The sequence below is a fragment of the Haemaphysalis longicornis genome, unplaced genomic scaffold, assembly GCF_048455015.1.
Source record: "Haemaphysalis longicornis isolate Haplotype H1 unplaced genomic scaffold, Haemaphysalis longicornis Haplotype H1 scaffold_5, whole genome shotgun sequence".
NCBI classification, from domain to species: Eukaryota; Metazoa; Arthropoda; class Arachnida; order Ixodida; family Ixodidae; genus Haemaphysalis; species Haemaphysalis longicornis.
Window position 1 is genome coordinate 58,060,604 of NW_027526385.1, and position 287,402 is coordinate 58,348,005.

General features: G+C 47.5%; 8 protein-coding genes, 1 long non-coding RNA gene, 1 other non-coding gene and 1 pseudogene across 14 annotated transcripts; 8 read left to right on the forward strand and 3 right to left on the reverse strand.

Moving 5' to 3' along the window:
• The first annotated feature begins 5,714 nt into the window (after positions 1-5,714).
• LOC144138266 (uncharacterized) lies at positions 5,715-38,583 on the forward strand. Its single transcript, XM_077670453.1, has 6 exons — positions 5,715-8,403; positions 23,973-24,197; positions 26,815-27,050; positions 29,194-29,349; positions 32,056-32,254; positions 35,867-38,583. The coding sequence occupies exons 1-6, from the start codon at positions 7,925-7,927 to the stop codon at positions 36,324-36,326; spliced, it is 1,755 nt and encodes a 584-aa protein (XP_077526579.1). The 5' UTR covers positions 5,715-7,924; the 3' UTR covers positions 36,327-38,583.
• Positions 38,584-48,769: 10,186 nt separating this feature from the next.
• LOC144138267 (putative aconitate hydratase, mitochondrial) lies at positions 48,770-89,477 on the forward strand. The gene is made up of 20 exons (XM_077670454.1): positions 48,770-48,981; positions 49,757-49,825; positions 50,281-50,360; positions 51,226-51,364; positions 52,763-52,801; positions 55,389-55,469; positions 58,273-58,365; positions 59,105-59,174; positions 60,231-60,371; positions 61,189-61,287; positions 62,442-62,546; positions 62,945-63,036; positions 64,717-64,822; positions 67,949-68,180; positions 71,555-71,739; positions 75,479-75,782; positions 77,086-77,179; positions 81,980-82,112; positions 86,552-86,673; positions 88,995-89,477. The coding sequence occupies exons 1-20, from the start codon at positions 48,949-48,951 to the stop codon at positions 89,124-89,126; spliced, it is 2,349 nt and encodes a 782-aa protein (XP_077526580.1). The 5' UTR covers positions 48,770-48,948; the 3' UTR covers positions 89,127-89,477.
• A 975-nt stretch (positions 89,478-90,452) lies between these two features.
• On the forward strand, positions 90,453-98,633 carry Agt (O-6-alkylguanine-DNA alkyltransferase). Of its 4 annotated transcripts, none has more exons than XM_077670458.1 (4): positions 90,453-90,585; positions 91,970-92,140; positions 94,282-94,439; positions 97,056-98,633. In XM_077670458.1, the coding sequence occupies exons 2-4, from the start codon at positions 91,989-91,991 to the stop codon at positions 97,325-97,327; spliced, it is 582 nt and encodes a 193-aa protein (XP_077526584.1). In that variant the 5' UTR covers positions 90,453-90,585; positions 91,970-91,988; the 3' UTR covers positions 97,328-98,633. The 4 variants fall into 4 exon arrangements, with proteins under 4 accessions (XP_077526584.1, XP_077526582.1, XP_077526583.1 ...); XM_077670456.1 differs by lacking the exon at positions 90,453-90,585 and adding an exon at positions 91,178-91,461; XM_077670457.1 differs by lacking the exon at positions 90,453-90,585 and adding an exon at positions 91,178-91,392.
• Positions 98,634-99,528: 895 nt separating this feature from the next.
• Positions 99,529-102,409, forward strand: Mnat9 (microtubule-associated Nat9). Its single transcript, XM_077671980.1, has 8 exons — positions 99,529-99,639; positions 99,824-100,164; positions 100,715-100,824; positions 100,889-100,945; positions 101,015-101,095; positions 101,168-101,227; positions 101,442-101,536; positions 102,296-102,409. Exons 1-8 carry the CDS (start codon positions 99,529-99,531, stop codon positions 102,404-102,406), a joined length of 966 nt encoding a protein of 321 aa, XP_077528106.1. The 3' UTR covers positions 102,407-102,409.
• Positions 102,410-104,185: 1,776 nt separating this feature from the next.
• Positions 104,186-126,904, forward strand: LOC144138270 (mpv17-like protein). Of its 2 annotated transcripts, none has more exons than XM_077670459.1 (4): positions 104,186-104,816; positions 119,422-119,492; positions 121,564-121,692; positions 123,927-126,904. In XM_077670459.1, the coding sequence occupies exons 1-4, from the start codon at positions 104,480-104,482 to the stop codon at positions 123,954-123,956; spliced, it is 567 nt and encodes a 188-aa protein (XP_077526585.1). In that variant the 5' UTR covers positions 104,186-104,479; the 3' UTR covers positions 123,957-126,904. The 2 variants fall into 2 exon arrangements, with proteins under 2 accessions (XP_077526585.1, XP_077526586.1); XM_077670460.1 differs by lacking the exon at positions 104,186-104,816 and adding an exon at positions 108,394-109,822.
• A 1,902-nt stretch (positions 126,905-128,806) lies between these two features.
• On the reverse strand, positions 128,807-136,503 carry LOC144138271 (major facilitator superfamily domain-containing protein 6-like). The gene is made up of 2 exons (XM_077670461.1): positions 136,137-136,503; positions 128,807-132,190 (listed from the first exon to the last, which is right to left on the reverse strand). Exon 2 carries the CDS (start codon positions 132,095-132,097, stop codon positions 130,181-130,183), a length of 1,917 nt encoding a protein of 638 aa, XP_077526587.1. The 5' UTR covers positions 132,098-132,190; positions 136,137-136,503; the 3' UTR covers positions 128,807-130,180.
• A 6,457-nt stretch (positions 136,504-142,960) lies between these two features.
• On the reverse strand, positions 142,961-171,300 carry LOC144138272 (kinesin-like protein KIF11). The gene is made up of 24 exons (XM_077670462.1): positions 171,083-171,300; positions 170,794-170,947; positions 170,649-170,722; positions 170,270-170,528; positions 168,869-169,084; positions 168,503-168,569; positions 168,019-168,097; positions 167,241-167,433; positions 166,300-166,388; positions 165,744-165,831; positions 160,435-160,548; positions 159,940-160,035; positions 159,214-159,421; positions 157,178-157,350; positions 156,948-157,076; positions 153,817-153,984; positions 152,843-152,929; positions 152,357-152,418; positions 149,501-149,600; positions 148,294-148,377; positions 146,978-147,296; positions 144,792-144,925; positions 143,994-144,071; positions 142,961-143,486 (listed from the first exon to the last, which is right to left on the reverse strand). Exons 1-24 carry the CDS (start codon positions 171,133-171,135, stop codon positions 143,397-143,399), a joined length of 3,114 nt encoding a protein of 1,037 aa, XP_077526588.1. The 5' UTR covers positions 171,136-171,300; the 3' UTR covers positions 142,961-143,396.
• Positions 149,596-161,220, forward strand: LOC144138274 (uncharacterized). The gene is made up of 3 exons (XR_013315861.1): positions 149,596-149,718; positions 160,748-160,870; positions 160,938-161,220. It is a non-coding gene; the product is annotated as an uncharacterized LOC144138274 (long non-coding RNA).
• Positions 171,301-171,721: 421 nt separating the features above from the next.
• On the forward strand, positions 171,722-171,811 carry Trnay-gua (transfer RNA tyrosine (anticodon GUA)). The gene is given in 2 exon segments: positions 171,722-171,758; positions 171,776-171,811. It is a non-coding gene; the product is annotated as a tRNA-Tyr (tRNA).
• An 11,315-nt stretch (positions 171,812-183,126) lies between these two features.
• LOC144139693 (uncharacterized) lies at positions 183,127-186,880 on the reverse strand (annotated as a pseudogene).
• Positions 186,881-188,616: 1,736 nt separating this feature from the next.
• LOC144139694 (uncharacterized) lies at positions 188,617-216,061 on the forward strand. Its single transcript, XM_077671981.1, has 11 exons — positions 188,617-188,740; positions 189,668-189,717; positions 193,517-193,641; positions 199,356-199,400; positions 202,408-202,587; positions 205,156-205,355; positions 206,727-206,821; positions 207,841-207,958; positions 209,326-209,472; positions 213,382-213,495; positions 215,833-216,061. Exons 1-11 carry the CDS (start codon positions 188,699-188,701, stop codon positions 215,986-215,988), a joined length of 1,272 nt encoding a protein of 423 aa, XP_077528107.1. The 5' UTR covers positions 188,617-188,698; the 3' UTR covers positions 215,989-216,061.
• The last annotated feature ends 71,341 nt before the right edge of the window (positions 216,062-287,402 follow it).

The following is a 287,402-nucleotide window of genomic DNA, read 5'->3' on the forward strand; positions in this document are numbered from 1 at the left end:
AATATCCTTAGTACTTATCGCGGGAGATGCGAAACCTGAGGAGGGCGCAACAAATGGGCGCGGGAGAGAAGAGATGTACGTGGCAGGGGCGCCAGAAGACTGTCGTCTTATGACGACATTTGCAGCGAAGTGGGCAGATACGCGGCCAGATTAACGCGGGCGGGCTGTGGGCCACCTGCGAGGCTGCATCGGAAGTGATGCATTTCTGAATGAACTGGCAGCCACTAAAGAAAGATGTCGGCCCTGTTTCGCGGCGCACGTGTATGCACATAGAAGCGGGGCGGCTTCTTGCCAAGGCTGGAGAGAATCCAACAGGATAGGCCATCGCCAAGCATGGACTGCTGCCCATGTAGATGAGTGTGGCCTGGCTAAGTTTAATCCGGTCAAGAGGAAAGAAGGAAGGAAGGAAGGAAGGAAGGAAGGAAGGAAGGAAGGAAGGAAGGAAGGAAGGAAGGAAGGAAGGAAGGAAGGAAGGAAGGAAGGAAGGAAGGAAGGAAGGAAGGAAAAATGTAAATGAAAGACAGGAATGTTAACCAGGCTATGGCCTAGTATGCTATTCTGCATGCACGTGGAAAAGGGGAACAAAGGAGAAAAAAGAAGAAAAGAGAAAAAGATGGGAAAAGGTAATGACACAACGTAAAGAGGTGTGTCCAGCGTTAGGACACTATAGACAAAAGAGTTCAGTGAGTTCATAGGCGGTAAAGTTTTGTGCTACAGTCTTCTCTACAAGCCCGTCGTTTTTAGGAAGACCAGGAGCGCTTTTACCGCCTTGTGCGTAGATGATGGAGAACGCCAGTGGCCCAGGATTTTCTCCTCGGAGAACGGCCGCCGAGAGTCCAGCTTCCGTAGTGTTGAAGAGAGCTGACTTCGTTCCGATCAAAAACGTGGGAACTCGCATAGAACATGGCGCATGGTATCCGCTGTGTCACAGAGTTCGCACACCTCACCGGATGCCATTACGATCAAATAGCTAGGAGTAAGCATCTGTGAAAGTAACTCCAAGCCAGAGGCGACAAAGAACGGTTGCATCGTCTAGACCGTGGGAAGTCCAATGGAAGAGGTCGCTGAAGATGCGGGTCCAGGGCGTTAATAGTTTAATACGAAAGCTCGTGAACTCTTGGGTAGTCCGTTTGGCTATTGTGTTCTCCCGAGCAAGTTTTCGGAGAGTCCTACGTGCGTCCGTCCTGGATAACGGAATGGGTATGGTCACCGTTCGTTTTTTTTTTTTTTGGTGTGCCAAGCAGGCGGCAGCGTCTGTGCTTCTGCTTCGATGCCGCAGTGAGTTGGAAGCTTGTGGAAGGCAATGCCATGATTCGTTTGGGAAGCACGGTTCTACAATAGTCTTATCTCGGCCAGCAGCTGTTGCTGAGGTCCACGGCATATATATACACTTAACCGTTCATAGGTCGAAAGTACGAGCACTTCTTTTTAATTTTTCATCGTAATTTATAAAAGCGTAAGGTAACAAAGAAAAAGCGCGAAATGACAAAAAAAATGGCAGCATCTCTACTACGTGGATGATGGCGAGGGTGCGGAGTACGGGGACTCGAAATGACATCCAAGTCCCGAGCGACATCCGATTTGCGCCCCAACCGTCATTCGATTTGAGCCGTCAGTTGCACCTTGATTATTCCCTAAAAACTGTGACTCACGGCTCAAATCGAATTTCGCGTGATTTTTGCTTGATGGTGGTGTGCTCACGGATGGACGCGGACGCACATTGGGAGGTCCTAAGGTACTCCGCACCGTTACAAGCGAGGGAGTAAGCCGTTTGACTCTCGGGTACTAACTCACGGTAGTAGCCCAATTAATGGGTGAGACGACTGACACTAACTCTGTCTGTTCTACCAGACACAGGCTCGAATCCTGCCGGTCCCCGTGTGATTTTTTGCCATTGTAAATGCTATGCGCACGAACCTGGACGGACATTGTGCGGTCCTAAGGTACTCCGCACCCAATGTTTTGAAGGACTCCTCGGACGATCGAGTTTTTACGGTGTTGGGAAGGAGCCCAGCGAAATGTCCGAAACACTTGAAATTAAAGCCTCAAACACGCGGTGATATCAGGATATCAGGAAGGGGCGTTACGTTTCTCTACGCGGTGTCTTTAGTATTAGGCACCACACAAAGACAAAGCAAAAAATATGTTCGATAGAAATATGTTGTGCCCTGACAGCAATGACACCAATTTTATCGCAAACTTAAAGCAAACGATGGAGATTATAAGGAACACAGCTGAAGCAGTTGAGACCCCCAGCACCGTTCCGGCGATTTCTCTGTGACGTCACAAAATCTTGTTTGTTGATTGGCTGCTGTCGACCTGAGCACCTGCCAAGAAGCATGATTGGGCGTCAGCAGAGGACCCCTAGATGTGTTTTATCGTATCACTTGGGTGCGGACGTCGAATTAACGCACCGATAACAATGTTTGTAGAGCTGGCCTATATATTACGTCAGCCTTGTCCATAATACGTCACTTTAGCGCGAAGTTTGAATGTTGTCCAAAATTTCGTGCGTTTTTTTTTTTTTTTTTTTCGTTGAAATGGTCCCTTTCGTGGCTGGAATGAGGCTGAATGAGTTTTCAAATGCCGGTTCTCTCAGATTGAGAGATAAAGAGAATAAACTTTAATTCAATCAAGGAAATGCTTCAGAGAGGCGTCCTCATTCCAGGGGGCCTTGAGCTCGGGCCGCCGCATCGACAGCCCTTTCGATCAGGCGCAGCTGATCTTCGAGGCCGGAGCTGAACCAAGGTGCATTTCGCGTCCACGGCCCTTTTAACCCCACCGCATAAAATAGCCGCCAACAAACAAGCCCAGGGGTTACCCATCTGCCTCGTTTGTGTGAGGAACCGAGCCTGTATAAAGATTATCACGCCCGGGCCAAGATCGCCGTCAAAGAGGTGTCGGAAGCAGCCGCCGTAGCAGCAGCAGCACCCGGTGGCCGCCGCGCCCGTCAAAGACCTCTTCACACAGGCGCCGCGCCCACCCCGTGCACGCCGGGAAGAACAAGGCCTCGCTATCCGTGCCGTTGCAGGACCTCGCGCGAGTCGCGAGCCAGCGGCCGGGCTCGCACAGAGGATCCCGTTCAATCTGTCGCCGCTGTTCCTTCTTTCCGGGAGTATACACACGACATCGGCGTGCCGGTATCTCAACATCTCTTCTTCTCCGCCGGCAGCCGTCCCTTGTTTGTATCCCCCTTGTGCGTGTAAAAGAGGCTTCGAATGGGACGCGCTTGTCTCGGGGCGAGTGTCGGCTTATTACTCGTGTCGCCCGGTTGCCCCCCGTTGAACAGCCACTGGCCGGATGGTTTGTTGTTCAACCTGTTCTCTCGCTCGAATCGGCTCTGAACGCCACATACACTGTGAGGGAGACATTGTCGCGAAGGTTGTAATACACGATGCGCGGTTACACATCAAGGCGAACTCTTGTGCGGTGGGCTAGACGCATTTCGTTCGTATCCTTGTACGCGTAACACGCAGGTCTGGTTGAACAGCGACAGTAGAAAAGTGTGCTGTGATTGACACGTTGGCTGTTTTCGCTGTTTGGTGAGTGCTGGAAAATGAATAAAGATTTATTGAAGCCAAGCTTTAGTGTCCTCACTGATGCCGTTGGACGCCGATACGCCCGGCGGGAAAGCCAACTTTCTCTAACGATGATGATGAACGATCGTGGGTGAAGTAAACGAAGAGAGAGAGAGAGATAACCTTTATTGCATCAGGAATACGCTAGGTCAAGTGTGGGAAGCGGGAGTAGAAGGTGGGATGTTCGTAGCTTGGGACATCCTGAAAATGGACTGTTCAAATTGAAGCTGGTTGGCTCCTCATGAAGGCGGAGGAGGCCACGTGGGGTGATGGGAGCAGGCTCACGGCTCTAAACTTCTCGCGCTAGACAACTTTCTAAAGAGTAGTGCGCACGCTTCTCGTGGCCGGAATCGAGCCTCGTCCCTGGCGTTATGAAGCTAGCTTCTATCCGATCGCTCCATTTCGACATGGTCGAAGCGAGCGTCAAGCAGCCGGTATACCGATTCGCGCCGTACACCCCAAACCCAAACGTTAGGCCTATGGAGTGCACACCCGAGAGTTGCTGAGGGTATTCTAGAAAAGTGGTGTCTGCCTCCAGAGGAGCACATACTCGGAGCGTGGGAGTGGCCAACCAGAGAAATCCATCACGAGAAAGCTTCGCGTTCAACCATTGTCGTCGATAGACGGAGGTGTGCATGATTTTAAACAGGTTCTGCAGGTGTAAGGGTTATCGTACAATCCGGTCTTTTCGGTGACATTGTATGAGCCACCAGAATTTGTTTGGGAGTGATAGCTTTCATTACTCGCCGTTACGGCGCTTATTTGCACTTAGTGATGTTACGCGAGAGAACATTGAGGCTTGGACGAGTCGGCTGTATCCTTAACGACGGAAGAAACGAGACACGAGAACACTGATGCTTACGTTCTCTCGTGTCTTTTTCCTGTCTTGCATTGTCTTGTCTTGTGTCTTGTTATGCTACGTGTCGTATCTCGCGCTGATAAAAGTGTTAAACAGCAGCTTGGAGCCATAACGCTGAGGGATACTACATGCGATATGGTTGTAGCGATAGCACATGCATGCAGTTGCCTCACTATTAAAATTTCTCAGGGTTGTGTGTGACCATGGAACACACGGGAATTTTACTAAATCGTTTGTAACCACGAATAGTTTTGGCTCCCGATTAAAATATAAATTTAGGCAGTCAACATTTTCTGTTGTCTTGTTGGACTGAAAACACTTTCGAGCGTGGATTGGCATGAAAACGCCGGATTCGTTATGTGCGTTTTCGTGGTGTACCGTCCACAATATCGCATATGGTTTAAAGTTTAAACTGAAGATACCGGTATTTAAATAGCGCTTTACACGTGAATTGGCTCCTTTAAATAATTGGCTGTCACATGGTTAAAAATCAATCGAACATCAATGTCGTGCCATTGTACGCCGTTCAGAAGCTCATCGACGAGAATTTCGAGGCTCCTGATTTTTTTTTCTTCCCGTCTGCCTGTACTCCATTTACTCATTTCGCGTAACTAGAGACGAGAATCCGAAATGATAGGTGTAAATATTTCGCACTCTCTGTTTCAATAGGAAACTCAACGACACAACGTGGAAATCTATCCCCAATGCTCCGTGTGTGCTAATAGGTTCATTATTTTTTAGGCTTAATGCAGGCATGACGAACAACATATTGAAGCGTGCTCAGTATCTAAGAAATTGGCGGGTGGGTCAAAGAACCACGGTAGAAAGGAAAATATGAGGCCCGACTGATCACAGAATCATTAAAATATTCTATTTGACCGACAACGCCTCCATCCTTGATCTACCGAGAGAGAAAAAAAAGTGCCATCTGCAGTACTTGTCGTAGTGCCATTCGTTAGAAAGCAGCAAGTTTGCCTTCGCGGTCAGCAGTACTCCCCTAACCTACGCCGAACGCAGACATGGCGCCGTGGCCGTCTCACGAGTCGCTGCACCTTTACACGGCGGCACGTATCGCCTACACTCATCGACAGTCCGACGACACCAAATCAAAAGAAACAAGCTGGCGCCAAAAGGCAGCGCGCTCGCCCACCGTCGCGGCGCACTCCCGCGCATTGAAAAAAGGCCGTTTAACTGGTTCGTCTCCCATATCTCTTTCATTGACTCGGCCGCAAAACACCAAAGACATTAGCAAAGAGAAAGACCCCCGTCGTGTAGGGCGGGGGGAAGGAAAGGGGGACGAAATATGTAAGTTTCCCAAGTGGGACGTCCCGAAGGCGGAGCGAGCACCTTGAGCGGCTCCCTCCCCGAGCGAGCGCGGCCTCTCTCCTTGAGTCTCTCGGTGGGAGCGCAGTTACGCCAGCATCGTCAGCACGCCGCGACCGAGGAGGCGAGTGACGACGACTCCGCCTTCTTGCCGCCGCCGTCGTTGTGCCATCGCGGCGAACGAGACCAGAATAGAAGCGAGGGAGAACGCCTCGGCATGCGGCAACCAGCTCCTCGGCGCCCCGTCAACGACGTACCCGAGGCGAAGGGCTCGTGGTATCCCTGGTGAGGCCCGGGCTGCGGCGCCCATATCGAGAGAGCCCGGTCGCCTTCCGAACGAAACGAGCTCGCCTCTCTCCTGTTCGCCTCCCCCCTCGTTGGAGTGGGTGCTTGATCGGCGGTCTACGTCGCCCAGACAGTTGGCTGGGGGACGTGTCTGGCTGTCCTACCAGGATCACCCGTCACTCGTCCAACAACAGCCACTGCGGTTCGTTCATCTTCGTGGTCGTCGAGACGAGAAAAGCTGCGGCTTTCTTCGCTTCGTCTTCAAGGAAAGTGAAGGTGTTTGTTGCTAGCAGCGAATAGACGACATTGTGCTGCACCGTCTCATACTCCGCTGCTTCCGCCTAGGACGTGTGTGGACTGCCCAGGTCCTGGTATCTTGACCGATAGATGTGCTGATCCGACGTGTGTGAAAAGGAAACTCTCGATGTCCTGATACGGACGGGAGTGCTTTCGGTGCAGCAGCCGAAGACTTCGACATCCAGTCTAACGACGGCGTCTACTCGTGTATCTTGTTCGAACTGTGTAGTGCTCAGTGTTGTGCGGCCAACTGACGACTGAGTGCGGTTTTGCAACCTTCGCCGTACGGACGCCCTGTGTACCAAACGCAAAGGATTACCGAAACGAACACCGGCGCATGAACGTTCGGGTTGACGTGGAAGTTAATCCCTGCAGGAGAGCAGTTCACGGCCTGGCACTTGCTCTGCAGAACACTCGTTTTCATTTTTCCTGTGTATGTTAACGAGGCCACGAAGCAGAAAGGCCAGAATCAAGCTGTCTTCCACCAGTCGCCGCCTGTCGGGCACAGGGGCAACTATTTTTTGCTTCACCAAAATGATCTCATCTGACAGTCGCAGCGGAAAGGACATTAATTTTATGGTTAAGTAACGCACTACGCACTTCCGTGCACCGTTCTTGCAAGAAGGAAGCGTATAAGAGCTGGTTCGGAAACTGACCTTTTAGAGGCGTGGGAGGATCAAAGCAGCAACCTCGCTGCGCCAAGTGCAATTTCTGTGCCGCGTCAGCGCGGAGTTCATGTGCCGCACCAACAGAGGCACGTTATCTTCCCTCGCCAACCCTTCTCACGCAGGCATTGCACTAAGACTAGCAGAAGCTAAACGCGAAAGTAAGTTGGTGGTGACCCAAATCCTAAATCACAGGCAAAACGCAGGATATTTTAGCATGATGCACACGGTGCTCGTGTGATTGTGTGACTGCGTGTGAACGCGCGGAGCCATTTGTCACTCCGCTGCACAAAACAGCGCCGGCTTTTGTTCACCTCAGTTGGCACCAAATACTCCTCTCCTCGGCAGCCACTAACAAAGAACTGCCGTGTTTTTGCTTTCGCATCCAGCTGTCAGCACCTCCGCGACGATTGTGAAAGACCGTCTGGCGATCTCAGGCATGCTTGGAATTTGCCACATCTCAGGAATATTTTTCTCAGCCTCGTTTCACTTTCACGTCTTCAAGATCAAGAGGGCGGATCCTGTTCCTCGCTGACTCAGTCATTTGAAGAATCATCGCTCAAGTTTTGAGAGTCTGGCTACCCTGTGAAACATTTTTCGACGCATATTCTACTTTCCAAGCGTTGGAAGAGTCAGACAGCTCTTCAGCCTTCTGGTGGAGTTCTACCAAGGGGCCACGGAACAGAAAGTGTGGAGGGCGTAGCAGCAAGTCTGCGAAGGCAACGTGGATTGGTGACCTAAAGACACCTTTCGATACTTCAAGAGTGACCGTCGTCAACGGTCATTGCAAAGCGCACCCTCGGTTTCATAGTACGGCGTTGTCCCTGCTGTCCACTCGCCTTCCACGAAGGGCCGCAGCTTCTCAAGAAGCTTCCCAAATCGCCATAGGGACGTCACGCCTCAGCCAGAGCGCAGCCATGCCGTCGACTCCGCGACGAGGCGGCGGCTTCTCCGACGAGTCCTTCTTCCCCAAGAAGGTCATCGAGTTGGTCACCATGGAGCCCAGCTCCAACCGGCGCAACCGCCACCACCACCAGCACGGCCACCATCAATCGTCGTCCTCCTCCATGGCCGACGCTGCCGCGGCCGCGGCGGCCAGGGTGTTCGACGACGATGACGACAGTTGTTCGGGGGACAGTTCCGAGGGCATGTCGGCCGACCCGCTGGACGACAACCCGGGCATACAGGCCGCGGTGAGCAAAGTGCTCCAAAGCTACGATTGGTCGCTGGTGGCTAAGACGACGCGTCAGACGGGCTCCGAAAAGAAGCGGCAGCACGTCAAGCGGCCCATGAACGCGTTCATGGTGTGGGCGCAGGCGGCGCGACGCAAGCTCGCCGACCAGTACCCGCACCTCCACAACGCCGAGCTCAGCAAGACCTTGGGGAAGCTGTGGAGGTGAGTTGCTCTTCAGTACCGTATAAGGGAGGAAGCAGACCCTCAGAGACAGACACAATAATAACGGCAGTCCTGGCGCGTCTACGTCCTGGCGAGTTCGGACCGTGCAACCGTTAAAATAATGCCTCTTATAAGTGGGCGTGTGTGTACACAGCTGATGACAGAACCATGCAGGCCACAACTTTTTTCTTATTCATTGTAGCAACCTTCGTTCGCTTAGTTGGATGGTCGTGTAGATGGTCATTCCCTTTCGCTTATGGCCTGTGGCCTCGCGATCTTTTGAAAGGTTTGTCGTGCTTTTGCCGTTACTTTTACGCACAGCATTGCTTCATCGCTACGGTCCGCTTCCTTTCTTTCAGCCTCTCGCCAAATAATAATCTTCTCTGCGGCACGCACCCGTTATCTGCCTTGTCTGTCCGAGTCAGCCCCGGTCTGTTACGCGTAATACCAGGTTATCGGTTTGTTTTGAATGTTGCGGTATTTACTCCATATTAGAGAGTTTTAGCTAACAGTTTTTGACAGTCCGCTCCGGTATCGGCGGCAGGCTCAGCGCAACCGGAATCAATGCCGTTCGCGACCAAGCGCGCCACGCATGCGCAGTGGCGTTCCCGCTTGCAATCGGAGTGCAGCGGACCGTGAAAAACGGTCAGCTAAAACTCGCTATTACCTCGGCTTGGTTAAAAAGAAAAACACGGGGACTGATCAACCGGAGGTACGACTACTTCTCGCTGACTGAGCCGCCACCGTCGCCGCCAGCACTCGGTCGGTGACCACCCCGCGTTCCTAAGCCAACTTGCTTGGAAAATAAAAGGAAATGCGTTAGGGAAAACTAAAGGGAAATGTGCTTTGGAAATGCGTTTCCCTGGAATCATGTATCAATAAGACTGCTCCTTAAATTCGAATATCAGGACCTTAGACTGCATTACCCCAGCCCCTGCTATAGAGCTGCATTGGATCGTTAAGCCTGACAAAGGTTGCGCCCTTTCTGAGGCTCTACTGCGGATTGAAGAAAGGAAACGTTTTGAAACTTTCAGCTCATGCGAAATTCAATTGAGAATTTTTCACGCAGATAGCTATAGGTAATATATACTTAGATAACCTTTGAAAAAGAAAATAAAAGAAGCTAATCGCAGTTATTTCGCCAAAAGATGCCAAAAGGGTGGGGGGTATCAAGCAATGCGAACGATGTCTGTCTGATGGACTCAGTATGATCCATGTACTAGTCGAAACAACAGTAGATAACCTCAAAACAATCGACATGTTTCTCCTCATCAATAGAAAAGATGCATGCTTGTGCGCGACGCCAGAGTTGTACGACCGGTTGTGTATTTATCAAAACCGCGTCGAATTTTCTGTGGGAAGGTCAAATGGAGTCACAATTTCTTACTAATCTCGCGGCGCTTGTATTTTGTTTTCAGGGCCGGGAAGCTTTGTAGATAAACGTATCTTCAATACTGCCTTTTGATGCAATTGTTATATCGGTTTCAGACAACGTACGCCATCGAAAAAGTAATTATCGGGATCAAAAGTACAGTTTTAATATATGGCGTGGTGTTAGGATACTTGGCAGTTCACAAGGTCTCGTGTCCGTTATATGGCGCCAAAAGTCGGACATTGGCAAGGCGCGCCCGGCGGCCTTGTTAAGACGTGATACACCACACTGGCGTAGAAGCCACAAAAGATAAGGTCATCGCGGATCGGCGCTTTACGTTTCGTAATTCGTGCACGTGTATACGCCGTTGAAACTGCCAATAACATCGCACTCTTTCCCCCTTTTTAGTCACTCTGGGCTATATCCCCCGCACGCATTTGTTACCTGTCCTGAGGAACGACAAACAGTACACCTGCTGGATTGGCGATCCCATTCAGTCTTACCCTGGTATTCTGAGTCCTTCCTTTACCCGACCCTCCAGTGGAGGGGCTCCTTGAAATCGATTTGCCCATGCATTAGCATTGCGAAATTCTCTCCTCAGCCGAGTAGAGGAAGCAAATGGAGTGGAGGAGGGACTCAGAATACGGCCCTTAGAGTTTCATAGTGATATCATCATCATCATCCTCATCATCATCCTAATCATCATCATCATCCTGTCTACCCCCGCTGCAGGGCTAAAAGCCCTCTTTTATAGACCTCCAATTATACCGGTCTTGTGCTAACTGCGACCAATTTATCTCCGCAAACATATACTATACTCGGTGACAACTTAAGAACGGCACCGGAAATTGCCTCTGTGCCTTATCACCCTAGCCGGATGTTTCCCCGCGCGGCGCAAGTAGGGCGCTACTGGGAATATTTTGAACATGGCGTGAGCTGTTCCCGTGATTTTTTAGACTTAACATGCTTATAAACGACTCCAGTGACGACAAACAAACTGCGTGAGACAAGGCAGACGATATCACGCATTCATAGCAAACCCCTTTCAAAACGTGCGCGCACTGACGTCACGGGTCCGGCGCTTTGGCGGAGTGATACACTACATGAGGTGGTGCCGTTCTTGAGTTGTAACCGAGTATAGTATAAAACTCTATCGATTCGGTGGAGCAGGATTCCATTTTGTCTTGTCTTGTCTTGCATTGCCTTGTCTTGTCTGTAGGCTTCCGTCTTATCTGAGTGTTGCGGCGTTGTTAGTTGCCGAGGTTTTCGCTTTCACGCTTGGTGTAAGCACCGAGCGCTCATGTGAATACTGGCGACAACAAACGCTCTTTCCCCAGCGATGTGGCTCACTAGAGTACTTCAACCTACACCAGTTGTGAAGCTCCTCATCAGAATCCTGGCCGTGCGAGTATTCATGCTTCGTTGTAAACGAAGGGCAAGTGCGTTGACGCGGCACTTAGGGGAGACCTGAACTTTGCTTGCTAACCATTTACTTAACACGTACACTTGACAATCAAATGCGTGCTTTCCAAATTATCAACCATTAAATTGGGTACTGTTCACTAATCTGTTCACGGTATTTCTTTTTTATGCCTTAAGGTAGCAGGCGCAAGGGCTTAAGTACTACAGTCAAATCCGGTTATAGCGATCTGTAATATGCACCGCGATTAGTTCAATATATCCAATAGTTCGATTTAGTCATACACGTCTATAACGAATTTTTTTGTTACGAGTTCGCAATACGCGGAACCTCCAGTGCCATTTCCCCGTAGAGAAAGAAACACATCGATTATGTCATTACCTTACACAAAACAATGCATTTATTGCATGCAATAAAGCTACTTTCCGCCTTAACTGCCTATTTCACAAAAGAGCGGTGATTTCCATTTTCACTTTCGTTTTGGCGGAGACGTCGTTTGCGCCAGTTCAAGTCCGTGTCCTTCAATATCAAAGTAATATTGGCAGAGCCCATGGACTGGCGAAAGCGCTTCCTTAACCTTCATTAAAGCACCGAAGAGACTGAGGATGCCCCCTGTGACATTTTCAGTCTCTTCGGTGCTTTCAGCAGCACTAGCTGCCATGACATCAGTGACGCTGTCTATGCCTGAGGGGCTCACACTGACGGCAAAGTCGTCTTTGACACTCAGGACATCCTCAAAGGACACTCGGCACAGCATCTGGAATGTTAGCGAGCTCTTCGCGCAGTTCGCCGATGATGCCGTCTTGGTCCGGACTCGCTGACTGGATGTGCTTCGTCGTGAATCCCGTGCGTAGGAAACAGTTACGGAAGGTGTCAGGCGTCACGTTGCTCCATGCGAGGCTCAACCTCTCAATCGTGGCCAATCAGCATCTCAATCGCCGCTCCGAGACCATGCGTTTCGGTGGCAATTATAGGCGCGCCGAGTTCGATATATCCGATGTGAACTTCGTTATAAGGAACATGCTTCGCATGCATTTTCGTAACAGATTCGCTTTTGCTCGATATATAGCATAATTCGCTCTATCCGGATTCGTTATAAACGGGCTTGACTGTACTGCAACTTTCTGTCGACCAACTCTGGTGACTCACGAGGTCATCTTTTGTGCACGCTGACATGTTCACCTGTTCATAACCTCACGCTTTTTATCTTTCTTGTTCATCCCGAAACCGAGTCCCTCAACTAAAGTCTTTTCGACCTTCTGCTAAGCTGTTCGCCTTGCCTACAAGGAGCTTAAGCCCGTTCTATACACGGCGCGAATTTCCCCAGCGAAATCGCAGCGGCAACGCCGCTCGTACCGCAAAACGATTTATTTTCCCATTTTCATTGCTGCGACAAATTGCCAAATGCCAAGCGACGTTCACCGGAGAAGTTCGACTTTGTTAAACATTTGGCACAGCAAAGAGAATAGATAGTATTGCCGGAGCTGCGAATTCGCTGGGGAAATTTGCACCATGCAGAACGGGGTTTTAAGCCCCGCGCAGGCAAGGCAGAAAATCAGCACACTAAAACACTTAAGTGCAGGCATAGTGTTACTAGGTTGCGCCAACAAAATACAACGACCTGTTGTATATTTAGAGATTTCTAAACGCAATATTCGCAGCAGTGCAACAACGGGTTGCAATAGTTAGCACAGCGCCAGCTGTCGTGCACTATTCGAACCTTCTCTTTCTTTCAGGGGATCCATTGCAAACCTGCATGACCATTACGAACCCCTGCCACTCTGAGGCGAGCAGGTCCGCTGTATGTAAAGAAAAAACTTTACTATCCCTTGCTGCAGAAAGTTGAGAAAAGCGCGGAAGTTTTCGCGCATCAAAACCGCGTCAAAAGCGCGTCAAAAGCGCGTCAAAAGCGCGTCAAAAGCGCATCAGAAGCGCATCAAAAGCGCGTCGAAAGCGCATCAAAACTGCGCCAAAAGCGCGTCAAAAGCGCGTCAAAGGCGCATCAAAAGCGCGTCAAAACCTTCGCTGAAAGTGAGTCCAACCTTCCCTGCAAGTGCGTCCAGTAGGTGGTCAAACCTTCAAAGACCCAAATCGCAAACGAAGAACGAACCCATGAGACGATTTTTGCGCACTAAGTAAACGCGTGGAAGATCTTAGTGTATAACGATACGTGGTTTATGAGATAAAGGGATACTACTAGTGTACTCCTTCGTCATCATCGATACGTGTATTTTCTTATCTATAGAAGAGTTTCTTTTTCGCGCTTTTCAAGTGACCGTTTTGACACACTGGAAGCCCGGTTTCCACGCACACGTCGGGTTTTTAGAGATATCACAGAGCTGTTCAGTCGACCAACCTGTCTATGGGGAAATGCATTAGTATTTTTACAGGTCGCCATCGGTTTCACCAAGAAAGCTGTCGCTTTAAAAAATGGCCGTGTATCCGCTTTCTTCGCTTCAAGTGTCGCCGAAAGACGATAGTCGTCTGCAGCGCGCCCTCCAATTAATACATTTTCCTCTCATATGAACTCTCCCACACGTCATGCTCTTACCTCCCCCCCCCCTCGCTCCTCCAATGACGAATGAAATGGAGGTTTGTTCAATTCAATTCCATTTCCCCGCGTTCGCACTGTTCGCGCGCATCTGGTTGTGATCTTTTATTTCTGCATTGCTTCGAATAGCTTGGGCCGACATCTTTTGTTATAACGTCTCAGCCTCTTATCTCGCCTCTCTTCGACATTGCTTTTAACGCGTTGTGTGTTTTTCTTAAAGCGCAGCTTCATGTGGTTATGGTTCCGTGTGCATAACATGCCCTCGAGCAAGAACACCCCGCGGCCAATCGAATGTTCTCGCGAGTGCTCAACGGAAAACGACTGTAACTTTTATTAAGCGCGGATCACTTTAAAGGCTCGCCTTGTCGCCGTAGCTAGTCCGGGGTCACGGTATCCAGCCACCGTAGCCACGCGGCCTCACGTATCCAAACAGAGGCTTCCAAAAAGATCACCGCTTGCCCTGGTCGGGGTCAAGTCTGGGTTTCTCGCGTTACGAAGCTGATGTCAATCCTATTACTCATATGCAAAGTGTTGAGGCGCTTCCCGGGCTGCGCGTGGTTGCAAGGCCCTAAATCAGTACACGATAATATAAAAAAAAATTAGCAGTGGCTTAGCCAGGATATACGTAGCGTGAGCTAAAGTTCAGCACCCGTACTCAAATTGGATTGGATTTAAATCCAACACAATCCAATTTAATCCAATCCAATCCAAATCAAATGCAATCCAAGCCAATCCAGTCCAATCCAAGCTAATCCAATCCGATCCGATCCAAACCAATGCTTCTTGCGCTTGAGCAGAACGGCCCGGCACACGCGAAACCGCTCAACCTTGGCCAGTGTACCTTACGCTACAAAAGAAATTGGCGCAGCTTTCGCTAATGGTGCAAGGCTGGAGAAACAGCAGAGCTGGCGGCCCTTGTCCCTATGTCGGAGTCCCGGCTGTTCCACCTCACACGGATTTCCGAACTTGCCGCTGAAAGTTCTGCGTGACTGGCTGGACCGTATCTGTTTTGTGAGCAGTCTTTCACATCTCTACCAAATTGTACCGCGTTAGCACGCGCTATAATCCACGGCAACCGGCTTCGCGAACTCGCCGTCTGTGCTACCCACTTGAGGCGCAAACGCACGTGAACTGCCGAAGAGAAGAGAACGCGATAGATTTACGCTACGACGAACTCTGGGCATAGTGCTCTCGAAGGTTGAGTTGGGCGATTCGGGACGCCCTTCACGAAGCGCACCCTCACGTGCGCTGGGTATTTTTTCCTGGTACTTTTTTGGCGAACACAGACGGACCAAGCTCAAGCCTAAACATCTTTCCTGTTAATAAGAGAAAAAATCATGGCGTCAGGCATAATTGCGCCAAATTGACCAAAAAACTCAGTTTAATGTCTCGTTAAAGGCCTCTTCAGGGACCGTGCCACCCTCTCTTGACTATCTTCGGTATCAACGCGAGGCTGATACTGAAACTAGTCAAAAGAGGACGCCACAGCCCCTTTGGCGAACCCCTGCTCCGCACTTGGCAGCTTTCACGTTGAGTGGAACTGTTTTAAGTTTTACCAAAAATTTCCCAAAACCATTTGAATTACAATTGGCAGCAAAACGCTTCAATCATTACGCCGAGTTTCATTTACTAGCCCTGATTAATTCTCCCACGGCGAAATTGTAAACGATACAGAATACCCCCTGCTATCAACGCAGGGGCAATTCGTGAAGAGTATGATTACAGAAAACGGCTGTAAGTAGAGTTTTATCGAAACTCTCCCAACAAAAGTTATATTAGAATCGGCCGCTACGACGACTCTATCATTACTAAAAGTTTCATTTACCTGTCATGATTAGTTAATGAGTTTATATCTTTGAGGAAAACTCCGTCACCCATGGGCTGTGTTATTAACAGCTTCGCTGTGCACTCACTTTGACAGAGAGTAATGGGTCATGATTTTTTTAATTTTCCATTGTAAAAAATTAATCCAACATGTATTCTTAATTAAAAGAACTGTGGTGCTTTTGGTTATGTACTCATATTTTGCCTGTATCATGCTTGAAGTTTCCTTTGAGATGAGTATTGTGGACATGCATGAGCCATGGTGGCAGTTCTAGAAGTTTGGAGTTTTCATTCCTATATTCATGTTCAAGGTTTGTTTCACCTGTTTTCTTGGGTGGGAATACCGTTGAATCGAGGGACAGACAAAAATACCAGAACTTCCGCGTTGAAAGGGCCATGAAGACAAAATACAAGTTCGGTTCATTAAAAGGGCTGTTTGGACCCAATAACTACAATGCCGATTTTATCGCAAAATTCGAAGAAATAATCGGGTATTAATGAAAACATATTCAAATCAACAGTGATGACTCCCTAGCCACTTTCCGGCAATTTTCTATGACGTCACAGAATCTTGTTGGTGCGATTGGCGGCCGCCGAGCTAAACCACCACCAAGAAACATGACTGGGAGATTGTAGTGGGGCCTCTAGTTCCGTTTGATCGTATCACTTGAGTGCTAACACGTAATTAACACACTGAACATTGGGCATCCTCGATTTACCAGTCCTGGACGGTCCGCGGGCAGTCCGAGGACTGCGTTCGGACCGGAAGCCCCATAGGAATACATGGGAAAATCGAGCGCCGGATCGCGCGTCGGGCAGTCCGCGGACGATCCGGGACTGATAATCGAGGACGCCCATTGTTTTAGTGCAGGTCCATAGCACGTCACTATGACGCGCCATCCGAAAATAGGTAAAAAGCACGTTTTTCATAGCTCACACTTCTACAACACGCCAGAACTCTACCGACCGTTCACATTGCTTGGACGCCTGGCCATGCCTCCCTCCCCGGGAATGAGGCGCTCACGCCGCTTCCCGCGACATTTTACTCCGAGCATTCCCAACGGAGGCCGACGACACACCTCCGATCGCATCCACTAGCCACTCAGTTCCAAAAACATGCACAGACGTCTTGCACCATTGAACACACAAGACTCACGAATCTGGCGCTGAATTCAAACACAGACTAACTACAACAGGACAATTTTGCATCACATTTAACCAACTGTTTTCCCCACCTATCACCTCTTGGGGGAGTGCGTCAAACATCCCTACCGAACCCCATCCTCCACACTGGGGAAGTGGGAGCATAGACAGCTTCCAGCTGGAGGATCAGGAGTACCTGATCTCCCTGGCGCAGCCTGGGGCCTGAAGGCGGCCTGGACTGAGGCCTCCACTTCCTCTCCTTTCCCGCCCCCCCCTTTTCCCTGAAAAAGAAGTAAACGTTAGTCTTCCTCCTCCTTTCGTAGATATAATGAAGCTGAGTGAGCTGCCAAAGTCTAGTTTTTCGGCACTCGGGCTGTCGGCGTATCTTGTCGTCATCGTCTCATATTGTCGTAGTATCATGAAGTCACGGTACTAAAACACCGGTACGTACACTGATCAACGCTTCGCGCAAGAACACTTCGTGCTTCAAAGACACGAGATTTACAGCAAACCTGTGTACCTCTACCCCCTAACGATTTCATCTCCGTGGGCAAAAGCGCAAAGGCGCCAAGAATACACATACACTGCATGCTTCGCCCCTCCCCAGGTTTAATGTTAGTGGAGATGGCCCGGAATTTTCGTATTTTGTCTTCATGGTCCCTTTAAATATAGCGTCAAAAAGACTACCGTCCATAAAGGGGACATGCAGACAACACAAGTTTAGTTCATTCGAAAGATCGCCTCGTTAGAATCATACTGACACCACCTATAACGCCGCGGACTTCACTCAAATAAGCTATATGATTAGGAAAAAAAAGAAATGGCCTTGCGATCCGCTAGCTTATTTACCACAACAGAATCTGTGATATCATGTGTCCATATGTGCGATTGGCTGAGGCCGGCAAAGGCAAACACAAATTAGGCAGGGCTCATAAGCTTTGCGAACAAGCTTTTTACAGCCATAAGAATGGTGGGGTAAACAATGAAAATTGCAAAAATGCACGTAAACACAGAAGTACTGACACGCACTGCTGTTAGTACTGGGCGCATTACGCTTGTTTTAGCTGCACAGTATATGTCTTACACGACATTGGCCGATTGCCGTAAGCAACGTTGTCTTACGTGACCCTGTTTGTCAAGGATACCCCATGTTTCACGAAACAATTACTTTCTACAGTAACAAAAACAAGCCAGGTCCAAATACGGTCAAAAACAAAGCAACGGCGCACAGCGGTCCGTGGATTAGTATGGTAGCGCCATCTGGAAGGACTGACGGCAAGCAAGGCTGCACAGCCGGTTGACGCAGTGGAAGTTCGTTTGAATACGCGCACTTTTGACTTCATTGCTGACGTCCCGGAAACACACGATTTGGCGGCTGAATCAAAATTTTAGCCTAAATTGATTAATTTCTCAGTGAATACCGCATCGTTTGCTTCCGGACAACCGCTGGGGGCACTGTAAAACACGAAATCTTTCGAATACAACAAACTTGTATTCGGTCTGCATTGACAATTTTAGCAAAAAGCCTGTGCGCCATTTAGGCGACACGCGCTGTTAAGCAGGCCTGCTAAATCGATCACCGCTATCCGATTTTTTAAACGCTTTTTGGAAGAAATACATCACATCTTTCATTTTAAAGCCACGCATAAAACTAGCTGTCTGAAATAACGGGGAGCTATCCGAAGCTTTGTAAAACCTCACAAATGGAATGTCACGTGTGCAAGCACCGAAGATACGCTACCGAGTATCGGTACAGCGAATTAGCATGGCGTCTGTGTCTGGTACGCTCGAAACTACAGTTGTAGACTGTATAAAGTAGTACCTGTATCGAGGATAGGGTATACGCACCCGCCGCGGTGGCTCAATGGCTAAGGCGTTCCGCTGCTGAGCATGAGGTCGCGGGTTCGATTGCCGGCCGCGGCGGCCGCTTTTCTGATGGAGGCGAAAAGCAAACACGCTCGTGTGTACGAGATTTCGGCGCACGTTAAAGATCCCCAGGTGGTCAAAATTAATCCGGAGCCCTCCACTACGGCGCGCCTCATCGCCTGCGTTGCGTCGGCGCGTTAAACCCTACAATCAATCAATCAATCAAGGATAGGGTATACAATTTTCAAAATATCGCAGACGGGACCTGATTGATTCGTAAACGAATTTTGCCTCGCGCGCTTCAACGCTTTATGAACGACGTACAGGCGGCAATACGTTCGCTTCGCTTAGTGGGACAGCATCCACGTCGATACCCCGCCTAATGCTGTAACTATTTAAAGCGACAGCTTTCTTCATGGGACCGATGGCCTCCTGTCCGGGCTTCCATTGTGTCGGAGCGGTTACGTGAGCATCACCGAAAAGGAGCGGTTCTAGATAAGACAATGCACGTATCGATCCGCGAAGACGGAGTACAGAAGTATACCGTTATCTCATAAATCACGTATCGGTATACACTTAGATCAATCGTATTTAGATGCATTTACGCAGCGCACGAAAAATCGTCGCATGGATTAATTCTTTGCGATTTGGGTTCTTGAAGGTTTGACGATCGATTAGACGCACTTCCACAAAAGGTCGGACGCACTTATAGCGAATGTTTTGCCGCACTTTTGACGTGAGAAAGCTTTCGCCCTTCTCCCAACTTTCTTTGGGAAGGGATAGTATTTTTTTTTTATTTTTGGTGTTTAGTTGTTTGTTCTAATATTTGTACGGTAATTAGAAAATACATAAACGGTGCTGTTGCGGCGTATTATGCTGCCGAGAAGCTGCTGAGATCAATGGATAAAGATGATGTGTTGTTGTTAATGACCGCTAGGTTGACCTTATTGTCGCGGTCACGCGCACTTCCCGTTTTGTGTTACTGAACGTAGAAATACCGACACTGGAAAAACGCTCACAGTGGTGACGGATCACTAATTCGTATGGTTTCAAAATTAGCAATCCTGACGTCATTAGCAGCAGTACATTTCCCGCAATCCTCCCATGCGTCACTGCGTTTTGTGAGCATGCCCGAAGAAGCCGGCGTTCACTTCTGAAGCAAAAAAAAAAAAAACATTGTTTTAAAACCGCGGCGTGTGGCATTAATTTACAAACCTCATCAGCTTAAGGAAAATTTCCGTAGTTTGTTTGGGGAAGTTTCTAGAGCCATATGCACCACTGTTTCAAGGCAGCCGACGGTTGCAGCGTCATTATTCCACAGTTGGCGGTTGATTAAACTATTCACGCGCACTTTTGAGTGCACGGTTTTCTTCGCCTTACTTTATGTGCCTCGAGCCTGAATTTTCGCGCCTCGTTGTCTGCCAATCGCTCTCTTCGCATTGAAGTTAAGAAGCTTATAATGCGCCCGTACTTATTTTCTCAAAACCACGAATGCGACGCATAACTCCAATTCAATTTGCTCACTTGTATTGTGCATTTATGTTTTGCTTCAAATGAACCAGATGTCTTTTATTTGCAGTGATAAAAAAGGTGGCTTTAATGAAGTCAATCATCGACGATTGTGCGTAACGTAATTTAGTAGGTGGTCAAATTTGGGAGTTGGGGAGAAGGGAAATAAGGGTTGTGATTACTGCTTCGTAACCGCAATCAAAAGTCTCTGCGAGCTTAATTCATCTTAAATTCGTAGCGCCAAAAACATGTGCTGGAATTCGCGAAGATGTACGTAAAAAGAAGTACAAAAGGTTTTGGAAGCATTCCTCAAGCTGTACCGCCCGAGGTCATCCAGTTGGTTGGCCTCTGCAGTACTTCCCATACATGCTCATAATGCTCACAGTACTCAATCTCGGTACTGCGACGAATTTTTTTGTGGGCGGCCTCAATTAATGCATAGTAAATTCTGCTCAGTAACCGTACGGCAAAATGTTTGTTCGCGCTTTCTCGCTCTGCGAAAGGCCGCTAGCACCATCTATCTAAACGTCTAAGTCCGGTGTTAATGTTCATACTTGTCAACATTGTTGAACAAGAACAAGACATTACGCAAATATGAGGCAGAAAATCAATACACGAGTAATATTTGCAGTGTTCCTTTATTAAAAAATTACGAGTGCTTGCTTTTTGCGATATCAAATGAAATACTACATCATCTGCAGAAAACCGTCGCCTGCTGTTGCCTGCGCTACTATTGCTCCTGGCGGCATTTAAGAAATCAAACGGCTGTAGCAACGAAAGGTATCCACGTTCCGCTCGGAACGCTCGTGGAGTAGGGCAACGTGGTTCTATAAATGTTTTAGTAGGGTGGCTCAATTAACGCGCGTCTCCGCCGTACGGCAGCGCTGGCATCGAGGCACCCGACTTGGAGCAGTGGAACGCGCTAAACTTAATTGACTTGATTTCGGCGCACGATAAAGATCCCCAGGTGGTCAAAATTAATCCGGAGCCCTCCACTACGGCGCACCTCATCGCCTGCGTTGCGTCGGCGCGTTAAACCCCACAATCAATCAATCAATTAATTGACTTTAGGAACCCTCCCGCGTGTTATCTTGTTAGGTACGAGACGGGAGAGAAACAGCATGAGAGGTGAGAGGGAAAGAAAAGGAAGGCATTTACGTGGCAGGGGCGCCAGTCGACTATCGTCTTGCGTCGGCATTTGCAACGAAAGGAGCAGATACGCGGCCAATTTTTACCCTTAATTTACACTATGTACATGTTCGATAGTCGCTTTCCACTGTGCTAGTAGTAGTCATATGCGTCGATATCGTCGTGTTCCTCATGCCGAGCATTACATGCGCCGTAGCGCTTGACGACAGCGCTGGAGTTTTTCTTTTGCTAAAGCCACTGTGTAAGCCGGGGACTCAGCGGTCGCCGCGAAGCACGGGCTCACGAGCGCTCCGCATTTTCTTGGTGTTTTTTCCTGCAACGGTGAACTTATGGCTTGTACAACATCTCCGCTGTTAAAAAGGATGTAAAAGCTCCAGAGTTGGAGGTTGCCGTGACAGCAGTACCGTTCGTTCGCGTAGAAAGTGGTGCCTTTTTCTCGTAACTGGCACTGCGCACAAAAAAAAAAAAACGCGACTAGGGAAGAGAACACCTACAACGCATTGCACACGCACAGAGAACACACACAACTTCGTTGTGTGAGTTCTCTTCCCTGGTCCCGTTTTTTTTTTTTTTTTCAGTTCCAGTCACGAACCATTTTCAACAAGCCCGGCTTTCCACTCCGCCTTTTTCTGTTTGTCTTCAGTGTAGGGCGAGTTACGGCAAAGTTGAGGTAGACAGTGAGGTCAGGAAGCCCACTAGAGGGCATCCCTGGCAAAGAGAGCACGTGACATATGAACAAAGCAAAGCAGGGACTTAGTAAAAACCCTGCAATCGTTCAGGCTGTGCAAGCTTAACTTAGACATGGTACCAGCTCACAAAATAGGGTGAATGACGAGGAGAACAGACGAAACTAACGCTCTGCTTCAACTACTTTGTTACATGAAAGAATAAACCCACCACAGACATGCGCAGAAAAACTGCTGCTTACAAATGATTCGTGAAATAACCCGTTTCTTTACTCGTCAGGGCCAGAGAGGGGGTGCTTACGCACTTATCGCTTTCGCGAATAATCCATGTATTGTCTTGTAGTGGGAAAATTCTTTCCTATAATAAAGCAATTGAAGCCTAGCGTTTGCCCTATCTTGTCTCCTCGTCCTTTTGACAGTGGAGCTGTTGCAGGTCCAGCCTTTTCGTCCATCAACTGAATTCAGGTTATTAGTCATGCAGGGGTAGGAACATGTTCCCAGACCCGCCGGCGGCCTGTATCGGTAGGTGTGTTTTTCCCCCGCGAGACCGCTGCGCCCTCTATGGTGGGTTTGGAAATCACCGTGCCGGTGGTTCCCAGACCCACCGATAGAGGGCGAGGTAGTCTCGTGGGGGAACCCCAGACCTGTGGTTCCAAGAGGGCGCAGTGTTCTCGCAGGGGCGGGTTCCCTCTCCCGCACGTTAGCCTCTGACGTTTAGCCGCTGACGTTTAGCTTCCGATTCCTTTGCGTGAACCGTACAATTTGCGCGACGACGGCGCTGCCGTTCTGGGGGCCCTTTAACGTTCGAGCCGACACAAGATGCCACAGCATCGCGATTGCAGCGAATTTCACACTAAGTGGAGCTGGGTTTAGTTTTTTGTCTTCCTTTTTTTTTGCGTTGGTACCATATCGTAGTTAAGCAAACACCAACTAGGCTTACTTTATTCCTTAAAAGGGATACAAGTTTGTTTTATTCGAAAGATTTCGTGTTTTATAGTGCCCCCAGCGCTTGTCCGGCAGCAAATGATGCCGTATTCACTGAGAAATTAATCAATTTAGGTTAAAATTTTGATTCTCCCGCCAAATCGTGTGTTTTCTGTTTGCAGGACGTCAGCAATGAAGTCATAAGTGCGCATATTCAAATGAACTTCCACTGCGTCATTGGGCTCTGCAACCTTGCTTGCCGTCAGTCCTCCCAAATGACGCTACCATACTGATCCACGGAGCGTTGTCCGCCGTTGCTTTGTTTTTTTACCGTATTTGCACCTGGCTTGTTTTTGTTACAGTAGAAAGTAATCGTTTCGTGAAACATCGGGTATCCTCGACAAGCAGGGTCACGTAAGACAACGTCGCTTACGCCAATCGGCCAGTGTCGTGCAAGACACCTCCAAAGCGGCGGACCGCTGTGCAGCTAAAACAAGCATAGTGCACCCAGTACCAACAGCAGTGCTCATCGGTACTTCTATGCTTACATGCATTTTCGTAACTTCTATTGTTTACCGCGCCATTCTTATTGCTGTAAAATGAATATGCATTACATTTAAGCGAAAATAGTCCGTTCGGCAAGCTTATAAGCCGTGCCTAACTTGCGTTTACTTTTGCCGGCCTCAGCCAATCGCACATATGGACACATATGATATCACAGATTCTGTTACGGGAAACGAGCTAGTGGGTCGCATGGCCATTCCCCTTTTTTTAAATTATATAGATTATTTGAGCGAAGTGTGCATTAAAAGTGGTGTCAGTATGATTCCAACGAGGCAATCTTTCGAATGAACCAAACTTTTGTTTCGTCTGCATGGCCCTTTTAAATGCTCTACAATCAAATCGATATCCGCAATATTGTGCGGCAGCTTGGCCGTAGACGTACGTTCTTATTGGTGCACACCTTGCATTAGCATTATCAGACCAGGTGCATAACGAGCACGTGGATAACGACGCACGAGGTTGAACTCCGTGTAGCGATGGAAACGACAAGCTGTTTTATTATCGATATCTTTTTTTTTCGTATAAATACAAGGGCAAAACGTTTCGGTTTCTTCTTTCCAGAGTACTGGGCGACGACGAGAAGCGACCCTTTATGGAGGAAGCCGAGCGACTTCGGTGCAAGCACAAGAAGGACCACCCTGACTACAAGTACCAACCAAGGCGGAGGAAGCCCCTCAAGGGATTCGAACCGCCATCCTCGCACCCGCAGCCGGGAGGAGGACACCAGCAGAGGACATCCTCTTCCAAGGGGCGCTCGTCGTCATCCGCATCTCAGGGTTCTTCCAGGTATACCCTACAAGCTATTTTAGTGCACAGGGCGTGTTATGGTTAATTAGGCATCTGGATACCAGAAAAGGCGAAGTAAACAAACCTTCAATGCAGTGAACCTATTTTGAATCATGAAGGATGCTCATCGATTGATTCATTTATTGCTTGGTGCACGCCCCAGCACGTACTGAGCTGATAAAACGTTTCCCAATACCGTTCTTAGTATGTGCATCTGTCCCTTTATTGGACTAACAGAAGCGCCTGTTAGCAACTGCTGATACGCGCTGGCTTAGGTCGAACTTTTCGCTTTGATTCTTACTTACGACGTGGACTGGTACGGCCAGTTTGACGAATAACGACTACCTTTTTTTTTCAATGTGTACCGGTTGACCACGTCAGATTTCAAGGTATGACGTTAAGCCTGACGTTAAGTTAAGCCTTACGGCATGCCAAGGGAGAGCATATAGGTTGCACGTCGAGATGCGGGTACTGGCTGACGTTTTCAGAGCTTGAAGACTACCGTTAGGCCTAACGTCGGGCCGTCACATACCCTCATCCCATTTCTTTCCACTGCGCATCACCATTTGCGCAAGCGAGTTGTAAAGTGGAAAATACTGGAGGTGTACGTCGTACACACAGAAAGAGTTATTGCGAAAAGCAATGTAGTGACGTCCTTAGAGAGAGGACTCGCCCCCCTTGAGAGGAGGAAAAAGCCTTCAGAGTGACCCCTATTTCGTACACGGGACACTTACGTTTGCGCGTAATAAAAATCGCACCCCGATGATGCTGGCGAAATGACGCGGGCGTTTCCAAACTCAGAGATACATGAGTCGCGGAAACAGTGCAATGGGCTTCAATCAGTGACAGTAACGATTTTTTTTATTCGAAGGTTTGCTCTCACGTAGTAGTTTTTTTGTCCACAGGCCAAATGTCACATTGCAGAACTATCAGGGGCAGTTTTTCAAAGGAACTCTACAACAGTTTTGATAAACGCCTTCACTGTTTAGTTCACGTCTGGAAGCACTGCGGAAGATATAGTTATCACCAGCGCGGAACAGCGCTGCGTGATTTGCTCGTCGCAGCAGATACGCCTTCTGTTGCTGCTTTGCTTTTGTGGCTCTTTTTATGAAGTGGCTATGGACGGCGTTTATTGGTGCAACTGAAGCAAAGCCGGCCAATAGCCGCTACACCGCTGTATTGACGTAATTCCAGCGGTAGGAGAATGCTGAGACCGGGAAAGAGAGAAAAATGTTTTGAGCAAGTTTAAGTTATCTGATGGGCATAGAGCAGTGATTTTTGGAGGAGGTACTTCACGACTTCATAACTGAGTACTGAACGTGTTGGTTGAGTACGGAATGAAATCATTTAGCATTTAGAAAAAAGTTGAAAAAAGTGTTGCGCGGTGCTTTAAATGCGATCACGGCCGGACTAGAGCGGCGGCGCAGCGCGCGCCTGGCCGTGATGCGATATAGCGTGCATAGTGTCAGCGTCCTCTAGTTTTGTTGCGTCTCAGTCGCCTCACGAGACGTTTACAGAGGCAGGCAATAGGATAACAGTGGAAGGGACAGGTTACCGGGTACCGCCCTCACCAGATTAGGCCCCTTCATTCAGTCTGTCAACCAGACGATCAAAAAAAAAATGTAACTGGCATGTTCACAGCCCCTCAGACTTAAGAAATCCCTGTTACTCATCCTGTCGCTCCACATCATGGAGCGTGCGCTCCAATGCAGATGAACGCCGTCACTTAAACACTCAGCCAGCTTTTGAATGGTTTGGGTTTAGAAATCGGTTTATGCATGGCCGTTTGCTCTGACCACGCTGCTAATGCGCGTGCCTAAATACGTTTACGCCTATTCTGTGATACCGTTCAATGATCGATTTTGAAACCGCCTGCATACGCCCGCATTTTAAATTTCTCGCATGGGCTACATTGGAACAAGGGGAAGAAAAATTCGAATATAAAGAAATTCCCCGCCCTTGAAAAAACTATCTTTCATCTTATATTATTCTGCCTAACCGATTAAGCGATGGTAAAAACGAATGAATCCAACCCTGTTCTTTTGCAGCAATGAAAAGAACCCCACTGTGTACGCGAATGTGCTTTCCGGAGTAGGAACATGACCAGATCTCGGCCGTTGACGAAAATTGTTTAAAAAATCGCCTCCTCAACGTAGGCACCAATTCGGGTCCGTGCGAGTGTCCAGCTTATGTGCCTCATGTGCAGCTTTCCCGCTCATGGCAGTCCTTTCAACAGCGATTACTTTGCCGTTATTTAGCGTAATTGAAAGTTATTTTGCGCTGCTAATATTGGGGGTGAAAACGTGCTGTGCGCACAGTTTCAAGACTTGCACGCTTTGCGGCTAGGTTCCTGAGCCATGGAAACTATCCCATAGAAATGCATGGGGAGTAAGATTTGACAGCGAACTGCACATTAAATATTCAGAATCCTGGAATGTTCTTCTAGTGTTTTCATCTCCACGTTGACTTCTTGCATGGCGGCAAATATCGCTTTCCTGAAGTGGTTTCGCTAGGTTCCTGAGAGGTCGAAATTTTGAGTGAGAAAGCTGGGAGTATGACAGCACAAGCTTCCGCTACAGTGCGTTTCTTGTCTTCGCCTTCCATCGTGACGTAACAGGGCGAGTCAACAGTCGCAGCAAGCCCAGCAGCAGTCCCAGCGTGCGGCGGCGGCCGCGTCCTCTTCGGACAGCGGCCCGACATCCGCAGACCTGTGCGCGGGCCCGTCGCTCTCCGACCAGCAGCAGCAACAGCAGCACCACCAGCAACAACCGCACGAGATGCTATGCGGAGGTCTACAGCCGGTCATGCTCAACTCCGCCCCGTGTCCGCCGGCCACGTCGCCGTACAACCGAGGTACCTGGCAATATATTGTTACCTCGGGTATGGGCAGTTGTCCGTCCCTGTCTTTCTGTTGTCTGTCCTTTATCTGCCCCTGCAGTTGTCTGTTCCTCACTAAGTGGGTTCAACTTACATTCAGGACAACTCAGCGAGCAATGCAACCGAAGATGATAAGTGTAACATTATATATAAGGGACAAGAAGAGAGCGGAGTGGGTCAGGGAACATACGCGTGTTAGGGAAATATTAGTAGAAATTAAGAATAAGACGTGGGCGTAGGCAGGGCATGTAATGCGAAGGCAAGCTAACCCTTGGTCATTGAGGGTAACAGAGTGGATCCCTGGAGAAGGCCAGCGTGGCAGGGGGTGGCAGAGAGTTAGATGAGCAGATGAGATCAAGAAGTTTGCGGGGATAAATTGGTTGCAGTTAGCACAATACCGGGATAAGTGGATATCCATGGGAGAGAGAGAGAGAGAGAGAATAAACTTTATTTGATGAGTGGAGTCAAGCGGGCGGTTTCCTCAGTTCAGGACCCCGTTGGAGCGTCCAGCCGCCTCAGCCCGGTGGATCAGCCGAAGCTGCTCTTCGAGGCTAGAGCTGGCTAGCACTTCCTCCCACTGCTCAATCGAGAGATTAGATATCGGGGAAAGTGAGGGGTTAAGCTGGCACTCCCACACCATTTGATACAAGGTGCAGGGCGCGTTGCAGAATTGGCACTGCGAGTAGTATATTGTTGGCCAGAATAAGTGGAGTTTGGTCGGGTGGGGGAACGTGTTGGTTTGGAGGAGACGCCAGGAGCGCTCCTCTGCCTTGCTGAGGGAGGGGTGGCCAGCGGGTAGCATAAGCCTGGTGAGCCTGTAGAACTGGGTCACCTCCTGGTATGAAGTTACAGGGATCGCTGTCTCAAGCCAACTTTCTCGCGGCGCTCGGCTGGTCAGACCTCGAGAGGCCTTTGCCCTACAGTGAGCGTAGATATGCTGCTGATGATGATGATAATGATGACCATTCCAAGGGACAGGCAACCGATTTTTGTGCGGTACATGTCCTCTAGCTCATGTGAAAGCCAGCGTTTTATATAACAGGACAACCACAAGGAGTTTCTAAATAAATAAGCAGAAATAATTTTAGTTTTGCCCTAAACTCTCTGAAATCTGAAAGGTGGCGCCACCCAGTGTCTAAACGTCACACTAAACGTGCGTATACCAACAACTCCGTCGGTTTCAATGCGTGATCCAAAAACCGCATAAAAGAATAGGAAGGGCGGCACTTCAGTATTGTTTTAGCTGGGTACACGTTTTAGATGCGACGGCATCTCATTCACTCGCCTTGTCCCTCCATACGGCGTTGTCGTTGTCCGTCCACACCCCTCCCCCATTCTCCTCGCCACCCGCTCTCCTCGCCGCCGCTCACCCCCTCTCCTCTCCGATAGCGAACACTCTCTCGCGAGGGGCATTGGATTGGATTCGATTGGATTGGCCTGGATTGGATTGGATTAAAGTGGATTGTGTTGGATTGTGTTGCGTCATTGTGTTGCGCCTGGATTGGATTGGATTTGGATTGGATTGGATTAAAGTGGATTGTGTTGGATTGTGTTGCGTCAAAATTCGGTTGGCTGGCCCTTCAAGCTGCCGTTGTTGTCAGCGCACCTACAGGGCAGCGAATCTTCTTGTGTGTGCGCCCGCACGCGGCTGTGCGAAAGGGTTATGGTTGTGGTTGTTAGCTAAGCCTTGCAAGCCTATAAGCCTATAGCCTTGCAAGGTGTACCGGCTATCGCTACGCCCTATCAGCGCCTTCAATAACTACCCGCGGCCAATCACCAAGCTCCATGTGTACTTCAAGAACTGCAGGACTATAAGCGCAAGATGTCTCTCCTATAGTGACCAGTGCCGGTTAGAAAATAAGATACCCTCCAAGGATTCGGGCCGGGCGGCTCTTTCGAAGTTCTGTGAACAAAACAGACCGCTCCGTCGTGTGCTCTGGGCAGTCCATGAGCAAATGTCCTACCTCGCCTGGTACACCACACGTTGGACGCAGAGCTGACGAGTTTAGTATCAGCTTGTAGGGCCATGCTGGTGTTCGAGCTGAATATGTCCGGATGCGGAACAGCGTGAGTGTGCTGCTCGTAGAAACTCCTCGCCAATGTATCTCCATCTGCGCAGGTCAGTGCGCGTCCCCTCCGACACCGCCAACGACACCGCAGCACGTGGCTGTGGCCGCCACGGGCCGCTTCCTCGGAGCATCGGCCACCCTCGCCCACGACGCTCTCAGCTCGGTGGCCCAGACCGGGGGACTCGACTGCGCTCCTCAACTGAGAGGTGGGTGGGCGTGCATGCTGCGTGTGAGCTTGGTGTACAGGAATCCATGGGTAGAGCCGAGGCACAGTGCACTAGAAGAGAGAGGTGTGTCGTTCAGGGCTGGTCCGGGGGGTCCCTTTTGCGATGAAAATTTATGTTGGGGAACTCCTGTTGTAAGCAGCGCCCCTGGCGTCCGTTGCTTACCAGATGGCTTCACAAGTTTTGTTTTTTAAACCCATCCTTATTTATTTCCCTGACTAGTGCTATTTTTCATTTTGTAGCGTAATGTTTTATAAAACATAAAATGGCTGTTTAGTTTGGTTTACGAACTTTTGGGTGACGCTGGCTGCAACAGGAGTTCTGTGGGGAACGCCTGCGTTACATACATTTTTAGATGCGAAGCATCTCATGCTCGGGGCTGTGTCCCTCCCTCCCTCGTCGTTGTCCGCCATCCGCACCCCCACTGCGCATGCCTGGCCAGGCACCGCTGATGATGATTGTGGCAGGATGCCCCTAGGGATTGGCCAACCACAGAATCCATCACGAGATAGCTTCGCGTTCAACCACCATCGTCATCTTCCCGTAGGGGAACCCTGAGTACCACACCCCCACTGCGCATGCCTGGCCAGGCACCGCTGATGATGATTGTGGACGATGCCCCTAGGGATTGGCCAACCAAACAATCCATCATGAGATAACTTCGCGTTCAACCGCCGTCGTCATCTTCCCGTAGGGGAACCCTGAGTAGTATGCGAGGCATTCCCCCTCTCCTCTCCGGGATTGCGCAACAAATGGCAACACCTGCGGCTCCACGCGCGATAAGGCGAAGCAGCTTAGGGTTAGAGACGCGACGGTAGCCGCTGCATACTCCGCTGGGGGTGCCACTGTAGCTCCGCGGTATAAATGACGCGCGCGCGCGCTCCGCTCCCCTCATTCTCCTCCCGCAAAGCCGCGATCGAACTGAAAACTAATGGGAACTTGAGTCGACCCCATGGCTGCTTCGCATACTACTCAGGGTTCCCCTCCGGGAAGATGGTGAATTTTTTTTTTTTTTTTCATTGCAAAAGGGACCCGCACTCTCCATCGGTTTTTCCGCCGAACGACACACCCCTATCTTCTAGTTCACTGTAGCCGAGGTGAAAAAGCCCGCGTCATTCTGTCTGGTCGCAGAATACGACGCATGCCGGCATCCAAGTATTAATTCGCCCGTGCGTACATCAGCCGTGATTCATCCTCGCCTTTACCCCTTGTGGCGTTAAGATGATGAATTGTGTCATCACCATAACTGTGCAATGATCACTTGCCATGAGAGAAAATGTCACGTCATCCCGCTACTCACGTTAGCCACAGGGTCACTAGCATGAGTCATCCTCGGGAGACGCAAATGACTAAGCAGTGGTGTGGCACACCATTGATTTATTGATTTATTTATTTATTGATTGATTGATTGATTGATTGATTGATTGATTGATTGATTGATTGATTGATTGATTGATTGATTGATTGATTGATTGATTGATTGATTGATTGATTGATTGATTGTGTGGTTTAACGCGCCGACGCTGCACAGGCGATGAGGCGCGCCGTAGTGGAGGGCTCCAGACCACCTGGGGATCTTTAACGTGCGCCGAAATCTCGAACCCACGGGCGCTTTTGCTTTTCGCCTCTATCAGAGAAGTGGCCGCCGCGGCCGGGAATCGAACCCGCGTCTCTGTGATCTGACACACCATTGCCGATATTAAAGGGACCATGAAGACTAAATACAACTTAGATCAGTTTGAAAAGACCTAGCATTTGGTAATTACATCAGCTCCGTGCCAGCCGCGAAAGACGTTCTTTTAATCGAAACAACGCAAGGAATGTTGACCAACTTTCAAATTTCGTGCTGCAGAGGCTTGTTATGGGCAGGAGTGACGTCATATGGACCAGTACTAAAACGGTTATCAGTGTATTAACTGCACGTTACCATCAAAGTGATACGAAAAAACAGAACTAAAGGAAAGGCCCTAATCCTACAAACAAGTTTTTTGACATCATAGAGAAATCGCCGGAAAGTGCTTGGGGAGTCGCCACTGGTTCATATGTGTTCCTCAATACTTCCATTGCTTGTTCGAAGTTTTCATTTATATTAGTATCGTTGTTATCGGCACACAGTGGTCTTTTTAATGAATCAAACGTATTTTCTCTTGTATAGGCCCCTTTAAAGGGAGCCACTTCTCGAGCAGCGCACCATTAACGGCCTGCATCCACGGTGCTAAGATTCCCCACCTGTATACCGGGGCTTTTGCCAAGCTTTTCTGATGCGTAAGAGCGCACAATGTGCCAGAAGAATTTGTGCCGACTTGTCACCGGCCTAGCGAGTTCCTGGTAAAACGTTTCCCGTCTGTTCGTGTAAACCCGCATTCTTTCACGGGCAGGTTTGGGTCAGAAGAACATGTCGTTGGTCAAGTTGGTACTCGGCTAAACAAGGCGCAACAGCGCGAAGTTGGTAGACGAATACTTACAAGACAAACACAGGACAGGCGCTTGTCCTCTGCGTCTTGTAAATCTCCGTCAACCTCTCACGCTGTTCTCTCTTGTTTAGCAGATTTGGGTGTTCTCCCACCCAAGAAAGACTGCAGCAGCGCCGTTGGTGTTCCTGAACTTGAAGTCCCTTTTCTGTCATGCACAAAGTGGTTGTTGTCTTCGGCCCGCGCTCATTCGCGATCCGTGCGACGACACGCGCAGGCCACGAGGCGAGCGCAACCAGCCGGTCCTTGGCCACGTGCAAGTACGGCGGCGGCGGCGTGGACGCCACGGGAACGGCGGCGCAGGCATCCGCCCACGCCGTCGCCATGACCACGGTCGATTCCTACGTCCATCTTGGTCTCAACGCCGCCGGAGGGGGACAGTACGGACCCTGTCCCGGGCCCTGGAACGCGCACAGGTGAGCCACCACCATTGATTGGAGCTCAAAGTACTATTCAGCTCATTCGTCCTGGGCACATATACATTGTGTCAATGTGCTGTGCGTGCGCCGTCTTAACTGCACAGTCGACTAGAATGACCTAGTTGCGCATGCACAGTACAGTCCAGAACATGTCAAGATGCTGCCAATATCCAGAATATACCTTACCTGAGAACTTGTAGTGTGTCCTGACTCAGTGCTGGAGCGTTACTGGTACGCTCGGCAAAGGTTCTGATGAGTGCGTACCTGTCCCCACCCACCCTCAGTTAGGGAGTAAACTAAACACCCCTGTAGGAATAAACTTAACACTCTGTATAACGAACAGGGTCATGACTCCACCCTTTATTCTAGAGTGACTTGTCTAGCAACGTTCATTCATGGGGAGCCACCGATCACAATTCAGCTTCTTGTAGCGCTCCTACTCGCCCTCCTTGGGTCGACGGAAAGGAAAGCAATCCCCATCCCCCTTTTACTCCGCAAATCTTCTTTGCCCCTTTCTTCACCGAAGACCTTCGCAATGCGTCCACCATATTTCTGGGATATTTTAACGCCTGCAATGTTTTTTGTTCCTTCCCGCTGTAACATCTCTGCTAAAGGTGCACAGAACACTCACGCGTAGCCACTCAGAAATTGCAGTAAGGGTTTTGCTAAAACAATTTCCAGCTCAAAATTTTAGAGCTGTTTTGAGACGTTTCGTGCATATACACAGTGGCTGAGGTCTGTTTGCGATCCCCGTGGGTCCCATTCTCCCCCAATCTAGAGATCAGGGACGTTAGTTCAACTAATCGAAAAGCTCAGATTCATGCTTCTGTTTTGATGCGTAAGCATTCTATGCGGACTCGGCAAGGAAACCTGTGTGTCTTTCTGTAACGCTTGATTTGCCTCAGTTCTGCCGCATGCGAAAATGCTATTAATAGAAAGCGTTAGGGTCTTCGTATTTTCTTATAAGACCGCCTGTAGTGCCCTTGCAAAGGTGTGTTCTAGCAATGCACTTGTGTTCTAAGGAAGCCACCTTCAAAGGGGCCATGAAGACCAAACACAACTTTATTTATTTTGAAAGAACTTAGCCTTTGTTAACTCACTCGGCCACATTCCAGATATGAAAACAGTTTTTTAAACGAAAAAAAAGAGGCACGAAATATCGAAAAACTTTCCAATTTCGCGCTACAGTGACGTCATTTGAGCAGGAGTGACGTAACATGGGCATGAACTAAACACACAGTTATCAGTGTGTTAACGGACCGTTAGCATTCAAGTGATGCCATCAAATGAAACTAGACGCCCCCACTACAATTTCCCGCCAATCGCACAAACAGGATTCCGTGACGTCATAGAGAAGTTCCGGGAAATGGTTGTGGAGTCGCCACTGCTGCGCCTGCTTCCCTTAATATTACCGCGAGTGCATCTAGGCCTTCGAGACTTAGTCGCTATTTCCCGCGTGGGTGTGTGCCATAGAATGTAGCACGGTGTAAAAACTGACCGTGTGATCTGTTTAGCATCTTTACTAGGACCACGGCCTGAAGCCGGTCTTCAAAATAAGGTTGTTGGTTCGTTGAATGTGTTTTTTACCTCGACAGGAATAGCGTCAAAGTATTAGGCTGCGTATTAGCTTTTTACTGTGAATCCGTGAACCCAGGAGGATATTTTATAGACAGCTATTAGAACTCAAGAAAATGTCATGAACAGTTGATTTGTACGCCCGGGTCTATGACCCTTTATTGGTGAAATGGAGTAGCCGGGTGCACATTCGCTTCCAACCTCTCCAATCAATAAACCAGTTAAACCACCACCACCACTGAAGACAATGGCGAAGACGCGCGCGTGCTTGTGCTTCGGTCGCCATGTTGACCACACCTCCTGTGCTGCCTTAGCCTGACCTCGTCAGTTAGGCGTATCGCCTAATAAAGTCCTTCCTCTGTGGAGGCAACTTGCGTCTCTATTTGACCTGACGCAACAATATATCCGTTATTTGTTTGAAGTTTGCAGTATAATTGGTATCGCTGTTATCGGGACAGAACGGTCTTTCTAATGAGCCAAACTTGTATGTGGTCTTCATGGCCTTTTAAAGAGGTTCCGTCTATACCGTTTTATATGGATCGCGGGTGTCTTGCGGAGGTATATATAAAGGTTCTAGGGCCTGCATACTTTGAGTCATACGTTTGTGTATAGGAGTGAGACTACTTTAAAGAGGCTCGCTGTGTAGCAAAGCGGTGTATGCTAACGCATTATCTGACAATCCCCTCTTGGCGGTTTCATCAACAATGCGTGCGGGTTATTTCCAGTTTCTGCACAGTATAATATATATCTCGCCTCGAGCTTTGTATGTTAAATGAAGTAAACCCTCGTTACGTCAAAGTCCTCGCGAGAGAAAACTGTCTTGTTTTAAGAGTATTTCGCTAAGAAACTGGGTTTTGTGCTCGGTGCACTGCACTGGAAACCGTGAAAACTTCGAGTGAAGCGAGAATTCGAATAAAGTGATTTCACCCAAACCAGGGTAGAAGGGACACTCAAAGCAAAATACAGATTGCACTATATCAATTGATAAGCTCACCAAGTACACCAATGTACTACTCTTGCGCGTATCTTTCCAAAAATAAGATAGAAAGGAGCAGAAACGTGAAGGCAGGTGCCGCCTCCATGGGCTATACTGTGCAAGTTAGACCGGAAGTAGGTAAAATTGCGAGACAAATATTTCCTTAATACGCCTTCAGAAGTTCATAAAAAAAACTTTACTGGAAGTTTTTGTAGTGTCGTGTTTGAACGCCGAGAAGCAAAAAGAAAGCTAGAAACAATATCATGGGAGCCCAGTCAATAGATCACGCTGCGACCCCAAAAGCCAACGAGTTCGTTTCGGTTTCAGTGCAATACTCGGCCAGATAATTGTGCGACCCTTCTACACTACCTTCTACACTTCTACACTACCTTCTACAGACCCTCTGCTCGCTCTTTCTGCGTTAACAAACACGACAACGCTTATTTTCGCTATGGTCAGTCTTCTCAAGCGTACGTCTTCCCTGGCTGCCTCTGAATGTCGTTACTCGTACACCCTTAGGGCCGTGGTATCGTTTTGCGAGGAGGAATGTGGGAGCTACGCACAATGGTTGGTTCGGCTCCAACATGGGCGCGGGCTTTTTAAAGAGGACAATATGCTTTTCCTGAACAAAGCGTCAATACTGATCACGGGGTCCGTGAAGAAACATTTTGCTTAGTGGTACGGAGCTACAAAGGACGTGGAAGTTTGGGAAAGCACACATGATTTGATTGAAACTAACCAAGCCGCTGGGTGCAACGTTTTATTCGATCGTTTCTATACCGCTACACATAACCGCTTCCTCAATTGCTTCCGGCTTGTCGTGACGCAAACAGCGGCTGCAGTTTGCGTGCGGCCGCTGTTTGCGTCATGTAATCGCTATGAGGGAAATGAAGTGAAATGCGTAGTTTGATTTATCAGCAATTAAGGCATCTTTCGGCACCGAACTAACGCTAAAATGGCTGTGAGAAGGTCAAAATTTCGTTGGAAACGAAGTTACAGGTTCACTCCCGTGTTCCTTTAACTTCCAACCTTAGTCTCAATTGTCGGGCTTCCCGCAGGTTCGCCGATCAGTTCGGCCAGGACCGGTTCCGGATGGGCGGTTGCTTCGGCCGCGAAGACCACCCTCTGGACGGCACCGCGGGACCCATGGGCGCTGCCGGCGTGGACCGCACGCATCACCCAGCCAACTCCGGCGCCATGGGGACCAACGCCGGCGTGGTGGACCACCACCACCTCTACCGGAACCACAACTACGGCACGGCGGCCGCTGCCGCCGCCGCGGCCGACTTCAGGCGATCGGCGCCTGCGGGCTTTGTGGACGCCGACGGCTACTGTTCAACGCGAGGGGTTCTGGGAGTCCAGAACTGTCCCGTCTTCACGCACGTCGTCCAGACGACCGCCCAGGACCAGGGACTGTTCGGAGCGGACGGTCGGACTCAAATGATGGACGCCTCGTCCGGTGCCTGCGCCTATGGAACCGCTCAGGCATTGGCCGGACATTTCCTGTCGCCACGGTAGCGTGAAAGGACTGTTGAATGGTTACGCGTAAAACCAATGTGCGACTCAAGTGGGACGTTGTGGGGAGGAACACACATTTGAACGTTCACCTCGACGGCGACCGGAGGTTCGGGAATGTCGAGAAAGCGTCTTCAAGCACGACTCCGATTCTGGGTGGAGAATGGCTTGTCCGAGTGCCTCCTAAAGTATCCGAGTGTGTACATACTGTGCGCCACAACGCACGGGTCAACCTTACGCCGCCGTTCTCAGGACAAGTCGACAGTGCGGTGTTGGAGAAACCAAAGTCGTCAGCTAGACTGCAGGAAATCGCGTGTTGAGTGGCTAGCTGTGCGCGTCGTTGATTTCGTGCGCGAGATAGGCACAGTTCCGACGTGCATTTGGAGCCTTGTGGACAATGGTGTTGTGCAAGCCGGACGTATGACGTCATGACGCGGCCGTCCTGTGAACTATCATGCCCCGAATGACAATCTTTCGGGCGGCGGCTTGTGGCTGATGTTGGATGATTCTCCAGGAAGTTGTGCGACTGGAAGGCACTTTGCAAGACGGAAAGAACAGCCGAGGAACGCTTAATGTTTGAGAGGGCTTTTGATCTATAAATGTAAAAAAGCGTTCGCGAACGCATTCATATACTAAGCGCAATGCGCCTGTACCGCATTTTTCTGGTTTTTCTTTTGGCGACTTTATGAACTGACGACTGTTGTGCAAATACAGCCAACCAACGCTGAACATGCATACTGGAACTACAGTGTAGAACACAGTACTGGTACGGATAGCGTGTGAATAGGCCATACATGAAATGCGATACAGTCTGGTCTTTTCTGTAGCCTCCATTGCAAAAGTAGACCGTCACAGGGCCATCCTTCCGATAACGCCACGAGATTCGCTATGATGGCCATCCCACAGCATAAAAGAGAGGTGGATCTATTTAAAGGGCTACCTCAAATGGGGAGTGGGGAGCAAGCGCTATGGGTTTACCAGAGAGGGTTTAAAATTTGCCCAGGGGAGAGAGGTGGTTACTATTACTCCCTTAGATCCATTATGGAACGAAAGACATAGTGTGCGACTATGAAGGCCCAGTACTGTACTCAGGCACGGTGAATGGCGACCGCAGCTGACATCCAGTGGGTCGTCTGTTGTGTGCTAAATTTATATACCAGCATGCGAACATGACGACTCGATTTGCAAGCAACGAAGGCATGTGCTGTGAAAGATCCCCCTACACCAAATACTTCAGCGTTCGTATTGTCTCCGAATTCGCTGTCTGAATTAACAGGAGGGACTTTTATGTCCTTCTGCAAGAGTGGGAATCTCACACGAAATCGGAAATAAGTGATCTCACTAAAATCTAGCTAGCCTAAAAAACGTTCTTTCTCAATAAATTGACTTACGATAATACACTAAGTGGGCGTCAATATGGCATATATTTTGTATAGTATATATATATATATATATATATGAGGCCTCCTTTGCTGCAATTTTTCAGCGGCAACTTTGCCATGCAATTTCCTAGCTAAATTTGTCTGTAGGCCCAACGGTTCTGATCACGTCAATACCTTAGGGTAAATCGCATTAAAAATGTTTTGCGCGACGGAAGTATACATTGGGCTCGATATGGGCACACTCCGGCTAAATTAAAGACTGTGACTATTATAGATTCAGCAATAGTACGATCGCCAACATGCTCTGACGAAATCTACTTAGTGTTACGAACACGTTTTCAAAAATGTTGATAGCTTTCGTAAACGCGATGATTTGGATGTTTTGCCGTTGTCTCTATTATGTACCGAGCGCTTGAATTTTCAATGCATTTAGAATTCTTCAAGTTTGTTAACGCCCATTGATTCGTACGTGGTTCTTTTGTGGTATGTGTATGCGCGTTGTTCCGCCAGTTCAGTGCTACGAACGCCTGTGCACTCGTGGCGCGTCTGTCGAATACAAAAAAAACTTTTTGCGAAACCTCGAGTGCGCTGTGCGGCTTGGAAAGCGACTCGGCTTCGGCTCTCAACGTCTGAGGAACGCTTAACGATGCCGGGTGATGTGGTCCGGTTCGTTACAACTTAATATGTTCGACGAGCCACGAGGTGCATTGGAAAGACGGCCATATGTACCCGTTCCTACGAAGCCAAAGATTCAGTCGTCAGTGCTGTATGTGTGTGTGGTTGGACTCCTCCGATGCCCCTGCCATTCTTGGATTTATAACACCAGCGATCTCTCTCAGCAAAGCGCGTCAAGCATCATCGCAGTTTATTAAATGTGTGGTGGATGCCTACTCCATGCGTGTGCATTTCTGTGTGATGTTCCACCCTGAACGGTCCAGGTTAGAAGGTCGTCGTCATCATCAATCATCATCATCATCATCATCATCACCATCATCATAGCTACGCCCACTGCAGGGCAAAGGCCTGTTTCATAGATCTCCGATTATCCCGTGCACCTGCTAACTGCGACCAATTTATCCTCGCAAACTTCTCGATCTCATCTGCCCATCTAACTTTTTGCCGCCCCCTGCCACGCTTGCCTTCTCTAGGGATAACAGGGTAACAGAGTGGATCCCTAGAGAAGGTTAAAAGGTATGTCACTGCAAAAAAAAAAAAAAAAAAAACACCGTCAATGTACGGGACAAGTGTGTCGCCGCAACAAATTCCGTGTTACGAATTACGGGACATTCACCAGAATGCGTATCATGTTTCGTATCAAAGGTGCACAGAACATATTTCATTTAGGAGGGCTGCAGAACATGGCCGTGTCATGCAGCTACGGAACTTGTTCCGTTATTCAAACTACGGAAGATGTTCCGTGTCACGAAGCTACAGAACACGGTTCTTTAACTGGATACGGAACATGCGCCAGAGTACCGAACGTGGTCGTATACCGTAACAACGTAACGTGGTTATTTCCTCAGGCCATGGAACGTGGTCGTAGAAGACCACAGGACACGACAGATTCAGGCAGCGATGCGGGGTTGTAAAACTGTACGGGACATGGTTATAAAACTGTACGGGGTATCACAAAACTACAGAACGTGGCTGTTTTACTTGGCTGCAGAACGTACCCGTATGAAAGGACTACTGAATAGATCAGTTTCCGAGGGCTATAGGAAATTGCTTTTTCACCCCAGCTCCAGAATTTGTACCGTACTGCAGTACTACAAAACGTCGTCCGTGTCGCACAAGTGCAAGACAACGCTGCATCCTTGTAAAAAACACAGCCGCCTGACAGGACTGTGGATTATTTTCCGTATCGCTGCACTACGATATTACATTTTAGCCACGTTTACATTGACCGTACATGAGGGCTATAGTTGAGTCGAAATAAACAGGTTTTTTGGACTCAACCCCCATGTATAAGCGGACGGCTTGGATCGGAGAGCCGTCGTGGGGAGTCCAGTAGACCAGGAGGCAGCGGGTCGGTCGACTTGTTCGTCGGGCTGAGTCGGCGGGCCGCGAGAAGCAGAATACCGTATTTGCGCGATTCTAACGCGTCCTCAATTGCGACGCGCGGGTAAGTTACTGCAGGAAAATTCGCAAACAACATTTTTTGAGGCTGACCACGTATCTGGGAAAGCGAGGTTTTATTTGTCGTATGCAACTGTGGAAGCCAAAAATGAATTGTGCTTCATAAGACTGCTCATCCAGCTGCTGCTGGAAATAAAGTTATGGCGGGGAACATTGAAGCTGTTTACGATTTCAAGTGCCTTCATCTTCATAATTCTAGGCGTGCCGGGCTAATTGCAGCAGCACAAAAAATGTACAACAGCGGACTAAGGTAGGCGGCATGCCATTGAGGAATTAGTGTGCCGAAATTCACTGTTCACGGATTGTTTTTGTTGGACTGAGTTGGAGTTTGGGGGTATTATTTGGGCGCTTTAAAGCCTATTTCGGTTTTGCACCCGATTGTAACCAGCACACAAATTTTAAGGCTACCTTTAAGGGAAAAAAAAAAAAACGAATGCACGTTAGAATTGTGAAAATATGGTAGCTCCTTTTCCGGGAAACCTTCCGGTCTCCCCACCTCGATTCTTTGGACGGTGTTCATATAAACGCGGGAGGGGTCGAGGTAGCTGAACCCGCCAGTCGATCCGACCCCTTCTCGTCGTGTCTATGTATCCGGGGCTAGTCTGTGTCACAAGAAAACGTAATGAAGCACTGCTGCTGTATACAGCAGCACGGCTTCATTACGTTTTTCTGTTTTTGCTGTCCTCCTAATATTTGCTGTCCTCCTAATATTTCCTAATATTTCTTAACTTCCTAACTTCCTAAGATTTCCTAATGCTGTCCTCCTAATATTTCACAGAACCTGTCCTCCCAGGTTCAGTGCTATAGCACTGAACCTGGCCACTTAGGAGGACAGCAAATTATTTTTCTTATCCCAGTACCATCGGTCCTCCGCTGTGCAGGTACATCACATAGTCTTGAACACTGGGAAAAAAGTACAGCATGAGACATTTATGCATGAACTGTCATGGATACCGCGGCTGACTTTGTGGTGGCGTTTATTGTAGTACACATGGCAATTTGCCTGATTTCTTTTGCTTTAATCCTTGCACAAAGGCGTATTGTACACAATTTATGGTCTTATCAGCAGTGTTACATAAGACATTGAGCCTTCACATCAAGGATTCGTACATGCCTCCTAAAAGGACGACAATATCCCCACCATGAACCCTTAGAGCTGGAAATGTTTCATGCCGCAATTTTTGCGTGGTCAGAAGTGCGTGTTGAGGTGAACCGAAAATGGTCAGCTTTCCTGCATGCGCACCCATTAAGACGAATATTAATAAATGCTGCAGTAAAAAAAGGAAGAATTCGACTAACGCAAAAGTAAATTGAGAAATATCAAAGACTCTTTATTAAAATTGCAGCGTGCAAAAAACAAAAAGACAAGAACAAACACGACCAGAAACTTGCGTTTGCGTGTGTTGTGAACAGTTTACAACGCAAACAAATTTCAATGCCACTCGAGAAACTTGCCGCAGTGAGCTTATTTTCAGTAAACTGACAAGTTTCAATGAATGTCTACAAATGGTAAACCAACCGATCTTTGCAGAAGCACATTTCACAAATATTCGAGCGATTTTGTGTGGGTTAACATTACCGGGTGGAAGTAGTATACAAAAACGTCTGGCAGCAAAGTGGCAGCAATGTGAAACTGTTTCGCAAAAGATTGACTTTTTTTTTTTGCGCCATTTTGCCACAGGGCATAGGTAACATGAAAACAATGGACAAAACACAACAGGGGTACGGCTCAGAAGGCAACCAAACAAAAGAAAAGAAAACACACATTGTGAGGCAGGCGCACTACAGGAAACTATAGAGTCCAGTTTCGGAAATAAATTCCAATAGTTTCTTGTAAAGTGGGCCGTGCGTCCACCGATTAATATCGGGACTTTTTGAATACTCCTGTTGCACCTGCTCGTCGGCTCCTTGCCTCCTCACCCCGTCCTCTCCCACTTCTTGGCCTAGCATTTTTCCCCTCTCCACTTTGGTGCGTCCAGTCTTGAGCGAAGCTAGGCACGGATGTAACTCAAGTTTCAAGTGCTCCACTCTTAAAAAACACGCCCCAAACACTTCCAAGACACGCATTGTGGATGCTCGTTTAGACGTTTGAAGAAATGGTCGAAGCTAGATTTTGCATTTAACTACCAGCTAGCTGCTAGCGTCTCATTGAGCACTGGGTCATGGGTTCCGTTCCTGTTCCCGGTGGCTGCTTTTCTGATAGAGGCGACAAACAAAAGCGTCCGTGTGTCGAGATTTCGGCAAGCGTTACAGATTGTCAGGTGAGGGTCGAAGTGATGCCTCAGCCCCCATGACGACCCCAGGGGCAGACTCCTGAGTTGTGTCCGTTTAGTAATCTCTATTTCTGGCCCGTTTCAATAGTGCCGTAGTGGCGTTTGCGATGCCTCTCATCATGACACGCACAGAAACCGACGTTCCGCCTCGCTTAATCTTCATGCTGCGTCAAATCCAGGTCGTCCGCTTTCAGCCGATTAAAGCTCGCTTGAAATGGATGCATTTACACGGGCATGAAGTGAACATGCAGAACTGAGAACTCCGCCCATGCGTGTAACACTCCGGTTTGAGCTTTCTGACCGGTATAGCACTTTGTGGTATCAGAGCAAAGCGATTTTCCTTGCGTGAAATGGCAGAGCTGTGCACTTGGCGCGGCCAGAAAGCACTTCCTACTTAGCTCCTTCAGTCAGGCCACGAGACCGGCTGCGTCGCGAGTCAGGCTGCACGTGCAACCAAAGCTCTTTTGGTTCTTTTCCGGGGGGGTGCTGTGGGCAGTCGCCGCCTTCCTGACAAGCCGTGGCCTGCAGCTGTCCGAGACGAAAACGCAGGCCATGATCTTCCACTCGAGGGGCTACACAGCACGCAAGACGACACCGCCGCTCACCTTGAACGGTCAGACTCTTCCGTGGTGCACTAGCGCCAAGTATCTGGGGCTCCTGGTCGACTGTCAGTTGTCCTGGCTACCTGCGGTGAAGGCGCTTCGGAAACGCACAACGAGGGTCCACCAGGGCGTGCGGAAGCTGCTGGCGCATGGACAGGGCTGCACACACACCATAGCCCTGAAGGTGTTCCACAGGATGGCATCGTCCGCCGTCCTCTATGCTCTGCCTTTAGTGGAACTCAAGCCGCGCCGGTGGGAGGAGCTGGAGGTGGATCAGCGCCGGGCTATCCGCCTCTGCTTGGGCCTTCCGAGCACATCTCCGGTGGCGGCGACATACACGGAGGCAGGCTTCTGGCCCATCCAGATGCGGGCCCTGCAGGTGGGTCTCCATCACATCCACCGCCTGCAGGGCACACCTGACGGCGTGGCACTCCTTGAGCGCTACCGCAGCCGGCCCAACTCTCGGATGGGCATGCTGCTCAGTACGTACGAGAGCCACATCGCGTTGCCGCAGCGGCCACGCCTGGAGCCACCACCCCCAGGCACGGGGCAGGCTCTACGCATTGTCACCACATTGCCGGGGGTCCGTAGTAAGAGGTCGACTCCACCCCAGGCCGTCCACCAAGAGGTGGCTGCCCTGCTACAGGGCGACGCTGCCGGACATCTGCAAGTGTACACGGATGGATCTGTACAACAGTCGATGGGCAGAGCCGGAGCCGCCTGCACGGCCCTAGAACTCGGCATCAGCCAGGTGTGCAGCCTGCCCTTCCCTGCCTCATCCACCCACGCAGAGCTGGCTGGACTCCACTTGGCTGCAGATCTTCTTCTCAAGCAGGGCACCCAGGCCCGGGGGGCCATCATCCTGACTGACTCACGGTCTGCCCTCCTCCGTCTCCGTGCCGCCGACCAGCCAGCCAGCTTTAGCGGCTACGTTGAGCGGTCGCTGGCGGCCAAGCTTCATGCGGTAGAAGCGCAGGGGTGTCCACTGCGACTTCACTGGCTGCCATCGCACGTGAACATCATAGGCAACGAGGTTGCAGACGCCTTGGCCAAAGGTGCTGCTCGCCAGGCAGGGGTTCCAGCCTCCCGGGATGTGGTGTCATTTGACGCTGCAAGGACTATCCTGGCACGAGTGGTGGAGGCCATGCATCCAGATTCACGAGTAGTCAGTGGCCAGGCCCCACGGGTCTTGCCCGGACGCATTAGCAGAGACGCCCGGTCGCTCCTTCTTCGCCTGCGGCTCAATTGCTGCAACGTGGGAGCGCGCTTGCACCACCAAGGCCGCCGAGCATCCCCCACCTGCGCCGACTGCCCAGATCCTGAGACGCTAGAGCACTTGCTGTGCTCTTGCCCGCAGCACGACACCGCAAGAGAAAAACTCCGGGCCGAACTCCAGCGACTCGGTGCCCCAAGCCACAAGCTAGAAGACTTCCTGTTCCCCACGGGACCGGACGCCATCCGACGGGAGGTCTTCCAGCACGTAGTCAACTTCCTGGTTACAACAGGACTAGCGCTGCGTTTGTAGCCATCGAGTCATGGACTAAACGAACGCGATATAGACTATCTCCCACTCTCCTACCGCTCTTCTCTTCCCCCTTCTCTCTTCCTATCCTTTGAAGCCCCAATCCCCTTCCCTGGACTGGGTCGTATGAGGGTGAACTCCCCGTTGAGTTCAACAATATCCCCAGGCCTTTTCTCTTCCCTCCTTTGTTAATAAATCACCACCACCACCACCACCGGAGCACAGGACTAGACAGAGTCTCGCGAAAAACTTATGTCTGTATGTGAGCTAGACTTTTGTGCGCAGCATCATCCGGCATCTTTTAATTCTTTAATTATTTCTTTTTCGTTGTTTTCCTATCATCTGACGTAGCAAACCAGGTGGCGGCTCGGCTAAACAACCGTTTTTTATTAAATTCTCTCTCTCTCTCTCTCTCTCTCTCTCTCTCTCTCTCTCTCTCTCTCTCTCTCTCTCTCTCTCTCTCTCTCTATCTCTCTCTCTCTCTCTCTCTCTCTCTCTCTCTCTCTCTCTCTCACTCACTCACTCAGAAGTTCCTTCACTCGTCTCAGCATTCTTGCACTGTAGACCTAGAATTACTCAGTGCTGATTGGGTTGTTTTCCTGGATCTATAAAAAGCAAAGCACCCGTCTAATTCAAACGTGACTGTGGCGCGCTTTAAGACGATTTCTGACTTGTCGTAGCTGCGTCACGTCGATGCAGCTGCCATCACTGACTGGGTAGTTTTATTGCGCGGCATTTGACCGGTTAGCTCACAGCCTACAAAGAGACGCACTAGGTATCTACGCGAACTACGTCGTTTGCATGGACTAAAAACACGTGAAAGGCATTGCTGGTTGGTACTTTGTGTGCATTGCCAAAAAGGGAAACCACAGTCTTAGGCCTCATGACATTGCTTTATTTCCATAAATAAACATATACGATTTTATGGCGGATTTTTCGGACAAAGAGCTGCTCTAGGCAGCCTGACAAGCCCTAAAATTCATAAACAGATGCCGCAGTATGATGGAGCGAGAAAAAAAAAAGAACAAAAAGGAAGTGAAGTGAAGTGAAAGAGACTTTAATGATCGCCGGCAACAGGCGTAATGTCTCCACTACGCCCGGACGTAGCCACTCGTCGATCCTGGTGGCATTCTACTAAGCAACACTTTCGCTACTCACTGCGGGGGTGGACACCCTTGTCCCCGAAGGGAGGGCGTCGGCCCGCAGCTTTCTCTCCGGTGCTGCCGTTCCAGAGCCGTTAGGACCTGCTGGACGGCTGAGAGTTGAATGTCCTTGTCGTAACTGCGTATGGCGTCTTGTAACCACGGCGGAAGGTCGGTCCTGGTTGAAGCTTCGTGTGGTCGCGCTTCACAATCCCATAATAAATGGGCGGCTGTTGCCCTGGAGTTACTGCACAACACACACTTGTCGTCCGTGTAGAGTTCTGGTTGGATATGTTTCATAATGACCGGGGTCATTAATGAATTTGTCTGTAGCTGTCTGAACGTAGACGCTTGTTCTCTAGTCAACTCGGGGTAAGGCGGTGCCAGCACCCTCCTAATTGTTCCTGTAATACTTAGTGATACCCTGAAAGGTATCGTACCTATCCTTTGTCTCCGTCCACCACTCTACAGACGAATCCATTACAGCCGCGCGGCCTGCTACTTCTCGCGCCACTGAATTTGCCGTCTCGTTGTGGTTGGCAGGCGATTCTGACACATCGTTCCCTGCGTGAGCGGAGAACGAGGGGGGGGGGGGGGAACAAAAAGGAAAAAAATTTCGGTAAAAAACAGAAAGTAGAGAGGGAAGGCTCCCCTAAAAAAAAGAAAGAAAAACTGGCACAAGAGGCGCATAATTTAAGACTCAGAATAATTCAATTCGATATCAAAAGCATAACGGCTCGAACTCTAGTAAAAGAAACTGTGAAAGCGGTAGAGAGCATGCAAGCACAAATCCTGCAGGTTTGCATTGCTGTTTTAAGGACAACCTCTATTACCAGAACGCTGACAGAATGCAGGCGGCTCTCACCACTCGCTCTAAGCAGGCCGGAATTGCTTCGTGCGCGTATACGGATTGTGGCAAGACGGCGGAGCCATCCTTTAGCGACAAGCTGGGCCAAAGAAGTGCGCGAATTTCTGCCGCAGCTGCTGCCTGCTACTCCTGAGCAACTACCCTGGATGTTCCTGTCCATATCATGGTCACGACCACTGTGCTTGGCATTACGAGAAAAGAGCATGTTCCGGCTACCACCCTGAAGTTCTTCGCTCTGAACTATATATTTCACAGAAAGGCAAAGACCACACTCACCTATACACTGATGTGTCGATGTCATCCACATCATTCAATATAGGGGTGTGGGTACCGTCATCATGCATTACCACCAATGTCATGCATGCTCAGTCACAAAACGTAAACTATGGATACAGAACCTGCAGCTCTGAGGGTGGCTTTCGCTCACATCATCAAGCAACCAGCACGAGATTTCAATGTCTAGCCGCATTTCCAAAAGACCAGCTTGTTTTAACATACACGCCCTACATCTTCAAGCTCTACAAGCGCTCCATCATATGGAATTTCAGTGGATTCCTGCCCATTGTGAGATAACGGGCATTGTAAAGGCGGACACTGCTGCATGCACCACGCATGACCATTAAGCATCGAAAACATCCATAACAATCTCCAGGAAAGACGCTTCTGTTCTTGCATCTAGCGTGGCAAGGAACATGCAGCGATTAACCTGGGCCGGCGTATCACGTCATTACGCGCCGCTATCTTCTACTGATCGAAACTGCAAATTCAAAATGCCACCTGGACTCTCCAAGCTGGTAGAAGCAATTCTACATCGCATGCGGTTGAATTTCGCATACATGCGCCCCTTTCTATTTAAGTTGAAACGGATATAGAACGCAACTCTGCCCACACTGCGATGTGCGAGCAAACCAGCAGCGCCAGCCCTGCGATGTAGTGCGCAAACGGGGTTCCTCGCAGCGTCTTTGGGACTGCCGCTTTCCGTGGACATTCACCTGAAGGACGTCTTAGGTTCGTGTACATGTCTCAAACGTGCTTCATGGGCTACAAAAGCTCCGATCGCGTACCTGCAACGCACAGGCCTGAACCAGTCTCTGTAAATAATTGAGCGCATTCGGGCTCATCAACTTCTTCAATACCATCCCCATCGTCTTTATCACGTCTGGCGCAGCAAGTTAGGCATTTAGCTCGGCTGATATCGCCGGACTTCTTTAAAGATCTCTCTCTCTCTCTCTCTCTCTCTCTCTCTCTCTCTCTCTCTCTCTCTCTCTCTCTCTAGTTAAAACGCGTTCAAGCTAGTGACGAGCATAAATTTTACTATATCATGGGGCAATACAGAACCAAGGTGATGAACAATATTATCAGAACATAAAAAGTAGTTCGCTTGGAATACCGCTAGACAATTCCAAGACAAGACAATAGGGAGAACAAGAGATGAAAGTATACTTGAGCATCAAAGAAGAAAATAGGGTCTTGCGCAAAAGAAACGACATTCCAAACCTAAGACGAAGTATGAAAAGGAAAGTGTTGGCGTTGTAAAGGCGTGTAACTAAAGAAACTAATGCTTTCCCCCACCCTTGCGGTGTTTTCTACTTTCGTGTCCGCGCTCCGTAAATGTGTAAGTTAAGAGTCAACGAACGACCCATACTAGAAGTTACTGTGGCGGCAGCTTTCAAAAACGAGGGCTCATTATTTTTACAAGCGTTGTTACTTGTACCCCATTCGGGGCCCACAGGCTTGCCCACAGTGTAGTTTATGAACTCTTTCTTTTAAAGCTGGTGAACTCCGCGTGACTTGATTTGTAGTAGCTTGTTGCCCACGCCAAACATTTTTGTGCAGTGTGTAGAATGACCACGCTAGATGAAAACTGATTTGATAATTTTCTGTACTTAGGGCAGCGCTGTTATCACTAGTCGCTGCGCCCTGATATGTGGGTTACATTCGCTTTACCCCCCCCCCCCCCCTCTTCCCCGCCGGGGGATTCGAATGGGTTCTTCTAAAGGGTTTCGTTAGGCTCGAAATATTTCGCAACGCAACACTAGTTGTAGAATAACGCAACGGCCTCCAAAGGAATTTTCGAGGGGAAACAGAAGCGTCGCTCTCCTACAATACGCATCGGCCGGCACATGAACATGTCTCGCAAATTATCGAGGGGGCTCGGAGCGGTTGTCAGCTCACAAAAAATATCGCCACGAAATCGAGGGAGTCAATAAAAGGTGTAAAACTGCACAGCTAATTGTGGTCAGGCCAAGCGCAGAAAAGCGAACAAGAAACAAAATAAATGTGAGTGAATACAGCGCAATAAATTAAAGGACGAACATCTGATTTCGCGATTATTAGGAACATATTTAAACCCGCAAGAAATTCTTTAAGTGCGGCGAAAACGGAAACGAAAATGTCCTGTTCGTTTATTTTGGGAAAAGCTGACTCCTGTTCATAGACTTCCGAAACCGAAAGCAAGCAGACGCTATCATCAGCCCAAACTAAACCAATCGTCTGGCAACCTAGCGCAGTGTTGCCAGAAATAAGCGGCGCACGCTCTTCGCGGCGGCAAGCCGCTGTAGCCGCTTGGGGATCGCTGCGCCGACGTCCACCGGACTGCGACCCCAGGCCGTCCTTTTGCGTCCTTCACTGCGTCCAGCCTCCAAATCGCCTGCTCGAAGCCGATCGCGCTGTGCCCAGCGCTAGCGACGTTCAGCAACCATGGCTTACACCTCGAGAGCCTGCGCCTGCTTGGTGAGCACGACTCCTTCAAGTTTCTCACGAACGTCTCGTCTCCCTGCGGGTGTCCACGTTTGACCCCGATTGGGCTCGACCCGGAGATAGCGTGCCACACTGCCTACACGCACAGAATGACTGGCTAGTTGTTCGTCATTAGTTGGTAATGGAGCTGCGAAACTAGCGTGAAAAGTCTGCGTTTGTAAAAGTCGTAACGTTGGGTATGGTCGGGCGAGACCGTGCAGGTATGTGCGGCATGTTGCAAGCTCGTTTTTCGAGTCTGGAATCACTCGCGAATGCATTGCATGCTTATTCGCCGGCCCTTTTTTTATGGTGCGTTAAAGCAACGCGAGTCGCAAGCTTTGTCTTGCACAGAACAAAATTTCACGGTCGCCTGGCTGCGGACAGCCGCAAAGCTAACGTTGATCACTTCGCCCCCTTTTTTCAAGTTCTGCTCCGGTGGCTTCGTGCGCCGTAAACTCGGCAAAGAGAAGGGTATCTTGTAGAACTACAAAAAGAAAACATTTCACAAATGCTTAGTTAGTTTATAAACTCAACTCCGGCGCAAAAAAAAAAAAAAAAAAAAGCGAACACAAACGCAGTGTGAGAGGTACGGGACGGGGTAATGTGACCCCCAAACTCGTGGCCACGCCTACGTCACTGAACTGACGTGGGTCACTGAACTTTATCTCACAAGGTCGAAGAGAAAGTGGAGCACTGCAGAAAGATAGGCCACAGCGTGCAGCGAAGCCCATGGAACCCTGGTAACCTCTGCGGCGTTTATTCGTTTCAGGTGGCACAGCGGTTTTTCATCCAGGCACGGGCCCTGCATGTCTCGCCGCTTTCAAGTGCGGCCGCGCAGGTGAAGTTCTGCATTTCAGTCTGTTTATATCTCTGATTTGTATCTCTGTTTATATTAATTTTTTTTTGTAGCGATCGCAGTAAACCTTTATACGAAGTGCTTCGTGGTTCCTGAAGCATTCTATTCAGATCAAATTAACTCCGCTTTTAACTAAATATCGCTTATAGCGAAGACAGTTTCATGTCCCCGATGGTGTTGGTTTAATGGGGGCTTACAGCTGTTTTTCTTTTAGTTGTGAACAGTAAACATCTTTCCGTGAAAATTGAAAGTTCTGGTTTAAGTTTGGTTGCGGGAGGCTTTTGAACAATTCAGAAGACATATTTTGACGCGCACTAGCTATAGAATGTTTATACCCCCTTCAATGTGTCTGTGGTTAGCTCAAGTATTTTTTATTTACTCTCCATGCTATATTAGTGTTTGGAATGTTGTCAAATATACCCTTCATTCAACTGCAGGTTGCTATCAGCAAGTTTGAGCCCGACCACTACTTGCCCTATGAAAAACTCGAGAAGAATCTGGAAATTGTTCGAAAAAGGTATGTCCACAAAAACTGCATCGTGGTTTGCAAGGCCCACTGCAGCCTTGTAGTTCTTGAAAAACAGCTGATGGAAATATTTTTCAAAAGGCCGTTCTAACCCACTTCCATTTGTGCTTTCTCTTCTGTGAAATTGTGTAACTCGGTTCACATCAAATGACGCCATCATCTTGTCGTCCCTTGTTGCTACAAGCGTTTATCCTGGCTTTATGTTGAAGCCCCCACCACAAATTAATTGCAGTAACAATGTTAAAACTGTCCACAGGCTTTATGCGAAGAGAAGAGCTTCTGAAATTCAATGTATTTTTTTTGTTAATATTTAACACGTGTACAGCATTATACACAAAAGGAGATTCCCACAGTCTTGAGACTGCAAGCAGACTTGCTCTAATGACAACGTTTAAAAAAATAAACATTTATACAAGCAGTGGTTAGAATTTTGCACTGAGAATGGAATACAAGCAAAAGGAGGGATCGCAGTTCTGCACTGAATGAATATGAGGAGAAAACAAAAGGGAGTTATATTGACTGATGTATGTTCAAGCCATCAGTTAATTAATGTATGTTTGATGTGCAGGGGAAGAAATTTCTCCAAAAAGCAGCTGACGAATGCACAGCTTGTTTGCCATAATTCATTTTAGTACTAGCAGGTACCCACTCTGTTATCACTTGGAACAGTAGCTTCTCAGCAGCCCAACCCTTTGTGTCTGCTTTCAAACTGATTTGCACTGGTGCAGCACTTGGCGAACTTGTTGTGCACTTGCTCTGCACTGCTGTTACACTTACCTGCACTGGTGCTGCACTTGCATTGCACTAACATGCACTGGTGTTGCACTTGAATGCTGACTGCACTCCCCCCGTGCAGGCTGAATCGACCCCTGACGCTTTCGGAGAAAATCCTCTACTCTCACCTGGACCAGCCCGCTGACCAGGAAATTGAACGCGGCAAGAGCTACCTTCGCCTTCGGCCAGACCGGGTAGCCATGCAGGATGCCACCGCTCAGGTGAGCCTGTGTACGCCAAGGTTGTTGGGCTTTGGCGCGTTTGGCATTAAACCACAATCTGCTCGCAGAGTAACAAGGAAGAGCATTCGTTTTGAGTCCTTTTTGTTTGCTCGGATGTGTCTGTAATTGTTGCGCTACACGTTGTGGGATTTTTACTCCGCTTGTGCCAACTTGTAGGTCCTTGTGTGAAGTGCCCGATCAAGAATGCAGGGGCAAGGCAGCATCAATCATAAAATGTGTGGTCTACAACTAGTGTGTACCTCGGAAGAAACGTGGAATCTTATGAAGCACCTTATGGGGGCATCTTGGGTCATTTCAAGGAGCCATGCAAAGAAGAATGGTAGAAGTAACGTTTAGGGATAGGAAACGAATAACACTGCATCTAGGCAGCAGGGAGATTAAATAACATTTTGGCAGTTACCGCTGTCGTATGTTTGTAGTGAGGGCATGTAGGTGTCTCCATCATATTTATTTGTCTATTCAGAGCATTGCTGTCCACGCGACGGTTTTATACGGTGGGGCTGGGGACATGGCAAAACATAGTGCACGTATTAGAACTGGACAACAGCAACAGTGTTACAGTAGGAAAAATTGTCAGCTAGAAATAGCAATGTTATCTGCCATGGCCAAATGTCCTTGAATTTCGTGTGCTGTGTACAAATGTATGTGTTTGTATTCTGATGAAAATATGCCCCAAGGTGTAACATCAATCAATTACTCTACTACATGTATACGTCAGGACCACTGAATCTGTTTCTCTGAGAGTTCTAATTAGCTGACCGGGTCAAAGATGCTTCTGGCATGCATGCACAAACACACATATGCACGCACTTGCAATGGTGTACAGTGCCTATATATAAAAAATGTCTACATGTCTGTGTTCCGAGTTATCTGCTACAAATTAGGACCTTTCTGAGGTTGTGACGGAAGTGCTCTTGCATTAAAAATTGACAACTGAGAAATTATTTTTGCGTCGTAAATAACAAGACAGTAGGCAAAACAAACCTACAAAAGATTTCATTCGCGTATTAGCGGGACACAGGAAAGTACTGGTTGGAAGTCTTGGGGTCTTCATCTTGCAGTGGACATTTATTTATTCATTCATTAAAGTACTCTGCCTCAGGTTCTCAGGTAAAGTACTCAGAGTACTTTAGAGTACTCTAAACTACTCAGGTAAAGTACTCTTCCTCAGGTTTTGCTAAGGTTCCTCAGCAAAAGGGGATTACAATAGGAGGGGGAGGAGGCATGCGTTTACAAGGAAGGGGCTGATGCTAATGATGGTAGGGGGTGTACCATTCAGAGCACCAAAGACATGCAAATGACGAGCTGATAAGCCAGGGGCAGTGCTGACGCAACAGCTTCAGCTGATGCAGTGTTCTCTTATCTCTCTGCTTTCAGATGGCCATGCTCCAGTTTATCTCGAGTGGTCTGAAGAGGGTGAGTAAGCAGCTGATAGCTTTCTTCTGCCTCATGGATAGCAGCTGCTGTGATGCCCTAATATCCGTGCTTTACGGGCGCAGGGTTAAAGACCTGAGCACTGAATCAACACTTTAGCTTCTTGGGCTTCAGTAGAAAAGGGGCTGCAGTTTTACCAAGTGTGATAGAAACTACAGATGTGAAGGCATTGAGTTTTTGATGATGAATATGCTATGGATCTGTCATCATATCTGTCAAGGTTCTGTCGTGCTTTGTCTATTTAAATTTATTTTAAAAAAAATTGGGGCAGCTTCGCACTCGCGGTGCGAAGACTGGACAAACCACGAAGATGGCGGTCCCTCCTAGTTTGGTTCGGTCAAGTTTTCTGCCTGGTGCCGTTGTTAGCCCTTCAAAGAACAATGAACACTTAGTCATTAAAATATGTGTACACTATATGCGTGCCCTCCAGCTTTGCGGTGAAGCTCTTAGAGTAGTGGACGGCGCAACAGTACGAGCGTTTGCTCAAAATTTTTGAACTCGTTCGCTGGCTGTCGTTCGGCTTGTGTGGTCTGGCATGTGGGACGCTAATTAAGAAGTTGATTAACGTTATCACTTCTCGGCCATTTTAGCCTCTTTCATTTTGGCATTACTTCTTCTCTTTGACCACCAAAACTGCACCACTCAGCGCAACAAGCGATAGAGTGAGTCACCCCGCGACGCGTTTCCGAAGCCATGCTTGTACCAGGTGTATCGCACCTCCTACAGGGGTGACACGAGTACCACCGGAGCGCGGCAAGGTGAAGCTATGCTAAAGCGGTGCCGGCACACGATGATGTCTTTTCTAGGCGAGGTTTTCCTGCGTATACTTGCTGGCCTAACCACCAGCTTACACAGCATCACTGTAAAGAGAAGGGAACACTCTAATACCCCTGTCACTCGGGCACTTTCAATCGCGATTGAGTCGATCCGGATCGAGCTCAATCCGGATCGGGCGCATGCTACACGGCAGTTTCAATCGCGATCGAGCTCGATCCCGCTCGAACTCAATCGTGGTTTCTCGAGCTCGATCGAACGAAAGCGGCGATACTCTCGTCCCCGCTCAGTAATGGCACAGAAAGTGACAACTTCAACTAACGCCACAAATTGTGTCAAATAACTTGACTCAGATAAGCGTGCGGTAACATTTCCATAGTTACGTATACCTACGACCGCGTGAAATTATAAGACGCCGGCCACAAGTACATTGTTAGCGCCATCTGACGTACACAAGTGCAAGCGGTGCAACTTCTTGATCGCGATTGAAACAGGCCGTGTAGCAGCGGCAGTGCGTCGAGCGCGCTCGAAAACTCGATCGCGATTCACTTCGATCGCAATTGAAAGTGGCCGTGTGACAGGGGTATAATTTTATTACCATGCAAGTTTTTCTCGTTTATTTTTTATTTATTTATTTATTTTTTTTTTTTTTTTACTTGAAACATGCTGGGTCAACATGCATGGGCCTCTGATCTTAACTCTTTCGGGACCGCCGGAAAAAGTGATGAAAAAGGGAGGTCGCGGTACAAATTTTTTATTACATAAAGCAAAGACACCATCCTGCCTTACCATATACCAAAATGCAGCTAATTATATGCTCTTTGACATACAATACCAAGTTTTACTTCAACACTGACGATAGAACCATGAAAAAATCTGAAAGTAAGAACTTCGTAAAAAAACTACAGATAAAGATAGAAAAAAGCGTAAATATAAAAATATTAAAACATAATAAAATTATTTCAGGATATACAAAATCTAACACAATGCTTTGTTTCTTCATCGCAAAAGTTTGATGCGGCTAGGTGTAACTGGTTTTTTGTTTTGTGTGTGATCTTTTTGGCACTAAGGCCATGGCTACGTTGTCGCCCAGGTACCCGCCGGGCTCTCGTCTCGGCGAAAACTTCATCCGTTTCTGCACTGGTGGCACGAGATCACCACCATAGGTAGTTAACACCCTAGCGAACAAATATAAACCAGCCAGAACATATTTCGAGCGCACATATTTACTCCAGAGCCAATTGAAACCGAAACCAACACCCACCTTTGAGCGCGATTTGATGTTCCAGGCTGATCGACACCCGAATCCTCACTCGAGCTGAAATCCAATCTCTAAAGCCACATTCCGACTCTTCACTGCCTCTCTTATCGTTAAAATCCACAGTAGAAGGCGAAGATATGCGAGACGAGACGAGGCGGATTTGTTATCGCGCTCGCGCGAGTATGACGCCATGTTTGTTTACATTTGAAACCACTGCCCGTCAGAATAAAATATCTGACGCGTTGCCGCCTGGCGATAAAAAAAGAAACTTCACAAAAGAGAAAACTCCAGTTTTCAAACTATCTCCTAGATGTCGCTAGGTGTTCCATCGAGCAAAAATTTGTATTCTGCAGGCTCACGAAACCATCGATCATATGTGATCGAAGGCCTATGGAGCGGTCCCGAAAGAGTTAATAGGAAATCTGGATCAGTCCCAATGCATTGTTCTTAAACATTTTGCACCTGATGCTCTGTTCTGACGGGGGATTTGGCACTTGCGAACAAAAGCTTTTCGGTGGCACGTGTTGTTGGCAGGTGGCGGTCCCATCGACCATTCACTGCGACCACTTGATTGAGGCCCAAGTTGGTGGAGCCAAAGATTTGGCCAGGGCCAAGGTAAGCTCTTTTGTCTTACTCGACCATTTTTGGCACATGCGTACGTCTATAGACACTCTTGAAAACTGCACTAAAAAAAGAATTAAGGGTGTGCGAATACTCTGGTGTATGAGTACAAAGCCGCCTGTGTGTTTTAGGTTTCGGCGCACGTTAAAGATCCCCCCACATGGTCAAATTTAATCCGGAGCCCTCCACTATGGCGCGCCTTATCGCCTGCGTAGTGTCGGCGCATTAAACCCTACAATGAATGATGAATACAAAGCCAGTGGCTAGTCCCTGAATGTTCCAATTTGTGAATCAAATGTCTAGGGTTCAGGGTCCCGGAATAGTTGGCTCATTCGGCAAATATGCTTGCTAGAGTTTGAAACACACCTTGTTTTACTGTCACATGCGTTGTCTTGCACACCTGTTCTTAACTCTTTCGTTACTGCGCAAAATTGACCAATTTTGAAGGGTCTAACAAAACATTTTTTTTGTGCTATAAATATTGGTTAGGCACACATTGCAGTGACATAAAATGCAGATTATTCCACGCGCTTTCTAACGATACCAGTTTTAATAATGTTTTCCTAAATAATAATTGCGAAAAAAAATATCAAATTTGAAAATTTTGTCCACGCGTCGCAGAAAATAAGAAAAAGTAAGTTGTGTATAATAAACGACCAGTAGTAGAAAAAAATTTAGAATGTACATTTTGTAGGTAGACATTTCAAAAACCTGTCCTAGAAAAAAAATTGAGTTGCGCAGTGCAATTTGTGAGATATAAAAAAAATGTTAGCGCGCGTGGTGCCCGTGCCATGTGGTGAAGCCCAACCACTATTTCAAATTTTGCTATTTTAGATGGTTCTCTGGAAGAAATTTGGTAGTTTGACATTATTAAAGGCCCAAATTAGCCTCCACGTGATGTAAAAACACCTTGTCAATGATTATGACCGGCACAATATTGAAGGCAAGCAAGCGATGTGAAAAAAATCGGCTTGGAGTTGAGAACCAAACTCTTTGGTGGATGCTTGTTGACGTTCTGATGATCACTTATCAGTCAGAACTTTCATTTGCAGTTTATTATCATGTTCTGACTCACTATGGTAGCCCTGCTTGCAGGAATAAGGCACGATGCGCTAGAATCATGCCCAGCAAGCTTTCACCAAGCCGCCGTCAGGCTGTGAAGCGAGTTCAGCACCTCGAGCCTACACATTGCAGCGCCACCTAACAATTTTGAAAAGAAACAAATACAAGGCTGTTGGAGACTTCGTCAGAATAGATAGTACTACTAAGAAGCGACACTAGACCTCCGGAAATACCTCGTATGAAACCGAAACTGGCCTGTGAACAGCTGGTGGTGTTCAAGGCCAATTGGAAGCGTTCTCCTCGTCTGAACTGATACCCGACGACTTGGTGTTATCGTTTGACTTTCAGCGGAAGCTCTTATCGCAAAAGCAAGGCGTAGATAAAGTGGAAGCGCGAGCGGCATGCTTGTTTTGAGGAGCAGTAGCGGGGAACGGAGGCGCCATGGCAAATGAGCTTGTAGTTGGGTAACTGCGTAGTAGCGCCAAATATGAATTTCGCAATGCAAAAACGAAACCGAAACTGCTGGAAACTGGTTGAAAATGGCAGGCACACTTGCTAGACATGCGGGGGACCATCAGAAATAAGCTTTGGGAGAATAAAGCTGCCCCTTTGACCGAACCAAAGATCATAAGTGAATAGCTGGGGCCATTTTCAAGTAATTATCACCTCTCAACACTGTCGGATTACAAAGTTGACCTCATTATTTGGTATTTGACTTGCCAGAAGCCTTTTGACAAAAAAATATTATGGTAATGCAGCCTAACCACGATGTGCATCCTTTTTTCTCAAGTGCAGCAGCCACGCCCCCTTCCTCAAAAACACACGCACCTAAGCTCGCAAAAAACGCCGTCAAAAATCTCAATGTCGCCGGAGCGGGAAAATTTAAACTGATTCTAGAAGGGCAGTGCCTAGACTAACCACAGGCCGCATTAGGTGTACGAGAAACAACTACAACATGTTGAAATAGGCAATATAAATCATCGATCACCGGTGATCGATTTGAATAGGCGTGGTAACGAAAGAGTTAAAGTAATTACTGAGTATTTCTGACACTGTAGCACGGTAGCTTAATTGTCACCTTAACACAACAGAAATGCTTTTGTGATTCCGTATTTGATTTGAGAGCTGCTATTCGGGATTTCCACAACCCCGGCGAAAACGTTGGATACTACTAAAAGCTGCCAAACTGGGTGGCTGTTTCCCAGCTTGAAAAGTAAGTGAATTCTTGTGCATAATTCAGTGCTTAAAGTTTGTTTAAACTTTCTTGTGGTACTTTTCTGTACAGCCTTTTCTTGTCTTCACTGAGGGTGGCTAAAACTCAGAGGCATAGTAATTTAATAAAGGTGACACATTTTTGGTCTCGAGATAAAGCGCTGACGACTGCTTGTGGTCAATCTGAAGTGAGGGCGTCTTTTGTATCTGTTGATTTAGGCCACTTGCACAATTGTAGGCAAAGTAGAGGGAAAAATTTTTTTCGGCAATTCACTACTTTGGGCCGACCCATGGCCTGCCAGGATCTCGAAAAGGTGTGGAGTGGCTGTACATTGTACTAGCAGATATTTGTGGCTAGTTAACGTTGGACACTTCAGTCGATAGTTTTGCCTCACTTTGCCGATTCTGCCTAGTGACTTTTTCGCGAAAAAAAGAAATAATAAGGGAGAATATGGGAAGGTTTTACGTTAGCTGGATGGTACAGTAAGCAAACTGCATCTTCTCGGGCCTTGTGTCTTATCAGGATCTGAACAAAGAAGTCTACAACTTCCTGAGCACGGCCGGCAGCAAGTATGGTGTGGGCTTTTGGAAGCCCGGCAGCGGCATCATTCATCAGGTGAGTGGTACCTCTGGTGGGGGGAAAATAGTCCCTGTCTGATATTTACTTTGAGACTAAATTTTACAGCTTGTTAAACTTGGTGGCACCAGTGGCAAGGAACCATTTTGGATGCCCATTTCAAGCCAAAGTTTAACGATTTATAAAATTAGTTCCAAGTGATGCATCAAAAAAACTGCTTCTTATAGTGCATTCACCAGTATTCGTAGTATTAGAAAATATGAAGAGTACAGTTTTATGACTAACACTGTATTGTCTATTGTTACTCCAAAAATGGCTTATTATCTCTAATTATCTTGGGAGCTAACTGACTGACTTGAAATATAATGGCAGATTTGATATCAGTCCCAAAAAAACGCAGCAAGACTGACAAGTTGTACAATTAAAAGAAATTCAGTTAAGTTCTTTCACGTTAGAAGAAATTGTTTTCGGACCCATGTTTCCCCTTAAGCTGGGTTGCGTGACCAGTATGATTTACTTTATGCATGATCAGATAGCGCTTTTTAACCGGGCAGTGACCTCTTAAAGTCGAAACCTCTTTCTTTTGAGGCCTTTGTTTCTCGTGAAAACCACTCGTCGTTAAACACGACGAAGTGTGCTGTAACGTCCGGGTTATGGATTTGCTGTAATGGTTTATTTTGATTCCCGAGGAAAGCCCAACCCTTCCATGTGCGCATGCATTGTCTTAGTTATATGTTTTTTTTTTTGTTTTTTTTTCTCTCCCCATGCAATTTTGCAGATTATTCTGGAAAATTATGCTTTTCCTGGAGTGCTACTCATTGGCACAGACAGCCACACACCCAATGGAGGCAAGTTCTGTTATTTTAACCTCTTCTTTCCAAAAATACGAGACAAAAATCTTGCACCCTGGGCCACTTATGCTGGATGCTGTACAGGCTGTTGAATGGTCCTGGTTCTAAATAAAATGATCCTTATATGTAACCTCCTTAATTGGCTGCAACTGCATGTTGAGTACTGTACAAAACGAAGAAATACTGTTGCGTAATTCCCACTTCATCTTTTGGTGTGAAAAAGGAAGTAATACACTGCCACTTCGACGCTTCCTCTCGGAGACCCAGAAATTTTAGAGTGCTGTGAAAAAAATTTGCCATCCTTTACTAAAGAAAGTTGAAAGAGGCACAAAAGCTAAAAGTGCGCCCAACCTTCGCCGAAAGTGTGTACAATCGATCGTCAAACCTTCAAGGACGTGAATTGCGAACAAAGAACAAACCAGTGTGACGATTTTTCGTGCACTGAGTAAACGCATCTGCGAACAATCTAAAGGTATACCGATATGTGAGAGAAGTGTGAAAGCTTCGTCCAATCCTAGGAAAGTGTATGCAATCGCTCATCAAATCTTCAAGGACCCAAATCGCAAAAGAAAAACGAGCCCACGCGATGATTTTTCGTGCACTAAGTAAATGCATCTGCGAACGATTTAAGTGTACACCGATACGTGGTTTATGAGATAAAGGTGTACATACTATTTTACTCCTGCTTCATGATCGATGCGTGTATTGTCTTATCTAGAAGCGTTCCTTTTTCCAGATTTTTGAATAACCGTTTTGACAGAATGAAACCCTGGTTTCACGCACGCACCATGTGTCCAGAGGTCTTCTCAGAGGGTTACAGTGGACCAACTGGTCAATGGGGAAATGCATTAGTTTTTTGATAAAACACCATTGGTGCCACTAAGAAAGCTTTCGCTTTAAAAACAAAAGGAACGGTCTTTGCTTAGGGTTAGGGAATGTCATGCACGCAGTTTGAGCTTTATGGACTACTCAGGCTACTGTGGTCAACCGAAGGAACCATTTGGATTGAACAGTATATTGTGCGGTCTCCGATGGGCTGTCCGTTTTTTGCAGGGGGCCTTGGTGGCTTGTGCATTGGTGTGGGCGGAGCAGACGCCGTCGATGTCATGGCCGACATTCCCTGGGAACTGAAGTGTCCCAATGTCATTGGCGTCAAGCTGACCGGGAAGTTGTCCGGCTGGACATCGGCCAAGGGTGAGTGGCCGATCGTGGAAATTACACATTGCAGCTCCTTCGGACTTTTTTTTCTCAGAGGAACTAAACTGAGCTATTCCTTTCCTCGGATAGTGGCATGCGGTTTTCATTGTTGCTAGCAGCCTGCTCACCCCTGCCGTTGGTGATTAGTTTTTTTAAGATCTTCTTGCGCCTTAATGTGAAGAGGTCTTTAGATGTTTTGAAGGTGCAAAAATGCTTGAGGTGTAAAATTAGCTGCGTCTTGTATCGTAGTTTCGGAATGGTGCACCACATTAGTTAAGACGGTCTCCCATACATTTTGGGCTTAATTTGTAACAAGGGCACCTCGCAAGGCTAGCAGTTTTCACACAATGAAGGCTAAACACTTCAGTGGGGAACATTTTTGGGTTTTCGGGAGGGGGATGGGATGAGGCCGCTGATTCTTCCTGCTACTGATAACTATTTTTCTGTTGTAAGTGATGCATCATGCCTAGAGTCAAATCTACTCTCACTATGTGGATCAGCCATCTTGCAATGTCCATGAAAATAAACAAACAAGGGCAGTTAGTTGGAAGCTTAGTCATGCCTACTGTATCCCAAGGTTCATGTTCTTTATTGCTGAATTTAGACTACTTTGCAAAACTTTTTCCTCCCTTTATTATGCCCTTGCTCTTTTTTTTTTCTCCTGTTAGTTCAGCTCCCCTTAAAGTGAAATTTTAAATACACGCCTCTGTGCATCGTCATTAAACATAGATTAATTGACACAGCTGTAGAACAGTGGGGGTACTTGGTGGCACACATTTTTGGGCAAGTGTTTACTGATGATTGACACCTGCAGATGTCATCCTGAAGGTGGCTGGTGTCCTGACGGTCAAGGGTGGAACCGGCGCCATCGTCGAGTACTTTGGCCCGGGCGTGGAGTCTATTTCGTGCACAGGTGAGAGCCCAAGCTTGCACAGGCTTTTGTACCACCATTTTGCATCGTTTGGTGCATGATTTGCGCTATTCTTTATAAAGCTGTATTTATGAACTACGCGATGCTTTATACGGCTTGGCAGAATGAATTCGCTGCAAGTGGGTCAGTTTCAGGCCAGATTAGTTCCAGGTGGCTGGTCTGTTTGTATACGATGACAAGGTGCTTGTAACGCTAGGGTACGAACATCCACTGATCAAACTTCTTTCTGCTAATAGTTGTTTCATTAAGTTCTGTGCTGTAACAGCGGGCAGTTGAGGTCAATTTAGCATGCTCCAAGCGTTAAGTGACATTTTGTTGGAGGCAATGTGTCCTGTGCACGAACTTCTTGTCTCCACGAACCATATTGGAGGGGAGGAGTTGATTGATGTATGCAGTAACAGCATGTCTTCAAAAAGGAAGCTAAAGCTGTTCTTGGAACAGACAACGCAATTAGTGGAATTGTACCATATGCTCATTTAAGCCCTGAACTGTAATATTTGCTATGTGAATTTTTGCGCCTGAAGGTTCACTATTCAGGTTGGGAATCTCGCCCTCAGTGAAGTGGGCAGTATGGTATGATGGTATAAATTTTTTATGGCATGCAGGGTGTTAATTTTTGTATTTGATGGCCTGGATGCACGGTCATGGTGGCATATTGTCCGGTTTTCTGCACTCACCCACATGCATGACACCAGCATTCACAATAGCATCTCTGTGTCACCTCGAGTGAATGTTTTGTAACCATGTACAAATTTGCGACTATTTGGGGGCTTGAAGGAAGTACCCACAAAATTGTCTTGAAATCAAAGCAGGTGGGCTTCACACCGGAGTGCTCCCGGCATTTGTTTTTCTATTTTACCACCCGCTCCTGTCTGGTCATTTTTATGGCTTCTAATGCATTACCAACTTTTCTGACTACCCTTGTAGTTGGTGTCATTGTTTCGGAGGTTGTTTTGGAGATAAGTTTAGAGCATGCATTGTGAAGCAATGTTTGGTAGCATTGGCTGCATTTAGCTGCATTATGATTGGGGATTGAGCATAACACTGCCCAAAGATGCAGACAGCGTTTCTTTCTTTTTCAAATCTTCTTCTATTACAGTTTCACCACTTTCTCCTTTCCTCTTCCTTTCATCCAGGTATGGGGACGATCTGCAACATGGGCGCCGAAATCGGCGCCACAACGTCGGTGTTCCCGTACAACAGCAGGATGCGGGACTACCTGGCAGCAACCAATCGCAAGGGTAGGTCACTGCTCTCCTGTTGGTGAAACATTTACTCCACGATGTTTCCAATATTTCCTCAAATGCAAGACAAGATCGGGAACTTGCAAACCATTTGGGCTGTGCTCTATAACTATGAGGAGATAAATGAACCAACACCTTTGGAAGGCTAATTAGGTATTCTTCATTGCTGCGCCTTTGAAAACGTTGCTTTTCTTTGTGGCTAATTTGTCATGTGATGCAGTCACATGTAAACCAGTCTGTTGTTCTACGAGACTAGCTTTGTGGCTGATGGTATTGGGAGAAAAACGTGTGAACCAGCTTATCCGTGAGGCCTAGCTGCTGTATGGGGACTGCAATTGTATGGTATGAGCTTGTACTCATTGATTGATTGATTGAGCAATCTTCCCTTGTCGCAGACATTGGCGCCGCCGCTGAGTCCCACAAGCAACTGCTGACGCCCGACCCCAACTGCAAATACGACCAGGTTATTGAGATCAACCTCAATGAGGTGGGGGTGCCATTTGTCCTTGCGTGACACTTATTTGCTTATTGCACTTTCTGTACCAAAATGCATGCCAAGTTTTGGGGATTAAAAGCAGTGTTAGCAGTGTACAAGCTAGCGAGGCGGCGTTTGTAATGGTATAGACTGATTGATTGCAGTGTGATTGTGATTGTGATCTGAAATGTTGAGGTCGCAGCTTGGAAAGTGAATGAAGCTTTCTGCATCAAGAGGGGGAACTTGCGCAGTGTTAGCATGCCTTCTTTTTCTTTCACACAAGTGATTTCCTGCCTTGAACCCTGCACGTTTTGTGCATATGCTGTTTCATGGGAAAGGGCGTAAATTATTTTAATAAAATAGTTGGGATTAGTGCCTGTCTTGATTTGATGATTGATTGTGGGTTTTAACGTGCCGACGCAACGCAGGCGATGAGGCGCGCCGTAGTGGAGGGCTCCGGATTAATTTTGACCACCTGGGGATCTTTATCGTGCGCCGAAATCTCGTACACACGGGCGTTTTTGCTTTTCGCCTCCATCAGAAAAACGGCCGCCGCGGCCGGGAATCGAACCCGCGACCTCGTGCTCAGCAGGGTTTGAACTGTGAGCCCACTGTTAACTGTGTGTGGAGATAGGAGAAATGGAACTTCGCAACTGATAAGATAAGAGGCAGTGTGCCCAGCAGGTGCGAAAGATTAGATAAGGGGTGCGGGACTGGGTAGAAGCAGAGTTGTCGACAATAGCTTCGGCCTTCATTTTTGAGTGTAGAGGGGATTGATTATTTGATGAGCTGTACACCCTACAGTGCTTTTATTGCCCAGAAAAGTGTGAGATGGTTCTATTGTGTGGCCTTTATAGACTGAAACATCGCTTTAACGGGCTATCACAGAAGTAATAGCGTGCTTGATATTTTTTTGTGTGGGCAGTACATGGGGTGTGAGTTGCACACACAAAAGTATGGTGAGCAGCTTGTATTCAGTTACGAGTAGTTGAGTGAGCAGTGAGTGTACGCCTTGTTTAGATAATAATTTTACCGACATTGAATGGTGTTTTGGCATAGAATGCAGACCTTTTTGCCACAGCACTGTACATGAAGCCACGTGTTGTATGTCTGCCGATGAAAGCTGAATTTCTGATGGAGACAAAGCTGAATAAGAGAAACGTCTGTGTGTACGAGCTTTTGTTGCACATTTGAAATCACTGCGTTGTCAAAACTAACGTGTTCGCTAGGTGCAGTTTTGGCAAATCAACTCCTAGTTCAAACTTCCAGTAGACGCACGCCTCTGGATTTCTTGACCTTGGCACTCAGTCTTGCACCGTTGTGACTACCAGACAGATCAAACCCACTGCGCTCCCCAGAGTTCTAGTGTACATGCAGAGGTGATTTCAGGACTGGGCTTCTATTAGCAAATTAGGAGCCCGTAAGAAACTGCCGCATTGGTCGATTCAAGCCGGGCACGTCGGTGCTTCTTGTTTCATCACACGACATCCCCGTTTTATGCTCGTTTGATCTGCACTGTTCTTCCCAATTTAGTGTCAATTCGCCCGAATTTGAAGTCTTGTGCATCATCATTGCATGCCTGCCAAGGGGGCTGCACCCGGTGATAACAAAATCGAGACAAGCCATGCCAAGCCAGTTTCCAAACGGACTAGCATCATCACCATTGGTCGTTCTTCTGCCCTCTCCTTTCAGCTGGAGCCCCACGTGAATGGTCCCTTCACGCCCGACCTGGCCCACCCCATTTCGCAACTGGGCAAGAATGCTAAGGACGCTGGCTGGCCTGTCGACATCCGTGTCGGTAAGTGGCGCCGCCTGCGCTCCGCGGGGAGGGGCAAGTTACGGGGTTGCCTTGCATGCGGAAGTTGAGCCGAAAGTGCTTTGGGCAGTTCATACATCGTTATTGTTATTCACCGGTGCTGTGTGATGTGTAATTTGCTCTCATTTGTACCTCTTTCAAGGCAAGCTTTAAAGGGGTCGTGAAGAGAAAATCCATTTGTCCTTGCTTAATTTTGTCTGCTTGAACGACCTTTTAAGAACATAAATCCCAAATATTTTCACGATTCATTGCTTCTCGAGTTTAGGAGGCGCCTTTGAAATTCTTGTTTTGAGGCGCATCGCAAGCGACCATGCGCACATCGTTGGTCGGCAGCACAACTACAGGTTTTCCCGCTCAATTTAATCCAATCGTCATACAATTTAATCCAAGCGCCAGCCAATTTAATCGAAACACCATCTAATTTAATCCAGGTCCCAGCAAATTTAATGCAAGTGCCAACCAATTTAATCCAAGTGCCAACCAATTTAATCCAGCTGTCCGAAGATTGTGCAGGGGTGTTTTGTACAGTTAGGCACAGCATTGCAGACTTTGTTGCGCGTTGTGTGGTAAAAACGTGGTGTTTCTTGATCCATTATGTGCAAAATATCTTATGCAAACAGCTTAATAAGTTAATATACATTTACTAACACGCGCAGACCGTTGCTGTGAGCAGCTCGTCTGCGAGAGTGCCATTGATAACACACGTCAGAAGTATCGTCTGATCTTCGCATAACAATGCATTCAGAAGCTCTTTCGATAAAGACACAACCCTTAAATGCCCTTTGCAATCTGATTTTCAGTAATTGAATGCTTTTCTGTAGCGTTAAGCATTATTTCCGAATTATAATATCGTCTGCGAGATCATCAGAAATATCGCCTGCTGGCAACAGAAGTGTCGTCTGCTCGCTTAAAAATACACTGGCAAATCTGCTGGGGTAACATTACGCAAGCAGACGATACTTCTGACAATCTCGCAGACGATCAGCACACGCCACCAGCGGATCAAACAAGACTGCTCTCCTGGCCTGCGGCTGTTAGTAAATGTCCATTAAGCTGCGCGCATATATTTTGCACAAAAGGCATCAAGAAACACCATGTTTTCATCACACCACACGCATTAAAGCCCGCAAAGCTGTGCCTAATTCCGCACAAAACACCCCTGAACAACCTTCAGAGAGCTGAATTAAATTGGTTGGCACTTGGATTAAATTCACTGGCACCTGGATTAAATTAGATGGCACTTGGATTAAACTGGCTGGCTCTTGGATTAAATTGTATGGCGATTGGATTAAATTGAGCGGGAAAACCAGTAGAGTGACGTCACGTCAAGTACATTAGATTAGAGAGTTCAACGCGTTCAACGTTTTTTGTGTATATTGTTCTGCAAAGCTGCAAACCCGATATTTTAAAAATAATGCATCCTTTATTCGTTGCCAAAAAACAGTTTTCTATCCACGTGAGCGGTGTCGTGACTGCTTCAGTTGTCTGGCAACCATTGCAGCAAAACTCAGACCTACTGGCTATTTGTACAGCTTGTAGCGCTGAATTTCACGTTCTTTTGCCTAATTCTCTTTGGAATCTTACCTTTTTTGTCTGAAATGGCACAGAACTGCTAAGGCAAAAAAAAAAAAAAAAGTGCCCCGTATGCGATTCGAACTTGCGGCCTCCGGGCCAGCCCAACATTGCGGGCAGCCTAGTCGGATACTTTATCCACTACACTACCGACGAGAGAAGTGCGCGTGGCAAAGAACTGCTGTATAACAGCCTCTTCGCATTTGTAACCCAGAAGTCTGTCGTGTTTTCATAAATTCTAATCAACCCAGAGCTTTAACCGCCAACTTACTGTTGAACGCTTCTGCAGTAAGCCAAAGGGGAGCGTATGCAATCAACGAAACAGCGTTAGCAGCATTGTTTATTGCAGGAAACAGGAAAGCAATCGTCGAACTGCGTGATGGCGGGACTCGGCGCTGCATCGCTGCTTCTCGCTAGTTATTGTTGCGCTTGATGAGTAAATGATGGATGGGTTTTAAGTTCCGGCTACTCGAAGTTCCTTTGATAAACATGTTTATGTAATAAATTCTCACTTTAAGCGTTCGGTCATTTATCTCGTCAGGTCAGACGTTTCATGCTCGCGCATCTCGCGTATACGGGCTACGTGAGACAGATGTCGGCATACTTGTGCAAGAATATCGGCTAGCAAAACGACACTTTAGACTCGTGCGAAACAGCATAAACAGTTTACGAATGCAGTTTAGGTTAAACGTGGTTACTTCTGCTTGCGCCACTCGCCCGCGTTGTTGACTGAAAGTTCGACCATGTTGATCAGTCGTAATAGGGATCAGACATCTCCCCGCTCAGTTGCAGGGCGAGTTTTATCATGGCGCCAGTGTTGTAGCTTTAGCTGACCCTTTGCGAGCCCGCCCTGTGCCGACATATTGTGCAGACGAGGGAGAACAATGATTGGCTGCTTACTGACTTACTGAAATGTCACTTCACGAGTTGAGGAGGAAAGCCTCGGTGAAACCGAAACTGCATTTGTTTTCCTGTTTGCCGATATCGGGCAACGAAACGGGTATGCATTGTTTGTTTATCAAGGTTCCACGGTTATAAGCGCACACACAACACAATTTTTTGGAAATCTCTTCACGACCCCTTTAAAAGTGCTTTCTGACCTAAGGGGCACTCGCTTAGCTGCTCAGCAATAAGCAGTTGGAACTGAGCGCCTGTCAGTGTTGCACATGTTTGGCAGCATTCTGTCCTGTAATCCACCTTTCACTGAGCACTGTTCTCAGTGAAGTGTGAACCAAAAACCAACTAGCTCACAATGAGCTACAACCTTTGTCGAAAGTTTCTAGACCGTGCCAAATGTTAATAGGCCACGAAAAATTGAACATACATGCTTTTCTCTCGAGTGGAACTGAAATCTTTTGTGCCAAGATGCTGGCAAAAGCACTGCCCTTTTTTTTTGTCATGAACTAATTTGGTCACTCTTGAAGGTTGAGCCTTTGCTTTGAATTCTTTGTTGCCCAGAAACATCTACCTGGCCTAGAAACTTTGGTAAATACTGTACTCATTCCTCCTCGCACCTTCCTGCTCCTTCAATTGCAGGCCTGATTGGCAGCTGCACCAACAGCAGCTACGAGGACATGAGCCGGGCAGCCTTCCTGGCCAAGCAGGCCCTGGACCATGGCCTCAAGGCCAAGTGCGCCTTCACGGTGACCCCCGGCTCGGAGCAGATCCGGGCCACCATTGAGCGGGATGGCCAGTCGAAGATCTTCGATGCTTTCGGTGGCATGGTGCTGGCCAACGCCTGCGGCCCCTGCATCGGACAGTGGGACAGGTGGGTGCATTCTGACGAGGAGGGGTGCGTTTCCTACACCGCGGTGGTATGATGCATCTGGTTGTAGCGACCATCCGGTACAACTGGTCAGCAGCAGTCATTTCCCCTCTGGTATTGCTCGCAAGTAGAAGTGGGTGTTTATCCGCTGTGGTTGCTTGGTGCATCTTGTTTTAATGGCTGTCCAGTATGGCTGGTCAGCTGCACTCATTTTGCGCACTCCCCTCTGGCATTGTTCACAAGTAGCGGGGGGGAGGGTCAGGCATATGCGTGCACACAGGGGGGGCAGGGGGGGCGGCCGCCCCCCCTAATCATCTGAAGGGGGGCGCCAAATTTGCCCCATACCTTGCCGATGTAACTCATGAAAGTAAAAATTTCTGCTCAGAAATATTTTGTGTTGCAATTCCATCGCATTGAAATAAAAATTTTATGAGCATCCCTCTTTGCACTGCGTTCGGACCGCTAGGCCTTCAGTGGGAAGAGGTCGGGAGTTGATGTGGGGGGGGGGGGGGGGCGCAGCGCTAAGACTTTGCCCCCCCTAATCAAGAACTCTGCGCACGCCTATGGGGTCAGGGTATCTTGTTTCCGAGCACAAGATAACATTTGCAGTTCCTTTTAATGAGGTCTACTCACAGATTATGTCATCCAAACGCTTGACATTAGTGTTCGGGTGGCATAATTATGTATGTGACCTAACGACACTGGAATGAATTGTGTTGGAGCTGCACGATGTAAGGGGGGAATTACGTTCCATCCCTCCCTCATTCTATAACAGAAGTGAGGCCCTTGATTGGTTGACCTTGCCTGGTAGCTGGTGAGTCTCAACAGAAGAGGCAGGGGTAATTGAATGAGTGCTAGCCTGCAACTTTATAATTAGAGGCAGCTTTAAGAAAGCCCCTATTTTGGTGGAACCTTTCTCGTACATACGCAAGAACTATGGAAATAAACAATTCAGAGGCACGTATCCTTGCAAGCTGTGGCTGGTACGCAACTCAAACTTGTTAATTTGTGCTGCATAGATTTTAACGAAAAATGGACACTAGGAAACGTACACAAAAGTTTGCCATCGTACAGAGGGAAAACGAACTAGCAGCACATTCCCATACACGGTGCATTGTTTGTAGTTCATTTGACTGCGTGCTTGATTAAAGAAATGTCATGCTATTTTATAGCCTACCGTATTTACCCGATTCTAACGCGCCCCCAATTCTAACGCGCACCCGATTTTCCTGGCAAAAAAAAACGAAAAAACTTGCACCTCCGATTGTAACGCGCACGGGACTTTCTGACCCAGACAAACGAATGAGAGAGAAATGGGCGATTTATTTCCCCAAGTAATCTCACTCGTCTCACTCCTCGTCGCTCTCCGCTGACCACAACATCTCTGCCTCGGTGCCTTCGAGCGCGTTCCCGATGCCACACTTCTGGACGAACGTTCAACCATGGTCTATGGGATCGTGGCCCACGCCTCGCACGCCCATCCCGAGAGCTTCTGCAGAGGTGCACGCTTCAGCCGACCGCTCGTTTTGAACGCGTGGGAGCCGCTGCTGCCATTGCTGTTATCAAGCGCTCAAGTGAAACGATTTGACGATTTGTGTGAACTCCGATAGAAAAGCCTAGGCGCCTAGGCTTGCTGCGTCCGAAAAATCGTTGCTAAAACCTTTGGCGCCATCTTGAGATAGCGATGGCGATTGGTGGGACGAAGTTTCCGCTGTTTCAGCAGTTTCGGTTTTGTATCCGATTCTAACGCGCATGCCATTTTTCGGCCTATTTTTTCGGAAAAAAAGTGCGCGTTAGAATCGGGTAAATACGGTACATTGAACACTTTGACTCTTCATCTTGTCACGGAATAGTGATGCCTCCGGCATTGAGGGTGGTCCTCACCACTGAAATAATACCGTATTTACTCGCGCAATGAACCCACTTTTTTTTTCAGGAAATTCGGCATGAATTTGGGGGAGGGTTCATTATGCGGGAAAAAATTGCAACAGTTTTAAAAGTTGAAATTTCATATAATAACGTTGCTCGGAGAAGTGCTGTCAGAGCCTTGCCAGTTTCGTAAAAACACATAGGTAATTAATCGACGAGATTTAGGGGAAATCCCCAAGGGGGAAACCCCGCTGGACCAGGTCGAATTTTTCTTCAACTGCGAAGTTTCTTAGAAAGCTATATAGCTTTCCTTTGTAGCGTTATGGCTGCGTTGAGGTGGATGTCAAACTTTCCTTCGTGTGTAGGTAATTATGTATTCAAATTTATTTTTTATTCCCGGCATGCTAGTGGCCACTAGTTGCCCCCTACTCACCAGGGAGCTGGCCTCCTTACTGAAATCGCTTGCCACCTCACATTTGTTGTCGGGCCACAGTGCACAGTCTGCCATGCTGTCAAGGCACTCCAAAACTTCTTCTCCCACTACCGGAAACTTCCCTCTTTGGGCCCACAAAACACATGACGATCCCTGTTCACTGCCCGAAAGCCTCGTTTTCGCCCGTAGCGTACACGTGGTGGGTCAACAGGGAAGTGCCACACAGCCACACAATTTCCATGTGCATCACCACATGCTCCACCACGGTCAGTTTAAATCTGGCTGCGTAGCTCATGTACTGGCCCATCGTGCGGTGCGCACTAGGAGCACAAAAAAAAGGTCTGAACACAGCTGAACAACAAAACCACGGAGCGTCATGACGAAGTCGCAGAACAGCAAGAGTAGAGGAGTACAGAGTACATTTAGTGCTTTGTTCGCACGCCGCCAAAACCAGCCAGAACAGCAATGAGCAGGGAAGGAGTGCGGAGTGCGTTTTGCGCTTTGTTCGCTCGCCGCAACGTTTTTATGGCGCAAGAAGGTTTGTATTGTATTCTGCAGGTGGTGCTCCGCAAGCGCGCAATTTTTAAATTGTGAGCCACGGCGTTGGCGCCAACATTTCCTGCTGCTGTTGAGATTTCTTTTTGTTGGAATGCGTTTTTAGCATTTCTGCGCATACTGTACCGTGATATTAAGTTACTGCAATCTTCTATGGCATCAGCAACCATGCTGAGATTAAAAACATTCCTGCTGCATTTTTTATTCAAAGTGACAAAAAAGTAAATTTTCAAGAAGACAAGTGGGGGGGAGGGTTCATTATGCGAGTGGGGTTCATTACTCACGTAAATACGGTATCTTTGCTTATCAAGTCATCAAAGACAAGTGGGTGTATTTGTGTGTTCCCTCCAAGAAGGAATCATCTCTGACTTTTCCAAACTATGGCTTTTTCTTCTCATTTAGGTTTTGTCAAGCATTGTGTAATTGTGTATGTGCAGTGAAAGCATCATTGCCATGGTGCTGTTTGGGCTGCTAGCCTCTTTGGCCGCTAAAAGCTGCTACAACTTCTCTCTCTCTGCAGGAAGGATGTCAAGAAAGGGGAGAAGAACACGATCGTGACGTCGTACAACCGCAACTTCACGAGCCGCAATGACGGCAACCCCTCCACCCACGCCTTCGTGACGTCCCCGGAGCTGGTCACAGCCCTGGCCATTGCCGGACGCCTGGACTTCAACCCCATCACAGACGAACTGACCGGCGCCAAGGGTGAGTGATCCCTTTGAATCGGCGTTTTTCCGTGGGTAAAGGGCAGCTTACCCGTAAACTCTTTCGTTACGGCGGAAAAACAGCCGATTTTGAGTGCTTCCACAAAACCATTTCTTTCTCTTGAGCTAGTGGACACATTTAGCATTGCTATGCATGGAATTGTAGCTTATAGAGATTGCTCTTACAAACATATAACAGCAGTTTTGTGAAAGGTACAATTACTTACAGTTTATTAGTCAAATAACCAGAAAAAAATGCACAAAAAAGTATACACGCAACGTATATACGCCTCGAGCTTCGCGATGGCTGCGCCGCCTGCCGTCGCTTCTCCGCGGCGTTGACGGGATGTGCGCTGCGTGGCTGATAGGGGCTCGTGCAGTGTTTTGGTTCTGTTTCGCTTCTTTTTGCCTTTCCGCGCCCTACGAAAAATTGTTATGGTGACGTCTATAAGCAAAGAGTACGTTTTGGTCGCTTAAAAAGCAGCTGCGTCTTCGTAGAGCACGCGATCGCCTGCAAGAGCTACCCGCGGACGCGGTTCTGCGCGCATCGTCACCGCTCTTCCGGGCGTCGGCGACGGTAGCAGCATATCACCCCTGTCACCTCCAAATACGTCAGGCACAAATGAATTCTACTGTCGCCTCGTTTAGACCTGATACTGGCACAGTGAGAGGTTGGCTTCATTTTGCAGCGTGGACAACGAATGCGGCTTCGTTTCGAATATATTCGTCGCAGAAAAATGTGTTTCGGGGATGTGATTAGCCAATCCCGGACAATAATTATGCCTTTTATAAGAATATAAACCATGCGAAAATGTTAAGTATATTCGTTAAATATGTGCCCACACACGCCTTATAGCAAGAACCAAGGCAATCTAATATGAAACCACGGAAAAATACATGCTGTGCAAGTGTGGAAGAAACATAATAGCTCTAACGGAAATGAAAAAAATACAGTGCAGCTTCTGACATGCTAAAGACGTTCGTCGAAACTTAAGCCAGGTAGGGATCACCAGACCAACGTACTATATGCGAAATGCACTGCTATTTCGCGAGACATAGGTACGGGGTAGGGGAGGGGGACGTGTGTACAAATGCAGAGCGGAATCAAGCAATGAGCGTTTTAGTAATCACACACACAAATCTCGCGTTCACTGTCATTTTGTTTTTCGACTTCAACGAACAGCTGATCGTTCGGCGGACGCGTTTTTGGAAGTATACAGGGTAGGCAGTTCACAAGCGATGAAAGGTGCCGTTAGAAGAGTGTGGTATTAAATAAGGCCCTCTGATTTCAGATTTGCAGTTTGTGCTTTATTCTTCAGGCTGCCTGTGCCATGTGACGATATTTCGAAGACGAGTTTAGTCACGGATGCCGATTATATTCTAAGCCCATCTGCGCGCTGCTTGCAGAGGATATATGTAGCGGATGAATGTTTGCCGCGGCGCTCGCCTTACAACAAGACGCCTCTTTGTCGTGTGCTGATCCCCGAGTATAATTCTGCATTATCCATCGCACTTACGTTGAATATTCCCGAAATTAACACACACTGGCTTGTAAATGGTGGTGATCAATATCTGAGGTATATTATTGGCAAAAGAAACTGGCGTGCTGTCAGGTATGAGTGTTCCGCTGACTATGTAAGCGCACAAACCTGATTTACATCGAAGTGTATACCCGTAGCATGAACATCTGAGGAACCGGTGGTTACGGAGACACTGCTAGTAAATTGAGGGCAGTGTAACTACAATCAGGTTCATGCATACGCCGGTTCCGCGACGCTGGACTGTGATACACACCAGACCGAATATACCACACTAAGATCGCGTCAGAAACATGTACACTCTCGTAGACACATCCCATTTGTGAACAGAGTGACTGTTCCACATAACCATGGATTTTAAACGCCCGCAAACGCTAAATCTCAGTCGTGAACATGCCGCAAAAGCAGCGGCGGCAGTGGGGAGCGGGACGGAGACTCCCGCGCCTGCTTTCGAAACGGGCCGCTAGGGGGATTTCAGTGGCGCCCCTACAGGCCGCGCTCGAGGCGTATAGCCGATTGTAATGAGCCTAAAAATTATTTTAGGAATTCTAAGATATACAAATTGTTCCTACATTTCTTGGCTATGATTCAATGTATATATCAACGCTGTACACCAAGTTTTGTATTTTTGTGGGCCCGTCAACCTAGCAGAACTGCCGGCTGTGCCACTCCTCGAAGCCACTCGAGTGTGAGTCGGTCATGCATCCAAGCACACTTTTTTTGTGTTATGACACAAAATCCTTCTCACTTTAGTGGTAAAAAAAACAGAAAAAAAATACAGCGCTCTTGAGAAGTGTCGCGCATCGTTCCGTAGCGGTAATCTGACACGAGCACCAGGCTATCATGAAGGTGATAACGCGATATGACGCGGCACATTTGGCAAAATATCCCCACCATATGTTGTCCAGACCCTACACACCAATGTGTAAAGCCGTAGTCGTCAGATAAGAAGCCCGTTTTGTTTATAAATACAGCCCAAATACAGCGGACGCCGTTTTCACACAACTCACCACAATCGCGGGTTCAAATTTCACTCTTGGCGCGGTCTCTGCACGTGAAATACCAACAAGACATAATCAAATCGAAAAATAAGTTGTCAATAAATACGCCAGATGGCGTTAATTGTCCGACAGGCGCCGTTTTTAGCTTTCGCGGGACGTTTGAAATCATTGGAACTCCTTGTCTGATGGACGCCGTTCTCACACAACTCACCACTATCGCGGGTTCAAATTTCACTCTTGGCGCGGTCTCTGCACACGAAATATCAACAAAGCATAATAAAATCAAAAAATGAGTTGTCAATAAATATTGCCAGATGCCGTTAGTTGTGCGCCAGGCGCCATTTTTAGCTTTCGCAGAACGTTTGAAATCATCGGAACTCCGTGTCCGATGGCCTATGGCTTCGTAAGGAAAGAGTTAACGTTTGTATTGTGCTCCCAACAAAGAATTTTATTTTATTCCGTACATGTACTTTATTATTATTATCGAATCACCGAGTGGTTGAACCCAGGGTTAACAAGCTGGGAACAATGAATTATGCTGTACAGTGTAGACCGCTTATAACGTAACCGCTTATAACCACTTATAGGGACCGCAATGGGGACTTCAGACGAACTTCAAACGAATAATGGAGATACTAAAGAAAAAATACATCGCAGTGGGAACTCCACAGCCACCTTCCAGCCATTTTGTGGGGCCTCTATAGTTCCGTTTGATTGTGTCACTTGAATGCTAACATGCGGTTAACGGCTCGCCCACATTACATCACTCCTACCCATATGATATCACTGTAGTGCAAACTTTGAAAGGTGTTCACCATTTCTCGTGTTTTTCCGGCCAAAAAAAATTGTCTTCCATGGCTGAGATGGAGCTGGGTGAGTTTACAAAGGCGCGCTCTCTGAAATTGAACAAAGTTGTATTCTAGTCCAGGGTTCAACGGAAGTCTGTTTGGGCAGGCGGTGAGTTCATAACAAAGTTGCGGTCACTGACCAAGTCAGTTGAAAAAAGTTGACATTTCGAATCCCCTACGGAATCCTTGGGATCCATATGGGATCCGAAACGTCAACTTTTTTCAGTGACTTTGTCAGTGACCGCAACTTTGTCATGAAAGTTGTATTCTGTCTCCGTGGCCCCTTCAAGGCCCTCTCACCTTTAAAATAGATAACGCGACACTGTCGAATCTCTTTGCCTCCCACTCCCCAGGCGAGAAGTTCAAGCTGGAGAGCCCCCGGGGCGACGAGCTGCCGCAGCGGGGCTTCGACCCCGGCGAGGACACCTACCAGGCCCCGCCCAAGGACGGCTCCACGGTGTCGGTGGACGTGGACCCCCAGAGCCAGCGGCTGCAGCTGCTGTCGCCCTTCCCCAAGTGGGACGGCAAGGACCTGGAGGACATGGTCGTCCTCGTCAAGGTCAAGGGCAAGTGCACCACCGACCACATCAGCGCCGCGGGGCCCTGGCTCAAGTACCGAGGGCACCTGGACAACATCTCCAACAACATGTTCATCGGGTGAGCTCATAGGCAGGGTGCAAAGTGATGAGAAGAAGTTGAGAACTGAGGTGAAGTAAGAGACAGTCAAGGTTTATTGGGACGCACCATCTGTGGGCTGTGGACAACCAGCAGTTGTTAATACCAGCAGTGGGTCGTGTTAATGCATTGCAGTCCGAAACCTTTGCCCACTTTCTGACTGTCGTGGTCCAAAACTATTTTGCGAGTTTCCGGTACCGCGAAGAAAAACACAAACTGTGCAAGAAAAACTTGCAGGATATTTATTTTTTCTCTTGCACTCTGCACTCAACTCTTGCACCAATATTTGAGCACTCGTTTCTATCGAATTGCTGTCGTCACTATCTGATGAATGCACGTAATTCTCTTCCTCGCTATAAAGTCATCATCGCTTTTGCTAAATGCACCAGTGTACAACGCACATAAGTGGAAAAGTGGCCCTGCTTCTCAGCAAACAGGGCGCTACTGAGAACGCTCTGGGATCCAGAGAGACCGCGCTGAACATTGTGCTGCACCCTCGTGCAAAATGAAGTAAACTTCTACAAACAAAGTTCACTTATCCTTCAAGAGATAGTGCATCATGTTTACAAAAAATGCGCGTGCGTCGCAGCAGAAAAAAACGCGAAATTTAAGCTTGAACAGCCTTTTCAGGCGTTGCCAAGAAGCGGACCGCCATGGCCATGTTGCGTTGTCGGGCAGGGTCCAACAACAGACCACAAAGGGCTAAGGTGGGAAAACTAGCAAGAGTCCTGTGGGGCACTGCAGGGGGGTCTGACACGTATTTTCTCTTTTACAGTTGTAATGACTATGGTGAGGGGTGTTACTGCTGTTTATTTCGGTCCTTCACATTTTTAGTCATGCCATACTAGCTGTCCGCTGTATGGCAGTTTGTTGCATGTTCAGGTGCTCCTTTTCTTGCTGGAGTTCACATCTTCACAAGGATTAGGCAAGCGTAATGACGTCATATAGGCAGCAATACAGCAGTGGCATGTGTTGGGGGGCTTACTGTGGCAAGAGGGAGAACGCCTTGTATGTAATGCACATTGGAACGAGCGCTCTACGGTGCTTTTATTTGGCGAGTGCTGTTTACCAAGGCCTCAGTCCATAGGCCGCACATATTGGGGACTGACTTACTGCTCGGGGCTTTCTGAGGACACAATCTCGGCATCTGGACTAAGACTCGTACTCACAGAGGGCTTGTAACAGCGACGCATTAGCATTAGCTGTTAGTGAGATCGATCTGCTCGGTGGGAGTTTGTTTTCTGGCTTCTTTGACTGTCTGTGGCTATGCTCTCTGCACTTGCAGGGCCATCAGTGAAGAGAGTGGGGAGGCCAACAAGGTCCAGCACCGGTTGAGCGGCGAATGGGGCGGCGTTCCCGACACCGCAAGAAAGTACAAGGTATGCAGCAAAATGGGGGTTGGGGGTTGAACACTTGAGCGAATAGCCGCTAATGATGTGCTGTGCTGCATGGCTTCATTTATATCAAGGGAAGGTCCTGTGAGAAGAAGGGAGTGTAGAATCAGTTTAATTAAGGGGCCATGAAGTCAAAATACTTCGGTAGTCTCCACAGCGTTCCATTTCAATCACAAAGGAATCTTTTTAAACTGAAAAAGGAGTGGAAGAAATATTGGGAGACATTTGAGCTTTGCACTACAGAGACTTAATGCCGTCAGGAGGGACGTGATATGGCCCTGCACTAGAATCGTAGTTATCAGTGGGTGAACACTGAACTGCATTATCGCATTCAGGTGATACAATTGAACAAAACTAGAAGCTGCACTACAATCTCTTAGTCATGCTTCTTGGTAGTGGCTTAGGCAAGCAGCCACCAATCATACTGACAAGACATCATTGAAAAATTGCTGGAAAGTGGCTGCCGTGTCGCCACCGCTTCCTCTGTTTTTCTGAATATCTGCATTATGTCTCAGAAGTTTGCGATAAAGTTGGTGTCATTGTTACTGCGGCAAAGCAGTCTTTTTTTTAAACGAACCAAACTTGTATTTGGTAGGGGTGTGCGAATATCAATTTTTTAATTTCGAAGCGAATTCGAATAATAAAAACAAAGTTCGAATCGAATCGAATATTTTTCGAATATTTTTCGAATACGAATACTTATGGTTTTTTGTAAAATTAATGTTTTCACCATCTAGAGACACAAAAACTGCAACTTTATTGCACAACAAATCGCACAAAGTAAAATTAGGAATTACACAATACAATTGCACTCAACAGATTAAGGTCTGCACTCACTTAAATGTTAACATGGAGAAAGGTTAACCTGGGTTAACTGCTCGACATGTTCGGGGAGCAGTGACAACCTCCTGCTCGTCACCACTTTACCAGATATCGAAAACAGCCGCTCACTTGAGACACTAGTAGCTGGCATGCCCGAGCCCGTGCACATTGCCGCGCGCTGATACAGTAAAATCTTGATTATACTAATCTCGCGGGACTGCGAAAAATATTCGTATCATCCGAAATTCGTATGAACCAACACAGACCAAAAAATTTAGCGCTGAAAAAAGTTTTAGTTTATTTCTTTTCCTACTTTCGCTTGAAGAAATTCGTGATTTTTCTGCTTTTTTTAACCCCCGTGTCGCAAAGCAGTCCTTTCTGGAGCACGTAAAGCGTAAAGCTTCGCGCTCGTCTCCTCACTCGCTGTGCCCAAGTTCGCTACACGCCGCAACAGCCAAGCGTGAACCGCATGGTGCGGTTTTGCACGCGATTCGCTCGCCTCGGCTCTGCGAGCGCTGTATTTTCACGCCCACATCGACGATTTCGCGCCCGCGGTAACGCCTACCTCGGTCAGAAAATGACACAGTACGCGCGCGGCAGAATGGAGGAGCCTGACTACTTGCGATGAGATCGAGACAGCCGACTTGGCTCCGCCAGAGACGGTTAGGCTTAGCACCCCGGCAAATATTTTATGGGCGCTTTCACTAGCGGCGCGGATGATGTTTTATAGTACCGTTATCGCATGAATTATCAGCTCCTTTACTGCACAAGCAACTTCGTGTCTCCCTTGAGCCGCATTTTAAAGAGCGGTTAGAAGCGGTCGCTCGAGCGCCCGCGCCACTTCGCGGCTGGAGCCGACGCCATGTTGACGTCGCCGGCCGCGCCGCGCGCAGCGTGGGGGTGGTTTCGCGGCGGTGTCAGCGCGTTGGGCGTGCGCAGAGCGTTTTCGCGAGCAGAAAACAACAGCCCGGCCGTTTCTGGAGAAAGAGTGACAAACAGGGGAGCGAGAGCCGTCACTTGCTCGTTCAGCAGTCGGGTGCCTCGCCGGCTTGTTCGTACCTTCCGCCGGGCCGCGCAGGTCCGTTCGTAACAGCCGAAATTTTTCCCATTGCAAACGATGCAATTTCGCCGGGACTTTTCGGAAATTCGTATCATCCCGAAATTCGCACCCCCAGAATCGTATCAACGAGAGTCCACTGTAAATAAACACCGATACAAACACGCGCTGCTTTTTTTTTTTTTTTTTTAGTTTTGGGTGGTTCGAATATTTCGAACAATAAAAGTGTCGTTCGAATCGAATCGAATACCAAAAAATTCGAATCGAATATTCGAAGTTTCGAATATTCGCACACCCCTAGTATTTGGTCTTCATGTCCCCTTTTAGTGAACTTCGCACGAAGGGAAAATGTGGTAGGCCTCATGCTCAAGTCTAGTGTACAAGTGTTACCCGAGACAGCATGCCTGGGTAGAAGGCTTTTTATTTCAGGTTAAGACAAATAACTGCAGTTGGGCGGGGATGTGTGATGTGTGACCTGTGCAAACAACAGGGTAGGTACTAAGAGATGAGACTAGGATTGGAGGGAAAAAAATTTGGCCATCTTCGCAATTAAGATGCAAAGGCTGAGGGAATAGCGGAGCTAGTGGTCTTCCCTAGCTTTGAGAGGATACTGCCCTTAGTGTGAAACTTGTCAGTCTTGCTGCTTTTTTCTCCACTGATTTCAAATATGCCATTATTTTTTGAGTAAGTCAATTATTTCCCGAGATACCTAATTGGTCATTTTTGGAGGAAAAATAGACAGAACAGGGTTGGTCGTAAAACTGCAATTTTTATATTTCCTAATTCTATGAACCCTGGTGAGTGCAATAAGAGAAGCAGTTTCTTGATGCACCGCTTGGAACTAATTTTACAGCTGACTAAATTTTGGTGGCACCAGTGGCAAGGAACCATTCGGAGTGACCATTTCAAACACCGAAGTTTAATTAGCTGTAAAACTACAGTGGAATCTCGGTGACATGAATTCAGTTGATACGAATTTCGTTGTGTCACGAATTTTCAAAATTCCCCGGCCAAAATGCATTGTATGCAATGTAAAAAAATTCGGATGATCGTTACCCGGTGCGGGTGATACGAACACGTGAGCCGCGAGCAGACAACCGCGACGTGAACGGGAGTGTTGGTGCAGCTGCGCGGCCTTGGTTACACGCGGGGCACAAAAGCATTAGTCTCCCCCGCTGACGGTAATCCTCCTCGTGGAATGTGTGTTTACAATAGCGGCAGGAGAGGTGCTGCTCCGAACGAACAGAACGTTTCGCGCTCTCGACGCCTGTTCTTTCTCCCTCCCTTCTTTTATCTCCCACTACAATCTCTTCTCTCTGTATCTTACATTTCCGCTGGCTGCAGCTCGGGTGCCTCTGGCTTCCTTTTTTGTATTATACCTTTTGAATAAACCACGGCGACCTCTCATTTCTGGCGGTGAATACTCTCTCCATTTTGCCTTCTCAGCATTCCTCGCTTCCCTCTATGCCCAGCGCTCTAGCTACCCTGTTGTCGCCTTGCCATGTTGCTTGCGCCACTGGCGCGTCGATTATGTTAAAGCGTAAACAGCATGGAGCGTTTTCTGCTCACGAAAACGCGCCACATACGCTACATGTGCGCTTACATCGCCGTGAATACCACCCGCATGCTGCGCGCGGCGCGGCAGGCGGCGGCAGCATGGTGGCCTCAACGGCCGCGAAGTGGTGCGGGTAGCTCGACCGACTGTTTCTGACCGCTCTTTAAGACGCCACTTAAGGAACAAATGAAGTTGCTTGTACAGTAATGGAGCTGATACCGTGGGCGAAAACGGCACTATAAAGCATCATCCGCGCGGCTAGGGAAGGTGTCAACCAAATATCTGCCACCGGGGTAAGCCTAAACATCTCTGGCGGGGCCAGCGGGCTGTCCGAAGCGCTTTCAAACCGCGACCGGCTTTCCGCCATGAAGAGCGTGCCTCCCAATTGGCGCAAGTCGGCAGGCTCCTCCCACTGCCATGCGCATCGCGCATCATTTTCTGAGCGAGGTACCTAGAATCTGACGCGGGGGCGAAATCGCGTGCGAAAACGCTCCATGCAGTTCACGCTTGAGTTCGTGTGTGCACGTCGCGTCGGTGATGAGCGCGCATTCTTTTGACGCCCGCGTTGACGATTCAGCCCAGCACCCCGGCGCCAGCCTCTGCCTCAGTTGCCACGAACGGCAGTGAGAGGAGCCTCACGACTTGCCCCAATGGAGAGACGTGTGCCTCATGGCGGCAATTTCGAAGCGCTCGCTGCAGCTGGCTGGGCCACCTCCGCGGCGGATATTTGGCGCGGATGACATTTTACAGTGCTGTTTTCTCCCACACTGTGAGCTCCTTTCCCGCATGAGCAATTTAGTTTACACCTTGAGCTGTGTTTTAACAAAGGCTAGAAGCAGTCGCTGAAGCTACTCGCACCTCTTCACGGCAAGAGCCAACACCATGTTGCCGCCGCCTGTCCAATGCACGGCACGTTTACACTTTTTCTTGTTTTCTGATGATTTTCGGTGATACAAATATTTTTTCCGCCCCTTGAGTTTGGTATGACCGAGATTCCACTGTAGTTCCAAGCGGTGCATCAAGAAACCGCTTCTCTTATTGCACTCACCAGGGTTCGTAGAATTGGAAAATATAAAAAATAGTTTTATGACCAACACTGTTTGGTCTATTGTACCTCCAAAAATGACTAATCTCTAATTATCTAGCTCATTGACTGACTCAAAAAATAATGACATATTTGAAATCAGCGGGAAAAAAGCAGCAAGACTGACAAGTTTCACAGTGTTTACTTTCAAATGAAAAGAAATTGTTTTAGGGGCCGTGTCCCCCTGATGCTTTAAGGTTTAATTTTAGCTTACACAACTGTGCTGCTAAATAATGGTTCATGACATGCTCTTCCCGCTGGGGGCAGGCGGAAGGCATCAAGTGGTGCGTGGTGGGTGACGAGAACTACGGCGAAGGCAGCAGTCGAGAGCATGCTGCCCTCGAGCCCAGGCATCTGGGCGGCTACGCCATCATCGTCAAGAGTTTCGCTCGTATCCACGGTGGGTGCGCTTTTGTCTCACGTTGGCTTGTCTTGGCTGCGAGGTCATGATGAAGCCATGCTGGTACGCATTGACGGGTGCTTTTTTTTTTTTTTTTTCCCTCCAAAAATGGTCATGTCATAACATTTGTGGTTTGCAATTTGTCCAGTATGTTTTCATAGGGGCTGAACTTTTTTTTTGCTGTTGCAGTGCTCCCAGAAAAGTAGATAAGCATGTAATTTTACTGCATGCAAGTGAGGATGTGGTTCTCAAATAGGGTCCGCAAGGACATTTCAGGGGTCTGCAAGGATCTCTCCAAAACTCTTCTCTCGCCGCCAAAGTTTCTCTTTTTTGCCATATCTGGCCAGCAACGACAAAGGTGGCTTCGTTGCATGACTTGAAAGATTAAATTCACCGGGTAGCTCATGTTTTAAGGTTGGCTTTTTGCGTAGCACCGAAGCTGCGCAGCCAAGCCAGACACACGAAAGGCTGCATTTACGTTTTGTTACCTTTAGCTTCCAGAGCAAATTGATTGACAATATGACACACTCCAGCATAAAAGTCGCACAAAAAAGGCGGGAATAAGTCTGCGGTCGACTTCAGCTGAGAGTTCAAATTGCTTGACATTTTAAGGGGGGATAAATAGTGGACGTAGGTGTCCAACTACATCTGTGGCTAATCACTTGTTTTGAAGTAATCAACTTGAAATTTTGGAGGGTATGTGTTCTAATAACTTACTAACACCATGCAAAATTTGATGCAGAAATATTTATCAGTTTTCAAAATAAAATTCTAGAGTTTTTTAGCTTTTTTTTTTTTTCGAGTTAAGGAACATTTTCAGAAATGTTCTTACAGGCGCAGGACTGAAACACTTTCTATATGTGATAAATGCCGAAGGCTTATTTGTGAACCAAAATATTAATGTTGCCATTCACCGTTGATTTGTAAAAAATGTCGACATATCACAGATTCAAATTTTATTCACTTTCGAAAGAAAGAAGCGTGAATAAAATAACAGATTTTTGTGAGAACATACTCATTCTGGTTCAGAATGAGCATATAGCATTGATAAACAACTCACAAGAATATGGTTTCAGAAACCTGAATAGTTGAAAAGAAAATGTTTCTTTTCTAAGCCGAATTGGTATTTCGAGAAATCCCGCTTCAAAGTTTTTGTTTCATTTTTTTTTTATTGTTGCTTCTTGCATGGATTCTGAGAAAAGTGAGGCAATGCTGCTAGCACAGAGGACTTCAGTCATGAAAACTCCCTCTAATCATTCGAGAAAGAAACCAATTATTCGCGGGAAAACGGAATGATAGACGAGCTAACAGACATAAACGAGTGTTTCGTTTCGCAACGCATGCACAATGCAGTTTCAACTATGGCAGTGCCTTCGCAGCAGGTACTGAACTACAGAAAAATTCAAGTAACTTTGAGCTATATTTGTAAGTTATTATAAAAATAAATGTTAAACGCATTTTTAAAGACAAATTAAGAGTCTAATGCCTCTTTGCGTCTTCACACAAAACTTGCAGTGACTCAGCAGGGCCAAATGGGGGTGCCTTTGTCGCCATTTTTCAATGACTTGTGGTGCGCAACTGAGGATGCCGCTTTGTGGGGACGTTCCCGAAGTAAAGTAAAATCTCGTCCCAAGAGACACTCAAGGGAACCAAAAAATGTGTCTCTTGTAACCAAGGTCTCTTGTATGCAATGTTGCTAACATGGCAAGCGTAGGAAAACCAACCAAACCACTTTCACTCAAATGTCTCTTATAACCAGTGTCTCTTGTAACAGTGTCTAAGCTTGTAACGGGGTTTTACTGTATGTTAGCATATTTTGCCACTATAATGAAAAAATCCAACTTTTAGTCAGGTTTGTCCTCCATTCCCCCTTAACACGAACCAACATTGTGTATCCCATTGTGCCAGCATAAACGGGGTTCCTGGTACTCTCATGGTTGGGGAACCACTGTAGTAGGCAATGGCTTTGTAAAGCGTGAGGAAGATTTCTCTCGTGTACCATCCGGTCATTGTATATGTAGACATAAGCAAGTAGCTTTGGATGTTTGTCTCTAGTGAACGAAAAGCCTGCTGTACTTCCGTACACTTTCCTATTTGTGTACTTGCTGGCACACACACATGCTAACCAAAGTTGCACAAAAAGACAGTTTGAAGCAGGCAATTGGTAAATCTGCACAGGGAGACATGAAATGTGGACGTTTTGGCTCCTTCAGATGAGGCAGTTTCAGCGATGGCGATCACCAACAATGAAAGGCCAACCATCTTTCGCATGTTAGTGCACTTGCAGCTTCAACTGACAGAATGCTTTAGTTTACCGATGAAATCCTTGTACCGCCGCCATGGATCAGTGGCTAGGGTGTTGGGCTGCCGGCGGTTTGATGCCGGCTGCTTTTCAGATGCCCGTGTTGAGATTTTGGCGCGCATTCAAAGATCCCCGGGTGTTCTAAATTGGCCGGGAGCTTTCCACTGCAGTGCGCCTCATAGCCCAGGTTAAACCGGAAAACTTCAAGCCCCCAAAATTTGAAAACTTGAGTTTGTTGCCGGTGGTGCATTAACCCTTTCTCTGCCACTGACGTGCCGGTACGTTTTCACATTTCCCCTCTGCAGTGTCACTGACGTACCGGTATGTTCTCAGTTGTGCGTTGAAAAATTCCCGCCATAGCGCAAAGCTTGCGCGCCTGGACAGTTCACACCATCTGTCGAATCTTTCTAGTAGCTGGTACTTGCACTCGCTAGGTCTCCACAACGGTACCGTATTTACTCGCGTAATCCTCGCACTCGCGTAATCCTCGCACCCCTAATGTGAGCCACCAAAACTTGGATTTTTTGGTTCCTCGCATAATCCTCGCACCCCCAACTTCGCAGCGGCGAAAGTTGCCTGCTCGCGAAACCTGCATTGTGCACGCGCTCTCCAACGCGCGCCCTCCCGCCGCCTCTCGGTTCGGCGGAGAGCGCTGTGTATCCAAGGCCATCCAGGCGCCCTAACAACCTGCATGGCTACTCCCTAACAAGCGCCCTAACACGCTACTCACACACACGGAATAAAATACGCATCGGAAAGAATGTTTTGACACTGTCTTCGAGCCGGTTTCGCGTGCGCGCAACTAGACGATGTTCGCGCAGCCCGCTGTCGTGTCGTGTCGCCGTCGTGGTCCCGTCGTTGAGCGGCAGCAGTCAGTGAGTCACTCGCGTCAGTGGTGGATAGCTCGCTGCTATTTTGAGAACTTTTTGATCTCTGTTTTGTGCTTGGTGCCGCTTCACAATGGGGAAGAACGCCGGCTACACTGCCGCTTTCAAATTGAAAGCGATAGAGTACGCGATCGAACACGGCAACCGCGCCGCAGGCAGGCACTTCGGCGTCACCGACTTCAACGTGCGTTACTGTCGAGCTTCACAAGTAGGGCACGCACATGACGACGACGAGATAGGGCGCGCGCCAGAAAGCAAAGGCGGCAATTTCATGATCGCTGATCGACGGGATACTGTTTACGTTGTAAATTATAAAATAAAAAGAAATAGCTGCTGTTGGCAACACTGAGCTTACATATACAAAAAACGACCGCTACATTTGGCGGGATTGGCAGAAGGCAAATTGGCAACACTGTGCACCGTATTTTTTTTCTCCCGCATAATTCTCGCACCCCTAACTTCGCATTGACTTTTCCGAAAAAAAAAGTGCGAGGATTATGCGAGTAAATACGGTATATTGAAGAGTATGGAATGACCGTGCCCACTTTTCGTTGCTGAGGGGCATGGTCGCTCCGCGCACTGTACTCTGTTGGGATGAGTGACCATGCGACGCGTGTGCGATCCCGTACGGGTGCAAGGGTTATTGTGTAATCCGTTATGGGTTTCTAGTTTTTTTTTCATTATCATTATTATTATTATTCTGTTCCTGCGTCTGCTATAGCGCGCCAGGTTAGCCCAGTGCGCCGTTGCCTCTCCGATTGACCGAAACATGACTCAATCGCTGCTTTCGCTTGCTCGCCACGCCCTCACTTGCCACTGTTATCAGCAAACGAGGTTGTTGTATCAATGTTGTATCCCCATTTTATCTCGATCTGCCATTATAAGTTCGCAACGCATCATTTCTGTGCATTGTGCGGGCTGCTTAAAGTGCTCCCTCTATGCAAGCGGTTACTTTCGGATGGCTAACCACGATAAGCCTTCGACTGCGGACAGGAGCAATGGTTTTTCCGATCTGAATATGAGCTAAGCTCAGCCGGGCTCAGAAAGGCGCTTTCTCACCCACGCTCTTTCGTGTTACGTTCCGGACGCTATCATAGTCAAATAAATGACTGTGCTCCTTCCCTGATAATCCGGAAACCAAGCCGACACGGGGGGTGCGTCACGGCCAGAAACACCCAGCAGTGAAAGGGTTAATGTGGCTAGCGATCAATCTCTGACCCTTGTCCCATGTTCTCTCTCGTCGTGCTCAGAGACCAACCTGAAGAAGCAGGGTCTGCTCCCGCTGACCTTCCAGAACCCGGCCGATTACGACAAGATCAAGTCGGACGACAAGATCTCACTCCTGGGCCTCAAGGACCTCGCACCTGGCAAGGTACGCTCTAAGCTGTGTGGTTGCGACGTGGCCACACTCCCCTCTCTTTTCTTTCTTTTTGCTGAATTCAACACATTTGATGCTATTTCTGTGTTGAACGATGCGCATCGTGAGAATGAAGGAACGCTGACCACAGATAATAACAACGTGCACTTGACAGTTTGCCGCCCAAAATTGGGGCCTCGTTTTCCCAATGACGCCACTGGGAAGGAGGCTTCGGTCACATACATTGTTGGGCTAGTTGGTGCGTACTGCTTGAAGGAAAAAAGAGCGCTAAAAACACAACACAAAAACAAAGAACAACGACACAGATGTGGTAGCTCGCAACCAATTTATGTGCACCAAATGAGTACCGTATTTTCCGGTCTATAAGTCGCACCTTTGTATAAGTCGCACCCCCTTCAAAATGACAGTTTTACCGAAAAGAAACATATATAAGTCGCACCGGTGTATAAGACGCACTTGTTAATTCGGTAAACTCAGTGAATCAGATCGTTAGAAAGTGCGGCGAAAGTACATGATTGCGGCGGCCGCCGCCTATGAACGCATCCCCCGGTAAGGAGTGCCGTCCAAAGTCTAGTCAGAACTATCTTCTCAAAAATGGTTTATTGATACGATACACACAGATGGCATGTACTTACAGACGGCGTTTAGGCAAAACCATCGAAGTTTTCTTACTCCGACTCGCTAACAAATAATTCAGCAACTTCAAGTGGGAGTTCCGCCGGCGCATCGCTGTCGTCCTCGTGCTCAGTGATGTCTACTTCGCCAACCTCGTCACCACTCGCAGACCGGATAACTCCGGCCTTTAGGAACCCAGCTACAACTGTTTTTATAGAAATGGAGTCCAAAGATTCGGAGACCCATTTGGTCACCTCTCCAAATGTCACGCGTCTCTTGCGTGCTGTTGTAAATCAGCGCCATAGAGATAAATCAGCGCAATAAAGGTGTCATGGCGGACGGAAGTGACGCGAACGCAAGCGGCCCAAAAATCGAAACTTATCAGCAAGCAATCATTTTAAAAATGCGCAGCACGTTTACCTCCTTCAGAGTAACTCTCTGTAATAATTCATAAGCTGCATTTTGTTTTTGCAACCCAGTTTGATGTTACTTTTAACTTATGAACTGTAGTTACTGCGCATGGCAGCAAGTGGCGCGCGGTTGTCGCAGGCATGGAGGATGGTCGCAGGCCATTATCAATGTTTTTGACTAAAAAAAGCTGCAAATTCTTTGGTTTAATGTCCCAAAGCGACATATGGGCAATGAGAAATGCCGTAGCCGTGGGCTTCGAATTAATTTAGACCATGGAGCTGTGTCTCTTAACATGCGCTGGCCACGCGCGGCCGCCGCAAACCGGATTTATTCCATACATAAGTCGCACCGGTAGATAAGACGCACCAATGAAAATTTCAGAAAAAAACCGCGACTTATACACCGGAAAATACGGTATCGGCTTTTAGCCAACATGCGGTAAAGGGAAGTGATTGTTTTCAAAGTAGTGACTTCTTTGTTTTATCGTATCTTTTAAGGTTTCGTGCATGTGTGTGTGTGCATGTGTGTATGCACGCTTGCGTGCTTGTTTGTTTGTTTGTTTGTTTGTTTAAGACAGCCCACTTATACCCCTATCTTTATTCCATGGAATAAATTAGTTGTGAGTAGCGCATCTGTGCCGTCGTTCGTTGTTGCGCCGTGTTCCTAGCGTTCTTTTTCTCTTCGAAAGAGGGTGCCGAAAAGTCAAGTTTGTTTTATCTGTGGTCAGCATCCTTTTATTCTTACAATGACCCTTCCCAGCAAGACGTGTGTTCATCACACGGCTGAAATTATTGAAAGATGAATCCTTCAGTGATCTGCTATTTGAAAATTAGTGTTCTTCATATTTCCTGCCATTTAAACTCTCTTGAGCAGATGTTTATGATGTCAGTAGCATGTATTATGCAACTTCAAAGTCGCCTTAGTTCAGTCTTTTGCCAGAACAAGATGACTTTTCTTGCTACGCTTTTCATAACTTGTCATTGACATGGCTCCAGAAGCAAATTAGCTTTCCATAAAGCCTTGCTTAAAACGAAATACAGTGCAAATTTAGTTTCAACGAGCGAAGGCCGCATTTGAACAAGTGCCATACAGGGAAAAAATTGTGCGTAATAACATGAGGTTAGTGTCAGAGGAACCTGCAATGTTCAAGTCTGTCAGTAGTCCCCTGCAAAAAATTGAGTGCGAAACCACAATGACCTTAAATTAGCCAAGTACATCCTGAACGATCCTCTTTAATTGTTCTTTTCTTTCAATTTTCTTTTTTCCCTTTTTCCCCTTCCCCTCCCTAGCCCGTCAAGTGTGAAGTCAAGCACAAGGACGGCTCCAAGGACACAATCACGCTGAACCACACCATGAACGCCACACAGCTCGAGTGGTTCCGTGCGGGCAGCGCGCTCAACCGAATGGCCGAAGTCAAATAGAGCACCGGGGTTCTGTACAGGGGAGTCAAGTCTTTCCAAGAGCAAGAAAACAGTTTCCTTTGTTCCTTTCTCCCGGCAGCATCCGCTCAACAATGCAAGCTTCGCCCGCCGGACAGAGTGCCCGTTGTGTCGGCATAGCGCGGCGAGATGGAGAGTAGCAGCACCCATGCAAAGAAGACGGCTGGAGTCTGTGGTCACCCTCCATTTTGTTTCCTCCTTGTGTTGTTTTTCTAGGGGAGGCACTTTTCTCCGCGATGTTGGTTCTGCTTGTGCTTAGCACTTAGAAACGCACGTAGGGACAGAATCAGGTGGTGACGCTGATACGTTGAAATAAAGATACGCTGCTCTGGAGAGATGTGTTTGTCTGAATGGTAGTGCCAACTTGTTCTTTTCTCATTGGTACTGCGCATGGTGGGCTGAATTGCACATGGTGGCCTTGCAATATGAAATTTTGTTGTTCTTAGTGGTTGCAGAAAACCTAATTTATGAACCTTTCTGACTTTTGCAGCCGTTTTACTGCCAGCCTGTGCAGGGAGTTTCCTGCTTCCAAGACTGTTGGCAAAAAGGCAGAAGTCCGTGGCAGTAATAGCTTATTTGAAATAAAAAGCCCACCTAATGCTTCTCAAACGCAACTAATCAAGCTTGAAAAGCTTTAACGGTGTAGAAGTGTTTGATCCCTTCTGTTGTCGTGATAGTAGTGAAGGAATGCTTATTGTTGGAATGAAATTACAGCGCTGAAGTGAAGCTATTTCTCGCATAGTTATCAGCTTTAGAAAAATTGCTCGAAATTTCGTTTTTGATCTTCAATTTCAGTTCCAGCTTGTATTGTGGGGCATTGCTGAAGTGAAATCCAGGCATTTGAGTCATACTCCTTTAATTTATAGAGCAATTTGCGTGGGTTCGATTCCCGGCCGCGGCGGCCGCTTTTCTGACGGAGGCGAAAAGCAAAAAAAATTCCCGCGCCTTCCCGCGAGGGGAACACGAGTAAATGCGGAGCATTGGGGCCTCAGTACTAGTTGAAGGCAGTGTTGCTTCCATCGCTTCTTCCGTGATGCTGGAGTAGCAGACACGAGTAAACGTGGGAGCGAGCGTCAACCAAGGAAGGAAGGAGCAACGCAGTGACTGAAGCACGAGCGACCGCTAGCGGCTTTATATTTGCAGCGCGCGCAGTAGAGGGAGAGCGGTACGGGGGGGAGAGCGCGCATGCGCAAGCAGCGCGCGCTCTTCTACGCCCCACCGCGCTGCTATCACGCACCTGTTACGCCGAGACACGGCCGGACTGGAGGAGCGACGAGCACGCACTTTCATATGAAAGTGCGCGCCCGCCGCTCCTCCAGCCCGGCCGTGGCCGAGACCGCGACGGAGCGTTCCGGGGGTGAAGAGTGAACGGGCTGACTACGACGCATGCGCGCACCTGCTGCGGACGCGGAGCTGTGGACGCCGTCCGACGCAGGAAGAGGCGAGGCTAAGAAATGCTCTGCATTTAAAACGCCCGTGTGAACGAGATTTAGGCGCACAAAAAAATTGATCAGAGCCCTCCACTACGGCGCGCCTCATCGGCTGCGTTGCGTCGGCGCGTTAAATCCTACAATCAATCAAGTTAGATTTACTAGGCATGCGTATTAAAATTTACGAGCTTCTATCATTTTGAAATATAAACTGTTAGGTACATTTAAAAACGTACTTAAAATATTAACTTTTTTGTTGTGTCCTTCAGCCTATATTTAGCCACTTACGCGAAGCGCATAGGGAGAGCATTTTAAAGCAAGGTTTGCTTTGAATGGGGGTGCTAATGCTTGAGTACACAAATCACTAAAGCCGAAGTGGTTCACAAAGCAATTGTTTGCCACGCCCCGAATGCGCGCACCATGGAGGAATGGCGCGCACAAATGCGCCGCCCCTCTTTAGAGGCTTTTTAAATCTCCCGCGATGAATATAATCAGCAGCTAAACCGCTATATCTGACAAATTTATGACCTAGCCTAGGTTTGTCGAAAGTTTACTGTTGCACTTTCCATTTTCCCTATCTGGAGTGAAAAGGATGTACATGCCCTCTGTATCATCGTGACGTTAATCACGTGATATGTTTTTGTGGCGGCTGCTTGCTTGCTGTTTGACACGACAGCTGAACGGCGGTGCTTGAACTGTGTGAATCCATTGGAAAGCAACTTATAAGCGTTATAGGGCTGTCATAGCCGACAACTACTGCTGGAGCGTCTTGGGCTAGTCTTTCCGAAGTGGTTAGCCTCATCAGTGTCTTCACTCAGGTGCCGGACTCTCCAAAGTTTGGCATCAGCGGGAACCCATTGGCACGACACTCTACCGCTGCTGCCAGGGTGGTTTAGGGTAGGCGTTTAGTTATTTTAACCAATTTCGGATTTCAGCAAGTTAATCCAGTGTGTGTTTTTTAGTTCCGATCCATGCAAGTTCCCGCCAGTGTGATTTTCAGTGTCCTGTCATTCACTTCCCGGTACACTGCTCGCGCGGTCATTTCTTTTTTTCTTGACTTTTGGAAACAATTGACTCAAACTGACGATGCGAATTTCTGCATCAGCGCTGTTTTTTTTTTTTGTCTATTTGGTTGCGCAATTTTCAGCTCGCGCAACAGGCTGACCCCTTTCCTTTCCCCACGAAAGGCAAATACACGCACATGAGAGAGAGAAAAAATGAAATGTAGCTCTGAAAGCCTCCGTACTATTACAGGCCTCAAATTTTTGCTGTTCGTTGTTTGTAGCAGCTACGCTGCCGCAGCTCTGGTCCAAACATGTTAATTGTTTGTTTGTAAAAGTTTGAAAAGTTTCCTCACTGCTCCCCCCCCTCCGCCTCTATGAAAATGACACGAAGGTTGCGGCTGAGCGGCGCCATGAAGCGGAAGTCGTGTCCCTACGGCCCCACCAACGACTACGTGCTCAGCAGCCCCATCGGCCAGCTGGCAGTCAAGAGCTGTCCCCACGGCCTACATAGCCTGCATCAGGTGGAGGGCATAGATGACGCAACCTTCGCCCCAGACCCCAGGTATCGACCACAACCTTCAGGATTTTTAATTGTGGTGTCAGAAAATAACATGCTGCCGTGTCCCTACCACACTATTGCAATGGGTGCTAACAGCACTGCCATCACAGTATGCATAATCCTGAACTGCCGATACAGCTGACACTGTGTCTAAAGGCATGTTGGACATTCCACGATGCCAGAGGCTAAAGGTACGTCAAACGTATAGGTGGGATGCAAAGAAATTTAGCAGACAGCCTTTGATACACGAGGCGTCATCTGGCTGCCAGGTTCGAAAGCTCCGCTCATGTGCTCGTCTTCCATACATTTTGAGAGTGCAGCCTGCCATTAGCTCGAATTCGTGCACAGTGAAGCGACGCTGTAGAGCTGAGCAAGAATCAATTTCCGGGCCCAACCATTTGCATCTAACAACACCCATTTTAATTTGCTTGCTGCGCAAGATAGGACTGGCTCGTCGTTTTCGATAAGAGCGACGCATGCATGCTGCCATGCTGGCGCATGTTTATTATGCAAAAGTGAACTCTGAAGTTGACTGCAAGGTCAATGTCGTTTCTTTTTTCCTCCCTCAAATACAAACAAAACTTGCATAAATAAGAATACGTTTGACATAATGCATGCTGCAGACCAAAATTCGTTTGCCAGTAGAGCGGGGATAAAAGACGCAACTAAATAAATACGAATCATCGCCTCATTGAGCACAGATTTGATTTAGCGGTGGGCTATATCCTCAGACAACCTGCAAAATGCGAAGGCACAGAGCTTCTAAATCCAGCTGCCAGATAGTCCAAGATGTATTGTAGGTCCTGCGCTCTGTTGTTCGTATTTCTTTGCACTACCCCTGTACGTGGGTCGCAGTGAGTGGATGTCGGATTTACCTGGAACTGGGAGTCTGAAGATACGTAGCCGTAGCCATAGCCGGTGAATATCAGTACCGTTCCATCGGACGCACCCACTGGCGTATTCTGAGCAGCCCAGAATTACACCTAACTTTCCCTCCGTTTGTCAGCTCATGGTGAGAGCTACGTTTCTTCATTTTTACCCAACCAGGCAAACCATTCCGTTCGCTGATTCGTAAGACTCGCTATTAATTATTTACTACTCTTTGGGTTTAACAGTGACCTCTGGCTAGTCAGTGAGTGGAAGCAATTTGGCCGGTTGGGTAAAATCCTAGACAGAGAGCTCTGACAGTGAGTTGTAAGTCAGGTGACTAGTGTGGAGCACCTCTGAACAGCTTGGAATACACCAACAGGCACATCCGACGGACTGGTACTGACATTCACCAGCTACGTATGACATATTTTTAGATTTCCAGTCCCGGGAACAACCGACATTCGACGTACCTGTGGACATTTTGTATAGCTAACAGATGCTATGAATACAAGTGGACTTGACGGTATGTGGCGTTACTAATAATGGTGCATATTTACTTAATTCTATCTCGTAATTAATTGAATTTGCACGCACAGGCGTCTGCAACATGGCTTGTGCCTCAAAATTTCATTCAGTTTAAACAAGTTTTCTTTCAGTTATGGTTAGAAAATCTGAAAAACTAGCGTTAATATAAATGCGTCCTCGAAACAGCTTGTTGTCCTCAAACATTAACTGCGCCTTGCAACATTTCACTCCTCACTGGGCTTTTGGCAGTGTTGCTTTTAACAGGGCTGTGTGACTGTTGTAAGCAGGTGTTGGCTGTCCATCTAAGCAGGTGCTATAGTGCTCAAAGCAAATTTTTTAAAACAGGGTGCCAGTTTACAAAGTGCTTACATGTAGAAGTTGTGTCGATGGTTACTGACGCTAGGGAAGTTCATTACATCTGCTTATCAAAAGTTTGTAATGTGGGTTTGCGCCTCAGCACTGCACAAAGAGGGGTATTTTGATTCCGTCTCCCATTCAATTCCGTCCCATTCACCACAAATGTGCAATGCGGGATTGAACGAGCGTGATCACCCAAATTAATTGCGTGCCTCGTGACGCAAGTCAGAAGTAGATTGGGGAAAGGTGCAAGCGTGTTTACCTATGCATGAATGCAACGGTGACTTCTCGAAATGTTCTATATCCTTGCCAGATTCTTCAAAAGACCAACTTTTCATGATACTTTGTCTTGGCACTGCAGTCACAGTTTTGTCTTTTTCTTCTTCTTTTAGTGTTGAAGTGAAGCTTCTGAGTCAGGAGTTTGAAGACAACGGCTACACGTACCAGCCTGTGCTGACCTGCGTGTCCTGGCTCGACGCCTACTTCAAGGCTCCGCTGTGTAGCCAGAAGCCGCTACCGGCCATTTGTGGGCCTACCTGCTTCCCCAAAGGTGGGTCAGTTGCTTTGTGGGCTGCCGAAGGGTGTAAACCCTGTCTGTTGTGGCCTCTCTAATGGACACCAAAGTAGTATCCACATCTAAGGGGAAAAAATCGTAGCGGTTGAGGGCATGGACAACGCAAGTCAGGTGGTCGTTTCTATGCTGAACTAGAGAAGCTTGTGCATGGTTATCTTTATCCCGCATTTCTGTGCTTGGGCAAGTCCCATGCAGTTATTACCTGCAAGAGTTTTGTGACTTGTGCAAAGTTTGCAGACCGGCATGGCAGCTGTTGCCCGTGACCTTTGCTCTGGTCATAGGTGTGACACCAAATGCTTGCAGATTCTGCTGAAATTCCTTCTAATCTTCCTTTCCTGCCATCTGAAATGTGTGTTAACGGTGCATTATGATAGCTGAGCACCCATTTGATCCTGGCCAGCATTTTTATGGATAAACAAATGGAAGGTATTGCAGCAGCATCGCACATGTGGCTGGCATTGAAATACTTTAACCCTTCCACCCCCCACCCCCCCATGTTCTTATATTTGTTTACTTTTTTTTTAAGCTTCTGCAGTCAACAATGGCTGAGAGACGTCTCTAGCTGGCCGTATGAATGATTGGCTGTATGTACATTAATCTCGAAAGTTCAACTGAAAGTGGAACTTCAAGGTTAGGCCCCTGGGGGAAAATGCAAATGGTAGGTCTAGTGCTAGCGTTCGATTAGCAAAGTTGCTAAGGTAAGTGCATGTTTAAGAAAGCCCAGGTAGTCCAACTTACCAACCCATAGCCATCCATCACAAAGCACGTTATAGGCTGTACGTACCTCCTGCATTGTTTTCTGCCGTCCAAGTGAAGCGAGAAGGCTCCTTAGAGTGATTTTTGGTTGCATTGTGCTCCAATGACATACACCTGCTTAGTTACATCAATGGAGAGAGATGCCAGGTAACACTAATGTTTTTTCCCAAACAGCGAGGGTAAATTTTCAGGGTGAAAGAAGAATTTTTTGTCACATTTCACGTTGGACTGGCTGACTCAACCATGCGGTGCAATCATTGTGAAGTTGGTGCTCGGTTCTCTCGGAACTCGAGCCCATCTTGAGCCGATATGCCCCATCTGTTGCGTATTGGCAAACATTTGTGCCGTTGATCAGGAAATGCACAGCTATAAAAAAAATAAGAGAGAGGGGAAGAGAGAGACCAACGCAGCACATGTGGAGAGGAGAGAGAGTGAGAGAAATAACTATATTGTATTCGTTGCGTGTTATGTTGGGCAGGTGTCCCTAGACCAGGGCTCCAGTCTCCAGGGCACTGGTGGCTGCTCTGGTGGTGAGGACATGTCAAGCAGAGTTCCAAGTTGATGCTTTGGCTGGTGGCTGGCCACATTGCTTGCAGTGGTGCTGTGTTCACACCACTACCTGTCCAATACACGCCCATTGCCTGACTTCTCAACGTGTCCAGTCACTGTTTGTACGTGTTGTAGAACGGAGTGTTTAGCAAGAGCCTTAGCGAGGCCTAGAAGACGGAATGGAAATGACGGCGACAAAATACCCATACTGATGGACAACACAAGGGGCAACAGGCAGCCAGTGTCCGCTGCCTAAGCAAGCAAATGTGACCGCTGAGATAGAGTGTTAGGCACAATTAATCTGGTGTGCGAGAAACACCGTGTTGAAGCCTTCTAAAATTTAAGGGGCCATGCAGACAAAACACACGTCTGGTTCATTTGATAGACTGCCTCGTTAGAATAGTACTGGAACCTCTTTTAACCCACACTTTGCTCAAATAAGCTATATAATTTGAAAAAAGGGAATGGCCATGCGACCCACTAGCTCATTTCCTGCAACAGAACCTGTGATGCCTTATGTGGCAGCTCTGCAATTGGCTGAGGCCGGTAAAAGTGAACGCAAATTAGGCAGGGCTTACAAGCTTGCCGAATGAGCTACGTGCACTTAAATGTACTGCCTATTCATTTTACAGCAGTAAGAATGGTGGGGCAAACAATAAAAGTTACGAAAATACACGTAAGCATTGAAGTTCCGATGCGCACTGCTGTTGGTACTGGGCGCACTATGCCTGTTTTTAGCTGCACAGCAGTTCGCCGCTTTGGAGTTGTCTTGACGACACTAACTGATTGGTGTGAGCGACGTTGTCTTACGTGACCGTTTGTCAAGCATACCCTATGTTTCACGAAACAATGCTTTCTACAGTAACAGGAACGAGCCAGGAGCAAATAAGGTAAAAAATAAAGCAACGGCAGACAACAGCCCGCCGCTGACTGTGCCAGCGCCATCTGGGAGGTTTGATGGCAAGCAAGTCTGCAGAGCCTACTGACGCACTGGAAGTTCGTTTGGATACCTGCCCTCGTGACTTCACGGCAGACGTCACAGAAACACACGATTTGGCGGGAGAATAAAAATCTTAACCTAAATTGATTAATTTCTCTGTGAATTGGCACAGTGTGCTGACGGACAAGCACTGGGAGCACTATAAAGCACGAAATCTTACGAATAAAACAAACTTGTAGTTTGTCTGCATGGCCCCTTTAAAGCAAGGCACGCACATTGAGCCGAGACTCGTTTTTGCGAAAGGGAAGTATTCTGTGCTCTCCCATTGATTTCCGTGCTGCTTCCAGGGTCCTTCATGGCGTTGGTGTGGCAGACTTTGTTCGAGGAGGTCCAGGCCGGGACGACGGTGAGCTATGCGCAGCTGGCCAAGTTGTGCAACAACCCCCAGGCCTGCCAGGCCGTGGGGTCGGCCATGAGACGCAACCCCCTGCAACTCTTGGTGCCCTGCCACCGCGTCGTGCGACAGGACGGCACCCTGGGACATTATTCCGGAGGGAAGCGCGACCGCGTCAAGCGGTGGCTGCTCAGCCACGAAGGCTGCCTCACCGACAACTCGTGAAGGAAAGAGCTACGTGCAAGGGTGTTTGCGAGAGGGGATCAAGTTAGTGCGAGGTGACAAACATGACTGCTATGGCAGTTGTTTTGCTATCGTTTGTGTTTGGGTTGCATCGCCAACAAGTTGTGAAAGAAAAAGCACGGATGTTGACACAGAAGATTCAAGTTGGTGAGCTGAGCGATAGACGTGATGGCCACGGCGGTTGTTGCGTTAGTTTGTGTTCAGTTGCTGTTAAATGTGCTGCGCTTAAGAGCACGAGTCTTGCCAAAACTTGTGTGAAAATGCTATGGAATGGGAGTGCCCAGAGAGCTCAAGATCATGTCTTGTGATGAACACTCTTGCTGCTGTTTTACAAGCATTTTGTGTTGTGTTAATTTGCGTGCTGGACACGCTGCAAAATATTGTTGTGCACGTTTAACGAGTTATATATAGCCTTTGATCAGAAACGTCTTTGCCTTGTGTTGTGCTATGGAAAGCGGTTGATAGTGCTGGCATTGGGAACACAGTAACCTTTTAAGTTGACGTGTTATGCACCCAATTATATCTAAGAGGAAGGACAATTGAAACAGCTCTTATTAGCCATGCTCTTCTGCTTGGTAGTATTTGCATGCAGTGCCATCTGAGATTTTTGCTCTATTTGTATTGCGTTCAAGTTAAGAGTTTGAGGTATGTTCAAGCACTGAACTTCAAGGCGAACTGGAAAGTAGCCTCCAGTTGATTTTGGTGTCCTTGGTCAGTAATACTGCAGCCAGTTGTTGCTACAAGGGGCTTTTTTTTTTACTAGATTCGTAGCTAATTGCACAGTAAACTAACATTGTCCATCTCCTGCCTTACTAAAATGCTTTCAGCAATTTCTTCAAAAACTTGCAAAAGGTGCCGTAAAACTGGCAATTTGCTACAATTTGTGGATGCGCTAGTTTTCTTTCATTTAAATTAAGTTAGTGTGGACTAGTTGGTTCATTTCGAAAAGTATAGAAAAACAGCAGCAGCGTTTTTTTGTCTGCTGTAGGTCTGTCTTTCGAGTTATTTTGCTAGGAAATGTTTGCTATGTGTGGCCACATTCCTCATATGATTTATGTAGCACAGGTATTTGACCTACGGGTCTGTAGTTTTGAGCTGCATGAAAGTGAATTTTTGCCTTGATTTTGAAACGGCGCAGTCCCAAATGGAAGATACTGTTCGCCAAATATGCTGACCATATTTTAAAAATGCTGCAAGCGTGTTCAATTCTGCTAAAATACGAATGTAAGTTGGTAACTAGCATGCCAAATTGCATGAATAAACAGCCTGTATGCAAGATTAAAAAGCACATTATTGGGGAGTTTTCTTCGTGCAAAAGCAAAGCAGTTTGGTTTGGATGCTGCTGACGTGCCCTATTCTTCACCTGAGAGGTCACATTGTGATTTTCATTTCGTGGGTCATCCACCTTTCAGCATCGCAACTTGCTCCCAAAGCCTAGCAGTGTATTGTGTAGATGCTCTGCCCTGAGATGTAATTTTTGTTTGGCCTGTCATGTATGCATAGAGCAAAGCTAAATCTATAGGCGCGATTGCCTCCGACCCCCCCCCCCCTCATGACAGTTGCTGGTATTGGAGAAGTTTTCAGCGTCGGTTTATTTCTCAACTGAAGTGCTTGTCAACTGTTAGAAGTTGCAATGTTTCAATGTATCCACCTGCATATTAAATATCTGTTCATTTTTTACAACTTTTACTCCACAGGCTTCATTGCACCACAGCAGTCACTGCACTTTCTTCAAACTTGCACAGAAGTCTGTGCACAGCTCGCAACACTGTTTTACAATGTGGTAAATGTGTTGATACTGCAAGGGCAGTTCCTTTGCCTATCAGTAATAGACCATTACCAGTTGAATCAGACGTAGCACGGTTTTCCCTGGCCAGCAAAACAGGTCAGTTTTGGCAGCTTTTCACACTCCAAGCACTAGCGGTACATGCTGTCTAAGCTGCTCACCCAAGAAGGCATTTAGAACGTTTCACACAAAAATGATGGCGGCACTATGCACCGCATAGTCAGTGCACCAACACTGTTTTGCATGAGGTTGTCGACATCGCTCAAGTGTCCTTTGAGTCCGAGTCTTTGGAGACACTTTCAGCCTCCCCCCAAAGATACACCAGCCCTCGTGTCGCTGTCAGCAGCACAGGTTTTGACGGGTGCTGTGACAATGATGAGACTGGCGCTTCTGTCGGATGCCGGAGCCGTTCGACCAGCGATCCTTCGACGAGATTCCAACAACACACCTGTCCGTCTTCAGACCCGGAATACACATGCGAATCGTCCTGACTGAGCGCACAGTCGAGGTAAAACTGCGTGTTCTTGTGTCCGCTAAACTGTTGCAACGACTGCCCAGACGTCTTGTCCAAGAGTCGCAGAAGACCTCCCAGACAGCTCACCAGCAAGCAGAGACCGTCCCGCGTCATCTGTACTCTCGTCGCCGGGCACCCTAGGGCGTCCCGAGACATCTTCCCCATGCGGAGGTCGTAGCGACGCACGGAGCCGTCGAGCGACGAGCTGACGATCTCGTGGTCGGACGCCAGCACGCTCGTGACGGCGTCGCGGGCCTCTTTGAGGGCTTGTAAGGGGTCGCGAGCCCGGCTTCGCGTATCCCAGCAGCACACGCTGCCGTCTATCGAGCCCGAGATCACCACGGAGGAGTCTTCGTTGAAGCAGACGGTTTGTACTGCGCCGGCGTGGCCGCGCCACTTGCGGGTGCTTTTGGCCGTCGTGACGTCCCAGAGTACGACGGCCTTGTCGGAGCTCACCGAGGCGATGCTGGAGTTGTCGCAGGAGCCCCGGGCGTCCAAGACGTCGCGGGCGTGGCCAAGGTAGGTTTGGAGTAGCGCGCCGCGGGTCGGGTTCCAGAGCTTGACGGTGCGATCGCTGCCCCCAGTGAGGCAGTAGTTGCCGTCTGCGTTGAAGCGCACGACGCGGACTGCGCCCTGTTTGCAGTCGAGCTGCTTGATGTTTAGGTTTGGGACGCCAGCGACCATGTCTTCTGCGGTTCCCTAAAGTGTTTTCTTGAAACGCTGGTGGATGTAGGCTGAAGCAGCCGTGGCTCGACCGTAGAAAACAAAACCAACGTGAACGCTCCGCGCGCGTTCAATTCCGGCTACGCTTCGGTTTTAAGTTGGCTCGAGGCGGCTTTAGAAATTTATCATCATCATCGCGTGTTTACAAGGCATTCGAAACATCAAACATGAGGGTGAACGCGAGGACACATGTTTGGTCGCGAAACTTGGTCCTCGTTCCCTACAAAGAACATCACGTTCAAAAGTACGTACGTATTGAGACTCGTTCGTGAGTCAACCGACGTATGTTCAAGTGCAGACGCAGTTCCAAGGCGTACTGATCGAGTGTGTTTTTATATTGTCACAGGTATCACGAATGGATGAAAGACCCTTACCTTCAGGCTATGACCGCTTCGGAGCCCCTGACGTTGGAACAAGAATACGAGATGCAGAAGTCGTGGCTCGAGGACGAGGACAGTTGAGTGGCGGAGTTTTTTTATTTTCCTGTCGGCTGTCAAAGATGTCGTCTGCTCTCTTTCAGAGTGCACGTTTATCATCTTGGATCGAGATGTCTACGAAAGCACGAAGGATGAAGTAGGTTTGTAGTTAATGTCCGTATGCCTCTCCGTCGTTGGGTAAGCGTCTGATTACGTCTGCGTTCTTGCAGAGGCGATGATCGGCGACGTCAACCTTTTCTTCAATGACCAAGACGCTTTACGTAACGCGGAAATCGAGGTAATGATAGCAGGTGGGTCTTAAGATTGCAGTTAATTAAAAGGGAATGTGTGAGTGATACGACTCGTCACCATTTTTTCCTCAGAGACATCAAAGCGGCAGAAAGGTCGTGGAAAAGAAGCGATTCACCTAATGATGCGATACGGTGAGCATGGTTTCAAGATTACAACTCTACTACAAATAGTGGTGTTTTTTGCCATTGCCTCCAAAATAAGGCTCATTTTAACCTGCGCTGTACTTATTACCAGGCAAATGTTCTATATCTGCTTGACTACCTTTTGCCGCAAAAGGCTGTTGCTGTTTTATTGTGTGTGAAATCATGAGTTGCGGGTGTAAATGCGAGACCTTCAATATTCCAGGTGTTGAAGAGCTTCACGTCACAGGGTTCTCGGCCAAAATCAAACTGAATAATGCAGTCAGCCTACGGCTGTTCGAAAAACTGGGCTTCTCCTTGGTAAAGTATTTTTATCACACTTCCAAATTTCTGGGTTTAGGTTTATGGAGTCACTGTAAAGTCATAGTTTAATGTACTTGACGAGTTACAACGCACGAAATTGCATGCCTGGGTCTGTTTCTTCTGAAATAGGTAATTGTGCTGATCATTATTGCTTCCTTTTGTTTAGCAATGCTTGGCTGGTCACAGCCTTACTTATGGAACCGTAATTAGTTTACACCTTTTTTTTGGATTGCCTTGTAACAAGCTCTGTTTGTACAATTGACGTCCAATTTTTGTGGATGCCAATAGTTCAGACTGCCTTGTAGAAGTGCAGTTGCATACATAATTCGGCAGATTACGTGGTCATTTGGGCAATTGTGCAGACATACACTGGAACACACCGACTGCGTCTTGCTCTTTATTTCCATTGTTTATTTTTACTTTTGTTGTAATATATGTCAAGGTGTAGCTGTTATCATACAACATTATGAAAGTGATTGCCTCTGTGGTACATGAGTAATGCAGTGACTCATCCTTATCTATGTCAAGCATGTTTGAACAGTGCTCTTAACCTTACACTTTTGTCTAAAGTAGCTTTAAAGGGATGTAATCTTTAAGTAGAAAAATGAGCACGCTTGCAAGGCAACTGCGTCGCATGAAACAGCAGTATTTCTGCAATATTTAGCACTGCCAGCTATTCTGACAGGGACATATTTCTGCCCAACAGAAGCTTTCTTATCCTCCAAATGCAATTTTCTTCGTTTTTTATTCCTTCAGGTTTCAACGAGCGAAGTTTTTCAAGAGGCAACCTACTTTCTCCAAGTTGACGACCAGCTATTGACTTCTTTACGCAGTGCAACGCCAGATTACAAACTTTTGTCTCAGTGATGACCAATTTCCACAACTTCTGTTGTTGATCTTAACGTCTGCGCCTTCGGCAGCATGAACATAATGTCTGGACAATAAGGGCTGGGTGGCTGTACTGTGTTCAGACTTTTTTAGCACTGGTTAGCAAATTTTCTGCTTTCCAACGAACAGGTTAGAACACTGCTATTTCCAATGTTTCAATGATTAATAGTAAAGTTGAGATCACAAAACAGAAGAACAGGGCAAGTCTGGTGGCGGAATGAAATAGTGATCGAATCACTACTGCCTTCCCTAGCCTCACTTATGCATCTGTAAGTGTTGCACATACTTTCATGTACGAATAAATAGGGACCTGCGGATTTATTTAAGCAAACTTATGTCGCATACAGTCTTGTACTCTGATTGGGTGCTTCATTTCCACAGGAAAAGCAGCAACCATGAAACTAGGGCCTAAACAATGCAACATATTGTCTACCGAGTTGCTGGGAATTTTGGGGGAACATTGTCTAGGTGGATGCTGAACTTTCACCTGCCAGTTCTTTTCGAGCCTTGCATCTTTTCCTGTTTCTCCGTTCATACACTTTCAGTGCCATGTCCGCTATCTTGGAAGCCTTGTAAGCTTCTTGAGATAGTTTGTACTTGTCTTACTGGCATACTGGAGGCCAAAGAGGCAGCAGCCCCTTCGGAAATTTTTGAGGAGGACAGGAAAGAATGGGATGGACTAAGGGCCATATTCAGAATCCCTCCTTCACTCCATTTGCTCCCTCCACTCGGCTCAGGGGAGGATTCCGCAATGCTTGTGCACAGAGAAAAGCGATTTCAAGGATTTCCTCTACTGGAGGTTCGAGTGGACGAGGAACTTTACCAGCTTTGTGCGTCATCAAACAAGGAGTGCTGATATTTTTCTTTTGCAAGCTGTGCACTGAGCTTTTTTTGCTCTTTAATATATCAATTCACCCCTGTCTGAGAAAATCCTGTTTTTAGCGGGATGGCCTAGTAATTGAGCTTTTGTTAGGGCTTTCTCTGTCACTGTTCTTATTTGAATTAGGTGGCTACCCTCCGGCATTTTGCAATGTCTCTGAAGGCAACCAAAAAATGTTTTGATCCCTTGTTTACACTTTGTTTTCATTCATTACTTTTTTCTCTTCATGTTTTCCCTCCCCTTCTGAGAGGGAATCCTCCCCTCCCCCCTGAAATGAAATCCAGTGTATGCCAATGCTATATCCTAGTCCATTTTGTTACGACGGCTGCACTTCGAGGGGCCGTGGCGTTACGGTGGCTAGCGGCGTCGTCCCCATTCCCGCTTCCCACACTAAGACACCCCGGACTAGCGCTTGAGCGAGATGCTGATTCCGTCGTCGGAAACGCGATAGGCCTTTACAACGAAAGTAAAGGCATGGTGTGGCCGCCATATCCGTAAATCTGGCCCACAATCCTCGGACGTCTGAAACAAATAAATGCTATCTCCAGTAAATTAGACATATACAGTACACGCATCGAGTACTGTAACAGATAAGCAGTCACCAACTCGCTCACGCCGTATAGAGCAGTTGCCTTTATTCGAGCTCGACGAAGATTTTCCATTTGTCGTCTGCAAAGATTCTACTACTGCGCGCGCACTGCGCCATAAACCGGCGCAGGCAGGGATTTAGTTTCGATTTTAATGCCGGCATTTCCCAGATAATATTTTACGAACAATAGAACAAAACGCAAATGCCGGGATATTAACGAAAAATAAAAACGACGCTATTAGTTATAATTAAATTTAACTTGTGCCGGATATGACCGGTTGAAAACGTCGCAAGTTCGGCCACATTGAAAAAGAAAATGGCGGCCTCCATGTTGTTTCGCTTTTGCTAGTTTTGCAGCAGACTGAGCGTCGGCTGTTGCGAGTGAAACACGCGACGCCGCCGTGGGGATCAAATAACAGTCGCATGTGGTTCATCGCTGTCGAGCAGAAGCAACTTTGCGACCGCGACGCGCGCTACAACGACGAACGAACCCGACGATCGAGCGAAGCGAACTGTCGCGAACGCTGCGCAGTTTCGAGGACAGCAACCAGCGAAGTTTCGCGCGTCGTTTTCGACGAGGAGCATGCAGCGACTGGCATCAAGTTTGAGGCGGGGCATAGCCCTGTTCCGTGAGCGTCCGCTTCTGGCGAACATGGTGTCGTACCCGACGCTCTACGTATGCGCGGAGTTCTCGCAGCAGACGATCCTCATGAGGTTGGACGAGTCGCGCAAGAACTACGATTGGAAGACGATGGTGCGGTACGCGATATTCGCCACCACCGCGTCGGCCCCATTCCTCCACTACTGGTACCGGTACCTGGATCGCGTCATTCCTGCCAAGGGAACCAAGGAAGCCATTCAGAAGTCCCTCACAGACCAAGCCGTGTCTTCGACCATTCTATTGGCCATATTTTACACATGTGAGTCTGAACTGGAATTTTGTTACTCATTATGTAAATAATATATGTTTTATGAATTGCAGCTTATTAAGTCGTCCACATGCTTAGCTAGGGCAGCAGATTTGGTTGACCGTATATCTCGAAAATTCTGGCGCAGAATGGGACCGAAGTGGCTTATAAGAAACAGTTAGTTGTATAATAATAATAATACTTTATTTGTACTCATGGTGGGTGGAACCAGGCGTACAGGGCCGCAAAAGGCAGAATTGCCCATACCAGTCAGGCTTGCGTGTTTCCCTTTGGCTTTACAGCTTTAGCTTTTCCTACCAACGCACGAGGAAGCGAGCAGCGCGTAATCTTTAATGAGGGGCTCGTTTAAAATACGCTGAAAAAAAAGGCAGCAGCTGAGAATTCGAACTAACTCGTCATTTTCTCGCGTGAAAACGTACCGCTGTCCACATTGAATTGAAACGAAAGAAAAAAAATGCTTTCCTGGTGGGACGTCGATTACGCATGTTCGGGTCCCACGTTTTTCCCCACGTACTTGTTTTCTTCAATTTTCTATTCTATTTCCACACGCGAAAAATGACGAGCTGATGTTACACTATCTTAACTGGTATTCCTAAATTAAGCGGAGCTTTAAGGTATGTGAACTACCAAAATTTTATGCGCAAGTTGTACACTACAAAATTTAGTAGATTTCCGCAGCCTATCAACTCCTGAGATTCTGACGGACTTGAGCGAGATGACCGCGTAAATCAGACAATATATGTTTAATTACAGTGAAACCTCGTTAAACCGTGCCTGACGGTGATGCGAAGAAAGTACGTGCTAACCGGCACTACGCTTTATCCGAATGCATTCGGTTAAAGGGATACCGAGTCGAGTATTCCGCTTAACTGCGTATAAAAAGCAACTACGGCGTATGCGGGTACGGTTAAACGTGGTTCCACTGTACAATCGGTTTTTAGCAAATATGTTTTTATTTTATGCGTGTTCGACATGTGAATGTATCTCTTTAACCGATTTGTAATCACATCTCTTGCCCCTGAAGTACTGTACATTCGGTAACTGCGATTTCAACTTTATCTGACATATCTGAAATACACCGAAACATACTCTTTAAATTTTACGAACACGTTGGAGACGAAAGGCTTAGACTTCAGAACGCCGCGCAGCAGTTTTATTCAAATCCCGTTCGGGCGAGGCAGGATAAGGTTGTTATAGACAAGCGTTTTGCCGACTGTACTTGCATACTCTGTGTAAGGTAAAATGTCGTGGTGGTTATTTCCTTTTGCAGTTAGTTTCTGGGGAGGAAACAGTGTCGATATGCGCCTAATTAACGCGTCTCCCTACGGAACACTACAAGGGAATAGCAAAGCGCCTTGGAACACCGGGCAGGAGGAGCGTAAGGCCTAACTATCATCATCATCATCAGGAGGCAGCTGGATCAACAAAGGTGGAACCAAAGGTGACCTTGAAAGTTAGGCGGCAGGTATTTTTGTATAGTGCGCGCTCGAAAAAGCGGCTGGGCGTATACGAAGCTCGTGATTTTGCACCGAATACAAACCAGCTCAGAGTTATTTGGCGAAATTTTTACGCACCGCGTTTCGCCGAATTAAAGAAAAAAATATTGCATTTACCCCGCTGTCTAAACAACTTGGACGTGATTTGCAGTTTTACAAAATCAATGCCAGTCCTTGACGTATATTACCAGTTTCAGTTTGAAATGCAGGTGGCTTGCAGAATTTTCCTTGAAGCAGGCTAGAATTAAACAACCGTTCACGTCGATTTGTTTTTCAGTAAAACGGGGCAGCATCTATATTTCCTGATTTTCGTTGTGAATACTCATGTCGCGTAGCGAGGCAATCGCAACGTCCATTTGTTTTTCAGTATGAAATACACAGCGATTAATTACTGAATTTATCCGCGAATATTTGTCACATAGCTATGGTATATTCCACGTCGATCTGTTTTTTTTATTATGAAATTCACAGCAATTTATTACTGATTTTGGCTATTCGTGCAATTTCGTCGATTTGTTTTTCAGTATAAAAAGCACACCCATTGATTCCTGATTTTCGCCATGGATATCCTTGTCATATGTAGCTATAGGGAAAGGTGCAGGTCGATTTTTTTTTTCAGTATAAAAAATACAGCAATTCATTGTTGATTTTCGCCATGGAGCTATTCATGCGTACTGGTTTCCACCGACATGTGAGTGTTTTTCTGAACATCCCCCCCCCCCCCCCCCTCCAAAAAAAAAAGTTCAAAAGTAAAACTGCAACGTTTGTAAATGTGTCTGTTAATTTTCTCGAGTTAGTAAGTACCCAGATTTTTTTTAACCTTGGATGTTACACTGCAGGCTTCGGTTTGAAGAGGGTATGATTGTGCGCTTTTTCCTCGAGAGTCGTTAAATAATCTTTTTTTTTTTTTTTGGCACTTGCCAAAACACGTCATTCCAGTCGCGGCGACTGACGCCTGTTCACCTATATACACGAGTGACGGTCACATCCGGCCGTTATTTATCTGGTAGAATAAATGATTCCATCCTGTAAAAGCGCGAAATGAGCGAGTTTTTTTCTGTAGCCTTTTTGTTTCGATGCCTTTTCTTTTTGCCACGGCGGGGTGGAGCAAAGGTGTTCCATTTGTTGATTTGAGTCACAGATACACCTTATATATAGTGCACCCTTTTTTTTTGGTTGAAAAATAGAAGAAAAAGAAGCTCTGAATCCAACAAAATATTGAATATTTTGGTGGGCATACTTTTGATGCCTTTTTATTAGGCTACGTAATCCGGAGCTCACGCGTGTAAGAATTTTTCTCATCTCAGTCAATAAAATTGTAGCTTCCCCGTCAGCTCTGTGCGTTCGCTGCACGGCATACCACTCTGTAAAACGGTACCTTCTGGACTTCGACTCCAAACGGAAAGCGTCAAGCGGTAAATTTCGAACATGCACGAGAGCTGACGCAGGGGGCTGCCAGTTCTTTTTTTTTTTTTTTTTCGCCACATCTTGACATTTCCTTGTTCCCAACACCTCGCGAAGTTTAGCGCCAGAAAGATGCTTCCAACGTCACACGTGGAAAAAAACCAGTGTGTATTAAACCGTCTTTCAAAATACAGCAAAAAAGTTGTTTACATAGTTCGGTATGTGGCGAAGTCCTACACAACGAAACTCGTGAAATTCAGTGCTGCGCAATTTCCTGTATACGTGCAAAGCTGCGCTGTGAAATGGAATCACTGAGAGCGCAGACGTCTGATGGTTTCTTTCTTGTGTGTGCGAAGGAGTAACAAAATGACTTCGGAATGCGAGGACACAAGCACATTTGGTTGCGCAGCACGGCCTACCAGAATCGAGTGACTGACTGCATGGTGACGGCGGACACGGGAAGATATTTTTTCGTGCTCCGTTTATACAACTGATGGGTATACGCGCAACGGCCCATGCGCGCTTGCAGCGTTTGCGGGCACATGCACGCGCACAAGAGAGAGCGCAAACGCGCCCGCTTTCGAGAGAGAGAGAGAGAGAGAGAGTGAGAGAGAGAGAACTGGAGGCATTGGAATGGGGCACCGAGGTCTTCATCCTCTTGGAAGGCCCTTTCTCTTTCCAGTCAGGAAAGGCCGGCCCCCTCCTGGCGGCAGGCCGGCCGCTGGCTGGCCGGTCGGCACTTTAGAGGTCGTATCAATGATTAGCCTCCCAGACGCCGGCCGCACCACGACGATAAAGCGCAGCCGGCAGTCGCCGGCGGAGATCGCGGACGGCTGGAGATCCGTGTACGCTACTCCGCCAGTGCTCGTCGCTCCGTAGTCTGTGCCGCTCTCTCGCGACTGTCGAATTGCATTGTATCGTTGTCCAAGGCATCTATCTGCGTCAGGTTGCTGCATATAACGTCCGGTGGTCGTCGCACGGTGAAGTCGTCGTCTCTGCAATTCGCACAGCTTTGCGAGCGCCTCTCTCTCAGAATCATTGGCTCTTTCGACGTGTGCCAGCTGCGTCAATATATACGAACCGTATCTGTGTCGGTCGCGCCGCCAACCGCGCATCTGTAGGCTGCACTTCCGCTGTACGCATTGTTTCGACCCAGACCGGCGCCGTCCTTTTCGAGGAGCTTCGTAGATACTTCGTGTAGCGCGTGTTTTGTGATCTTCTCGTGGGTGCACGGATTGTGGTTTGTAAAAACTGACGGAACCAGGATCGCCAGCGAGATGGACCTCGGATTTGAAGAGCGCGGCAGGCTACAACTTTGACGACGAAAGCCCTCAAGCAGCACGTGTGTCCAAACCAACGTTTTGTGAACGCTGGCTGTAGGTATAATGCAGACTTGAGGCCGCGTATGCCGCATAACGTTCACGCGTGCCGTTGACTGCCGCCGACGTGAATGTCACCTCAAATTAAACGTTGTGTAGATCTCGAATACGGGTCACCTCCGCAACAGTGAACTCTCCTCCCACGTGTCGTGTGTCGTGACAAGTGACAGCGTATTGACAGCTATCTAACTGTCCGCGAAACGTCTATGTGGACCTGTGCAGAGAGTTGCTCAAGAGGCTTTGACGCGCTCTCACAGCACATTCAAAACAGCCGCTGATATCTCTTCACTCCTCACCCTCCGGTGATTATCCCGTTAAAATTGCGGGTTCTTCCGGGGCGACGTTCTAGAGCCAGAAATATCCATTCGCGAGCAACGTCCGAGTTGCAATATGCAGCGTGCAATCATCAACGTCCGGACACTCTTCAAGAGCCGGCCCCTGTTGGCCAACGTGGTGTCGTTCGGCTCCATGTACGTGTGCGCCGAAGTCGCCCAGCAGACGATTCTGCAGAAGCTGGACCCTACGGTGCGCGAGTACGACTGGCCGCTGGTCGGCCGGTACGCGGTGATCGGCACCGGTATCTACGCGCCGGCGCTCTTCTACTGGTACCGGTACCTGGACCGCGTCCTGCCGGGCAAACTGGTGGCCGTCGCGGTGAGGAAAGCGCTCATCGACCAGGTCCTCGCATCTTCCACCCTCCTGGTGGCCTTCTACACGGGTGAGAGCTGAGCTCCTGGCGCGTCGGCGCACGCGTCGTTATAACGAAATCGCTTTATTCGAAATATCGCTTTATGCGAAGTTTTCCATGGCCCCAACTGCAGTGCGGGGAGGGCAAATTATACCCGCTTTCAACAAAATACCGCTTATAACGAAGTCAGTTTCATGTCCCGACGACGTGGTTATAACGAGCGCCTGTTTAATTTAATTTCCGCTGATTTTGGAACGTATATATCTAACTGAACTACGAAATAAGAAATCAGGCGAAGTATTTGCGGTTGGGTGCGGACTGAATTTGAAAGCACTTACAAGTATAGCGAACAATGGCTCGGATCTGTCAGTGGCGAGAAAAGTACATAATAGATGCATGCCTCCTGTATGCATCTAGGGGACAAGGACCCCATGCCGTTACAGTGAGTAATCGAGCGAAAAAAGTCGTGCAACACATGTGGCGTGCATTAGTCGATATAGCGCTGTCTAAAGAACAGGCTTACGCGGGAGACAAGCTCATGCTAAAAGGAATATATATGTTCAACTGAGCGGCACGCGTGATGAGCACAGACATCGTTAGAACACCACTAGAGTATACAAGACGAGAAAAGGCGACCATGAAGACAAAATACAAGTTTGGTTCATTAAAAGGGCTTCATTGTCGCGATAACAATGCCAATTAAAAGGCAAATGCCGCGCTTGTTTAGAAAGCATATATAGCTGAACCGCGAAATAAGAAATCAGAGTTTGGATGTGAACCGCATTTGGATAGCGACTCGAAGTAACGAGATCTGTCGCGGACGAAGATATATATTTAAAAAAAAACAGTAATCAAGCTAAACAGACGTGAGAAAAATGAGGTATGGGTCACAGGGGGCGGCAACAGACTGGCAGTGGGATTATAAGATATATACAAAAACTGAGCGGCGTACTTGAACGTTGATCAAATAGGGAACATCAGTTTCAGATACTATATATAGCCCGGTGCTATCACTGTTTGTTTGACTGCAGGAGGGTTCCTGTGTGCTTATTTATGACTTCTCTGCTGTCAGTACAGAGGAATCAAGTTTTGAGCCTAGATCGGGCTTCAGTTTTGAAGCGAACCTGCTCGGTTTCTATGCAGAGTTCACCGGACGGTGTTCTGTCGCGGATATAGAAGTAAAAAGCGTGATTTAACCCTTTCTGTCCCGGTGATTCCAAATGGAATCACATTGCTGTAGTCACTCTAGTACATAGAGAACAAAACCAAAACTGCTGGTTTTTGGGAGGAATTGTCCTTCAAGGATGAGTTTTGCGATGTACATCACCATTGTAGCGTTTTAGCGGAGCCGGACGCTACAAAGAAGATAAAGCTTCAGTGAACATGAAAGTATGATGAGAAGGCTAAAAAAACCAGTGGTCTTAGTTATATTCCTAGGTTTTCAAATCTGTAAATATTTGCACTGTGGAGCTCATCTTTTGCTTGTAGGCTCATGGGGTCATAAAATTTAGGAAAACAGGGAAAACGTTTTTTTCCGCTCAAAATAACATTTTTAATTGCCAGATGTCTTCAATTATTGGCCTCATTAAGAAATCAGTAATTACTTGCACTACCACCTCTATTTTTAGTTTATGGGCTTAGGGAAGCTGTAGAATTTAGTAGAACACAGAGAAACCATTTTTGTGCTTGATAAAAAACGTCGGGACTGAAAGGGTTTTGCGAGAATGTAATCTGTAATTGAACTCCGGCTAGTAACATGGACACAAAGCGAACATAAAAGTGTTATCAAAAGCCTTGAAACACGGCGCAATATCGACACGAACACGAGAAGAAATTCAGTCTCTTATACATTTCTTCTCGATGATCGCGCCGGTATTGAGCTGTGTTTCAGGATGTTCAGGAACCAGCTATTCCAACTAGCCCAGTTGTCGATCCTTCGATCAGAAACTTGTGGCATGCTAACGTGACAACGTGACTCTGCTTGCACTGGCAGATGTCGACGTTCTACACGAAAGAAAGAAAAGAAGATTGAATCAGGGCTTCGGTTTCGCAAACGGGCCCAGTTTTGCAAGCGGTAAGGGAGGGAAGCTTGCCTCAAAGCCAGAGCGGCGACGTCAGCGGTTGCGGCGAGCTCCTTCAGCATATTCCTTTGAAGGCGTGATTTGTCGTTCCCTCGAGTGCGCCGTCCCGGCTGTGTCGAATGTGGCAACCACTGTCTATTCCCGCTCTCGTAGGCAGGCCCAGGGTATTGGTATAGAGCTGATGCTTGTGGCATTTGATGTGCCATCTTTGGGCCTTCCGCGCGTAGGAGGTCTTCGTATCTTCTTAGTTCACCGTATGCGAAGAATGAGAAAATTATCAACTGTAACAATTGTCGAATACTAATGTGGAACGTCTCTCTTTTGACACAGACTAAAAACTGACACCGACCACGAGTTTTATAAATCAAGTTTATAAAACGAGTGTTCTTGAAACGAGCGTTTTTTTTTTTTTTTAGTTTTTAAACAGGGGTGGAACAGCTGGTACATGGGTTTGGAAGCAGTCCTGGGAGCAGGCAAAAATGCCTTTTGTAGCAGGCTACGAGCAGTCAGGAAGCCCTTTTGTAGCAGGCTTTGAGCCGCCAGAAAGGCAATTTGGAGCAGATGTTACACTATTCCACAGCATTATGGTGCCTTCTATATCTCCCTACAGGCCGCTGTGCAAGTCCCCCGCCAATTACGTTTTATCTATCGCTATTTTAGGCGTTCTACCACGCACTAGAACCTACTCTGAACCAGGAACGCAGTTCTTGTACTATATTTGGAGGTTTACAAAATGCGGAGTTTTTCTACCTTCGGCCCCAGCGAGCGCACCGCGTTGTTACCGTTCAAATGCCATGGCTTACGCGCAGAGTCGAAAGAGATCAGATAACCGCCGTTGCTTCGTGTCAGGCAAACGGCAGTGTTTATGCGTACACAGGGCGGCATTCCGGAAAACAAGGTGTTTGCTTGCAGTTTTTTTCTATAGAACAGCTGTGTCTTCGCCTGTCACCAGGTTGCGAGAGTCGACGAGCTTAGGCCGTAGACTACTACGTAACTAGAGCGTGTTAGAAGGCATGATTAATGTTGGACCATCCTCTCTGACCAAAGTTAACCCCAAAGTTCACAGGCGAAAATGTGTAATCACCTCACAACAACAGCAAACCGAATTAACAAGCGAGGGCAAAGCATCCAAGACCCTGTTTGTTCGATACATGCAGCTACGGAAATAATCAATTTCAATTTAATTCAATTTATTTATTTTTCACCAAATCAATACACCAGGTGAAAAATGGTGAAAAAATGGCGACCGAAAAAAAAAACTGCAATAAAGCAGCTTGACAGAGCTCCGGCCACCGTCAATAATAATAATAATAATAATAATAATAATAACAATAATAATAATAATAATAACAATAATAATAATAATAATAATAATAATAATAATAATAATAATAATAATAATAATATTAATCTTTATTTCAAAGCACTGAATACATATTCGGGCCAAGCCAAAAAAAGGCTTGTGGGGCCGTGCCCGGCAGTTGCTGCCCATTACGGACACCGCAATACAAATATTGTCGTCTTAAAAAAAAAAAAGGAAAAGGAAATAATGAAAAAAGTAAAAAGCAGGTACAAAAGAAAAAAAAGAGTCTGGGAATAAAACAAGCACCAGAAAATACATTCAAGAGCTTCCACCATTCAACATTCAACCACGTAACACAAAAACGGCGTCTCTAACTTGAGCACGAGAGGTATGCAGGAAAACAGTTCGGAGGGAAGGGAGTTGAGGATAGAAGGGACATAGAAAGTGCGCAGCCGCTCACCATATTTAGTGCGAACCCTCGGCACAACAAAGCGATCTCGTAAGCGGAGGTCACGTTGCGGCGCATGGAGGAAAGAATCCTCCATGTTGCGGCGTGTACAATATACGGTGTTCGTGGGACCAAATATTGCGGGCAGCAAAGCTAGGATCGCCAAAAATGGGTGACTAAATTGATGTGCACCTCCAATAAACTGCAATTATGCATGCGAATATTATTCTACCTGTTCGTGATGAGACACAAAAACAGTTTACTTTTGGTCATTTTCCATTGATTGTGGCGCAGCGGCCGGTCAACATCAGCGAACGAAACCGTGCAAATGCAAAGAGTATGCTTAATTTGTGTCTTGCGTTTCCCCGACCAGACGGGCTTCCGTCCAACGCTTGATTTCAACGTTGATGATGATGATGATTTCTATTGGTTTCCCCTTTGTATCGGGGTGATGACATGTCATCTGACCAAAAAGGACTAATATACCTATGTTTTACACTTTTGGTTCAATACTAGCGCTGCTTTAGGGCAGGCACAAAAAGCTTATTAGGCACAAAATACTTTTTTTTTTCCTGTTACAGGTGGTAACTGTCCTAGGCAATATTCCCCTCTCTGCTTTTCGTCCACCAGCATTCTAATCTTCTTTTCGTCCCCTCGACAGCCTTGAAGTTAACTTCCTCTGTGATACCCTTAAATCCTAGGGCATGGAGGAAAGAAAAGGTTAGGAGAGGCCCTGACGTCACATTTGTGAAGCCGAGTCCCGCCATGACTTGAGCCCATGGAGCCCAGCACTCTATCCCATCATCCTTTGCTGTCTCCGGTTTGATTTGACTAACATGGCGTCGCCCTGCCCTCCCGCTTCGAAGCGAAAACAGCTTCGTCGCTAATTCCTCGGTGCGATGTCATCTTCTAAGCTGTTGATTTCGCCTTCAATTTGCTCCTTCTAACCGTCACCCAAAGTTTCAATCAAGAAACGGCCTTCGTTTTTGAGATATCAGGACGATTTTTCAGCTCTTAAGCCTGGCAAAGTAGCTTTTGTCGTCGTCATAGCAACAGGCAGGCGGGATGGCGAACGCAGACGCCTCCGACGGCAGTGTTTTCAAACTGGCCTAATTTAAAAACGTTTGTCGTAGCGACTGCGCTGGTTTGCAAGCGTAGCGAGGCAGCCACATACCAAGCGCCTTAAAAATTTGTCCATTCTATTCGCCAAAATTTGGCCGCCGCAGTTGTAAACAAGTAAGCAACATTGTCTATGGGCTCAAGAAAATTCACGTGACTTCCTCCACACTTTTCGCAATGCATTGGGGTGCTAGGGGCCTCTCCTGAGTATTCTTTTCCTAGGGCTTCTGAAAGCCCAATATTCCCTTCATGTAGATTTGGATGGATACCCTCGCATTCTAACACGTCTCTCTAGCAACCCGAGCCTCGGCATGAAGTTCCAAAGCCTAGACGACCTGTGTAGTTGGTAAAAAAAAAAAAATCCCTGAAGTCTCGTGCGAACGGTGGTTCTAGTATTTCGCCTCACTCAGGAATAGGCGGCCGAACAGAAAAATTCGAGCTGCAGGTAGTCAGCTGGAACTTCCGCAGGTAGGAATTCGTCAAAATCTGCTGAGAAGCATCGCAATGCACCAATTTCTTACCGACATGGCGATGGCACCGCTCGGAAATTACTTCGGCGTCACTTCTCGTACGACGCAACACTCCTGTACTGTTCTGTGATGCGCAGAGATCCACCGCGCTACAGTGTAACCGCGCCCGCCATGGCGTTTACGACATTTGTCGGCTCGTTTCAGTCTCTCTTCGGCCGCATTATCCGCAGTTGCTTTACTGTGCACTACTGACGTCACAAATGCCTTGAGTCTTCCTTGCGATGACGTTCGTAGGACCTGTTGCGCAACTGTGTTGGCGTTACGGAAAGGTGTATACGGACAGAGAGGTGCACACATGCGTTTATGATGGAAGTGGACATCATCGCCGTGGTTATCGTTTTGCATCAACGGCTTCGCTGGCTTAGCTTTAGTGTTAACTGTCCTTACAATAAAGTTGACTTGCTCAGCTCCCGAGGACGGATGGACCACGACGTCGACGTGCAGTGTTCTGGGCATTTCATCCGCTTTTCATATTCATAGACTGAACCATAATGTTTTTTCAAAATTCAGATATAGAAGCATTACACAGGGACATTCTCGAACATCCTCAACACCAGGTGACCTTAGCCGAGTTTGGCGTTGCCAGTGGCCTCGATCGTGATTTAGTGGGCGTCTACCTCCCTCCCTACTCCCCCTCCAGCGACCATCGGTCCTCTCCTTCGTAATAAAAGAATTGATCATCATGCAGCGGCCATGGTTCTAGAAACCCATTCAGATATAGTCTTCGCTGTATGTTCCCGGCGTACACAGTCGGAAAGAAAGGTGCTAGAAATATATGCGAGTGGGGATCGGCATTGCTAAGGTGGCATCTTTTGTTGAGGGAAAGAATGGCGTGCACTTGAAATTGTTCCCCTGTGGCATCTTGTTTCCGTTTACACGGTGCTCTTTAGCGCGCTGTTTCAGCAGAGTTATAGCAGAGGCGAGAACAGGCCCCGTACGGTACCTGGAAGGTGGCCGGCGCTACTGCGCATGTGCACGGGCGCAAAAACTGGTTGTGCGAATGCGTAGACGTACCGGGTACCGTATTGACACCGGTTCTCCGCTCTGCTTTAACTCTCTCGTGTATTGAAGGCTGATGAACCGTTGTTGATATTAGCTGGAAATGAACTAACACTGTAGAGTGGGAATGTCAGGCTGTACGCCAAATGAGGCAGAGATAATTGGAAGGACGAGAAAGGGGTGGAGTGCATTTGGCAGGAATTCTCAGATAATGAATGGCATCCTACCATTGTCCCTGAAGAAGAAAGTGTATGACAGCTGCATCTTGCCGGTACTCACATGCGGGGCAGAAACGTGGAGGCTTACTAAGAGCGTTCAACTTAAATTGAGAACGACTCAGCGAGCAATGGAACGGAAGATGATAGGTGTAACATTGAGGGACAAGAAGAGAGCGGAGTGGGTCAGGGAACAAACGCGTGTCAAGGACTTATTAGTGGAAATTAAGAAGAAGAAGAAATGGACGTGGGACGGGTGTAATGCGAAGGCAAGATAGCCGTTGGTCATTCAGGGTAACAGAGTGGACCCCTAGAGAAGGGAAGCGTGGCAGGGGCGGCAGAAAGTTAGATGGGCAAATGAGATCAAGAAGTTTGCGTGGATAAATTGGCCGCAGTTAGCACAGGACCGGGATAATTGGAGATTAATGGGAGAGGCCATTGCTCTGCAGTGGGCGTAGATAGGATGATGATGATGATGATGATGATGATGATGATGATGATAGACAAATGTTTCCGCTGAAGCCATAGAGTTTCTCAAAATTAAGCTAGTGAGAAACTCTATGGCTGAAGCCACGCGTTAGAAACTCGCTGCAGCAAGGCTGAAATCGCTGCCAGATCACGGCAGCGCTTGTTCATTTAGCTGCAATGGAATGGAAGCTAGCGAAGGACTAAAAAAATGGCAACAGCCTCGCCGGTGGGGTTCGGCGATCTATCACGCTGTGGTATAGATTTAACGCGTCGTCATACCAACTGAAAAAAAAAAGCTGCTTAAAACTGTATCTATTTTTACAATGTCGAAAGTAACATGTCATTTTGCTGCCGCCTTCATTGTGTTGATTTGATTGATTGTGGGGTTTAACGCGCCGACGCAACGCAGGCGACGAGGCGCGCCGTAGTGGAGGGCTCCGGATTAATTTTGACCACCTGGGGATCTTTATCGTGCGCCGAAATCTCGCACACACGGGCGTTTTTGCTTTTCGCCTCCATCAGAAAAGCGGCCGCCGCGGCCGGGAATTGTGTTCCTTTCGCGCTAGCCTAAAAATAAAATTACCGTCGTGCGACATGTGCGCGTCTAAACTGTGAACGACAGTAGCGCGTATGCACGTAGTTTTATTTCGCTTTTTTTATTTTTTACGCAGAAAGCTGTATATAAAAATCTGTGTCGGATTTCTCGGTAGCGTGGCGTGTGTAAACGGATTGCGGCAACCAAAGGAAAACCAAACAAAAAATATTGGCTGACGCGAATGTTGATTTAAGAGAGGTACACATGCGCGGCGACAAAATCCGGTGTACAGCGCAGGTAACCGCACCGGCAACCGCTGCCAACTGCTGCTTGCTACGAGCCTATGACTCGAGACACATGCTGCGCGAGGCGCTGCGCGCAGACCCCGCTTGCCCCCCCCCCCCCCCCCCTTTCTTCTCTCCCTTTACATACACGCACTTTCCAGCATGCAATGTCATCAGTGGCGTTTCCGCGCCCCGTATTGTCATTGGCTGCTTGAACTCCGGGAGTTCACCGGCATTCAACCCAGTCCGGGGGCTGCAGCTTGCTGGTGACTGCAGCGTAAAAATAGAAATAGCCAACGAGCATAAACATGCTGGTATAGCACTAGGGAACACATACCTAACAAAAAGGAACAATGAACAACAGGTATCTTATTTCTCTGCTTAAATGTGAAATAAATATGGTGAGCTCACTGAATTCTAATTGAAATTTATGAATAATATACCTCTTTTGCGTTTTGAAAACTTGAAGGATTAAAGCGTCTAAGTTACCGAAGAATGGGACATTAGGGTGGGAGCACTCTGTGTGCTCTGTCCGTTCCGTGCGTACCGTCAGTACCGGGACCGTACTGCGTCTGCGCGCGCGGCGACGACGACACACCTCACCGTTGCGCGGCCATGGCGAGGGCCGGCCCGCGGAACTAATCCACCCTACCGGAACGAATGTGCGAGTGCCTAGTCCGGTCCCAGTCAACACGGAACAAACGGAACGGACGGAACAGACGGAATGCCAAAACTCTCTATTGGCGCCATCGGCCTGGGACTCCACGGAGCGGCGAAACGAAGCGTCGCTATATATCGTCTGCCAACTGCATTTTGAGGCGCGTTGAGAAAAAAAAAAAAAGTTAACATTACGACATGTGTTTTTCGTCCTTGAAGGAAGTATGAAGCTGTACCGCAGACGTCCCTGAATTCATTTGCATGTGTGATTTCTACAACTTCAATATGGAGCTTCGCTCAATATGCGTGGTGGAGGGAAATTTGGCACGATGGTAGAAATGACACAAGTGATGAAATCAGCCGTTTTTTTTTCATTTCCTAACATCGCTGAGAGCCGCCAATAATGGCATAAGGGGAAGAGGCTGAGTCTTTGTCAAAGTTAAGAAAAAAGCGACTGTTGTTTATTGCAAGTTTATCGCCATAGTTGCTTCATAGTTATAACAATGTATGTATGTATGTATGTATGTATGTATGTATGTATGTATGTATGTATGTATGTATGTATGTATGTATGTGTGTGTGTGTACGTATGTATGTACGTACGTATGCATGTATGTATGTGTGTATGTGCGCGTAAAAAGGAAGACACAAGAAGAACTGAAAATGTGGCAGTTTGGCAGTCCATAAAATTTACACCGAAAAGATCTAATTTTGGGGTAAAAGAACATGCTGCTGATAAAAAATAAAAAAAAATATCTGCGTGTTTTTTGATAAACTTCTGGAATGAAAATGTAGATACCTAGACGCATTATGCGGGAAATATCTTGTCATTCTTCGTATCTGTCACAGTATGTGCTTTCCAGGGGTGACGCGCGTGGAGTTTTGTACCTCAATATATAGTTGCATGAGGCTCCGTGGTGTATGTCTTATTGTGTGTATTGTGCGTAATAACTTCATCGTGTTTGGGCTTTTTTTTTTTTTTTTTTTCAGCGATGAGCGTCATGGAAGGCAAGGAGGACATCTTCGCCGAGCTGAAGGCCAAGTTCGTGCCCACGTACAAAGTACGTATACGCCGACGACTGCCTCAAATGAATGCGCTGACCAGAGGTATCCCTCGCAAACATACCTGTACAGTCACTGTACCTGTACCACGAAGGCTGTTTGGGTACAGGCAATGCAGGCGCGTGTCAACGGCAGGGGTGTAGTAACGAGCCGAATGACTGTTATAGGGGAATTTCTTCATTTCAGTCTCTTTTTCGTGCTGTGGCACCGTACACGCTTTTAAGAGCTTTCGTCAGTATTTGTCAGCTGCAGTAGCTGCTGTGAAGTGAAATCGTCGGCGGCACATCTGTCGTTTCGCGCTAAATCTATCCGAGCAGGTTGCCTAAGCACATCTGGCACGAGCCCCGGGTCAGAGCCAGTATACAGCAGAAGCAACCCTTCGGTGCTTTTCAGGTCACCCGATTTGCATTGAGAGCAGTAGGGCTCTTCGTTTCCCCTATCATCCGCTCCCGCCCGCCATCTTGGAATCCTCATTGATGCGGGAAAGGCTTGCAGTAATCCAACCGCCGCGCCTGGCACGAGCCGAGCGAAACCGTCAAGAGGCGCGAGTTTTTAGGTGTGCCCAGGGGCGGAATTTTGGGTTGTGTCCGTTTCGAACATGTCCATTTCGCGTCAATTTCAATCGTGACGTAATTGCACTTGCAAGGTCTCTGAGCTATGCCAAGCACAGAAACCGAAAGCCCTGGGGAGGCGCACAAGCAGGGCTGGTGCTTCACTCTAGCGGACATGAAATGACAAAATTGAGAATTCCCCCCGGGGGGATTGCAAGTTACTCACGTTCACGAAAGGAAACGCTAACATAATTCGAAATACGATAGTCTTTCTTGGGCTACTTAAACGTTTTGGTCTGTCTGTGACTCGATTCAGCCACCCGGCTAAAGTGAAACGGAAGCTGTGCCATAGTCTTATACACCCACTGCGAAATCTAAACGTCTAAGTCTGGTGTCAGTGTTTATACTTGTCAACATTGTTGAACAAGAACACGACATCACGCAAATATAAGGCAGAAAATCAATGCAAAAGTTATATTTGCGGTGTTTCTTTATTTGAAAAAATGCTTGGATGCTTGGCTTTTGCTATATCAAACGAAATACTACATCAACTGCAGAAAACCGTCGCATGCTGTTGCCCGCGCTACTATGGCTCCTGTCGGCATTTAATAAAAAAATCAAACGGCAACAGCTACGAAAGGTTCCACTAAGTAGGTTCCACATCCTGCTTGGAGCGCTCGTGGATTAGTGCAACGTCGTTCTATAAACGTTGTAGTAGGATACCTCGATTCACGCGGGTCTCAGTGCCCTTAGTTCGCCAATTTTATCAGTGGACCGTATTAGTTGTACATTTTCTGGTTGTGTGCGTCGGCTGTACCGCGCGCGCCTTTGTAGTTGCCTGGTCACGCCTTGTGTTTTTCCTGGTTTACTTCCTCTCATTTTCTCCTTTAATATGTACCGCTGTTCTTTCTTTCCCTTTCATTTCCCGTATCCCCTCCCCCCTGAGTGGGGTAGCCAACCGGACAGTATCCTGATTAACCTCCCTGCCTTTCCTGTACTATTCCTTCCTTCCTTCCTTCCTTCCTTCCTTCCTTCTGCCGTACGGCAGCGCTGGAGTCGAGGCACCCAACTTGAAGCAGTGGAACGCGGCAAATTTAAATTGAATTGAGCAAACCTCTAGCGTGTTATCTTGGGAGGGACGAGACGGGCGAGGAACAGCATGAGAGGTGAGCAAGAAAGACAAGGGAGGCATTTACTTGGCAGTAGAGTCACTAAATAAGGTGACACTACTTGGCAGGAGCCGCCAGTCGACTATCGTCTTACGTCGACATTTGCTACGAAAGAGACAGATACGCGGCCATTTTTTTTTTGTTTTACAATCAGCTCCGTAGTGTCCCCTCTCGTGAAGTTGGCTTCCCCTCATTATGAGTACGCTTGCAGTGAAGCACCCTTTACAGTTTTTTTTTCAACGCACGCGCCTCGCGATCAGATCTGCCGAAGCTATAGCGACCGGATCCGAACAGTGAGTACAACATGACTGAAGGCTCTCGCCCTTGTTTTTTTCTTTCCCCCTTTGCAGCTGAGTTGCTGTTTCTGGATTCCAGCGCAGTGTGTCAACTTCTTTCTCGTGCCTCCGCACCTGCGCGTCGTCACGGTGGGCCTCTGCTCGTTTGCCTGGGTCAACATCCTCTGCGTCATGAAGCGAATGGTGAGCCTCAAGTGGCGGCAAATATACATACTGTGTACATATAGGGTGTGCTCCATGGGTAGCTTTGGAGTGCACGCGAGATGCAAAGGGGAAGCTCGCATGGTGGCGCAACAGAGGTAACACACACACAGCTCACTAATCCCTAGCACGTAGTCATCATCCCGCCACCACCAGCATCTTCATCATCATCAGCCTATTTCTGTCCACCCCAGAACAAGGGACTCTTCCATCTTCCTCAAGGTCATGAAGATTGAAACCTTAAGTCAACTGAGCAATATGGACATGCAGTGGTAGACGTGTCATAAAAAAATCGGACGCATATCTGCTTGCTTGGCTGCAAATGTCGTCTAAAGACGATAGTCTTTTGCCGCCACTGCCACTTTACTGCCTCTCGTCTCTTCCCCGCTCACCTCCCATACTCCTAGCTGTCTCGGTACACCCATTGGAATTTTGCGGAGTCCAAATTTGCCGCGTTTGCACGGCGGGTGCGCCGCGCCATCTGTTGGGACTGCGTGCTCGAGCCACGAACGCGAGCCTTGGGAGCCAGGCTTTCCCGGATTTTGTCGTTGTAAACATGGTTTTCAACGCGTATTGTAACAGCGGAGCTGTAGTGCAAGCCGTAAGTTCGCCGTTGCAGGAAAAAATACCAAGAAAATGTGCAGCGCTCGTGATCACGTGCCTCGCGGCGACCGCCGAGTTTCAAAAAAAAAAAAAAAATTCAGCGCTTGAGCGCATGTAAAAAACATCCCAGCACTAATGCTAACGATAAAAAGACGACACCCTGCTGCATTCTCTAGAATCCATTATGGACAATTGGAGAGATCTACGAGTGTGCCACTCCTTCCCGAGACGACTTGCAGGATCCGTCACCTCTGCCTCGAGTCGCTAATACTGGTGGAAGTGTACAATGTTGAGGATGACTGTGCATCCACCACTCGCCGTGAAGAAGACGACGACCTCTTCCGATGCATATGATTGATTGATTGTAGGGTTTAACGCGCCGACGCAACGCAGGCGATGAGGCGCGCCGTAGTGGAGGGCCCCGGATTAATTTTGGCCACCTGGGTATCTTTAACGCGCGCCGAAATCTCGTACACACGGGCGTTTTTGCTTTTCGCCTCCATCAGAAAAGCGGCCGCCGCGGCCGGGAATCGAACCCGCTTCCGATGCATATGACGATGATGACTATAGTACTGCAACTATGCAAATGAACAATGATACTGAAACTTAATTGCGTGTCCGGCAATGCTCATTTACAACAGCTTCGCCATTCAAGTCTTGCGCGTGAGTGCAAGCTTTCCGGAATTTTTTAGGGGCAAAGCCCCTTAGGAGCTCGGGCTGTCGGCGTGTCCTGTCGTAGTCGTCGTTTCATGTAGTCGCGATTCTAAAACACCGGGACACTCGTTTTCCAACGCCTTGGGATGTAGCGCAACACATACTAAAAGAACACACCAGGACACTCGTTTTCCAACACCTCGTGCCAGAACGTTTCATCTCCGTGGGCAAAAATGCGTACGGAAGAATACACCAGGATGCTCGTTTTGCAACGCCTCGCTCTAGAACGCTTCGTGCTTCGAAGCCACGAGACTTTTACAGCAAAGTTGTGTACCTCTACGCCCCCAACGGTTTCATCTTTGTGGGCAAAAACGCCAAGGTGCCAAAAATACACTTATACACTACATTGCTTCGCCCTTCTCCAGATTTCACGTTATGGATGGCCCGTCTTTTTTTTTAATTTGCTCTCAGAAAAGTCCGGCACACATGTGCTTTTAATTAAAAGAACACTCAAACACCAGTGATGCATTGATGTTCTTCCTCAAATAAGCCTGATAATATTTTTTGTCGAACAATGTTGACAAGTAAGGAGCGTATTTCTAGATTTATTAGATTAGAAATGTTTTGCCCGTGTAAACAACTCGCTAAAGAATTCTTTCAACTTTGGCTGGGAGGCTGGATGGGGCCCCGTACATACAGACAGACCAAAGCTTCATGTTTGAGTAGCCCCCCCAAAATAACCGTCGTCTTCACAAGGCACACAGAGACTGGAAATCTTAGATTAGGGGTCCAATGCTGCTTCCAGCATTCAAATATTGGCATAGCATTACCGGACATTGAGTAGAGCCACTGCATCCCAATTGCTATTTTGCGAGGGAAGTTACGATGGGAGCGATAAGCAGTGTCAAGACGCTTCCCGCTTGCTTCAAGAAAGTCACCTTTATTTATTTTCCACGCAGACTGTCAAGACACACAAGGAGGACGCCTAAAAGATGTCTGAAAAACGTCTTAAGGAGGTAAAGTTCCTCGTTGGTTCCGTGTCACAACTACTGCCGTTGGCTGGCCAACCAAGAACATACGTGACTCCATCGCTTGCAGGAGGAATTGCTCAGAGGACGGTCTTTCTGCACGGTAGAGCTCCGAGACCACCTTCCTTCTTTGCCTCTAGTCGACAATGACCGCCATTCGAAAGCCTTCCACAGAGTGCACTTTTTTTTTACCTGCATTGCTGTATTATTGTTAACGTGGAACTTTTACGCAGACAAGTGCTAGCAGATATTTTTTATTTTTATTGTTATGAACGTTACGGTTCTTAGTGCACCAGTGCAATCACTATAAGCTATTGGACTTGCTGCTCAAGTGAAAAGGCTGCGTTATGTGAAGGGCTTGGCATATTCTGATGCCTTCCCAGCACTGTTGTCGTATGCTTAGCAATTAACTAGTTTAAACTGTATTTACACGTCTTCATCTGAACGCGATAGTTTTGAATTTATAAATCTATAAACGCCACATTAGAAGTGCCTTGATAAGATACTGTTACCAGGACAATTTTTTCTCTTTGTACGTTTCGCATGCTTCAGATTAATGGCCTGAACATTGGCTCTTGCCCTTAATACATGTGGTCCACACACCCAAACGAGAGTTCCGCTATGGCTCCATGCATTTTATTCTGCATGTGTGTTCCCTTTCAAAAGCCCGAAGCCATGTGTGTGTGTAGCACGTGACATTGACATTGTGCTCATTCATAGCGACTCAGGCTCAACTGAAAAATGTTTTTTCTTAGGTTTATTTTCCACTTTCGAGGAATTTCTTTTGTATTCACATTGTTTTGCCGGTGTTGAGTTAAAACATTCCTGATTAGTTTCATAAATGCAGTGTTTCCAAGCCTGCATGCAGCGTGACGTGTTTGCCAAGGCATCGTCAATTTTCTATCTGTCTGTGGAAGGATTCTCTTTGCGTCAATTTAATCATTATGGTAAGTTTTAGTGCATTTTCTGAAGTTTATATGCTATATGATGCATACAGTGCAATAACTCCAATTCTCTGAGCCCAACAAAATATGTAAACACATTAAGTGCAAATTCGCCTGTTTTTGATACTTCAACCCAACCCCAAATTTTGCAGACTTTGACCTTTGTTATGATTGTGCAGATACAATCGAGTCTACAAAACAGTGCTCTCACCCAGGAAATACTTAACAAACACTGGCCGTGACACTTTAATTACATGCGACACTGTGTTAGTGTTCTCTTAGTGCCTTTTTGCAGCAGCAAAGTATACGGGAATCTTGTCAAGGTCCCAAGGTCCCATGGTGGTCCAAGTTTGTATAGCCCTTATAAGACGGTGTGTGGGGTGATACCTGAAATGCCAGTGCTAACGCGCTTGGAAACAGTCATTTAATCCGGAGAGCAGGATCTCCACCTGATAACATACTTGAGCTTTGTGTGTAGAAACTGTCTGTGAACAAGCTTTAGAAATCCTTGCTGCCTGCCTTTCAAAATGTCTGCACACCTGCTTGAGTGCCTCAATTGCTGTGCTCAAGTGCTTCTCGCTCATATAGTGCCTTTCAGAGATTTTCGCCTTGCCTTTAGAAAGTCTGTACAACTGCACTTTATGCGCTGCGAATGCGAGCTGTCCAATGGGACTCCGCTGTATTTCACCTGGTTTATACATGCTTTCGCACCAAGGCAGTGTTAATAGACACGTAGATAGTATATGAAGAACTAAGGAGAGAACTTGTGGCAGTATTTATCGCAGAGAATTTGCAGTCTAGACAATCTACTTAACTTTTATGGACATTTTTCTAGAAAGTCAAACTTTTACTGCTAGTACAGCGGCTATGTCTTGCGTGCCTTCTTTTTTGCAAATAAAAGTGCAATGAATGAACAGTACTTGCCGTGCTGAGGTTGTGTAACTTGCATGAAACCACTGTGGTTCCTAACGCGGATTTTTTTGTAAGGTTTATGTTCACAACTGTTCTATTAAAGCAAGGCTAGTTGCTGTAAAAAAAAAAAAAAAAACTTGTGTCACGATAAGTGACCTGCCTGATTATAGCCGGAGATGCTTATTGTTATGTGTGCCAGACTGAAAGAGATTTGCTTAAACCTTTCGGAAGTTTTTGTTGTGCACTAAAGTATGCCTTGAAAAAAAGTATCTCAAATAGCCTTTGTAATGGGTGTTGATGAATCAAACAGTTGCTTGATTTCTTGTGCGATTACACACGGAAAACTTTGCCTTTCAAGTTGATGAAAGGCCTGGGCAAAGATTGTTCAATATAGACTGTGTCCCGGTCACTGCAGAGACCAAACGACAACTATATTTTAGAAATCAAATTCTCATGGCTCCAACCAGTGTTCTGTTTGGTGCACATTGGGTTGGCTTGATTATCCATATACTAGAAATTTTATAGACATTAGGGGTAATGATTTAGAAATGGGTATTTTAGAGGCTCCATTTTTGCTGTGCTGGCAAAACTGGCCCATTCGAGGACAGCGCAAAATGTAGGCTAGAACAGGGGCTGTATGTGTGAGCAAGGCAGATGTGAAAAAAGGACAAAGATGCTTCTAACATTACCAAAAATAAGCCAGTAAAAGAAATGCATCCACAGGAATGGGGAATTTTGATGTGTTCCAAGGCAAATTCGACAGCACCATGTTTTATGTGTCACGTAGATATCTCTTGATATCTTACGATAGAAGGGTAAGCAGGGCAGCTTACGGGTTGCAAGAAGTTCAAATGCTGAACCTGTTCAAAGTGTTGACGTTTGCTAGACTACACTTTGCTTTGATGTAAAACGTTGAATAGAGAGCTAGCACTGCCTGTTTAAACGTGCTATAATGTTCATATACATATAACCCTGTTTTCCTGGCATATGCTCGCTCCATTTTGCAGAGCTTTGAGAGCCTGAGAGCCAATAAAAAAAAGTTTTCTTTTCTCACAGTGTTGTCTGCTTTGTTCCAGTGCAGTTGAAAGTGCATTTTGGTGGTCTGCACCGAGTGACCGCTCGCTGCTCTTGTTGCCTGTGCTGTCATCCCTGCGTGAATGCGGAGGAAACACTGGGGCCATCTTAGTGCACCGTCCGAACATTGCCGCAGAAATGCGAGATGTAGAGACAAGTAGCTAGTGGTGCAGAAGTGCTGCTGTGCTGGCTGTACTATCGACTGCCCAGCCAGTTTGAGTTGCTCACATCTCCCAGTAGTAGCATACATACACCGTATTACCACTACTTGCATATCAAACAAAAATATCAGGCATACTAGTAGATTGAGCTGAAAATTGCTCTTTTGCACTGTAAAAAAAAAAAAATGAAGGAAGCTTACACTAACGCACAAGACTTGAGGGTAGCGAAGCTGTACGCAACCTTCACGAAGATTACAGTGGTTTAAACGATTGCAGCAGGTTTGCTTCTTCTTTGCTGCAACAACCACCTTTACTTCAAGACTGTTGCTGTAAGTGTGAGCTTCCTTCATTTTTTTGGAAGTGATAATCATTGGACGTCAGACAAGGAGACACAATCTCTCCAATGTTATTCACAGCATGTTTGCCAGAAGTATTCAGGAAATTCGATTGGGAACAGGTGAGAGTAAGGGTTAATGGATAAAACCTCAGTAACCTCAGATTTGCTGATGACGTTTCCTTGCTAAGTAACTCATGGGACGAATTGCAAAGCATGCTTTCCGCACTGGACAAACAGAGTAGAACCGTGGGCCAGAAAATTAATATGCAGAAAACTAAAAAAATGATCAATAACTTCAGGACAGCACAGCGGTTTGAAATAGGTGGTGAGGCAGTGAAAGTGGTAAGCGAATATATCTGCCTAGGCCAAGTTCTGACCCCAGATCCTAACCATGAGGCAGAGATAATTAGAAAAAGAATGGGGTGGAGTGCATTAGGCAGGCATTCTCAGATAATGAATGGCAGCCTATCATTGTCCCTGAAGAAGAAAGTGTATGACAGCTACATTTACCGGTACTCACCTAGGCAGAAACTTGGAGGCTCACCAAGAGGGTTCAACTTAAATTGAGGGCAACTTAGCGAGCAACGGAATGGAAGATGATAGGTGTAACATTAAGGGGCAAGAAGAGAGCGGAGTGGGTCAGGGAACAAATGCGTGTTAGGGACATAGTAGAAATTAAGAAGAAGAAATGGACGTGGGCCGGGCATGTAATGCGAAGGGAAAATAACCGTTGGTCATTAAGGGTAACAGAGTGATCCCCAGAGAAGGCAAGCGTTGCAGGGGGTGGCAGAAAGTTAGATGGTCAGATGAGATCAAGAAGTTTGCGTTGATAAATTGGTCGCAGTTTGCACAGGACCGGGATAATTGGAGATTAATGGGAGAGGCCTTTGCACTGCAGTGGGTGTAGATAGGCTGGTGATGATGATGATGAAGAATCATTGGACACCACCTTGGAGGGGCGCACACCATGACGCGTCTTTCTCGTTCCGAGCAATCGTTCCGAGCAAATGTTGCCACGATTATGGTGAATGCTATATTTTTTTTTTGTTTTGGCCAATCCTGGCCAACCTCCTCGTCTTAATGGGTATGCTCTCCGCATTCTTGGCCAATCTCTACAAGTGGGTATGCTCGGCATTTTCTTGGCATTTATAACTGTGGACACAAAAAAATGATTTGCTAAACAGCTTTGCTGTTAAAAAATTGGTTTTATAAAGGTTATGCACCGTTTTTTTTTCTTTTATCAAGCCACCCACCAACTTTCTAGCTTGTAACTTATCCATCAGGCCAGCTTAATGAGAAATTTGGGCGCCGCACAAGAGAAATTAAGACACCAGGAAAATAAGTCACAGATGATGGAATCACAGCTAAAGTTGCAAAAAACATCTTCAGGTTCTTTTCAATTCTCACACAACTCCTTTATTCTACAAACACAAACAGGTCTTGGACAACACTGCTATAAAGTACTCCCTGCAGGTACTATATTACACGAGCCCCAAAGAGACCAACTAGATTCTTGACTAGCATAATGCTCACAAACGAAGACTAGTGCACGTCATGGTATGCAGCTCTTCGAAAAGGCACATGTCTTTGTGGAATGGTGCTGTACAAAAAGCTCACCGTAGCTTCCTTTCCACTAGGCAAGGTAACTGGCAGCCGATCAATGTTCAGCTGATTGTGAATGCATAATTTACGGCAAGCAACAGCTTACAACAACGTCACTCGATTGTTTAAAGAGCTTACGGTTCAGAAATCCTTAACTATACAGAGAACCCTGAATTAGCTCACCAGGCAAGTTTGGACCTGCAGGTCAGCTCGAGTCAAAGAGCATCAATAAAAATAATTAATGATTATGATATTATTTTGCCTGATGGCAAGCAAATTTAGGTCCATGTCATGGTGTGACATGAATGTCTCGGGGAGAAACCACAGTTACAAGTGTTTGTAGCATGTACAGGTTATTCTTAAATACCTGCTAGCACAAAAAGCTACAAAATGGGTGCACACAGGCATTGGGTCGGTGAAATCTGATTGCACACAAACTTTCGAAACACGTGACATGTTTCGTGAGCATCTTGGGCGAATCTCCACGCAGTCACAGAGACATCTAGGTACACACTGCCTGCACATTGTTATATCATGAGCATGTTTCATGACACAGCCAAGTGGCTCAAATCTTGTCTTCAGTAAATGCGATGGCTTATGAATTTGTTCAAGCAAGGGCTCCGTTTTCTTTTTTTGGCAAGTATTATGCATGACACAAGTCTTGGACACTGATGAAATTATGCCTCAGTGGGCATTATAGGAACCTCGGAGAAACGCTCATAGTGGTGTTCCCAAAGCGACTTTTATACATTACAGGTTTCTTTTTTCCCTTCAGTGTTTAATTATGCTTTGTACAAGCAGCGAGATCACAGTTTGGTGTATCTGGTGCCGTCAGAATACAGCGCACCTTTGAATGCAGTCATAATAACCTGCATGCCTCACTGGAATGCCCATTAAAGTTCTCAGATACTGTCCAGGCCTGAGTTATGCACTGCAGCAGCATGGTTAGGGCACAGGCCAAGTGCCTCAGTACAGTTAACAATTAACCTCATCAAGAGATAAGATTAATGAACTAGTAAGCACACAAAACATAAATGCACCTGTGTGAGACACGACAGGAAAAGAAAATCAAGAACCAAAAACAAACCACTTGGCAGTCTTTTCGAGCGAAGAACGTCGAAGATTGTCTGTTAACCAGGGGGAAAAAAAAAAGGTTCACGATGCGACGGGTGAAGATGGCGACACTTCCGCACTCGCATCTCCTGCCATCTTGAGTTCCTCTTCAGACTCGCTGTCCGAGTTTGGGCTCGTCGGGTCCCAGAGAAGCCGGTCGTAGCTAGGCGGCCGAGCTGCAACGAACCGGCTTGCGGCCATTATCGCCAGTCCCAACAAGGTTCCAACAACGGCATTCACACCCAGCGTAATACGAACTCCCAGCCACGAAGCCAACAGTCCTCCCACCAGAGATCCGACACAGAATCCGAGTCCGCTGTGGCAGCAGCGCATGACGACCATCAGACCCCGCTCGGTGCTAAGCCGCGTCGAAGACCGGCGTGCCCAGCGCTCGCAGGCGACCCAGAGGAGGACCGTGGATGGCGGGGAGAGCAGCTGCGCAGCGGCAGCAAGTTCCCAGCCAGACTGCACATAGCAGGCACTTCGAGCCGACGCACAGACGATCGCCACACCCAGCCACGGCAGAAGTCGACTAGGCAGGCCTCCGGCACAAAGAAGGAACAAGGACGCCACGTTGGACACGGCCCTGGCCATGAGGACAACACCGAGTTCCATCTTCTGGCCATTCTCTTCAAGGCTCCACATGAAGAAGGCCTGCTCAAGACCGGCCACGGTCCCAAGCAAGAGGAGACCGAGGGCAATAAGGCCACCTTCAACGTTCTTGAGAGCACTGACTACGCCGCGGCAAGCACCCGACGTCGCCTGGCGACGCAGCGGCTGGTGTGGCTCGGGAAAGAAGGCGGCGAGTGGGAGCGACGCGAAGACCAGCGTCCCGAACGCCGCCAGGTACACCTCCTGGAAGCCCCAAGTGGGCAGCGGAAGGCACGGGGTCTGCGACGCCAAGATGGCGACGGCGCCGAGGACGAGAGCCGTGACGACCGCGGCATACGTCTCGTGGCTGCGCGACTTCTCGGTGGCGTCGATTTCGTCGAGGAAATGGAAGTAGGACTCGTCAGCCACAAGCTTCGCCAAGGCGAGCAGGGAGCTGCCGAGGATCACGGCCATGCCAAGGAGGAGGAGGGCAGCCTTGGCCAGGAATGGGTCCATGTCGCTGCCCTGGGAGCTGGCACTGTTGTCGTTAGTTGTGAGGCACTCCGGACTGGTTTGCCCTCCCTGGCAGTTGGGCGGGGCCACCGGTCCCTGAAGAGAGTTCTTCTTGTCCTTGACGGGTATGGCAGTGCCGGGAAGAGCAGAAGCATTTGATACGTTGTTCACTGGAGCCACTGCATTCACCTCTGCAGGCATCAACGGCGTCGGCACAGTACCTTCTGGCAGTGCTGCCGTCACTACACTGTACTTTGGCCCGATTGCTAGTGATGAACCGTTGCCTCCAACGAGCACTGCTTCTCTGCGAACTCTTTTGACCCGCTTGTTCGGCACTGCTTTTCCCGTTGCCGGTAGACCTGCCGGAGCAGTCAGCGGCACTGCCGTCGGAAGCGCCTCGTATGTCTGAGACAGTGCTGGCTGCTGGGTGGTGTTCTTCGTGGCTTCCTCAAACGACTTGTTCCTAGCCCCTGCTGCAACTCCCTGCAGGCCTTGACCAGGCACAGCGGGCCAGGTGCCAGAATCGGCCATGCACGGGGGCACCCAGCCGTTGCCACCGGGGGCAGGCGGTATGACCAGGAGCGAGACGTAGCTCACGACAGAGACTATACTGCTTGCCAGCAGCACAACACGCCAACTGTTCCGCCGCCACTTCGGGAGCCACATCGCGGCGGGAACGAAGACGCCAGACAGGATGGCAGCGACGGAGAGGATTGTGCCGGCCTGCAAGGCGCTCAGGCCGTGGTGTCGCAGGAAGACCGGAACGAAGGGGTCCAGGCAGGCTCGGGCTGCGGCGTCCAGGCTGAAGAAAGCCGTGGCCACGGTCTGTGACGACCGCACGTTGTACATACTCATGCCTTGAGTGTTGCGGGCTGAAGACAGTCGACTAGTGGAATCTGTGATCGCCAACACTGGCTTGCACTTTGGCTTTCAGGCTCCGAGATGAAGCTGTAAAAAGTAAGTGAGAAGATGCGTATAGCATTCTTAGTCACAATCTCTGTTGCAAAAAGTGTTGTGAAAACGGGTGTGAAAATTTGAATAATATAAGTTACGGATCCTTCTATCCAACTACAGTAAACACCCATTATAATGAAGTCACCTCGCTCGAAATGTTGCTATATTTGTAGGGTTTTAATGGTTTCCACTACGTCATACCAGTTTTGAGCGAAGTACTGCTTATACAAAGCCAGTTTGCTGTTCCAAGGGCTTTGATATAACAAGGGTTTACTGTATACGATTACAAAAAAAAAACATTATATGTCACATAAATTTATATTTCCGAGTGCTGCCAAGAATTCCAAAAACGTCACCAATGTATGTGTCATCAATGGTCGAATGGTAACGCTCATCTATTTTAGACAACACCAAAAATAATTTGCAGCACTGATTAACTTTTTCACTTTAATATTCAGCTCAGTGCCACTCGTTTTAAGAAAGGAAGCCCCAGCAAAGGGATGCACCAGGTTTGTAGAAAAAAAAGCTGCCATGAAAACACTCAACAAAAATAGAGTGTGCAAGTCCTATCACCATTTTATGAAGGTCACTTTCATGGCGCAAACAGAGCATTCCTTGGTAGGTGGGTTTCCTCAGCATGTGGTAACGCTGATTGCTGCATTCTTACTCAGAGAGATAAAGCTGAGCAAGCCTTACAGTGACAGCAACAGAAAGGGAAATCAACGAGAGGGCAACAATAGTGTTTTGGAAGGAACACGTGGATACCCTGATATCTATTTCCAGACTACAATGCCACACACCTTCCTCTCGAAAAAATTGAGGCAGCTCAAACAGAGCGTCGAGATAAGAAGCGTTAAGTACCACCCTCCACACTGTATCAAAGAAAGAACTTGAGTATATCGCACATCCACGATATGAGAATGTCTTATGTTAAGCTGGTTGCTCCAATGACGCATTAAACTTTTCTGCCTTCTCCTACTATTGACAGCGGTGGTATTTACACCATTTTCTAATCAACAAAATTTTGGCCTAAGCGTTGTGGTTGCATCTACCTGTCTTACACTGGTGTTCCCCTTTGTTTCGTATCACACTGTATCAACTTGCCCGAACATTCATCCTGTCTAGTTTATCTGTGCTGGCTATAGCAGCACCAGAAACTTCAGAAGCAATTAAAACTAATAAAACGAGATTATAAGCAGAGAACATGAAACCCCGTACGTAAGAGAACGGCAAAAATGGCAGGGGAAAGGCATAAAACAATAAAACAACCCTGACGAGCACATTTCCAGTATTGCATTTGTCGCACATTGCGTGGATTACTTTAAGTACCATCATAAAACAAGGATGCCTTTGATGAACTTCGGCAAGATTCGGCCAGGTGAAGGTCCTCTGACACGTTCACCCTCGAAGACCCTTCAAGATAGGCGAGGTAATTGCAAAATATGTGGTGCACATGTTGAGAAGTTGTTGGTGTTTTAACGCTGCAGCAAAACAATGAAACAACCCTGACGAGCGCATTTCCTGTATTGCATTTGTCGCACATTGCTATTGATTGATTGTAGGGTTGAACGCGCCGACGGAACGCATGTGATGAGGCGCGCCATAGTGGAGGGCTCCGGATTACTTTTAACCACCTGGGGATCTTTTTTGTGAGCCGAAACAAATGGGCGTTTTTGCTTTTCGCCTCCATCAGAAAAGCGGCTGCCGCGGCCGGGAATCAAACCCGCGTCCTCATGCTCAGCAGCTCAACGCCTTTGCCACTGAGCCACCGTGGCGAGTTGTCATCGCACATTGTGTGGATTGCTTTAGGTACCATCATAAAGCAGGGATGCCTGTGCTGAACTGCAGTAAGATTCGGAAGATTCGGCCGGGTGAAGGTCCTCTGACAAGCTCACCCCCCAAAACCCTTCAAGATAGGCGAGGTAATTGCAAAATATGTGTCGCACGTGTTGAGAAGTTGTTGGTGCTTTGGTATGTGTCTAACAATAAGCCATTTACGTAGGTAACATGTATATGTATCTGTTTATTTAACACCAGCTACAGGTGTGCAGATACATGCATAACGACACTGTTTCCAAAATGTGCACAGATTTGTTGTTTTTATGTCACTGCTACCTCCGAAGGGTGTTTTGGGTCGCAAAATAGTGCTTTCTTTTCTGAAAAACCATTTTTCGCGTTCATGTACAGTAAAAACAGTTATTTAATTAAGCTGATTCGTGCAAATTGTATGGGCCTGGACATCATTTGTGAATTGAGGTGGGAAAATGTATATTAAGTTAAAAGGAACAAAGCATTTGCGAATCACTGTAGGAAAATGAACGTAATTTAGAATTATGAAATACAAAAAGCTCTGTGATGTTTAGGTTTGATTGAAACTGTCCAGCTGCCCAGTACAAATAAATACATGTACATTTCGAGAATCAGCATTATTATTAAAGGCGAGGGAGCCAAAATTATGCACATATGCTGCTTCACAAACACTTTTTTGACGCCCAAATAGAAGATACTGTAATATAGCATTATGCCAGTGCCCCGATATGCTTACTGGCAAGTCTTGCGAAAGAAACATAGTTTAGGTGCACTGATCAAGACTTGACACAAGTCCAGTGCGCATAGATACTAGCGCTTTGCATTCCGTGTTAGTTTTGTTAATTACACAAAAGAAAAATAACTATTTTTTTATCAGCACCTATAACTATTTTTTATCAGCACCTATAAACCAATAACACCTATATTAGACTGCCTAAGACTGATACAACCAACAGCTATTGGTCTGTTAGACAATACGACAAATACCTATTGGTCTAATTGGACCAGTACATGTGACTTTATCAGACCAATAGATTTCGTATTGGTCCAATAGATACTCAAATAGAACTAATAACCAACCAATACAAATTTATATTGGAATTTTTGCTACGGCAACCACACAACAGACAATGATTGTATTCGAGCTTTAATAGTTCTATGAATGTATGCAGGAAATTTATGTATTACACCCGCCTTTCAGGAGATTTGAGAGGCGCTAATGGCAAGCCGCAGTCTACAACTACCGCGACCAGCTTTTCCTAGGCGGTTCCTTAAATTTGGTTGTGAAGTACAGCCGTTTCTTTCCAAAGCGACCATTACAGCTGTCACCGGTCGCAAATGGATACAGAAAGGTATACATGTTTCAAATGTGACCCATTTAAATGCAACTAGCAATTCGCTCCCCAAAAGCAAAGCGTATTTGAGAATTAACTGTGTCGCAGCGTTGTACAGCGGCCAGTATTTATACCAAGATGTGATGCGTAACCATACGCGGCTGGAAAAATAAAAGCGGCAAACACAATTACCGTAATCAACGGATGCCAACCGCAGCTTTCAAGCTCGCAAACAGCAGCAACAACAACAGCAACAACAAAAAACGAAAATGGAATTCTTTGCAATGCTGATGGCATGCCAGAAACGAAAGCCCGCACATGACAGCCGCGCGCAGTTGACGTTCTTTGAGCGACAAGCTAGCCAGACGCTGTGCTCTCATGCAAGCTGTCAAAAGACAGAGACAAGAAAAATAAAACTTCCCAGTCTTTTACGTCAACCCTCCGGTGCATTTTTCCCGTTACGCAGGAAGCGGTGTTCTACTAGTAACGCAAGATTGAGCAAATCTCAGGTCTGCGAATGTTCTAAACACACACGACTCGACATGGAATGCTACATTAATTTTTATATTGACAGAGGTCTGGAGTTACATACGGTGGGCGTGTGCGCCATTTTACAAGAACATTAAAAACAAATTCAGAACTCCTGTGATCGACTCGCGGGCTAAAGGCCCAACCACATGCACGCTCAAGTGTTGAAAAAGGCGAACGGTAACGCGGGAATTTACAATGCACGTTGATCGCTATGTAAAGTGAGCACTTTTCGCTACTAACAAACGCAAGAAAGGTAAGTTACTAACGTTCGTAGGTGTGGTCGTCGATGCCGCTACGAGATGCGTAGCAGGGGCTCGTCGCGGCATGAAGTTTGGCCCATGTCGCTGTCACATCGAACGCCGCTTTCTCGTGTCCCAAAATGTGGGTTCGTGGCACGCAGGCTGTGCGCCGTCACGATTCACGCAGCTCTCGTGCTTTTCCCAAAGCCGGCGACGGAAAGCGGCAGGCACAAGAGCGAACAGTGCGGGCACATCGCAGCTGGCAGCTCGGAAGTCATAACCAACTACGAACCAGAAACGAGCGGAAAGGAAAAAAAGGACAAAAATTCACTTTAGACGGAGGTTATGAACGGAGATAGTGCGCCAGGCAAAAGAACCGGAAATACACGGGCCGGCGCCGTCGGCGCTAGTGCAAGGCCCCGCCGCTACGCGCCGCCACGTAAACAAAGACAAAATTTGTTTTCTTTTTCGCAGTGCCTATTCTGTGGACCAGTCCACAGGATAGTGTTCAGCTTTATTCTGTGGACCAGTCCACAGGATAGTGTTCAGCTTTATTCTGTGGACCAGACCACAGAATAATGTTCAGCTTTATCCTGTGGACCATTTGAGGCGGCGCTTGGCGGTGCTGTTCGGCGCGGTCGTGTCGTGCAACATTTTTTTTTTTTTAGATACTTATTTCAGTTTCGTATGTCGTAACTGCGCCGACTGTGCCTTCCCGGGTGGGCGCTCTGGTCGCGAGTTGGAGGGACTTTAGGCGGCTGCGTTGACGGCGTGCGCCGGTCCGCTGAGCTCTAAGTTGCGGTGTGTAGTTGCGTGTCTGCTCTACAAGTTTCTTCTTTTCGCTTGCGTTTGTCTTTACCCTTGTGCGAGAACTTTGCCTCTTCAGTGCATTCGGTTGTACGACCGTGGACGAAAACGTTTCGTGACTCCGTAAACACGCTGTTTTCTTTCATGTGCTGTCTTGGCGCCCCGACCTACCTCACAGCCGGCTGTACGAGCGGATAATAATAATAGGAATCTTTATTTACAGGAACAGTACATATAATTTCCCAGCCCACTTAAGCAGCTGACGCTTGTGAGATGGCTGAGCACATGCATTGTGCATGGGGCACATGCTTATGTCTTTTACAAAATGAACGAGGAGGAAATCTCTTGCTAAAAAGCTTTTAATAAAACCAAGCAGCCTAATGAAGAAAAACCGAAAAATTCTTAATGCTATCACCGTCGGCAGGCGCGCATGCGTGTTCTGCCCCTTTCGTTTACCGCCGGTGCAACTACACGGTGCTCATATGCGGTTCGGCCACAGCTCCCATGCTCCAGTTACTTCTGTCGGCACCTACTTCTTTTTAGGGGCCGAGCCGCTTAGGGGCTGGGGCTGGCATCTCCCGTCGTCGTAATCGTCCTCTCATGTCACGGTGCTACAACACCCGGACACTCGTTTACGCCTCGCGCTTCGTAACGCGTAATTAATATGCAGTGCCCGGAGCTTACGCGTGGTTACCAATTTTAGAAGAATTGTCTTCTTTCGATGTGTATGATAGTTTTTGACCACCAAAGTTCGGTGAGCGGGTTTTAAACCGACACTGATGTCTGTTTGTTCTATATGCAATAAAGAAAAAAAAAGCATAGTAAAAAAAAGAAAAACACAGAGACTCTCCTTTACGCCTCGAGCTAGAACGCTTCGTGCTTCGAAGACAAGAGACTTTTACAGCAAAGCTGTATACTTCTATCCCCCCCCCGTCCCTCCCCGACGGTTTCAACTCCGTTAATCAGAACAGCATTCCCCTTTACGCACAGCAAGCGATGCAGGTAGCGTAATGTCGTCGTCAGGCATTTATATATACAGCATAACAGAACACACGAAATCAACAAAGACTTCCGAAGCGGCGAGCCCTACGTTCCACACCACGACGACCACGATGCGGCGAAATGCGGCCGAGTTCACGTTCACAAAAATTAGGCGGGCAAAGAAACGTCTTCAACTCCCGATGACATGATGCCGACCGTTTTAACGCTACAGGACGCTCAGTTTGTGCCGTATTTGTCTCACGCGAACTTTGTACAGGGTGTTGCAACGATAACTGGAACACTTTAAAAAATTTTCCTGAGCGATCCGCCGCTCTGTTCGCGCTCAAACTTCACACAAAGGTCGCATTTTGTGGTCTATTTTGTTTGACACCGGGAGCAACAACGGTACTTACCTGTTTATTCTGAAAATAAATAAAAACGATTTTCGCCTATGGGAAAATGGCGGCAATTTGGACGTGCGAGCCCGAAAACCGGGTTTTCTGATCGTCTGTTAGCTCATTTCTAGGTGCATTTTCTGATCGTCTGCTGCACCATTTGGCTCAGTACGGGAATCCCAAACGTGCGTTTCACTCTGCAGGTGGTTCCGTCGTTCCAACATCAACTTGCGCTGGCTCGCACGTTCAAATCAGCGGCCATTTTCCCATAGGCGAAAATCGTTTTTATTTATTTTCAGAATAAACAGGTAAGTACCATTGTTGTTCCCGGTGTCAAACAAAATAGACCACAAAATGCGACCTTTGTGTGAAGTTTGAGCGCGAACAGAGCGGCGGATCGCTCAGGAAAATTTTTTAAAGTGTTCCAGTTATCGTTGCAACACCCTGTATGTAGTCATGTAGTCGCAATGTTTATTATAGAACAACAAGCTTGGCGTGGCTTCAGTTGACTTAGGGGCAGGCTTGCTAAAAAAAATGTTGCAGTACGTTCAAAATCGGCATCAAAAATATGTGTTACTAGGTTCATAGCCTAGGTTTTTTGTAAACCAGATCACAAACCTGTGGACAAACCACGCAGAAAACGCTAAGTTAAGTTGGCCGCACAACCGCGCGCTGAAGAAGCAAGGTTCTCGCACGCGAAAAGAAGAAACTTGTAGAGCAGACACGCATGCACTACACACCGCAACTTAGAGCTCAGCGGAACGGCGCACACCGTCAACAAGCTTTTCTTTCCTCCATGCCGTCAACGCTGCCGCCGACACCGCGCAACACGCGACCGGAGCGCCCGCCCTGGAAGGCGCAGTTACGAAACTGAAATAAGTATCTAAAAAAAAAAAAAAATGTTGCCCGACACGACCGCGCCGAACAACACCGCCAAGCACCGCCTCAAATGGTCCACAGGATAAAGCTGAACATTATTCTGTGGTCTGGTCACAGAATAAAGCTGAACACTATCCTGTGGACTAGTCCACAGAATAAAGCTGAACACTATCCTGTGGACTGGTCCACAGAATAGGCACTGCGTTAATTGTTCGAGACAAAAGCCAGCCCTCCTTGTACGTGTTTTTCAACACCAACATTGAAAATCGCCGACGGTATTCACTGGTGTACTTATTCCTGTCTCACCCATCTCTTTTGGATTTGCCTGGGATGACGTAAGATGTGAACATATGTTCACATCTTACGTCATTCTATCACTGGTGTGCACGTTAGCAATACACCACTGGATATGTCAACGAAATTTAAAAAGGCCGGGAGGACTGCGTTGCCTCTTAATCGCAGAGGGAGAGACCGAGAGAGAAATGAGAACGATAGGGGAGTCTGTGTTGCCCTAGCTGCCTTTGCCTGGGTCATCAGAAGGGCCCAGTCCACTAGTCCATAGGGCGGTCCTGTCAACAAATGGTCAATAGAACCAAGCTCTCACAGCTTGGGAAACGAATGGGTGGAAAGGGGTGTTAGAGCTTGGTTGCGATCGCACATTCCAGAATTATATGTTGGAGCATAGCTAGTTCTGGACAGAATTTGCATACAATTGCAAAAAATAAATGCATTCGGACTGCGTATTTGCAGGCTGGGTATGCATTTGGAGGGTTTGTACTCTCACAAAACTGAAAATCCCGGGGGTCAGCGTACATGTTCACGTTTATGTGCACTACACTTGTTTGGCATAACTTCAGCTAGCCTCAACGTTTTTAACTAGCCAAACAAAGTGATTCCCATTGTATGTCAAGCTGCAGGTGCCTGTTAACGCTGTTAGACCTCGAAGTGCGACATTAGGCGCACTGTCAGGGAAATCTTGGGGAAATGGGACTATTGCCCTGGAGTCTGGGCGACTTCATAAACAAGCAAAACAGGAGGTTGTTTGATGCAGCACTTGTGGTGCTTATGTATTGTTCACAGCTGTTTGCGGGTGTGACAACACAGGCGTGCTAGTACTCGGTGGTAGTAGGGGTGGCTTCACTGTAAAAGATATGCCGCAAATACAGTCTCTCGCAACGAGTGTATGCATCTCAACAGGTTCAAAACCATAGCCTCTCCCTCCATTAAACACTGCCTGTACAGCTCACCCTAGTCACACTTTCCATGTTCATGCTGCGCTTCGTGCAAATTTTAGCCACTGCATATTTTTAAAGTGCGAAACCCAACACCCAAGCACTCCTTACAAGTTGCTAATGCAAAAAAAAGCCATGTAAAATTGAATGCCACCAAATGCTACAAGTTTTGCACCGGGAGTAATGTTTATAGAGTTTTGCGATAAATTCGTGCAACATTGCAGAGTGGCCTGGCTCACCAGGGACTGTTGGGCCACTTGTTGAGGGCACTGCATCGTGTGCTTTATAACGTGCTGCTGTTGCGAGATCCGAAACAGTAATCGCGCCTACCACAGCTCTCTCAGATTTCCACGTCACTCTGCACATGCCCAGGAGCTGCCCAGCAGTGCGATCTATTTTATGTTTCTTGCAAAGTATGCACTACGGAACACTCCACAGTCACGCAAGTTAGCAGTTATGCTGCCGCCAGCGCTGGCTTGTTCACTCAATACGTCATTTAATGTTTTGCCATTAAAAGTACATCCAGCTAGAGTACCTGCATAGGATGTCTCTAAAAGAAGCACGTTGTGGAGTGTACACGTCTCAAATGACGAGCACCGTGCTGTGCAAGTTTGGCGAGGCCAAGACATGCCTTCCCCCTCCCATTTTGGATTGTGGAAGCATTCACAAGGTCAAAACTTGTCTCTCGAGTCAGTTTTTGTCACCGGAAAGGAGCTTGGTTTATGCGTGCCCATTGAAACAGACAGGAGAAAAGCGCCATTGTGCTTCAACACTGTGTGCACACATCAGCTCTTCACAGGTTTACCAAAACAGCAGAAAGCACTACTGAAAGGTGCATCGCGTGCCAAGTGACTCCACAAAACATGCAGCGTGCCCCACACCTAAAGAGAGGATGGTAAAATGACTTCCATAGCACCAGTGGACACACTTCATTGTCAGGCTAACGTAAGAGAGATGGTGTCATGCCTTTTAAACACCTCAACATGCCACTATGTTCGCATTGCAATAACTTCTAAAACTGCACAGACAAACGTGAGGCTCTCCACACTGTACATAGGGTTCAGCGTTTTCAGTTTAGCACGAGAAAAAGACAAACAGGGGAAAAGTCTGTTCCGTTTATTTTAGGTGCACCTCGAGGGGACAGTCCAAAAATTCAGTTCTGCCTTTTTGCTTTCCCTTTTCGTCGTACAGAACTTCCATGACAAAAGTGGGTTGGGATTGTCCAGGCTTAAAGTGAAACACATCAAATGAAGCACACAGTGTAGTACTTAATGCTGAGGGGGTGAAGATTGGTGGGTGTCCTTGGCAAGTTTACTTTTAAAGAGCGATGTACCTCACCGCGACCTCCCAGAAATGTTTTGAGAAAAGACTGAGGTGCAGAAGCACTCAAGTCCAGTGAGTGAAGTGTCCATTGCACATCGTGTTGAAAACCGCAATACTATATCAGGCAAAACGCACATAGTATGCACCTTAAGCTTGGGAGTATCCATAACAGACCCTCACCACATGGAGCTTGGTTCCAGGTCAGAGTTTGTTGTACAAAAGCAGCAGCAGCATTGCGCTCATCTCAATAAAGCTCCGATGTGCAGCTTTTGGACTTTAGTGCAATGAAAGAGAAAATGAGCAATTTCAGTAAAATTTCTATATACTACGTCAAACAAACCTGCCTTACTGAGGGGAACGATGCAAGATTGAATGTGAATGTGAAAAATTCACATGTGCAAGCTACTAATGTGAGAAACAAAATTCCAAATTACACTTTAGAGAGAATAGAAGTGTACAATGCACACACACAAAAAAAGAAAAGAACAAGTATGTAATTATATACATTGTAGATGAACTGTTTGCTCATTAGTAAAACCCACACCTGATGAAACGGGAAACCTAGATTGTGTCCAATAAGAAACAAAGTTCACTTCGCTGAATTGACACTCGATACTTTGTGGGGATTCCCAGGCAGTCCATTGAATGCTACTTCAGATATTTTATTTTCCCCTATTCTCAAACTTACTGCGGGTTGATTGATTGTAGGGTTTAACGCGCCGACGCAACGCAGGCGATGAGGCACACCGTAATGGAGGGCTCCGGATTAATTTCGACCACCTCGGGATCTTTAATGTGAACATTACTGGAGGTCAAAAGTGTGGCTGGTGAAGGCACGAGATCAAACAAGACTAGGTCAGCTACACTATAATGGTACCTCTAGCTGCAAATGCGCAGAACATGCACATGCAGTCTGGAAGGAGCCTATACTTCAGTTTCCTAATGAAGCATTTGTGTTGCACATATTGAGTGTACAGGACAGTAGAAAGAAGTGAAATGCAATCACGTTCGCAAAAGGTAGCCTCCACTTCGTCAGAGTGGCCAACCCAGCCAGGCAACAGAACAGCCCCATGCAGGAAGCACACAGATAGACCACCAATGCAGAAAACCTACTAAGTACTCAAAATTGGTTAAAAAACAAAAGCTCTGCACAAACTCGACCGTGGCATTGAGGTGAGGACACAGCATGTACTGCATAAAACAGGGGAATTGAAGCAACTTCGGGTGCAAGAGAAATGTTGCTCAAAACAGATTTATTTGTCACACACCATCGCTAAAAATATCTATCCAGCCCCTACAATCAAGTCGTGCTTTAAGTGGTACGAAGACACGCAAAGACATGCGTGCGTGATGCATTAAGAGTCGCCAGAAGTTTCATTGTAAGTGTCCAGCACGTTAAACCAAAGCAGACACAGTATGGCCGAACAAACATTGTGCCATTGTCACATAAGCACTCATTGCACAACATGCATTCACACAGGTCAACCGACAACTTAATACCACTTAATTCGCACCATAGCACATACGGACGTCATTTCTGAAGAGGGGGCATTTGTCGATACAATAAAAGTGCGAATACCACATACAATACAATATAAATAAAAATACGATACAAATAAATAAAATCTAAGCGCACTAAAGCGTGCGCAGCCTACGAGGCAGAAGCAGGGTCAAGTGTTCTTCGTCCTCAGCTGCTTCTTGGTTTGAGGCGGCACCTTCTTCGGCTTGCCAGCCCGGCGGTGGACATTTTCCTTGTCAAGCTACACGAGAGGGCAAAAAAATACCAGCTTTAAAAGCACGAACATCTACTGATAGGCCCCATTACAACCCAGATTTGTTCTTGTTGCGTGCATTGGTGAAAGTCCCATAGTAGTCTTAAATAGCAGGCATTTTCACTTGTGAAGTCAATTTTGCATGCAGGAATTCAAGCGCTAACGGTTGATACTGCGAACTAGGATAACGCTAAGAACACAGCACTTAGGTCCGCTGTCGACTGAGCATGTGCTTCAGCGGAGTGACGAGTAGAGAAAAGAGGTTTATAGTTTCCCAACACGCATCCTCATATTTTGCAGGGTTCCTTTTACCTTGGAGACAAAAGCTTAGGTAGATAGAGACAAAGCCTAAGATGAGTACGACACTAACAGTGCACTCGGGCGCAGTATTCTGCAGAACACTTAGTGTGGCCCGAATACTCTGCTTTCTGCTGTGCACCCAGACAAAACAAAGGTGCAGTGCATCACAGTAGGAAATGCCTTTGGCAGACATACCGTAGCGTTCGCTGCCAGGGAGTCAGCCGATGATGAGGAACATGGTTGTTCTTTCAACTCCAATGGAGCTGCGTCAATCTATTTGAAGAAAAAAAAAAAAAAAAAAAGTAACTTTCTAAAATACAGTGTCATGCAATGACCCCAATTTAGCCAAGCCTTGGAGCCCCATTAGTATACTAAATTGTAGCACACGAAATTGAAAGGGTGTTTAAAATTATCACTCCAAAGCTCCAGAATAGTACGCAATACGTAGTATTCCAAAGGCAAATATCAAGCTTATCAGGATAGCATATACAGATACGTCTTTAGGAAGTTGCTTTCTGCTGCAAATATGCACGCTCTAGTTTCCCCTCTAGTAGCTCAATCGACATTGAGACCATTTAATGTCGGGTTGTCAAAGCAGATGCCTACAGATTCACTGACAAGTTCAGCCAAAACTGACAGAGCTAGCCACTGCCAAGGTATTTTTTTTTAACTTAGTTGGAGGCTTGGTGGTTTGTGTTAAAAAAAAGTTAAGTGTACTTCGCTCTTATTGCATTAACGCAACAGTTTGCGAGTAAAAGATGACCTTCCCCTCCTGAAGTCACCGAGTGCATGGGAATAGGAAAACGATTTATGACCAAGCAAGCCAGCCAGCTCTCAAACTTCATTACAGCAAATCAGCTTGGCGAGAGAAATTCTTGTCCGCTTATTCTTGCTCGCAGGAAAAACTATGTTGTTGTAGCAGCAATTCCACTGCAGCAACAATTGTCGCGCTCAGGTTTAACTGCGGTGGTGGCATAATTTTCCCCCACTCACCTCATTTGAGCCTGGCTGGGGAACGGCTGCTGATCCATCAATGGTCAGGCGAACCCTGCTCAGGATTCGCTCATACGGAGATGTCCGTGGCAGGCTCCTGGGAAACCTGTACTCCCGCCTCTGTGGGGTGCATCCTAGGGAAAGCAAGGGATGCTCAGGCTGAGAGGACTCGCGGGGGGCCACCCACAAGAAGGCGGCGATGAGAGTTACGACATTTGCGATTGCGCTAAGTTTGGCATCGTGGAAGTTTAGTGAAGCTGCTGTTGCCTTGCATAGAGCACTCAAATTACGAGCTTACTCCATGAACTACGACTGCTGTACACACTTGTGTTTCTTGAACAGGTAGCACAAGTTGGCTGAAGGATGCAGAATGATTACACTTTCATTCAGGCCTCTTTCTTGTGCAAGTTGACTGCATGAAAATGAACCACTATTGAGAGGAATTCTTGACATGCTTTTCATTCAATAGACAAGACTAGTCACAATATCTCCTGCTTTAAAAATATTCAGAAAGTGTGCCTCAGGACGAAGTGGCACAAGGCTCGGAAGGTAATTTTTTATTTTTTCTTCTATATTCCGACAAATTTAGTTGGCATAATAGAAAGAGGAAAAAAAAAAAAAATCTGCAGTTTTTCTACATATGGCCAAGCCTGGAAGTACCAAGCCTGAAAGCATTGAAAATCAGTAGGAAATATCGCTTATAAGTGAAACCTGCACTACTGTTAATTTTTTTAAATAGTGTGGCAAAATTCTAATAAAGCAAAAGAGAGAGACTAATTCTCAGTGCAGATACAATGCAGATTTCATGGGATAAAAATTGGTCGCCATCCTGCCTTGAGAAAGTGGATGTCCAGCAAAGCTGTTGTAAACCGCTACGAATGGTGATGGAGGAGGGTATGAAATGTTTCTAGTCATCTCAGCGGGCTAGTCACTTGTGCTCGGCTAGTGTAACTAGATAAGGGTACAGAGTACCGGCACTTTTCTCCTATCGTTCCGTGTCGCTGCCATGATCATTGGCCAGTTCGCATCACGCGACATTTGTTTACACTGCAACAGTCCATGGGCACTGCCATTTTGTTGTTCATGTTTTAGTCTCAACGCTGGTAGGCTTAGCTTGTCCCCCCTGCTCTGCGGCTGCGCGCAACTGATGTCGGCCCGAATGTGAATCTAAGAACGCGTGTTAACAGCATTTCAGCAGCAGAAGTGCGTGTGAAGATGCTGTTTTGCTGCATCTTCAGTAGTGTTGTTAAACGACCAGGTTGAAGTAAACGGCGAGGCCGTAGATGCGGCAGTCTCGCAGCACTGACAAACACTAAAATTGTCACTGTTGCTGACTTGCGTGCCTCAGTGGCGGTGCTCTAATACCTGAAAATACGCTCGGCTTCTCTGGCAGCAAATGCCGGGTCCTGCCTAGCCTGGCATGCGCTCGGCGTCTTAGGCAAGAACTGCTCTATTTAGCGTCAGTAGATTTTGCCTAACCTTCAAAGATAATCGGCAAACAATCTTTACTAGGAACACAGGGTTGGGGGGGGGGTCCCATTTTCACAGGTGCCTCATCCATAATGCAGTTATGCATGCGCTCGGCGTCCCAGGCCTTGGCACTTTTGCCCATGAAGATGAAACCGTTGGGGGGTACAGGTATAGAGTTTTGCTGCCAAACTGCAAACAAAGAAGGCCTTTAGTAGTCCTGCTTCCTTCGAAATGCTGCTTGTTGCTAGAAAAGCCACCGAGTAGGGCCAAACTCTCAACACTGCAGTAGCCATAACTAGGAACACTGTAAACAAACACAGAAATAATACGGTTGTTACCCCAACTGTCACAATCGCAGGGTAGCAGTGCCTAGGTAGTGCAGTGCCAAGGTCATGCATACAATAGAGATTGCCATCATTCTGCCACCCCAAAACCATCCCCACATCAACCATCACGCCTGTTGAAAACGGGTGCCCTTCAAAGGCTTCAGTCCACTGTTCCCCCAAGTTGATTGTTAGACTACTATCAAAGCTTGAACACGTGCACAAAGTTCTGGTAAGTGAAGTGTGCTTTGCACAGGTATTTTTTGAGCAGTGATTTATCTTAAGCAACGATTCAACTGCATTCCTGCGAGGTGGTCACACAGCAACAGCCCTCAGCAAGGAGAGGTTGCAGTGCACCTGTCGTGGCGTTCTCTCTCTCTCTCTCTCTCTCACCGGTAGGGGTGTACTCCTGGAGCTCATTCCCGAAGAAGCCCGACACTGTGGTGGAGCACCTGGCCATGTCGTCCACAATGCCCACATGAAGAGAGTCTGCGGAGTCCTTTGTGGCAGCAGTCAGCTCCGAGCCACGCCGGCAAGTCAACACGAGGTGGTCACAGGCCTCTGCCACCTCACTGTCCAAGTTGTCGGCCGAGGCCTTGGCCTCCTGGGCCCGGCAGAGCAGGGCCTCTGCGCCAGCAGAGACCGCCTGGGACACGTTGCTGATGCAGTCTGCAAGCCGGCTCTCGGTGCTGGCTTTCTGGTTGGCCAGGGTCTGGAAAAATGCACAGGTGGAACGCTAAAGGCTGCACGGCCCAACGCTTCAATTAAAATAAAGTTTCCGATTTATTCTAAATCTAATCTAATCCAATCCATTCTAATCTAAAATTCTAAATAAAAATAAAATAAACTAATTTTTCTAAAATAAAGTAAGGGGTATGTCCATTATTAGAAGGTAAATGGTCCAAATTTTGATGGCCAGCGTGAGCTGATACTTTGTGGTGGTAAAATAGGGACCTTGTGGTGGCATGTGCCAAGTGTTGCCTTCCACAAGTGCACCACGCACAGCCAGGTAGGGGCATGCAAAAATTGCGTTGCATGCCCATTAAAATGGCATGCAAGCGAGACATGTTTACCGCTTGTTTACTTCCCATTTGCACACCACAGCTGAAAAGCAATTGGCTGTTACACAACTGAAAACAGCAGGGGTGGGGCAGGTGAGTGCGCCAATGCTGAGCTTCACAAAAGTTAGCAAGAGCATGAAGGCCCAATGTACAATCGCGATAAATTGAAATACCAACAACGCCGAACGACGGTGTTTCCATATCAATGTTGGACACAAACTCTTGTAACTTGTTAGCAGTGCGCATACGCGGCCCGTCGGCATGATGTGCGGCATGTACTGAAAGCCACGCGCTCCGTTGTTGGTTTTTCAATTTATAACAATAGTACAATAAAGGAGTAACAGAAAGGAGTGCAAGGTTAAGAGAGTCGTGACTGGTGCAAGGTGGGGAAAAAAAAAAAAAAGTGGCTAGAGCCAATGCAAGTTCTTGTGTCACCTGCCAAGCAGACTCTTCCCAATCCACAACCAGAAAGGTAAGGTAAACGTGACGTTACATTAAGAAATTTTCACTGCACCGATCACTTGCACAAAAGGAGCTGTCATATCTTCAAATGAACGTATGAGAACACATAGTATATAGTAGCGCACTCGGGCTACAACAACATCAGGGAAGGGATGGGGAATGTGGCAGGAACTAAGCGAAACCCACCTGCGAGAAGCGAGCCACTTCAGCAGTCGCACTGTCTTCGGCCATTGTGTGGATGCTGGAGAGGTCGTGGAGAGACTCCTCTGCCTGCAAAACAGATGGCAAGCATGCCATAGTTCGCACCACCACCAAACCCAGCTTTGTTCCTTGCGACCAAGAGGCTGGGCAGTTTGCTCCCTAGCTGGTTGCTTCCCAATAAAACTAGCAGCAGCAGTGTATGCCTTGGTACTTGATAAAGTCACCTGAGCTGGGTACCACTTTGTTATATAGAAACAGCAGAAAGCTCGCAATCACGCTGCAAACTTATCATGGTGCTTCTGCATCACACAGCAAAAAGTCCCTGCTACTGGACAGGCTTCACCTGCACCTCTGCTAATGCGAAAGGGTCGTTTGCACCCCATATGTACACACTCTCAGCTGGATGCATAATTACAGACCCAAAACAGCGTTGCTTGTCATTGTTTGCACTCATTTTTAGGGTACCTCATCACATGATTTGATTTATTAACATTTTATTTATTTAAGTTTACTTAGTTATTTATTTTCATTTATTTTTGTTGTTTATTGCATACTGTAGAGGACCATTCAAGTTCCAGGCAGGGTGGGTGTTGACACAGTAATCAAAGCAAAGAATACAATGCAACCGATACATAGGCTCTGCAAGGGAATTCCATTTGGCTATTGTAGGAGGGAAGAAAGAATTTAAATGCGTCAGTTCTATTGGAATACAATGTTAGGGAATGAGGGTGGTGATGGCGCGTTTGTCGAGTCATTAATTAAAGGAGATAGATACAGCGCGAGGTCAATGGAAAATCGGTTGCTAACAAGTTGCTTTGTCACATAACGCGCACCAAGTTGGTGAGAGAATTTCTGCCACTGGTTGCAGACGTGCAGGTCATGTCCAAACAGAAATACACTAAAAACCTAAACAGGAGGCAACAACTGCCACTAACAGCCACCTTCGTGTTATCTAAATACATTTCAGAGGTTGAGAGCCATCGCTCCACTCATTGCTGCAGCTACACAGACTGCACGCCCAGAATGGGAGCACAGAAACGCGAGCAAAGTGGCAAGCACAATTGATAGACCACACCTCAAGCCAAAAAGAGCACCAAAGGCAGGTGCTTTGATCCAAGAGGAACATTCAATTTTCCTTTGTGTGTCCTGTACAACACACTCGACCAGGTGAACAAGGGGAGGAGGTGCTCACCTTGGCCGCAAACTCGCTGGTTGACCTGGTGGCGCTCTCCTGTATGGCAGCCACATCGGTGATAAGGGCCTGCGATGACTTCACCAGCTCCTCAGCATTGCTGAAAGAGACAGGGACAGGACAGGGAGAAGACATGGCGGCTGACGGAGATGCTACCAAGGTGTCAACAGAATGAGGAAGAAGCTTGGCCCCGAAAGGCAGGCAGGCAAATTATCTAGGTGGGTTCATTGCACTTGCATGTAATCTCAATTGATTGATTGTTGGGTTTAACGTGCCGACGCTACTCGGGCAATAAGAGGCGCCATAGTGGACAGCTCCGGATCAAATTTTTACCACCTGGGATCTTTGACGTGCCCCGAAATCTCGTACACATGGGCGTTTTTGCTTTTCGCCTCCACCAGAAAAGCGGCCGCCGCAGCCGGGAATATAAATCTCAACATGTGCACCCGAGACCTGCTGTGTTGTTGCATTTGCGAAAAGACGTCGCGTGAAAGCTGTATACAAAATTTGTTATTTGTAAACTTGACAACAGCAGGTAACCATAGGATTGTTAGGAAGAGAGTAACGCTAGATGCAAACAGCCTGCCAATAAAAATGGCCTAAGCCGCTGCAAAGACCGAGCCTGAACAGATCCCCAGGCATCTCTGTTCGATGTGAACATGACCAATGCTACGATTGTTGAAATTGCCGTTTGATAAAATCCCGTCTGGTCGGGATGGATCAAGACAAGAGAATAAATATGCTGATTGAAAACATTTTGCTACATTGTAAAACGTTATGGTGCCCACATCAAAGCTTTGTTTGCAATAAAGGCTGCTGTGTGGAAGCCGAAAAGTATTGTAATGCTGAAAAACATTTTGGTCGGCATTTTTATTCTCTGCACTAAGACCTTCCCCTCAAAGGTAAACTACTTTCATTCAGTGTCCACAAATGTTACAAGTCTTGGCTCGTGACTGACTTTAGCATAAGTCAACTGGTGACCATTAGTGCACTCTAGAAAGCATCATGAAGAGAAAACTACTTGAAGAAAACCATTTGCAATCAGACTGGAGATATTTCACTGTTAATGCATTGAGACTTGAACAAGACATGCTATTTGCCCAAGAGCAATTTGACACAACTGCAAAAGGCTTGTGCAAAAAAACACCCAGAAGCAATGCAAGCACACGCACTGAAGCTGTTTGCACTGCAAAAGACTGTTATGCAGTTTAGAATGACAATTCCCGTACTTTCGGGCATACAACCAAAAACAACAATTGACAAATGGCAAGTACAGTTGGGGTGTGGGTATGTGTTGGCACCAGACATCACTGCTACCTTCCTCCTCAATTCTGGCAGATATTTCAAATACAAAAATAAAGTGCAGTTTTACTGCTCAGTTTCGAATCTGCACCATCAGTATTGCAGGCATGCTTGCCTTTCCAAGGTCAGATGCTGCCGTGTGGCATTGACAATAATACAACACGTGCTGCACGGAGGGGAGCTTGGGGCGACCCAGAAACTATGTGCAAGTGATCAGCTTAGCAGATGTGTCTTGCCCTACAGAAATAACATTTCTTGGCTGCATTTTTCCACGTAATGTGCTCAGTATGTGCTAGTAGGAAAAAAACTTGCCCAAAGGAGCACTTGTTAACTGAATAAACAAAACACAATTATGCATACTCTTTTTTTCAAGACTGCCCCTGTATTCAGAAAGCATACTTCACTTATGCCATAAAGCAGCCCTTTGCAGGTGTCGGAAAAGGACCAGAACGAGAAAAGGCCGCCTTGCACTTTATAAACCTTCCTTAAGGCGTACTTGTCAAAGGCACCCTTTTCGAGGCACACTAAGCTCCTGCGAACGAGGCTAGTGCGCGATAGGCCCATCCGCGCACGGCGTGCGGGCGGGGCTTCACCTTTGTGCCAATAGGGAAGGACGCTTACGTGGCACCAGCTTCGAAGCGCTCAGATCAGCCAGCTCCATCCGTAGCCGGTACCCGTAGGAAAGTTTAGGCTTAACATTGCGGCAGAATATTGATCGCCTCTTGTGCCTCTCCACGCGCATGGCTATCTATTGCGTGTATTTTCACCACAGTATCGGCCCCTTTCTCGTATGCGTAACTTGATTTGCCCGATTAGTTCTATTCGGGAAAGCGGCGACGAACTGTAGCTACACCTGCCGGCGTCGTTCTACGCGTGGAAGCAACGCCATGGTGCCGGTGCTGGCCGCATTGCGTACCGGCCAGGCCGGCGGGCTGGTGTATGCACAGCCATGTCAGGCGTGTGCATGGTGCGTTTTTGCTCGCAGAAAGCGGTTTATTGCTTACAGCTTTGTCAATTTCTCGCTAACTACACGCGAAAACGAACACCTCGGCGAAGCTATCGTTGTAGTCTGCAATGCTGGTCGGGAAAAGGTGGGCTTAAGATAAGTGAGGAGCTCCCTTAAGAAGCGCTTACTTTTCGATCCGATAAGTTCGCAAAAAGGCGCCTTTTGAGCCCAAGTTTGGTCCTTGAAACACTTTAAGGTGTCGAAAAGTGTCCCGAGGGAAAAGTTCTACTTAAGTTAGGTTTGTGAATACGAGGGTGAAAGAGCGTACGACATGTTCAGTAGGGCAAGCAGTATGCAGCGATATTTTTTTCTCAAGGACCAACATGGGGGTGTGGTTATGTGCAAAACACAGTGGTGAACTTGTGCAACTCTAAGCCATTAAGTTGCAACGTTTGGCTAATGTTGAAAAGTTTCGTAATGTTAATTGCCTCGGGTGCACGAGCTTCGGTCTTGGAAGCATGCCAAATTAGCGGGGCTTAGAAAACAGAATCGCAAATTGAATGTTGCCAGTCCAGCATGCATGTACAAAAAAATCTAGAAGACTGTACCTCTTCAATGCAGAAGCTTGGGTATTGCATGCTTCTGTGCTTGCTGCTCTGATGTCGTTTATCTGGGGACAGAACACAACAGGCCCTTGAGCAATGCGACAAAAAAATACCTGTTAAGATAAGGCATTACAAGTCCGCACCGCTAAGGCATTTGCCAGGCTGTTTATGGACTAATGCACACATCAGGGACTCCAGTGAGACCACTGCCAAAGGGGCACAACAGTTCAATAATCGGGTATCCAACAATTGCCCATTTCAAGGAGCAGGTTTTAAAAGAATCTGCAGTATGGAGCTTTTGCCACATCTTTTATCAGAGTCACAGACGTGGGCACAAGAAATGTATGTGCCAAAAGTGACGAACGGCTTGGGAGGAAGGTTTGCCACCATTTACAGGGGACAACATGGCTAGATTATTCAATGTATATAGATTACACAGAAAACAAAAAAACAAACACAGGTATCCTTAGAACACAGCTGCAATCGTACCTGTTCTTGTGCCTCCCTCTGTGCAGCCTGTGTTGATGTGAAGAACTCTGCAAACCCTGCCATGTGCTGCTGGAGGGCAGAAAGCTTCTGCAGTGCAAAACAAAAGGGGGTCAAGGTACCTCTGGCTAAATGAGCGCCAGCACCACCTTGTTGAGGGCACAACTATGACAAGAGTTATGTCTATAGTGCGCGACAGCTGACCCTTGCACTGGGCAGGTGATTGCTAGTGACACTGGCATAGTCTTGCCATGTGGTAGTGGAATTTGTGGCAGTGGAGACAAACTTTAAAACAACACGCAACTGCAACGGCCCAGGCTACCATGCAACCAGTGCGATTTTCGGCTTTCCAAACCCCCCCCCCCTAATGACAGCTTCATTTGGGGAATTTGCGGAGGGGGAAGGGCGACCGCAAACCACCGCAGACAAGGATGCAAGCAAAGTGGGAACCAAGTACTAGTCTCATTTTTCCTGTTGTATCTGAGATTTGAAATTGTTTGAGATTTGAAATTGAGATTATTTGAGATTTGATGTATCTGAATTTGATATTGATTGATTGTGGGGTTTAACATGCCAACGCTACACAGGTGATGAGGTGCGCCATAGTGGAGGGCTCCGCATTAATTTTGACCACCTGGAGATCTTTAATGTGCAAGAAATCTTGAACACATGGGCGTTTTCACTTTCATTAGAAAAGTGGATTTCTTGATACAAGAATGCAGCAGAACATGAGAAGATAAGCACAATGGCATAAACAGGTGGGAGTGACTTGTTTTTAGGGCCTGGAGTGTTCTGCACATTCCTCTCGCAGCTTCATGCTCAAAGTATTCCCACTACTACTCTTTTCTGAGATACAAAACAACTGCGTAATGCGATACCAGTCTTGCTGGACAAATTTGGGTTGCTCTACTGAACAGGAACATTAGCAGAAGTACGCGAGAGGACGCTGCTGCAAGGGTTACGTCAAAGCGGCCCACCTCGGCTTGCTGCCTGCTGCGAGACTCCTGTGCAGCCAGCAGCCTCTCCATCTCCTTGTCGTTGACCTGCAGACGTTGGTGCAGCCGCACATTCTCCTCCAGCAGGGAGGCCGTCAGGCGCGCCTGCTGGTCCCTGTGCTTGGCCACCTCCGTAGAGACCAGGCGGCACTGCATTGTGATGCACCGCACAATGTAGTTGCCCACAAGTTAAAGCTCTGCCCACCCCTCATAACTTTGAACCGTCATTCCTATAAGCTATGAGAGAACTGGCCTTGCACAGCCACCAATTCCCACTGAAGCGAATGTGGGGGAGTTCAGAGTTGAGAGGGAGTTTACTTGAGTGCATATGAGCAATATGAATTTTATCAACGACCCTCAAGTTTGACGAAGCCTTGTTTTCTTGTGCCTTGACAGCCAACAGGGAAAAAAAAACAGCCACGTTAATTAGCTTAATTAGCTAAAATTTCATTACTGCAGTGAGGGAACTGTTTATATTAGGGAATTTGCGGCAAGTATTAAACAAGGCTAGCCCAATTAATGAAAAATCAAAGATGTTACTTGTGCGTAGACATACTATGCGTCCTCTATACTCTGGGACAACTTTATGTGCAATGCAGTCAAGGCTATGGAGCCGAACCCCGCCTTTTCACTGCACACCTGGACATAGGTCAACAAATAATTGGCTGGCGGTAGCCTCACCAATTCAATATATAGTTATGTTTTAGACTTGGACTGATAATGCCAATAAATTGCTAGCCAGAATATATGAAACAGCCTTTTTTTTGACATTTTTGGATAGTTTTGGTTGCGGCTGTTGCCGCTGGCGTTGCAACAACATATCAAGTGCGGACAGCAGGCCCAAGCGCTATTGTGGCTCCATCTAGAGGACTGACAATAAATGAAGCAATGAAAGACATTTCGTCATCTGCTGCAGCATTATTTAAAGGGACACTGAAGTAATTTGTAAACAATGCGGGATTACGAGCGCAAATTGTAGTCCGGAGTCCCTAGGCCCTGTTTCAACCACTCTGAGCGCGTTTACGCGAATTTATGTAGTAGAAAAATCAATTCGAAAATGCTGTCCTCCTCTCTTTACGCTCGCCCATTTTCTGTGGCGTTTTCGTGTGACGTCAGCAGGAGAGGAGCTGGCAATTGGCTGCGCTACTGCACGGCTCGCCGACCTTCCGCGACCGAGTCAGTCGGCCCAGCGTTTAGTCCGCCGGCCGCCGACGGGTCGTCGCAATTCACTCGATCAGTTGAAACTAAGCCACAACACGTTTGGGAATGGACGAATGTGCCTTTCTTCACTTTATTAGTTTGTACACTGTATCTAGCTCCAAGTCAAGGTCGCTTCACACAAGCGCACATGCGACGCCTCGCTGACTGGTACGCCAGTAGGAAAATATAAGGCCTCTTGAAGGGGGGAGAAGAGTCAGCGAAGTCAATATAGGTACTAAGGAAATAAAATCAACTGATATTTTTATTGTACAGCGTAAAACTAGGGTGCGGGAAGCACTTTTTTGCGCTGGGCGAACGAGCACAGTGGTCAGCAGCACGACTACGCATCTGCGAACGCTTTTCCGTCTATGAAATGCAATTGCTAGACGTGAGCTATTGTGGAAACTCGGGGGACGCTTACTGCACGAGCGCAATACAACAAATAGTCACCTAAGCTGCTTGAAATACTAAAACTAAATAAAAGGGTAAACTGGTTATACATTATATAGCTTATATTTCCAACATTGGCATCGCCCCTTCCGTAGTCTAGTGGTCTGGAGCGCTAGGATGTCACCCAAATTGTTTTGCCTGTCACAAGTTCGAATCCCCGCGGGTACCTGCTTTTTTTTTTATATAAGTTCACTTTTTCGTTTTTCGTACTGAGTTCACCTTTTTTGGGGCCGCAACGTTCATTGCTCCGCGAACTAGTCCACAGAACTCGCGCAGGCTGGCACTGGCGCGCTAGCGAGTTCTCGTTGGCGTGCTGTTGCCATATGCACCGACTGCATGCAGGCAGTGGGCCCAGGCCAGAATCAACAGACCCTTGGACTGGTGCAAACACGCTTTTTATGATACAGGCATGAGTGAGGCAAGCTCCAAGTATGGGGGAAAAGCGCATGCATTTGAGCGGCTGCGGGGACGCGGAGGGCGTTCATGCACTGCGTAGGGCTCAGCCAGTGAATGCTTCTATTCCAAGCTGACCTGGGAGGCTTAGACTTATGCATTTTACAGTCGACAACATGGCAGAAGCGCGGTACGATGATTACTGAGATATTGAGAATGCCCATCCAACAACGCCATTGGTTGTGTTTTACAGAACCGAAACCGAAACTTGTTTGATTGCTAACCTTGGGCATCGACCAATCACGGTGCCCCCTCCTCCCAACGTCACAGCTTACCTAGTTGGTGCGACCGCCGCAAACCGCGCATGGTAGTTTTTCTTCTTTCGCGCTTTGTAAAATAATTATCGATTAGTCAACCGGATAAACGGTGAAAAGTGTGCTAATTTGAGCCAGTCTACGCAGTGCAAGCAAAAACGGGAGCTTGAAAAATTCACTTCAGTGTCCCTTTAACGTACTTAACATTCGTCTCAAATACCTGCCCTGGATAAGTCATCACTGACGTCACGAAACATGATTTAGTGGGGGAATTGAAACTTTGGCTTAAATTGTGCGATTTATCGGTGAATAAAGCATCGTTTGATGCTGTACAAGTGCTAAGGGCACTATAGAACGCCTAATCGTTTGAATAAAAAAAAAAAAAAAACTTGAATTGTGTCTTTATGGATGGCCCTTTAAAAGAACAGTGCAACAGGTGGTGCAAGGGGTGGGATCACTATGCAGCTACTGCTCATCAGGAAGACGTCACCACCCCCCTTCCTCTTCGCAATGAGAGGAACCCAGCAAGGAACAGGATCGTGCACTCACTACTCACCGAGGATTTCGGGGAAGCACACACAGACTGCACATTCCTTGACAAACACCCTGGTAACAACGGAGCCACGCAGTTTTAAACCTAGTCGGGAACTCGCGAGGAAGGACACAACGCTCCTGTTCTATTATTGTGCCTGCTGCGAAATTCCCTTCCCACCCACGACAAGCACACCCAGCCCGGAAGAGGGTGCGGGAACTGACCGTGTCGGTGGCCAGTACCACCAGCGCCTGCAGCTGGGCCTCGTGCTTGGACAACCAGGAGCGCGTCGCCTGCGTGTGCTCAGCCACCAGGGAATGGCACAGCTGCTGCAGGCCCGCCCGGTTGCTGGCCTGGGGAGATGACATGGGGAGCCGAGTCAAGCATCAAGCCGCTTCCCAAACGCATGGGCTGTGGACCCCTATGCCAACCAGAGGGAAAGGAAGGTACGCACCAGATCAACACCAAACTGGGCGGCCTGCTCTGCCTGCGATGCCCGTACGATTGACAGCAGCGAAGACAGGATGTCCGCACTAGCTGCGGCACTTGTGCTCGCAAGCCGCCTGGCCTTCGACGTGAACGCGCACACGATGTCCTGGTGCCGTCTGACAATGTCGCTCAGCTGGTCTGTTGGGGAACAAAAAAAGGGGGGGGGGGGGGGGGGGGAGAAATTAGTTGCTTGGCAATGTGACAAACGGAACATCACAGGTCTACCAAGGTCACAAATTTCTGCTCAAGTTGCATTAAGATACCAATATAAAAAAAAAAGTGTTGAAGTAAAATGGTATTTTGTACAAAATGTGTCTCCCTTAACTACTGAACTGCTAGGCCAGTGAGAATTGAAAGTGAGGCTATTCAGCCATCAACACTGCGAAACTGCAACCAAATTGCTGATACCACAATTGAAAACTATTTTTCTATGATGAGGCATAGAATAGACAAACTGAAACTACCAGTACAGGAAGCACTCCTGGTAAAAGAACTACCAGTGGTGGAAGTAATCATCTCGTGCTCATAATAAACTGCTGACCACAATACCTTGGGATTTACGCGTCACATTTGCAAAATTTGTTGTGCAACAAAACCGCACAGTTGCAAGATTCATTTTTGCTAGTACATATCCTTTGGGCAATTAATTTTATAAAAACATTCATATTTACAAACCTGGTTTTTGATAGGATTATAGCTGTTGCAGTACCGAAGCCAAAGGTACTGCTTGCCCACCCTCATCCTAGAGCGCGAGATATGAAGTACTACAATATTTAATGGGCGAACTATAAAAAAAAAGAAAAAAAAAAGGCGGCCACTAAGGAACAGCATCACAGGTTGCAAACTTTGCATGTAGAGAATGAAGACAATAATAAAAAAAAGGGCACAAAGACCAGCGCAAACTGTGCTTGTCTTCATTTTCCGTTGTGCCCGCATTTTGTGTGCAAAAAGTAAACGTCGCAAATGTACACCAACTAGCTGGCATTTCAGCGTTATTTTAATCTTGAGCCACACATGTGAAAACGAACAGCGCATTTCTGGTCAAAATGGTAAATGTAAACCCAACTGCTTTGCTCAAAAAAAAAAAAAAAAAAAAAAGCCCTAAAATGTCATAAAGACACAACCGTTCCTTTTAAGAGATACTGCCACGAATAAATTTGGCATTATACCCACCTTAGAGCAGAGGTCACATTTTTCAAACACAGACATGAAACTTGAAACAAAAATGTGCGCCAATCCACCCTGTGAAGGTGGTTGGAAAGCGAAGCTGTAAATGACGCCCACAACGATTACGCGTGCGACGTCACTTGAATTCATACATGTGGCTCTGCAAAGAGTGAAACCAGAGACTCATGAAATGCACTTAACTACACCCTTTATTACTTCAAAGAGATATTCTCACCTAAGGTTAAATCGATGCATGATCCATGAATGGTGGTTGGTTGAGTTGTATGTGAAGCACGTAAGTGGAAACTTTTTTTTATAAAATGAAAGAAAGCTCAAACCCGGTGTTAGACGATCTCACTTCTCTGTTTCTGCCGCCACTGACGGAGACGACCAGATTGGCGGCCGAGACTGAGGAGAAGTGACATGCCATGCGTTGGTGTGGACTTCCTTTTATTTTTACTAACTTCTAACGTATGCGCAAGGCGCGCACACGGCTGCTACACGTGCCGTGGGCCGAGCGCACAGCGGCATGAAAGGTTGCACGATGCTATCACGTGGCATTCAGCGAGGACGCAGGAGATAAACCCGCAGATGCGCTCGGTGAGTGCACAGTCTGTCTCCCCCGTCTCCGCGTAGGATCGTAGCTCAATTGGCAAGACAACGGGCTCTCGCTCTGTTTCTCCATTTGTTTCAGGTTCGATTCCTGGCGGTGCCACTAACTTCATTAATTTGTTCGCGAGAGTTTTCTGTTGACACCAGCGGTTGCGACAGAACCCTTGGGGGGGGGGGGGGGGGGGGTAGAGGTAAAAAGCTTCGCTTTAAAACTCCACTCACCAAATGAGCTTTCGATCCCTCCGAGGGTCTCCTGCTGGGTGGCGAGCTTTTCAGAGCAGGACCTTTCCACCTGGCCAAAGAGAGTGTTGATGCGGGACACAAACTGCGACTGCCGCTCCCTGTTGGTCTGGTCGATGGCCGACGTGCGCTGGAGCTTCTGCTGCAGTAGGGCAATGTCGCTTGTCGTGGTTTCAGTGACAGTCACCAGCTGCGATGGCAATAAACGAGTACAGTTGTGGTGATCGCTGTGCGTAAGCTGCATACAAGTCGTTTGTGTCCACTGCAAAACCAAGGCTTCTCTAAGCGACTTACAACTGCTCACTCACATCGCACATCAGCAAAAAAGCCCAAAGCAAGTTTGAGGTTCATGTAACAGAAACAGTTTCGACCGCGATTTCCAAACACCGAAGTTTAATGAGCTGTAAAATTAGTCTCAAGCGATGCATAAAAAAAATCCCTACCTATATTACATTCACCAATGGTCATAGTGTTAAAAAAAATATGACTACAGTTTTACAACTAGCACTTGTGTTCCCCCAAAAATGGCTAATTGTCCGTCTTGGGAAATAATTTACAGACAAAAAATAATGGCATATTTGAAACCGGCAGGGAAAAAAAGCAGCAAGACTGGCCAGCTTCACGAAGTCTAAAAATGAAAGGAAATGAATAAGGTAGCTGTGCTTTTGCCATGCACTACGTGCACTGCACCACAGTTGGCCGCATTACCTCCCGAGCAGTGGCGGCAAGCGCTGCTTCGGTCTCACTGTGGGCCTGCACCAGAGCGGCCTGCTCTTGCTTTTCAGCGGCAGTCTTGGACAGAACCTGCAACCAAGCAGCGAGGTGAACTCGGGGGCTGTGACAAAGCGGCCGACAACTGGCCTAGCAGGCTGTTAAGGTTGCAAGGGAAGGGGACAAAGTGTTGATTCATAGTGCAACTGCTCTGCTGAATGCCGCCCCCTCCCCCCCACCCAACGAACTAATCAGACACGAGGGCAGCAACAAAAAAAAACAAGTAGAGGGGCCCACCCTTTTCCTGTACAATAATTCGCATCTACCCTGACCAACTAACTAAGCGTGTGTGCTTATTTGACCTGGGCTGCAGTGGGCAGCAACAACTCGTGTGACAAATGCCTGGTCGTTGAATCAATAGCCTGAGCCTCAAAAATGATGGGTGCACAAAACTAAGACATGAAGGACCATCAAACCAGCCCAATCACCAACCTGCTCTGCTGCGGACAAGCTGTTTTTTGTGCTTTGGAGCTCCGACGTTGTGGTCTGCAGCAGCTCGGACTTCTCAGCCACCTCCTGCTTGGTCTTCTTGAAAAGTCCCTGGAGCTAGAAGCAACGACAACCACGTGCTAAGCACGACTCAAAGATTTGATGCACATACTTGTTCAGATACAATCCATGGTACAAGGTGCTTCCAAAGAATTTCCCGTATTCAGAAATCTGCCAAGCAGTTAAACAGCATCCACGTTTTTTTTTTTTTTTCTTTTTTTTTTTTGAGATGCCCAAAAATCCATTTGCTTCACAGTATGGCACCCGTCCTGCAGTGGATGCTGTGGCTCTGGAACGTCGCGATGTGGCCCCACAACGTCTCTCACCGAGCTTGCGTTTATGCAGAGTCCCCTCAAAGACTTCCAAATCAGCCTTTTTAGTAAGTTAAAAGGCTGGTGGAGAACAACTCATTTGTTTTCTCATAAACGCATTGGTTCCACTTTCAGCTGTGGCAGGGCACTACCTCAACTTGCTGGCCACGTCCCCTCATCAGCGCTCGAACTGTCAGTGTTTATGTGGCCAGGTTGAACCCAACAAAACAGCTGCTTGCCAGTATTCCACTGTTGGCATGAGGCAACTGTTATGCTCTTTTGGCTGCATACTACACAAGAACTACCGTATTTTCACGTGTATAACGAATAAAATAAATATTCCCGCATATTGCCCGCACATTTTATACAGGAAAGGCTGGACCAAAGCTATTAAAGCAACAAGGCACATTTCTCGAGGGAAAGAAAAAGAAGAAAACTTGCCTATATTTACCTATATTACCTTTTCTGCACAGTATAAGCCACAGTCACTCACTGTCACTGCTCTTGATAGAGCTATCGCTTGGGCTGCAGTCATCATTGTCATATACAATATCATTAGTTCTGTCCATGCTTTTTGTAACGCCGCATTTATCAAAGCTCTTGCTTTGAGAAATGCTTGTTTTGAGGAAAACCAATTTCACCTGGAATCACCGTCTATGCCTCGACGATCCACTTACAAAAGAGCACAACATCAGGCATATGGACGCGGCCTGTTGGCATTATGTCATACAGACCTTCAGCCATCCATTCAGCATAAAGATGCTTGACGTGTACTTTGATTGGTCTATTCGGTGAAACATTAAGAGGAGTCGCCAGCTACCATCTCTGTATGAATTCAGAATACAATTATTATAACTAAAAAGCAGGGTGTCGAACCGGAACCGAACTGAAAACCAGAACAGAACCGGTATTTTTTCCGGAACTGAACCCGAACCCGAACCGTTATTTTTTGAGCACGCTGAACCCGAACCGGAACTGAACCGGAAAAAGAAACAACGGTTACCGGTTCATGCCGAAACGGTTCGACCCTCTGTTGTTGATATTGCACAGTCAATGCAATTCAGGCCTTTTTTTGTTTCACGACCATCAACTTCGTACTTGCTCGCGCACTTTCCCCTCCAGACAATTGAACACTATAGGACCAACACTATAGGCTCGACTACTCCGGACTCAGCTTTGTGGCGACCAGTTCAACTACATATTAACTTAAATAAAACAAATAATGCCTATTCTCACAAAAATACGTATGTTTAACACAGAAACAACTAAAACAGTTCTTGGGACATTAAAAAACGTTAAGGATTGGTATGCATACTTGGCAGGCACAAAACCCTCCGCTACATATGGCGTAAACTGCCTTGCTCCCATAGTTGCTCGTTGCTTCGCGTTTTTTATCCGGTTGTTTGGTCCCTGTATTTTACAAATTACTTCGTTTTATCGCATAATTAATAGTGAAGTTAGCTTATTTATCGATTCCCTGTCTTGTTATGCGACCTGACCGCCGATAACATCACCGCCAGAGGTGTACGTCAACACCGTGCGCCCGAAAGTTTGTGTCGATATCTGGCGGGCTCTGACTTCGACGTAACAAGCGCGTACCAATGCATTCGGCGTACGCCGGAGTACGCCGGTTCCTTACGCGCTTACGACGGTTTACGTCGTTGCGTGAGTACGCCGGTTTTACGCGTGCATGTGGTTGGGCCTTAAACACTATCACGCTCATGTAACAGCATGGGAAATGAATGAGCACCAATGTAGCATTGGTCTGTAGCTGCTGGAGGCGCGAGCGTAGTGCAGGCTGACCAAACGAAATGTCATTCTCAGCAGCTTGCAGGGGATATAAAACGACTTTGCCCTTCCCTAGCTGCGACTTCATTGGAGCAATCAGGCTGCAGGAGTGCTCCACTGCGCAACAGCGAAAGCTCACACCCGATGTGTGCAAACTTTTTGCATTTCATAATTTGTTTAAAAGGTCCGACACCTGCAAATTATTAATACTTGACAAGTGTGACCGCAGGAGCTGCTCAGTGGCTAAGCCGTTTGCCCAACTCGCTACATTGCTTCTACTGCTACTCGTTCCGGAGGGGAGTACTGCTGTGGACGAATTAAAGAGCGTCTACCCAAAAAGTCCCATCTCATGCTCCACGTGCCAAATTTCCCTTTCATTTTGTAACCGCATTATCTGTTATAAGATTCCGCAATGTAGCACACGGAACGATGGCCGCGGGTCAGGCGTTACGATGACATACTGATTGTAATGCACACATCTGGTATAGCTATCGCAAAAGGAATTGCAGTGGTCATAGCAATAATGCAGTGACTGAGTGTTAACTAAAGCTAACTTTTAACAAAAGTGTGGCTAACACATTCGATAAGGTGATAGCTAACAAATTATTCAGGGTGACCAAATATTCCAATTCATTGTTAGTATTTATGTGCCTGTTGTAGGATTTTTATGTTTTGTTACAAATAAAAAATGTGCGCCATTGGTATTAAGCGCTGGTATTTGAACACGCCAGTACGCAGGACTAAATTTAAGGCTTCAAGGTTAGCGTGATAGGCGATTGCATAGCGACAATTGCGATTTCAACAAGAAAGGAAAGGACAGAAAATATATCCCACCATCATATCTCTTGGCGTTGGCTTTATGAATAGTTGCTAGGACAACATAAAGTCTGAGCGATAAAGAAGGTGGTAAATCGTCGCCACTTCATGTGTTTTTCTAATATCTCCTAATTGTTTAAAGTTTCCTTTGCAATTGCACCACTGCCCTTGGGGAGCAGCAGCATTTTGAATGTTAGTTTGTGTTTTGATTTGACGGTCGTTTTAAACTAGTAAATGTTTTTTTTTCTAATTTCAGGGATAATTAAACTCATCGAACCGGTTCGCGAACCGGTTCGGTACGCGATTTTGTCGAACCGGAACTGAACCGAAACGAAATTATTTCACCCGAACCGGTATTTTTTTTTCGGTTCGACACCCTGCTAAAAAGTTAGAAGTTTACATTAAATTAAGCATTTAAAAACAGACCAGTATGGCGGCGAAGGCCATCGTCTCATTTCAAACAAAATTCAACTCGTACCCATCATCATGGCGTTTTTCAGTATTGGCACTCACTGTTTACTCTTGGACGGCGCTTTCCTTTGAGGGAAACTCCAGCCGAGTTTCCCCAATATTTCTCAGGTTGTTCTATTGTCGACCCGAGTGCGAAAAATGTGCACTACCAGTGGGATAAAAGCAGCTTAATCACTATTGCTGCAGTAGGGGGCTTCACGGCACAACGTGCACTGCCACGAAGCTGCACCGAAGGAAAGGCCTCGCATATAATCTGCACCTCTACTTTACCCCTAAACTTTTCACATTTTTGGTGCGAGTTATACGCGCAAAAATACACTAACTGCCAGCAGGCAAGATTTGGACATGTGAGACGTGATAGTTCGTGCTTCTGAGTGAGAACAAACTGAAGTGAAACAGAACTTAGATATCTTGAGAAGCTACAGACCATCAGTGTCATGGCCAGATACATTCAGTGCACCAAGATAGGCCATGTACAAAGGCTTGAGGGTAGCAAGCTGCCAGAGCAGTGCCCGCTCGATTCAGCAAAAGCAACTGGCATGCAAAGATGAGAATTCAGTGCATCGCATATCTGCCAGCAAAAAAACTTGTCTCCACTGTAGGCACAATATGGCACTGATGCCCCTACACAACGCACTCAAAGCATGAGCGAAGGCTGGCAGCGTAGAGAGAGAAGGGCTTGTAACTACTAAAATGCATCTTTTCAGCATAAAAGATGCCAAGAACAGAAAAAGAGATAAGGGTTTAGCACATTTAATGTGCTCTACACTGCCCTTATGCCAACAGACACAGGAAGGAGTTAGGAGTTACTGTTTGGAAAAAAAGAAGAGCTAAACACAGTTGAAATTACAGAACCAAAGTTTATAACAGTGGCAATAAAGCTTATTTTAATTTCTCTAACTGCATGAAAATGCTGCAAGAAGAATGAGATGGTCAGTGAAGTATCCAGAGGGGTTGCGACATCTGGCACGCAAGTTATGTCCAAACACCAAGTCTGTGAGGTGCAATGGCGAGTTGATGGGAGGTAACCAGTGTGTCCCCGAGCCTTTGCACCACGTTCAGGAGTCGCGACGCCTTTTCTGAACCTTAAAAATCACACTACACTGAGGCATTTTTTCATGTGGGCCTTTATAAGGAGCGGCTAGCCGCATTCCCTACCATTAGCTTTGGATGGCTGCGACAACACATTCACCTTCCCTTAAGCAGCAAATACAAAAATAATGGCATCCACAGCTAGGTTGCATCTGTTAGAATAACCTTTGCCATGAAAAAAATGAAAAAGAAGTAGCAAGTAACATCTGCCCACAAGTTAAACACAAGCTCAGCCCATTGCAATTGACACAGTTCATGACTTGAGGTGTAATGGAGGATGTTTGCATTCCCAGCTCAAGAGATCACTGGGGCACTGGAAACTAAATGGCTGACAGGAATGGGGTATGGCTTAGCACTTCTTGACAGGCAGCAGTGTTCACACCGCTGGCTGTTATGCCGTGTTGGAAAAATTTTGGCAAACATGTATGTGGCCAGCAACAACTGATTGCTTACACCAGCTCAAAATTTGAGAGGACATATCTTGAAGTAACGACATGAAATGTCGTTACTTCAAGACATGAAATGCCCTTGAGGTTCCTCCAGTGCTCTATGGCAAGCTGATCACCGTATTACCTCAACCACCGTAGTTTAAGAACAACCTGCTGAGAAGAACAGGACAAGAACAGCAAGGTTTGGACTTTTTCAATGTAACAAGTTTCCTCGACATTGCCTTTGCCAGTTAACATGAAAGCTTGCAGTTGAAAATTAGAATTCATTACCAAACAAGGGAGTCTGTACCACAGAAAGACAAATGCTAGAAATAGAGATTCTTACATTCAGATGCCTTGCAGTGAGGTCCTTTATGTGGGCTTGCTGCTCCAGGATTTCTTGAGACTGGCTGCTCAGGCGAGTTTCCATCAGCCTGGCAAAGAAACACCAAACGAATAAATATGTAACGCCACAGTGAAAGTTAAAAAAAAAATAACAAGCTGCAGATTATATTAATACATATGCAGGAGAATGAGAAAGGAGGCCAAAAAGAGTCGATAGAATCAACCATACTAGGCTACTTGACAATTGAGGTCCTAACTTTTTGTATCAAGAAGACTAAAACCATTGTGCCTGTTCTAGTTAGTGTACTTTTTCTTTTAGCAACCTTGTAGTATGAAAGTAACCTAAATGCTACTGACAATTATATCGAAACCAACATCTTTTCCCAGTGCCATGAATCTTGAGGTACAACAATACTCTGGCAACAAGGCCAATGAAAACAAAGTATAAAATTCACAACAAAACACTGCTCAGAATTTTACTTGAATGAAATGTGTAGACAGCCTCCTAGCGATGCCCAAGCTTGTCTGACGTCTCCGCCAAGTACCAAGTTGAGTACCTGTAGTTTTCCTGGTCCACGAATATGCCATTCTTTTCTCTGGCAGCAGCCAAGTCCCTGCGGAGCCACTCGATCTCTTCTGTGTACTCCTGCAGCAAAGTTCAAACAACACGCTGCAGCAAGCCATGCGGAAACTGAGAAAATAGGAAAAGGTGAAGTTTCACCAAACTGAACAGAGTTGGTGGGAAATGTTTGACTGCAAGAGAACCTGCAAAGGGGAGAAGTAGCTGGGATGGCATAGCAAGATTAGACAGAAGAGCAGATGAGTTTGGAGATGGGGCTGACATTGGGTTCACAAATGAACCTTGCAGGCACCGTAGGTGCAAAAATGTGGTCGATGCTCTTTCATAGGAATCTGTAAAACATGAAAGTGAAATGTGCCTTCACACGAGCATTTAAATGTTTATTGTGCATCCATATGAACTTCCATATCGCTATTTATATTGCGTCGGCATTACACCGTTAGACGCATCAATGTTAGACACTGGATTGTGCGCGCCGGATCATTGCGCGAATCCGACTGAAATAACAGCCCCTTGAAAACCGTGCGAACGAAACATGTCCAAAAGCAGTAGGGGGCAGAGGGTGCCTCAATTCACCCGCGTCCCACGTACACGAAGACGCTGGCATCGAGGCACCAACTGTCAGCGCTCGCTAGCGTCATGATGAAGGTAGTGGGAAAGATACAAAGTGCATTCGTAGGCCTACTTGCACTTGATTTCATAGCACAGTGGGCATAGCACTGAGCCCCTCCCGTTGTGGCGATAGAGTTCGTGGCCTTAATCCTGAGGGAGCCGCGTCAATGACACTTCTAGCGATGACATTTCCGTGACGGATATGACGCCGGTGAGATCTTTGTGTACCCAAGTGTAAAACACTTGTGTAAAAAGCATTCGTAAACTACGAGAGGGCATCCTGAAAAGAGAAGTCGAACGCCTTGCCTTGATCAGCGCCCTCTTGGTCATCTTCTGGTTCACTTCAGGCCGGTTGGTGATGTTCTTGGCCCGGTGGGCATAGTCCAGCGTGCTCAGGGTCTCGTCCAGGCCAGACGTGCCGGGCGAGATGGTTGCAATGATGGAAGTCTTGGTGCGGCCACCAAGGGAGTCTTGCAGCAGCCGGGTCAGCTTGCTCTCCCTGGAAGCAAAACGAGCGAGAAACATTTATGCTATCACCTAAAACAAGGAGGAAATGCACAAAGGTTGTACACTCCCAAATGTAATGTGGGCACTTTCCGAAATGAGGTTAATTGCAGCACAAATACCAAGCCCCTCTCAAAGGCCAAGTTTATGCACACTCCAAAACGCTGGGTCAGCACTTTGGAATCATGGGGTAGACCAGGGGTTCTCAAGCATGTTGGTCCCAGGGAACCCTTTGCCCACCCAGACAAGCTTTGCCCACCCATTTTACCAACTGCAATGACAAAAACCATACTATGGAAAAGTGCTTGATGCAATGACACCCACTATTAAACCCATGGCATTTAAACAACTCTTAATGCCACAAGTGGCACATTTGTATTGGTGGCGCTAGTCTACGGACACGGGTCATTGCGTTCGCACTTTGGTGTCCCTTGAAGCTGTGAAGGGGACACTAGGTGTATTGCTCTAATACGAATGTGTGCTTATGCACACACATGCTCATAGAACGCATGTAAACAGGATTTAAGGCCCGAACATCCAGCTTTAAGTGTACCGTCTGTCTAAGTACAGAATGAAATACCTGTATGGCACGTGAGGGGCCTTGTCCACCAATGCCGTGATGACACGCCCAAGAGTCAGGAGGGACTGGTTGATGTTGCCTGCATGAATTGCAATTGAGGAGAGAGGCAGTTTCTATTCAGTGAACTTTAAAATCAAAGGCTCCTTTGCAGACCTAAGGGGCACTAAAAAGAAAAAAAAGAAGTGCCCGACTAATCAGGCAGTTGGAACAAAGCTGTCTGTGTTACTGGGCACCATTCACCATTAACACATGACAATCAACCTTTAGTGTGAAGACAAGCGACAGGCCCGAAATAAAGCTTGCAAATCCTAAAAGGCTGCTCCACAATTCGAGGCAATGCTTGCATTTATTTTTCAGCCCTTGGAGCCACCAGTGGGCAAAGTGCATGCCACTATGGTTGCAGGAAGACCCAAATTTAGAAATCAGCAACGCAGTGCACTGCACATTGCAAAATAATCGCGGAATGTAAAAGCGTGCAACTTGCCAGCCTCCCGGGCCCTCCTGTCCATGGCCCCTGAACGACCAATGTTTTCGCTGCCTGCCAGGTCGACCTATGAAGAAAACAAAAACACAAGTAAACAAACAAACAAAAGCATTTAACTACGTAGTTGTAGAATCTGAGTGCAGGGGAGACTCAGTTCATTGAGAGTTGTGTGTGGAAATTTTGGCTGCTAGGAACTCCACCAAGCAGTATTCATGTAAAGGACAAGCTGATGGTCTATGCAATGCTGTCATGGGCAGATCAATTTTTAGCTTTTCCTTTAATAGAAGACAACAGCCGAGCTTAACGCCACACGATGTAAAAAGTAGTTGCAGAGTATTTGCAAAGACAAACTCAGTTGGGGCTCACCAGATTGAGCTTGCCAGTCTTCAGTAGCTCTTCGCCATCGGCGGTGGTCTCTCTGATGTGAACCGTGACAGAGAAGACCGTGTGACTCCGCGACGATGCAGCATTGAGCAGTGTGGCTGCTGTCTGGCGCTTGGCAGCACCTTTCTCGAGGATGAAGAACACTTCCTCGCGATTGTGCACGGTGATCTCTTCCAGGCCATGTATGATCACCGAGCCCTGACAACACAAAGGAACACACGCAGCCTCTCAGTTAAGAGGACTCTGCAACACTCTAAGCAGTGCAAATAAACCAGCGTGACGTTTACATTAAACTGCCAGGAAGACCCGAGCCAAATATTACACATGCATGGAAGCGGTGATCGCACAAATCGCTATGAAAGACGCGGAAAAAAACCAACCGCGCTCTTAGTTTTCCCCGATTATGCACCCCTGGAATGGCCTAAACGACATCATTGACACCATGGCTGTCCTATTGGCTACCGCTGGTCAACTTCACGCCATATTTTCATAATTCTTGCGGGAGGAGATTGCTGGGACAATAGCCTTTACCCCAAAATACATTCAGAGTAGTCTGTGGTAAGTGCTGCAGGGCCCCTTTAACACTAGGACTAACAGCACCACAATGAGCGTTAGTACTAGCAGAAATTCTTGGGCACGAGTTTAATAAGCGCACGAAATAAACGTCTTGGAAATTAAGAAGCAATGCTGCTTGCAACAAAATACCTGCAAATAGACTGCTTGATCATGGCTAAAGTGGCACTGGGGATACTTTATCAAACTGTACTTGATGCACCAACAATGTGTCACAGTCGGAACTGGCGATAAGCAGATGGGCACAACTAGAAAGCCACGTTTTATGCAGTGGCGTACGCAGATAATGGAATAATGGGCAGAGCCAGAGGGGAAAAAAAAAAATGGAGGGGGGGGGGGGCAGTATGTATAACGAGAGGAAGCAACTTTGGAAATGTATTGTCTATGTAATGCCACTTATGTAGCTTTTCCTGGCCCTGAAGGAACCCTGGCCCTGAAGGAACAAAGAAATGAAAATTAAAACTATGGGGTACAGTTGTTGGGCATACCAGATTGTTTTGTTCATTTTTTTTTCTGTAGTGGGATTAGCGTGGAATCACACTTCATAAGCTTGGTGCATCGCTTGCAACAAAAAATTAGTAGTTCCTACGTTAAGACTGCTTGCGACCTCCAGCTTCCCTCCCCTCGGGGGTCGTGGCAGCTCGAGCGGCTCTGAACGCTATTACTTCGGACACAGAAACAAGGGCCATGCTTTCCCTATGCTGCTATGCACCGGACCTGTGTTTAGACACGCGCAGCGTCAGCGTTAGCACCACAGCTGTGCCTCCCAGCGCAAGAAAAGAACAAAGAGGACGGCGCCACGACACTCGCCTTTCTGGTCGAGTCCTCGTAAATCTTGAGCCTCGAGGTGTCGTCGTGCGCGCTGAGCAGGTCGAACAGTTCCTCGTTGTACAGCTCCAGAAAGGAAACCCGGATCGTAAACTCGAGGTCCTGCAACTGCAGCTCTTCGAACAGTTGCTGCAGCGTGCGCGGAATTATCCCCGCCGACGGGTCCTCCGCCCAGCATAGGTTGGCGTTGGACCGCTCCCCTTCCATGGTGAACGTCTTGCCCGTGCCCGTCTGACCATAGCTGGAAAAAAAAAAGAAAAAAAAAAGGAAAAAGGAAAAAGTTGCTTCGGTCTCCTGGAAAAACTGCGACGCATGCCCGCGGGGGCGTTCCCTGTCTTGTTACCACAACCAATGCACTCACGCGAACACGGTGCAGTTGTAGCCCATCATGACCTCGGCTATTGTTGGTCCCATGACCGCCTGGTACACGTCAATCTGGGGAAGTCGTAGAGACGATAAGGACAGCGTTAATGACGAGACAGTAACAGGGCCAGTTGCGGGCTTACCTGCTTCGCTTCGGGTCCAAACACCCTGTCAAAAGTAAACGACTTGCGCACGGCCCGCTCTTGCGCAAGCCCGTCGTTGACAAGGATTTCCTTGTCTGGAAGGACATCGACGGCCCTTGTAAAGCCCATCTTCATCTCCTGCGAGTTCGGAGGTCTGCAGAAATTGAGGAACAATTAAGCTGCCGCACCTTCTCCCCTGTGAAGCCCCAACGGAGTGCATAAAGAAATGAGTCGTGAAATGCGACGCTGACAGGCCTACGTACGCTCGATGACAAGTGTACAAACTCACCGGCATCGCACGAACACTTGGATGTGTTGGTTTGCCAACTTTCTCGAAGCCATGGCGCCCGGGAAAAGAGAAAGCAATCCACTCTCGAAAATGGCCCGAAGGAATGCAGGGCAGGTCCGCACTTGCTTCTGCCAGTGCCGCCACAGGTGCGCACGTGCCTCAAAGCTGTTTCGAATTCTGCGCCAAGTCTGCGTCTGCGTTCCGGTCCGGTGCTTTATGTATTTTTGTTGCTTTGATTGCGTTGTCCGTCAGCGGCGCCAGCGGCGCTGACGGTCTCCTGTCGTGACGAAATGAAATACATGCAGCCACTCATGAGACGTTTGTTTTCCATAAACGTTCAACGCTTTTATTACAACTAAAAACGCCATCTGGCATAAATGAAAGTACTTCCAGGACTTCAGAGCTGGATGAAATTAGCACTGTAGCACCACTGTAGCGGTTTGTTTCTCGATGGTGTAAAGTTCTTGCCACGTTCTTGCGGCTTGTAGTGACAAGTAGGTCTCCAGGAGGTAATCCGTCGGGGGCTGCTTTGGTGGAGTTGCGCAGTTCTACTCGCATGAAGCTTTTAATTTTGTGTCAATTACACGCAAACTAGCGTTAATAGGTATTATATGTAATTATGGGGTCGCAGGTCTTGTCCCGTCGATAGCTCAGTTGGTAGAGCGGTGGACTGTAGAGGTTTGAATTATTGAAATTCATAGGTCGCTGGTTCGAGTTCGGCTCGACGGACTGTTTTTTTTTTTTTTTTTCTCAAGATGTAACGGCAAAATCTGTAAATGAGGTGATACTGAGGAAGGTTACGAGTTCCTCAGAAGTCCAGAGGAAGCTTAACGCACGTGCGTGGGTTGGTTGCTCGCATTTTACCATATAGCTCAACGCTTCAGACAGTTTATCAAAGGCAGTTTCATCCAACCATTTATGTTCCAATTTTTCATTCTACCAAACTCGTCGCTACATCAGCGGCCCCACGCTTAATATCCCTTACGTGCAGTGTCACACTTCTGTTCATCATACGTGATCCACAGTCTTACCCTCCCAATTTTTTCTAGTCACGTGGTTTGTACGCAATTCCTCCTATGACAATGTGAAAATGTGACAATGTGTTTGCATTCTGAATAGAGTTGCCACCTTTCCCCGAAAAAAAAAAAAAAAAAAAAACGGCCCTTCGTTGGGGAGGCGTGGTATAAAGGAGGTTGAATTTGTGTTAAAAAAAGGAGGCGCATTTTTCTGCCCTGCAATGCCATGTTTTCGGACAGAGAAATCAACATAACGTTTGTACTGAAAGTAGTTGATCTTTTGGTTATTGCTCTGATTGCGCTGCACAGAAAAGTAACCACGCTGGCGGCATTTCGTTGCGTTGTTCCTCCCCTTGGTCCACTTCCATCAACGTTTTTAGATTAGGTCAGTTTGCAAACTGCGCCTCGAGAGGCGGCACCATTTTGTCGCCAGTCCGAGAGGTGGCGCTGGCGTTGCGTTGAGATCTAGTTTGGGGAGCGAGGCTCGCCCCGGCCATGTGTTTACTCTGTGCTGTTGGCGCTCGCCTGTTCGTCACGTCTGTATTAACGTATTAGCTCTGTGCTGCTATCGTGCATACATATTTTAGTGGATCTCTGAAGTGTCGGTGCGGTTTGTTGACGTGCTGCGCGCCGGGCTGCCGTTCGGGGTATGCTTCGGAAGCGGCCAAGTCCGTGCAGCGGCATTTCTTCAAAGCGCCGAAGGGTCCTGACGGACTGATCGAAGGCGTGGGAAAGCGCGATTCCGCGGAAAAACTTCAAGGTTACGCCGTAAACATACGTTTGTGACATTCATTGTGAGCCTTCAGACATCGTCAACTGTTACGAACACGCCGTGAACGGTCAAAGTGTAAACCGTAAGGCAGGTGGACTCTGAGGGACCGCGCGGCGCCCCGTATTTTCCCTGACATACCTGAGCATCGTGCACCAAAGACGTCAAAGTCATGCCGAAAACCACCCAAAGGGATGACAGTGGTTCCCACCTGTGTTGCGTCCTGCCAAAATGATGGGTCTTTGCGCGAAGAAACTGGCGCGAGTGGTGTGGAAAGAGCCGATGTCAGCACGTACATTGGGAACTGAGCGGTGGTTCGCGGTTATGCAGGAATTCAGCAAATGTCCGACATTTCAAATCGTAGAATGTGAAGGCTTCGCCTACCCAGGTTATCCTCTACAAGCTCGAAGATTCTGGGTGCAATTGAGAAGGGTGCAGTAGTCGGGCAAAACTTGTCGGTTGAAGTTAATTCAAGAGGTTTGCTTGTTACGCCGTGTAGCTACAACGATAAAAATGGGAATATTCACCCTCAGCTGACAAGGCAGAAGAATGTAGCAACATTTATTCGCTACATTGTTGCTAAAGATCAGCCCTTGGAACAAATATATATGTTACCTGTTATTCTGATAGAGGCGGAAAGCGAAAACACCCTTGTGTTCGAGATTTTAGCGCATGTTAAAGATCCCCTGCGTGGTCAAAATTAATCCGGATCCCTCCAGTACGGCACGCCTCATCGCCTGTGAAGCGTCGGCGCGTTAAACCTCTTATAAATTAATCTGACTAGTCAAAACTGAGAAGTGTTGCCTATCTGCAGATTGCAAAAAGAAACGAGCAGGAAAAATCAACGCAGAAGACAGCATAAGCGATGGCTCAGCGGAAAAAACTACCAGGCTAAACGCTTTAAAAAATCGGCGTATCAGGACTACAAGAAGATAAATGAAAGTTTCTGTGACCCTAACAGATAGTCTATCAGATTTACGAACCAACAAAAAAGAATAGCAGTACGACAAACATTCTTATCCGAGAAAAAACGTTTATTTCTTTTAAGAAACCACATTTATACCTGTCAAAGAAATAAAAAAACACTGGTTTAATAATTGGTTCAATATTCTTTGTTAACAGAGAAGCTGTTTAACAAATCGTAATTTTTCGTGTCCGCAGTTAAAATACCAAGAATTTGCTGAGCGCGTGCACGTGAGCGCGCACGTCAGCACTTGGTTTCCAATCGGCTCAATTGATCAGTTTTGTTGGGGTTGTAAATATGTTCTTGTGAAAACATACCTACTGCATTTGCTTCCACCGCATAAATAAAAATGTCGAGGCGTCTTGATTCCAAGTAGATGGCTGACTATTGTAGGCTTTCCCGCAGTTTCAGAAGTGTAAGACGTATTCGGGTATGCTAAACATTATTGAGCTATAAGGGATCCCGTACTGGGGGAAAACTAAACTGAAAAATAAATAAATAGAACGGGAAGCAGCCGAAGACAAGCGGACTGTGCAGTGTTTGCCTTTCCTTTTTTTTCTTCTTAAGTAAAGCTTGTTTCTCGTTATAATGTCGATAAAAATGTACAGCTCTTGTCACTAAAGCGTAAGAGTAGAACGAAGTTGGATTTTGCATGTCAAATAAGAACATTAAAGGTGTGCGGTGGTCGTTCACCGGCGCCTTTCCAAGCAAGGAGTAGCAGACGACGCGCCGAGACCGATCTCAACGCTACCGCAGCGCCACCGCCTGGTCGGCGACAGCACCGGCCCGCGCCGCGGTGCTTGGAAGGCCGCGCTCTTTGCCAACTGACCTAATCTAAAAACGTTGACTTCCATGTAAGGAATCGCGCTCGGCCACGTATATTCTCTACTTGTGTGTATTTGCACAGCTTGTCGACACATATTTATCATCGTAGTTGCTGTATTGACTCTTACAAAAGGCAAAAAAAAATAATAACCGGGGCATGACAGCCAAAAAACCGGCCAATGCCGGCCGGTTTTAGATACAGGCCGGCAACCGGCCCGCTGCCTAAAAAAAACTAAGCGGCGGTCCAAAACCGGTCAGGTGGCAACCGTAATTCTGAAGAAACATTGCACTGTCTTTTGAAAAGGTTAGCGTACACGAATTGATGTGGGGGGCACCCAATGAAAGTAAGGTCATGAATATATCAGCATTTCGGCAGAGCTCTTTATTCAGCCGGCGCAATTGTGTAGTACATTTAGAACTATATCTTTGTTTGCTGCTCAAGCTTCAATGATTGTGTTCAAGGTGGTAGGATAAGGCTTATTCCTCCGAACAGAATGGCGAGTTGAAGAAACAAGGAGGATGAGAGAACAGGAAGAGAAGATTGTTATCTTGAACCTGATATTCTGCCTTTTAACACATCTCTGGAAGCGCAATTTTGATTCAGGAGAACGGTGGCGACAGCACAATGAATAATAACATTGAAAAGAAAAAAATAGGAGGTCTGAGCCAGAAACAACAAATGGAAGTGTGTGGGCCGAAATCCCGCGACATAGTGTGCTAAAGTGAGGCAGCGAGATCGAGAAGGACCAACCTGCTTATGGTGACTAACTCTGTACTCAAGATTAAGTTATAAAAATAAACTCAGCATATGACAGAATGCTGTGATATGCTGCGGTTCAGAAGGATGATTAGAGCGAAAGGGATATTCATTAAAACAGTTCCACGAGTGCCGTGTGAACACAATAAATTCGTGGTTTAATGCGCCGACGCAATGCAGGTGATGAGGCGTGCGGTAGTGGACGGCTCCGGATTAATTTTGACCACCTGGGGATCTTTAACATGCGTCAAAATCTCGTACGCACGGGCGTTTTCGATTGTCACCTTCATCCGAAAAGCAGCTGCCGCGGCTGGGAATCGAACCCGCGTCTTCGTGATCAGCAGCACAACACCTTGGCCACTGAGCCAACGCAGCGGGTCAGTTTATTTGTGGATACTAACATATAGTACATCAGAGAAACATAAAGAGCACACAATTTTTACCATAAAAACAATTGCTGTGGAGCCAAACTTTTCTCATTACAGACACATACACAGCATCGAGACATAACAAAAAGAAAACTTGAATTTTTATACGTAAAAAGCATTGGAAAAGTGCTTTTAATAAGACGGCTTTGATAAAAAAGTCCGTTGATAACACAACATTTGATAAAGTGACTTGCATGAAATGGCTTGCATGACATGGCGCTTGACAAATTGTCTGGACACTAGGAATGTGTGGGTAGCCCTTTTGATGAAAGATTAAATTATCGTCCAAATGGTAGAGTGACTCATAGAATATCTCTCGATCTGCTATGACAGAGCAGTAGGATCTGCATGCCAATAAAGGCTCTCTGCAATCATTCTGGTTAGTCATTACTGGAGACCGGAACTTTCGGCACGAAAAATCCAGCTTTTAGGCTCCTATAATAGGCACTGAAAATAGCCATTTAGGCATATATAGGATCAGTTCACATTTACTTCAGAAGCATATTTTAGCACATTTTTTGTAAACTTGCAGTGATACCGCGGACAAATGGTGTGCTGGGGCAAAGCAATTTGCTTTTATTGCTGTTTTCAAATTTACGTGACATTCAGTTGGATTCACCACCAAAAGTAAGGACTGAAGGCAACAAAAAAAACGACACCAATGCCAATGATTTGCTGCTTGAAGTTGTGCCCCCTTTCAGTCGATAATTAAGTGCGAAAAAAACAACGCTCAACATCGATGGAAGTTGGGGGAGCGCTCTTGTACTTCTGGACACTCCATTACCTCATTCAATCTGGAATATGGCAACGTTTGCTGATGACACCATTCGGCAGATATTTTACCGCATGGATTCCAGAAATTTTATGCCAGACAGATTTAATCAAGCGGTCCTTCGGAGATGGTGGCGGATCTGTCCTGGACTTCCCAAATGACCTCAGCAGCCAGAGTGGCGCCAAAGCTCTCAGCTGCTGAAATTCGTTCTGTTAAGAATGCGAAATAAGCACACGAATGTGCCCTGTCACGTTGAAGCGTAGCGTGGTACAAATACTTTGGGCGGCGACTCTTTTGGTGATTGCAAAGCTGTTGATAGAACCGGAGTGTTTTGCGTTAGTTATGAGCACTCATCCGAGTTTCTGAAAGTGGAACAATGGGCGGTGGTAGAAGAGGCAAAATCGGTAACTGCCGCTTAAAGACATAACTGCGCTTCGAAGAAAGATCTTGACTGCAACTGATTATTCATCGTTTAGTCTCCCGTGAATCACCTCAAGCTTGGACCCTGTTTTGTGATTCCAAGCCAGCACTCCAGGTCCTCAACGGAGTTATGAGGCAAGGACCTTATTATGCCCTTGCTGCGGAAGTACTCGAATTATGCTCATTGGCACTGCAACAAGGACATGTCCTCACCATTCAGTGGGTACCAGGCCATTGCAGGCTAGCTGGTAACGACTGGGCTGACCAGGAGGCAAAGAAGGTTTCTGCAAATGCAGATGTTGTACGTCTGCCCTTCGCAAGGACGGACACGACCGCCCTTCTGTTTACCATTCTCCGCCACGCCTCGGCGAGTCACTGGTCCCACCCTGACAATTGTCATAGAAGACTACACCGCCTGGACCCCGACTGCAAGTTTCGGTTACCTCCTGGTATTCAGCGAAACTACGCCACGCTGTTTCACCGACTACGGCTTGGCGTAGCCTTTACCCGTCGCTACAAGCACCTCATTGGCTTTACGAGTGACCCCGACTGTGAGACATGCCATGTACCAGAGACTATTTCGCATGTTCGCTGCCACTGTCCACGCTATGCGCAACCTCGAGAACAATTAGTGAGAACATTGGCCCGTTTGGACTGTCGTGTGGTGTCGGAGGAAGTGCTGCTGGGACCTTGGCCAGACGCGAAGCGTTCCTACAATGCATTTAAGGGGGGACGCGGGTCTTAGAATGGTCAAAAATGGCCAAAATATCGATTTTGAGAAAATCCAATTTTTGGAATTATTGTACCTTCAAGCACCTGCCTTCAAAATATCAACGCGAAATTCCATCGGGAAATACTCGAAAATCATGTTTTGAAACGCCTCGAGGGCCACGAAATGCCCCGAATTGGGCAAAAGTTGCTTCAAATTCCCGCGCGCCCCGCGGGCGAAGCAGCCGACCGATCGCCGCCATCTTGGTCTTGTTTTGAAGCTTGTTTCTTTGTGCGCAGTGCCTATTCTGTGGACCAGTCTACAGGATAGTGTTCAGCTTTATTCTGTGGACCAGTCCACAGGATAGTGTTCAGCTTTATTCTGTGGACCAGACCACAGAATAATGTTCAGCTTTATCCTGTGGACCATTTGTGCGGCGCTTGGCGGTGCTGTTCGGCGCGGTCGTGTGTGTCGTGCAACATTTTTTTTTTTTAGATACTTATTTCAGTTTCGTAACTGCGCCGACTGTGCCTTGCCGGGTGGGCGCTCTGGTCGCAAGTTGGAGGGACTTTAGGCGGCTGCGTTGACGGCGTGCGCCGGTCCGCTGAGCTCTAAGTTGCGGCAGAGTCCTTCAATGCTTTACTGGTCACGAAACTTCGGCGCTCGCTTCATATAGGGACCGCGCGCGCCACTACAGGCGCCACCGCCGCTCGAAGGTCATCCAGCCGCCGCGCGTGCGGCGTATTTGCCAGCTCTTGGCGTGCAAGCGCTCGCTACTTTTGGTGTCTGCGCGCTGATTAAGTGTTTTTTTTCGTAGTAGTTAGCGCTGAATAGTCCAGTAATTGTGTTTATAACCTGCCTTCAATGGGGTTTTATTTTTCGAAGTAAGTTACCGTAGACGTCGGCCGCGAACGGCAACGGCTTCTGTGTGCTCTGGCACAAGCGCTGCGCTGTCATGTTTACGGATTTTTAAATCCATATTGCTTCTTTTCTTAAAGCAAAGTTGTAAATACCACACATACGGTAGCTTTGTAGTGACGGACTGCTGCGGGCCTATCGATAATACAATAAAAAACTGAAAGAAACCAAGTACGCGTCGTTTAATGAATCCGCTTAATGAATCCGTTGATTGCTCTGTAATGCACAGAACGCTAAAAGAAATAGCCCAATGGTATTGTCGTTTCGGTGAGTGGGTACATACTTGAGAACATCTAAAAACGCTGCAGAAACGCGAAGGATCAAAACACGAAGAGATATATGTTACTCCATGTATCTCTCTGCTTCCACGCTTTGCAATCCTTGCAAAAACAGGAAGCGAAAAAAGCACAATGAAACTGATTTTATCACACGCAACAAAAAATTTCTATGTTACGAAGGGAGCAAAAGAGCGTGGTCCAGCGTACAAAAATTTATTTTAGGGGTCTGTCCATCCCTTGTGTCTCGTGGTACGTGACCGCCGCATGCTTTCGGAGATGTCGCAAAGTGGGCCGCGTTGCACGCGCAAGAACCGGCTGCAACCGACAGCGCAAACTCGGCACCGGGAGCGCGAGCTTGTCTGTGTTCGCCAACGGAGGCGCGAGCGCACGTGCACTGCGAGGGGGAGATCACGCAAGAGATCACGCCACGAACGCAGGCAGTCGTTCTCGGAGATCGAACGAGACGCAAGGACCTTTGCTCGTTTCCTCTCGTCTTGTTCGGGCACAAGTTCGCCCTAAATAAAAGTTCTTTCTTTACCGTTGTGTCCCATCCTACGTGACAAATTGTGGTGGAGGTGCGGGGTAGTCCTCGATGGCGCGGGGTAGTCCTCGATGGCGCGGGGTCTTTCACCAGGCCTGGGAGCATTTACTCCGAAAATAAAAGTTGATTTGTACAATGTACGCACACAGTCTTACGTCTTCGTAATGATGTAATGGGCGAACTTTCACGGGAGAGTTACGGTTACCGATGATCTCCCCCTCTCGAGCTTCGCCCCACTTATCATCATTCATTCCGTGGATATGGCGTGGTCCAGCGTACAAAAATTTATTTTTTCGCGCTGCGATGTGCAGCACACGGAGGAAACAGAATATTCCCACGTAGCCAAGAACGACGCAAAGCTTTTCTGAACGCAGCGAGCTAGCGATCTCCTGCACTACAAAAGACTAGAATGAAACACAAACGTCTAAGAAGCAGTCCGCAGTGTGACGTGAACAGATGAACGTCGATAAAGTGAGTTGCGCGGCGTTTCCTATGCATGCATTGGAATGTTATTGCATGCATTGGAACGTTATGCATGCATTGGAACTCTTGGAACGTAATTAATTTCAGATCCATGGAAATAGGATCGAGAACATTGTTGAAGAAACAAAAAATCAAGTTAGCGACAAGGTGACACCCTTTCCATATCAAACAATATTGCCCGATGGGACGTATGACGAAAAGAGCAAACGGGCGCTCCGGTTGAAACGCCAGATAAGAAACCGGAATCGGCCACGCGCGGTTACAAAACAAACAAAACGAACCCTAAGGGATAATTCGCGGAAATATGAAAAGTAAAAGCACAAGGATGTCCCAAAGCTTTTTTCCACGCGATCCTGGGCGCAAGGTAATACAAGTTTGCAAACAGGTATGAAGCACCGCTACAACCTGACTGATATGACAAAAATCCGGCTTTAAGTTAGACTTGTACAATTCTAGGCCCACGATGCTCTCAAAAGGGTACATTGCTTTTTCCATTCTCACACACAGTGCATTTCCACACACTGTGGCACACTTATAATCGAAGCTGAAATCTCCCGTTGCTTGCCTTGGAATGGCACCCCTCCATTTCTCACACAGCTGCCCGTCGCTCGGTCAACAGAAGAAGGAAACATTTTCTGTGGTATCGTTGTACAAGGAACGACATCCCGGGACGCAACACATGTTCGGCATCGTCGTTGCACTACTTAAGTTGCATCACAAGAGCGCGATATGCACGTTACATTTTTTTCCCGCACAAAACAAACACAACTCGCCGCGGCTCCGCCGTTCGAGCCAGCGCAACGCCGCCCGAGGAGTGACCTCAGTGAGAGGGTGGCGCCACCGCGCGGCGGCCAAATGCAGCATATGAAGCTCTCCCATTCAGTTACGGAGCAGTTTCGTGACCAGTAAAGCATTGAAGGACTCTGGTTGCGGTGTGTAGTTGCGTGTCTGCTCTACAAGTTTCTTCTTTTCGCTTGCGTTTGTCTTTACCCTTGTGCGAGAACTTTGCCTCTTCAGTGCATTCAGTTGTACGACCGCGGACGAAAACGTTTCGTGACTCCGTAAACACGCTGTTTTCTTTCGTGTGCTGTCTTGGCGCCCCGACCTACCTCACAGCCGGCTGTACGAGCGGATAATAATAATAGGAATCTTTATTTACAGGAACAGTACATATAATTTCCCAGCCCACTTAAGCAGCTGACGCTTGTGAGATGGCTGAGCACATGCATTGTGCATGGGGCACATGCTTATGTCTTTTACAAAATGAACGAGGAGGAAATCTCTTGCTAAAAAGCTTTTAATAAAACCAAGCAGCCTAATGAAGAAAAAACCGAAAAATTCTTAATGCTATCACCGTCGGCAGGCGCGCATGCGTGTTCTGCCCCTTTCGTTTACCGCCGGTGCAACTACACGGTGCTCCTATGCGGTTCGGCCACAGCTCCCATGCTCCAGTTACTTCTGTTGGCACCTACTTCTTTTTAGGGGCCGAGCCGCTTATAAGGGCTGGGGCTGGCATCTCCCGTCGTCGTAATCGTCCTCTCATGTCACGGTGCTACAACACCCGGCCACTCGTTTACGCCTCGCGCTAGAGCGCTTCGTAACGCGTAATTAATATGCAGTGCCCGGAGCTTACGTGGTTACCAATTTTAGAAGAATTGTCTTCTTTCGATGTGTATGATAGTTTTTGACCACCAAAGTTCGGTGAGCGGGTTTTAAACCGACACTGATGTGTTTTAAACCAGCGTCGTAGTCATTCACGTGCCTGTTTGTTCTATATGCAATAAAGAAAAAAAAGCATAGTAAAAAAAAGAAAAACACAGAGACTCTCCTTTACGCCTCGAGCTAGAACGCTTCGTGCTTCGAAGACAAGATACTTTTATAGCAAAGCTGTATACCTCTATCCCCCCCCCCCCCGCCCCCTCCCCGACGGTTTCAACTCCGTTAATCAGAACAGCATTCCCCTTTACGCACAGCAAGCGATGCAGGTAGCGTAATGTCGTCGTCAGGCATTTAGTACACAGCATAACAGAACACACGAAATCAACAAAGACTTCCGAAGCGGCGAGCCCTACGTTCCACACCACGACGACCACGATGCGGCGAAATGCGGCCGAGTTCACGTTCACAAAAATTAGGCGGGCAAAGAAACGTCTTCAATTCCCGTGCCGACCGTTTTAACGCTACAGGACGCTCAGTTTGTGCCGTATTTGTCTCACGCGAACTTTGTAATATGTAGTCGCAATGTTTATTATAGAACAACAAGCTTGGCGTGGCTTCAGTTGACTTCGGGGCAGGCTTTCTAAAAAAAATGTTGCAGTACGTTCAAAATCGGCATCAAAAATATGTGTTACTAGGTTCATAGCCTAGGTTTTTTGTAAACCAGATCACAAACCTGTGGACAAACCACGCAGAAAACGCTAAGTTGGCCGCACAACCGCGCGCTGAAGAAGCAAGGTTCTCGCACGCGAAAAGAAGAAACTTGTAGAGCAGACACGCATGCACTACACACCGCAACAGCTCAGCGGACCGGCGCACACCGTCAACGCAGCCGCCGACACCGCGCAACACGCGACCGGAGCGCCCGCCCTGGAAGGCGCAGTTACGAAACTGAAATATGTATCTAAAAAAAAAAAAAAATGTTGCACGACACGACCGCGCCGAACAGCACCGCCAAGCGCCGCCTAAAATGGTCCACAGGATAACGGTGAACATTATTCTGTGGTCTGGTCCACAGAATAAAGCTGAACACTATCCTGTGGACTGGTCCACAGTATAAAGCTGAACACTATCCTGTGGACTGGTCCACAGAATAGGCACTGCGTTTCTTTTTCTTTTTTCTTTCCTCCTTAGTGACGCGTCTGGCGCGTCGTTCAAACGCTCTTGTCCGCAGTGACCCCACGCTTGCCGCGTTGGCGACACCGCAAAACAAAGTAAAGATCACTCCAAGGGCGTGTACTGGGCGTAACCAACCACCGAATACGTTTATTTCCCAGCTAACTGAAGTTAACAATAGAAAATCAGCCGGAACACACGCAGTAAAACACGCACATATGGTTTCGGAAAAACAAGAGAGAATAACATTTTCCTGCTCCCTTTTTACTGAGGATATTCGGTGCTGCGGGTATTCGTTGCTAGGTGCATGCAGACTGTCTTTCGGTAATTCCTCACAGTTTGAGGTACTTTCTTGACATTGGTTTTTTGCTGATGAACTGGGAAGCATGATGCCAGTCTGTGACACTGAACGCATAGTTCAAGATGAGGGGCCCCAAAAAAACGCACAGCGATCAGCTTAATTAACTCGAGTCGGTGCACCTCATGGCTGCGCGTGCACTTGAGTAGCTTGGGGCCACAAAGAATGGGAACTGCGTTGTTCACCAGCGTGCTAAGGGGTCTTGGCAGTGTTGGGAGTGTCTGCTCAGAAAATACTCGCAAAGTGTCGAGCGCGAATAGCAACTGGTCTGAGGGGTAAAGAAGTCCACCCCGGCCCTGGTTGCGGGTGATTGTGAACGGGGGTTGGTTCGTTCCAGGCTTTGTAGAAAAGGCGTCACTACTCTCGCAATTCGATCATCTGTTCGTGTATGACTCTGGCAACGTAACCACCGACATTCACTGTTGCTGATAGCTGCAGTGAAGGCAGCTGAGACGGCAAAACATCAGCGTTGAGCCTTTGAAGCTTGTGCAGATCATATCTTGAAAGTTAAGAGTTTGGCTGATAAGAAGTTGGTGGGGGTTGGGACTCAGAAGGCGGAAACGGAGACATCACTGCAGCTGTTTCTTGGGCGTGTGCGACATTCGAAAGGGCATTCGATGCTGTGATTTCGGCTTTGAGCATTTTCTGAAGTCCCGAGAGTGCAGACCGAACATTCAAAACATCGTTGGAGCCAGCAGACATGCGCAGAGTTCTAAAAAGCGGCTCTATCAGAGCGCTATATTGAAGTTGCGAGTCAGCAAGAACATGAAGTTCTCGGTTTTCAGGAGGTACCTTATATACAGGAAAAAATAGTCTCCTTCGTGGGGAACTCGCTTGGATCTCCACACCTTCTTTTGATATCTTCCAGTTCTAGGCATGGTAGCCTCGAGCCACTCAAGCCTGTCATCGTCAGCATCGTCGTAATGCCTAACATCGGGGAACTTTTGGCGTAGATGCTGGGTTGTATTGCTCGTGTCTAGAACTATGAGCCAGCGATAAATGTTCCTCATGAATGGGATGGTGGGACCTGCAGTTGCAAACGACGTGCTGCATGTGTGTCCGGCTTGTTCTCTTAATACAACGCAGCGGTCACCGCCGGAGACAGAACTTGTATGGCCCTTTCCACATTCATCTTTTCGATATTATTCGGATAAACGTGCTTTCGGCTGAGATAACGGACCGGTTTCACCGTCAGGTTATTCTGCAGCTCATAAGTATCCTTCAGCTAAGATGACGAAATTTCCCCCTTCGGTCCTACGTCAGGAGCTAAGAACTAAGAGCGTACATTCTTCAGCACATGGCAGAGGTCGCAACTTAGGAACAGAGGTCTGTTAATGTCGCACGGGTGTCCTATCAGTTCTACTTGGAACGTCACGGTGCCCTTGCCCAGCATCTTCATGGCATTTAGGTTGACTCGGTGGCCGTCGGTGACAAGTTGTACAATATGGAAACCACTTCTACTTTTTTATCACAAACACCATCAGCTCATGAAGCTGACTACCCGCTAGACCTTTCGGGAAGAAGTAGACTATATACTGGGATCCTGTACGACGAGGACAATCCACTTACAACAAAGCGTAAAACGGAGTTGGCTAAAACGACACCGCTGCTGCTACCGCCTTCTATTGAAACATCCGCTTGCCCAACAAAGCAGTCCCGCTACTGTTATGTACCCGCAGACTTCAGCCCCGAACCGGCATACTGCCACTCCGTTTGCGTGAACTCCACGCACCAACGCCACGTATCGTGTTACAGCCCGCCGCTGGCACGCTCGGGTCTTTGCCCTCTTTATGTTCTCGCTTCTCTCTCTTCTCTCGAGATCCACCCTCGGACCCCGACTCGCGAACACCTCACTACTTGACAATGAGAGAGCATCAATCACATCAACAATGACAGCACACTCTTGATTGTGGCTTGCTTAGGTTTTCTGCCTCAGTCTTAAGCGAGCTTCCAGCAGTTTTGTGAATCCCGTATCACCATTTTTGATGCCGATATACCCGGACAGGGTATTTCTGCAGGGCAGCTTTAAAAGCGCTTCACCTCGTGCGTGTTCATATTCCTTGGTAGATAGGCGTCTGAGAAGAACACAGCAGCGTTTTATTTCCTCGGACCATGTCGGCCTTACCTTCTTAAAATTCTTTGCTTGTTCAAGCAAGAATAACGCGGAAGGGTCGTTTTCAGCGGCCTTTTGCCGTATACAAGAAAGGTGCGCAGTGAAAGAATCCTCTCTCAGCTGTTTCAGTTTTTGTTTCTATCTGTCAACAGCCTGGTTTAGTTGCACAATTTGACTCCTGAGGTCTCTCTCCTTCTTCTTCCACTTTGCTTTTTTCTGTAGTCAACAAGCTTCACGCCGATCTGCCGTCAACCTGAACGCCTCCATCATGCTTGTCTTCAAGGTTCACCGCTCCAGGCTGTCCCGAATATTCATATGCTAGCGTGTCCACGGGGGCGTCGTCAAGCAGGGATTTGTTTATGGCGCAGTGTACGGAAGCGGGATCGAACGAAATGTAACTGCTGACGAAGTGTCTGTGCGCCCTGCGTCCCCAAAACGAGCCACTTTGTGCGAGCTCATCTTCCGATGAGCTCCGGTCCGGTACAGGAAATTCGGCTGCCAACGCTCAGGGTATTCTTGAAAAATTAAGACTACAGTGCCTTTCTTCAGCCGTCGCCTTTTGCCTTCGATGAAATCTTCGTTCTTGAAGTGCCGATTACACACTTTAGTGCAGCAAGACGAAACGTTCGGTGCCCAGCCATGGATCTCGACGAATCGCGACAAGCCATTTACTCCTCAAGCCAATCTCGGATGGACTTTCGTGAAACGATAGCCCTTGCGTCGTTTTCTTCTCGTATGATTTGCGCAGAGGCACACAACAGTAATCCATCTAGCGAACCACAGCCTTTCGCTTACAGAAAGCCACCTTGAACAAGGTCAGGGCTGTCACTGTGAGCACCCTCCCGTACGGTGCAACGGCTTACGACCTCAACAAGACCCACACCAAAACCATTCAGGTGCTACATCGGGCGACCCTCCGGACAGTCAGCGACAGTCAGCGACTGACAGCGACAGTCAGCGGACAGTCGGCGGACAGTCAGCGACAGTCATTGGTAAATTGGAGCAAGCTGTAGGTCTTCCTCCTATTGGAGCCATTATTCAGCAAGCCAAAGTCCAGGGGGACTTCAAAAGACCCCTTACACAAGAGGGACACGCCTTAGCCGCGTGGGACGCCAGAGCACTACCAGCACTTTCCGGCTACCCAGCCTCCATAGCAGCATGGCGGCGACCAGCACTTGATACTTATACGCAGAGAAAACCTGTAGAGCGTAGTAATAGATCATTGCGATAGCGGCGAATCGGACGCCTCCAAAGAGATCTCCTTCAGAACGAAATTGACATTTGCACAGGCGCAAGCATAAACCATTACGGCGCTGGTCTTGCTTGGACATGTCCCGAGGCCCCGGTTCCTTCAGGGTACTCCACCGTACTTGGCAGAGAAGTTTCCGTCCTCAATGCGGAGCTATACGCTATTACCTACGCAATGTCAGCTATCGCCTTTGATTGCGACCTACCTCTAACGCCCTCCATACGCATACTCACAGATTCTTACGAGGCCCTCACAGCTTTGAGATCGCATAGTTCAACCCACCCTGACGCCCATGAAATTTTCTTTCAGATTCAACTCCTGCGCCGGAACAATACCAACACCCGCATCGACCTGGCCACAAACCATTTTCTTCAGGCAACCAGGCGGCTCCCCAAGGCCGTCCAGGAGAATTCTCTCTCGCACCCTCTGGTGCCTGGGGTAAGGCCGTCACCGTCCCCTTCGCCCTCCCCAGCGATGCGCATCCACCAGTACGAGAAGGATCGACGCGCCCGTCTGAAAGCGCAAACTCCAGCTGGCTACCCCAGCCGAGTACCACCTCTTCCCTGCTCAAGCGAAATCTTCATTAACAAATATATTGCAAAGGCAGCCTGCACCTGAAACACTTATAAAAATAAGTGTAACTGATTATGTGTAAGTGTTCAGCAAGGGCCGGCCTTCAACACATTTTATGGGCCTGCCCCCTTAAAGTTAACACCACACCTTAAAGGAGCCATGAAGACAAAATACAAGTTGGGTTTATTAGAAAGACTGCTTAGTTCCGATAACAGTGATACCAATATCATCGCAATCTTCGAACAAATAACGGAGATATTAAAGAAAACGTGTGAAGCCGTGGCGACCCCCTAGGCAATTTCCCGCAACTTTTCTATGACGTCACGGAACCTTGTTTGTGCGATTGGCGGCCGCCTAACTGACCTGTCGCGACGACACATGGCTGGACGTCCGTAATGGGGCCTCTAGTTCCATTTGACCGCATCACTTGAATGCTAACGTGCAGTTAACGCACTAAAAATTATATTTTATTGTTGGCCCGTATGATGTAATTCTTGCTCATAACACGTCACTGTGGCGCAAAATTTGAAAGTTTTTAAATACTTCTTGCTTTTTTTTCGTTAAAAAAACACCTTTTGTGGCTCTAATGGAGCTGAGTGAGATACTGAGTCCTAGTGCTTTCAAATTAAACGAACTTGTATTTTCTCTTCATGGCTCCTTTAAGCACTAGACATAACTTCCTCAGAGCAGTGGGAGACTGTGCTGCTCAGTTCAGACCCGGATGTTCAACTCCGGGCCGTCCACATGGCCGAAGACGCCGCCAGGGCGCAAGGGTTCCTGGCCGCCGTCAAGGGGGTGGGGGGGAGAGAATGAAGGGGTCTCCTATCTCATTTATTCCCTTACCCCCTCCCCGGGTACAATAAAGTTATGCACCCACTCACTCTAGACGGGTCCGGGAAGCGAGTGTGTATTTCACTTCAGGTGTAGGCACGTCGCGTGAGAGAAGAGAATATGAGATGGACGTGATCGCCTGATGACGCGAGATGAAGGCTCCCACTTGAGCGACGCCTAGCCGGCAGCGCCGGCTGCACGATATTTGAAACGGAGCTTTTCGCTGCTTCGGCGTTCGGCGTGATGTGGTCTCGGTGTCCGGTCGGGCCCACCGGCCGCTGGAGCGGTGAAGAGCATTTCTCGTTCCGTCGGTGACAAATAATAAAAGTGAAAGGCAGCAAACGTTCCCGCCGGTCGGCCATGGCTTGGTGACGTCAAAGCTACCGTTGGCTAGCGAAAACCGTTCACGCTCTATACAGCCCCGGTGCCTCGCTCCTATTTTGTGACGCGATGTCTACGTCACAAAAAAAAATGAAGGTGAAGCGGGAGAGAGAGATGCCAGCTTTCTTTACGGATTTCTCAGGAAATAAAGCATCGTTGCTCGTCGAACAAAAGGTGAGAGTGCTACGAAACGTTTGATAGCCTTTAGTTGTATTTCGTCCTCACGGTCACTAAATGGACCGTAAATCTCATCTTTGATGCCTTATGGGGCTATCACACGGCCAAGGTTATGGGCAATCCGCTGGCCAATATTGACACGGACACCACCATAACATCCTCATCGTCGGGGCTCGAGCCTGCAGCGAGCGGACGAGCGAAGAAGAAGCAGGGTGCACCCGTATGTCGGCTGTCCGTCACGACCCGCCCACCGCACCAACTCTCGTGAGTACTGCTATACTCTGCTCTCACTGCTTATGAGGCCACTCCATACTGCTTTCTTTCGCCGCCCAGTAAACGTAATGGAGGCGCTTTACACTGACAAACTAGCATCTTTGTTTTCTTGTGCACACTTCACCGGCGGTCACTTTTCAACGTGCACCTTGACTGGAAGTGCCCATGCGAGCAATGCAGGGTGCGTGTAGGCAAATGGATTTCTATTTCCTTCATAAGCAGCTGTAACAACACTTTGTAAGAATTAAGAAACCGTCCACGGACGGGCCGCTGATCTTGATCCAAGCATGCGCTGCGTGCGCTACTATTTGCGGAGCTGTGCTTTCATTGAAGTGCACACAGTAACCTTCTTAACGCCAGTTACATCGGCAGAGTTTCTGAGAAAAATTTAACATGTTCGTGGGCAGGAATGCGTTAGCAGAATAAGATCTTCGCACGTCAGGGAATGCTGTGACACTTCAGCGGTGATTAACCGGGGCGATTAATTTGATTAACTGCACAATTTTAATAGTTAAACGTAAGAACAGCAGTTTGAAACGAAATGATAGTGTGCGCTTCTTTTGAACGCCTCTCATCTTTTGTACATGGTCAGGATCGCAGCCATGGGGAGTGGTGCATGTTCCCCTGTCAGAATTTAGAATACCTATCCTCTTCTACCCGTTTACCCCACAGGCGTACGCGCTGGGCTGTAAGAAACCAAACTCTGCGTCCCCCTTCTCCCGTAGGAGAATCAGCAACCCCTGAAGTATCGTGTCCGCTAGTGTCACTGAAAAACCTTATTTAATGACACTAGTCATGGCGGCAAGTTCAGTTTGTGACAGGGCAGTAATTTTCGTGATGCGGCGCGAATGTCCAGACAAAACTCCGCAATGCTGAGTGAACTTCTTTTGCCTCCCCTTATGCCCTGTTTTCCGACAGCTGCAAAAGAGACGACTTCCGGCTTCCGTAGACACGCTTGTCAAGATGAGGTAAGTGGTCCCATGTGCGTCCTTCTCACACGGGGGGTCGTAAAATATGAACGACCAACAAAAAATCAAATAACACATAATATATGAGTGTTTTTAAACTATTTATTGATTTATTTACCTATTAATTTTTAAATGCTCTCCAAAAGCACCAAGCTTTTTTGGACTGCATGCTTAAGAACGCAGTCTATCATCCTACCGGTAGCACTGGCTATGTTGCCGAATGTGTTCATAGTGCACAGGCATAGTCGGGACGGGATGTTGGCGAAATGTCAGCCCCGGCCATCATTTTGTCTATTTACCATCATTTCATAAACGGTCGCAACGTCCATCCCATACATTGTAGCCAATTCGTGCGACACGGGTAATAATACGCATTGCAGTGAAAATAGCGCACAAATCGCGAAATACAGTGCATATTTCAACATTGCTGTAGTTACACAAGGACAATACAACACAAGCACGATGCTGCTCTAAACCGTGAACAAATTCTTGGGCAGGTGTAGAATTATACGTGCCGATGGTTTCGAGGGCCGATCTAAAGACAAATTATCAGAAGAAAAAAAAGCCCGGTAAGGTGGAAAAGTTTGATTACATTTGCAACCAGCTCACAGGAGACAATTATTTTGTGGTCGCCTCACCGAAGCAGCTGTGGACGGGAAGCTTTTGTTGGTGCCCGTACCCGGACGGAGATCACTAAACATGGGCTATTGAATAGGCAACGTGTGAACTTGCAGGGAAACAAAATGAATCCCGCCTCGTGCGCTGGTATGCAAACTCATGCGTGTTAAGTCAACAGCTTCAAGCCGTGATATTTTTCTTGCGATCAGTGATAGAGGCTCGAGAAAACATTTTTTGTTTTCACAAAAAGGAGAGGCGATGAGGCACCTATGCAGCTCAAACAGGAGAAAAAAAAACTATGTGATGTGAAACATAGAAAGGCGCAATTTCACACACACACGCGCACGCGCACACACACACACACGCACGCATGCGCATGCGCACACGGGCACGCGCACACGCAAAACAAACCCAGAAGTAGTTTAAGAATTACGCCAGCAAGAAAATTACAAGCCTGCGTTCTCCTGATTGACTTTAAAAGGGAAGAATTCCTTAATTTAGGGGAATTGCTAGCCAATTACTCACACACATCCATAAAAAAATCACGCACCTCTGCTTTTAACGATGACGATGGTTTCTCGTGATGGATTCTTCGGTTGGCCAATCCCAAAGTGCAAGTATATATGTGCTACTGAGGTACGCACCACTTTTCTAGGATACCCAGAGCAACTATCGGGTGAGCACTCGGCAGGCCAAACGTTCGGGGTTGGGGTCTACGGCGCGAATCGGTACCTGCCGCTCGGCGTTCGCTTTGACCATGTCGAAATGGAGCAATCGGATAGACGCCGGATGCATAATGTGCGTGACCCACGTTCGGTCCCGGCCACAGGAAGCGTTTTTACGGCGAAGCAGTGTATCTCTAACCAGCCAAGAAAAGTTTCGTTTCCGCGTCAGCAGAAAACTCCCAGGCTACTACTGGCCACACAAACAAATATCCCAGGCTACTACTGGCTACTGGATTCACCCTGGCTACACAAACTACTGGCACCGCCAGGGATCGAACCTGGTCCCGCATAGAAAAGAGGAACGAGAGCCCGTCGTCTTGCCGACTATGCCAAGCTTACGCCTGGAGACAGGGGAGACAGACGGTGGTTTGGATTCAGCGTCTGAGGAGGGGTAGGGTGCTCTTTGGCGGCGACGCATGAAACAAGAGTGAGCGGGAGGCAGTGAGAGAGATGACGACAAAGACTCGCGTATCACCCTCCTCCTCACCCTTCGAAAGACGCTAAAAGCGGCCGCCATGAAACGGCGCGTTCCAAACTGCGCAGTAAGGCACCAGCACGTGCGACATGAAAGCAAGCAAAAACACGTCCGCACCCGTCCCCCTACACCATATAAAAAATTGTTCAGCACACAAAATGCGTTATGGACATTTCGCTGTGAGATCATTTTGCACATGATATAATGAAGAACCACAGCAGAATATATATTCCCACTTTCGGTAGACCATAATTAAGCTTTTCAAGAGTCATTCTAAGTTCTTTTTTTACACTTTAAAACAAATAACCAGCAGATCTAAAGAATTTTTCTGGAGAAAAGCCCATGAACGTACATAATGCCAAAGTCTTACACAGACACCCCTGAATCCCGCTTTATTTCTTTATATAAATTAACTTCAAATCACGGTCGCAGTTTCCATATATAAAAAAATATCGACTACATACGCCTGCAAGTCCGAAGTGCGGGCTCAGAATGGTGACCAATAAGAATATACCTACTTGTAACAGAAAAAAAAAAGCGTGGCAAACTGTTCGCATGGCGACGCAGTGAAACATCCCCCTCGCGAGGGGCACGATCAAATGCAGTGCATTTCTGGGGGCGCACGACGTTAAGTAGTTTGCGTTACGTTAATGTTGTTGCACTTGTGGCAACTGCTGACGAGAGAGCGCGGCGATGAGTGCGTTCCAGCCTCGCCGACACCCGCCTTTATCACGCCACGATCGCGCCACGCGCGTGCGATGCTGACGTCACGATCACGCCACAGATGTTGTTGATCCCGCGAAGCGCGCGCCCCCACCTGTTGGGCGCGAACCGACCGCGGAGAGAACGCGCGATGCGAGCGGAGAGTAGGCGAGGAGGAGCGGGGGAGAGGGCGCACCTGCGAGCGATGCGGACTACTACGGATGCCTAGAACGGGTGACATCGTGAATTAAAGAAATGCTCTGCATTTAAAAAGAAAAACGAAACAGTAGTCCCGCTTGCGCTGTTTTAGGCAGGGGGCGCGGTACCACTGCGAAGGCGCGGAATTTAAATTGCGTTGGACAAACGTCCATACAATTCATCAAGAGAGGAGTGAGAGAGGGAGGCGAAGAGCATGATGGATGGTAGCAGTGAGGGGATTCCACGTGTGTGAATTAGAGTGAGGCCACATGGGTAATTGTTGTGGGTGTCGTTTACAGCTTCGCAGTTCAACCACCTTCACAGCGTCGATTGGAGCCAATTTTTTTTCTTTCACTCCACCCGAAATCATCGTTTCAGAAAGTTGGCTTTCCTGCAGGGCGTATTGGCGCACAACGGAATCAGCGAGGACGCTAAAGCTTCGTTTTAATAATGCTTCCCGTATCCTTACTGAAAAGAAATCCCGTAATGCTGCGTAAAGTTTGCTTCGCCGCTGTACTGCCCTTTGTGCTGTACAGCACCTTTTACAGGGAAGTCAGTAATAAAAAACAAGTAACCCAGTCAGCAAGCCTACTGAAATCGGAATTATCAGGCAACTAATGCTTCGCATTCAAAAGTCTTGAACCGATATCCTTGTTGTTTAAGCCAAGCCTGACTTACAACTTTTTGCGAAGTTCTGGTTGAACTGACCAGCGATATGTGCAGCGTCGCGCGTTTATCCCTTACGCCAAGCCCTGTCAGTTGTGGTATAAAAGGTAAAATACCCATCGCGGCTGGTGAGATCGAGCGACTAGATAATGCCCCGGTTAATAGTAACGCGAACTACGAGGCTTTCCAGCTGCTGGGGCGAACGAGATGATAGCGGCCACAACCACTAGGTGGCAATGTCCATAGCCCCCATAGCCGGCGTGCAGTTTCTTTTCTCGCCACCAGATGCCGCCTGATTAACGTGCGCCAAGTGCTCGTGACGTTATCTAGCCGCACCAGGAAGCTATGTTTCCACCTTTCCTTGCTTCTTACTCTGTGGCCGTGGCTGATGCATGTGGTTCCTCTGTTCAAATAGGACCGATGCCGGGAACAAGGAGCGGCCGGTGGGCTCGGACAACCGGCTGCGATGGATGACGGCGGCGAGCCTGGCCACCTTCCTGCTGCTCTGCATCGCACTCACCGCCTACTTCCTCTACGCCGGTACTGCTGTTGGGCAGAGAGAGAGAGAGAGAGGGCAGGGACAGCCTCTCGTAGAATAAGAAGGCTACTCTGTACATACACTGTGACTCAGTTGAAACGCACGTGGCCTGCCGTATCGCGCGAGAGTTGCGATAGCCCCATCGGCTACCGCAGTACCATGGCAACCGCGGCAACACCTTGATGGAACTAGTGTCAAATTATATCACAAAAATAAACTATACCAATATACTAACTACTAGTATACTATACTAATGAACTATACTAGTATCAAACAAACTATACTAGAGTGTACTAGAAGTACGCGAAGCATAGTGTTTCTTACAGTACACACACACACCAACTCGCCCAACTTGTCACACTCCTGTAGTAAGCTTCGTTATATTGTCTCCCGTCATGCAACGCCGCGCGACATGGCAGGCCAAAAAGTCTTCGAGAGCGCTTACACGCTACGTCATACCGCTAGTATCTTGGTGAGCACAAAATGTCATTGTAACAAACTCGTTGCTTCTTTTGTCGATGACAGTCCCTGCCTTCTATCAACAGGTTCGTCGCGGAATTCACGTAAGTATGCTTCCAAGCACCGATTTTCGCGTTTTTGACTCAGTTCACCTGAAGTTGCTAATCCAGGATAAATGTCGTAGAAATGCTAATCAAACCCATTAAAAAAGTTAGAGGGGCGGAGTTTCGGCTTAAAGTTGTTTGAAGAACATTTCAGCCGACTAGACAGTGTGATTTGTATAGAACGCGCACACATATAGTGCTGCATGCACGTCATTTATGAACACTGTCCGCAGGAGTTAAGGGGGCCAGTAAGAATGAATGAATGAATGACCTTTATTTGGGAAGAGGCCTGAGGCCCTGGTGGGGGTTGGGGGGGAAAAGGACAAGGGAAGACCCGTATTACAAATAATGATCACATGACGTTGTAATCGTTTAGAGTTCCTCTTCCGGTTAGCTGCAGGCACGGTTTGAGTGTTTACATAGGCACTAGTCGTTGGTATGTGGAGCACTGTCAGGAAGGTTCACTCGAGTGCAGTCGCCTGCGCATGAAAAAAGGGTGGGAGTCAGTCAGCCACTATACAACTCTACAGACCACTTTGTACAGCAAAGTTTGCTACCCTTTCAAGGGTGCGTGGATCGCCTCTAATAAGCTTCAAGTGCTCAGATAGTGATTGTGGGGCCGCCTGGGACTCTAAGAGCTGCTCTCTGCCATTTGAGAATGCTGAACAAGACCAAATTAAATGAAAGAGGTTGGGGATAGTATGTGCCGCACAGAAGGTACATTTAGATGCGGAAGCCTGATTTTTTGTCCATTTAGAAATGACGTCCGGTGTGTACCGTATTTACCCGATTGTAACGCGCCCCCGATTGTAACGCGCACCCGATTTTCCTGGCAAAACAACCAAAAAAACTTGCACCTGCGATTGTAACGCGCACGGAACTTTATAACCCAGACAAACGAATGCGGGAGAAATGGGCGATTTATTTCCCGAAGTAATCTCACTCATCTCACTCCTCGTCGCTCTCCGCTGACCATAACATCTCGTCCTCGGTGCCGCCAAGAGCGTTTGCGATGCCACACTTCTGAACGAACGTTCAACCATGGTCGATGGGATCATGGCCCACGCCTCGCACGCCCATCCCGCGAGCTTCTCCAGAGCCGCACGCTTCAGCCGACCGCTTGTTTTGAACGCGTGAGAGCCGCTGCTGCCATTGCTGTTATCAAGTGCGCAAGTGGAACGATTTGACGATTTGTGTGAACGCCGATAGAAAAGCCTAGGCGCTTATGCTTCCTGCGTTCGAAAAATTCTTGCTAAGCATGGAGGAAGTCTTCCTCCATGTTGCTAAAGGCTTTGGCGCCATCTTGAGATGGTGATGGCGATGGGTGGGACGAAATTTTCGCTGTTTCGGCACTTTCGGTTTCGTATCCGATTCTAACGAGCATGCGATTTTTCGGCCTATTTTTCCGGAAAAAAATGGGCGCGTTAGAATCGGGTAATTACGGTAAGCCGCATCCGCATACACCTTGTTGGCGAATACTTCTTCTCGTCTCAATAGCGTCTTTAAAGGTGTCAAAAAACCAGGTGGGGAAGCTTCAGCTAATCGTTGTCTGCTGAGTAGTTTGAATCGTCGGTACTCTTGTTGCCAGTTGGTAGTGGGTACGTCTGTTTGGGCGGACGCAGCACACTCAGTGACGACAGGGGGGACCAAGGGAGGATTTTGTACACACTCCCGGGCAGAATTATGTGCCAGTTGGTTGCCCTGCGCTCCTGGTGTATGTGCTGGGGTCCAAGCCATGCGGACTTTGATTCCTTCAAAACTGAGTTCTTGTACCGTTTTTAGTATGGAATTAGCTGTAAAATTTTGCGTGAAGGCTTTGTTAAGCTCCCTGAGTGCCACGTAAGAGTCTGTTACGACTCTGAATTTCCTTGTTTGTAGCTGTTCTGAATGATTCTGAATACTTTGTAGAGCGCCTATAATATTCCAAAGAGTTCCGCTTCGTCGGTCAGTCCACACGTGTTAGTAATAGTGCGAGACCCATCCAGCTGAGGAAGTTCTGGGCACTTCATATGCGATGGCTGCAGCAGTGTGAGTAACGGCAGCATCGGTAAAAAGATCAACTTCGCCTTCTTCTTTGTCGTTGGACAATTTTTGCACATATCTTTCCCTGGCCTCCGGTTGACGCCGAGAAATGGGGCGCCGACGAATGATACCAAGAAAGGGTCTTTCCCATGCTGGAAGCGTTTTCTGGACAGTTGTGGGGTCAAATTCACTTTTTAGAAGGTCCCACCTTTGTATGGCACGTCCCTGATGAGTATGCTCGAGATGGTTTTGAAATCGTAGTTGAGTTTCTTCGACCAAGTTAATAACAGGTGGTAGAGAGACAGATTGCTCAAGGATGCCCGTTCTTGTATGCCTTGGAAGTCCAGTAACCGTCCTGATTAGTGTCCGGTTCAGAATGCTGAGTTCTTGGATTTGTCTTGACTTAAACTCATACACGGGGAAACCATATGTCATCCTGCATGCCGTGGGCTACAACACGGGCTAACATGAGGCAAGAGTTTTGCTGAGAACCGCCATACTTGTTAGAAATTCTTGATATTAGATGCATAGTGGATCTCCATGAGGTACGTAGATGTCGTATCCACGCATTAGGGCTATTACAACTGCTCACTTGTAGGCCCAGGAGTCTAATGGTACCATTCTTGGAGTCGATACTTGCCTGGCCAATTTGGAGTCGGATGACTTGCGCTGGATTTGTGGAGCGTTTGCCATCAATGCTAAGAAACTCAGTCTTGTTTGGGGAAAGGTTCAAATTGAAGTTCAAAAGGGACGTTTCAAGGCTGAAGACTGCAGCTTGTAGTTCGGTTTGCAAAAGGTCTTTGTTGTCATAATCCGCCGCTTCAGTCCATACGACGATATCGTCGGCATAGAATGCAAAGCGAGCGGCTGAGTACTCTTCCAGTTTGCGGGCGACTCTACTCATAGCTAAGTTGAAGAGGAGTGGACCAAGAATAGACCCCTGCGGAACTCCTCTGTCAAGATAGTACATCGTGGGTGATTCATTTCGGGGATTTAGTCTGATTGGCCGATGCTCAAGAAAATTGCGGATTCATACTTGAGCCTTCTTACTTGGGAAAGCCACGGCGAGTTCGTGTAGGATCCCCTCTTGGCTGACGTTATCAAATGCTTTCTGCATATCAAGCGCCAGAATGTAATCCGGGAGTTGTTTTCGATATGTACGATTTACGACTCTTCGGAGCAACCAAAGGTAGTCGTGCGTACTAATATTAGGTCTGAAGCCGGTTAGCGATGGATGAAACCAACCTGTGCGCTCGAGATGGAACTGAAGTCGGTTGTTAATTAATCTCTCGATGACCTTGCACATGATCGGAGTTAGTGCAATAGGTCGCAGATTTTCGGGTCTTCGGGCGTCTTTACCAGGCTTCGGGATGGGATAAATGATGGTCGTCTCCAAGTGCTCGTGGGCTTGTCCCGTTTCCCATGATTCGTTGACAACACTCAGAAGGGCTTCATGGCCGTGCGTTGGTAGATCGCGGAGATCTTGCCAAGTGATTTTATCATGGCCCGGGGCGGATCTAGATTTGCCTTGAGCGAGCGCAACGTGAAGTTCTGCCAGAGTAAAAGGAGTGTCAAGTTCGTCTAGAGGGTGTCTTGCTCTACTTTTACAAGAAATTAGGGGACCGTATAAAATTCCTGACTACACTACCTTTATGGACCCGAAAATTTCTCATGCTTCCAAAGATAAAGGCCAGTAAGAAAAAAAAATGCAAGTTTCGTTCATTAAGATACACTGCATTGTTCCGATAGCAACGATGTCAATTTACCGTAATTTTTGAACAGATAAGGTATATTAGGAAAAACACATAAAATAGCGGGAACTCCGCTGTCACTTTCTGGCGAGCTCTCTAAGACGTCACAGAATCATGTTTGTGAGCTTGGCAGCCGCTATAAGTTGGTTTCGGAACAAAACGATAACCGGAACCGAAAAACAACAACAAAAACTGTGGTTGATTCATTTCATAGAAATCGGCGAAACACGATCGAAAGTGAAATGTGGAGCGAAATCTTCAGCTGAGCACGATTTGCGGGTCGGCAACTGTCTTGTGGGTGTGCATGGCGAGCGACGTCCTGCTGGCGGGGCGCTTCGGCAAAAGTGTACTGGCGTCATTTCCGTGGCGGATATGACGTCAGTGAAATCTTAGTTTATCCAGACATAAAACACTTCCGTGTTGAAATATAAAACCCGAAAACGAACAACCCTAGGGAGAACGTACTCTTTAGTGCTAAAGGTTGCTTCAATTTTTACAAAAAAAATTAAGCATCACCCAATCTCTTTACATAATTTCATAACGCTCAATGTTTTTAACATCAATTCACACATCTGAGCGCGAAATTTGAAAGTTTTCAATATCTCTTCCTGGTTTTGTTTTTGTTGAAAACGCGTTTTGGTGCTGGAATAGAGTTGAATTGAATTGAATTTGTATTCTTTATTATTTCCAACGGTGTTAAAATACATTCAAGTTAGTATACAGACAACGGTCTATAGTCAACAGACTGCAACGGGACCCTCGATTAATTAATACAAAATAAAGAATACACAGAAAGCACCAAAACTAAACAAACGCTAACTAAAAAAAAGTAACTGTAAAGGAACAAACACAGCTTAGGCAGTGCTGAAGTACAATAAGAAAAAGCAAAAACTCGGTTAAACAAAATTTAGAGAAAAAATATGTATACATTACTAGCACAATACGAATTCAGACAAGGTGAGAAGGTTCGCAGCAAAAACAATACATAAGCTTGACACTTGCACTGCACATACAATCTAGCTGAACTCAGGAAACTTAGGCAATGCAATGAACAGAAACATAAACATACAGAATATAAAAACAATACATTAATCGATTCAACAAAAAAATGAAAATAATGATGATGAATATTTTAATTCTGCCGAAAGACTATTCCAGAACGAGATAGCTGAAAAAGCGGATGTCATTTGACCATAGTTAGTACAGACTATGTGTAACAAGTTTAGCTGGTTACTTAAGGCTAATTCTTGTATGGCCCCTTTTAAGAAACTCCCGACACAGTAATCAGTAGTAATCAAGAAACGCCACACGATGCATACCAGCAGTTCCTTATTATTGCGCAACTTTTAACGTGTCGTGACTCGCACTCCTTGCATGCAGCCGTACCAGGGCGCATGGCAAGACCAGTCACCGCGGAAGAGCCCGGTAAGAACCACGTGAGCCTGCGCAGTCTAAGCTTCCACGGACCGTTTCAACGAATTCCCGGGAATTTGAGGTGCCACAACGTGTTTAGACTTTGGGTGTACCGAACGTAGTACGAGTTTTAGTAAATTTTCGACAGATTATAGCAAAAAAAGGCTCAGCCGCTGCTATTGGTTGAATTTCCTTATTCTCTTGGTTCAAAAACCTCACAGCACTGTCTGTGATAAACATATATAACTGAAATTTATTTCTTTTGGTTACAGCCTCGAATTCGTGGTAATCGCTTTAAACTTTATCGGAGTTCCGAAAACGAAGGAATGGCCCTGCGTCCTTATGTCGTTTGCGTGTCTGTACGTGTCATGCTAGGCCTTCAAGCTCGGCATGTTTAGTAAAAAACTGCATTGCCTATCAATTCTCCTTTCTCTGTGAGCTTCGGGTCTGAAACTTATTTGTTCGTCAGGTTTCATCCAACATTAATTCGTTCATTTGTTAATCGCTGTTCCCGAAACTGCATGTGCTAGTGTTGATTGTGCTAAGTGACTGTCCATTGGACTAAACAGTTTTTATGGTCTCTCATCTTGGCACTCCAATATTGTTTATACCTCTCTTTTGCTATTTTTTGAATTTCAGTGCAGGTCACGGAGGGCAGAAAACAAACGACAGGTAAAGAATACGTGGGACGATTACGTGAGACCACCTTTATTTTAAATGCCGAGAATTTAACTCGACTAAACAATCGATGTAAACTGTACCATAAAGTTAGAATGAATTCGCGATGAAATTTTTGCACTAGACGAAAGAGAAGTGCGGAAGGACATAGAAGGACAAGCGCACGTCCTCCCTTAGTCCTCGTTTATTTAGCTCAAGAATTTCATCGAGGATTACTTGACTGACTGCTGATATGCGTCTGCGCCTTCGCCTGTGCCTTCATTTGCTTTTGGAAGTGCGTTTACTTCATTGACCTTTGGTTGGAGAAACATGCATATAGAAAGACAGAGACATAGAGAGAGTGAAAGGTCAATATAGCTAGATAGATAGATAGATAGATAGATAGATAGATAGATAGATAGATAGATAGATAGATAGATAGATAGATAGATAGATAGATAGATAGATAGATAGATAGATAGATAGATAGATAGGTAGATAGGTAGATAGATAGATAGATAGATAGATAGATAGATAGATAGATAGATAGATAGATAGATAGATAGATAGATAGATAGATAGATAGATAGATAGATAGATAGATAGATAGATAGATAGATAGATAGGGGGAGAGAGAGAGACTTGCTTTGTATTTTTGTACAGTGCTCGTCCCACCAGGCTTCACGCTGTTTCGTTTGCTTTAGATCTGCTTTGCCCCCGAAGGGGCAAATTCACCGACTAGCCGTCGTGCAGTTCTGCTGCTACTATTCATTCCAGAGTGGTTGTGCTGTTGCTGGCAAATATTGTTCGCGAGGTGAATGGCTGACCGGAGACGCAGGCACGCATTCATGAGCATGATTACGATTGAATGACGAGGAACATATAAGCATATTCGGACCGGTTGTTGCGATATTGTGTAGTGTAGCGGGAAATGAACCCGCTTGCAAAAACCCTAGCTGTTCACTGGATTATCGCAAGGCATGGTACATAACGCCTATATTCATTTTCCCAATTCTCTACGTCTTCTGTTGCATTCACACGGCCTTAATTAACTTTAGTGTCCGTATTTTCGCCCCACAACAATATACATCTGAACTTGCGTGACGACTGAACCGTAAGGGCGGTTTCAAGCAACCGAGTATCGAAAAGCCCCTTCACTAAGAAGTCTGTGTCCCGAAATTTCCACATCAACATGCCCTGGGCCCCAGGCGGAAAATCTACTTGCAGTTTGCAGTATACGGTGTAGATAAATAATCATACCCACATTTATTTATATTTAGACAGCAAAAATAAAAATGAAACCGCTAAAAAGAAGCCAACGCGCGTGTCAAGCCTGGGGATATATTCGCTACTGTTCTTTGAAACATGCCTTGCTGTTAAGGGCCATGTTTTTCAAATCTATTCTGCAGTGACACCGAGGCACCACCAAAATAAGTGGATAACCTACCGTAAGTACATGTCGAACAGGCAAACCCCTGTCTGGTTTTAGTCATGAGGTGCGGATAATACGTGTTTTCTAGCCGAAGTTGCGTATTTCGACGATGGCGCAGCTATATGGATACATCTAACGCTGTAAGCCTCTCCAGGCTTACGCCATCATTGGAATAAATATATGTGTGGATTTAAGGTGTTGCAAGAATACTGTGTAAATTAATGGTTGGTTTTTCCTTTCATGGGGGTATCTGGAGCTGTAAACTCAGTTTACATATTTCTGGGTTCCTGGGCGCCAAAGGGTTTCTTGAAAAACTTGAACGTGTCATATTGTACCTCACTTTGAATTTTTTGAGCTAATCAAGCCATTGGCACAGGTTTTTTCCCTTGCCGCCGTCATCTCAAAGGATGGAAAACACATTAATTATATTATAAATCCAGTTGAAGCATCATTCTCAAATCTGAGTTCATAGAATGTATTCAAATTCTGCAAATAAAAAATAAAAATAACATTTTAGTGGACGAAACTTGTTTCAGAAATTTTAAAAATATATGCCGTTAAAAGCTAACGAACTGAGGCTGCATTTTGTATGCAAAGTTTCTTTGCATTCGACGTGCTTCTTTTTTTTTAGCATTGAATACCCCCGTGCCTCCATGTCTGTCAATTTTTTTCAAAGTCAAATTTCTTCAGGGGAAATACAAAAGTATGTTAAGTCAAATTTCTACAGGGGAAATACAAAAGTATGTTAACATTGGATATAATATGCAGAAGGATGTCCCAAGGTTCCCGAACCGCCGGCTGGACCTGCTAAACTAGCTGTTTTAAAGCTAACAAGTAGTGAGCGAAAAATGGAACCAGTAAGTGCATCAGTCGCTATACAGTACCCATATTAAACATCATTTTCCATTTTTACTTGCCCTGGTTGCGCAGACGACGCGCCGGTGCGGGTGACGCCCAACGTGCTGCTGTGCGCCACGAACGGCCGCGGCCCCGCCGCCGCCGAGAAGCTGTCGGCGGCCATGGACGCCTACTGCACGCACGCCATCTACACGGGCCCGCTGGCCATCGCGCGAAAGCAGCCCAGCGGAAAGCTCTACGTGCAGGTCAAAGGTGCGCCTCTATGTATACGCGCAACCACTCAGATGAAGCGACTTTCCTGTCACGGCTCGAAAACCACGCAAAATGCAACAAGCAGAAGCCTACAGTGCGCGCTTCTACTGCTCATCATTTGTGTTTTACTCCATTTTAAGGCGAAAGCATTAGTTCATTGTTTCAAGCTCGCGAGTTATGAGGTACAGAAACTAGGTGGTACAAAAAAGTAAAAACAACAAAATTACAAGCACACCTCCCAACAAGAATTGACGCAGAAATGGCGACGCAGTGAAACATCCCCCTCGCGAGGGGCACGATCAAATGCAGAGCATTTCCGGGGGCGCATGACGTTAAGTAGTTTGCGTTACGTTAATGTTGTTGCACTTGTGGCAACTGCTGACGAGAGAGCGCTCGTCAGCAGTAAAGTCAAGGATATAAGGCGCGTTCGTAGCCTCCCATTCTGTGTCGGCTTTGTGGCGCAGTGGGTAGAGCACCATGCACATTGCGTTCCGCCCGCAGGGTCGAGGGATCGAAACCAGGCGCCGGATAGTATTTTTTTTATATATAGTAGGGAGGGGTGCGGACTACGACGGTGCGGACTACGACGGACGTCAACGCGGGTGACATCGTGAGTTACTGAAATGCTCTGCATTTAAAACTTCCGCCACCTTCGCATTGAGACGCCAAGGCTGAGGAAACAGCGGAGCTGGTGGTCTTCACAAGCTCTAACTTGGCTTTTCTTAGGTCTTCCAATCTTATTCGTAGATCGGACATTGATTCCCTGCCCTCTTGTTGATCTGCAGCAGATCAACAAGAGGGCCAACCATACCCTTTCGATTACACATACATGGAAAGGGTTAACCGTCCCCGTTATCATCTTCTCATGGCCCAAAAAAAAAAAAAAACGTTTAAAGGGGCCATGAAACCAAAATCTAAGTTTGGTTCATTTGAAAGAGTGTCTCGTTAAAATAACACTGACACCACTTCTAACGTAAGCTTCGCTCAAATAAGCTATAATAATGACGAAGACAAACAATAGACATGCGACACCCTAGCTACTTTTCCGCACTAAACTTATCACGTATTATGGGTGGCTAGTTGCGATTGGCTGAGGCCAACAAAATTCAACACAAATTAAACTGGGCATGAGTGACATTGGCACTTATGTGATCCTGTTTGTCGAGCATACCCAATGTTTTACGAAACGATTACTTATATAAACCTTATAAAAAAATTACACTATCTTCCTGAGGAGCTGCAAAGCCGTGCAAACTCGAGATGCTTTGCATCTCCTCAGGGTTCCCGCGTGGGAAGATGGTGTAATTTTTTTGCTTTTCGCCTCCTTCAGAAAAGCTGCCGCCGCGGCCGGGAATCGAACCCGCGACCTCGTGCTCAGCAGCGCAACGCCGTAGCCACTGAGCCACCGCGGCGGGTCACTGCCAGGATCGTTGGCGTCCATTGCAGACCGAAGCAGCAACTGAAGGGAGCAGCGGCGCGGACCTGGTTTATCTGAAGTGGCGAAGAGGAGGGGAGAGGAGGAGCAGCGCGCACAGCTGTTGGGGAGAGGAGAGAGTGACGTTATCACAGCTGGCGTGGAGAGGGGGACATGACGAGCGGCGCACACAGGTGGTGTGGAGAGGAGGAGGGGAGAGAGTGACGGTATCACAGTTGGCGTGGAGAGGAGGAGGGGAGAGAGTGACGGTATCACAGTTGGCGTGGAGAGGAGGACAGGTGCGGACGGACGCCGGAAGGACAACGGACATAGCCCCGAGCAAGAGATGATTTGCATTTAAAATAAGTCAGGTACAAATCCGGTTACAAAACGAAGCGAAAGCGGACAGCGGTCCTTGGGCGGTATCGTTGCGCCATCTAGGAAGGGCAGGTGAGTCACGGGTAGACGTTTCTTGAACCGATGCGAGCTGAATTCAGTGCAAAGTGATTCCAGCTGATCCGTGTTCTAGCAAGCTGCCTGAAAACTGCGGCCGTGCGTTGGACTCTGGGTTTACCGTTTTGTCTCTGGCACAACGTGCACCGGATTCTGCGGAACGCTTCACGGGACCTGTGGGTAATGTTCTGTTTATTTGTACTGTTTGGTACCGTGCGCAACACACCGAACGCCTGTTGACGGTTGGGAATTCCGGGTACCCGCCCTGACGCGAGCCGGGCAGTGTGTGCTGGGCCGTCGCGGGGAACGCTTCTCTACCCGTTCGAGTTGTCATGTTGTAAGCACGCCAATGTGCCGCGCTTCCTGTACCATCGAAGTTCTCTACTCGCCATGCATTAAACAAGTTTAATATGGCTCTTGGCTCTGCGTCGTCGGAGCGGAGGCAGCTCCCCTGCAAGCCGCTCGCCCACCACGTTACCACAACATGATGCCTTACCCATGTAGCACAACCTAACTAACCAGCTATCAAGATCGCTAGCTAACTAAATAACCAACCAACTAGCTAGCTAACCAACTAACGAACTAGCTAGCTGACTAACTAAACTAACTTGGGTTTTGATTGGCTGATGCGTTACTGCGTTACTTCCCTTCTGCTTCCTCGATCGATTGACGTCCCATTGAGCGTCGCGCGATCCCTGCAGACAAGGCCGGCTACCGGGTGTTCAGCGGTCTGTCCAAGACCTTCGAGCGGTACCTGTCGTTCCGGTGGGACGCGGCCTCGTGGAACGAGGGCGACATGCTGCAGGCGCTGGTCTCCTACCTGCGCTTCTTCAAGCTGCGCGGCATCGAGCTGGTCATGAGCAGCCACCTGCAGAAGACCAAGTTCCTACGCTTCTGCCAGGTGAGAGAGAGAGAGAGCCCGTGAACTGCATGTGCCAGCTGAGAGATGGAGCGGTGGCGCAACTGCACGACTGCGCATGCGTGGCTATGTGGAACACTGGGCACTCGCAGTTGCGTCAATTTCCTCCCCCCTTCCACACACAGATTGTACCAAAGAGCTGACGCTCTCAGCAAGGACACCTTGATGTAGGTTCTGTTCTGTTCTGTACTCAAGTACTCTTCACTTGAAAGGCAAACCTGCTTGCCTCGAAGGTCGTAGGGCCTTTTATTAAGTACCACACTTGGCTCATGTAGAACTTTGGAGAGCGTTGTGTCACGTGTTACGGACGGACGGACGGACAGCTGGACAGATTTATGGGAGAGTCGACTACGAACGTTTGCGCATTAAAATATGCTTTGCGCAAGCGTTCTCCCCTCCCCCTCCGCCTCTCTCCTTTCTCTCCCCTTTGGTGTCCTGTGACCATCTGAAACGTTATTGGTCAAGCTGGAGGTCCAAGGGGGAAAGCCCGATTGGCCTGAGATAAACGCCGGCAACATTGGTTCAGGGTATTGTGTACACGCGTTTTCTCGCTAATAAACACCCCTGCTGGCTAGCACAGCAGGCTTCGGGACGACACAGTTCCTCTTCCCCTTCTAGCATACCCGTCTTGCGAACGCCTTAGCACCACGACTAGCATTCACCACTTCCCCTGGCTGAGTGCGACCACGTAGGAACATGGATTCAGAGCTTCGTCTGCTTGCTGCCGTAGCCTGTTTTTTTGAGACCGAGGAAATTTGCCCAGCGTGTAAAAAGTGGAAGTGTTTTAGAACCGGTTCTGGATATCTCGACATTGCTCTATACTCGGTTACAACTCAAGAACGGCACCACCTCATGTAGTGTATCACTCCGCCAGAGCGCCGGACCCGTGACGTCAGCGCGCGCGCGTTTTGAAAGGGGATTGCTATGAATGCGTGATATCGCCTGCCTTGTCTCACGCAGTTTGTTTGTCGTCTCTGGAGCCTTTTATAAGCATATTAAGTCCAAAAAATCACGGGAACGGCTCACGCCATGTTCAAAATATTCCCAGTAACGCCCTACTTGCGCCGCGCGGAGAAACATCCGGCTACGGTGATAAGGCACAGCGGCAACTTCCGGTGCCGTTCTTAAGTTGTCACCGAGTATAGTCCTTGACGTTGATTTGGCGCGAACACATATCTACATATGCACCAGCGTGAGGGAGTCTTACTCAACAAAAACAGCACCTGCTGGTTGGAGTAGATTCGGATTCTTTATGCCCTAAGATGCCCGTATCGGGAGTTTGTGACGTCACGTGACATGCATCGGTAGTCTCCTTCGTGGGCTCAGGATGTTCTCTCTTATCTGTGCGCACAGAGCTTTGTGTACAAGATGAAGAACAACGCCAGCCTAATCATCAAGGTTGAGCGGACCGTGGACCTGACCAAGAAGCTGTTCGAAAGGCTCGCCAGGCAAGAGAAGTTTGCTCCTACAGCGGATTGATTGCTACGATGGATTCATAGACTATGTACCGCGTCCTAATGCTTTCGTAGTTTTGGAATCTGTTTTTTTTTTGCGAATGCTTTCACATACTAATTTGGGAGGTGTTACAAGCGAGAAAGATATATCAAATACCCTGGAGATGACATGTACACTGCGATATACAGAATGGCGCAATTTAAGCTTGTTATGCAGTGCTAACTTGAAGGGACATTTTGTGTGCACCACGCGTACACTGCAAAAACAAGAAACGTACTGGCAGCCTGCGTGCTTGAGTCGATGCAATAGTCTGTAAGTTTTTAATGCGAAAGCATCGTTTTTTGTTTATATTAATCCCCGTCAGCTGGTGGGCGTTCTTACAATCGCCTAATGTTCTCAAGTTGACGTGCATGCTTCCTTGAATTAGTCGGCATAGGCTCTGCAGCTTTACAAAAAATTCCAAACATGACAACAGATGGCGCTTAATGGCGCGAAATCTAAGTACAAATCTCGAATAAAGCTCATACTTTCGCCATTTACACTTTACTTACAGGCTGAACGTTTTCCCGCGTATCAATAGACAGTGCATGAATGCCGTTGGAAGTACGACAGTTGCCTTCGATAACCACAGCTGTGCGCCCCTTCACAATGAACTCGACATCCCGAGACCATTTACTCACAGTCACGCTATACCGTACGTGACACCGCCAAGGTTTTCATACGCCGTTTATAATTTCAGGGCTCCTCTAGTTTAAACATGTGAGGAAAGCCGACGCATTACCGCATTTAACGCATACTTAAACGCCCCCAAAACGTCGAATGATCGATTATCAATGTCTGTTTTTATTACGCTTTATATAAATTTTTCATTACAGATGGGAGAAGAAGCTACGAGCGTAACATTACAGTGTTAGGTTCCACCCGGTGTATACACGCTAGTGTTTGCTAGCGTTTGCCTCAGTGTATTTAATTTCGTCTCCGTTGGGTCTCCGCATATCGACGTACTGCGCAGCCTTCCGATGTACCTGATCCTGGAGACGCAAGTGGTGCAGATGTCCGGCATGCAGACCAGGCGGTTCCCAAACCCCTACCAACCTTTCGCGGGCTCCCACCAGAAGGACGTCTACATGGCAAGTCTTGACAGCCCGTCCGCTGTCTGGAGTGAGATTTCCTAAATTAGGCGAACTACGGGTGTAACTCTGCTTACAACGGGAGGAAAAAAAAACAAGGCTAAAGGAGCGAACATGGGGTTCTCAAATGGCCGAACCAGAGTAACAAAGAAACCATCGATACCCAATGCAACAGTGACACCAACCATTCATCTCGACTGCGCGGATTAGTTACATGCAACGAAAAAGAACACGGATCACTCATCTTGCGAATGTCTCCTGTGCACTTCGTCGTTGTAACCAATCAGCGCAGTCCAAATGAATAAGTGCCAATCAGCGTCAACCTTAGCTTTGCTGGCACTAATTACTCATTTCTGTCCGCGTCCCAGAGAAAGTATACTGTGTGCGTGTCCCGCTATTTTCCTCAGGAGGAAAATACCTGCGCACATTTAACCACTGCAGCAACTGAGTTAGTAGGGCAGATTGAAGGCATAATTTTAGTGACATCTTAGTAATTACAGCATTATTGCTTAATACGTGCTACAAGACTTTCGCTCGATCGTTGGACGTGATACAGGGTTCAGGAGTGTGCTTAACGCCATGCTGAAAGCTAGAAATAATGATAGCGCAAACGCCGCGCACGGACTGAATATTTTAGGTGCCAGACCAGTCTATAGGCCACGCTTGCAGTAGAGCCCGCCGAGATGCAAACATTGATAAATCCTGCTCACAGCAAAATGAAAGAGAGCGCGATAGGCAGGAAGCAAACGGGTCTGATCTATACTGCCTGATTTCAAGACATGATCCACACCATGTAGCTATACCGTAAAGTTCCTGGAGAACTCCCTCACCCTAAACATTGCCAACCCCTCCTTAGGGGTGAAATATTCAATTTACTAAACGATCCCAAAGACCGCCTACTCCATAGCATCGCGGTACCTTTAAAGTCCTTCGATAGCTCGGGGAGCTCCTTCCGCGAAAATGTCCCGCGGCCGCGAACACTGCCAATGTGTCCATTTTGAACGAAGGAGACACAACCTGTCCGGCTTTTTTTACTTGATATCTCCAGAGTTTTGGTTGGTGGTGCGGCCTCTGTTTTGCAGTCATCTTGCACCTGGCGCGCAAGTTCGCCCGTCTCAAATTTTTCGCTTAATATCTCTGTAATCTTGGTGGGCGTTCATTCGGAACTTTACGGCATTTATCGGCGTTTCCATCACATTTCTACGGATCAGCTCACTGAGATCGTTGTTGCAATATGAAAAGACCAATTGGCGCGTATGTTCTTGGCACTGATAGATAACGCGGCCGCGTCACGATGTGAAGCAAGACACCACTGCGTGGTCTCACGCCAGCTCGTAACCACATGTCCCGCGCGCGTCGCTGTGCAGCGCTATCGGCTGTGGAAGGTGCACCCGTGGCGTCGGCGCCTGCACCTGGACAACGTGTGCTTCACGCTCTCTATGGCCGTCATCAAGGAGCGGAAGGGCGCCGTCAGGAACACCATGCTCGGATACAACTACACCAGCCTCAAGGAGGTCAGCGCTGCCTCTATTATTTTTATATCTATTCACGTCCATGCGAGGGCCGAAGCAAATTTAAGATAAAAAAAAAAGGAATTCGCATCCATGCGGGGGTCGAAGCAACTTCGAACCCACCGCGGTGGTTCAGTGGCTAAGGCGTTGCGCTGCTGAGCACGAGGTCGCGGGCTCGATTCCCGGCTGCGGCGGCCGCTTTCCCGATGGAGGCGAAAAGCAAGAAAGCCCGTGTGTACGAGATTTCGGCGCACGCTAAAGATCCCCAGGTGGTCAAAATTAATCCGGAGCCCTCCACTACCGCGCGCCTCATCGCCTGCGTTGCGTCGGCGCGTTACACCGTATACAATCAATCAATCGAAGCAACTTCGAGATTCAAAAAGACTTCGAATCCTTGCGAGGGTCGAAGCAACTTCGAGATTAAGAAACGAATGGACTCGTACGGTGAACGAAGGCAACGTCTGCGACCTCCCCGATGAATAGGTAGGATGATTATATTCCTAGAGATAGAAAACGGGACACACCAGCGTGCTGGGAGGTTGAGATTAGGAGATACCACTTTAATGTGATAACTGCTTTCATTTAAGACGTTACATTTTGCACTAGGCCCTCCTTCAGGCCGAGGGAACAATCCCGCTCACAATCCAATTACGTGCATTCATTTCAAAGGTCCCGCTTCGGGTGCTGCGTTGGTGTATTTTGCCGAGAACTTCATTTAAGCAGGACATTATTTCGCAAGACTTGGTTGTAAAATTTTTCGCTCTTGTACAGAAAGTTCAGCAGCGCAAGTAACATTGCGCGTAATATTGACAGCAGGTTGATATCCGCATTAAGTTCACAATCTAAAAAAAGCGTTCCACCAGAGCCGTGGTTCTAGGAAAACACAGGACCAGTTCCACGACGCATTAAATCTCAGCGCAGCGTGCATCTTTCGTGGTCTTCTCTTTAAAGAATTGTTGTATCTCCCAGAGATCGAAATACTTGATAAGTTTAAATCTACCAGTTAATTTTCAATGCATTGCTTGACAATAGTCCGGTGGTGAAATATTGCCTCTTCAAAGTAGTCTTCGGCAAGAAACTTCAAAGCGTTCTTCGGTAAGAATATAGGTTTTACTATTTGGGCATACATTTTGAAGTACTTATGGTTCATATTTGTAAACTATACTTGCAGCGAGTCGGCACAACTTTTGGTTTGATCAACCTGCTTCGCTCCAATTTTGAAACTCTGCAGTCCTGCGAAAACGGGGCATGATATTGGGACAAAAAGACGGCCCAGCCGAAGCGGATTTACAAAACGGGACTCAACTCACGGCCAAAACGGGACGTCTGGCCACCCTATGAATATGGAGTGGCTGGCCTAGACGCGTTGACGCTCGATATTGTAGACTGATATGCTGAATGGTGACATGAAGGACTTCAAAAATTACAGGACGATCAGCTTACTGTCAGTCGTCTACAACGTACTCACCAAGGTAATCGCTAACAGAATTTCTGCCACCTTCGATTTCAGTCAACGTAAAGAACAAGCAGGGTTTCGTAAAGGTTATTCAACAATGAACCACATTCACACGATCAATCAGGTGATAGAGAAGTGCGCGGGGTATACTGAACCCCTTTATATAGCCTTCATAGATTATGATGACTCGGTCGAAACCTCAGCAGTCAGTCAGGCATTACGGTACCAGGGTGTAGACGAGCATTATGTAAGAATACTGGAGGATATCTACAATGGGTCCACAGCTACCACTGTCCTCCATAAGGAGAGCAGTAATATACCTTTAAGGAAAAGCGTCAGACAAGGAGACACAATCTCCCCAATGTTATTCACGACATGTTTACAAGAAGTATTCAGAACATTGGATTGGGAACAGGTGGGAGTAAGGGTTAATGGAGAACACCTGAGTAACCTGATATTCGCTGATGACGTTGCCTTTCTAAGTAACTCGTGGGACGAATTGACGCGCATGCTTACCGCAATGAACAAACGGAGTAGAACCGTGGGCGCGAAAATTAATATGCAGATAACTAAAGTAATGATCAATAACCTCGGGACAGCACAGCGGTTTGAGACAGGTGGCGAGGCGGTGGCAGTGGTAAGCGAACATATCTACTTTGGCCAAGTTGTGATCCTGGATCCCAACCATGAGGCAGAGATAATTGGAAGGATAAGAATGGGGCAGAGTGCATTCGGCAGGCATTCTCAGATAATCAATCGCAGCCTACCATTGTCCCTGAAGAAGAAAGTGTATGACAGCTGCATCTTACCGGTACTTACCTACGGGGTAGAAACTTGGAGGCTCACTAAGAGGGTTCAACTTAAATTGCGGACGACTCAGCGAGCAATGTAACGGAAGATGATAGGCGTAACATTCAGGGACAAGAAAAGAGTGGAGTGGGTCAGGGAACAAACGGGTGTTAAGGACATATTAGTAGAAATTAAAGAAAAAATGGACGTGGGCAGGGCGTGTAATGCGAAGGCAAGATAACCGTTGGTCATTAAGGGTAACAGAGTGGATGCCTAAGGCAAGCGTTGCAGGGGGCGGCAGAAAGTTAGATGGGCAGATGAGATCAAGAAGTTTGCGGGGATAAATTGGCCGCAGTTAGCACAGGACCGGGACAATTGGAGAATAATGGGAGAGGCCTTTGCCCTGCAGTAGGCGTAGACAAGCTTATGATGATGATGATGAGGATGATGATGCTGAATGGACAACGACTGCGTCACACAGCCACATGCCTATTGAGATGATTGACTATAACGTTGAATGCGCCAACGCCAGACAGGCGATTAGGTGCGGTGTAGCGGAAGGCTCTGGATTAATTTCGACCCCCTGGGGAATGTTCAACGTGCGCCTAAACCTCGAACACGCGGGTGTTTTCGCTTTCCGCCGCCATAAGAAAGTGGCCACCGCGGCTGGGAATCAAACCCGCGTCCTTGGGCTCAGCAGCACAACGCATTAGCGATTATGCCACCGCGGCGGGTAAATAGATGAAGTTCGACGGACGTTTCCCTCAAAGGGATAGCGCATGGGAAGTGCTCGCAGCATGCATGTGATGAACTGTTGAAGGGTGAAAGCTTGGCCGGGTGAAGAATAATTGTCATGGAGGCTTCACTAAAGAATTTATGGCCAAAGGAAAAACAAAATGGGGACAGAAAGCAATGAATGAATGAATATTATTTATTAACAAAAAGACACATTGCTGTGTGAGGCGCATGGGGTTAGTAGGGAGAGAAGATAGGGATAGTGACTAAAGCTTATTGTGGGATTATGAGTCTTTGATAGGCGCCTTCATTCTTGCGTGTCGCCTGAAAGACATGGTCAGGTACGCTATATACTGCTTTATAGAAACCACTTTCTAGCGCGTGTTGGACTACTCCTTCGACGAATTATTGGTATCTACCCGTGGTAGCTGTAGGTGAGCGCGCATGTTGAATGGGAACGTCCATTCAGACCGGGCGACACTGCTCCCGCAAAGGGTCGGACAGTGCCAGAAGGTGGGGCGGCTAAGTTAGACTTTGTAGCCGCTTTACAAAAGGTGCACAAGTGTGGCGATCTGACAGAAGAATGACTGATCCACCGAACACTCACATTCATAGTTCCTGTCCTGTCCTGTCCTGTCCTGTCCCGTCTACTTCTAGTCCCTTTTTTGTGCTGTGTTTTTTCCGCGATAATTTTCAATCATGAATTCATAGTACCTGTTTCTATCGTCTAAAAATGCGTCTCTGAAAAAAACAACTCCTGAATCGGTCAAGCTTTCGAACGTAACCTAACATGGCCATCATAAAACGGTGCGTTAACTCTTCCTTCAGCATTAACATACTGACGCTAAAATTTTTAATGTTCTTTTCCTGGTCTTGCGCCTCCGTAACTCTATGACGGCGCACCGTCACCTACATGTGGGTGCTTGTTGCAGCCGTGCCAGCAAACCGGCTTGCAGAAGGGCATCGACTGGAAAGCTCTGTCGCGGTTCCGGGAGAACAGGACGGTCTACTACGCGTACGACAACAAGCAGACACTCACCAACAAGGTAACTGCTGCACTTCAACAGGTGCAGGTCATTGTATACTCGATGGCCTTTGCTATAGGAAATTCAAAACTCCCCTGTTTTAAAGCCTACCATACGGGATCATCGCTGTGGATGCGCTTACTACTTTGTTGTTTTGTTATGCGCTTGCTATTTTGTATAAGCTGTCGCGTGCCGTCAAACACAGCATTCGCGGTAGAATTTCAGAAGTGCAGTGATAGAATGAACGCCATGACGGTGCATGTTTTCTATTTCGAAGTCCTGTTTTCACTGAGAGGCACCGGCACAATCTTTTTACTTTGCATCTATATCGCCGGCTGCAATCACGATTTGATTATCCGAGACACCTTTTGTGGCAAGGCACCCTCTCTCTTGCCCGCTGCCAGTAGAAAGAAATGTAGAACCTAGATGTCGCGTGAACGGCATTCGATACCATGTGCGGTGAAATATGCTTTATGTGCACTCAGACGAGCCGCGTATGGCATGCACGTGGTCACACGTTTTTTAGGTGCGGAGTACCTTAGGACCGCACAATGTCCGCCCGCGTCCGTGCGCATACATTTACAATCGCAAAAATCCCACAGGCAGCGGAAGGATTCGAGCCCGTGTCTGGTAGACCAGACAGAGTTAGTGTCAGTCGTCTTACCCATTGGGCTACGTCCGCGAGTTAGTACCCGACAGTCAAACGGCTTACTCCCTCGTCAGTAACGGTGCGGAGTACCTTACGACATCCCATTGTCCGTCCGCGTCCATCCGCGCGCACACCGCCATCAAGCGAAATTCGATTTGAGCCGTGACTTGCAGTTTCGTTTAGGGGATAATCAAGGTGCAACTCACGGCTCAAATCAAATGACGGTCGGGGCGCAAATCGGATGTGTCAGGGCGCAACTTAGATGTCATTTCGAGTCCCCGTACTCCGCACCCTCGCCATCATCCACGCAGTGGAGATACTGTCATTTTTTTACTTTTAAGTTAAAAGTATTTTTATGGTAACTTCGCAAAAGTTAACAAAGGGACTATGTGGGTTCTTCCACGACGGGAGAGTTGCCGTATAAACGGGGTGAGATCAAATAAATTCAGCTCTCAAATCGAAATGGTGTAAATTTCGCGAGTGTATCACGCTATTTAATTTCTATGCCTGGAATACATGTGAATAAATTTTCAGAAAATTTAAAGCACGTAGAATTACCCCTCGGAAATAAGTGACTGAAAGGAATTGTTTCACGCTACGTCGGAATGGAATGGTTAGAATGGTTGCAAAATAGGTTGCGTTTTCGGGGCCTTCAAACGCCGCACACATCCCCTCCTCTTCTCCTTCAAGCGCTGAATGGAAAGCCGCTACTTAAAGGTGTACTGACACGAAATTTCCGTGGCCCGTTTATATTTATTATTTTTTTTTGCGGCTAGGTGCCTAGGAGCCGTATACACATAGAATGACACATTGGATTGTCGAACGCAGCATAAATAATTACTTACAGTTTATTCTTGTCAGTTTCAGTTTCGGTGAAGCGAACACCAAGGCAGCCGCCATGACAGGAAGGAGCATTTGACGTCACTGTTCTCGTCGCACTACATCCGATACCACCCTAGGCGCGCGCGCGCCATATTTGCCCGGATGGCAGTAGTCGCACGTGACGTCAGTGCCAAAAACTCTGACGGGATGCACAAGGCGGAAAAGCGCGCGCCAACAGCACCGCGGCCGCCTCGATACATCACGGAAGCCCTGACGTCGGCCATTTGGGTCGAAGCGCAGATGACGTCATGAGCTTGCTCGACGGCGCGGATGAGCTCTCTCGTGCGCGCCAGGATTAAAACTGATTTAAAACATGCTCTGAACGGTTACCGTTTAAACTACCGAGGGGGTACCTCCATATACAAAGGAAGCTTTTTACGTAGTTACCTGAGCTTTGAAATTTCATGCCAGTACTCCTTTAACCCCCATCGAAATTCCCTACCTCCCCAACACTCTAGAGAGACAGACAGGAAAACAAAGAGAGAGAGAGAGATAGATAGAGAGAGAGATAGATAGATAGATAGATAGATAGAGAGAGAGAGAGAGAGAGAGAGAGAGAGAGAGAGAGAGAGAGAGAGAGAGAGAGAGAGAGAGAGAGAGAGAGAGAGAGAGAGAGAGAGAGAGAGAGGTAAAACTTAATTGGATAAAGGTTTAGTGTAGCGTGGTGGCCGAAGAACGTACTGCTTCGGCGACTATTGCTGCCCGACCCGTTAGTTCCCTCATTAAATCCAGGTTTGAGCAACTCAGCGCTGCTTCCCACTCTGACAATCAATCCTCCAGACGTCTAGCGTGCTCTAGACGACATGGCGTGGCTGTTCTTTTCGCAGATCTGGCGGCTGGCGCACGAGTTCCCGCGGTACTGCGTGGCCGTGTACGACGTCGAGATGGACGACTTCGAAGACGTCTGTCCCAAGAACAGCGTCCCGCTGCTGCGCGTTGTCCACAAGCTCGTCACGGCTACCAGGAAGACTAGGCAGGACTGACCGCCGGCCACAGCACGTCTCTCCCTCCAAAGCCAGGGGCGTTGGGCACGTCTGCCGAAGAGTACCGGAGACAGCCATGGCGCAGCATGACGTCCGCCGACTGCTGGCTGTCACGTTGCTGGCCGAAACACGTGGATGAAATGCATTTCCTCCCAAACGTGCTGCCTATTTGCTCCTTTGTCGCAGTTTGCGTCCGAAAAGGGTTTCACACGTCACTTACCTTTCTCGAGGCGTGCACTCTCTCCGCCCATTCCTCATATTAGTTCTATGCTTCTTTTGTGTTTTCACGGCATCGGTTAGTTTTTTTTTTTTCATAATGAAGAGCGGTAGAATACGAGCCCCTCTCCCGTAACAGAAATGCAGGTTCTTCTGCACGTCGTCTGTGTAGGCTACAACAGTGTTTCGCACTGTGGGCTTTTACCGCTCCGTTTGCATTCACAACGTCCTTCTAAACCCAGCAACAAGTGAACCGAGACGCTTACTTCCCATGCCACACGGCCCACCTCTCTCGCTGGTCACTTACATCACAACATCAAAGAAATCAGCAAACTCGGTCAATCTGACAGGTGGGGAGGCGCAGAACGTAGGCTCGAAGGCACACATTTGTAAGGGATTGGTATTCACAACACACACAATTATCCTTCAGCTCTCGCGTCCCTTTACTGCATTGCCCGGAACTGTTGTCGCTACGTCAATAACAGTGATGTGCACGCACCAAATGAGCGGGCAAACCGACAGATCAGATCGCCACGCTCGAAAATTCACCACGCTCGAACCACAGCTTATAGACGCGAGATAATGTCAATATAGGCGAAATTAGTGTCAGTAGATAAGGTATCAGCGTACCGCCACTGAGGCACGCAAGTCAGCAACGGCGGCAATTTTGGTTTTTATCAGTGTTGCGTTGCGATATTGCCGCTTCTACGGCCTCACCGCTAGCTTGTACCGGGTCGTTTGTTAACAACACTGTCATAGATGCAGCAAATTAAACGGCATCTTCGGACGCACTTCTGTTGCTGAAATGTTGCTACACGCCTTATCTTTGATTCGCGTTCGGAACGACGTCAGTCGCGCGCAGCCGCAGAGCAGGGTAGGGCAAGCTAAGCCTACCAGAGTTGACCGACTGAAATGCATAAGCAACAAAATGGCAGCGCCCATGAACTGTCGCAGTATAAACAAATGTCACGTGCTGCGAACTGACCAATGAGCATGGCGGCGGCACGGAACAAGAGGATAAAGTGCAGATACTCTGTAACCTTATATAGGGACACTAGGCGAAATTTATCACACTACATTCACGAAAGGTAGAAAATTAATCGCAAAAGAATTCTGTTTATACAGGCTAAGCCCTTTGCGGCTGCACCATATGCTGTGAGGGAGAGGAGACACGGTGAAAAAAGGCGTATCCTCTTTCTGGTGGTTTCTTGTTCCCACAAGGCCAACGACTCTAACTTGGCTTACGAGGCTCCCCGAGTCAGCATCGGTCGTGCGCAAGCTCTGTGTGCTGTGCAATGCTGTGTTCGGATGCTCATGGCTAATTTGGGACAGCGGAATATGGTTGGAAATTATGCATCGTACTCTTGCAAATTAAATAAACGACAAAGCCTTTTAAAATCTTATTGAGTGGTCCAGCAGGCTTCGGCAAAATACTCACTTCACAAAATTCCTAGAGTTCCTCCTCCAGGACCTTTTTTTGGTCCTTATTAATAGAAATAACTGACAAAACTTGGTCGGCGCGTATATTATTTGGTTCGAATCAACAAACAACGTTCACTTCGGCGAGCGATGTAGAATCGTATTTTGTTTTGAAAACAGGCTTTGTGGATATCAATATGAATGGTAAGATAATGAATGGTGCAATGGTCCATTGGCTTTTTTGCGTCCTTAGGTAAAGAGAATAACTGGTTAAATGAAAAGAACCAAACTTCGTGCGCCATGACTCAAAAGAGTGTGGAAGTTTTTCTCTCAGCAGCGAGAAAAAACTGCTCAGCGCCTACACCTTCCGTCGATAGGAACGAGGCTTCAAACAGTTTTAGGATCGTACCGTGTATTTTGCAGTGATTGCTAGTCGTTATAAATAAATATCCCTATATGTTTAACAGATAATTCGTCAGTCGGATTTCGTGATAAAGCCTAAGGAAGATCGCAGCGGGCAGAGAAGTACTAGACCGGCGCAGACAGACCGTACGCATTGTAATATGAAACATTATTAAAAAAGGAACAGATCCCACAATATTCCTGGGGTGCGAAACATTTTCTTTTGCAGTTTTAAAAGGCAAATATCACGTGAAGCGCAGAACGAGAGAACGCAATTGTAATGCGAGATCATTCTCTAGCTGCTACAAGTTTTCTGAACGTAGTCCGTCAGCCCTCTAATATGCTCCGTACCATCTAATACGCCCTCTAATACGCTTCGTAACAATAAATTTTTAAAATATAAAATAAATATGTTAGACGTACTAAATGAACTAAGAAAAAATTACGCCCATCTTCCCGTGAGGGAACCCTGATGTGATGCGACGCATCAGGGGGGAGCGTTTGGACTGACGCTGGTATTGGATTGCGTCAGTCCACTCGCTGAAGGGACTGTCGCTTCTATCACGTCTTCATCGGAAGAATCAAGTCAAGCACGCAGTCGTCAAGGAAAGTGACGCGAAGTCGAACGAGAGCGAGCGCTGACTGAATCGCCGCAGCGCGCTGCCCACTTTATATTCACAGCGCTTGAAGGAGAGGAGACAGCGGAGGAGAGTCGCACATGCGCGCACTTGCGCGACGAGAGCGGAACGAAGCGAGCGAAGCGCGCGCACGCAGCTGTTGTTTATGATAATGAGACGGAGTGAGAGTGTTGCGCACAGCTGTCGGAGAGGAGAGCGGAGGAGAGTCACGCATGCGCAGGTGGCGTGCGGACGCCGCCGACGCCGACGCAGGAGGGACATGCCTCAGAGCAAAAGATGCGTCGCATCTAAAAGATTGTGGTTGATTCCTCTGTCATAGGAATCAGTGAAACGCTATAAAGTGAAATGTGCAACAAAATCTGCAGCTGATCATGATTTGCGGGTCGGCGGCTGTCTTGTGGGTGTGCTTCGCGAGCGACATCTTGCTGGTGGGTTGCTTCGGCAAAGGTGTACTGGCGTCATTTCAGTGACGGACATGACGTCAGTCAAATCTTGGGGTATCGCGGCATAAAACACTTTCGTGTTAAAGTATAACGTACTCTTTAGAACTAAAGGTTGCTTCCTCGCAGGAAGACTCCGTGTGCAGGGGTGCACCCTTTACAGGCCGCTTGCTTCGTTGTTCTGGCGTCACTTCAAGGAGTCATGAAGAGAAAACAAAAGTTTGTTTTATTCGAAAGATTAGGTGTTTCATAGTACCCCAAGCGCTTTCCCGGAAGCAAATGATGCTTTATTCACTGAGAAATAAGGCAATTTAAGCCAAAATTTTAAATCTCCCGCTAAAATTGCACATTTGGTGACGTGAGCAACGGCGTCACACGGGCCGGTCCATGAAACGGATACTTAGTATGTCGACTCCGTATAGCACCCACACGCGGGAGTCGACCGAGATGGCGGCCATTTTAAAAATACTTGTAAAACCTAGTGCACCCGCAGCCCTAGTCATGGAATCGCCTGATCCGGAGAACAAAACTCTCGCCGAGGAGCTAGGGCTTGCATTTAACAACCTCACACCACTTGAACGCTCAATGCTTCTAAGTGCACGAGCGGCAAGAGTTGTGGGATACGCGGTGGACGGGAAAGCGACCATTCCGCGATAGCCACAACAGACGAACGCCCTGCCGTCGGCACCGCTGCCTCGTCAGCCCCGTCGCGACGGACGAATACAGACTGGTACGTATGTGACGTATTTTTATTACGGTTAATAATAGTTCAACTTCCGTAGCAGTATCGCTTATGCCAGTTGGCCGGTGTCGTGTATGGAAAGCCGTTCGCGCGAGCTCTCTGCTTCGACCAGAAAGATACGAGCGTCAATGCGCGGTGTTTACGGCATTTTTTCCCCCAAGGTCAGAGCGCCTCGAACCCGAAAATTCGTCTGCGCGACGGCGAGATGTCGAGCTCGGCCAGGCGGTAGTTTCGTACGCATTGGCGCACACGCTTGAGTGTTCGTTCGGAACTTCAACCGTTTACTCCACCGTTCTTTGTCATAAAAAGAATGTGCAGTATGTTTCACGGGCATTTAGCTCGCTATGCAAACTGTAAGCCCTGCCTAACATGCGTTTGCTTTTGCCGGCCTCCGCCAATCGCAGAGCATTCTCGAGTGACATCATAGGTTCTGTTGCGGAAAATGAGCTGGTGGGTCGCATGGTCATTTCCTTTTTTTCTAATTATGTAGCTTATTTGAGCGAAGTTTGCGTTATAAGTGGTGTCGTTATGGTTCTAACGAGGCAATCTTTCGAATGAACCAAACTTGTGTTTTCTCTTCATGGCTCCTTTCAGGGACGGATATGACGTCACTCAAATGTTTGTATCCCGGAATAAAACACTTCGTGTTAAAGTATAACATACTCTTTATTACTAAAGGTTGCTTCCCCGCATGAAGACCCTGTGTGCAGGGGTGCACCCTTTACAGGCCTCTTGCTTCGTTGTACTAGCGTCACTTCCGTGACGGATATAACGTCAATCAAATGTTTGTGCATCCCGGAATAAAACACTTTCGTGTTTAAAAAAAAGTACACTTAGAAAAAGTGAAAACGCAAGCTTAAGTTGAACGTTTTGTTGTTCTGCTGTTGAGCCCGTCACCACCTGACGAGCCCCTTGTAAAGCACCCTTCGAAGCTCGTTCCGTTCGGTCGCCATCACCAGGAGACTCCTGTTCCGCCCCGTCAGTGTCATCACCTTCCAAGCCGGCTCTTATTGCAGGCGCATCAGCGGCTACCCTCCTTCGGCGCTGCGCTCCGTCGCCCTTTCTCAAAGCCCTCTTCCGGGCCTCCTGTAGCCCTGGGGTTTCCTTCCTCGGCGCGCAAGCGCCGGCTCGCGCTCCTTTTAATGCGTAGCATTCTTTTCCGAGTACCCCCACAGCCAGGACCGTGTAACGCCCTGCATTTCCAGAAAAATGGCGCCCACCTCCCCGCGAGGGGAACCCCTGTGTAGATGCGACGCATCGTGGGGTTCACTTGGTGTTTCCGTTGGATTGATTCTGAAATCGCGTGAAACGTGTCGGGAACGCGTATGATTATTATGTATTATGATTATTATTATGTTTTATTGGCCAATCTTGGTCAATCTCTCTAAGTGGTATGCTTGGGGCTTCGCTGTCGCAACGGCCTTTACTCCATCATTGTTGCTCTAAGTGGGAGCTTCTTTTCTTTTATTGCAAGTGTTAATCATTGCCCCATCATGCGTGGTATCAGTAGCCTCTTGACGTAGTTTGAATGAGTCAAGGATATAAGGCGCGTTCGTAGCATTTGATTCTGTGTCGGTTTTGTGGCGCAGTGGGAAGAGCACCATGTACCTCGCGTTCCGCCCACAGGGTCGTGGGATCCAAACCGGTCGCTGCTAACTATTATTTTTTTTATAGTGTAGGGGGAGGGGTGTGGACAACGCCGTATGGAGGGACAAGGCTGGTGAATGAGATGCAGTCGCATCTAAAATGCAGACATCGCGGAAGTTCCCCCTGTAATCTATCTAGTCCCGTAAATGGAGATAACTGGTCGTACGAAGTTTTTAAAAACTATAAAATAAAAATATAAGAAATACGGGAAATGGCAAACCGTGTAACGTCCTGCATTTCCACAATAATGCAGATTTCGCGAGAGCTCCACCTGTAATTGTTATTAACGTAAATGGAGATGATTGGTCGAACGAAGTTGAGGAAAACGAAAACGTAAGAAAAATATAAAATAATTACGGAAAATGACGAAGCTTGTAACGGCCTGCATTTCCGCGGATTTCGCGAAAGTTCCAAATGTAAGCGCTGTAACAACGTAAATAGACATAATTGGTCGGACGAAATTTTGAAAAACTAAAGAAATAATCAAAATTTAAAATAATTACGAAAAATGGCGAACCGTGTAACACCCTGCATTTCCACAATAATGTAAGCGTTGTAATAATGTAAGCTTTCGCTAAAGTTTCACCTGTAATCGTTATAATAGCGCGATGGGAGATAATTGGTCGGACAGGATTTAGAAAAAACAAAAAAAAGTTAAAGCTCACACTCAAGACAGGCGGCATAGGAATTCTACGCATTAGTAGATAATTCTCTGGCTTTCTGCAGAATATTTTGTACTTCACAATTTTCTGTGCTTCACGATGCACGTGCTTAAAACATAGAGGTCTGAGGTTTCGACTTGAACGTTTACTGAGGGCAAGGGAGAGGAGGAAGGTTGTCAGCTTTCGAGTTCCGGGAATGCTCTCGCTCGCTACACCCCTTTGCAAAGGAGCTTGTCAGCGCAGATTCCCACGGCTCCGGGGGGGGGGGGGGGGGGGGGGCGGGGGGGGGGGCTTAAATACTAGGTGGCGTGTTGTCAGCGGGGTGTTGTAGTGTATACGGCAGTGCACGCACTTATGTTGGCAAAGAATGCCCTGTAATCGCGAGGGCCAAGTGTTGCTGGCTTGCACCATAGCCGTAGAGGTTATTTCCTCGCCCGAAAAGCGCAGTGGCAGCCACATTATTTCCGGTTTATGGAGCTAAAGATTCGAATCCCGTTGGGCCGATGTTTTACACTGAAGCTGTTTATTGCCAGGGTTCCTTTCACTTTTGTTCGGCGTCAACGTGCACCGTCTATTTCTCTGGTATATAAACATGCTTCACTCTGCAACACACTACTATGTGGGAAAGACCAAGCTTACACCGATCTTCTTTAAGTGGGCTTCAACTTTACAACTTTAATCACAAAAGCGCTGCTGCAAAGACATAATTTTCAGGGGTAATGTAAGCCGTCTTATATCAAAATATGAAGGCACTGGTACCCTTCTTTTAATTTTTTATCATTTTTTTATACGTTGAAGTAGTTGGTCCACGCTCGGTCTGTCGCAGGAGACGATCTGCTGCATCCTAGCCATAGACAGCTTTGCTGTAATAATTCCTCACAGGAGACAAGACGTACAACACTTTCGAGCTCCATATGTAAACTCAACGGCGAACTTGACGGGCCACTTACACAAGGCAGCGCAATGGGAAAAGCAACGTACCTCTGCGAAGTATCACGGAAGTCAGTATATATATATATATATATATCAGGGTGTCGAACCGGAACCGAACCGAACCGAAAACCGGAACCGAACCGGTATTTTTGCCGGAACTGAACCCGAACCCGAACCATTATTTTTTGAGCCGGCTGAACCCGAACCGGCACTGAACCGAAAAAAGAAGTAACGGTTTCCGGTTCTCGACAAAACGGTTCGACCATCCCGTTATTGGTAACGGGTGGTAAGTGTCATTAAGGGCTTCTTTCTTTCACGCGCCATCAACTTCGCAATCTCTCGCTCACTTTTACGCTTTCAATGAATCAAAACGCTCCGAACGCGCTCATCACGGTCCCAACATGGTGACAATTGATTGATTGATTTATTGATTGATTGATTTTGAGGTTTGTTAATGCGCCCACGCAATGCAGGCGATGAGGCGCACCGCAGTGGAGGGCTCAGGATTAATTTTGACCACCTGGTGATATTTAGCGCGCGCCCAAATCTCGAACACACGGGCGCTTTCGCTTTTCGCCTCCATCAGAAAAGCGGCCACCACGGCCGGAAATCGAACCCGCGTCCTTCGGCTCAGCAGCACAACGCCACAGCCACAACATGGTGAAACTACTGCACACCAGTATAGCAATTAAGGCCCCTAATTGCAATGGTATGTTGCTGATGGTCGAGCAAGCAGGGTGCAAGGCTGGGAAGAAGAAATGTCAAACTCTTGGCAGCGTGCGCGATGTTTGAAGCACAGAATTCTTCCTTCCCGCGGTCGCCGGTGCACCTGTCACCACGCCCCCACAAGGGGCCTTTAAAGGCTCAATAAAACGTGTGTCGCTCTCTCACTCTCCCTCATTGGGACGGTGCGAGTGCAATCAGTCCACGAGATTGTTGCACCGTGTACGCGCCAAGGTTCAAGCCCTACATTTGCCTATGCCTATTTGCAGCAGCTAAAGAGTGTTGAAATTTTGGCTTTTAGGTACATGCACTATCACAACAATTAAAACGGCGCCACAAACGGGACGCAGGAAAAAAGGGACGCACATATGTTTGTTATTGGTTCGAGAAATCGGCTTTATACAAGCGAGGAGAACCTCACGAAACGAGAAAGAGGGGAAAATAGGGCGAAGGGGCCGGAGAAATAAGATTCTTAAACGTACTACACGGGGATAAGAGAAGCTTGATTGATTATGAGGTTTAACGCACTGACGCTACACAGGCGATGAGGTGCGCCGCAGTGGAGGGCTCCGGATGAATTTCGTCCACCTGGGGATCTTTAGCGAGCGCTGAAATCTCGAACACACGTACGTTTTCGCGTCTCGCCTCCATCAGAAAAGCGGCCGCCGCGGCTGGGTATCCAAACCGCGTTTTTTGGCTTAGCAGCACGACGTCTTAGCCACTGAGCCACCGTGGCGGGTGAGGTAAGCGAAGATACGTGTCTATTCAAAATCCTAGAGATTGTGTTCTTTCGAATTGACAGGTGTGCCCAGCATTGGGCACTGTACGTTTGGTTTCGCTGATTTACACTAGCGTCTTTGGTAGTCTCTTGTACAGGTAAAGCTGCTCTTCAATGGCGAATAAAACGCCATGTTGAGTGCGCAGGCGTGTCTTTGCGCGGTTTGCGTGGAAGTTTTCTTTGTTGATTGTTTTGCAATGGATATGAAGGCAGCATTCGCTCTTGATAGTCGCAGTAAGCCCGATAACCACGAGGACGCAGCCCGTGGTCGGCGATATTTTCCCGCCGCGTCTGCTTACATGCTTGGCCAAGGATGCTAAATGGACCATGAAAACGAAGCGCTACCTTGCCTTGTTTAAAAGATCTGCCTTTGGTGACTCGTTAATGACGTTGTTTTCATAAGAAGTGGTGAGAAACACTGAAAAAACTTTCAAATTTTCTGCCACCCAGCATCAGCAGTGACGTAACAAGTAATTCAAGCAAAATGGGCAATGTCTTAAGTCATTATTAGAATCCCAGCAGTACAATGAAACGAAACAAGGGGATCCAATCAATAACACACCCATGTCTCTTGGCGGTGGCTTTGTGTAGTCTCTAGGACGACAGTAGGGGTGGTGAAAAAGAGGCTGGTACATTTCCTGTTACACCTGGCCCAAATTTTCAAATTTAACAGAAGTATTGCAGCTCATTAAAAAAAAACCACTAGTTCGAGTGAAGAAAAAAATACTTCAGTTTTATGATGCATTTAAACTATACAAAACTGATTTTTCGCACCTTGCTAATAATTCAGTTCTGAACCGGTTCGCGAACCGGTTCAACGCTCCGAACCGGTTCGCGAACCGGTTCGCGGATCGAATTAGTCGAACCGGAACTGAACCGGAACAAAATAAATTTACCTGAACCCGAACCGTAACCGAACCCGTATTTTTTTCGGTTGACCGGGCTCTGAGCAGTCGTAAATACAAAACCCCGCGGTATAGTCGAGAAGGGAGTCGCCGCGGAACTAGCTCAATGGTAGAGCACCGCACGCGTTATGCGGAGGTTGTGGGTTCAATTCCCGCTTCCGGAAAAAACGGCGCATTTTTTCTCGACTTGAATTTTCAAAATATTTCTTCCTGCAATAAAAAAAAAAGGCAATCATACCTCATTCGGCACTATGAAACACTGTTAAAACGCCAAACAGCACTGGCAATAAGGACTGCAACTTTGATATGTATATATATATATATATATATATATATATATATATATATATATATATATATATATATATATATATATATATATATATGTATATATAGGTTGCCAAAGGTGGTGCGGTAGACGGATGCGATTCTGTAGATTTTTTCCACTGTGAAACAAACATGACTTTGTAAGTGAGACTTACCTTTGCCGTTGATATTACGCTATATAGCACATCCATGAATTTTTGTCGTTAATTTTATTAATCTGTTTTATTTTGTTGAGTTAGTCGAAAATTTCTTAATTCACGAAACTTACACCCTGTCAATCTGCCCAGCATGTTGGAGTAGAAAGCAAGCTGGTTCCCCTGCTGTTGCACATCTTCTTTGGCTTGCACTCCTCTGTCAGCGTTATAACGCATCTTCCTAGGCAACATACGCCCATACAAACACGGCCAATCTCTTTACGCTGGATAAAAAAGATAATGGGGATGCAATTAATTTAACAAAAATCGAGAAAACGGGAAAGCACGACAAAAATTGACGCAGCTTGCACTGGTGGTGCAAGGCCGGAGAAACCCTCTCCCTTCGTCGGAGACCCGGCTGTTGCATCATCATCAGAAGCAGCAGCCCACTACGTTCACTGCAGGGCGAAGGCCCCTCCCGTCGACCTCCCACCACTCCTGTCCCGTGTCGCTCGAGTGCATTCTTTGCCTCCGAATTTCCTTATTTCGTGCCTCCATTTCGAGTAATTGGTCTAGACCCGTCTTTCGGTGTAGCTTCTAGTACCGGCTCCAACTGGCTGCGCAAGCTCGGCGCCGGAAGCGCGAGCTTGTCTGTGCTCGCCATTCGAGGCGTGAGTGCACGTGCACTACCGCCACGAACGCCGGCAGAGTGTTCCCCACTTCTTCGTCATATGGTACGGTGGGCGTATTTCCAAACGCTTCGCTGCACAGCGCCTTGCGTGACGTGCGTCTTCCCGCGATACAGAACCTTAATTAGGCGTGGTCATTGCCTGCGCCCCGAACCTGAAGCGACCTAAAACCTACCAAATCACAATTTATAACAAAAACAACACGCACAATGGGGTTATTCCGCATTAAAAAACGAATTTGGGTTCAGAAAAAAAAATCAATTAAAAATTGAATGTACAGCCGCTCAGGCTAGATCACAGGCCATCAGTGCAGGTACCCAGAACTCTACATCGAGGCCACAGAGCCCGAACAGTGGGATAGTTTCAGCAGCAGCTCAATATAATAGCACACGCAGTGGTACCACACAGGCCACGTGGGGCGCTGTGCAACGAAGCATGTGGCGTAAGCCGACACGCCGCCTCCCAGCGTCGTCCAGGGTTGCGCGTGGGCTTCCGCCACACGAGGAGCTCCCGCCTTCGTCGTCGTGTACCGACCGGCGCGTCACGTGCCCTCCGCGCCCACGACGATGACGACATCTGTCAAGCCATCCCCCACAATCCGCACGTGTAGACGTCTACCGGACCAGCTGCCGAAAAAGTGGAGGTCTACCGAGCGAAGACACGCTACAAGAGGATTTTCTCTACGGGGCTGTGCCGTCGGGAGACGACGACGAAACGGATGACGAGGATTGCTACTGAATAAAACACTGTACGTAGTAATTTAATGGTCTTTGCTTTACAGGGCCGTCCAAAACGGCTTTGCACTGCTGGGGTGGGGCTGCTCCCTCTCTCCTGGGATCCGCTGCCAGTGTGCGGACGTGCTAGGTCGACCCACAGCTCTGCTGTTTCTCAAGCGCCTTGGACCACTAGTACAAGCTGCGCCACTTTTTAGAACTACTAACTAGATATTACAAAATGGTACCCGCCCAAGTTCTGTATGCCAATGCTATAAAATGCATGCCTGAGCCATAAAGTAGACGCGCGTCCATGCATGAAACTTTCACTGACGTGTTTAGAATTCGCTGTAAATACGTATATCTACATCAGGGACAAAAAAATCGAGAGCAGGATTGTCGAAAAAAACTAACAACATTCAACGGTAATATCCCGGCAAAATAGATGATGAGCACTTTTCCGAGGCTCCAGGCGGAGCTGTCGTTCACAATCACTTGTAGTGCTTTGCTCTGACCACATTGTCTGCGACTTGATAAAACGAAAACATTCAAGTGAAAGTTGGTGTTCGGAAACATATAGAGTACGTTTTCTCAACAATGCATGTTTATGAAAGTGCAATAGTTATTTACATTTGAGGCCTACAAGAAATTTAAATTTTTTATAATTATTTGTTGCGAATATAGGTGAGTACCGGCTGATTTTTTTACGTCATTTATTTAAATGTCCTTTATATCAAGCCTGCTGACAATTCTTTATGTATGGGATGGGACGGGAACGAGAATGGGCTGTGCAAAGGAGGAGATTATATAAAAAAAAATTCGTGCATCTCTACGAAGGGAATCATGACGAGTGGGCGAAGCACTGGGGATCGTTCTTAACGTAAATCACCCGCGACATTGCCCACTCGCACATGTAAAAGAGTGACAACGCGAATGTACAGTCTCCGGGGTAGCTTGTTGGCGGCGTTGCCGTTGAGCCGCTGCTTCCCGAGTACTCAACTCCGGGTCCGGCTGGCGTTTTTGCCGTTTTGCCGCCGCTTCCCGAGCCCTCGCCTCCGGGGTAGCTTGTTGTCTGCGTAGACGTTGAGCCGCCGCATGCCGCGCCTTACGTTCGTCTTCATCCATGGCAGAAATAGAGAGTTTTAGCAGTCCGTCCGTTCCGTCGCGTACGTAGCTAGCGTGTTTACCGGGACCCGTCTGGGCACTTGGGCATTCGTCACGGTAGGGGGATTAGTTCCGCGCACCTGCCTTCGCCATGTCCGCGCCTCCTCGCCCTTCCTCCTCGCCCTTCCGCGCGCGCAGGCGCAGACCAGTCCCGGTAAACCCGGTAACAACGTAACGAACGGAACGGACGGACTGCTAAAACTCTATAATGTGTGGACTGGAACGCGCTTATATACGCAACGCATTTGCACCGCAGCGCGCTTTCTCTCTCTCTCTCTCTCTTTCTCTCTCTCTCTCTCTCTCTCTCTCTCTCTCTCTCTCTAACCTTTTGAGAACATTTTATTTAGTTCTTGTTAACCTTTTGTGAACCTTTTGTTCACAGATGTTTCGATTTACACGGTGCTGTGGCGTCAGCACGGACGCCGCACGGACGCCCGACGGACCAGCCTCGGCCGTAAGGTGCTTCGCCCCTAAAAGTAGCGGAATTGGTTGGAAGGTTAGAATTGGGAGGGAGATGGTGAAATCCAAGTGCAGTACTAGAGGTGGGGGACCTGGAAATATGAGGGCGGAGAAATGGAGCAGCGAGAGGATAGGAGAAGACAGAAGGGGTGGGATGGAGGTATGGAGAAGGGACCACACGTAGGTGAGGTGACAGAAATAGTAGAAAGAGGAAAGAAAAACTCCCACCTCCCCTCGCGGGAACCCCTGTGTAAATGCGACGCATAGGGGGTTCACGTTGCAGCGTTGGACAGCGGGGCTAATGGCGCTGGAACGAGCGGAGCGGCGCAGGCACCGCATTTTATAGCGCGCATAAAGCCCGTACTACATGGAGCGATTTCGCCTGCGAATTCGCTGATGCGGCGCCGCTCTTGCGGCAAAACCACCTTTTTTCGTTGCTGCGGCAAAGTGCCAAACATTGAAGCGGTCGAGCAAACGCCGCTCGTGCGGCGTGTGCGGCGTAGAGGGGCCGGACCTGCGGCCAATAGGAGCACAGCTCGGCACCACTTGCACGCTTGGAAACCAGATGGCGTTGCTTGTATGAGCGCGACAAAAGCGCGGGCACACCAAAAAGTTTGTCTTCTCTGCTGTGCTGCTGTGTGTGCGTATATTGATAAAGAATTGGCGATTCTTATATAAAACCGCAAATAAACTTATATTTACCGCAAACCAGGCACAAACGACTTGCCAAGAAAGTAAAATAAAACCACCCTTGTTAAAATCACAACAACCTTTGCTGGTGGCAAATTTAATTCAGTCTGCAAACAAGGCGCATCTGAAATGCGAAAATCGCGACGTTCGCAGGCCCCATGTAGACGACAATTCCAGGCATTGCGAACTTCGCAGGTGCGAATGTTCGTTCCAGCGGATTCGCAGGCGAAATTCGCTCCATGTAGAACGGGCTTAACGGTGAGGGGACGCGCCGCGCCAGTGCGTCTGCCGCGGCTATGACGCAACACAATCCAACACAATCCACTTTAATCCAATCCAATCCAAATCCAAGCCAAGCCAAGCCAAGTCAATGCAATCCAATCCAATCCAATCCAATGCCCCTCGCGAGAGAGTGTATGCTATCGGAGAGGAGAGGGGGTGAGCGGCGGAGAGCGCAGCTCGCGCAGCCAGGAGAATGGGGGAGGGGCGGACGCCGACGACGCCGGATGCAGGGACAAGGCGAGTGAATGAGATGCAGTCGCATCTAAAAGTCGAGCAAGGACACAAGAGGAGAAAACTTCATTGAAGAGCATTGGAGGAGGTAGGGCAGAATTGGCGGTGAGCACGACCACTGGCGGCGCTGCGAAGCGCGCCTCCGTGACGTCGGCTTAGGGACCCTCGCATTTGTCGTCTGCTTCACTCGGGCTCGCTCTCCCTGCTATTTCTTTGCGCTCAGTTGACGTCTGATGCTTGTTCGCACCAGATTTTGCGTGTGCGTAACTTTTTACCGTATTAAAACACTTTAAATCGCATACACCAGCTGACGGCGCTATTTAAAGTATAGTTTTTGATACCGCTCCGGAAGAAACATTGCCGGCGCACCCCAGTTTTTGTGAAGCCGGCCCTGTGCGGAGCGCGAAGAGTCGGAGTAAGCGTCAGCTTCAGTGTTCAGAAATCTTTAGAACAAAGGGAGCCTCCAGCTGCTAATAACAGACAAGAGCGGAAATGCAAGACCAAAACAAATACCAAGCCTTCTGGGTTGTCGGATTTGGCAGAAGGCATTACGATTTTCGGTAGTCATATGAAAGAAAAAAAAAAAAAACAGTCTTTGCGACCTCGCCGAATGATCGAAAGTATTATATCTCATCACTTTACGTCGTAATAGCATGAAAGTATGCCGACATGCACTATGGGCCGCAAAACCTAGGTTGAGTTACAGATAACCCACTGTGTGTTGCTTTTATACAATGCTTCTAACCTGTATGGAGGTTTATTAAGCAAAACGAGTAACGTCTGCGATAAAGATACAGTAACACTATGTTTGTTCAGACCTGAAGGGGAATTCGGTACGCTTCTCACAGCCTTACCTCCCCAATATTCAGATATGCGTCATAGGAAAAACTGCGCTCAAGAGGAGGAGGAGGAGGAGGAGGAGGAGAGGAAACTTAATTTAACAGTAAAATTGAACTGATTAGCAGCAAAATCGAACTGAAGTCCAGGACAAGAGACTAAGAGTAATTTTCTTCGATTCACAGAACGCCATCCCGAGTGGACTAGGATTTGTTTCTTACGCCTGGAAGGGGTGGCAAGCAATGAAGAGATTTTTGGAAATATTCATCGGTTTCAGTTCTAGTAATATATGCACGTATACTATTTATTGCGTTGGTTAGCTAGTATGTCACGCCTTTAACACCGTAATCATGTCATAATTGTTTGGGTTGAGAGTCAGCTCGTTATTATAACGATGATTGCGGTATAAATTCGGAGCACAAAAGCCGCCTTCGAGTACTCTGGACAACGTACGCTGTCTGGAGCGCGATCGCGGTGGCGTAGCACAAACCTTCTAATTCTATTTGAATGTGAATAAACAACGCACGCAGGAAATATGCATCTTCTTGAATGCCGCCATAACGAAAGCGAATTTGTGAAGAAGGGAATGTATGCCATACAGCCTGAAGAAAATATCCACACGACCTGATCCTCCACAGCATCCCAAAACCTACTAATAAACATTTGGGACGGTGCGGAGAAATTAATGCGTTGGGCACAGTACAAAAAAAAAAAAAAAACATCAACCTGATACAAGTCAACAACAAAAGAAATACACAGCCGCTTTATTTCCTGCAATGCAATGCGCGTGTAGGGGCCCTCTGCTCGGCACGTAGCATTAGACTGTTCTTCATAAGAGCATCCCAAAAATACTGTATGGAAGCCTACGAATTTTGAATACTTATCGAGGAGCTCTGAGCGTTGAACCTCTCGTATAAGCTAGAAAGGACAAGTTACACACGATCTTGTGACCGTTGCTCTGAAGAAAGTTATTATCTCTCTCCTCGTATGTTGCAAACTTGTGAGGGATACAGCTTGAAATTATTAATGTGTCAGAGGCTGGTAAAAATACCTGAATTACTATAAATGCGCTTTTTGATGCACTAAAGCATCATAGCGGGCGATTTGTAGCACAGGCGCTGCTGCCCCTCACAAGCGGAGCGTAGCAGGCGACAGCGGAGCGAGTCCCCAAGCCGACGTCAGAGCCAGGGGGCGCCACTTAAACATCTCACCGCCAATTGATGGGTTAGTGTAACTGGGAAGCAGAAGAGGGAAGGTAGTGCGCGGAGGAGTAGCGCGGAAGATGAGAGTAGAAGGGGAAATGAGTTGAATGGGAAGGTAACAAAAAGTGTAGGAAGAGGTGGATCAGAATGGAGTTGAATAAAGGAGGGGAGCGGTAGGGTTGAGGTAGGGGTGGTAAATGGGGAGGAAATACACATGGAATGAGGTGACTAGGGAGAGGAAAAGAGTGTGAAAGGTGAAGAAGGATATGGGAGTTCTTGTTATGCGTCAGGTACCGCGAAACGCTATTGCTTTTCAACGTAATTCGCAGGGTAGCAAGCTAACACCCGGCCTTTTTCTAAATCGATTTATAGTTCATCCTGTATACGATTAACGAATAATAAACAGATAAAAAATTAGTGCCCTTCCACTCTGTAGAAGGGCACTAATTGCGCAACTTTTGGCAATTGGCTCTTGCGTACTAATTTCGCAAGAGCCAATTGCGCAACTTGCGAAAACAGGCATCGCTGGTGGTGGGGGGTATAAAACTTGTGGAAGAGGCGTGGGCGGTGGCGTGGAGGAGCAGAGAAGCGATTCAGAGTAAAGCGGCTTCACCGAAAAAAAAAAAGGGGGGGGGGGAGTGAGTAGTCATATATATATATATATATATATATATATATATATATATATATATATATATATATATAGAGAGAGAGAGAGAGAGAGAGAGAGAAAGACTTTGTTTATGGCCAGCAGGGAGTGGGAGGTCGGGCTGCGCAAAGCCCGAGGGGAATGTGGAATATGAACGTGGGTGGGATGTGGAATCCCACCCACGTTCACGACGTCTTCGGAACTAGGCCCCGTCGGCGTCCGCGTGAGCGGTGCGTGAAAGGTACTCGGGAGTTCGTCCCTTCCCCCCCCCCCCACTCCCGTCTGCGACTCGCTCGGCTTCTGCCTGGCGAGAGCAGCCTCGAGCTGCTGGACGGCAAAAGTTTGCGCGTCCAGGTCCGTCGAATATACGGCACTCGTTATGGTGTCCGGCAGCCGGCCGTAGATGTCGGCAGCTTCCACGGGGTGCACTGCACAGTCCCACAGGATGTGGGCCAGAGTTGCGCGATGTTGCCCGCACACACTACACACGTCACTGGCGTACACGTCCGGGCACACGTGACGCGCGAGCGCCGGCGTGATCAGTGACTGTGTTTGTAGTTGGCGTAGTAGCACTGCCTGCTGTCGTGTTAGTTCCGGGTGGGGCGCCGGAGCGGTGCGCCGGCCGAGCCAGTACCACTCCAGCACCCCCCCGTACGTGAGGAGGGGCTCCGGGTCCCACTCCACGTCATCGTTGTCGTCTTCGTCGTCGTTGTCTTTACAGCTTCGCTGTAAAACGGAGGATGTTCTGATACACGAACACCAGGGAACAAGGAGACACCCAGGGACTACACCGCCATGACGGTTTTATTTTGATGGAAGCTTTTTTTTGGGGCGGGGGGTGGGGGGGCTAGTGGGGGGGGGGGGGGGGGCGAGGCAAAGGCATCGTCACTGTGAATTCCACGTGAATGACCGCATCCCGCTGTCATTAAAAGGACACTGAAGGCAAATAGCAAGTTGGTCTCAGACGTTGGTCTCAGACGAAATTTCCACTTCCCCGAAGCCCTCTCAGCGTTGATTCGGCGGCGAAAGATGCTTTGATTGCCGAGAAATTAGCAATCGAGAAACGCATTTCATTCCTCGCGACATTTCATGACGCTTCTCGGGACGTTAACGGTTGCCGGAAGCGAGTGAGATAGCGGTGTGGTCTAGCAGGAAAACTGAAACCTTCCGAGCGAACCATCGCGGCCGCATGAGCCACTGGTCGCACACGTACTCGGCGCTTACAAGACAACTTGCCCGCTTCACCCTTCCGTTACCTGCCAATCTCTGTGCGGCAACCATTAGGCAACACGGGACGTGAGATAGTGGTTAAATTATGTGAATGGGCCACGCAGCCTTTTACTTTACCTACAAAACGTCCAGCGGACAGCGCAACCGCAGCGAGAACGATGACAGCGACGCTCTTTGGTTTGCATTGTCGCTATGGATAGTCGGGTTTTAGTTGCCTCAATGTACCTGGCTTGAAAACGTAGCGCCACCTGTTAGTTTAACTTGTAACAGCGTGCAACGCTAATTTTTTTTCCGTCGCGACGTGGTTGGAGGCCCTGATCTCTCGGACGAGGATGGCAACCGCGGCACGCGGCCTACCGGACTACGATGGCCACCCACCGCTCCTAACTCTTCACCCCTATCCCGTCCCTGTTGTTTCGATAAATGTTCTCTCTCTCTATCTCTCTCTCTCGCCATGATATAAGGCCCCCAATTTTAGGGGCCTTAACAAAAACTTATTTGGCCATCTGTTGAAGTACAGCCAAAATTCGACAAAATATGAAGATAAATCTGAACAAAAGTACAAAAGTGGCAAGATCGTCAATAAATTGTTAATAAAGAGCTAGCAAGCGCGAGCAAATTAACCTGGCGCATAGCGGTCTCCAGAAAGCAAAGCCTTGCCGAGTACCACAAACATAAGGAAGAACCAGCGCCGATGCCATATTACCGTGGTGACAGAGACAGCGCCCTGCTGTTCCAGACACTCACAGCATCCCCAAAGGCGACACGAGCTATTCGGCGCGGACACAACGTGTCGGCTGTGCGGAGCGCAGAGCGAGACGATAGAGCATATTGTTTCGAATCGGCCCGCCGCCGTTCTTTCCCGCATCACTCCTCGGCTGCGCGGCGAAGCCACTACGTGCGCCTTCCAAAACAAGCCCCACCGTGTCGGTGAATCGTACTTTCACATCGAGACGCGCCCAAGGACACAGGGGCCCCGCGATCGCAGCGGAGCCCTCCTCTCTACCCTCTCTCTCTCGGACTCAACGTGCGCCGATGCTACCGATAGGTCACAAACTCTGGAAAGAGCGTTGTGTGTGTCTGTGACGTTCGTGGCGTGTTGCCGCTTGTTGGCGTTTTGACCGTTACCAATTTTGGGTATAAATAGAGCTGCCCAAGCGCTGTAACCCCTTCCCGTTTCAGCAGAGAATCAATGCTGTCACTCTGCTCGAGTTCTGTACTGTAACCTCGCCCGTCGGGGCATTGTTCTTTGGCTTCGGCTCACCTCTCGCTATGAAGTAAATAGTTACGTTAGAATACGGCTTCCGGACTTCTTCACGGCTGCAACAGCGGCTGGCCTCTCGCTTCATACCACGCTACGACACGTATGTCGGAGGCGACGGAGCTCGGCTCGGGTCGACCCACACCGTCGTAACAACTGGTTGGCAGCGGTCGGATGGCAACTTCGTAACACCTGGAGCCAGCGGTGCGAGATCCAACACCACAGACGTCAAGGCGGCTTCGGACTTCGCAGAATTCACGGCGGTCAAGGGTGAGTGCGGGACGTTTCTTCACTGAGTTTTACCAGGCTTCTGAGGATAGCTGGTAGGGCGTGTGTTTTTGTCGGGTGGGTTATTCGCGCAAAACATTTTTGGAGCAGTGGGAAAGCAGTACTATAGACCGGCCATGAATTTGAAGGCGTTGAAAAAACCGCAGTTGTTGGACCTTGCAAAGGTGTTGCGCTTGGATGTTACGGACGCGCTGAGAAAGCCAGAGCTGATACAGGCTATACTCGCTGTTGTGGCTGACGATGGCGAGCTGTCTGAGTGCATTGAGATGATCAATGGCAGGGAGAACGCGAAACGTGAGGCTGCAGAGGCAAAGGCTGAGCGCCAGCGTGAGGAACGCGAGGAGAAAAAGCGAGAACAGGAGCTCGAGGGGCAGAAACAGGAACGCGAGGAAAGGAAACAAGAACAGGAACGGGAGGAAAGAAAGCGAGAACGGGAGCGACAGCATGAGCTGGAAATGACGCGTCTAGACGTCGAGGCGTCTCGACCTAGCGTGAGAGTGACAGCAGCGCGCCAAGCGTGCAGTCTGCGGCGACTGAGCGACCTACGTTGTGAATGAGTGAATGAGTGACGTTGTGAATGCAACAACAAAATATGCGCCCTTTGAGGCCCGCTGTAATAGCAGGCAACGATTGTACCTATTCTTTACGGTGTTCTCTAATACAGAATTTCCACCGCATGTACATATTTATTTCCCTTTCTTCAGAACAGACCTGGACTGACCGGCATGAAAACATGGGACAAACCCAAAAATAAAAGAAGAAATCTCTTCAGCGAGACTTTTTTGCGAACAACGAAAATGTCTGTGAATGTGCTTTCTATATTGTACATGGCAATTTTGTCGCCGGCTGACAATTAATTATATAGCAATGACATGCTATGCCGAACAGCAGCGGCCTACAATTTTATGCCGCCCTTTACAGCGCGCAACAAGGCACGTTTCCGGGCGCGCGAGGTTTCGTCCAGCTCATGAGCAGCGGATTCGGTCGCCGCTGATGCCTGCGAGCGTTGGTAAACAGCGCCCCTCGCCCCGCGCTGCCATTTAAAGACCGTCTCGCCCAGCATGACACGACAGCTGAGCGGCGATTAAACATATCAGATAGGGCGGCGCACGGCCGGGCTGGAGGAGCGGCGGGCGCGCACTTTCATGAAAGTGCGCGTTCGCCGCTCCTCCAGTCCGGCCGTGGGCGGCGGGGGCAGTGCGAACACACTCTTTGACCGGCGCTCCATGGTTCCAGTCGGCGCCCCTACGCGGCGGAGCGATGCAGTTCGGCCACCGCTCTCGTGCTCTGTTTACTTCTGCGCGGACCTGTACATACTTGTTGTGGGGTTGAATCGTCGCTAGTGATAATTGCAACTTAGTAAGCACAGTCTATTCTCACGAGCACTCCCTCGAATTTCATCGCGAAGCGAACGCGACCACAACACACACAGCTTCAGCTGCCGGCTTGATGCTAAACTTCGTTCGGGCAGACAGCGCTACGTGACGGAGCACAAAACGTGTTTTATCAGACGCAAATTACTGTCCATAGAAGAGCGGAACCGTGAAAGGCCGACGCGATGTAAACAAACAAGGAGATAATCAGAGATAACAGACGTGTGACTTAGCCGAACCTGCGATAACCATCGAAACAGCCACCGGCGCCGCGGTTGGCAGCTTGCGAATGTCGGCATGGACTGAATTATACCTGTATAATTATACTTATAATTTTTTATGACCTATGAAAGTGAATGTGCAAAGAAAGATTTTATGCGTTTCTTCGAGTGCTTGTGTTCGCGGTTCTCGTTCTGTTGTTCGTCACGTGACTCTTGGCACATCAAATTCAAATTCAAATTTATTCAAAACGTACAAGGTTGTATTAACATAGTGGGAATTTACAGGAGGAGGTCCCAAGGTTTCCGAACCGCAGGCGGGACCAACGTTTATAGAACCAAGGTCAGTTTTAAAACTCTCCGCCTCCGCCATACCAGCAATACGGCGCCAGAGCGACCCACAGCGCCAGGTGGCGTCGCCGTCGCAACCGGCTCCCTTCAGCCGCTGGGGAAGCACGAGCGAAAGCAGCGCGGGCCGCATCTGTACTGCCGTTGCGAGCGTAATCGCGAAATATGCCGATCACCGTGTTTATAACCTTTTATTTACGCTTGTAAGTGGTAAGTCTAGCCACATGTCACCGGAGCTACGGCGCTCAATCGGCGACAACCATTGCGCAGTAGCCGCTTGCATTTCAAAGGCCGCGCGGCTTTGTGGCTGCACTTCCGCGTTCGTTTAGAGCATCGTGTGCCATTTCGCATTACATAATTTACGTTTCTTGTTAAGGCGGCTGCATATTCTAACCCTCTAGGCAGGAAATGTGGCTGGTGCGTTATGCAGAGACATTAGTGAAGGCTGGCAAACATTGTCATCATTTCGTTAAAAAAGCTTTATCGGTTGAATAAAAGAACCAAAAAGGTGGGTATTTTTTTAGTCTCAAGGTAAGGAGATATTTTCACGGGATATCCCTCTTGGCGAAAAGAATAGGCTGTCAAGTATCAGCTTCGCGTGGTGATGGGGCCGAGAAGGGAATCAAGACGAAGACGACGATCGCAGTGCGCCCGGCACAAACCGTATATCAGTGTCTCCGCTGCAGTGCCTAGTAGCTCTGTAAATAGTGCAAATACCGCTATTATAATCTCGTCTACTTCGTGCCGGTAAATGAGATTATAGTAACTGTATTTACGCTATTGACAGAGCTTCTAGGCACTGCAACGGAGACAGCAGCTGACCGAAATAGTTACTTCTTCCCTGATTGAAACACTTTTAAACGAAAAGAAGCTATCCCTCTATTTTCTGAAGAACAACAACAAAAAGCCAACATGACTTTTATTGTAATCTCTGCCAACATTCTTTCGCCAGCTCGCCAATTGAAAACGAACTCCTTCCATGTCTCTCAAAGAAGGTTTACTGCTCGCTGCGAGCACGTCTAAATTTGCAGCACTTTCTTCGGCTGCACCGTTAGCGCTTGTTTTGGCTTTCTGTGCAGACGAGGTCTGTGCAACAATTTGCATGTTTCGGCGTGGAAATTTCTTTCTATTTGCCGGCGGCTTGGATAAGTAAGGAAGCTTGATTGATTGATTGTAGGGTTTAACGCGCCGACGCAACGCAGGCGATGAGGCCCACCGTTGTGGAGGGCTCCGGATTAATTTTGACCACCTGGGGATCTTTAACGTGCGCCGAAATCTCGTACACACGGGCGTTTTTGCTTTTCGCCTCCATCAGAAAAGCGGCCACCGCGGCCGGGAATCGAACCCGCGACGTCGTGCTCAGCAGCGCAACGCCTTAGCCACTGAGCCACCGAGGCGGCTCAGGTTTGGAAGGAAGCAGGTTTGGAAATATTTTCGGGACGGCTCCTTCCACAAGGCTCCACTTTCCTCACTCAGTTTCTACTTTTTCACTGTTAATGAAGTGGATGTAGCTCGCTATGTCCTCAGGGTAAAAATTCACGCCACACGCGCGATTTGGCTGAGAGGTTTCGGTCGAGACACGCATTGGCACGGTACCATATATCTACACGAAGGCCGAAGCAACTCGAAGTGCGAGAAAAGCGCCTTTGGGTTTGGTTTCCCCTGTAACCACCCGTGCAACCGGGGACACAACACGCCGGCATGGTGCTCACCTAACCATCTACAACTGGAGTGCGCACGCACGCGCACGCAAGCACGCACGCGCGGAGACGCCAGCCGCACAACGGCAGGTGTATCCCTCAGAACGTGCTGACCTCAGCTGCCTCCTCCGCGCTCCGGTGCTGCGCGCGGGAGCCGGGTGCGACTGCAGCGCCATCAATGCGGCTTGGTGCGGCGGCGCCGGGAAACACTTCGAAGTTTTACACCTGACCTTGGTTCTATAAACGTTGGGCGGGACCTCCTATGCTAGATGTTTTGGAGATAAGTTGTGAGCGAAAACAACCAGTATGTATTGCGTACGCTATACGTATTGCGTACGTTATCCCGGGACATCCACTCAGTCGCCGTTGACGTCATCTCTGCTGGACGGCTGATAGCTTCATCTTTTTTATTATTTGCGCGATTATTTTCAAGGTACTGACCAAGATGCTGGTATATTCATTTTCCGTGGATGCCAATCTATTTATTTAAACCAACTTCGGTTTTGCCTTCAGTGTCCGTTTAAGGTTCTACGAGCTGCCACTTTTTCATGAACGACCGCAATGTGCTCCATTTTCGCTTTGGGTGCGCCTTCTAAGCGACTAATGGACACGAGTTTCGGAACTTCGTGCGCGTGTATGCTTACAGCGCTGTCATTTAATGGCTATTGACTGAGTGACATGGTGAATTTCTTTTTCAAGCCATCGACTTAAAGTTTGGTATGAGTGACTCAGGAATCACTCCGTGGTAAAAATGTTTGGTGCCAAAATCAGGAGAAACCAGCAAAAAGGGAAAGTCAGCGACACATTGCTATACCTACAAAGCACGGGGTCCCGTTCCGAAATGGTCCTCGTGGCGGCGGCAATCCATCTGTGCCGCAAACATATTGGCACACAGGAACAGGTACCCTCTGGAATGTTGATAAGGACTGATCAATTTTAATTGCGCAAATTACGCCATTGTTTGGCGGCCCTTTATAAGCGTGTTTACTAACTTCCCAGAAAACTATCTTACGCTTCCTTATTTTCTCGCGTTCTATAGTGCACGTGCCTCTTGTCGTCTTGCCACTGAGGCGGCTCTCTAAAAGTGAAAAGTTTCGTAAGTTTAAAAATTTGCTGGATCATCGGCCTCCTCAGTGTGCAGTAAGTGTGCAAGTGGGGTGCCTTTCCTCTCACACCATAGTGATATGTGAGTCGTTACGTCAATGCGTGTGGCTGGTTATTTCACTCACGCATTAGTCGGCAACCATATTGAGCGTTCCCTGCTGTAAGGCCACCGCAGAATTTTGGCTGACAGTCATTTTTTAAAGACAATATCTTTTGCGGGGCTACCTAATGCGTAAATAATTTTAGTCTTTCTATCCCCCTAAGGAGCCAGAAATGTTTCTGGTGACATTCTTCTAACAGCGCTAATACGACAGGGACAAAGAAAAAAGGACAAACACGGAGCTCTTTTCGTCCCCGTCGTCTTAGGGCTGTAAGACGAATGCAACCATACCTAACTAGGTAGACTTTCATTATTGGTACAGTTACTGGTGAGCCTGCTCACTAGAGGGTGCACAGAATCACCCACTATTTCCCCTGCGAATGGTGGGTTAGGGATTGCTGAGGGGAATAGGGAAAGAAAAATTTGGATAGAGAGAGTAGAGCGAATAGAGGCCGGGGAGTGTGGGAAAAATATTAGGGATAAAGAGATCGGGAGGAGCCAAAGGAAATGACGAAGGGTTGATTGGGGTGGGGTCATGCAGAGGAATACGTGGGGAATGGGAACGGGAAGAGTGGTCGGAAAGACAATGGGCTATTCTGAGAAATATTTTCTCATTTGTATATAAGCTTGTATGTAAACCTCAAAAGTTTGGAACGGTGTGATCTCTTACGAACCCCAGTATAGTAACAGTAATAAGCCACAGTAATGAAATTACTGTGACTTTCCCCGAAGAAATGGTTGTGTTCTAAAGTTAACTTAGTACGCGGAATTAAAAATGACCGTTGTACAGAAACTTTCTTCTACATTCGTGACTTTTGCAAGGGTCACAAATGCAAGAAAGCTGACTATAAATGACTCCGTTGTTCCTATGAAGCGTAAACTGTACCAGATTAGACAAGCATTTACAAGCTGCTTTTGTCATTTCCTAGCCTGTGTCTTCCTCCAGCTTTTCGTCTTTATTAATTGTTGCAGGATGTTATGTAATAAAAACAGTATGATAAGCCGCACGTTCTTAAGAACAACAAAGACAACAAAAGTAACGACGAGTACTTGCCTTGGGACACTTTGGTTTGCACTGGAATACTGCATTCGCGCATTTCCATATACAGAATACTGAAAAGGAAACAAAAATTTGAGGACGACCTAGGAAGAGCGTCTATTGACGCGTGGAGGGCTTTAGCCGACCCCTGCCACACAACCCGTTCTCCGATCTCTCTTTGGGGAATCAGGCATCACACGCTGCTGCGCAGGAGTCTCACAATCTTCCAACCTCCGCTGCTTTCCCGGCCAATGCTTCAATCCGCCTTAGGGCGTTTCACTATGCTCTCTGAGACCTATCTTCACCTAGCCACCCAAACTCATCGATACAAAAATGCAAGAATTGCCGACTACAACACCTAACACCTCCCGACCATATTACACCCCTTGCACCACTCAACCGATCCGCTGAAGTTTTCATTGGCAAATTATTTGCTAATGCCACTTACTCACCTGAAACTATTCGCAAATGGTATGCAACCCCTCAATGACACCCAAATTTCTCTATTGCCAGATATACACCTCGGCAGATATCCAACTCCTCACATGGTAGTGCTCTACATTTACGCGATATAGAAACTTCCTGCAACCCACCTCCGATCGCAACACCCCTGTCGACCCGTACTCCCTCGACAACGACTCGCACTGAAAAGTGGTCCCACACGTTCAACGTAGCCCACTAAGGCTTACGACGCACTTCGAGCCGTACACTTCCAGGACAGATTACTGAAGGTGTGCAGTGAACCTCTCTCGATGCCGATAATGCAGTCCCCAATACAGTGTGTTGCGACGATAACTGGAACACTTTAAAAAATTTTCCTGAGCGATCCGCCGCTCTGTTCGCGCTCAAACTTCACACAAAGGTCGCATTTTGTGGTTTATTTTGTTTGACACCGGGAACAACAACAGTAGTTACCTGTTTATTCTGAAAATAAATAAAAACGATTTTCGCCTATGGGAAAATGGCGGCGATTTGGACGTGCGAGCCCGAAAACCGGGTTTTCTGATCGTCTGTTAGCTCATTTCTAGGTGCATTTTCTGATCGTCTGCTGCACCATTTGGCTCCGTACGTGAATCCCAAACATGCGTTTCACTCTGCAGGTGGTTCCGTCGTTCCAACATCAACTTGCGCTGGGCTCGCACGTCCAAATCAGCTGCCATTTTTCCATAGGCGAAAATCGTTTTTATTTATTTTCAGAATAAACAGGTCAGTACCGTTGTTGTTCCCGGTGTCAAACAAAATAGACCACAAAATGCGACCTTTGTGTGAAGTTTGAGCGCGAACAGAGCGGCGGATCGCTCAGGAAAATTTTTTAAAGTGTTCCAGTTATCGTCGCAACACCCTGTATATTCCCCTTTGCCGTCTTCCCCATATGGCGCAGATCCTTCCTCCTTGTGAATAAAAGTCTACAACAACACCGGTTCAGCTTCTCACACTCTCTCCTCCCCTATCCTCCCCTCGTGATGAATGGATGAAGGATTGCTCAATGCAATTAAACATTCCAGCATTCTCACTGCTGACGCGCCATCTGTCTGGACGACCAGATTTTAGCGAAAATCCCCAAGGTGGAGTCAGTTTCTGCGAAGGAAAGTGTGATATCCACCTCAATGCAGCCGTACGGCTACAAAGGAAAGCTGACAGCTTTCTCAGACACTTCGCAATTGAAAAAAACAAACTTACTACACCTTGGGGATTTCCACTTAAATCTGGTTGTCTAAGACCCGTACTTCACTTCGAGTTGTTGATCAATTCGCTCTCGCGCTACAAACGACTTGCCTCCTGGTTAGCTCAGTTGGTAGAGCGACTGATCCGGTTAAGCGGTGGTCCCGGGTTCGAATCCTGGACCAGAACTACCGTAAAAACCAGCGTATAATACGGACCCGCGTGTAATACGAGGTGTAATTCGGGGACAGAAAAATCATAAAAAAAGTTTTCATCCGCATATAATGCGAGGTTAAGAGCACAAAAACATTTATTTTCACTGCAGTTACCGTTCAGTCATCGTCACGTTCGCTGCCGCTGTCTCCTGAAGTGGCCTTGTCGGAAATGTCTTCCCACAGAAAGTGTCCTCAGTGCCATCAAGGGTGTTCGAGATGCCGCATTTATTAAAAGAGCGACTGACGAGCTCCTCTGGGATGCTGGCCCACGCATCCACGATCCAGCCACAAAGCACCGCTGGAGACGCCCGCGTCAGCCTTTCGGTAGCTGTCACTTACGGGTCTCGTTGATTGATTGTGGGGTTTAACGCGCCGACGCAACGCAGGCGATGAGGCGCGCCGTAGTGGAGGGCTCCGGATTAATTTTGACCACCTGGGGATCTTTATCGTGCGCCGAAATCTCGTACACACGGGCGTTTTTGCTTTTCGCCTCCATCAGAAAAGCGGCCGCCGCGGCCGGGAATCGAACCCGCGACCTCGTGCTCAGCAGCGCAACGCCTTAGCCACTGAGCCACCGCGGCGGGTCTTACGGGTCTCTTGACCTCATCCACTCTTGGTAGCACGACCTGATGCTGTCTTTGAAAGGCTTGTTGACGCAAACGTCTAGCGGTTGCAGCTGGGATGTCATTCCCCCTGGCATGACAATGAGTTCGGTGTGGGGTTCGCGCAACAACTTCTTCACGGAATCGGCCAGGTGGCAGCGAAAGGCGTCCAACACGGACACTGACGTGAATCCCCAACAGTGCTCCAGGCTGCCGACACCACACAGGCTTTATCCAGTCAATCACTAGTTGCTTTCTCCACCCACGAATGCTGCCTTCGGTGACGCCGAACTGCCGTCCAGCGGCGCAATTCCTAATGGTCTCGGCACATAAAATAACTTTTCTTTTAATTGCAAGCGGCGCAATTCGTAATGGTCTCGGCACATAAAATAACTTTTCTTTTAATTGCAGCCGAATACTGTTTTTGTGCACCCGACATCGTGATAGACTTGCGGTGAATGTTCCGGGATCCTTCGCGTGGTCAAAACAATTAAAATGGTGCCGGCTGAGAGAAGCAGCAGCCAGCTAACGCCACCGCAAGATGGCGCACCCTCCGCTGAAGCCGAAAGTGCAAATTTTCGGCTGAAAACTTTGGGATCCACATATAATACGAGGCACAAATTTTACATAGTAAAATTTGGAAAAAAACCTCGTATTATACGCGGGTTTTTACGGTAACTTTCCTTGCACTGCGAAGTTTCAGAGAAAGCTGTACAGCTTTCGTTTGTAGCCGTACGGCTGCGTTGAGGTGTACGTCAAACTTTCCTTCGCATCTGTCTTGGCAGCGCGCATCATTTTTTTTCTCTTTTTGCTTTTTAACAGCACGACCAGGTGCTCTGTTCTTCTTGTGCCTGTTTTTATCTCGCCTTTCTGCGCCATTTACAACTCTAAAAGCTTTCCCTTGCTAACGTGTCTTGCTACCGTACCTTGCGGGTACTTCCTGTATATGCACTTACATTTTGCCTCAAATGTGCCTGAGGTTTCCTTTGCACTCACTAGGGCTAGAATGGCGGGTTTTGAAGCGAACGGCCTGAGTTAGAGCCCCAGCAGTGTTTTTTTTCCAAGCACAACTAATTTTTTATTGTTGAATATTCTCTCAGCTCAATTCTATGCACCGTTTTCGTAAATACGGGTGGTTTGGTATTTTCCAGGTCTGTTTAGAGGTGGGGCGCAGAATCTCAACAAGTGTATTTACGTTCTGCACCACCCCGTAAGTTTAGGGTTTTGCTTGTACCTATCTAGGAACGGAATATCACGTGGGAGGCCCACCCCTCACACAGTGTCAAATATCCACAGAGCAGCACAAATTGCCATTGCACATTTGCCAACGTTTTTACGGGATTTCCCGCTTAGGGCGACTCCCTAAAATGCGTGACGTCTTCAGATTTTTTGACGACGAAAGGGTCGTCTACGGCTAGAAGACTTTGAGTCTTTTGCAAAAACAGACATTAATATATTCGCTGCTTGTGGCTCTCCGAAATCACCACTCATATAACGGCATGTCCACCTTTTGCGTTTCGGCTGGGAAAAGAATGTCAAAAGCTCTAGCTCATTGTTTCTTTTTGCTTGTTTGTTTAGTGAACCCAGGAAGGTCATGCTTTTTACACAGCTGTAAAAATTTCGCTTTCAAGGCGGTAAACATTCAGCTTCCGCAAATACAGCTTCCACCGCCTCGTTACCCCACAAGGAATGTTCTGAACAATAAACCACAAAAGCAGAGGCCCTAGAGCTGTGCAAAAAGCTTCACCCCGCTTGGCTGGACAAACAAATAGTAAGAAAGGTAAGCTGATACCTTTGCCATTTTATCTGAGTCGAGCCTCATGGGACGGACATGCCGTTACGCGCGATAATTTTGTAATGACACACGTGGCGTTCGGGTCTGGTTTTGTACAAGAAGCCAAGTCATCCTGCAGTAGACGACACTTTTTTTTTGCCAGAAATTCTGAAAACGTCCCATTTTTGGAGGCACAAATGCGGAGTAGACCAGCGGAGGTTTTTTAAGAGGTATGAACGATTTATATTATTCGCTGCCACATGAAACTCTTCTGTTTTGAAAGAGGTGACTTACAACTTTGTTGCCATTCCAGTTCAAAAAGAGATGGGTGTCAGCATTGCAGCGTTTTTAGAACTCCTTCTCTTGTACGACCCCTCCACGTTTATCAGTGCCTCGTTCGAAAGAAAAATGTTTTGCAAAAACTGAAAATTGGGCGAGGCTGCCGCTTTTCTGATGGAGGCGAAAAGCAAAAATGCCCGTGTGCACGAGATTTCGGCGCACGTTAAAAATCCCCAGGAGGTCAAAATTAATCCTAAGCCCACCACTACGGCGCGCCTCATCGCCTGCGTTGCGTCGGCGCGTTGAACACAGTGTTGTACACGTTCCTCCAAAACAGGAACGAAAGCTCGTTCCTCGTTCCTTGCCAATTTTGAAACGAGTTCCCGTTACAAGTTCCTTTATTGCGAAAGGAACGCGTTCCAGTTCCACTTCGAAAATTGGAACGTGTCGTTACAGTAACGTTACAATTAGATTTTTAAATTAAAATATAGTGTCGGATAATCCTGGGTCGAAATTAGGTGAGACATTTAAAACTCACATCGAACTACGTATACAATACGAATATTAACACCACCGGCAGCAGATTATAAGGAGATAAAGATAATCAAAAGAAACGCTCCTAGGCGAATTTTTTTCAGGGAGCACCGGACAAACTCCAGACTGCCCGAGGACATTTCGGTGCAGGATATTTCGGTGCGGAAATTTCGGTGTATGGACATTTCGGCGACCAAATTATCCGGTGCTTGCCTGTTTGCGACAGCCGTTATATTTTTATTTCCGCTTAACGTGGGTTATGGACAACAATCTGGAGCAGTGAATGTTTTTGATTGATGCCATGTTAGATCTTTGCCAGGTATTTTTAGAAATTATACATTTATATATTTTTGTTTAATACCTTTTCCTGTGGACACCTGTTATGCAGCCGATTGAATTCTTTAGCACACGTTTTTTTTTTCCATTTATGACAGGTTGCTATTTATATTCGCTCTTTTTTAGCTAAGACAATTACCCGTGTTTACGATGGTCTACCACCTATTTTGTATTTTTTTTAAGTTACACACCCTCAAATTACATAAATTACATGCACACTCTCAATATCCAAAAAGTGACAAACATTAGCTAGCCCCCCAGAATGCAGAAAACCTTATGAAGGGTATTACGTAGGCTGGGCTGTCTTGCTAGGATGAATTCGCGAACACTGGTCTAGGATATTGTCGGGGAGGAAAAACGGGCCTTTTGGAAAACATCCGCAGGTTCTAATGTCCTAAATACCGGTTGTGCATACAAATTCCACCCATTGTGTTCGGGACAACCAACCTTCGTTTAATGTTTACAAGCCTACATTTACCACATTTTAATTCTTCGTTCTGGCGCCCCCCCTCCCACCTCCCGCGCCTGTACGCTCGAATCTCGACCAGATTTCATTTTCAGCCATAATATTTTCGGCTTCCCCTGAAAATCCTACTGGCGTGGTGAAGTTCACGGTCTCCGAAGCGTCACCGCAGTGATTTTTTATTTTTTTTAAATTTAGAACATACTGCTAGTCTCTTAGTGGAGGCTTTTGCAGGAATTGGGTGATACATTCAGAACAATGACATAGCACACTTCGCGTTTAAAACAGAGAAAAAGCTTTAAATTCACCATTGGCGCACGAAACTTCTATAATGTGACACAAAAAGCCACCCAAAAAGCCGCTGAGAACACAATGGCCACTATCGTTTGCTGGCTACGCCCTTCCGCGCATCGCGGTCATATCGACGGCTCCCCCACTCCAGGAATCGCTCTTTCTGCGCCTTCAGTCGCCCCCTTGGGAATTAACTCATCAAGTCGCGCATATCATGGATACCCCAGGTATACATCGCTTCCTCCCATTATAAGGAGCAAACCCGCTGCGGTGGCTCAGTGGCTAAGGCGTTGCCCTGCTGAGCACGAGGTCGCGGGTTCGATTCCCGGCCGCGGCGGCCGCTTTTCTGGTGGAGGCGAAAAGCAAAAACGCCCGTGTGTACGAGATTTCGCTGCACGTTAAAGATCCCCAGGTGGTCAAAATTAATCCGGAGCCCTCCACTACGACGCGCCTCATCGCCTGCGTTGCGTCGGCGCGTTAAACGCTACAATCTATTAAATCAATTATAAGGAGCAAAACAAAATGAATAGGCTAGTGTGACGAGGGCGGCAACAGTCGTCTTATAGTTTTCGAAGTCCAGTAGACGCAATGGTGAAGCACAAGTGACACCCCTGTCTCTCTACTTAGGGGGATGATTGCCGGCGGGGCTCAGCTTTCCCCTCCCCTAAGTAACGCCACCGGCAGTGCGATCGTTGGTTAGTTAGTTTTAAGTAGAACTGACACCGAATGCAACGAAGGCGAGAGTGATTGAGAGATTAATTAAAACGAAATGCACATGCGCCTATTCAACCTCGTTTTTCTGTTGTCTTTTCGCGGAAGTTTAGCAGGGGGGGGGGAGGAATAGACTAAAAGCAGCATGCGTCTTGCACCGTTGGGTGAAGTGAAAGGAAAGCGCTTTGGTAACACTTAAAGTATTAGTGTTGTTCACATGAATATTAAAATAACAATAAAATGGTTGAACGGATAACGGATCCAAACTAACAACGTTAATTTTTACCATCTACTACAGAAATTGGGTTTCACGTGGCAATGCTCCGCCAGGGTTTAGCGTTCGTTTCCACGAACGGCGGAGCAAGCACAAGTCTCGAACGTAAAATCATATCAAGTCACGAAGTTACAATATTAAAGCTAAAATTTCCAAAGAATGCCTGGGACATCCCCTCACTCAAAATGCCTGGACCAAGACGTCGTGCACCAAAATGTCCGTGCACAGAAATGTCCACACCGAAACGTCCTGGACCGAAACGTCCTGAACCGAAATGTCCGACACCGAAATGTCCGGATCCCGTTTAGCAGTCCGTCCGTTTCGTTGGCTAACTTGTTACCGGGTTGACCGGGACCGGTCTGCTCCTGAGCGCGTGGAAGGGCGAGTAGGAAGGGTGCGGATGCACGGACATGGCCAAGGCAGGCCCGCGGAACTAATCCCCCTACCGCGATGAATGCCCAAGTGCATAGCCGGGTCCCGGTCAACCCAGTAACAACGCATACGACAGAACCGACGGACTGCTAAAACTCTCTATTCTTTCCCCGCCAGGGAACAATTCTATCGGCCAGACGCGCATTCTGGCCTCCCCAGACAAACGATGAAGGGTGAAAAGCATTCTCGCGGCTACGCTATTCACCCGTCGAACGCCGCGAAAGCAACCAGCATGAAAGCAAACTCAAGCTGCGGCCTGCTGCGTGGTTATTCTTCTGCCTTTTACCTTCGAGGAAGCACGTAGGGCTGAAGGGCGGGCAAACTGACCATCTTATAGGAAGAGAAACGCAGTAGCGCTTTGTGAATTTTTGTACTCGAGCCTTGGCATCAAAAACAGTCAAATCCTAGCAATGTATCCTTCAATAACGTAACGAGTTACCGTTACAGATCCACCGACCCTTAATGGAACGGTGGCGTTCCTCCGTTCCTCAAAAAGGAACTAGTTCCAGGAACGGCGTTCCTTGTAACGCCGTTCCGTACAACACTGGTTGAACATCACAATAAATACACAAATAAATAAATAAATAAATAAATAAATAAATAAATAAATAAATAAATAAATAAATAAATAAATAAATAAATAAATAAATAAATAAATAAGTAAATAAATAAATAAATAAATAAATAAATAACGTGGGGCGAGCAGATACATTCACAAAAAGAATAAGTAACGACGAGGAAAAACGAAATACCAGAATGAGAGTGCGGACAGACACAGTGGCGGGTCTGCCGGTAGTTTCTTTCATGTGCTTCGTTGTTTTGCGCTGTTTATTCTTTCTGTAAGTTGTTTCTATAGCTTCATGTACAGCTCCGGTCCTAAGTTCTGGCGCAGTTCTGGCGCTATTCTGAGCCAAGCTGAACTAATGTATAGAATTCGCAGTTCAGTGACAATTAGTTTTTTCCGCAGCACTGTAATAGTGAAAGCCTCTAGTATCACGTCGATGAGACACTGGTCGCTTTCCAAGAATTTGGCGCACCAGGGTTTGAAGAGTGATGTTGCTGAAAATATGTAATTGCAATTATTGATCTCAGAATTCAGCGCAGTGAACGCCATCTTTCTTGAGAGTACGAGCCACGCAGTAAAACTACATGAAGTGTAGCTGGTTTGGTCTGACAACTCCCTTTAACTCTAACTGTGCTAATAATTAAATCAAAGCCCTTCCACAATCTGGTTAGATTTGCTATGTTGGCGCTCAGCTATAGTAAGCGCATTTGGTAATTGAATTATTAAGACATCTCTACGACACAGACTATGGACACGCACGGTTGGTGGGCAGGAATGATTGCGTTTTATTATAGCGCGGCTAGGTTAATCACAGCACAGATATTAATGCATCGCACATGCGCCCGCTGAAGAGCGCGCGGCACTGTGCAATGTCCGGGGGAGAGAAACGCCGTGAGTGGCGAGGAGAACAGACTAGTCGGGAGAGATGCTGCAGTGGTGGAAGGGAGCATAAAGGGGGGCTGTAACTATGCTTCACTGCGCAACATACAACGTGAAACAGCCAGCTTACAAAAAGGAAGCTTAGACTAATCCGCCTATAGCTGGCTTCACCTCTAAACAGAAATGCATTGCTGAGAGGCATTTTAAGGGTAAATATAAGCCGTCTTATATCCCAATATGGAGGGCCTAAGACCTTGATCTCGTAACACGAAAGTGTTTTATTCCCGGATACACCATTGTTTCAGTAACGTCATATCCGTCACGGAAGTGACGCCAGTACAACGAAGCAAGCGGTCTGTAAAGGGGGTGCACCCCTGCACACAGGGTCTTCTTGCGGGGAAGCAACCTTTAGAACTAAAGAGCACGTTATACTTAGGGTTGCTTGTTTTCGGGTTTGACATTTTAACTCGAAAGTGTTTTATGCCGGTATACACCAAGATTTGACTGATGTCATATCCGTCACGGAAATGACGCCAGTACGCCTTTGCCGAAGCGACCCGCCAGCAGGACGTCGCTCGCCAAGCACACCCACAAGACAGCCGCCGACCCGCAAATCTTTCTCAGCTGCAGATTTCGCTGCACATTTCACTTTTGTGTTCTGCCGATCACTATGACAGAGGAATCAAACACAGTTTTGTTTTATATTTCTTTCTACGCTGAACACATACCGCTAAATGAATCCTTGTCGCCGGAGCGAGACCCTGGGATTCTGCCCTTATGCACCTTCGCTGTAAAAAAGGTTGCATGCGACCGTCGGGGCAAAGAATTGAACCCGCGTCACTAGTCTCAGCAGCACAACGCCTTAGTCACTAAACCAACGCGGGGAGTTACAAAATGTTATGGCACTGTATGGTCACAAAAACTAACTTTTTTAAAGCTTGCAGAAATAGCATATGAAACGAGATCCCATTCAAAATCCATACGTTCGCAAATACTACCTTATTGTAAATTTGCGCAGGTCGTGCAATACAACCATTGGAAGCTCCAACTCACCTAGTATGATCCTGCAGGCGGTTGCAAGAGCTGAGGTAACCATATATAGTCTAGTCCTTCCCACCCGCCGCGGTGGCTCAGTGGCTAAGGCGTTGCGCTGCTGAGCACGAGGTCGCGGGTTCGATTCCCGGCCGCGGCAGCCGCTATTCTGATGGAGGCGGAAAGCAAAAACGCCCGTGTGTACGAGATTTCGGCGCACGCTTAAGATCCCCAGGTGGTCAAAATTAATCCGGAGCCCTCCACTACGGCGCGCCTCATCGCCTGCGTTGAGTCGGCGCGTTAAAGCCACACAATCGATCTATTCCTTCCCCGTCCTTTCGTGTCTTTAAAAGGAACAGTAAAGCCGATCGAACAAAAAATGAACACCTAACTTCTGCGCAGCTTGTTCTTCTAAGTTTATTTCTTCATTTTATTTTCCCTTTCATTTTTTGCTTCCCTTCTGGCAATTACCGCTTTCCAATGTAATCTACAAAACAATTTTCTATTCGCCTTTATTGAACTTTTAAAAGTTTTCTGGTACTATTCGGCAATGCTTGCGTTACGTTTCACTCGTGACAGATTGCATGTTTCTGACAGCGAACTGCATGACTACAGGCTTTATGAATAAATTAATTCAAATATTGATAGACGGATCCTTACAAATGCGTCAGCACTGAATTTCTAATGGTTTATGTGAAAATGTTCGTAAGAGTATAAGGATCGGCCTCCGCTATGGCCTCAAAAGTGCGCGAATCGCCGTTTCTTTCGCGTGGTTAACAAGCCGCATCCGTGCACTGTGCCGACCATGCTTTGCGTATCTCAGCGGTCTTCTGTTCTCGCTTAGCGATGACATTGACTACTTGTCGCTCCATTGGTTGTTCATTTGTCTCGGAATTACGTCACTACCGTTCCATTCCACCTTCTTTTGCCGCATACTCGGCCTTTCACTCGCTTCACACTCCGTTTTACATGACGCATCAACGTGTGCAAACTGCGACGCGATGCGTACAATCGTACCCGAGCAACTACAGCTTCAGCAACGGCGGCAGTGCCTCTTTGATGATTCAGCGTCTAAAGGTCCAACGAGACGAAAGGTTCAACGGTGGATATTCCGTCTCGTTGGATCTTTCGTCTCGTTGGGCATTCAGACTCGGTGGATCTTTCGCCTCGTTGGACATTCAGGCTCGATTGGACCTTTCGTCTGGTTGGATCTTTCGTCTCGTTGGACATCCAGGCTCGATTGGACCTTCCGTCTCGGTGGATCTTTCGTCTCGTTGGACATTCAGGCTCTCACTAATAAATGAATGTCCGGAGCACTCTAACGTTACCTTGAATTACCTCTACCGCAATATGGTAGTGGGACTTTCTGCATTTTCACATGCAATAACTTTTACACGATAATTTGAAGCGAAATGTACGCCTGGCACCTCTGATTTCCATCGTAAACTTTGAGTCTGCTTGCAACGCTATTGACGAAAGCGAGCTTGGTCGCGAATACGTTGCTGAATGCCCAAATAGGTCTTCAGTTTTTTTATTCGGACCTGTTTTATCATACGTGCGAACTGTAAGGGTGTTTCTCGTTTTTTTTGGTGTGCGATAACATCAGCGATAAAATAATGTTCCCGAGCTTCATGCGCATGGCAGGCACGTGAGCGCTAAGTAAACAAGCAAACAGTCACGTGCTGTTCCATCCAAAAGAGGGGGGTGCTACAACAGTCGCCTGAGCCCTATTCGCACAGCCGTCACCTTCACCGTCACGGCACCGTCACGCCAAAAAACCGCGACAGAGACGTAAACGGAATAGCGTTCGTACTGGAGCTCTCCGTCAGAGTACAGCGTCGTCTGCCTAGCGATCAGTTTAGCCTTGAATTGAGCGTGCTTAATCTGAAAAGTAAAGAAAATGGCTTAGATTTTCACGTGTGCTCCCTTCTTGCGAAATTTAGCCGTAAAAATTTGTTTTCTGATTGGCTGGTTTTACCACAGGCGTGGTACCGTCGCGTTGACGAACGGAAACTTAGAGCTCGGCTTCCCGTCACCGTCGCACCGTTTTCGGCGAAAAATCTCCCGAGAAAGCGTGGCCCATGACGGAAGACGGTGACGTGACGGGGTGAAATACGGCTATGTGAATGAGGGCTGACAGTCACCGCGTACGCGCGCGAGTGTCCGTCAACTGCTCGCAGCCCGTGAGAAGCGTTCGATGCGAATGAGGGTTGTATATTCTCAGTTCGGTCTCATCAAGGCTCCAATTTGATGTGTCATTGTTCATCCAGGATTTCACATAATAATCATTTATTGAGATAAAACATCCAACTTTAATATCTTTCTTTCTAGAAATTGGTTTAAATTTCGCATCCACTTATACAAACGATGTTATTGTGCTTCACGCTGTCACAAGAGCAAGCCCAAATACCAACTTCAAGCCTTCGAATGATCATAGTATTCATTTTCAGATCTGGAAATTTTTCAAAACCGTCTTCTTTTCATCGATTCCCTTTCCTCATCCACCCGCAACACTAGAAATTTGGCTAGTCTTCTGTCCGATGCCCTCAGCAGCATAGACTCAGCACCAGGACATACAGGGTGTTACATTGATACATGGAACACTTTAAAAAAAATTCTGAGCGTATCGCTGCTCCGTTCGCGCTCAAACTTTGCACGAAGGTCACATTTTGTGGTTTATTTTGTCTGGCACTGGAAACAACGACACCTTATATCACCTTGTATCCAATGAGCTACGTGTTCTGGAAACTGACAAGGAGGGTTCCTTCGTAGTCATGCCGGAAGTTCTTTTTGGTGAGAAGGCCTTAGCCGCTGTAGAGAAAAACGTTACTAAAACTGATGTTGACTTGCTTGCAAGGAAAAAAGGAAGCTGTTTTCTGTTGACTGATATGAATTTGAGCAAATTGGCTCAGGCAGTCAAGAGGGCCAACAAGGTTCACCTTGATGCTTTCTTTACCGCTACCCGCCGCGGTGGCTCAGTGGCTAAGGCGTTGCGCTGCTGAGCACGAGGTCGCGGGTTCGATTCCCGGCCGCGGCGGCTGCTTTTCTGATGGAGGCGAAAAGCAAAAACGCCCGTGTGTACGAGATTTCGGTGCACGTTAAAGATCCCCAGGTGGTCAAAATTAATCCGGAGCCCTCCACTACGGCGCGCCTCATCGCCTGCGTTGCGTTGGCGCGTTAAACCCTACAATCAATCAATCAATCTTTACCGCTACAACGCACAAGCCTAGCATTCCTTTTTGTGTCATTGTTACAGAGCGAGACACGGGGAAATATTGTGTATGTGGTTTTCTTCAGAAGTGTTTGTCGGCTTTGCACGTGGAAGATCCTTTCCTTGTCCCCAATTCACTCGCGGTAGCGGAATATCTTAATATGCATACCCTTTCAGATACCACTGCCATTAGCACTGATGTAGATGATTTGTCTTACTCGCTTCCTCATGTTAACCTTTTGCCAGCTGCTAAAGAGTGTATTACTTTAGAGAAAGATGAAATGGCTTTCAAGAATGCGAGCGGCATTGCCGTTCCGTCCTTCATGGAGCTATTGTGTTTTTGTTTAAATTCTTTGGTAATATATCACGACGGTGAGGCGCTTGCACAAAAGTCCGGTGTGTGTATTGGTTCGCGAGTGACCCCAATTCTAAACAATATCTTTCTTGCAAAAGTTGACCGCTTCCTTGAAAAGGATTTAAGCGGTATGGTGAAGAATGTTTTCCGTTGTGTGGACGATTACTTGGTTATTTTCGACACAGCTTCCAGCCTCAGGTCCACGGTAGACATTTTAAAGGTTTTTAAAGAAAGGGCTCTTGGCCTTAACTTTACGGTCGAAACACTGAAAGAAGGTTACATTCAGTATTTAGACTTGTCTGTTCAGTGTAACAGATGTCACACTTGTTGGATGTACGCCCCACGGTCTGTTAAGCCAGTGCTGAATTATTCGTCTGGTCGTTCAAAGCTATACTCGGTGACAACTTAAGAACGGCACCGGATGTTGCCGCTGTGCCTTATCACCGTAGCCGGATGTTTCTCCGCGCGGCGCAAATAGGGCGTTACTGGGAATATTTTGAACATGGCGTGAGCCGTTCCCGTGATTTTTTGGACTTAATATGCTTATAAACGACTCCAGTGACGACAAACAAACTGCGTCAGACAAGGCAGACGATATAACGCATTCATAGCAAACCCCTTTCAAAACGAGCGCGCACTGACGTCACGGGTCCGGCGCTTTGGCGGAGTGATACACTACATGAGGTGGTGCCGTTCTTGAGTTGTAACCGAGTATAGTGAAGAATACCATCGCTTTATCATGTTTGCGTTCTGCTGTCACAAAGCCATGTGTTCATAAAATGGGAAATAGCTTCGAAGGCCAAGTGGTAAAGTTAAGGCTGGCTGGATTTCCATGGATTCCCAACTTGGACATGTGGAAAACTTGTAAAATTGTTTAGGTTTGGAAATAAGAATGTCGATGAAGAAGTTGACGCCAATAGACAAAAAAAAATGTTGCTGTCATTCCTTACCTTCATGGCATTACGCATAGGCTGAAGAAAGTAGGGTTGCGGTAGGGTGTGCAGGTTGCTATAACAGCCCGCAATAAGCTTCGTTCTGTTTGCGCCAGAATCGATAATAAGGCGAAGCGTAGGTCTGATAAACAAGTGGTAGGCTGTGGCGTTAAGCATGCGAACCGCTGTTCCTTGCTCAACGGGAGTTGTTTATAGCATTCCCCTCTCATGTGGGCCAAACGGGCCGATGCATAAATGTACGCTTACGTGAGCATTATTCGTCGTTGAAGGGTCCCGCCAATTCTCATTTGTCATCTCACTGTACCCAATGTGGCTGCTCACCGAATTTACAAGGCACTGACATTTTGTTTAAACATGGACGGCTGATCACACGCGAAGTTGTAGAAGCTTTCCACATAGCGGAAAGGGAGTACACGTGCGTTAGCCAAGCGAATGTGTTGCTTCAATCAAAAGAGTTTGCTTATCTGCGGGGGTCGTGATTGGGCTTTTCTCACGCATATCAGTTCGCTTTTGGTACATTTTGCTTCGGTAGCACATCTATGCGCAGTGTTTTTGTTTTTCTTGCTTTTTGCTTTTCATTTGTTCGTGTTGTGGTTCCTTATGCATACATATTTTCTTTCTACCTAATAAAACTAAGTTGTTAGACCAGCGGCTGTCCTGTGTGTTTCTTCTCTCCGTCTCAGTGTCTTCTACGCTGGTTCCGTTCAAGACAGTAGATACCTGTTTATTCTGCAAATAAATATTATCGATTTTCGACTATGGCAAAATGGCGGCCATTATGGACGGGCAAGCTGATTTTGCATCGGCGGTGCCACCTGGGATATGCAAAACGAAACGAGCGATGACGATTTACGGTAGGAAGGAGCCGAATGAGGTAGCAGATGATCAGAAAACCTCTTTTGTCGATAGCTTAGGATGGCCACAAATAATTACATCGCAGCTAGTACAAATCATAATACTGTATTCCTGCGGTTCGTCGTTGCCGATACCAGTCATCTGGTTTCAGATCAACTGTCGTCTGCTGTGCCACGTTACCCCGCTTTCCGAAATAAGTCTTACGATTCTTTGTTCACGTCTGTTGCTTTGTTCTTGTTTTACTTCTATTATTATTCGGTGCGTGCGTGTCTGTGCTTGTGACATGGTGTCATGAGATCATTCACAGCATACGAAAAGGAATATCCTGTTCACCTGCAGTGAATGATATCATGGCGTCATGTCACAAGTACAGAATGTTCGCCATTCGGCTGGCTTGAGAGACAGGTAAGGTGTGCCGTACATACGTGTTTTATGAGAAAAGTATAAGTCGGATGACGCCTGGTTCCTTCGCTCCTGCCCGTTTGTGCTTAATGCGGTGAATGAATTTGGTTAGCTGAGTCATGGTGGGTTGAAGTTGTAGTACTGCATGGAAGCCTGATCCGTCCTATGGGATGGTGAGTCCGAGTAGGCTCAAAGCCAACTGCACTCAAAATTTCAACCCCCTAAAAATGTTATTTCCGCATAGTCGGCCTAAAAAGACTGCATGCATGCTTAGGCATAAAGGACTATGAGTTCGTCTTCTGTGGGACCAGTTGTCTTTGCCCCAATCATTACACAGGGACTAAATGTGAGTGCACAAACGGTTAGTACGCCACCCGGTTGGTCAGTTCCGATACTCCCCAATGGACGAACTGGTGAAAGGAAGTCGCAAAATCAAAATCAAAGAAATGAACCTAGCACCAGCAGGGATCGGAACTCCGACTCCCGGAGCAGTAGCTGAGGAGCAGAATACGCTACAACGCCGCGACGGAATTGTCAGTAGAAAATGTGTATTGAAGTGTACGCCGTGCAGTACTGTGCACAACGCCACAGATTCATTGCAAGCCGGTCATCCGTGTTTCTCTAGTTAAAAGAGCAAGGAACAAGTTCTCCTCACTAAAAGCATTTTCCAGTTCTGGTGAACAGCGGTTGCGTAGTGGCAATATGTTATATTGAACGGTTACTGCTGAAACTTGGTGGGACATATCTCCATATACAAAGGAAGCCTTTCAAATAGTTATCTCAGCTTTGAAATTTCGTGTCAGTACTCAAGTTTCGCGCGTAACACAAATAGCCCTGGCTTGCAGTTCTTTTTTGGTTATTATAAAAAGAATGTCACGTACAAAAATGTCATAATGCCCCAAGACTCTTCTCACCAGAGTATTTATCAACTGGAATCTTTAACTTCTGACCATGCGGATGCGCAATATTTTGGATGTGTTGTTACAGTTCCAGAGGCTTTGAAGGCGCGTCAGAAAAGCAGTTCATTGCTTTCTGGATGGCTTACTCGGTCTACTAGCTGTTCTTATTTGCAGCCACAATATGGTAAGTATATAACAATAGGCAAACAAATGATAGTTTGCCAACAAGCAATACAAGGAAGTCGAACTGCGAGACTGACCTAGAGGCGTCATTCTTCAGCGAGTTTAATAAAACATGATATAAATCAGACAAGAGCAAGACCGAAGACAGAGATAGCTGCAATTTAGGCTTATCTTATGCATGCGCTGCGCTTCTTTGAATTCTTTCTTGTTGACTTTCTCAGAATTAATATTTTTGGCGATTGGTTCAAACGCCAACATTCACAACTTCTGCGTGATACTGATTTCTAGTAAAACTTGGCAATTTTTTTTTCTCACATGGGGTGTGCAAGAAAACTCAACAAGTAAAATCACGCCACAAGTTTTGATATGGCTCCCTTTCTCACCAAGGCGCACTCATGGTATTTCAGTAATGTGTCTCATTAATTTTGGTTCATTGCACGTGTTAATGCCTACCCTTTTTCACTACCAATTACTTTTTATTGAGTCAACCTAAAATACAGTGTTCGCATGAGAACAACTTTTAAGACAATATTTAAACGAAACATATAAGACATATGATATACTTTCCAAGGCTCCCATAAGACTAAAAATGCTTTATGGTGTACGCCAACAATTCGCGTTTATCTTTCCAGAAGTTTTGCACTATAGCTTAACATAAGGAATTTAACTGAAAAATTCGATGACCAGTGTTAGCCGTAAAATGCACGCTACAAAAAGGAAAGCAAATAGACAGCTACAACAGGTATTTTTCATTTAGTCTCGAATTTGTTCCCACTTTAGACTTCTTACCTCGCAGGAAGCTGAAAAGGCAAATATTTTGACCATATAGGCTCAGAGCTTTTTCAAGCCTTCGGTAAAAGTATATTTGGTGCTCTTGATTGTGCATAATGCACGTGTTGCACTAATGCCGCTAAATACTTTTTTGCAGTAATTCTATCTATTTACTCTTCTGCATAATCGAGGGGTATGAGCTTTAGAACATAGAAAAACAGTCCTTAAAGCTTACTCGCCAAATGTAGCACTTACGCATCGGAAAGCGGAATTTTCAAAAGGCAGATACTTTTAGCTTGTGTTCAGTCGACCAGCGTAACAAAGAAACTAGTGTAAAGTTGTGCGCGAAGTCGAAACACTAAAAGGAAATAGCAACCTGTGTGCATATATACTCGGAATTTCGGTGAAAGCCCTGCTGCCACATCTTCATAATTCTCTCATTTTTCTTTGTTCAGGTCTTTATCTGTCTCTTTTTTTAAAGGGGTTAAGAAGGCCTAATGCAACAGTATATTTCGATGGAGCCAGCCTTTGGTCACCCACTCAACTCCATACCAGCGGTGAAAAACGTTTTTTTAACCGACGAACAATACGAACAATTAAAAAAACATTGAAATTTTACCCCACACGACGACAGCGGTGACGTAATAGAGAAATACCCGGCCTCTTCGGTTCAAGAGGATCACAGTGCTTAATTGCGCACATCCCCACAATACGTTTAATTTACTAAGCCCATCTCCCCTTTATGTTTAATTTACTGCAACGCACCGGAAGGTCAGTATGAAAGGTACTGACTGCGCTACTGAGCACACACTTCCGGTTGGTGACTACACAGGGTAACTTAGGAGACGCAAAAGAATCAGTGTGTCTACATTTTAGCGCACGTTATAGATCATCAGGCATCATCAATTAATCAGTAGCCCTCCACCATGCGTGGCTGTCCGCAAAATACTGGCTGTATATTTTGTTCCGCAATCCCCGTTTTAACACATGTGTAATATTTTCGTAATGGATATCGGGATAATAGATAACGGTGTCGGATATCGCTCTCGGATGGCTATCTGATGGAATAACATGCAACTATTAAGGGATGGACAACTATACTTGAAATGAAGGAGCGAACAAGAGAGAGTGAGAGAGAGAGAGTGCCAGCCGCTGATGCTGCTTGAATGCAATTATTTATTCTCAAAGCCGTTCAGCTGATTTTGTGCGCACGTTAATTCTAGGCAACCATCAAGAAGTGCTCCAGCTAACTCGAGAAGATAGCCCATACGTTTCTAAAAAAATCAATTGAGCAGAAGTTCGTTTTTCTAGCTTAAGAGTAATTGGCGAAATTTTGTGATTTCCGGGCCAGTCTCAAAAGCATTAATCATACGATGGTACTCTGTGCCGCGAACAAACCGATTAGTCTTATAGATTTCCATACTCAAAATCACACTTTTTTGCTTGTTTTGTGGTGGAACTATTTTGAGGAGGTTGACGAAAGCCTGCTGGTACGGCACGTTCATGTGCAACCCTTTATACTGACGCAAAAGTGAGGCCTGCCCACGACTACCTGGGCTGTCACAACGCTCATTGTATTAACGTAGTGTAACGTGTGGCACTACACACTTGAACCCATCGCTATTTGCTTAATCTTAAAAAAAATGCGTGTCTTGACTGAAACAGTGGGGCCTTAGTATTGTTGGACCCTTAGCCTCAGTGGATCTTTCGTCTCGTTGGACATTCAGGCTCGCCGATCACGTGACGAATTGGACCTTTCGACTCGTTGGACCTTTTGTCTCGTTGGACATCCAGGCCACAAGCGCGGAAGGCGACACGAACGCTTCGGCCGATCGAAAGTCCGCGTGGTGTGACTGGCTCGCTGACCGAACAGCCGACAATACCGATCGGCCGAACGGTCGTCAGGCCATCATGGTTTCAGTTTAGTTTTGCAGCAGCATTGTTGCGCGAATAGCGAAGTTAATAACCTGCCACGGTGAACAACCGAGCTTCTGCGAGCGATAACCCCGAACGGAAACGGCAAAAGGTATGTATGCGCTGGAAGTGGTTAAGCGACCCGCCTGAGCCTCTCATCCGTTTTTTGTGTGCGGCTGTTGCTACCGTTAAATCGTGCCCACCCTTGATTCGAACCTTATCTTTCTTCAAAGATTAGGGTACTTACTGCAGAGGGTTACCCGACCAATTCCGAACTTGGCTGCTCCGTACGTCGGCCGCGATTATGTGAGATGGGTGCTGAAAAGCGAGTGTATATTTCACGCTAAATTGGGGTGAGAGAAGTGAATATGAGCTCGACGTGATCGCCAGACAGCGTGAGATGAAGGCACCCGCCTGAGCGACGCCTAGCCCAGCGTTTATACGTCGGCCTAGCTAGGCAGCCGCTTTTTCTCGATATTTGAAACGGCGCTTGTCGCTTCTGAAGGAGGCTTCGCTATAGCGGCTGATTTCATGGGGTCTGGGTGTCCGGTGTAAGTGTGCACACGGAGCGCTCGATCGTTCAAAAGAGTTTTTTGTTTCTTCGGTCGAAGTCCTCCTCGACCGAAGCACGGCGATGGCCTGGGAAACGTTTGAGAAATGTTTAGAACCGACCGGAATAACGGAAGGGAATACTTCAACTGCCTGTGTACGTGCCTGCATGGCGTCACCACTACACGACCAAGCTCGACATTGGCGCGAACGAGAGGCCAATTAAGCAATATATAAACCGACGTCGATTCGGAACGCATGCACGTGCAGCTAGCCATTCAAGCCGTGAGCGGAGTGCAGGATTCCTAAGCAAAATGATAAAAAACAATTACGCCCACCTCCCCTCGCGGGAACCCTGGTATGATGCGACGCTGAGGGGGGTTCCATTGTGCGTTTCCGTTGGGTCGATTACTCGAATTGCGTGAGCAATCGTCGGGCAATGCGAGAGAGAGAGAGAGAGAGAGAGAGAGAGCAACCGTAGCGTGGACGACCGTCGACTGAGAGACCGGCCAGAGCGCGGCACTCCGCTTAATGCGCAGCGCGCCCGAAGGAGAAGAGACCGTGGAGAGAGAGGGCGCTGCACATGCGCAGAGCGCGCTTGGGCCGCGCGCAGTGCCGCCCACCGGCGGAGTGAGAGCGCGCCGCACTGCGCGCGCCACAGATGTTGGGGGAGAGGGCGCGCTATTACGGCGAGAGGAGAGGGGGTGAGCGGAGGAGAGACGCAGCTGTGCGGACGCGGACGCGGACGCCGACGACGACGGACGCAGGACAGGGCCGCCGGCAAGAGATGCTCCTCTCAGCGTCGCATCTAAAAACGGCCCAAACGGAACTACGAAACTTAGACAGGCATCGCCCCCAAAGCGATGCTGGGGCGCACAATATCGCAAAGCAGACGACGCGCGCCACCGGATGTTCTTGCAGACGTCCCTGGCAGTCATCATAGGCGGTCATGCTCGCGCGGTGCGAAGAGGAGAATAAAACAAGGTATAATCGCTGTGCGGGCGAAAATGCGCTGTTTTGATTTGCTGTAACTCCACTGATAATCGTCGCTGTAACAACATTTTTAAGGGAGGGGATTATAGGACATTGATTTACCTGAAAATGTGAACACCCGTACATCTGTGGAACCTCTAACAGAGCCCCTTTAAAGTGAAACAACCACCTGAACCACTCACCGACGAAGAGTACTGCTGCCACAGAGAAGGTCTTCATCACTGCTGTGACCAATTAAGGCGCTATTCCACGATAGGACTCTTCAGCCTCAGCCAGGAGCTGCGGGAGTCTACGAGTGGCAATGTTAAGGTTCAACCGTGCATTGTTTACGCGCCCTTAACTTAGACAACAGCCACAAAAATGGCCTGCCGCACAGCCCTGAATCTATGATTTCGCAATGCCACACAACTACATTTTGTTCTCTGTTACTTAGTATGCGCGTTATTCAGGTATCCGTTTTTTAGAGGAATTAAATAACAATGCGGTGCTGGCTAAATCCAGCGGCGACAGTGCATTGTTTACGCGCCGTTAACTTAGACAACAGCCACAAAAATGGCCGGCCGCACAGCCCGGAATCGATGATTTCGTAATGCCACACAACTAGATTTTGTTCTCTGTGACTTAGTATGCGCGTTATTTCAGGTATCCGTTTTTTAGAGGAATTAAATAACAATGCGGTGCTGGCTAAATCCAGCTGCGACAGTTTTTTTTTTATTTCGCCATTTTGCCACAGACTCTGATTCCAAACCCAATTCGAGAAGCGAATATAAAAACAATAAAATAGTAAAGTATTTTACAGGAAACACAATAGTAGGACTTCATGATCCGAAGCGTATGCTTCACTAACCGCGTTTTATTTTGCACATGCTCGTTATTCTGGCTGTTTATATGACGCACGTTTTCTTGTATTTTTATAGATTGTTCTTTGTAGATGTTTCCGTGATGCTGAGTTTGCTCAAACATGTATCTTTGCATTAAAGCGAATATTTCTAGGTCTCACAGCTGGCGGTGTCGTTACCTAAAACGCATTGCAGGAAACCCAACCTTACACAATGGGAGGGCACACTATGATGATTACGCAAGAGAATACAGTCAAACCCGGTATAACGAACCCGGATAGAGCGAATTATGCTATATATCGAACAAAAAATATTTCAGTTACGGAAATACATGGGAAACGTATTCCTTATAACGAAGTTCACATCCGATATATCGAACTCTGGGCGCCTAGAATGGCCGCCGATATGCATGATCTCGGAGCGGCGATTGAGATGTGGATTGGCCGCGACCACTGAGCAAGAGCCGCGACTGAGACATTGCGCCTCGCACGGAGCGACGTGACGCCCAATACTTTCCGTAACTGTTTTGGGTGCGTGGGACTCGCGACGGAACCCGCCCTGTCAGCGAGTCCGAACCAAGACAGCAGCATTGGTGAACTGTGGGAAGAGCTCAACAACGTTCCCGATGATGTCGCGAGTGAAATCCGTCCGACACTTATAATGAAGCGCGTTCGGCAGTCGATGGGCTCCGCCAATGCTTCTTAGATTTTTGTAGACGTGGACACGAACTGGTGCAAACAATGTTTTGTGTAGAAAATGCTATGCTAGTTAAAGGCGCCAAAACGAAATTGAAAACAAAAATCACCGCTTTTTTGCAACGTTGGCAGTTAAGGTGGAAAGTAGCTTTATTACTTGCAAAAAAGGGATTATTTTGGTATGGTAATGGGTACTGTACTGTGTTCGTTTCTGCATACGCGGATGGCGGAGTTGAGGAGAGGGGGGGCGCTCCCGCGGATTGCGAAATCGTAACAATGAGCTCGTTATAGGCGGGTTTGGCTATATCGAACTATTGGATATATCGAACTATTCGCGGTGCATATTGCGGTTCGCTATAAACGGGTTTGACTGTACGCTTCCCAGGGTCGGAATCGAACTCGGGTCCCTCGCGTTATTAAGCCGACGTCTATCCTATTGCGCCATACTGACACGGTCAAACCAGTTTGCATTTTAAAGCGAATTTGAACGCTTCCTTTTGAAGGACGACGATGGGGGGTCGGGCGCTCAGCTTCCTCGTGAGGGATTCGTTGGCTGTCATCTGAGTTTGGACTTTGACTAACAGGCAGTTTGAACTTTGATCGTTGGGGCTGGAACTTTGATTTCAGCGGCTTTGACTTTGGCACTTCGCCGTTTGATTTTCGCACGTAAGAAAGCTTCGTGTTTCAACCATCATCGTCGTTAGAAATAGAGGATTAAAATTTTTGCGGCACGCGTTTTGGTTTCCTGCAGGAGTAATATACCGATGTGTGTACACGTCCTCAGCGTCAGTGGTAAAAGGAATTGCTTTTAGAGACGTTAATCAATCGTAAGCTACTTGAGCCCGCAAATTTTGGCCTGCATGTATTGTGGGGACCAGGGTTCTTACGGCGGCCTAGCTCGATCCTCGAGATTCAGCCGCAAGGCTAGCTCCGCTGAACACCGCCACGGATCGCCAACTTGGCGTAGCGGCAACGAACAGCAAGGAACACAGGACACAGAATTCGCCCACTGCGACGTTTATTGCACTGCAATAAGGGGACGTCGGGCGCGTCGCTCTACACCACCAAGACCACCTTAGCCATGTCGGGAGAAACAGGCTCGAGGGCGGACAAAGGAAGGCCAAAAAGGAGCAAGTCGTACTTACGGCCGCTCCCGATGATGGTTCGTATCCAAAGAGAGTATCCCTCCGTCGCCCGCCCCGGACCAACGTTCATAGTATCTATAAACGTTGCCCCGGACCAGGCCGCCGGAACTTCCGGGCAAAACCTGCCACGTGAGGGGTTCGGCCGCGCCCCCCCCCCTCCCCCCGCTCCCACGGGCATCCTCCCGGAGGGGGAAGCCGGCGGCCGCGAAGAGAGAGGTAACACCCCTCTCGCCTCCGCTGCGGGCCGAGAGAGATAGGAAAGATGGCGGAGTTCCGCAATCCCCACATCCCTCCCCCCTTTGACCAAAGCCGCTCGACCGCTAGGGCTCCGGTGAACGATGACCTCACCGTTCGTTTCGCTGCCTGGCACACCTCTCGAGCAAGTCTAAGAAAGTCCAATCCAGAACATGCGCCAACGTCCACGTTGCACCGCACTGCCACCACATAGTTCGCCACAATCCGCCGGTTGACCTCATTTCGTCAGTCTGCACACAAGGCTGGCCGCGTGCACTGTCGGCCGGCTCAATGTCCGCAGGCCCCGCCGGTGAAGTAGGCTGGGCCGGTTGAGGACAGGGCCCGGGCAGCAGGCTGCTCCCGGGCGGGCACTTCCCGCAGCGGTTCGCCCCGCGCCGACGGTGCGCTTGCCTGCCGCACCGCCGGCGGCTTCCGCTGCTTACGGGTTCAGCAGAGACGGCCTCTGATGACCGGACCCGGGCTGGAGGCCGCGTTCGTAGTGCTGCCTCCCAGGTGGCCAGTTAGCCAAGCGCCGACGATGGCTTTCGCTCGGCGCACCTCGGACGAGCGCCTCCGCCAACGTGGAGGAGGGGGCGCGATCAGCTGACCGCGGGAGCCGGCCCGCCGCGCAGCTCACTCGCTGTACGGGCGGCGGGGTGCTGTTTTGGGATTTTGGCATACAGCTGGGCTCTCGTTCTTCCCGGGGTGGCGGCTGGCCCGGCTGGCTGCGTATTCCCAAACCATATCCCGTAGGGGCCCAGGCCGACCACACCCCCTAAGCAGGGGCGCAGCCAATGAGGTTAAAAAATTGCAATTTTTTAACCTCCTTGGACGCAGCACCGTGACGTCTCTACCTATGTGTGCGCGACTTCATGCGAGGTGGATTTTTTTCTTTTTTCCCCCTCCCCTCGTTTCGGCTGCTTTGCGGGCGGCCGATGGTTTCGCTCCGCGGGCAACTTGTGTTGTGCAATTTATATTTTTATTCCTGCTATTTCTTGTTTATACATTTGTATACGTTTTTGCGTGTGTGTGGCTTACAGTTGAGGCACGAGCTGTGACACAATGCTGGCGAATTAAAAGTCCAGACACTACAGAAATATATATATGTGGTAGCTAAAAATGCGTCGCAGGAAACAGACACAAACTGCTCATCTATACCCATCAGTGGATCTCTAAAAGTGACAATTTTTTGCCGCTATTTGGACTCCGAGATCACTATCGTAAAAATAGTGCACCAAGGAATAACTTTTTTACTTAGTTTTATCTCTGCTGCGACTACCGTGACTTCAAGCTCACGGGCAACTACTCATTAGTCCCAGCGAAAAGAATATACGTATCTGAGTGAGTGTAACACTGCATTAAATGAGAGGCCATGGGGCCCTGGGGAAGCAAGGATGAGGAGAAAAGGGGAAGGTCACAACTTGCACAATGAACACAGTTGCAGTGTTGGGGTCCTAATCGCAAAATGAACACATTAAAGTCAGTCAGTGGCAGCAAAACGCACAGTTCACACTTAAATGTACAGTTCACACTGTGGACAATGCGGTTCACACTGAAAACAGTGCGCGCTGCAGGCAGTTCACATTGTATACCGAACGGGAAAGTCGGCCAGGCTGCTACACCAATTTGTAGAGTCTGTTTTCAAGGGCGTACTCGGTAATTGCTTCTAGTGCGGTGGGATCGTCACGGACCCGACTAACATGTTCCTGTTCAGTCGCAGGGGCGGGACCTAGAGTTAAAAGCTGGTGGCGATTACGGTCGAATAATGGACAGAGCCGAATTAAGTGGTAACGATTTGGTGTGCCTTCCCGATTACAGGGGGGGGCATCAGTGCCATTTGGATCCTGCTGGAGCTGTCTATTTATAAATAACGTATCTTATGCAGCAAAATCTCTGTGTGCATGAAGCACAAATTGTTAAAAATAACTAATCGACATTGGCAACAGCGTGAGTGGTAGCACGCATGATTACTGATATCAAACTCGGCCTGGTGGCTTCAGTGAAGAGACTGTGGTCAATAGCCCTGTACCGAAGACATATATCAAACTCCTCGAGTACTTCGTTGGTATATACTTTCGATATTGTTTCCCTAAATTGTTATGACCAGCAGTGTAAATTATGCAGCATTCATGACCGAGTGTAAAACGTGTACGTTTGAGCTGGTGTCTTTCTTATCAATGTATCACCCTTGCAAGAACGATTCACACCTTCCACTGCTGTTAACAAAATGTCAATGTTTTCCTTAGTGGCACTGTTCCTGATAAAGAATAATTCAATGAAGTTAATGTTAACGAAATTCAATGTAATAGTGCTCATGAAAGTGCCCAAATGTAGCAGCTCATGCAGCTGTAATATTTCGCACGAGTAGGACAGTTTGTAAATGTAGTCATGGGTAATTGGCTGCCTTTCTTGTAATCCTTACCTGCAGCACCGAATCGTGTTTTGAGCTGTGTATATAGTGAAAGAGCACCCAACTCAGTTGTATACCCTTCTGTTTGCTGTAGAATGAGCTTTCAATGAGGGTGTTTGCTTTCCGGACCGTGTATAATTGCCACATGCGCGTGAAAGCGTCCATCCGCGCGCGCGCACTTCGAGCACCGAGTCGAGCGATTATTTAGGAACACGATCGGAGGTCAGCGTCAACTTGCAGGTGCGCAAGAAGAGCGCGGTGAGATCAGGGGCTCAGGTACAAAAGGTTAGCTTCTACCACATGTGCGTCAGCTTCCCCAGCGCCGCAGGCCAGCCCCGCCCACGGAGCGAAAACATCTGCCGCCTGCCAAGCACTCGAAACGAGGGGAGGGGGGAAAAAAGAAATCCACCTCGCATGAAGTCGCGCACATATAGGTAGAGACGTCACGGTGCTGCGTCCAAGGAGGTTAAAAAATTGCAATTTTTTTAGTCTCTTTGGCTGCGCCCCTGCTTAGGGGGTGTGGTCGGCCTGGGCCCCTACGGGATATGGTTTGGGAATACGCGGCCCGGCTGGCTCGCAGCAGGCCTGGCGTGGTTTGGTGGCGTCGTGGTTGGAGGGTCGCTCGAACCCTGGCGTGCGGGCTTGAACCCTCCTGAGACAGTGGCCCACCCGGTCAGCGACCTCGCCGATTGCGGGTGTTGTAACGGTGCGTCGGGAACCTTCCTTCCACACCTCCTTCCTTGAGCTCGCGACCTCGCGAGCCCGAAGTGGGAACGTAGGTCGGCAAAACAGACAGAACTCATTCAAACTCAATCGCAATTTTTTTTTTTCATTCACGTTGTACTCAATCACTCAGACTCAAAAAGTTCGTCTGTTCTCAAAATCACTCATACTCATTCATCACATACTCATTTGTAATCGTAGTCACTTGTACTCAAACTCATTTGTCCTCACGAGTATTCGTACTCAATCTGTACTCATGAGTACTCAATCTTCTGTACTCATGAGTACTATATCTATACTCATGAGTACTCATGAGTACTCATGAGTACTCAATCTGTATTCATGAGTTTTCAAATTGTATTACTCACGAATACTCAACTCAATACTGTATACCCCAGGCGCAATTAAGTGTCCGCGTAGCCTCTGTTCGTATCCACATCACTGTCCTTTTATTCGCAGTTGCTCGATGCTGGCGTTTGTTTTTTGTTGTTCGGGATACTAGAAACTTCGTTACAGGGCGTTTGTCTCGATGAGGTTCGGTGAAAATCAAATCGGCTTGTTTTTTTAGGTGTGTTTCGTGGTGTTCACTTCGTCGGACCTGAACTTGACAGCGTTTACGGCCTTGCGTAAGTCCCGTCGTTTCTGTCGGCGATCGTTTTCATGTAGCTCGTTGCGTTCTTGATGCATGTGGCAGTGTGAACGTCCTTTTTGTACGCTGGCGAGCTGCGGTGTGCAGGGATGGCATAGTTCGGCGCGTTGAGGACGTTACTTCGATTGAGGTGTGCGTTGCGTTAAGCTGCGGGAGCGGGTTGGCTTTTCATTTAGCGTGCGTTGGCCTGGCGTTGTCGTAAGGTGGCGTGGAGGATCGGCCAAAATCGTTGCGGCTCCATGCTCGCTTTCGCCGTGGTGGCTTTTGAAGTGAAACCGTTGTGGTGGGAAGCGGGCGTAGTTCGTCTCGTCCATTTGGCCCACATTCCTTGGCGTCGTAAGCGTCACTTCATCGGTAGGGTGTTCGGTGCCTTCATCTGGATCGGGCTCATTCGTTGGCGTTCTTGCCGTGTCTGTGTCGTCACTCAAGCGCTCCTCTTTCGCCCGTTGTTTCGAGAATGCTAAAATCGCTATCTCTCCCGTACAAGCAGGCTCGAAAGCGTTTCGTTCGTCCCGAGTCCGCTTGCTCGCGGTTGCGTCCTCTTGTACGAAATGGGGCTTGTCGTGTGAGTCCCGATCGGAGCAGCGGGTGCCGGTGATCTTATACGTTCCGGCTCGGACGTGCCGCAAGCGCTGGCCGTGTCCTTGCACGTTGACGGACCTACCTGCTCGAGTGTGATGTCGTTCGTTCGCTGGAGTCGGGTTGGAGCAGAGTACGCTGGAGCGCTCGTACGTTCCGGTAGGGTTGAACCTCGTGCGCTGAGTTATTTGTTGCTTGGGGCAAGCTTGATTTCTGCGGTTGTGACATTCGCTGGCCAAGTCCGGATAGCAGCACCGGGAGCGTAGGATGTCGCAAAAAGCGGTTTCCTGCGTGTGCGCTGGCTTGGTCGCGTTCTGTGCGCTTCGCATTTCGTTCGCCGTGATCAGCTCGACCGGTATACAATTTGGATGTCGTTCGTCACCTCTTTTGCGTTTCGTGCGCTGTGCGTCTCGTTTTCCCTGAGAAACTCCCTTAACATTGGTGGGCTATCATTCACCACGTATGGTGCGTTCCGTGCTCCTCGGGGCCTATCCACCAATCCGGATGCGATGTAGTTGGTTGCGCGTACCGGGGCCAGGACAGTTGCCAAATATTTTAGCTCTCTCGAGACACATCGTGTCGTTCAACTTTCGTCAGCGTGTGGCTATTTCGCCGATTGTCATTGTTTGCATTTGGTTTTATTATCGTGTAAAAACTTCATTTCTCAGTGATAACAGGTTTTCATCTGTCGATAAGAACAGCAACTCATTGAAAACGTGGGCGGGGGTTACGGGCCCGATAAACTTAACCTGGCAGTTTTGAGGGGGAAGTACGAGTGGCGGGTATGGGGGAAGAGTTTGGAGGGGGGAACACACATTCGCTCGTCCATTTCTGTGCTACGTTCGCATGGCGCCTCCGAGTATATTATATAAATTCGTTCCAGCTTCCAATTATGCAAGGTGGGTAAATATCATAGTTACACAGATGTCATCGTTATCATCGTTAAATATCATCGTTAGCGTTTGGTGCAGTGCAAGTAAACTCCTCCAATGCTTATTTAGAGAACAGTAGCCTTGAACAGGGGACCAAAGTTGCCAAATATTTTAGCTCTCTCGAGGCACATCGTGTCGCTAAACTTTCGTCAGCATGTGTTTCTTTCTCCGATTGTCATTGTTTGCATTTGATTTCAATATCGTGTAGAAACTTCTTTTATTAGTGAGAATAAGTTTCCATCTGTCTTGCGAGGTCAAACCAAGCGTGGATGCACGCTGTAGGGAATAAATTTAGTAGGACCTGATGTTCCGTCGAGCCGTATCGGCTAGATCCAAACAATAGCCTTTGTTACGGTTAACGCTATATGTTGCATCGTGCGAACTGCTACAGCTGGCCCAGTGTTGCATAATTCAATGTTGCGTGATCCTCGGTAGCTCTTCGCAACACCTGCTAGGCAAGTAGTCTTTCCGAGTTACTGATTGGTGAGCACTGTTTTTTCGACTTCAAAATTACTCCACTCACACCCTGTAGAAGATGACCACCACGATTCAAGGTGATTATTGAAGCCGAAAAACGATAAGTGATCATTGCAGGATTAACATGGTCTTGTGTTCTATTTGGTGTTCTTTTTTTGCGCGGGAGGAGGAGACGGAACAAATTTGCGAAGGAGGAGTTTTTATTTATTTATTTATTTATTTATTTATTTATTTATTCATACTGTTAGCCCGTGAGGGCCGATGCAGGGTGGAAAAAAAATAAACAACGCTGAGATATGCAGCTGACAAAATAAGTAACACTTCAAAACAGGCACTTCGAAAACACATACATTGAAGAAAAAAAGCACACATCGACATTTAGAAACACACAGTTCTTCATGCGCGAAACACTGATCAACAATACTCATAATAATGTCAAATATAGTCCCGCCCGTTACGCGGAGACAGTGCTGCCAACGTGCAAGATTACGAAAAAAAGAAAGCACTTCAAGGTACTCATCGATAGTCTCCCGTTTAAGTGTACATTTACAGTATCCGTATGCACAGACCTTACCTAGTTTTCAAGATTCACAGACAGGAAAAAAAAATATCGAGGCTCACACTTAAACTACGAAGGAAAGTACGGTGAAATTCCGTCCGTTCTGTGGAGCAGAGGGCTGGAAGGTGAACTTTAAAACTTTTGAGTTTCGAGTGAGAAATGGTTTAACACAGATTTTTCGAATTGATTTAGGGTTCCTGCATTTACGATTTCTTGCGGCAAAAGGTTCCATTCTTCTATTGTTTTAGGAAGGAAAGAGTATTTGTAAGCATTTATACGTGTCATTATCGACATAAATTGACCTTGATGCCTACTTCTTACTATTCGCGAGGACCGCGGCTTTACGTACAGCTCAGAGCTAAAATTAAAGTACTTATGGTGCATTAGATATAGAAACTTTAGTCGTGCCACTCTACGTCGCTGGGAAAGAGGAGGGAGTTTGAGCTTGTGCAACATTCCGGAAACAGACTGTGATGATCGATAGTCGGACATAATGAACCTTGCTGCTCTTCTTTGTATCCTTTCGAGCTGATCAACTTGGTATTTTTGTGACGGGTCCCACACTATGCTGCCGTACTCTAACACAGGACGTACAACCGTACGCCATTAACTTAGCTTTCATGGAGGCTAGTCTAAGTTTCCTTCTTAAAAACCACAATTTTCTTTCTGTGGAAGAGCATACATTATTTATGTGCAACTTCCAATTTAAATCGTCCGCTATTGTGACTCCTAGATATTTGAAGTGGGTAACTCGCTTTAAACGTTTTCCATTGAGCTCATAATCAAAGAAGAGGGCATTTTTAGTTTTATTAGTTATTCTTGTAAAAACTGTTTTATCGAGGTTAATTTTCATTTTCCATTTCGCGCACCAATCGTGAATTCCTCCCAACGCTGTGTTTAATGTGACCTGGTCATTCTGACTTGATATTTTGGAATAAATTAAACAGTCATCCGCGAAGAGGCGAACCGTGAGTGAGCTGTCAATACCGTCTGCGATATCATTAATGTAACATAGAAATAAAACAGGACCGAGCACCGACCCCTGGGGAACCCCGGACGTTACCTGTAGAATTGCGGATTTCGCCCCTTTTAGCTCAACATACTGCGATCTGCTCGTAAGATAGGATTTATTCCAATTAATTAGTTCTTTATTCACTCCTAAAAGGTTAAGTTTAACTAGAAGCTCAGCATACGGTACAAGGTCGAAAGCCTTTGATAAGTCTAGGCAAATTGCATCCACTTGGCCTGATTCATTTAAAACGTTGGCAAAATCATGGATAGTCTTAACAAGCTGGGTTGTAGTTGATAATTTACGTCGAAAGCCATGCTGATTCGGAAAGAATTTACTTGAGCCTTCCAGGTAAGTGAAGATTTGTTTGGATAAGATGTGTTCGAATATCTTACAAATTGTGCAAGTAATTGAAATGGGCCTGTAATTTTTTATATTGAACTTATTGCCGCTTCTGTGTACCGGTACAATTCTAGCTATAAGCCAGTCAGGAGGCAACTTCTGTTGCTTCATTGATGCCTCGAATATAATTAGCAAGTATTTAGAAACCCATTCCGCATAACGCTTTAAAAATTCATTCGGAATACCATCCGGTCCAGGAGACTTTTTGGTGTCGATGTCCAATAATAGTGACAATATTCCTTGCTCGGACAGAACAACCCTCGACATATTGGATTGTAGACAACCATTAAGCTCTGAGCCAGTTTCCACGGATGATTCCGCAAGACGATCGAAGACAGAGTGAAAGTATTCATTAAAATTTTCGGCTAATTCTTTCCCATCAGTGATGATGCGTTCATTAACGGTAATATACTGGACATTCTCCTGTGATGGGGAAATGTGACGCCAAAAGCGCTGAGGGGAGTCGCTCATGAATTGCGTAAGCGTTTCTGAAAAATATCTTTCCTTCGCAGTTTTTAATTTTTGCTTAAGAGTAAGCGAAAGATTCCTAACTTCCAATGGATTCCTGTCCTTTTTCTTTCTCTTGCGCTTTATTTTCCGTTTTAAATGAATAATTTCACGATTTATCCAGGGGTTATGCTTTCTAACTGTTTTTACTCGAAAAGGAACAAAATTTTCCGAGCAATGGTTAACTATTTCTTTAAAGTGGCTCCACAACACATCACCGTCAATCACCCCATCGAATGAATACAATGACATCTCTAAGTAATCAAGGATACTAACATCAACAGCCCCTGAGAAGTTTCTATAGGTAAAAGTTTTTCTTTTAGCCACCTTAGCTGACAACGCCTTTTTTATGGAAACCAAAACAAGTTTGTGGTCGAAAAGGCCATCATTAATTTACACGTCAAATTCAGACAATCGACCATCCAGAAAAACAAGATCAAGTACTGATTCCGATGTAGTACCGACCCTAGTCCCACCACGGACACATTGTGTAAGGTCATGGGTGAATGCTATTTCAAACAAAATCTCACTATTCTTAACGTCGGTAGAGCTAATTAAAAAATTTACCCCACTCTATACCAGGCAAGTTGAAATCGCCGGCTATAATTAATCGAGTATTACTGGATACACTAGTACACAAGAAGTCTTGGATTGATTTCAAGAACGACACTGGAGCATTGGGTGGCTTGTAAACAGCACCAATGACACAGGGTACTCCACACAGAACAGTTGAACACCATATACTCTCATTATCGGGGCTGTTTTGCATAGGTACAGGCTTTATTTGTTCGTTAAAAATAATAGCAACGCCCCCTCCTCGCGTATCGCGGTCTTTTCGGATCATACGATAGGCCGGGGGTATGATTTCACAGTCCTGAATTTCTGGCCGCAGCCAGGTTTCCGTGATAATGACTGTATCTGGGTTATATTCGAAAAGAAGGTGTTCGAGCTCAACCGTTTTGTTTGCCAGGCTACGCGAATTTATGTTGATCAAGATTAACTCTCCCGCGTCGTTATAACATCGTCAAGCGGAATCGTTTGCCTCGGGGCTTTTCTTGCTTATTTTAACCCTGCAATTCTTGGCTTCGTCCCAAACGAACGTGTCTTTTTCATGCGATGCACTTCTTAAGCGACCCTGAACCTGCGTCCACCGGCGATGTCCGCATCACATACCCAAGTGGGGGATTGGCCAAGAATCGGACGTGAGAAGGGCTAATGCACCCGCTTAAAGGAGTACTGACACGAAATTTCAAAGCTGAGATCCGCTCTAGCAATCAAGTACAACGACAACACAAATAGGTGTCTGTGCATGGCACATACCCACGTGGGGGATTGGCCAGGAATCGGGCGTGAGAAGGGCTAATGCACCCGCTTAAAGGAGTACTGACACGAAATTTCAAAGCTGAGATCCGCTCTAGCAATCAAGTACAACGACAACACAAATAGGTGTCTGTGAATAAATGCATCTTTCTTTGTAGTTGTGTGGGTGTGTGTGTGTGTGTGTGTGTGATCTCGCATTCACATGAGCAGCCCTCGCTAGAGCAGCTTCGCGTTCCTCTGATCAGCGAATTGAAAAAAGAAGTATCACCGTGGCACAGTGATGTCGCGGCCCTCGGTCTGTTTACTTGAAACTTTTCAGTCGAGTTTACAGGCTGGATATTGAGAAGAAGTACGTCATCTGTTGCAGGATATGTCATAACTGAAGGCATCGAAGAGCATCATGGTGGAGCAACCAGGTAGCACACCCTGTGAAGTAATTTTGGCCTTTGAAAAACCGGGATCTCCGCTGTACACTTCCACTTCACCGATATGGCGCTCACAATTTGTTCCGTGGACGCCAATGCGCGCGACGGTATACTTCAAATTTACAGTAGGCCCCTCAATTGCATGTGATGTCATTGTAGAGGAAAACAAGCTATCTGGCCATTTCAATGGAATCCACCAGATACAGAGCAGACACAGGTAAGCAGGTTAGCTGTCCACTGATGGTGAAACACTTCTTACATAGTTTCCGGCTAGCTTGAAAAAGTCAGCAAAGCATACCTTGACGCAGTCCACCCATCGGCACTTATCTTTTCGCTATCGAATGTATGCTGCCATTTAAGATGGTACGCCAGTTACAGGCAATTCTTTCGCCGATGTGCTTGTGCCCTCCAGCTTGCCCCTGTTGGAGATGGAGGCTCAGCCTTAGAAGAGCAGGTACATAAGCCGCAAAGGTGTCAGGAGAAGTTTCAAGTGATCAGGGACAACTTCAGAGCTCTGGGTCGTGTTGTACCCTCGAGTGACGCGTTGCAAGTACGTCGGAAGGGAGCGATTAACCACAGCCAACTCATTTATGAAATTACCTGGCTACACGAAGGCATGACTAGAAGGATATGTAATTTAGTCTCACTGAAATGCAGTCCCTGTGGTACACATGAAATGCGGCCTCTGATCATGTGGCCTATGACAACCGTTTACAAGTTTAATACAAATTCATTGCTCCTGGGTGGATGCTAAAGCACTTGTTACCAACATGGGATTACGTATGCTTGGAAGAACGTAACAAATGATGTATGACGTATGAATGACGTATAACGTATGAAATAACGTATTAACTGCAAGGCAATGACAAAAAACTAGGAATTTTGGGATTAGAGTACGCCTTTGTTGACTTTGAGCAAGTTTTCTTTCAACTCTCATTTACTATCTCGCCATTATCTCGCGCTACACACCGACAATGTAATGCACGGTCCTCGCCTCAGTGTTGCTTTTGTAAGAAAATTTGTAACCAAGTTCCGACTTGTTCAAGCCCGTGCGGTTCATGTCAGCAATATTGTGGCGAACGATGAGCACATCTGATGGTGCGCCTTCTGGTGCTACCCCAGGCAATCTGGTCTTCCACCTTGTGTACGATATTAGTCCCGTGTTGTAATGCCTTCGTATTAGTGTCGCAGAACGTATTGCTAGAAACTCTGCGTGCTCCATTGTAATAATGAAGCAGCCTAGCAGAATGGTAGAACCTCGATGGCAAGCATATGGGTTTTAAGCGGTAAGCGATTCATTTTCTGATACAGCACTATCACAATTACACTTACCAACAACACGCCAGGACCCCAACGTGAGCGAGTTGAAAGGTTTATAGTTTGTTGCTTCAACCTAGCAAGCTGCCTGTACTGTGCACGGGTACATAATGAAAGTCTGATCACGTGTTCTTCGAAATACAGCTGCCAAAAAACTGGTAGCCAGCAGTTACAATGAGAACGTCTCGTAAGCACTGCCCTTCTGATGCCATGCTATTTCGGGGTGGAATGTTATCGCTTGTAGTTTCCTCTCGTTTGCTCCGGAATGCCATTCTTCCACCGCCCGCATAGCGTCCCACATGCCAGGCTCCGGATTAATTTTGGCCACCTTGGGATCTTTAACGTGCGCCGAAATCTCGCTACTGCGGATTCGCACGGCGCCATTTGCTTGCCGCATCAGATTTCCCTTCTAGTTGTGCTTTGCTTTTGTGGCGAGTTCCGTTAACGTGCGTATCGAATGCATGTATAGCTGCAATTGAAATTAAGCCAGCTCGGCGCCCGGTTTTCATCCCACGAGTCTCTAGCCGCAACGAGAGGTACGTGGCACTCTTCCCACTGCGCTACAAACCGAGACGGGAGCATTTGCTACAAACGCGTGTTATGTCCTTCACTCAATCAAACTACGTAAAGAAGCTACTGATACAACGAAGGCACGCGAACCTGAACGTCAACGGAAACGGCGAACTGAAAACTAATCATAATAGTTCATTCAATAAACTTGGTCTGCGTGGCATAAGGGGCCCTCCACGTTTTTGAGGAGTTATTTTCTGCTTCGCATTATCGCGCGCGGAGCCACAGGTGTTGCCATTCGTTGCGCAGTCCCGGAGAGAAGAGGAAGGATTGTGATATTCGGTCGTGTGTCCTATTCCTGTCCTTATTTTAATGTTCCGTCATGCCGAATTCCTGTGTTGTCGTGATACCGATGTTCCATCAGAAGTAGCGCACGGATTGAATATTATCCCCCATTGTGAAGAGTAGTGTAAATGGCAGTTCTGTTGGGAGTCAGTACTCCTTTAAGCGGGTGCATTAGCCCTTCTCACGCCCGATTCCTGGCCAATCCCCCACGTGGGTATGTGCCATGTCAGCGGCCAGGCAGCGCGCGCCCATCTCCCCCCGTTGCCAAGGAAGACGAGGAGATTCCTGGCCAATCCCCCACGTGGGTATGCTATGCGGACATCGCCGGTGGACGCAGGTTCAGGGTCGCTTAAGAAGTGCATCGCACTTAAAAGAGAAAAACTTCAAACTGCAGCTAGACGCTAGCTCCAAGTGCGCACAAATCACTTGAGCTTCTCAACTTCGTCTAACTCTCCTATTCTCGGAGCGTACACAAACCGCTCGAGAAACAACGGCCGAGACCCTGTCTCGCCGCAAGATCCGTCTAGTTGTCCGGTACGGCGCTGCACCCTAAACCTCCGACGCGATCTTAACCTCGACTAGGGGGCTCACAACTCCCAACCTAGCGTTAACGGTCGAGACTCCTTGTCCCGCCGGGAACTGCCAGCTCAGCGCTCAGACTAGAACGATTTCCAACGGCCAAGTTTGGCCTTATAAAACCTCGAGATCACCCTCTCTCGGGAACGCCCCTGTAGCGTTCGTACACGCGTATGGGAGTGCCCAAATTCACGTAGACGGCTGTCACTCAGCACGCCACGGAATATTCAATGAGGCGCCGCCATCTTCGGGTCAACGGCACGCTCGCAGACGTGCAGGTGCGGGCGACCCCGCGGGGTGAAAGCGAAAGACGGCGACAGTGCCCTGCGCCGGCGGGGGCGCTTTAACAATGGTTTCTTGCACGGCGCGCGCCTCGACACCGGTAATCCCACCACCTCCGCGCGTCTAGCAGACGTTCCCGGAATCCGGCGGCGCTGTCTGCTTTCTCAATGGGGGATTATCCTTGGAGTATGCTGTGGGCCAGACAATCCGTCTCCCGTGCACGCCGTGACGCATTGGCGACGACTGCAGCGCAGTGTTGGCAGTGCTACGTCGCTAGACAGAGCGGCGGGTTCCCACGCGCAGCCCGGGCGCCCGGCCGCTAATCTCATAAGTGGACCTTACACCATAGTTTTCGTTGTTTTTGCAAAGTAACCTGTGAGACGTTATTTGCAATGGAAATATCACTGCCCTTTAGCTTGCTGCAGTTCTTGAATATCTTAACCTTTTCGTTGAAGTCGTAAAATCACATAATTACCGGTCGCGTCTTATCCTCACATTTTTCCCACTTCTGTGTATTCGCTCAATTGTTTCAACTCTCATATTTAGACGTTTTTCAAATATACCTGTAAGAACTTTCGCTCTTAAGTCGTCATTGGTTTCACTGGGTGGCTCAGGAATCCCAAATACAATTAGGATATTTCGCCGGCTGCGATCCTCAAAGTCAACCAACTTACACTGTTGAGAAGCTAAAACATCTCGCATGCTAGCTAGCTGTTCCTCCAACTGAGCAATCTAGCTTTTCTGTATTTTTTCCTACATTTGTGAGGACTGTGTCTATTTGGGAAATTTTTTGGTTGATTTCGTCGAGTTGCTTCGAAAACACGGTCTGGTTTTCTTTAATCTTATGGATATCTTCAGCTATCCGCTTCTGCCCCTTCACGAGCTCTTTAAGCATTTTTTCTATTTCCTCGGGTCCGGGATTTAGCTCAACATCTCCGGCTAACAACAATAACATCGAAAGACACTCCAAAGAATTTGTAGCAAGCACTTCGGGGCACGGCACAACGATAATAAACCTATTTTCACTTCTATAACATTTACCAAATTTACTGACCTGCAAAAACAGGACGAATGGTTTAAAAGTTGTGCCGTGCCCACAAGAAGGCCTGATGAAGACTGGCTTTATGTAGTCCGCTCCGGGGGGTGTCAACGCTTCCACTGTCTGGGTTCCGCACGCATGCGCCAGTCCATCGTAGATAGGCACGTCGTCGAAGTGTGTTAACACCGTTGTAGCTTCCCATAAGGCCCGTACTTGAAGCGTGAACAGCAGCTGGTACATTGCACAGCAAAGCCTGCAAAAACAGGACGAATGGTTTAGTTGTCTTCATATGCGAAGTTGTGCCGTGCCCACAAGAAGGCCTGATGAAGACTGGCTTTATGTAGTCCGCTCCGGGGGGTGTCAACGCTTCCACTGTCTGGGTTCCGCACGCATGCGCCAGTCCATCGTAGATAGGCACGTCATCGAAGTGTGTTAACACCGTTGTAGCTTCCCATAAGGCCCGTACTTGAAGCGTGAACAGCAGCTGGTACATTGCACAGCAAAGCCTGCAAAAACAGGACGAATGGTTTAGTTGTCTTCATATGCGAAGTTGTGCCGTGCCCAGTTGGAAAAAAAAGAAAGAGTGGTCCCCATAGTATAAAAGGCCCAAAATTAAAGATATGCGCAGTATGCGGATACGGACCGTGGAGGTCAGTGAAAAGGTGTTGCTCTGACGAGTGTTTGTAAGACCAGCTGTGGCTGCCTGCAGCAAGCACTCAGCCGTCTATTTAGTGATAGCGCAAGGTTTTGGTATGCCAGAGTGTTTGAAGGGCCACTATGATTACATCGGCACTAGCAAGGATATTTGCAACGTGACCTATCCCTGCAAGTACTGCAAGAAAAAACGTGCGGGGCAGGAAGCTACCATGTATACAGCGAGCAATAATAAGTTGCAATAATAAATTATCTTTATGACAGTCACAGAGAGACGGACAGAGATACAGGCTAACATTGTCGCGCAGGAGTAGCCAAAGAAAACCTATCGTCTTTAAAATTAGCCGCACAGAGGCGCTGCTGCCACTGTTCTGCATGCGGCGAACACTGCGCATCCGCACCCCTCGCCGCCGCCGCCAGCCCTCAAAATAAGAGATAAACACAAAACGAAAACCGGCTAGCGCGCAAGAAGCCCAAGAGGGAGGTACCGCGTACCGCCGCGAGAAAGGGACACGACAGGGACGCTACGCGCTGCTATGTTTATTTCCGTTAAGAGCCCGAGAAAAACCCAAACGGGTCTGACTTTAACCACTCATTTTTGTATCCGTATGTGTGTTGTGCCAGAGCGCCCGACACAAATTCGCTGCACCTGGCGACGTGCCGACGGCGGGGTTGATTCGCGCCTAGGTAAAACCGCTCGCGTCAGATGTGCCGCAAATTGGCGGGAAAGGCGCCGTCGAGTCTGCTCTCCATTTCCCATCGCGATGGCTGGACCAAATCATGCCTGGGAAAAGCGACCTCCGGAAGACACGCAGCAAGTAGCGCTTGGAGAGGGCGCTGCAGAGTCGCTTCCCTTTCCCGGTCGTGGCGGGTCGGCTGACGCAATCGCTTCGCCTCCATTCGGCAGATTCGTCTTCAAGAAAATTTATTAATAGCCGATACAAAGACCCGCTGTGCTCAATACTACACGGGTCGGCTAAACCATACACACTACATGTATCACTTCACTCACTACACCACTCACTACATACACAGTTCACTCCACAGTTCTCCACAAGTGCACTAGTACTCACACTATTAAAGCACAATTACTCTGAAAGACCGCTGTAGATCACTCTCCTCGAAAGTTCACGACAACACGTCAAGATCAATACAACAGTCAATAGGGTAGAATGGACACTTCTATTTGTTTGTTTACCACACGGATAAACCGTGTGGATCACCGCTGAAGGAACTGCTCTTCCCCCAGCGCGACCCGCCGCGGTGGCTCAGTGGCTAAGGCGTTGCGCTGCTGAGCACGAGGTCGCGGGTTCGATTCCCTGCCGCGGCGGCCGCTTTTCTGATGGAGGCGAAAAGCAAAAACGCCCGTGTGTACGAGATTTCGGCGCACGATAAAGATCCCCAGGTGGTCAAAATTAATCCGGAGCCCTCCACTACGGCGCGCCTCATCGCCTGCGTTGCATCGGCGCGTTAAACCCTACAATCAATCAATCAATTCCCCCAGCGTGGCGAGCTCAGCCTCCAGGTGATCGAATAGACGCAAACGCATTTTCCGAAGCATTGGAAACATGTACTTTTGCGGCCGCGCTCTGAGAGCCGCAAAGCCGCGCCTTTTCCAGATGATCTGGGCACCAACGCACAGTAAAAACAGAACAAATGCGTCGCGCGACTTTGTGCGTGCGTCGAGTTTGTGTCCAAACATCCGAGCTAACAATTTCCAGTAGGTCTTTGCAACCTGGCAATCGAACATAGCATGCTGCAGCGTTTCACGCAGCCCGCACTGTGGGCACCTGTTGGAGGGTGTCACACCCGATGCTGCAATGCGGTCTGCCGTGGACAGAACCCCCCAGCCGCGTTGCCAGCTGAAATCTCTGACGTCGCCGTGCTGTTGATTGTGTGCGGAGTTCTCTGAATAATCAAGGGCTCCAGATTCAGGCGTGCCGATATGTTGGCTTCCGTCGTCAGTATCTTGGAATGTTCCCAGTTTATCGCATGTTGAGTATTCGCCACGTTTTCCGCAATGGCGTTGGAGACCATGTTTTTCTTTCGCACGTCGTACTGGTGTTGCTTTATGCATTTGCAAAAATTACCGCGGCTCAAAAGACCCGTCAAAACACATTTTGGGCATCACGTTGTTGCGAAAGCGGAACGTCACCTTCTCCAAGCACGCATCGAAGAGTGCAAGCTAACCAAAAAGCGCCTGGAGACGGATTTATTCTTCGCAAAGCGGCAGATTGAATTCATTGCCCCCGACGCCTTCGCAAGCGTTCAATTGGTTACGAATCACGAAATGCGTCTGAGAGAAGATCAGCATACGAAGACCCAAGAAAGGAAGCTGCAGGCGCTACTAGCCACGAAGGAGAATGACCGGGCAATTCCATCGTTCGAAACCCGAAACCTTTCTTCCTACGTCCTATCTTCAGCCGAAGAGAAACCGCTCAGCCGTGGTCTGAATTTTAACCAGGGGAAGCCACCTGACATACGCAAGGTCGCGTGCGCTGTGGAAGGAGCTGTACGTTTACTGGATCAGGACGTTCAAGATGAGGTTAGGACGAAAGCCATAGGTGTACTCTCTCGCTTAAAAAGGAGCACTTTTCGCAAGCCCCTCTCAGAAGATGAGCGCAAAGCCATCCGTAGCCTACGTTCCAACGACAACATTGCTGTCCTGCCCGCCGACAAAGGCAACGTGGCCGTCATCCTTGAACGGTCAACGTTCCACAAGAAAATGGTGAACCTCTTGCACGATGAAGAAACTTATAGCCGGCTTGCGAAGGACCCCACGTCTAGAGTGAAGACGCACTTGCAAAAATTGCTGGTGGAAATTTTCAAGGGATTACCGCCATCATACAAGCGCCTGTACTTCAGGCTGCTTTGTACCAACGGATCAGCCCCAGCCATATACGGGTTGCCGAAAGTGCACAAACCAGACGTGCCGCTCCGCCCAATAGTCGACTTTACGAGGTCTCCTCTTTGCTCTTTGTCGAAGTACCTGCACCAAATCGTAGCGCCACTGGTCGGGAAGACGGGGACCTACATCAAGAACACATCGGACTTTATTACGAAAGCGAAGGCTGTCACTCTGGAGGACAATGATATCCTCGTGTCTTTTGACGTTTCCTCCCTTTTCACGAGCGTTCCGGTTTAAGTGGCAATTGAAACTTGCAGGCAACGTCTAAGCGAGGATCCAACGCTAGAAAAACTGACCTCTTTTGACGTGACGGAACTATGCCAGCTGCTTCGTTTCTGCCTGGGAAACACTTACTTTAGCTACAATGAAGAATTCTACCAGCAGACTTTCGGGACAGCGATGGGGGCCTCAATATCCGCGACGACGGCAAACCTCGCAATGGAGGCCATAGAATCCAAGGAATGAATAATTTCCAGCCACGGCCAAAACTGTTTCTCATGCATGTGGATGACTGCTTCTGCGTCCTGGACCGGAGGCACGTTCAACGATTCCTGGAGCACCTTAACGGCGTGGAGCCTTCAATTCAATTTACTGTTGAAGAGGAGGCCAGTGGCTCACTTCCTTTTTTGGACGCTATCGTTTCTCGTTGGGCTGAAGGTCTTACTTTCCGTGTTTGCCGGAACTCGACCCATTCTGGAAGGTACCTGGACTTCAAGTCAGCACACCCTATCAGTCACAAACGGTCAGTTGTCATGGCATTAACAAATCGGGCCAGACGAACCTGCTCCGATGAAGTTGTGCTCCAGAAGGAATTGGCAACAATTGAAAAGGACCTAAAGAAGAACGGCTACCCGCTTTCGTTCGTGAAAAACACGCAGAGAAGAATGGTTCCGGAGCGCCCTCTACTCGAGGAAAATGTAACAAGCCAGAACACAGAGAAGCCAAAACGCGCCGTGGTGCCATATGTACCTGGGATCAGTGAGGCCCTGGCACGTGTTTTCCGAAAGCACAATTTGCAACTGGCGCACGCACCAACAAGCAAGCTGCGCAATGAGCTGGTGAATGTGAAAGACAGGCTTCCGCGTTCAAAAATTCCTGGTGTTGTTTATCGGATCGCTTGCGCCGAATGCCCAGCAGTATACATAGGCGAATCCGGTAATTTTTGCAAACGCATAAAGCAACACCAGTACGACGTGCGAAAGAAAAACATGGTCTCCAACGCCATTGCGGAAAACGTGGCGCATACTCAACATGCGATAAACTGGGAACATTCCAAGATACTGACGACGGAAGCCAACATATCGGCACGCCTGAATCTGGAGTCCTTGATTATTCAGACAACTCCGCACACAATCAACAGGACGGACGGCTGCATGAATCCTGACTACGCCAAATCTCTTAAAAGATTACTGGGGGCTATATAATTCGGCGTCTTCGAGTAGCCGCTTTCATTGCGAACAAGGGAGCCGTAGCGCTCCCGAAACGTCACTTTGTTTTTGACTTGGCCAGTGACCCGTGTTTCTTGTTTTGTAGTATGCTACCTGACCAGACGGTATGCCGTCCAACCATCGACTTCATCCAGATGCTTGTTGAGACCTCTGTCACTGAAAAGTAAAAAAAGAAATTGAAAACTGTTCAAGCATTACACTTCTTTCCTTAGGAGCCTCTAATTTCAATTCAATTCAATTCAATTCAATTTTATTTTTTTCTCTCAACATAATACAATGTCGATGGTCTCCCTGGAAAGAAAGCTGTTGCTACAGCTTGTCGGGGCCAGGGAGCCAAATTGGCAGCTCAATGACGACTGTACAATGCGATTAAAACAAGGAATACAGCAGAACAGTACCTTTGAGAAGGCCGATAAACATCACGAAAAAATAAAAAAATAATAAAAACATTAAAATACTTGTATAGCGAGTTTGAACGCATTGGTTCGGCGTCACATAATCATATACAGGTAAAAAGAACAGACGAGACAATTCACGCATATTTACACAACAATATGGAAAATGGAATTCAAAAACAATCATTTCCGACAAACGCATCACGTAAGGAAGCCCGTGTTAGTGTTCCGTAATTGTCGCTAAGTCCCTGTAATTTATTTAATATGCTTGGAATGTTGTATGCCAGTGACTGCCAAAGATAATTGGTTCGTGGGCGTGGAACGAGCCATTGTTCCGAGCCACGAGTTGTATAAGTGCTAATTCGTAGATCTAGACCGCATAATTGTGTTAAGAATTTCTTATATTTATCATTTGAAAAATGTAACTGATATATCAGACGGTAAGAATAAAGCTGCCTAATATTGATTATTCTATGCTGCTCAAACAATTGCTTAGTCGGATGAAGATACGGTACGTTATTTATACATCTCATAGCTTTCTTTTCTAACAGCAGTAACGTGTTAATATTTTTCTTGGTTGTCGTGGCCCAAACTAACGTACAGTAATTAAGGTGTGACCGGAAAAGCGAATGGTATATTTAAAGTTTAATGTTCAGCGGGAAGAAATCGCGGCATCGGTACAATGCACCCACTGCGCATGAGAGCTTTTTGGCCAGTAATTCAACATGGGCGTCCCATGTCATGCGGTGCGAGAGCACCACCCCCAACACTTTGTGCTGCTTAACAATGTCGATTTGCGAGGCCCCCCCAAGATCAAGTATTCGGTTACATTTACATTTTTATTTTTAGGCGCGAATAAAATGCATTTGGTTTTCTTTGCATTAATTTTTAAACAGTTTTCGTTCGACCAGACGTGTAATTGGGCTAAGGTAAAATTGGCGGCGGAAAACGGGCGGGTTTCGTCAGCATTGCTAATAAATAAACTAGTGTCATCTGCGTACAACACAAATTCGGCTTGTTTATCAATAGAAATTACGTCGTTAACATAAACATTGAATAAAACCGGTCCCAGAACACTTCCTTGCGGTAGACCGCACAATATCTTTCTGAATGAAGACTGGTAGCCATTGTGCACAACACATTGCTACCTATTCGACATGTAGGAGTGCATAAGCGAGTGCGAGACACCACGGATTCCATACTTTTGAATCTTTTGCAGAAGAATTTCATGATGCAGAGAATCAAATGCCTTGCTGTAGTCGATAAATATTGCAAGTGTAAGTTTGGAGGCTTCTATGTTTTTTAATATTATTTCTTTCTGCAAGAGCAGTGCAGACTCGGTGGAGCAGCCTTTCCTGAAACCATGCTGGCGTTCGGACAAAATGTTATGCTTAGAAAAAAAGCTTTCAAGCCGCGCCAAAATAATTTTTTCGAAACCCTTTGATAGCACTGGTAGGACAGATATGGGTCTATAGTTAGAGGCATTGTTTTTGTCACCACCTTTAAATATAACACACTTTAGCGCGCTTCATTTTGTGCGGGAAGCAACCCGACTCGATTGCAAGGTTAAATATAAAGACTAGATACGGGCAAACAAGGTCCAGGACGTGTTTTACGGGTTTAATCTGCATGCTTTCAATGTCGAGGGCTTTGCTGTTTTTAAGTGACATAAAAGCTTGATTAACTTCCGAGATGTCTGTTGGTTTCAAGAAAGCAGTTTCGGGAACGTGGGGTTCCAGAGTACATGACATGGGGTTTGGGGACATAATGTTAGCATTTGCATTGATGAAGTGATCGTTGAAGTGTTCAGAAAGTGCTGTAGCAGTAAGGGTCTCGCCACGAACAGTTAGTTTTGACGTTTCCGTCGTCCCGGTGCGTTTTCCCAGTGCATCATTTATAATTTTCCATGTTTGATCAGGACGGGATGCGTCAGAAAATAGCTGCTGATAATACTGGGCTTTGGCCTTCCGTAGTTCGGCGGTCAAACGATTGCGGAGTGTTTTAAATGCTTTATGCGCCGCCAAGGTGCGCGTGTTTAAAAATAGGCGATGAAGCTTGTTCATTTCTCGTATCATTTTTAGTTGATCAGGCCCAATCCACGGTTTTCTGATACGCTTTCTGGCTGTGAAGGACTTTATCGGAAAACAGGCGTTGTAGTTTCTAGCGAAGATTGCTAGAAATTCATTGTAAGCGCCGTCTGCGGTACCATGCTTAAGAACGGGTGTCCAGTCGCTTTCGCGAATTTTGTTTCTGAACTGCTCCAACCTGCACTCAGTTATGCTCTGGTAAGTTACTTTGGGGGGAGAGGGATTACAACGATTATCGCAAGAGGAGTACGCTATAAATATCGGACAGTGG

Coding starts and splice junctions, on each gene's coding strand:
- LOC144138266 (XM_077670453.1), top strand. CDS start 7,925: ATGCCGTCGACTCCGCGACGAGGCGGCGGCTTCTCCGACGAGTCCTTC. Junction 27,051..29,193: donor CACGTCGCCGTACAACCGAG/GTACCTGGCAAT, acceptor CCATCTGCGCAG/GTCAGTGCGCGTCCCCTCCG. Junction 32,255..35,866: donor GGGCCCTGGAACGCGCACAG/GTGAGCCACCAC, acceptor GGCTTCCCGCAG/GTTCGCCGATCAGTTCGGCC.
- LOC144138267 (XM_077670454.1), top strand. CDS start 48,949: ATGGCTTACACCTCGAGAGCCTGCGCCTGCTTG. Junction 49,826..50,280: donor TTTCAAGTGCGGCCGCGCAG/GTGAAGTTCTGC, acceptor ATTCAACTGCAG/GTTGCTATCAGCAAGTTTGA. Junction 55,470..58,272: donor AAGATTTGGCCAGGGCCAAG/GTAAGCTCTTTT, acceptor GTGTCTTATCAG/GATCTGAACAAAGAAGTCTA.
- Agt (XM_077670458.1), top strand. CDS start 91,989: ATGAAGCGGAAGTCGTGTCCCTACGGCCCCACCAACGACTACGTGCTC. Junction 92,141..94,281: donor ACCTTCGCCCCAGACCCCAG/GTATCGACCACA, acceptor TTCTTCTTTTAG/TGTTGAAGTGAAGCTTCTGA. Junction 94,440..97,055: donor GCCTACCTGCTTCCCCAAAG/GTGGGTCAGTTG, acceptor TGCTGCTTCCAG/GGTCCTTCATGGCGTTGGTG.
- Mnat9 (XM_077671980.1), top strand. CDS start 99,529: ATGCCGGAGCCGTTCGACCAGCGATCCTTCGACGAGATTCCAACAACA. Junction 101,228..101,441: donor TCACCTAATGATGCGATACG/GTGAGCATGGTT, acceptor TCAATATTCCAG/GTGTTGAAGAGCTTCACGTC. Junction 101,537..102,295: donor AAAAACTGGGCTTCTCCTTG/GTAAAGTATTTT, acceptor TTATTCCTTCAG/GTTTCAACGAGCGAAGTTTT.
- LOC144138270 (XM_077670459.1), top strand. CDS start 104,480: ATGCAGCGACTGGCATCAAGTTTGAGGCGGGGCATAGCCCTGTTCCGT. Junction 104,817..119,421: donor ATTGGCCATATTTTACACAT/GTGAGTCTGAAC, acceptor TTTTTTTTTCAG/CGATGAGCGTCATGGAAGGC. Junction 119,493..121,563: donor AGTTCGTGCCCACGTACAAA/GTACGTATACGC, acceptor CCCCCTTTGCAG/CTGAGTTGCTGTTTCTGGAT.
- LOC144138271 (XM_077670461.1), bottom strand. CDS start 132,097: ATGAGTATGTACAACGTGCGGTCGTCACAGACCGTGGCCACGGCTTTC.
- LOC144138272 (XM_077670462.1), bottom strand. CDS start 171,135: ATGGCTTCGAGAAAGTTGGCAAACCAACACATCCAAGTGTTCGTGCGA. Junction 170,723..170,793: donor TTGGACCCGAAGCGAAGCAG/GTAAGCCCGCAA, acceptor CGACTTCCCCAG/ATTGACGTGTACCAGGCGGT. Junction 152,419..152,842: donor AGAGGGAGGCACAAGAACAG/GTACGATTGCAG, acceptor TTCTGTCCCCAG/ATAAACGACATCAGAGCAGC.
- LOC144139694 (XM_077671981.1), top strand. CDS start 188,699: ATGTCGGCTGTCCGTCACGACCCGCCCACCGCACCAACTCTC. Junction 189,718..193,516: donor GACACGCTTGTCAAGATGAG/GTAAGTGGTCCC, acceptor CTGTTCAAATAG/GACCGATGCCGGGAACAAGG. Junction 209,473..213,381: donor ACTACACCAGCCTCAAGGAG/GTCAGCGCTGCC, acceptor TGCTTGTTGCAG/CCGTGCCAGCAAACCGGCTT.